The sequence below is a fragment of the Pan paniscus genome, chromosome 2 (assembly GCF_029289425.2).
Source record: "Pan paniscus chromosome 2, NHGRI_mPanPan1-v2.0_pri, whole genome shotgun sequence".
Classification (NCBI taxonomy): Eukaryota; Metazoa; Chordata; class Mammalia; order Primates; family Hominidae; genus Pan; species Pan paniscus.
Genome location: NC_085926.1, coordinates 19,992,359 through 20,280,716, shown reverse-complemented (window position 1 = coordinate 20,280,716; position 288,358 = coordinate 19,992,359). Strand labels below are relative to the sequence as shown.

The window sequence follows — 288,358 nt, the reverse complement described above, 5'->3', positions numbered from 1 at the left end:
AATAAGAAACTCACAAACTTTAGCACCAGAGCCACCAGGATTTGAATGAGGGCTCAACTACGTAGTACGTGTGTGGCAACGAGAAAATTACTAAACTTCTCTGGAACATAATTTTTGAATCTGCAAGTGGGACTAATACCACTCACCTCCGAGGGCTGTTGTGAGGTGTGACAGAATTCATGTAAAGTGCCTGACCAGTGGTAGAGTGTTAGTTCCTTTCTGACCCTTATGTGATTTGACCTAAAAATTATAGACCTGTCCTCAATCCCCTTCTCTTTTTTAAGCCAAGAGAAGAGTGCAAAATTCTAAACATGATACTTAAAATAATTAGATTGCATGTTTCCTAAAATAGAGAAAATCTACTTTTATAGTCTTTTGGAAGATTCCAGACCCACAGCCCTAGTCTCATTTTCCTTCATGACTTTTGGACATTTATGTGGTGGTGGTAACCAGCCTCCATGATGGCCCTTAACAATCCCCATCTCCTGACATTCACACCTTTTGTCATATAATAAATGTGTCTGATCTGTGTAACCAGAGAATGTTGTGAAAATGACTGTGTGACTTCCTACATTAGGTCATGAACATTGTGGGTTTTACTTTGCTCTCTCCTGGATCACTCGCTCTGGGGGGCAGCCAGCTGCCATGTTATGAGGACACTCTATCAGCCCTATGGAGAGTCCCCATGGCAAGGACTGAGGCCTCCTTTCCAAAACCAGCACTAACCTGTCATCCACACAGAAGCAGATCCGTTAGTCCCAGAATGTCCTTCAGCCCAGCAGACAGCTTGACAACAACCTTATGAGACACCAAGTCAGAACCACCCAGCTAAGTCACTTCCTGTGTGAGATGAGAAATGTTTATTGTTTTAAGCTAAGTTCCAGGGTAACTTGTTTGTTATTCATCAATAGATATGTAGTACATATGTAATAGTCCAGGTGAAAAGCCAAAAATGGAAAAAAGCCAAGTGTTTTTCACAGGCTGAAATACGTGATGCAAAGACATGTCTCTAGTTTTCCAACACAATTCAGGAGTCGACATTCTTTTTTTTTTTTTTTTTTTTTTTTTGGAGACGGAGTCTCGCTCTTTCGCCCAGGCCGGACTGCAGTGGCGCTATCTCTCGACTCACTGCAAGCTCCGCCTCCCGAGTTCACGCCAGTCTCCTGCCTCAGCCTCCCGAGTAGCTGGGACTACAGGCGCCCGCCACTGCGCCCGGCGAATTTTTTGTATTTTTAGTAGAGACGGGGTTTCACCGTGTTAGCCAAGATGGTCTCAATCTCCTGACTTCGTGATCCGCCCGCCTCGGCCTCCCAAAGTGCTGGGATTACAGGCGCGAGCCACCGCGCCTGGCCCAGGAGTTTATTTCATAGAAGTTTGTTGTTGTTGTTATTTTTTCTTTTTGGCTTTGGTTTATGCGTTACTGACACAAAACTAGTGGCATAATAAAAAGGGACACACTGATCATGAAAAACTAGGACCTAAAAATGTTAGAAATGTTTGCAAGGAACTAGCCCCAGCCTTGTAAATGTAATCTATTATCTCACCAGGAAATAGGGCAGAAATGCAGTTTTTGGTTTTAGGAAGTTCAAAAGATACAATATAGACTCTTTCTGAAGTAAAAATACAAAATAGCCCACCAACAAACACTGCTTTCTTTCTGCAAGCAAAACTCCATGCATTTGGTAGCTGAGTCTTTTCATATGCCGTAATATTATCTGATAAACATATGGGCACAAAAAATTTAAAAGGCACAGACTATCTACATGAAAGACAGAGATTAAAAGTTGAAATTAAAGAATCTGAAAACGGGTGGAATCGTGTGAAATAAACACAGTTTTCCATAAACATATATCTGTTTAGCTAAATTTAGCTTTCCATTAAATTCTAAGAGATTAAAGTCATAATTCTCAAGTTCTTCCGTTATTCTCTTCTTTTTTTGTACTTTATTTTCAAGCCCTCTGCATATTCCATCTACCTACATATCCATACACACCTTACGTGTGCACATACCCTTTTCCTTCTTTGCAATACCTATAAATTTCCATATCTCAACAAAGAAAGGGGGAAAATCCAAATTCTTTGGTCAAAGTCAGCATGTCAGTCAGCAAAAGTAAGTCTAAAGTTAAATTTAAGCAAAAATCTGTATCCCCCAATACAAACACTGTAAGTGGCCTTATTTTAGTTCTCACAAGAGAACACGCATCCCTTTGGTTCTTTTTAAACTGGTTTCCATGTTTACAGAATGAGGCTGCTTAGTTCTGCACATCCCAAGAGACTTAGCTAATCCTGTACCTGCTGTTCACACAGCCACATTCCCATCACTGTGTCAAAGCCCAGAGCCACCCTGGAGAATTCTCCCATAGGCCCTCCAAAAGTTGCAGCTGGCGCAGCTTATCTTAGAGCCTCACTTACAGAGAAGGTATTGCGAAGTTGCTACAAAGTGCTTATTAGTTTCTATGACAACTGCAGCCCACAATTTAGTTTGGAAAATATCCTTTCAGTGTAAGAAATGAATAGAAACTTTCACCAACAAAGATTTTCATTCTGACTCATAGACACCAAGCCTAAATTCAGTTCTACTACCACCGACTTTTTAAAATATTCAATTCTATTTCTTAACCTCAGCTGCCATCCCAAACCCAAATTATTCTAACAAAGTAGTCTAATTGTTATTTCCCCTATTTACCTAAAGGTAATATTCAGATTAAACTATTTAGGACATGGGGATTTAAATTTTACACATTAACCTTTCAGGATCTTTTTTAAAAGTTTCATAGTAACAGTTCAAAATCTTAATCTCCTTGTAATCATCAGCTCATTCACTGAAGTTTCTTATTTAAATCATTATTCCCAAATTATTGTTATTGATCTACAAACAAGCAGATTGGATTGAGATGAAATGCAAAAAAAAAAAAAGCATAAGATTATGTTAGGGCAATTCAAACCTCAAGTTCAAATATTTAGGTGGCAAACAGACAGCATGGTGGCTGGTACTACTTTGAAAAATGTTTTACTGCTTCATCCTTCTATTTAGATATTTGAAATATTAAAATATTTGAGTGGAGACAAAGAGGTAAAGTATGATTCTGTTTAGAATCTGCAGGTCTTCCATTGTTGGAGAAAGAATTCAAGTGTCAGATATTACTGGAGATACTCAAATTTTTTATCTTCAATTCGGGTTTTATTTATTAAGAGGTTTTAGTCGATTTTACATTTTATGCCTGTTTACAACAAACCATAAGATAGCTCCATTTCAAAGTTATCTGTTTCCACTGCCACCCTGCACCATAGACTTTAAGTGATTGGATACATGTCTTATCCAGCCTATATGAAGAAAAAAACATCCTTCATATAGCACTGTTTTCTAAGATGCACGTGTTTAGGTCTTTCTAAGTCAGTATAAAATGAAGTTGAAGAAAATTATCTTTTTAAACATTTTATGAAGTCTTGTCACAATAAAACCTAAAATCTGAGCAATATTAAAAGAGAGGACACTGTGATAAAGAATCACTGAAGTCTCTGGACTTTCTATTATAAAAGTGGTTCTCTTTCAAGATGAGCTTTCACTTTAAAAAAAAAACAAAATCAAAGGAGATCTAACAAAGAAAAGACCTGCAGATTCTAAAACAGAATCACAGAGAACTGGGCCATATTAATAGCAATGCAGTGTAACTGAGTGCATCTAAAAGATACTATTGTTTGCATTTTCCCTGGTTTGTTAAAATAACTCTACATGAATGGGATGGCCATTCTTAGAGCTCCACAACATTCATGCCACTTCAGCACAGGAGCAATCAAATATGTCAAAACAATATTAAAATAATTCTCCAGTATCTTTGACCTGGGTTTCAGATGCTAGAATGGCCAAATCCACACAGGAGCCTCCCTCAGGTTCTAGCAGTGAGAGTCCAATTCTGCCATCAATAACTAAAAAATGGCCACCAAATCTCCCCAAGCAGTGCTTCTCAAACTGTACTGTATATCAGATGAAGGTGGAGAGCTTGAAACACAAATATTTCTTGGCCCCACCTTCTGAGTTTTTCATTCAGTAAGTCTGGGGTGAGATTTGAGAATATATTTCCAGGTAACACTGATGCTACTAGTCTGGGGACCAATGGGAGTGGCAGGGGAGCAGCAAATTCTACATAGCTTTAGAAGGTACACTGTATAGACCAGTAGTTCCCAACTTTGGTTGCATAGCAGAAATACCTGGGGAGCTTTTTAAACTCTCAGCACTCAGGCCCCCAACCCAGGCAGCACAAATCCTAATTTGGGGAGGGTCAGCCCATATATCAATAGCTTTTAAAGGCCCCTTAGTCCTTAGGTGATTCCAACATACAGCCAAAATTGAAAACAAGAAAAGACACTATAGCAATGGTTCTCAACCTTGACTATTTCCCTAGAATCACCAGGGAAGCACCAGGGAAACATTTTTAAATCCTAATGCCAGGTTTCCACTCCCAAACATTCCAGGAAGAAAGATTTTAAAAGTTCTTGAGCGATTCTAATGTGCATCAAAATTTGGAAACCACCGAATCCTATCTAACTTAATTTTTTTTTCTTTTTTTTTTTAATTTTGAGATGGAGTCTTGTTCTGTCACCCAGGCTGGAACGCAGAGGTGTGATCTTGCCTCACTGCAACCTCCACCTCCAGGGTTCAAGTGATTCTCCTGCCTCAGCCTCCCGAGTAACTGGCATTACAGGCACTTGCCACCACACCCAGCTAATTTTTGTATTTTTAGTAGAGACGGGGTTTTGTCATGTTGGCCAGGCTGGTCTTGAACTCCTGACCTCAAGTGATCCACCCACCTCGGCCTCCCAGAGTGCTAGGATTATAGGCGTGAGCCACAGTGCCCGGCCTAACTTAAATTTTCACATTATATGTTTTGTAAAAGCAATTTACCTGAAGTCATAAAGTCATCATAATCAAGTTAAAGTTATTGATGTATTTTTTTCAAATTCAAACATTTAAAAAATAATTTTTAATTAAGCATTACAAATAAATTGAAAATAGGAAAAAATATGTATTATACTAGATGCATTGTTAAAGTCAAGTAATAATTGTGGTTTTCTTTTAGGTATAATTTATATAGGTATAATTTTCTTTTAGGTGTAATTCGTCTTTTTAAATGTACAGTTCTATGAGTTTTGACAAATACAGACAACACTAAAACCAAGGTATAAGAAAGTTTCGGCTGAGTATGGTGGCTCACGCGTCTAATCCCAGCACTTTGGGAAGTGAAGCAGATAGACTGCTTGACCTCAGGGAGTTCAAGACCAGCCTGGGCAACATTGTGAAACCGCATCTCTACAAGAAATAGAAAAATTAGCCTGATGTAATAGCATGTGCCCATGGGCCCAGCTGCTTTGGTGGCTAAGGTGGGAGGATTGTTTGACCCTAGGAGGTCAAGGCTGCTGTGAGCTGTGAGCGTGCCACTGCACTCCACCCTGGGTGACAGAGCAAGACCCTGTCTCAAAAAAAAAAAAAGAGTTTTATCACCCTAAGAAAATTCTCTTATGACCCTTTGAAAGCAGTTTTGATCGGAATTTTCTGCCAACTTCCTCTACCCTATACCCAGTTGGTTGCACAATTGTTTTCCTTGTCCCAGCAAAGGGAGATGCATGAAACAATGGTTACAGAAGAGGATGGTGGTGTCCCTCTGTGTTGTACTGGGCAAGCTTAGCCACTCTGAGGACATAGAAATAGATTTGAATCAAAACATAAATTATTATATATGTGTCTAATATTAAAATGGAATTAGATCAAGCGTAATTAAATTTAAATCTAGAGCATTATGTTTAAAAAGATGTGAACTGGTCACCTTTTGTGGATGCTAGAGAAAGTTACTATTTTGAAAACTGATGAGAAAAAGAAATGAGAATTCATCCTCCTCTCTTTTATTAACTCTGCCATTTGATAACCAAATAGTAGATGCGAGGAGTTTCTCTTTATTGAGGCATTGAAATATCATTCTGTTGCAACTCTTAATGAACTGAGGATCAATTAATGATGTTCAAAGATGGCTAATATCACAAAATGAAGAGAAAATCATGCATTATGTTCCTGCAGATGGGAAAACAACACACCATATAAAATTTTTAAATGAAACTTGAATCTGATCAAACCTCTAGGTCCAACTACCATTTCATAGGAAATACGGGGGACATGGAAACATGTTAAACTGCACCACAGGAACGCAGTCAGGGAACGTGAAACTGCAGGAAACTCTAAGAGATAAATGATCCAGTTTCTTTGACAAATAAATTCTGAGAAAGAGACAGAGATGAAGGGAGAACTTATGGATTTTAAAAAGATGTAGAATACTTATCCTAATCACCTATAGTATGTGAATCTTATTTGGATACTAACTCAAGCAATCATCAAACTTAATAATATTTATGTGAAAACTGGAAATCTGAATACAGATGACATCTAATAAGGAAATTTTAAAAATCTGTGTAATTTTTTCAATATGCTGATGGTCTATAGTAATGTTTTTAGAAGAGGGGCTTATCTTTTAGAGACAGGTACTGTAATATTTATGAATAGAGTGATATTACATCAGAAATTTGTTTGAAAATAATACTGATGTAGGGAAAGTGAGTGGGGTAGAAAAGAAACAAGATTGGCCATAAATGCATAATTGTTAAACCTGGATCATGGGCTCAGGAGAATTTATTACATTGTTTTGCTTACTTTGGTTTATGTATATATGAAATTTGCCACAGTAAAAATTCAGAATGAAAATAAAAGGCAAAAAAGACTTCTATCCAAATGGCAATGAAGCCATCTCATTGTCTGGGGTGCCACCCAAAGTTCTTTGTCTTGTGGCCAAGGAAATCAAGGATGCAGACACTCCAAGGGTGAGGTTAGAGCAGACGTTTAATAAGTGAGAGAAAGAGAAAGCCCTCTGCCACAGAGAGGGGTCCCAAAAAATGGTTGCCATTTCACAGTGAAATACAAGGGTTTTTATAAACAAGCTAGTGGGGAGGGGGTATCTCATCTACATAAGGCACGAAAAACCAGTTAGAACTAGGTGTGTCATTTGCATAGGGTGAGAGTCTCTGGCAGCCCCTACCCCAACCTCTTATTGCACAGGCAGGTTCTTGGCCTAAGTAACTTCATGTTGCTTATGTTTTTTACTGTGCATGTGTTAAGGGGGCAGAATCCTCCACAGTGGACATGCCTGGCCAAAAGTAGTTCCTCTTACAGGTGCAGCTGCAGGCACCCCTGCCTCATGCAAGCTTCCTTATCTGAGAATGTCCAAAAAGGAAAGGAAAGTGCTCACTAGGGCCCACTGTGCTTACTGGGGCCCACCAAATGGATGTGAAGATTGCTGATTACACAGGAGGGTCCCTCTCTGTGTTGGAACTTGCTCCTTATCTACGTTTGCAGCCCCATCTTCCAGGCTGCTCTTTGTTAGAGAAGGAATTCTGCCAAGGACTCTTTGCCCTAACTATCTGCCTAGCTAGTTCCTTTCTTCCTTCTCTCTCAGCAATAACAGGATTATTAATAAGAGCCCAAAACTGGGGGGAAAAAACATCAATCAGTAATGGATAAACAAAATGTGGTGTATCCTCTCTGCCTACGGTGGTCTAATCTATATGGTTTTACAACCTAGAATAGCACTGTCCATGAGCCTCTATCCAAAGGCTGAAATGTGATGATTCTAGACAGAGCTGCCTGCTCAATAAAACAGTTCCCATTGTACTCAACACAGTATCCATCAAACATTTTTCTCACTGAATGGTGAAAAAAGAGTACAAGAACTCTGAAATGTAGAAGGTCTAAGGTCTTCCAACATCCTACATTTAAAGGTAAATAATGTGATGCTGATTTATAGTATTTTTTTTTGTAACACTGTGATATGGTTTGGCTGTGTCCCCACCCAAATCTCAACTTGAATTCCCAGCTGTTGTAGGAGAGACCTGGTGGGAGGTAATCGAATCATGGGGGCAAGTCTTTCCCTGCTGTTCTCATGATAGTGAGTAAGTCTCAAAAGATCTGATGGTTTTATAAAGAGGAATTCCCCTACACAAGCTCTCTTTCTTTGCCTGCTGCCATCCATGTGAGACATGACTGGCTCTTCCTTGCCTTCTGCCATGATTGTGAGGCTTTCCCAGACACATGGAACTGTGAGTCCAGTCAAACCTCTCTCTTTTGTAAATTGTCCAGTCTCGGGTAGTCTTTATCAGCAGCATGAAAATGGACTAATAAACACTAAAAGTAGATCTATTTTAAATCTTGTTTCCTTAAATCTCTGGGCAATCCTGGATTAATCAAATACACTGAAAAACTCTAGTGCATTGCCTGAATATCTAAGTGCCCTAAACAGTGACACAATAAGAGATCCTTTAGTGAGAAGTTATTTGGGGGGATTTCAGAGAGCATTAAAAGAGACATGTTTTAGTATGAGGGTAGGGGTTCTTAGAACCTCTCAAGAAACAGAAGGTAGCATCAGACATGTTAATACACAAGGCTCTCAGAAAATAATATGGTTAAGAAATATGTTTCCATTTCACATGTTCTTGGGGATCATCATCTCTCTAATATCATTAACAAGGACAATAAGAAGATACAAAATCAACTGTCAGGGACAAATCTAATTAAATTCATATCTAAATTAGGACATAAATAAAGGTGGAAGCTGGGCACATTGGCACATACTTGTAAGCCCAGCTACTCAGGAAACTGAGGCAGAAGGATCACTTGAGTCCAGGAGTTCAGTGCCAGCCTAGGACACAGCAAGACCCTGTCTTTAATAAATAAAAGGTGGAGGCCAGGTGCAGTCACTCACACCTGTAATCCCAGCACTTTGGTAGGCCGAGGCACGTGGATCACTTGAGGTCAGGAGTTCGAGACCAGCCAGGCCAATGTGTCAAAGCCCCATATCTACTAAAAATACAAAAATTCACCAGGCATGGTTGCGGACACCTGTAATCCTAGCTACTCAGGAGGCTGAGGCAGGAGAATCACTTGAATCCAGGAGGTGGAAGTTGCAATGAGCCGAGATTGCATCACTGCACTCCAGCCTGGGCAACACAGCAAGACTCCATCTCAAAAATAAAATAAAATAAAAGGTGGAGAGTAAGCTCCTTATATTTGAAATACGTAGTAACAAATACATTTTTAAATGTATTTAAAAATCAAAATTTCTTTTAAATCAAATCCCTCCATCACTACCTATTTATAAAACTGTAAGGCACATTTAATATTACATCTCAGTAAGAGTGCTTGCTTATGAGTACACAGACAGGGAGTTCAGCTTGAATTCTATCATGCAGTTGCCCGCTTTTTACACATGAAATCAGAAGGACATTTCAATGTAATTTTCACTGTGTTGCAGAATTAAATCAATCAACATTATACCTGATTCATAAACCAACATTAAGCAAAGCTATTAAACAAAGTTTATTGCTCAAATTTTAATAGTGACCATATAGAACTATTTCTTTTTGTTTTTTTGTTTTGTTTTGTTTTGTTTTGTTTTTGTTTTTGAGATGGAGTCTCTCTCTGTCACCCAGGCTGGAGTGCAGTGGTACGATCTCGGCTCACTGCAACCTCCACCTCCCAGGTTCAATAGATTCTCCTGCCTCAGCCTCCCGAGTAGCTGGGACTATAGGGTGTGCCACTGGGCCCAGCTAATTTTTCTGTACTTTTAGTAGAGACAAGGTTTCACCGTGTTGGTCAGGATGGTCTTGATCTCCTGACCTCGTGATCTACCCACCTCAGCCTCCCAAAGTGCTGGGATTACAGGCGTGAGCCACTGTGCTCGGCCATATAGAACTATTTCTAACTTCCTGGTCAGGTTAGAGAAGTTAGCACTTTCCAGAATATGCCACAAAAGGCATGTCAGAGACCAAGACAAGCAAGGTCTGAGATCTGAATACTTTCAAAAAAGCCTACTTGTCTCTCTGCTTCTCAGGCCCTGATTCTCAAGTTTTAGAATTGACCAGCTACTCTTTCTTCAATTTCTGAACAGCTACTCCCTCTATCATCCTTCTTATCTGAAATCAATTACTGGTTTCACAAATTTTAATAAAGATGAATTAAGATTGATGTTAGTTTTAGAAACTAGACTGAGAATTTTCCCGTATCCCTTCAGATAATTTGAGGTACCCGAGAGTGTTAGAATTCACTGCTTGAGGGATTTTCTCAGCCAAAAATAAACATATGGTATAGGGGGCTGTTTCTTGGCAGGAAACTGCTGTCAACAAGCTCATAGGGACCTGTCATCAGGGCCCCGCACAGCCAGTGGGACGATGTGTAATATTGGCTGGCTACCTGCTCCCTCAAGCAAGTGGAAAGTAACTCTTCTGCCTTTTTGCCACAACCCTGTATATTAAACAGATGCAACTTATTTCCAAAGAGTACTTTGCTTGTGAAATTAACATTGAAAACATCGAAAGTGAAAATGCACAGGGTCAGCAGGTAGTTGGTTAAGATTCAAGCATTAACATTTACGCAAAATGGAAGCCAGTTAGGCAAAATCCAGGAACAAATATCTAGATGTAGGTATGTTCATTTTATTAACTTACAGGAATATATACTACAAGTCATATGCCAGCAATATTTTTAGTATAAAATAAAAAAGACAGATCTGTGGATTTGATGGATTCTCTGAGAGTTTCGCATGTGAAGGTGGATGAGTGCAGTTGGAAATCTCCAGTGCACTCTAAATTGAAGCTTGATGCCAATAAACCTGTCACTTGCGTAAATTTTAAAAGGGTGGCCTCTTCCTATGCATTGATGTATATAAACACAATATGGATATTGCTCTATGTGGGTACAGTAATAAAACTCAGCTTGTAACTGTGTCAACCCACAGTGGTCATGTAGTGGGGAGCAATTTTAAAATATTCATTTCTTGCTCCAATTAGAATTAATCAAAAAGTGTGGGTGTGCACGGTTTTGATACAACTATGGTAATATAAATAACTGGTAAAGATGAGTTACAGTTACTCATACACATGGTGGATTTAAAATTTGTTAGTAATTTCATTGAAACTCCTTTCTTGAAAAGGAGCCTATGCCAAGCACAGTGGCTCATGCCTGTAATCCCAGGACTTTGAGAGACCAACATAGGAGAATCACTTGAGGCCAGGAGTTTGAGACAAGCCTGGGCAACATAGTAAAACCCCATCTGAAAAAAAAAAAAAAAGTTTGATTCTCCACCACTTGCATGAGGACCAGATTTCATGACTTTCTTCTAGTAAATAGAAGTGATAGAAGTGATGTCATGTTATTTCTGAAGCTGGGTCATAAAAAAAAAATTTAAAAATTACTCTCACCTGGCTCTTTCTATTTCAATTGCTCCACTGGGGGGAAGTTAGCTGCCATGTCACGAGGACACTCAAGCAGCTGTGTGGGAAAGCCCATACAGAGAGAAACAGCCCTCACACCAACAATTTGTCAGCCTAATAAGTGAGGCACTCTGGAAAGCCTGACCAGAAGTGTATCCTTCAGCTCCAGTCAAGCTTTAGATAACTGCAGACACAGGGAACATCTTGACTAAAACTTCATGAGAGACTCCAAGCCTGAAGATTCAAACTAAATTATTTCTGAATTCCTGACCCACAGAAAGAGCAAGATAATAAATATTTATTGCCATTTTAAGCCACTAAGTTTGGGGGTGATTCGCTATACAGTAGCACAGCGGTCCCCAACCTTTTTGGCACTAGGGCACTGGCTTAGTGGAAGACAATTTTTCCACAGATGGTACACCCTGGAGTTGGAGAAGTGAGCGGTAGTTTCAGGATGAAAGTGTTCCACCTCAGATTATCAGGCATTAGATTCTCATAAGGAGCAAGTAACCTAGATCCCTCACATGTGCAGTCCACAATAGAGTTCGTGCTCCTATGAGAAGCTAATGCCACTGCTGATCTGAAAGGAGGTGGAGCTCAGGTGGTAATGCTTTCTTGCTGGCCATTAACCTCCTGCTGTGTGGCCCAGTTCCTAACAGGCCACTACCAGGTACCAGTCTACAGCCCAGGGGTTGGGGACCCCTCCAGTAGCAGACAACTAATACAAAGTAGATATTTGTTTGTTTGTTTTTAAGACCAGGGATTACTTAAACATTGGGTACGGATGTGCTTCCAACACTTAGCATACTTGCAGATGTCCAACTAATCTTCATTTCGCCTTGTGAAAATGCTGAACCCAAGAGAACGTCACAATTGGCCTAAAATACTCCCAAGGAATGCTTATCTCAAGGCATAAACTGGTGTTATAATAGTAACATACAAGTAAGGTATGAAAAAGGCCCTTGCTTAGGTCCTTCAGTGGTTCTTCCATCACCTTCAACATGAAATCCAAGATTTAGTATAACATGAAAGGCCCTTCATGACCTACCTCTGCCAAAAATCTCAAGCTTTATTTTCCACCACTCTTCCTATCATATATTATACTTCACAAAAATAAATTATTTATAATCCTTTGTACATAAAATGAGTCAGCAACGATTTTGAAAGTCTTTAAAATGAGAATAAAAACAGGATTACTGGCTGTCCTCATTAGCATGCTTTTCTAGATTATCCTTACTTTTCACTGTATTGGAGTTATTTTTCAACCTTGTAAGTTATAAAAAACTGATTTCAATGCAACTGTTCCAGGCCTATATTAATGCGAATGAATTGTATCTGGTAGAGATGCAGTTGATTATTGTCCTTTGGATATTGATCAGTCTTGCCTGTATTTGTAAACCTGTCTTAACACTCCTGCATGTGGTTTTTTTAATTCTATTTGAATCAGTTGTGGTATCTTATCAGTTCCCTCATTAATTAATAAGTTTAAAATTTTTGACGTGTTCATTTCATATTTGTATAAGAGTCATGATTTTAACTAATAAGAGATATTTTTAACCCATGATGATTCATTCCCCCAAACTTTTGTACATACAACAACCTATGGCTAAAATGGTTTGATCATCTTCAGGATAAAATCCAAGCTATTTAGTATAAAATGATAAGTTTTTCACGGCTGAACCTTGCCAGATTATGTGATGCCTCCATCATGGTTACAGCCTAGGGATCTTCCATTACTAATCCTTACTAAGAAATCATCTCCTCTCCAAAGACCTCTGTAATCACCTAGCTATTTATAAGCAAAGATATGTGACCTTTGAGACAAATGGAGCAGCTTTAGGGAAGCCCTTCTGTCTGGAGGGAGCCAGGCGTGTTTGCAACATGCAAGAACTTTGGGATCCAGCACAGTGGCTCACAACTGTAATCTAGCACTTTGGGAGGCCGACGCAGGTGGATTATTTGAGGCCAGGAGTTCGAGACCAGCCTGGCCAACATGGCAAAATCACATCTCTACTAAAAATACAAAAAATAACTGGATGTGGTGTGCACCTATAGTCCCAGCCACTTGGGAGGCTGAGGCACAAGAATTGCTTGAACCCAAGAGGTGGAGGTTGCAATGAGCTGAGCTCACACCACTGCACTCCAGCTTGGGCAACAGAGTGAGACTCTGTCAAAAAAAAAGTTTGGTGTGGCTGGTGGAACAGAGTGAAAGAATAATGGGAGGTGATCATACCAGTCCACTCCTGGCATGAAGCCAAGGGGAAGCCTTGATGTGACTTAAGCATAGGACAAGTAATCGTTTTCACATTTTGAAGAGATCACCATAGTAGCTGAATGGAGAATGGAGGAAATAGAGAAAGGTAAATCATAGGAGATGTGGAGACCATTTTAGGAGACCATTGCAATTGTTCAGTTGAGGGATGGTGGAAACTTGAACCAGAGTGTTGACAGTAAAGACTTCTAAAAAATAATAAAGTGGATGGGTTTAAAAGATATTTGGAAAGTAAACAGGATTTGGTGGTGGGTTAAATAAATGGATTGAAGCAGTGTCAGATGTGTCTAGGAGGTTTCTGTTTCTTACCCGGATAAGAAGACAATGTATGTTCTCACTCATTGAAGGAAAGAACTTGAAAAGAGAAGCAGGACTTACAGAGCTAATGATCATACTCTTTGAAAATACAATCTTTAAAATAAAAGATAAGAGAATTCATTTTTTAGAGTAAGGACAGTTCTAAAACATAGCTGATTACATACACAAAGCCAAATTTTCTGGGTGGAATATTTTAGCCCATTGTTGGAATATCCATTAAAATCAAACCATTGGCTCATGAAATATCAGGCCATGAACTTTAGAGAATGGAAAATAGCTAAGTAGGCTAAACAATACGCAATAATGAGGGCTTACCCTGGCTCAGATAACAGCACCATGTGGCCTTTTTCAAATGATTTAATCCTTGTCCCTTCATCTGAAAAGAGCATCTGAATAAGTAACACATGAATAGCAGTCTTACCCCCAAATATAAGATGAATTCAGTCTTCCTGAACTGATACTTCATCTGTGATGTTAGTCATCCCAATATGGACCTTTTTCACTTAAACTATCCAATTGGGCTATCTACCTTAATCAAGTTACCCAAATAATTACAGAGTATCCATATCAGTTCATGTTGATTTACAGACTAAAAGTTTATTTTATTTGAGACATTCTTTCTATTTTTAATTCTAATTTCTATAGATTTAAGATTCAGGTCTCTCAAACTTTTTACAGTTAATAACATTTTGTGTGATTGCTTCGAGAAAGGCTATTTGAAATTGGTATTTATGGTAAATATTATTTGAATATTTTGTATCACCATTAGGCTAGTAATAATTTAAACTTAATTATGAAAATAGTAGTCCCCAAAGTAAGAACAGAATCAAAATAGAAAAGTAATGAGAACAAAATAATGGAAAAATTAAAACAGTTGGATATGGATTATGATCCAAGGAATTCCTATAATTTGTATCTAGTTAAATATAATAGAAAGTTGGAAAAAATGTAATATCAGATAAAAATATGAGAAATAAGATGAACATTTACCCTATTGGAACTCATAATTTGGTTTACATCAGCAGAAACTAATTATGGTAACTGTAAGAATTTGTGAAAACTTTGAGTGTGATAGAGATTACAAATGATATTTATAAGAATAACAAAGAATTTATTTAGGGATGAGACTGCAAAACAGCAACCCCTTCGTTAATGAAGGAATTACAATGTAGGCAAAGTGTACTAAAAAAGATTATTTTCTCTCCTGATAGCAAAAGCTTAATTCAACCTTTTTGTTTTAACTTTAGGAAGTCCTAATTGAAATTCTTTTAAATGCATCATAGATGCTTCGCAGGAAGGATATCGGAGCAAACACATTTATTTAAAACATTCTCTAATGCCCAGTAAAAGAACCAAAGTAACAAAAATGTTAAATAAAACTATCTATACTGACATCCAAAAGGACCCAATTTTGTACACAAACTATAAGGAGTATTTATCAGCTGTATATCATTTAGACCAAGTTGAGTACAGATAATCAAACCAACCCATCATTTCCCAGTTTAAGAGCACTATGCAGCCTTGCAGGAAGGAAGTGGGAAAGACTCTCAGGTTCCCACTGACACCTTCAGCCTCCCAAATCTATAATCCAACCAATGGGCAGGGTATAGGAATGCAGGAAGGCCTCCTCTTAGGCAGTTTTCTTCTATAGATCAGCAGTAAAGGAAAAGTTAGAAGAGATACCAATATATGTACTTTGTCTTCAAATATGTCTTTCTAAATACATTAAACTGGGAAATGTGGGCTTGATGGCAGCTCAATTTTTAACTAACTGTTGCCTGTGCTGAGAATGAAACATTCCAACAATAACAACAACAACAAAATTAAAGGCCAGGTACAGTGGCTCATGCCTGTAATCCCAGCACTTTGGGAGGCCGAGGCAGGCGGATCGCCTGAGGTCAGGAGTTCAAGACCAGCCTGGCCAACATGGCGAAACCCTGTCTCTACAAAAAATACAAAAATTAACCAGACGTGGTGGCAGGCACCTATAATACCAGCTACTTGGGGAGGCAGAGGCCGGAGAATCGCTTGAACTCGGGAGACAGAGGTTGCAGTGAGCCGAGATCATGCCACTGCACTACAGCCTGGGTGACAGGAGATTGTGTGCTCAGGAGTGAGAACACAGAAAAACCCATGGAACTTTTTCATGATTTCTTTATGTACTGATTCTTTGACAACAGTTGTATGTAACCTTCTCAAGTGACATCTGACTTAGGAACCCAAAGCTAGCTTTTGAAAAAGCATACAGCAGATTGATAAGCATGCCTTCCTAAAAAATTTTTACCATTTTAATTAACAATAAGCCAGATGCAGGAGTCTTTTCACTTTGATCATTCCTTTAATAATGAGCAATGCACATTTTTAAACCTAGTTTATTTATATTAGCTGAATGGTTGATAATAATAATTATTATTATAATTTGTTGAAATCTTACTCTATAGCCAGGCACTGGGTTACATGCTTTGATTACACATAGCACTCATTTTATTTTCAAAACAAGATTACGAAATAGATATTATTATCCCTATTTAAGAGATGAGGGAGCTCATCAATCTCATTAGGTGCCTCCTCAAGTTAAATTCTACATCTAGTGATAAAAATAAAACCCTTCTAAAAGTGATTGAAACAGTAATATCTTTTTAAAAATATGTTGTTCAGCCGGGAGTGGTGGCTCACGCCTGTAATCCCAGCACTTTGGGAGGCCAAGGAGGGCAGATCACCTGAGGTCAGGAGTTCAAGACCAGCCTGGCCTGTTAACATGGTGAAACCCCATCTCTCGTAAAAATACAAAAATTAGCCGGGCGTGGTGGCGGACACCTGTAATCTCAGCTACTCAAGAGGCCGAGGTAGGAGAATTGCTTGAACTCAGGAGGCACAGGTTGCAGTGAGCCAAGATCATTCCACTGCACTTCTGCCTGGGCTAACAGAGCAAGGTTCCTTCTCAAAAAAATATAAAATAAAAAATAAATATGTTATTCACTCCAGGAGTAACTCCTAGAGGGAAGTTGTCTCTAAAATAGAATCAAAGCATTTGAATTACTGGCCCAATGTCACTCATGCTAGGTAAGAAGTAGCAAACCTAAAATTTAAATCCAGTTCTATTCGTGTTCTAAGTTCATGCTTTTACTAACCCCAACACTCTACTGCTTCAGTGACCTTTGATTTCACAAAGATTCTTATAGCAACTCCTTCTGAGTTTTTTAAATCATATAATACATGTCAGTCAATATTTTATAGATCTGCCAATATTTCCCTTTGTTTTTAATTTTCAAGTCACATTCAGACCTTTATATTTCTGTTAAACTGAGCACAACATTCTTATACTTCTGCCTTTTGTCTTTCCAGGGAGATAGACGATATACTGAGATATAGACAAATATTATGATCACTCTGTTGCTTATATATATTCAACTTTACACTATTGTATAGGCTACATTCTTCTATTTTGTTGTGACTTACGTTGCCACTTTACTTCATACAAAAAGCCTCTTCACAGTTCAACTGTATAAGCTTATGTGTCTTCATAATAACTGCTGCTTTCTTCCTCTCCTCCCCACCTAAAAACATTAGCGTCCAATGATGCTTAGCTTACATTTTCATAAAATACCCCATATTCCAGTCTACTGAGCTATCCCCTGCCTGACATGCTTTTATAAGGACACAAAGTTGCCGTTACAAAATACTAAAATCTAAATTACATTTTGACTTTTATGTCTATCTTCTGACTTTTTAATACTAACTTCCCTTTCACTGCTATCAGAAAACTGTAGCACATAATCCCTAAATCCTTGTAATTGTCAGGACTCTTCTAATATTTACTCTGTATTTGCTATTGCCTGTCCCCTTCTCTTAGGTCTTCTACTATTTTTCCCTCTTTTGATTCATTCTTCTGTTCTCCTCTCATTACTTTCTTAGCTTTTATATAGAATAAATAGAGTAACCTTTTTTATACTCAAATATGACATGATTTCAGATGAGATGTCAGGTTTCCTGCTCACTAAATAACAAAGTATCTCTACAAATGTTTTCATTTTCACTTTTATTTATGATTTATTCTCTGCAAGAGTTTATCTGTCACATGTACATTTGGACCAGGTTAGAGGAGCTAAGTTGGAAAATTAAATCGAATAACAGCCTGTGAATTTCCTTTTGATATAATAAAAAAATTTTATTTGTAAGCCTATCTAAATATTCAAGCTTTTCACAAAATGTTATAAAAATATTTTATTTTCTAGTTTCTACTGTTGATTGATTTATAGTTTTGATACACCAGGAATTTAAATTACAGGTTACAACTGTACAACTCTACAAGTATGTGGAAAAAAACTGGACAGACACACCAACTTTTTATCTCCTTTTATCTTCTTAGTCTTCATGATGAATTGATTCGATGTGTTTTCTGATTAATTCGTCTTGCAATTCAATAGCATGAAAATAAATAACCCAATTATAAAGTGATCAAAAGAACTGAATAGACATTTCTCCAAAGAAGACATACAAATTAATGGCCAACAGGTATATGAAAACATGCTCAACATCACTAATCATCAGGAAAATGCAAACCAAAACCACAATGAGATATCACCTCATGCCTGCTATGATGGCTATTACTAAAAAAATTAAAAAGATAAGAAGCGTTGGCAAGGATGTGAAGCAAAGGGAACCATTATATACTTTTGATGCTAATGTATGTTGGTGACATCACTATGGAAAACAGTACGGAGTTTCCTCAGATATTAAAAATAGAACTATCATATGATCCAGCAAGCCCACTTCTGAGTGTATTTCCAAAAGAATTGAAATCAGAATCGTGAAGATATAGTGTACTTTCATGTCCATTGCAACAATATTCACAAAAGCCAAGGCACTGAAGCAAAACAAAAGTCCTTCAACAGATTAATGGATAAAAATGTAGTATATACATACAATGAAATATTATTCAGCCTTTAAAAAGATGAAAATCCTGCCATTTGTAACAGTATAGGTGAACATGGAGGAGAAGCATTTTGCTAAGTGAAATAAACCAGTCACAAAGAACAAATACTATATAATATCACCTATATAATGATTGTAAAACAGTCAAACTCACAGAAGCAGAGAGTGAAATGATGGTTTCTAGGGGATGGGGGAGAGAGAAACAGGGAGATATTAGTCAAAGGGATGAAGTTTTGATTATACAAGATTAATAATTCCCAGAGATCTGCCATACAATAGTGCCTATAGTTTAAAAACATCGCATTATATACTTAAAAACTGGTTAAGAGGGTAGATTTTATGTTAAGTGTTATTCCAAGAAGGATGAGGAAGAAGAGGAGGAGGAGAGGAAGAAAGCAGCAGGTGAAAACTTTTGGAGGTGATGAAGAGGTCTATGGCATAGACTGCGGTGATAGTTTTAGGGGTACATATTTATCTCCAAACTCATCAAGTTATACAGATTAAAATATGTACAACTTTTTGTGAATCAATCATACCTCAATAAAGTAGCTTTTTTAAAAAAACTATTACCTTAAAGGAATTGATGTTGTGGTAAACTGCATCACCAGCCCCAGTTCTTCACCCCCTCACTATATCCATGCTGTGATTTTGACATGTGATTTTTGCATTTTGTCCCATTCAAAGTGTACAGTATTTCTCCACTCCTTGACTTTGGGTTTGGTCATATAATTTGCTTTGACCAATATTTCAAAAACAACTGTGAGCTATCTCTGAGCTTAGACCTTAAGAGTTGTTACACGTTTTCACTTCTTCTCATGTGTCTCTACCGCTGCAATAAGAACATGCTAGAAAGCTCATTCTCCAGGAGAATGTGAAATTTATAAACATAACCAGCTACCCCAGCCAAGAACACCCAATTTCCAGGAGCTACCCACATTCCCATGAGCTAAATAAATGCTTATTATTGTATGCCACAAAGTTCTAAGGTGATTGACAATCTGCTACTTTGTAGCAATAAGTAACTGACATAGATATTTATGGATATAAAATGTGCTGTTAGCAATCATCAGTCATACTAGATGTATGTACTTTTACCATATTCCAAGTACGTACCAGTCAAAATCAAGACTACTTTTCCATTACTGCCTCCCCTTTTTAAATGTCTCCTTTAAGAAAGAAGCCTCAAAATCTAGATGCAATAGGTACTGCCAATTGCTTAATTCACATAAACAACCATTATAAATAATAACTAATCCTATTATGTATAGGCTTTGAGTTTCTTTACCAAAAGAAGATTTTAAAATTACATTTTAGGCCGGGTGCGGTAGCTTACACCTGTAATCCCAGCACTTTGGGAGGCAGAGGCGGGTGGATCACCTGAGGTTGGGAGTTCGAGACCAGCCTGACCAACACAGAGAAACCCCATCTCTACTAAAAGTACAAAAATTAGCCGGGTGTGGTGGCACATGCCTGTAATCCCAGCTACTCAGGAGGCTGAGGCAGGAGAAGCACTTGAACCCGGGAGGCAGAGGTTGCTGTGAGCTGAGATCGTGCCATTGTACTCCAGCCTGGGCAACAAGAGTGAAACTCCATCTCAAAAAAAAAAAAAAAAATTACATTTTAGAACCATGGCTGCCTAAAAAGGTAGACCTGAAGGCTACCTTTGAAGGGGATGACAACTTATCTCAAACATATTCATTATATGACTAGGATTGCCACTTGTCAATTAATTTTTGATGATTCCTTTGGTTTTCTTGATATTTTTGTCACTAAAAGACTTTTTTTTTTAATTCACTTGGGTCAATCCCCAATTTTAGCCAATATAATAGCATGCTTAATTTTATTTTTGCATTCCACAGTCCTTGATAATAGCAAACCAATTTCTGTAGCTGCATTTGATGAAAATATGCTGATGGAACTCATATTTCATACCATTGACTATAATGAGCTATTTTATCAAACTGTCCTTATGACAGTATTGTAGAGAAAATGATAAATTTACTAATTTATTCACTTGAGATTCCATTTAAAATTTTTAAAAGAAAGGAAAAGATCAATGAAGTCAGGTAAATTAGGCTTTCCTAAATGATATGTCTGAGTCTCTATGAAACAATAGCACTAATCATTCCTGCTCTTAAGCAAATGCTAACATTAAAAAATTGTTGATTAACTATTACTTTTAATAATATTCTACAGAACAAATAGGAAGCTGTAAAATGTCCTATTGTGAACATATATGCACAATGTTTGCTCACAATCAGGGTAATTATTACCATGATTTCATAAAGAATTGGTTTCTTATCACTTTGTTGGGGTTTTTTATTTTACTCAGCTTTAATTTAGAAATTATCAATCAGTAAATACATCAATTAATGAAAGTAACTCATTATTTTGTGGGGCCTTTCAAAAAACTTTGTAGTAACTAAAAACTGTAGCATAACATTTCTTTCTGAGACTCTGAGATGCCAGCTACATAGATGGTGCTGATATTGGTGAAAATACAATCACATATACAATATGCTAAAACGCCTTTCATCAATTATTGTGCTCTATAGAATTTATGCTCACTGAACTCCAGAAACAATATTAACCTGGAGCTGGTCAGTCCTTCATGCTCTGGATAAACAATCTTCAAACATTACATGACCATGACATTTTGTTTTATAATCTTTTCTTGAAATAAAATGAATTTATTGATTTTTTTCATTTATAAGCCATTGGCAATGAAAATAATTGCTCTAATAAATTATTTAACATGATTTCTTCTTTAGGGATTCATTCTATCATGAATGTCTCTCACATCTGCTAAAAAGAAATCACATAGAGTAAGGTTATTTTACGTGACAACCACGTTCTTGTAAATGTTCACAGTAAAATGCATTAAAGCCACAACAGATAGTGTTTCTTTCCTTTCTCAATGTTCCTTTTATTTTTAACATTTTCTATGTACTACGCGAAAACTGCTACCTTTTCCTCAATTCAATTAATAAATACTCTCCAAAATTCAAATATAATAATGAGTTCTAAAAGCAGCTGATAAGATTAGGAGAACATTCTTAGTTGAATTTGATACAAGAAAAATGAAACTTTAATATCTGAGAAACCCCAAATCTTCACTAAATAAATAGTAGGAACACAGTTTGACTTTGGAATTTTAGTGCTGAATTCCAATATCCTCTGGGGCTGTCAGATCTAAGGATAGAGGGCCTTTTAAAAATAAGCTATTTTCATGTAGATACATATTCTGCTATTTTACAATAACCAACTGTTCCTCAAAATAATAATTAAAGAGGAGAATTGATCTTACCTTGACTCATTTGGGCACAAACAAATAGTCTGCTGTTTATACAATCTGAAAAACAGCGCTACAATCATCAAGATGGATGACTAAAGCTGCTCAACACTTGCCCCCCCACAAAGATCAAAAAACAAACATATGACAACACATCAAATGGAATACCTAGGGGAGAACACAGAAATTCAGCAAAGTGCCAAAGACCTTCTGCAGCACAGAGACTCAGAATGGCAGCATAAAGAAAGAAGCAAACCACATGGGCCAGGATTATCTTGGGGTCAAGAGAGGCTCCCCACCCTAAGAAAAGGGTAAACAGGAGATCCTTAGTAGTCTGCATTTCCACCACAGATGCCTGGTATCCTAGCTTCACAAGAGCCCCATAGCCCTTGCTAGTCCTAAGCCTGGTGTAAGGAGCTACCTACAGTCCATCTGACTGCATTATTCTGGAGAGGGAATTTACACTCCCCCTCCATACACACACTCAGTTATTCAGGCTGCCACAGAACATCACCACCTTGAGAGTGAAGCCACCATCAGAGTGCATCCTGCCCTGGGGCCCAATAGTCCCTGCATCTCCACATACCTGAGGCCTCACCAAAATCCTACCACATCCACCCTGAGGCTGAAGCAACAAGAAAACAGCTGAACCCAGCAGTGTGGTCATGATTACAGCACCCAAGTCTATACAATGCCCTATCGGGGTGCAAGCTGTCCAGCACAGTGGGAAGACAGGCCCCCAGGAAAGAGGGAGTGGATGTGTATGCTCCCCAGAACCTGAGACCCATCAGACTGGGTCCCACTGCCACCACTAGTAACTCTTCCTCCTCCATAGCAAAGTTGTCCTACACCCAGACACATGCATGCCCCCCATTGGCCTGAAGACTGGCCCACCCAGTGCCTGCCACCTCCACCAGTGACCCAATTCCCTACAGAACAATGTGCCACACACCCATGTGCAACCCCCAACAGAGCCAAGAACTGACCCGCTTGTCATCCCAGCACCCAGAAAAGCTATTCCACAACTTCCAAAAATAACTGCAGCCTAGGCCATGGAGGTACTTGTAGTCACCACTGACATTGATTACAGCAAAGAAACCAAATGGAAACTACACTACTCTACCCTCCAAGAGTCAAAGCCAAAGCAGCCTACCCAACTGAAACTACAGGACACATCTACAGCAAAAAGTCTTTCCCTATTCAAGCTACTTCATAAACTGGAGGAAGTGACAATTACATCAAATGTGCAGATATAAAGGGATAACACAAAAAGTATGAAAGGGCAAGGAAACATAACACCTTTAAAACAACACAATGATTTTCCAGTAACATGCCTAAAAGGGAAATTTAAATAATGACTTAAGAAATCTCAGAGAGATACAAGATAACACATATACACAATTCAATAAGATCAGGAAAACAATTCCTCTGACTGAGAAATTCAATAGAGATAGATATCATTTTTAAAAAACTGAAGTCTTAAAATTGAATAATTCAACAAGTGAAATAAAAAATAGAATTGAGAGCTTCAGTGATACACTAGATCAAGCAGAAAAAAGATTTTCTGAACTTGAAGACAAGTCTTTTGAAATAAGCTAGTCAAGCAAAAAATAAATAAATAAATAAAGCCTGTGGAACATATGGGACACCATTAAACAAACAAAAAAATGCATTATGGAAATTACAGAAGGAGAAGAAATGAGAAAAGGCATTTCTTAAAAAACCTATTTAATGAAATAATAGCTGAGAGTTTCCCAGGTCTAGAGAGAGATATGGACATCCAGATTCAGGAAGCTCAAAGATTCCCAAACAGACTCAACTCAAAAAGTCCTTCCTAAAGCATATTTTGGTCAAGTTGTCAAAAGTCAAAAACAAAAAGAGAATTCCAAAAACCAGTGAAAGTGTCAAGTCAGATATAAAGAAATCCTCATAAGGCAGACAGCAGATTTCTCAGCAGTAACCTTACAGACCAGGAGTGAATAGGATGATATATTCAAAGTAGTAAAAGAGAAAAAAAAAAAAAAACAACTATAAGCCAAGAATACTATACCCAACAAAGTCATCGTTCAAAAATGAAGGAGAAATAAAGTCTCCCAGACAGGCAAAAACTGAGGGAATTCACATATAAATGAGTTCTACAAGAAATGCTTAAGGGAGTCTCACATCTGGAAGCAAAAGAACTATAACTACCATCATAAAAACACATGAAAGTATAAAATTCACTGATAGAGCAGATACACAAATGAGAAAGAGAAAACAATCAAATGTTATAACTTCAGAAAACTGTCCAACAACAAAGATAAACAATAAGAGATAAGGAAAGGAACAAAGAATATATAAAGTGACCAGAAAATAGTTAACAAAATCATAAGAGTAAGTCCTAACCTATCCATAACAACTTTGAATGTAAGCAGTTTAAATTCCACAATTAAAATATACAGACTTGCTTAAAGAATTTTAAAAGCAAGACCCAAGTATATGCTGCCTTCAAAAACTCACTTCACCTATAAAGACACATAGACTGAAAGTGAAGGGATGAAAAAAGATATTCCACAAAAATGGAAACCAAAAGTGAGCAGGAGTAGCTATTGCTTGCATCACACAGCATAGACTTTAAAACAAAAAACATTTAAAGTGACAAAAAAGTTCATTACATAATGATAAAAAGGATCAAGTCAGCAAAAGGCTATGACAATTGTAAATATGTATTCACCCAACCCTGAAGAACTCAGATATATAAAGCAAATATTATTAGAGCTAAAGGAAAAAAATCCAACTATAGGCCCCAGTACAATCATAGTTGAGAACCCCTTTCTCAGCATTGGACAGATTATTTAGACAGAAAATCAACAAAGAAACATCACAGGTAAACTATACTATAGACCAAATGAACCTAAGAGACATTTATAGGACATATTATCCAACAGCTGCAGAATATATATATTCTTCTCATCAGCACATGGAACATTCTCCAGGATGGATCATACATTAGGCAACAAAACAAGTCTCAACAAATTTTTAAAAATTGAAGTTATATCAAGTACCTTTTCAGACCACAATGGAATAAAACTAGAAAATAATAACAACAGTAGCTTTGGAAACTGTACAAATACATAGAAATAAAACAACATGCTCCTGAATGACCAGTGAGTGAAAGAAGTAATTAAGAAGAAAATAAAAAATATATATTTGAATGTAAATGACTTAAATTCCATAATTAAAAGATATAGACTTGCTGGATGAAAACACAACATATTAAAACCTATGAAATAAAGCAAAGGAGTACTAACAGGAAAGTTTACAGCAAAAATTCCTACACCAAAAAAATTTAAAAGATTTAAAATAAACAACCTAATGATATACCTAAAGGAAATAAAAAGGCAAGAACAAATCAAATCAAAATTAGTACAAGAAAATAATAAAGATCAGAGCAGAGCTAAACAAAATAAAGACTTAAAAAAGAAGATTGACAAAACAAAAACCTGGCTTTTTGAAAAGATAAACAAAATCAAAAGATCATTAGCTAAACTATGAAAAAAAGAGAGAAAACCCAAATAAATAAAATCAGAAATTAAAAAGGAGATGTTACAACTTATACCACAGAAATGCAAGGATCATAGAGACTATCGTAAACACCTATGAGACAACAAATTGGAAAAGCTAGAAGAAATGGATAACTTCTGGACATATACAACCTGCCAGGATTGAATCATGAAGAAATAGAAAACCTGAACAGAACAACAGCAAACAACAAAACTGAATCAGTAATATAGTCTCTCAATAAAGAAAAGCCTAGGACCAGGTGGCTTCACTACTGAATTTTATCAAATACATAAAGAAAAATGAATACCAATTCTTCTCAAACTATTTGAAAAAAATGAAGGGAGGGAAGTCTTCCTAACTCATTCTACGTGACAAGCATTATCCTGACACCAAAACCCGACAAGAACGTAATAAAAAAAGAAAACTATAGGCCAATATTCCTGATGAACACAAATGCAAAAATCCCCAACAAAATACTAGCAAAACAAATTCAATAGCACATCAGGAAGAGTATACACTACGAGCAAGTGGGATTTATTTCAGGGATGCAAAGATGGTTCAACATACACAAATCATAACATACACAATCAATAAACATGGTATATCACATCAACAGAATGAAAGACAAAACCATATGATCATCTCACTAGATGCAGACAAATCGTGTGATAAAATTCAACATCCCTTTATGACAAAAACTCTCAATAAATTAGGTATAGCAGAAACATCCTCCAGTATAATAAAGGCCATATACGACAAACCCATAGCTAACATTATACTGAATGGGGAAAAGTTGGAAGCCGTTCTTCTAAGAAGTAGAACAGAAGGATACCCAGTTTCACCATTCTTATTCAACACAGTATTGGAAGTCCTAGCCAGAGCAATTAGCCAAGAGAAAAAATAATGTGGGCTGGGTGCAGTGGCTCACGTCTGTAATCCCAGCATTTTGGGAGGCTGAGGCAGGTGGATCACCTGAGGTCAAGAGTTCAAGACCAGCCTGGCCAATATAGTGAAACGCTGTCTGTACTAAAAATACAAAAAATTAGCTGGGTGTGGTGGCAGGCGCCTGTAATCCCAGCTACTAGGGAGACTGCGGCAGGAGAATGGCTTGAACCCAGGAGGCAAAGGTTGCAGTGAGTCGAGATTGCGCCATTGCACTCCAGCCCGGGAAATAAGAGTGAAACTTCATCTCAAAACTAAATAAATAAATAAATAAAGTGCATCCAAATTGAAAAATCATCAAATTGTGCCTCTTTGCAGATGATATAATCTTATATATATAGGAAAACTTAAAAACTCCAACAAAAAACCTCTTAGATTTGATAAATGAATTCAATAAAGTTGCACGACACAAAATTAATGTACAAAAATTTGTAGTATTTACAAACACCAATAACAAGCTAGCTGAAAAAGAAATCAAGAAAGTAATTCATTTACAATAGCTACAAAAAATAAAATACCTAAGAATATATTTAACCAAGAAGGTGAAAGATGTCTACTATGAAAACTACAAAACACTGATGAAAGAAATTGAAAAAGACACAAAGAGAAAGATGTTCATAAATTCGAAAAACTAATATTGTAAAAATGACAATACTGTCCCAAGCCATCTACAGATTCAATGCAATTCTTATGAAAATACCAATGACATTCTTCGTAGAAATTTTTTAAAAATCCTAAAAAACGACACGTGGACCAATGGAACAAAATAGAAAACTCAGAAATAAATCCATGTATTTATGGTCAACTGATTTTAGACAACCACTCCAAGAACACATGTTGGAGAAAGAACAATCTCTTCAATAAGTGATTCTGAGAAATTTGATATCTATATGCAGAAGAACTAAACTAGACTCCTATCTCTCACCATACAAAAAATCGACTCAAAATGGGTTAAAGAGTTAAATGTAAGACCCAAAACTATACAGTTAACAGAAAAAAAAGCACAGGGGAAATGCATCAGGAAATTTGTCTGGAAAAAGGTTTTATGGCTAAGACCTCAAAAAAACAGGCAACAAAAGCAAAAATAGACAAGTGAGATTATTTCAAACTAAAAAAGTTTCTGCAAAGCAAAGAAAAAAATTAACATAGTGAAGAGACAACCTGTAGAATGGGAGAAATTATTTGCAAATTATTCATCAGACAAGGGACTAATATTCAGAATATACAAGGAACTCAAACAATTAAACAGCAAAAAAAAAAAAAAAATCCAATTAGAAAATGGAAAAAGAATCTTCTATCTTCTCAAAAGAACATAGTATACTTTCAATGTTTGTCCTCTCCAAATCTCATGATGAAATGTAATCCTCAACGTTATAGTTGGGGCCTGGTGGGAGATTATTGGATCACAGGAGCTAATCCCTCATGAATGGCTTAGCACCATCCCCTTGGTAATAGCAGAGTTCTCCATCAGTTCACATGAGATCTGGTTGTTTAAAAGTCTAAGACTTCCCACTTCTCTCTCTCTTTCGCTCTCACTCTTGCCATGTGCCATTGCTTGCTTTCCCTTCCTCCATGATTGGAAGCTTGCTGAGACTCTCACCAGAAGCAGATGCTGCAGTTGTACTTATACAGCCTGCAGAACCATGATCCAATTAAACCTCTTTCCTGGCTGGATGTGGTGGCTCATGCCTGTAATCCCAACATTTTGGAAGGCCAAGGCAGGAGGATTATTTGAGCCCAGGTGTTCCAGACAAGCCTGGGCAACAGAGAGACCCCATCTCTACAAAAAAAAAGAAAAGAAAAGAAAAGAAAAGAAAACAAGAAATAAAATTAATTAATTTTAAAAACCTAATTTCTTTATAAATTACTTCATTTCAGGTATTCCTTTATACTAATAAAAAAAGGGCCTAATATAGAAAATTCATACTGAGGAGAGAGGCATTGCCATAAAGATGCCTGAAAGTGTGGAAGCAGCTGGGTGCAGTGGCTCACGCCTGTAATCCCAGCACTTTGGGAGGCTGAGGCAGGTGGATCATGAGGTCAAGAGTTCGAGACCAGCCTGGTCAATATGGTGAAACTCCATCTCTACCAAAAATACAAAAATTAACCAGGCATGATGGCGCGCACTTGTAGTCCCAGCTACTTGGGAGGCTGAGGCAGAAGACTCACTTGAATCCAGGAGGAGAAGGTTGCAGTGAGCCAAGATCACACCACTGCACTCCAACCTGGGTGACAGAGCATGATTCCATCTCAAAAAAATAAAAAATTAAATTAAAAAACATGTGGAAGCAGATTTGGAGCCAGGTAATAGGCAGGGATTAAAAGTGTTCAGAGGGCTCAGAAGAACACAGAAAGATGAGGGGAATTTTGAAACTCCTTAGAAACTGATTAAATAGTTGTGATCAAAATGCTGATAGAGATATGAACAGTGAAGGTCAGGCTAGTAAGGTCTCAGATGGAAATAAGGAACTTATTGGAAACTGGAGTAAAGGTCACAATTGTTACTCCCTAACAGAGAACTTGGCTGCCTTGTTTCCATGTTCTAGGGCTTTGTGGAAGTTTGAACTTCAGAGCAATTACTTAAGGTAATGACTTAGAAGAAATCTCTAAGAAGCAAAATCTTCAAGAAGTGGCATAGCTGCTTCTAACAACCTATAATTTTAAGTGGGAGCAAATAAATGACTTACAGTTGGAACTTATAATTAAAAGGGAAGCAGAGCATAGCCTGGCCAGGTGGTAGAAAAGGAAAGCCCATTTTCAGTGAAAGAGTTCAAGAGGACTGCAGAGCAACCATTTGCTAAACAGATTATCATGACTAAAAGGGAGGCAAGTGCTAATATCCAAGACAATGGGAAAAAGGCCTCAAAGGAATTTCAGAGAACTTCCAGGCCTCTCCTTCCACCATGGGCCCACAGGCCTAGGAAGAAATAATGGTTTCAGGGGCCAACCCCAAGGGCCTGCTGCCCTGCACAGCCTTGGGACATCGCTCTTCATGTCCTAGCTCTTCTGGCTTCAGCCTCAGCTCAAAGGAGTCCAGGTAAAGTGCAGATTACAGCTCTAGAGTGTGCAAGCCATAAGTTTTGGCAGTTTTCATGTGGTGTTAAGTGTGGCAGATGCTCAGAATACAAATGGGAAGGAGGCCTGGTGGCTTCTACCTAAATTTCAGAGGATCTATCAGAAAACCTGGGTGCATAGGGAGAAGCCTGCTGTAGGGGTGGAGCCCCACAGAGAAACTCTACTAGCATAATGCCAAGGGAAGATGTGGGGCTGGAGCTCCTGTGCAGGGTCCCCACCAAGGCACTGCCTAGTGGAGCTGTGGGAAGAGGGTCACCTCCCTCCAGACCCAGAATGTTAGAGCCACTAGCAGCTTGTATCCTCAGCCTGGAAAAGCTGCAGGCACTCAACCTGTGAGAGCAGCCATGGGGGATCCACTCTGCAAAACCACAGAGGCGGAGCTGCCCATGGCCTTGGGAGTCCACCTCTTACATCAGTGTACCCAGGATATGGGATATGGAGTCAGAGAAGATTATTTTGGAGGTTTAAGATTTAATGACCGCACTGCTGGGTTTCAGACTTGCTTGAGGCCTGTTGCCCCTTTCTATGGGCTGACTTCTCCCTTTTGGAATGGGAATGTTTATCCAATGCCAGTACCATCACTATAGCTCTCTCTGTCTCTTGCTCTCACTCTTGCCATGTTACATCACCTGCTCTTCCTTTGCTTTCTGCCATGATTGGAAGCTTCCTGAGACCCTCACCAGAAGCAGATACTGGAGCCAAGCTTGTACAGCCTGCAGAACTGTGAGTCAATTAAACCTCTTTTCTTTATAAATTATCCAGTCTCAGGTATTTCTTTATAGTAACACAAAAAAAAAGACATACAAATGGCCAACAAGTATATTTTTAAAAAAAGTTCAATGTCATTATCAGGGAAATAGAAATCAAAACCACAATGATATATCTTCTCACTCCAGTTGGAATGGTTATTATCAAAAAGAAAAAAGTAACAAATGATGGCAAAAAGGCAGAGAAAAGGGCACTCTTATACACTGTTGGTAGGACTATAAATTAGTACAGCCATTAAGGAAAACAGTATGGAGTTTCCTCAAAAAATTAAAAATAGAACTACCATGTGATCCAACAATTCCACTATGGGTATTTATGCAAAGGAAAGGAAATCAGTGCATCTAAGATATATCTGCATTTTCATGTTTATTGCAGCATTATTCACAATAGCCAAGATATGGAATCAACCTATTATCAACGGATGAGTGGGATAAAGAAAATGTGTTATATATACACAATGAAATATTATTCAACCATAAAAAAGAATAAAATCCTATCATTTGCAGCAACATGAATGAGCCTGGAGGACATTGTGTTAAGTGAAGTTATCAGGTACAGAAAAATAAATATCACATGTTCTCACTCATTGGTGGGAGCTAAAAGTTTGCACCCATAGAATTAGAGAGTAGAACTCTCTACTCTAGGGTAGGAGGGAGAGGAAAGACAGAGGTTGGTTAATGAATACAAAATCACAGCTGGACAGGAGGAATAGGTTCTAGTTTTCTGTAGCACTGTAGGATGGCTATAGTCAACAATAGTTTATTGTATATTTTTCTTTCTTTTTTTCTTTTTTTTTTTTTTTGAGACATAATCTTGCTCTGACACCCAGCATGGAGTGCAATGGTGCAATCTTGGCTCACTGCAACCTCCGCCTCCCAGGCTCAAGCTATTCTCCTGTCTCAGCCTCCCTAATAGCTGGGATTACAGGCACACATCACCATGCCCAGCTAATTTTTGTATTTTTAGTAAAGACGGGGTTTCACCATGTTGCCCAGGCTGGTCTTGAACTCCTGACTTCAGGTGATCCACCCACCCTGGCCTCCCAAAATGCTGGGATTACAGGCATGAGCCACCGTGCCCAGCCTATGGTATATTTTCAAATACCTGGAGGAGAGGATTTTTTTTCTCACTATGAAATTACAGTGGAAGAGAGATTTTGAATATTCCCAACACAAAGAAATGATGTTGGAGGTGACAGAGATGCTAATTACCCTGATTTAATTATTACACATTGTTTATATGCATCAATGTATCACTTTGTACCCCTAAATACATATAATTGTTACATGTCAATTAAAAATAAAATATAACTAAGGAGATAAAATATAAACATAAAGAGAAAAATATCAAGAGACAGCAGTATAAGTGTGAGAGACACTGAAAGAAAGAGCACCTTCCAGTGCAGCCCTTGCAACAGTGCCCCCACTCACTCCTGCTGTTCCTCTCCATTCCCTCTTGCACATGACTTGACTCCTCACTGTTCCTCTCCATTGCTCTTGGTAAAATACAAATTGTCCAACAGTGGCTGCTCATCTTTAACAATTCTTCCCTCCCTGAGAATCATTCTTAATCTACTCTTTCTGAAACTAGCTGAACTCCAGCTGGACACCCTTGCTAAAGCCCTTTACAACATTCCTCTCTTCTTCCTACCTTAGAAGGCTCCTTCAGTCTTATATCTAGCATTTGCAAATAAGAACTTCTCCCCACTCCATTAAAAAAAAAAAAAAAAACAGTGCTACCATCATTAGTGAGTCTATGTTTCATCATAAAATACCTGACCAGCCGGGCACAGTGGCTCACACCTGTAATCCCAGCACTTTGGAAGGCTGAGGTGGGCAGATCACGAGGTCAGGAGATCAAGACCACCTTGGCTAACACGGTGAAACCCTGTCTCTACTAAAAATACAAAACAATTAGCCAGGCGTTGTGGCGGGCCCCTGTAGTCCCAGCTAATTGGGAGGCTGAGGCAGGAGAATGGCATGAATCTGGAAGGCAGAGCTTGCAGCGAGCCGAGATGGCGCCACTGCACTCCAGCCTGGGCAACAGAGTGAGACTTTGTCAAAAAAAAAAAAAAAAACCTGACCATTATCATAATAATACCTAAAATTATGAATTATTATGTGCCAGGCTCCCATAATATTCTTGTATTGTCTTATGTAGTCCTCACCACAACCTTGTAAGCTAAATACTATTATTTTTCCATTTTACGAATATGGAAAATGACAACCTGGACATTTATTACTTAAATTCACACAATCATTATAAGTTGATGGTATGGCTGGGCTAAAACCCATCCTAGTCTAATATTTCTTAATATTAAACATTTGCTTTAATTTCTGAAGTTTTCATTTGTACTTCTGTGCTATAATTCATGAAGGATGATAAATGAGGGATTATTTATTTTCATGACAGAAAGAAATATAGCACATAATTATCCTTCCACAATATCATCAATAAACTACTGAACTAGTGGTAAAGTTCCATGAAAAAAATTAGGATTGGTCAACCCAGTATTTTTAGAAAGTTGACAAGTTTCATAAAGTGATTTGTTTTGAAAGCTACCTTTTCCATGAGAAGATATTCTGACTCCCACATTCTGGACAAATGAAGAATTCGGTCAACTTAGTGATTGGGTCACAGTTTTATTTAAGGGTTCCTTTTTCAGTGAAATACATATCACATACACCTGCATGCAGGCAAAAAATAAATCCCACGTTAATTTTTAAAAATTTAAATGACACTTTAAAAAAGATGTAACATCCCTTAAATCAATGATTAGATAGATGAATAAATAGAAGATGGATGGATGGATAGATAAGTAGATATATAGATAGATAGATAGATAGATAGATAGATAGATAGATAGATACATAGATAGATAGATACATAGATACATAGATAGATAAACATTTGTTTTTGACTCTGATGACTTTGTTTTAAAACTGAGCCCTAAGAAGAGCGTGGCAAAAGCATGGTTATGTGAGATTGTCTGTTAACTTTTCTGGACCTCCCTGATTTTCAAACTCTGCCTCTTTCTCGTGTGCTCCTCCACACTTCAGCTGTTTCATTAGACCTCACCTCCAATAACTGACAGAAACTGGTTTTGGTAAAACTCACCCAGCATATTCTGCTGTTCCATATGTGCACGTTGACATTATGACAACTACAAAAAAAGACCCAAAGACCTGGTAAGATCCAGATGAAACATATTTGTCATAATTCAGTAGCAGTGTGGCTGCCCCCAAGAAAACAATGTATTATCTTTCCTTCCTGTACAGTGAGAATTATGTACTAAACCATGTTTCTCTTTTGCTTTGACCTCCAAGAAGGTCAGAAGCAAATTTACACCTTAATCATATGAAACTTTACAGTGCTTTTTTTTCCCCCTCTTCTAGTATAATTTACTCCATTTTGTTTTTTCCTGCTACTGATTTTATTTATATGTAACTAGTTAAGCATTTCTGTAGCTGGGTTTCCTTTAACACTACTTTCATATATATGAATAGATCATTTATGAAAAAATTCCCTTTAAAAGGTTTTAGGGAAATATTGCATAATAACTATAGCCCCACATCATCCCCAAAAGTCACTTTTATTGAATTTTAAGGGAATCCCAAAAATTCCAGACAAATTTGAACATGGAACAGTTTTGTCATGATATATATTAATATCTTAAAATATAGTTTGCAAAACACTGTGCTTTCTTGTTTTGTGTATTTTCTGATAGCCACTTTATATCCTTGAGGAAATCAGGAAAGGTATATTAGGGGAACCCACCCCCAATATTTCAACCTAGGTTCTTTCTATTTTCCATAAGTGTTGGCCGGCTGAGAAATAGAGACAGTACAAAGAGAGGAATTTTACAGCTGGGCCATCGGGGGTGACATCACATGTCGGTAGGATGGTGACGCCCATCTGAGTCTCAGACCAGCAAGTTTTTATTAAGGGTTTCAAAAGGGGAGGGGGTGAAAGAACAGGGAGTAGGTACAAAGATCACATGCTTCAAAGGGCAAAAAGCAGAACTACTAATAAGGGTCTAACAAAGATCACATGCTTCTGAGGGAACAGGACAAAGGGCAAAAGCAGAATTACTGATAACAGTCCAACAAAGATCACAGGGCAAAGCGCAATAGCAGAACTACTGATAAGAGTCTATGTTCAGTGGTGCATGTATTGTCTTGATAAACATCTTAAACAACAGAAAACAGGGTTCAAAAGCAGAGAACCGGTCTGACCACAGATTTACCAGGGCGGAGTTTTTCCCCACCCTAGTAGGCCTGAGGGTATTGCAGGAGGCCAGGGTGTATCTCAGTCCTTATCTCAACCACATAAGACAGACATTCCCAAAGCAGCCATTTATAGACCTCCCCCCAGGAATGCATTCCTTTCCCAGGGTATTAATATTAATATTACTTGCTAGGAAAAGAATTTAGTGATATCTCTCCTACTTGCACATCTGTTTATAGGCTCTCTGCAAGATGAAAAATATGGCTCTTTTTGCCCGACCCCTCAGGCAGTCAGATCATATGGTTGTTTTCCCTTGTTCCCTAAAAATCACTGTTATTCTGTTCTTTTTCAAGGTGCACTGATTTCATATTGTTCAAACACACGTTTTACAATCAATTTGTACAGTTAACACAATTATCATAGTGGTCCTGAGGTGACGTACATCCTCAGCTTATGAAAGATAACAGGATTAAGAGATTAAAGTAAAGACAGGCATAAGAAATTATAAAAGTATTATTTGAGAACTGAAAAATGTCCATGAAATATTCACAATTTATGTTCCTCTGCTGTGGCTCCCAGCTGATCCCTCCATTCAGGGTCCCTGACTTCCCGCAACAAAGGTATACATGGACAGATGGATGATTGATTAAATAAGCATATTAGAATTGAATTTTTCAAAACTGCACAGTATATTATTAATTTCCAAGTTGAATTCTAGAGCAGTTTCATATGCAGAAACCGCCATACCCAATATGAACAACCTATTTGAAGAAATAATTTTAATCGGCTTAAAATAAAGAGACACAAATTTAAAAGAATTTCTGAAGAAAAGTGAAAGATAAGAATCAAGTCAGGTGGGAAAGAGAGAGAAGGTTAAACCCAGAAAAATAAAAGCAATGAAAAAGAACATGCTGCGATGGATCACAAAACTTTAGCTCAATTTCTTACATCCAAGACAAGAAAAAAAGAAAAAGAAAACAAGTGGTTGTCAAATCAGTGCTCTCTAATAAAACAAAGCAGACCATAATATGAGATTATAAGAAAACTTTATCATGTAGAAACTTATGATATTTGAGTCAATAATAGGCCGAGTGTGGTGGCTCACACCTGTAATTCCAGCACTTTGGGAGGCTGAAGTGGATGGATAGCTTGAACTCAGGAGCTCGAGACCAGCCTGGCCAACATGGCGAAACCCTGTCTCTACTAAAAATACAAAAATTAGCCAGTGTGGTGGTGCACACCTGTAAAAAAAGAGGACCAAAAGAAAGTTCTCTTTTTTTTTTTTTTTTTTGCCAGGAACACTATGTTGAGGAGAGAGTTCTCAAAATTAAAAACAGAATAGGAAGTAATAAAAAATTCAGTGGAAGATAAAGCTGAAGAAATATCCCAGAATGTGGAACAAAATGATAAAGAGTTGAAAATAAAAAAGTGCAACAAAATTGGAGGACTAGTCTATGGGTTCCCATACCTTAAAAACAAGATTTCCAGAAAGAAAAGAGAAAACAAAGCAGAGGTTGGTCTGGCAGTTTTTCAAGAACTATTTCAAGGAAATGACTCAGAACTGAAAATTTCCAAATTAAACGGCCCCACAAAATATCAAACATAATGGATTAAAACATCATCACCAACCCACATTATTGTAAAATTTTGAAAAATTTGGAGAAAAAAATTGGGAGGGGAAAAAAATCTACAAGCTTGTAGAAAGACAAAAACAAGTTTCATATAAAATATCAACTATCGGCCAGCCACGGTGGCTCACAACTGTAATCCCAGCACTTTGGGAGGCTGAGGCAGTCGGATCACTTGAGGCCAGGACTTAGAGACTGGCCTGACCAATGTGGCGGAAACTCCTCTCTACTAAACATAGAAAAATTAGCTGGGCATGGTGGTGGATGCCTGTAATCCCAGCTACTCAGGAGGCTGAGGCATGAGAACTGCTTGAGCCAGGGAGGTGGAGGTTGCTGAGATCACACCACTGCACTCCAGCCTGGGCGACAGAGCAAGACTGTCTCAAATTAAAAAAAAAAAAAAAAAAGCTCAATAACAGACATCACTAAGCAATGTCATTTTCAATGTATTTCATTATAGGTTTTTAAGTACACATCTGGAGACTTTAAGTGTCATATAAATTATGTGTGTAATGCATTCATTAAATAAAGCTAGAGTGGGTTCTTCCAGTAGGATACTAAAGTCAGTGAGACAAACCCCACCCTTCATATATAGAATTTATAAAATAACAAACAAAGCTTGTTTCATGACTCATAGAACCCTTGTGAGGAGAGCAGAAATCACCTGGTGACCATCAAACACCATCTGGAGGCAAAACTTCTTATCTGAGGAATTTAGAAGGGAACAAAGACCACCTGGTCGCATCTGGTTCCAGGTCTCTTTCAACTTTTATAAGTAACTAAAATTTCTATACTTCTCTGGAATGTCATGCTGAAACTCATTTTACAATCCCAAGCTCCCGCCTTAAGGTCCATAAATACCCCTAAGGAAAATCCACCACAGTGCTCAGTCCTCTCACTGAGGCGCTCCACTGTACCCTTTTGCAGCGTTCCTCCTTTCTAATAAACTTCCCTTTTTCAAACCTATACTGTTGTTGGTAAACTCTTTACAACCCGCGAGTTCACCACTTCCTGGTGCTGAGGCTCTCACACCTCCCCTGGCATCTTGGAAATACCAAGGCAAAAAAAAAAAAAAAAGAGGCTAGGGAGTAGATTTTGGAGGACATTGATGAGGAGATTGCTCTGAAGAGAGCCAGCCCACTTGGGATGACTTGATCTTGTCAATAAGACTCAGCAGAACAGGAGAAGACTCAGCAGAAAGTCACTGGGAATTTACCTCTGGAAGCCGAGACTTAAGAAAGAAGACGCAAGTGACTAACAGGAATAGAGATTAAGCCACTAGAAAGAACAACACCTTTGAAAAAGAAAAAAGAAAAAAAGAAAAAGTTGCAACTGCGTTTTAAATCAGGAAGTCTTTTAGGTTGGCGCACTGATGTGTCTCATCTTAAGAGTGCTTTGGAAAGGGGAGAAACAAGATACTTTAAAATCCAGAAGTTTCTTTTATTTCCTTTTTTTATAACAATTTTTAAAATGTGACTATCTAAACATGGGAAAAAAACGCCTCCCAATATTCCCTTCAAAAACTTTTCAAGCTTCAAAGATACTTGCTTTATACCCAACAGACTTGATCTTCACACTTTGAGAAGTGTTACTGTATTCAGTTGACTCCAGGGTGTGAAAAGCAATTCCTCACACTCTATCAGCTTTTGACAATAGGCACTTATGGGCCTGAGTGATCTAAAATAGATTAATGAGGCACAAAAGTACTTTAATGAATAATGGAGCATTTTAAAATTTATTTTGTTTTTTAATTCATTTAACTGCAATCAATTTAACAGTTGAAACACTCCCTCCTGCGTATATTAAAAGGCATATTATATTGAGGTTTTATTAATTTATTATGTTTCAATTCATTTATCATTTATTCATTTTATTAATTTATTCATTGAATTGAGCTTCACCATACAAATATTGTAGAAATCAATGATTTTATTGGGTTTTATGTTCAGCACAACAAGTTTTCAGCACATTAACCAGGGAATTTGGAATCTGTGAGCAGAAACACCATTGGCATAATGCAAAAATATAGTTATCATTTCAAAGAGCATAGGATAACTAGAGTCCACTCAAGAATTTTGATTCTATCTCCCTTAAAAGGTAGACTTTTTAAAATAATCAGATAGTTTGCAGGCATTCTACATCATTCTCCTTTTGTTGACTTACTCATCTATTTGTAACATTCCCTTCCCTCTCTCAGAAATACACTCTTTTTAAATGCACCCCCTACCCTCCTTTCACTGATAAAAGTAACAAAGATCTTAAAGAACTGAGTCACACCACTGTTCCTTATGTTCCCATCTATACTAATAAAGAGTGATGGTGAGATTTGGGGTATTTCTACCCATCATAAAGAAATTTGTAAATAATATTTGGCAGACTAGGTCGGGGAAGATGGTTTTCCCATGTGATAACAAAGTTTTGGCTGTCATGTATATGGAAGGTTGTTCTTACCTGTTAGAATGACCTAAGTCTTTTTGCAAAACATTTTTCTTTTTAGAGGGTTAGAATTTTATCTGTGAGATTTAACCAGAAACTATCTTGTCATTTAGGTCCACAGAACCAAGCCTGTTTGGAAAACAGTCCTTTAAGAAAAGCTTGTTTCCTTGCTCAACTCAACTGTCTTGACCGCCTTAAACCAAAAGCAAATTTGGAAGACCCCTCCCGCCAAAGCAATCTAAAAGAAGTGAGTGTACTAGCTTGCTTAGCAGTCCACAACTTCAGCAACTGGGCTGATGCATGTAAATCCTATTTGAGGGTTCGGTCCACCCCTGATAGTGGATCAACTCTGGGTCATTCTTGCAGCTGAATTCTTGCAGTTATGTTTCTAAACTTAACATATCAATTATTTAATTACTGTGCTGTGGTATTAATTCCCAGTGCCTACCTTTTCTCCTTGCCTTGCACAGTGCCTTACACATTTTTCAATAAATATTAGTCAAGTGTATGGATGAATAAAACAATTTCAAGTTCCTAGGTGCCCCATTCTTATCTAGAGTCCCTGCTTCATGCTACAATCCCTCAGAAACTGGATTATCTGCTCATCTCTGAGTTTCTAATACCTAGTACTTGTCTGAAGGCACCATCTGAATGGCTCCTATTACTTAAAGCTCAGATTATTTTCTATGCTGCCCTGTATTGATATTCTTCACCTTAGAATCTTACTCAGATTTTAGAGAATCCTTTTCATGTCTCTCAAGATCTCTCCTCCAAAATTTAATCTCACGACTTGAAATGCAGCTTTGGGTACATCTGTCATGAGACCAATTCCTAGAATGACTGACCCTGAGCCATAATGTTATGTTCAAACCTGTAGATTCTGCTTTCTCTACCAGGTCCCTTTACTGAGTCCCTGCCTGCCCTCTCCCCACATAACTATCATGATCTGATGTCTGATTCAAACAGGTTGTTCTTTACTCACTTTGAACAGAAGGACAAAAAGGAGATTGCAAACAGAATGGTTTATACGACCACCTTTAGCAATACATTGGAGTGAATTCACTAACAAAAAACACTCAGGTTTAAGGGGAAAAGAAATCTTCTAGATCATGCCAATTTTCTGCTATCTCATCTCCATATCAGGCTATTATCACAAAAAAATACATTTATTCATTCAAATATATTTATAGAGTTTCTAGTATATGTAAGATTCCCTGGTAGATTTGGAAGGTGTTTTGCTGAACAGGATAGACGTGGATCTAGTCCTGACGGGGTTCACAGTTGGCCCATTTTTCATGGATTGTTCTCACTACGAATTCATAATTTCTAGGATAAATGAGTTTTTGGCTCTATCTTACCATCCTGTGTGTTTGCGGACAGTTTTCTCTCACATGCTGCTGCACTGTGGTTATTTTTTTTTTTTTTTTTTTTTTTTTTTTGAGACGGAGTTTCGCTCTTTCGCCCAGTCTGGAGTGCAGTGGCCCGATCTTGGCTCACTGCAACCTCCGCCTTCTGGTTTCAAGCGATTCTCCTGCCTCAGCCTCCTGAGTAGCTGGGATTACAGGCACCCGCCACCATGCCTGGCTAATTGTTGGGGTTTTTTGTTTTATTTTGTTTGAGACAGAGTCTTGCTCTGTCACCCAGGCTAGAGTTCAGTGGCGTGATCCTGGCTTACTGCAACCTCCGCCTCCTGGGTTCAAGCAATTCTCCTGCCTCAGCCTCCCAAGTAGCTGGGACTACAGGTGAGTGCCACCATGCCCCTGGCTAATTTTTTGTATTTTTAGTAGAGACAGGGTTTCACTGTGTTAGCCAGGATGGTCTCGATCTCCTGACCTCACGATACGCCCACCTCGCCCTCCCAAAGTGCTGGGATTAAAGGCGTGAGGCACTGTGCCTGGCCTAATTTTTGTATTTTTAGTAGAGACGGGGTTTCACCATGTTAGCCAGGCTAGTGTGGAACTCCTGACCCCATGATCCGCCCACCTCAGCCTCCCAAAGTGCTGGGATTACAGGTGTGAGCCACCATGCCCAGCCCACAGTGGCCTTTTAAAAACACCTTCACTCACACCAAGTTCCTCCTTCTCCACCACACTCCTTACTCTTAAGCCATGGCATCATCTCCTATTTTACAGAAAAAAAAGAGGCATCATCACTCAGGAATTTATTCAAATATTATCTCACTTCCCAATTACAACATATGGGCAAATTTGCTTCTTTTGTCCTGTTAAACTAGAAGAGGTGTCTTTCCCTGCCTCTGAGATCAATCTGATACCACTGCCTGGCTTCCTCAGAAATCTCTATTCAACTATCTTCATGCCCCTTTCCTGTGCCCTCGACTATTCTATTTCCACAGATTCCTTCCTGTTTAAACAGGCTGCAGTCATTTTCAGGTAAAAGAAAACCCCACTTAGATAAAAGCTAAAAGTAATAACCATCTCTGTTGTACCTTTCTTTTTCTCTTCTCTTCAAACTTTTTGAAAAAGGTGTCTCATGTATGGTTTCTACATTGGCATCCTCATCTTCCAGTCAGTCTCCCCCTTCCATCATCTCACACATTTCTCTACTGACTCTAGTGTCACAAAAGTGTGTCCAGAATTGGTTCCTTCCAGTGGGTTCTTGATCTCGCTGACTTCACGAATGAAGCCACGGACCCTCATGGTGAGTGTTACAGTTCTTAAAGATGGTGTATCTGGAGTTTGTTCCTTCAGATGTTCAGATGTGTCCAGAGTTTCTTCCTTCTGGTGGGTTCGTGGTCTCGCTGACTTCAGGAGTGAAGCCACAGACCTTCGCAGTGAGTGTTACATCTCTTAAAGATGGTGTGTCTGGAGTTGTTTGTTCCTCCCGGTGGGTTCGTGGTCTCACTGACTTCAGGAGTGAAGCCGCAGACCTTCACAGTGAGTGTTACAGCTCATAAAGGTAGTGCAGACCCAAAGAGTGAGCAGCAGCAAGATTTATTGTGAAGAGCAAAGGAATAAAGCTTCCACAGCGTGGAATGGGACCCTAGCAGGTTGCCACTGCTGGCTCAGGTGGCCAGCTTTTATTCCCTTATTTGGCCCCGCCCACATCCTGCTGATTGGTCCATTTTACAGGGGGCTGATTGGTCCATTTTACAGAGTGCTGATTGACCCATTTTACAGTGTGCTGATTGGTGCATTTTTACAGAGTGATGATTGGTGCGTTTACAATCCTTTAGCTAGACACAGAGTGCTGATTGGTGCATTTACAATCCTTTAGCTAGACACGAAAGTTCTCCAAGTCCCCACCCAACCCAGAAGCCCAGCCAGCTTCACCTCTCAGTCCTCCCTCTAAACAGGACACCCTAACTGCTGTTGGGAATCAGGTGATGACCGCTCTAGCTAGTTCCTGGGGGATGGGGGCTATGAAGGGGCCCTGCAGTTCTAGTGTCCTCCAGAGGGGAACTCTTTAGGCCACTGAAAGGGCCAGTGGGTTGGTCCAGGGGTCCTTGGTAGAAGTTGTTAGTTGAGCTCATTTGGGGTTCCATTTGTAAGACCATCTGTAGCTTGATGGCCTCGATCCTAGAGGAAACAAACTTGAAAGGAGGTTAAAAATACAGGTCCCAAAGGCAAATAATAGCAAGATGGCTGTCACAGGACCTAGGAAGGGGAGAAGCCATGTTGTCCAACTCCAGACATTGGTATAAGAGTTTGAAAGGCATTGTCTGATTTCAGAAGCCTGTTCCTGTAAATGCCAGGCAGCATCTCACACTATCCCTGACTGGTTAGTGTAAAAACAACACTCTTCCCCTAAGAAGGTGCAGAGTCCTCCTTTCTCAACAGTGAGGAGGTCTAGGCCTTGGCGGTTTTGGAGAGTCACTGCTGCCAAAGAGTCTATTTGGAATTGCAGAGTAAGGATAGGGTTCTTTATTTCTTGCAAACTGTCTGAGAAATCCTTTGGGAGTGTGTGGTAGTAGGATAATGAAGTAGATAAACTGGCTATTCCAGTTCTTGTAGCAGTAGCCATTCCTAACCCTATAAGTAGGGGTATTAGTTGTATGGCCCTGCAGTGATGGACTTGAGCTTTCAGGGGCACTGATAGGGTCTGATTTCCATAAGATTCGAAGTTAGGATAATACATTTTACATGGTTAACTTTTAGCAAACTTTACTTTTGTTGAAAACCTTGAAAGTTTAGGATTTTAATTTTTCTTTGCTATTAATAAAACCTCTTTCAGTCCATATTAACTAAGAATTGGTATAGATGGCTCCTTCATGATTCTAAAAGTACTTTATGGTTTGGCTGAGTGCAAACAGCTCGCATGTTTGAACAGACCAATTTTTAGGCAATTTTCCTAACTCTGCTTCTACAAGAGTTTCCTTATCACTTACCGAATACCCATTGTGTCCTTTTTCCTTAATCGCCTGGGAGGAACCATCTATCCTCCTGTCCTGAAGGAGTCTCTCCTAGATCTGGTCTGAACTTTGTATGGTAATTAGTTAAGATTTAGATTCCCTGTTAGGAAACCTGCAGGGTTAAGGATTTTTGATAGGAAGGCTATAGGTTGTCAGAGGCCTCAGTGCTTTCGGGCTACACCCTTGTTTAAACTGACAACAAGGTGGTATTGGAGTGTTATAGGGTTACAGAGAAGACCTTCAATTATCAATTATAGGTTTTAACTTTACCCTGGCTTTTAAAGGAATAGGGTAAACAGTTTTTTCTTTACTACTTCCATCTCTCTTTCTCTTTGACTTCTTCGTCTCTCTCTTTCTGACTCCCTGTCTCTTCCTCTCTCTCTTTGACTTTCTGTGTTTCTCTTTCTCTCTAACTCCCTCTGTCTCTGTCTCTTCCTCTCTCTCTTTCTCTGACTTTCTGTCTCTTTCTCTCTCCTTTCTGCTGGTCTTTCCCTGCCTTTGCCAGCTGCTTATGCTGCTGTTCTCCCCTCTCCTTCCCCTTTTGATGGCTTCGGCAATGTAAGACTGCCACCTCCTTGGGTTTTTGCACTGCGTGCAATAACTCCATAATTTCCTTGTGGTATTTAATGGGGGTTCCCCCAGAGGTTAAGAACTCCCTTTCTTTCCATATTGCAGCGTGAGCATGTAGGATTAGATAAGCACACTTGCTATCTGTATACACATTTACTCTTTTTCCCTTTCCCAGTTCTAAGGCTCAGGTAAGTGCCACTAGTTCTGCTAACTGGGCGCTGGTCCCTGGGGGAAGAGGCTTACTTTCGAGTACTGTTACTATGGCATAACCTGCCCTTCATATCCCATTTTCCACAAATGAACTTCCATCAGTATATAGGTTATGGTCAGGATTAGCTAAGGGGACTTCCAAGAGATCATCTCAGGCGGCATAAGTCTGGACTATAATTTGTTGGCAGTCAAGCTCGACTGGTTCCCCATCTTCTGGGAGAAAAGTGACAGGGTTGAGGGCTGCACACGTACATATTTTAAGCACTGATCCCTCAAGGAGTAGCAACTGGTATCTAAGCAGGCGGTTGTCTGATAGCCATAAACTTCCTTTGGCACCCAGTATGCCATTTACATCATGAGTAGTCCAGACAGTGAGATATTTTCCTTGTATTATTTTGATAGCCTCTGACACTAAGACAGCCACCGCCACAACTACCCATAAACAGTGAGGCCAGCCTTTTGCTACTACATCAATTTCCTTACTTAGGTATGCCACTAGTTGTGGGGTTGTTCCACGAGTCTCAGTAAGGACCCTAAGAGCTATTCCTGCTCTCTCTGTGACATATAAAGAAAAGTTTCATCCTGTGTGAAGGCTTAAGGCTGCAGCTTGAGTTTGTTCCTTCCAATGCCCAGACTTCAGGGTTGATTCCCTCCTCAAGCAGGGGACAAATTGTTAACTTGTTCCCCATATTCATGTAGATAATAGCTCCAGCTTTGGCTAATATATCCCTCCCTAATAAGGGTGTGGGACTTTCAGGCATAACAAGAAAGGCATGTGAAAAGAACAAAGTCTCCCAATTACAACTGAGGAGATGGGAGAAATACCTGGTTACAGGCTGTCCCAGGATTCCTCGGATGGTAATGGACCTTGAGGACAGTCGTCCAGGACGGGAGATTAACACTGAGAAGGCCACACCAGTGTCCAGGAGGAAGTCAATTTCCTGGCCCTCAATGGTTAAATGTACCTGGGGGTCAGTGAGGGTGATGACATGAGCTGGCACTTGCCCTGGGCATTCTCAGTCTTGTTGTTGGATCATCTGGTTGGGGGCTTCTGGCCCACAAAACCTTAGACCTCTGGGGCAGTGTGCCTTCCAGTGATTGCCTCGGCATAGCAGACATGGGCGAGGGGGCAGCTTGTTTCTCATTGGACAATCTTTTTTAAAGTGTCCTTGCACACCACACCGATAACAAGCCCTACCAGGTGATTGGCCTGCTCCATTTTCTGTCCTCTCTGAACCACCAAGGTTTGTTTGTCTAAGGGCCAAGACTAAGGCTGTGGCCTTTCCCTAATCTCGCTTTTCCTTTTCAGCCTGTTCCTCTTGTTTCCTATTATAGAATACCGAGGTTGCCAGGTTTAATAATGCCTCTAGATTTTGTTCAGGGCCCAGGGCTCACTTTTGGAGCTTTCTCTTGATATCTGCAGCTGATTGGGTAATAAACTTATCTTTTAGGATCAACTGACCCTCAAGGGAGTCAGGTGACAGGGGAGTATATTTCCTTAAGGCCTCCTGTAGCTACTTGAGGAAGGCAGAAGGATTTTCTTCCTTTCCCTGAGTTACGGTAGACATCATTGAATAATTCATGGGCTTCTTCCTAATTTTTCTTAGTCCTTCTAGAACACAGGTCAACAGATGTTTGCAACTCCAGTCCCCATGATCTGCGTCGAGGTCCCAGTGGGGATCCATACTGGGGACAGCTTGCTGACCGGTAGGGAATTTGTCCCTTTCTTCAACTGTCATTCTATCATTTACTTGACTAACATACCAGGTATCTCCAAACTCTCAGGCTGCAGGTAAAGCCTCATTCTTTTCATTAAAGGCCAGGGTTTGATCTAACAATAGCATGACATCTCTCCAAGCGAGATAGAAGGTTTGCTCTAGACGCTGTAGAACATCTATGTACCTATCAGGATCATCTGAAAACTTCCACAGGTCTGCCTTGATCTGCTTTAAATCAGAGAGGGAGAAAGGGACATGTACCCAGGTTGGGCCAAATTCCCCTCCCCCTACAGCTTGAATGGGACATAACCGATAGCCCGGGGGGGGGGCGGGGGTTGTGGTCCTTTGGATATTTCTTTGCTTGTTTCCTTCTGGGTGGGGGAGATTAGAGGAGGCTTGTCATTAATAGGAAGGGGAGCTACAGGGAAGCTAGGATATGGGGGTAAGCTGAGAGGTCCTCTTGTGGGACGTAAATTGCAAGCTTTGCATAGTTGTGGATTCCCCTTCAATGAAAAGAAAGCTTCAACATAAGGTATTTCACTCCATTTGCCTTTCCTCTTACAGAAAAGGTCAACCTGCAGGATAGTACTGTAATTTATACTTCCCTCAGGTGGACATTTTTCCCCATCAGAGAGAGAATAGTGGGGCCAAGCTATAGTGCAAGGGCCTTTTTTTCAGGGTTTGCAGGTCAAATTGGTCCCAATGGCTTAGGATGCATTTCAAGGGTGAACCTGTTGATGCCTGAGTGTCTCCCAGCTGAAAGACAAAACCTCCCACAGTTTTGGTTTGTTTGTTTCTCCCCCTGCCCAAGAACCCGTAACAGTCCCTGGACCCTGCTGATCTGAATAGTTGTGCTCACTGATGCAGTAGCAGAAACACTAGTTTTCTTCCTAGACCACAAGGAGGACCAAGGGATGTCGGATTTAGTGGCCCTTACCGACACATTCTTGAAAACCTGCACCCTTGCCTGTCCTCCTAGATCACAAAAAGGACCAAGAAAAATCGGATTTAGTGGCCCTTACTGATGCATTCTCAAAAACCTGTTAGAATCCTAAGCATTCTCTTGTTAGTATTGGGACTTTTCCCCTGTCTTATAAAGATGGTATGCCCCAAAAATGAAGTGGAGGGCCATACCCTGAGGGAAGGACGGGATCTCCAGAGTTGGAAGAGTGATGCCTTTTGTCATCACTTATATGAATAGGAAGGATAAAATTTCTGAGGGTCCCCATATCCTAGCTTCAGGAATAGCTTTTGTTAGGCCTGCTTGTATGAGGAGGGATCCTAAAATTCCAGATAGTCCCCCTACAACAGGGCTTTGGACAAAAATTATGTCTTTCTGATTGGTGAGCCCGGGTGCCTAAAGAAGGGAATAGAGTCCTGGAGTTTATACTAGAAATCATTCTTATAGGAGAAACTAGAAAAGCACCAGAGACAGGGAGTGGTTTTTAGAAGTGGGACTAGCCTCGGAGAAGAGAGGCCAGAGGAAGTTTGTCTTACAAGCATTAGGACCCAAGAGGCAAGGGTCAGGATAGATAGGACACATGGGTGAGTCTCGCTTGGGCGACGTAACTTTGAGAGTTCCGCTCATGGCTGCCGGGTCAACCAACAACTTGTCAGGACCCTGGAGCTGAATGGCTTTCCTCTCTGCCGACCCTCGGCTCAGCCCAGAAGTACAGGAAAAGCAGAAGCTGATTCCAAGCAAAGCAATGCTCCCAATTCCAAAGAGTCGGGGGTTGTTAGATCACCCTTTCCCAGAAAGCCTGACACCCGTGTCTTTAGTCCAGCAGCTGTGCTACTCATATTTAACTGGCCATCAGGTGCCCGATATTTAGCCACCAAATTCCAAGGAAAAATAGGACAGAATAGCAAGCAAAAGGGGTCTGATGGTACTCACCGCTTGGCGATAGGTGACAGTCCCTTTGTGGTCGCCAAAATGTGTCCAGAATTGGCTCCTTCCAGTGGTTTCTTGGTCTCACTGACTTCAAGATTGAAGCCACGGACTCTTGTGGTGAGTGTTACAGTTCTTAAGGATGGTGTGTCCGGAGTTTGTTCCTTCAAATGTTCACATGTGTCCAGAGTTTCTTCCTTCTGGTGGGTTCATGGTTTCGCTGACTTCAGGAGTGAAGCCACAGACCTTCGCAGTTAATGTTACAGCTCTTAAAGGTGGCACGTCCAGAGTTGTTTGTTCCTCCCAGTAGGTTCGTGGTCTTGCTGACTTCAGGAGTGAAGCCGCAGACCTTCGCAGTGAGCTCTTAAAGCTGGTGCGTCCAGAGTTGTTTGTTCCTCCCGGTGGGTTCGTGGTCTTGCTGACTTCAGGAGTGAAGCCACAGACCTTCGCAGTGAGTGTTACAGCTGTTAAAGGTAGTGCGGACGCAGAGTGAGCAGCAGCAAGATTTATTGTGAACAGCGAAACAACAAAGCTTCCACAGCATGGAATGGGACCTGAGCAGGTTGCTGCTGCTGGCTCACGTGGCCAGCTTTTATTCCCTTATTTTGTCCCGCCCACATCCTGCTGATTGGTCCATTTTACGGAGCCCTGATTGGTCCATATTACAGACTGCTGATTGGTCCATTTTACAGACTGCTGATTGGTGCATTTTACAGAGGGCTGTTGGTGCGTTTACAATCCTTTAGCTAGACACAGAGTGCTGGTTGGTGCATTTACAATCCTTTAGCTAGACACAAAAGTTCTCCAAGTCCCCACCCAACCCAGAAGCCCAGCCAGCTTCACCTTTCAAAAGGAATAGAACAATTGTGTTGATAAACATAGCACTCTTCCATTCTTATCTTCCTAGACCTTTCTGATGCATTTGACATCCCTGATATCTCCATCACAGTTGAAATGTTGTATTTTCCTGGAGTTATCTCTCACTTGGTTAGCTACTCTTTCCCAATCTGCAGGAAAAAGACTTCTTTAAAGGCCTGAACCTTAAACGTTGTTATTCTCCAGGGTTCCATTTTCAACTCTTTCTTTCTCCACCACACATTCTTCCAGATCATGTCATTTATATATATGTGGCTTCAGCTACCATTTACATACTGATAATATCACAAAGGTATATGTTGGATCCTCTATGATAAGAAGAACAAATAAGGTGCTCGCTCAGCAGCACATATACTAAAATTGTAACGATACAGAGAAGATTACCACGGCCCCTGCACAAGGAAGATACACAAATTCATGAAGTGTTCCATATTTTAAGTGTTTAGAGGGAAATTCATAGCACTATATGCCCACAGGAGAAAGCAGGAAAGATCTTAAATTGACACCCTAACATCACAATTAAAAGAACTAGAGAAGCAAGAGCAAACAAATTCAAAAGCTAGCAGAAGACATGAAATAAGATCAGAGCAGAACTGAAGGAGATAGAGACATAAAAAACCCTTCAAAAAATCAATAACTGGTTTTGTGAAAAGATCAACAAAATACAAAGACCACTAGCCAGACTAATAAAGAAAAGATAGAAGAAAAAAATAAACACAATAAAAAATGATAAAGGGGATATCACCACTGATCCCACAGAAATACAAGCTACCATCAGAGAATACTATAAACACCTCTCCACAAACAAACTAGAAAATCTAGAGGAAATGGATAAATTCCTGGACAAATACACCTTCCAGGTGTATTAAGCCAGGAAGAAGTTGAATCCCTGAATAGACCAATAACAAGTTCTGAAACTGAAGCAGTAATAGCCCACCAACCAAAAAAAGCCCAGGACCAGATGGATTCACAGCCAAATTCTACCACAGGTACAAAGAGGATCTTTCCTTCTAAAACTATTCAAGGACTCCTCCCTAACTTATTTTATGAGGCCAGCATCAGCCTGATACCAAAACCTGGCAGAGACACAACAAAAAGGAAAGTTTCAGGCCAACATCCCTGATGAACATCGATGCGAAAATCCTCCACAAAATACTGGCAGAGCGAATCCAGCAGCACATCAAAAACCTTATCCACCCTGATCAAGTTGGCTTCATCCCTGGGATGCAAGACTGGTTCATCATGTGCAAATCAATAAATGTAATCCATCACATAAACAGAACCAATGACAAAAACCACATTATTATCTCAATAGATACAGAAAAGGCCTTTGATAAAACTCAATACCCTTCATGATAAAAATTCTCATTAAACTAGGCATTGATGGAATGTATCTCAAAATATTAAGAGCTATTTATGACAAACCTACAGCCAATATCATACTGAATGGGCAAAAGCTAGAAGCATTCCCTTTGAAAACCGGTGCAAGAAAAGGATGCCCTCTCTCTCCACTCCTATTCAACATAGTATTGGAAGTTCTGGCCAGGGCAATCAGGCAAGAAAAAGAAATACAGTGTATTCAAATAGCAAGAGAGGAAGTCAAATTGTCTCTGTTTGCAGATGACATGATTGTATATTAGAAAATCCTATCGTCTAAGCCCAAAATCTCCTTAAGTTGATAAGCAACTTCAGCAAAGTCTCAGAATACAAAATCAACGTGCAAAAATCACATGCATTCCTATACACCAATAACAGACAAACAGAGAGCCAAATCATGACTGAGCTCCAATTCACAATTGCTACAAAGAGAATAAAATACCTAGGAATACAACTTACAAAGGATGTGAAGGACCTCTTCAAGGAGAACAACAAACCACTGCTCAAGGAAATCAGAGAGGACACAAACAAATGGAAAAACATTCCATGCTCATGGATAGGAAGAATCAATATTGTGAAAATGCCCATATTGCCCAAAGTAATGTACAGATTCAGTGCTATCCCCATCAAGCTACAACTAACTCTCTTCACAGAATTAGAAAAAAACTACTTTAAATTTCATATGAAACAAAAACTGAGCCCATATAGCCAAGACAATCCTAAGCAAAAAGAACAAAGCTGGAGGTATCACGCTACCTGACTTCAAACTATACTACAAGGCTACAGTAACTAAAACAGCATGGTAAAAGTACCAAAACAGATATATAGACCAATGGAACAGAACAGAGGCCTCAGAAATAACACCACACATCTACAACCATCTGATCTTTGACAAACCTGACAAAAACAAGCAATGGGGAAAGGATTTCCTGTTTAATAAGTGGTGTTGGGAAACTGGCTAGCCATATACAGAAAACTGAAACTAGACCCCTTCCTTACACCTTATACAAAAATTAACTTAAGATGGATTAAATATTTAAATGTAATGCCTAAAACCATAAAAATCCTAGAAGACAACCTAGGCAATACCATTCAGGACATAAGCATGGGTAAAGACTTCATGACTAAAACACCAAAAGCAATGGCAACAAAACCCAAACTAGGCAAATGAGATATAACTAAACTAAAGAGCTCTGCACAGCAAAAGAAACTACCACCAGAGAGAAGAGGCAACCTACAGAATGAGAGAAAATTTTTACAATCTATCCATCTGACAAAGGGCTAATGTCCAGAATCTACAAAGAACATAAACAAATTAACAAGAAAACCAAACAACCCCATGAAAAAGTGGGCAAAGGATTTAAACAGACACTTCTCAAAAGAAGACAGTTATGCGGACAACAAACATGAGAAAAAGCTCATCATGACTCGTCATTAGAGAAATGCAAATCAAAACCACAATGAGATACCATCTCACGCTAGTTAGAATGGCAATCATTAAAAAGTCAGGAAACGACAGATGCTGGAGAGGATGTGGAAAAACAGAAACGTTTTTACACTATTGGTGGGAGCGTAAATTACTTAAACCATTGTGGAAGACAGTGTGGCAATTCCTCAAGGACCTAGAACTAGAAATACCATTTGACCCAGCAATCTCATTACTGGGTATATACCCAAAGGATTATAAATCATTCTACTATAAAGATGCATGCACACATGTTTCTCGACACACTATTCACAATATCAAATACTTGGAACCAACTCAAATGCCCACCAATGATAGACTGGATTAAGAAAATGTGGCACATATACACTACGGAATACTATGCAGCCATTAAAAAGGATGAGTTCATGTCCTTTGCAGGGACATGGATGAAGCTGGAAACCATCATTCTCAGCAAACTAACACAGGAACAGAAAACCAAACACCACGTTCTCACTCCTAAGTGGGAGCTGAACAATGAGAACACATGGACTCGGAAAGGAACATCACACACTGGGGCCTGTCTGGGGGTGGGGGCTTAGGGGACGGATATCATCAGGAGAAATACCTAATGTAGATGACGGTTCATGGGTGCAGGAAACCACCATGGCACATGTATACCTGTGTAACAAATCTGCACATTCTGCACATGTATCCCAGAACTTAAAGTATAATAATAAAAAAAGAAGAAAAAATTAGGTAAATCATACACATCAACTAGGAGAAAAATAGTGATTCTATGATAACGAGGAAGCATAAACAATGACTCTGTTTAATAGATAAGTGAATGGCTACAACCTCACCTAATCTCTAAGTGGAAGTGGAAAAATATTTTAATCTTCCAATTCCTGCCCACCCCTATCTGGTGGAATCCAAACAGTTTTTGTGATTCAAATTGAACTAGGTCCTTATTAAAATACTCTAAAGCAATGTCTGGAAACTTCATATTTTTTCATAGCCTCTTGATCAATAATCTCACTTTTAGAATTCTATCATAAGATACAGAGAAGTGGTCAATAATCATCAGACTGATGCAGGATATTTTCTTGACCCCTTCATGGGACTTGCAACAGGGGTGCCTCGTTTACTCAGGCTCCCTCGCAGGAGGGACCATGTGAGTGAATGAGTGCAGGAACTGGCCAGCCACTTTGGTGTTGGTAGGAGCAAACTCCACTCACTTGGGTCTGCTGTGCTCCACCCCTTGCAGGAAGAAGCACACACGTGAGCGAGTGCAGGACCCAGCTGCTTTAGCAACGGAGCGAACTCCATGGAGTTCCCACAGCAGCATCTATGTGGGGGTGCCTGCGACCCCAAAGCCCCAGAGGGCATGTTACAATGCTCTCCTAGCTCAGCTGTCTGCAGACAACAGTGTGTTATCAGTTCAGTGAGCCCTTTCCTTTGTTGTGTGAGGCGGCTGCCCTCTGGCAGTGAGGGCGAAGGGCCAGCGTGATAGCAGGTACCCATACCTGGTGTGTCCTGAATTCTTGTCCAGTGCCCAAGAGGAATGAAGTCATGCGGATGAATTGAAAGACGGTGAATGTGGAGAATTTTGAGTGAGTAAAGCAGCTGTCAGTGGAGAGGAGAGCTGGAAAGGAGACAGGAAGGAAAGGTTGCTCTCCCCTAAAGTCAAGCTCCCTCTCTGCCTTTCTCTTCTGAAGTCAAGTTGCCTCATCCAGCCACCATCTCTGAAGCCAAAGTCACCTCTCCCCAACGTCTAGCTGCTTCTCCCCAACATCCAGCCACTTCTCCTCTCTGCCTGCTGCGTTTGGGGTCTTTATAGGCACAGGATGTGGGTGGGGCAGGACATAGGAATTTTTGGAAAAGGCAACATTCCATTGGTAAAAAAAAAAAAATATTATTCAGAAAGAACAAATCAGGAGACAGCAGGCACACAGGAATGGAAGTTCTCACTTTGGGCCACAGGTTTCAGACTTTTTGGCTCGAAGGTAGGGTCTTGCCAGGGACCTGCACCTGTCTGACTAGAATTTATGTGCCTCCTGTTGCTATCAAAACTAGGATGTTTATCAGAAAATTATAAACTGCCTAAATACGGCCATGACTATACAACAGAATATTCTGCAGACATTTAAAATTCATGTCAGAAGAAAATTTATACATTAAAAGGAAGGAACAAAAGGATCTATCCTCAGAATAAAAATTTTCCATTCCTGAATCTACACAAAAGATAATTACAAACACACACATACACACAAATCCAAAAATTATTTTTGCAACACTAACATGAATATAGAATCTTCCAAGGTGATTATTCTGAAAATAACATTTCCATGTAAGATCTTAAGATATATAGTGATGGCCAGTATAATAAATAGTTGAAAGATTGTTTAAATGAAATTGTTCTAAGATTTGGGAATTTTCCACTAAAATTAGAGCCATATAGATTGTGGGAGCTTTTGAGAAATTATGAGCCATCACAGAGATTCAGGATAAACTTAGCTTGAGGAAGGTCAAGATGCACAGGTCTTTCCCTGGTTAACTTTAGCATCATTAAACATATAAAAAGAATGAGAGAATTCAAATTCCTTTCACCATTAGACACTGTTATAGCAATATCTCATTTAAAGGCTTTCTTATAGCATCTTCACTGCATTCAAATGATTTTGTATATTGAAGAGCGGAGAATAACAAAGTAAAAGTATACTAGGAAATGTATTTGACTCTGCAATATTCAGCAATACAATTGTACAGAAACATCCACTGCATGTTTTTAATTCTGCCCATAACTTGCCTGCTCACAGATATCCCTGGAACTCTGTGACAACAATTTGTCAATTGTCACATTTCTAGAATTCTGTTCATTGCTGCTGCAGTGTCATACACTTAAATAGAGCCTGATTTATATTTTTCTTGTTTTGACCACAGTTGAATAATACTTCAAATAAGCATATTATAAAGCCCTTCATAGAGGAAATTTTTAAAAAATAACATTTGGTCTTTACCTGAAATTGCAATCAATCACACCTTTAAAAATGCATCTTCACAGCCGAATTCTACCAGAGGTACAAGGAGGAACTGGTACCATTCCTTCTGAAACTATTCCAATCAATAGAAAAAGAAGGAATCCTCCCTAACTCATTTTATGAGGCCAGCATCATCCTGATACCAAAGCCAGGCAGAGACACAACAAAAAAAGAGAATTTTAGACCAATATCCTTGATGAATATTGATGCAAAAATCCTCAATAAAATACTGGCAAACCGAATCCAGCAGTACATCAAAAAGCTTATCCACCATGATCAAGGGGCTTCATCCCTGGGATGCAAGGCTGGTTCAATATACGCAAATCAATAAATGTAACCCAGCATATAAACAGAACCAATGACAAAAACCACATGTTATCTCAATACTTGCAGAAAAGGCCTTTGACAAAATTCAACAACCCTTCATGCTAAAAACTCTCAATAAATTAGGTATTGATGGGACGTATCTCAAAATAATAAGAGCTATTTATGACAAACCCACAGCCAATAGCATACTGAATGGGCAAAAACTGGAAGCATTCCCTTTGAAAAATGGCACAAGACAGGGATGCCCTCTCTCACCACTCCTATTCAACATAGTGTTGGAAGTTCTGGCCAGGGCAATTAGGCAGGAGAAGGAAATAAAGGATATTCAATTAGGAAAAGAGGAAGTCAAACTGTCCCTGTTTGCAGATGACATGATTGTATATCTAGAAAACCCCATTGTCTCAGCCCAAAATCTCCTTAAGCTGATAAGCAACTTCAGGAAAGTCTCAGGATACAAAATCAATGTATAAAAATCACAAGCATTCTTATACACCAATAACAGACAAACAGAGAGCCAAATCATGAGTGAACTCCCATTCACAATTGCTTCAAAGAGAATAAAATACTTAGGAATCCACCTTACAAGGGACGTGAAGCACCTCTTCAAGGAGAACTACAAACCACTGCTCAATGAAATAAAAGAGGATACAAACAAATGGAAGAACATTCCATGCTCATGGGTAGGAAGAATCAATATCATGAAAATGGCCATACTGCCCAAGGTAATTTATAGATTCAATGCCATCCCCATCAAGCTACCGAAGACTTTCTTCACAGAACTGGAAAAAGCTACTTTAAAGTTCATATGGAATCAAAAAAGAGCCCACATCACCAAGTCAATCCTAAGCCAAAAGAAGAAAGCTGGAGGCATCACACTACCTGACTTCAAAGTATACTACAAGGCTACAGTAACCAAAACAGCATGGTACTGGTACCAAAACAGAGATATAGATCAATGGAACAGAACAGAGCCCTCAGAAATAACGCTGCATATCTACAACTATCTGATCTTTGACAAACCTGAGAAAAACAAGAAATGGGGAAAGGATTCCCTATTTAATAAATGGTGCTGGGAAAACTGGCTAGCCATACGGAGAAAGCTGAAACTGGATCCCTTCCTTACACCGTATACAAAAATTAATTCAAGATGGATTAAAGACTTAAACGTTAGACCTAAAACCATAAAAACCCTAGAAGAAAACCTAGGCATTACCATTCAGGACATAGGCATGGGCAAGGACTTCATGTCTAAAACACCAAAAGCAATGGCAACAAAAGCCAAAATTGACAAATGGGATCTAATTAAACTAAACAGCTTCTGCACAGCAAAAGAAACTACCATGAGAGTGAACAGGCAACCTACACAATGGGAGAAAATTTTCACAACCTACTCATCTGACAAAGGGCTAATATCCGGAATCTACAATGAACTCAAACAAATTTACAAGAAAAAAACAAACAACCCCATCAAAACATGGGCAAAGGATATGAACAGACACTTCTCAAAAGAAGACATTTACGCAGCCAAAAGACACATGAAAAAATGCTCATCATCACTGGCCATCAGAGAAATGCAAATCAAAACCACAATGAGATACCATCTCACACCAGTTAGAATGGCAATCATTAAAAAGTCAGGAAACAACAGGTGCTGGAGAGGATGTGGAGAAATAGGAAGACTTTTACACTGTTGGTAGGACTGTAAACTAGTTCAACCATTGTGGAAGTCAGTGTGGCGATTCCTCAGGGATCTAGAACTAGAAATACCATTTGACCCAGCCATCCCATTACTGGGTATATACCCAAAGGATTATAAATCATGCTGCTATAAAGACACATGCACACATATGTTTATTGCGGCACTATTCACAATAGCAAAGACTTGGAACCAACCCAAATGTCCAACAATGATAGACTGGATTAAGAAAATGTGGCACATATACACCATGGAATACCATGCAGCCATAAAAAAGGATGAGTTCATGTCCTTTGTAGGGACATGGATGAAATTGGAAACCATCATTCTCAGTAAACTATCGCAAGGAAAAAAACCAAACACCGCATGTTCTCACTCAGAGGTGGGAATTGAACAACGAGAACACATGGACACAGGAAGGGGAACATCACACTCTGGGGACTGTTGTGGGGTAGGGGGAGGGGGGAGGGATAGCATTAGGAGATATACCTAATGCTAAATGATGAGTTAATGGGTGCAGCACACCAGCATGGCACAGGTATACATATGTAACTAACCTGCACATTGTGCACATGTACCCTAAAACTTAAAGTATAATAATAATAATAATTTTAAAATGCCAAAAATAAATAAATAAAATAAAATAAAATATCTTCATGTATAAAAAAATGCATCTATATTTGACTGTAATTTTTATTATTTAAGTGTAATTTTGATGATTTTAGCCTGTTGGACCTTACAGAATTAAAAACATACAAGGCACACAACTTTCCCTGGAAAAATATGCCATCTGTTTTGTTCTATACATCAATTGTCCACTTAAAATATTTAAGCACATACAGATAATTGTTTTTTAAATGATTTTTGCATAAAATTATGAAAATAAACTAAAGATAAAAGATCAATGTAAAAGTCACAAAATGCTATATACTTTGCTAGTTAGAATCTATATACAATACCAAAAAATTACCAAATCAAGATTTAAAACACAAATAACTAGCATGCATTCTGGAGAATTCAATGGAATAAAAACATCAGGGAAGATGGGGGTGTGGGAGAACCTTTTCGGGAATAATTACAACAATTAGGTAACTTTTCTATTATTAGACAATTAGATAACTTTTCTATTATTCAGTGGAGCCAGTGACATTCAAAATTAAAATATTTTATCATGATTATTGATCACGTCTATGTTTTACAGAACATAAGCACTGAGTATAAACAGGCATTTTTTTTAAAGAAACAGGTTTGATTACACTGAACTAAACATATAGATTGATATTGTTAACAAAAGCTGTCTGAAAATTATGGCTGAGATGTCTGGAATCTTAATTAAAATTCCAGAAAACCTGGAAAAGCTAAGAAATGAAAGGAAAAAATAAATAATTCCATTTTCTGGCTAGCTCCCAAATACCAGCTTTCTTCATATAAGAATATGAGAGACACACAAGATATACTAGGTAACATGCTACTGAAACTTGAATAAGTAGTTTGCCTGAGTTCTTAAAGGTAAGGTCCCCCTGTAAGATGTATTTTCTGCTCACTCTATTTGCCCTGGTGGATCCTTTCACCATCCTGCACACACCCTTGGTCACTCTCTTCCTACCACTTAGCAAGAGGAAAAAAAGATCTAGCTGCAAATATATATGGCATACTTACCTCTGTTTCTTAGTTTCCATAGCCTGATTTTTCTTTTTATTCAAAATTTCTACTTTTCTTTCTGTTTCTGACTTTCTGTAATCAAAGTCTCACTCTTTTATCTTGGAGAGCTGAAATGTCTGCACCATTTGTTGATCATGTCTGAGAACTATTTCTTAATAAATTATACTGAAATGGTTTACGTTGATGGATGAATGCCCAGATTTATTTCCCTTGTGATCTATTGATTCTACAGGTTGTGGCATTAAAATTAGGGAAAAAGAATCCTAAGACGTCAAAGCCAGATTTTTCACACAATATTTCCAAATAATTGAATATATTTATGTTTATATTTAATATTTGTAATGTCTTTAGAGAAAAATGTATACACTGACAACAAAGAAATCATACTGGATTGAAGGGAGATTTCCCCACCATCTTATTTGCAAAACTCTATTACATTACTTCAAAGATAATCTTTGAGTTTTCTTTTTTTTTTTTCTGTTGGTAATCTACTAACTTAATAGGATCTGCTAGTCATACAATAATTTATACAAACACACTGATACTGGTTCTTAAAAAGTGAAGCTTTGGTTGGGTGTGGTAGCTCACACCTGTAATCCCAGCACTTTGGGAGGCTGAGGCAGGCGGATCACGACGTCAAGAGATTGAGACCATCCTGGCTAACAGGGTGAAACCCCATCTCTACTAAAAATACAAAAATTAGCTGGGTGTGGTGGTGTGTGCCTGTAGTCCCAGCTACTTGGGAGGCTGAGGCAGGAGAATCACTTGAACCCAGGACGCGGAGGTTGCAGTGAGCCGAGATCGCGCCACTGCATTCCAGTCTAGCAACAGAGCAAGACGCAAGACTCTGTCTCAAAAAAAATAAAATTAAATTAAAAAGTGAAGCTTTGAACATTTCTGAAAGATGCCAAGCAACAGTATACACATTAATTCCTAAATTATGAATAGCTTGAGTTTGAAAGTATGCCAACATTCATCCATGCTAATGTGCAGTTTTCTTTTCCCTGGCATGCATGCAAGCACTGCTAAAGAGATGTATGCCTTTAAAGTGGTTTTACCAGCCCACGTGTCAACCAAGAGACAACTTCAGTATGTAATTGTCCACAATTTTACCACTTATTCAATTTAAATTACTAATATCCTTAGGCAAGAGGGCCAATCTACTGAACAGGGTTACCTTGGCTTAGTCAATGAAACTGTGAGGCCAAGAAAACCATGTCAGTCAAGTTCAAGGAATAACATTATAATTTAGTAAACTTTTTGGTGACTGGCAACACATCAACTGACAAGCATTTAATTACAATCTTCCTCCCAGTGGTATAAGGCAGATTCCTTAGGGCTAGGAATTCCTCATACTTGACTATTCACGGCCCATGTTCCCTTGGCTTGTTAACCCTGGGACTCAGAGCTTCCAAACTGTGGAATTATAAACAAACTTACTAGAAGCCTGAGTAACTGCATACCCCAAAATAAATCTAGGTTTGCATAAGGCTGCATATTATTTCATTTATACACCTATTCCCAAATATATTTAACTAATGCTCTATTTACAGATCTTCAGATTGATTCAAATATTTCACTATCATAGACAATGCTATAATGATTGTCTTTGGACCTTACTGTATATTTATCTAATTTTATTTTTGTAATAAAGTCAAGAAGTTGTAAATCTCTTGTTAGAGAATTACAATTACAATTATAAGAATTTGTACATTTTTCTTATTGATATTTAAGAGCTACCTATGTATTAAGGAATTTAAACCTTGTTATATTTTCTAATTTTCCATTTAAGCATTTTCTCATGTAAGCATTATTTAAAGCATAAATAATGCTTCAAAATTTTAGAAAATCATATTTGTTACCAATTGAAATAAAAAATTGCCAGATTAGGGCATTTGGTGGCTGCTCACCGGACCCCCTCCTTGGTGCTGGTCTTTGTGCCTGCCATTGGGTAACTTGCACATGGCCCTGCCTCATTCAGCCTTACCCATCTTGGTGTCCCACTATGGTGCTGAGCAAGGAGTTCACACCACTGTCTACTGCATGGAACAGCCTACTGCCTGAGGCAACAGAGAGCTTCACCTAGTAAACAAGGATGAGGTATATACCCATCCACATTGGCCTCATTTCATTTTTACCCATAAGCACCATCTACTGACCTGTAGGTCAAAAATACAGCCCAATATAAAAACGTGCTGACAGGGGTGCATAGGGCTATAGAAGCAAAGCCAAAAGACTCTACCCAATATTCTCTATAATCACAATCCTTAGGGAGTGGGGGGAAAGGGGGAAAAAAAACTCAATAATATGATAAGGAAAGAGAGAAAGAAAAAAAATCCTATCCACACAAAAATAATTACAAAAATTAGAAGTACCAGTGTCTCCAGATGAGAAGGAACCAGAAGAAGAATCCTGGTATGAGAAATCTGAATGTTGCAATATTGACAGAGGATCACACTAGCTCCCCAGCAATGGTCGATAATCAAAATAGAAAGTCAGAAATTACAGACAAAAAATTCAAAGCATGGATTGCAAGGAAGCTAAATGAAATCCAAGATGAAGTTGAAAATTAACACAAAGAAACTTCTTTTTTTTTTTGGAGACAAGGTCTCACTACTCTGTCACCCAGGCTGGAGTGCAGTGGCATGATCTTGGCTCACTGCAGCCTCAACCTACTGGGCCCAAACAATCCTCCCACCTCAGCCTCCCGAATAGCTGAGACCACAGGCATCCACCACCACACCCAGCTAATTTTTGTATTTTTTTTATAGACATGAGGTTTCACCATGTTGCCCAGGCTGGTCTCGAACTTCTGAGGTCAAGCAATCCACCTTGGCCTCCCAAAGTGCTGGGATTACAGGTTTGAGCCACTGAGCCCAGCCAAGACAAAGAAACTTATAAAGCAACCCAGGAAATGAAGGAAGAGATGAACAACATAAAAAGAAATTAATCGGAGCTTCTGACACAGAAAAACTCAAGGAATTTCAAAATACAATTAAAAGCTTTATCAATAGACTAGATCAAGCAGAAAAATGAATTTCAAAACTTGAAGACTGGTCTTTTGAACTAACCCAGTCAGACAGAACATTTAAAAAGAATTTTTAAAAATGAACAAAGTCTTTAAGAGGTACAGGATTATGTAAAGCAACCAAACCTATGAGTTATTGGCTTTTTCTAGAGAAAAAGAGAAAAGGTAAACAACCTGGAAAACATATTTCAGAGAATAACCAAAGAAAATTTCCCTAATCTTCCTAGAAAGGTAAACATTCACATATAAAAAAATTGAAAGAACACCTGAGAGATACCATACAAAATGAACATCATGAAGGTTTATAGTCATCAGACTATCCAAAGTCAACGCTAAAGAAAAAAATCTTAAAGGCAGCTGAGAAAAAGGTCAGATCATGTACAAAGGGAACCCTATCAGGCTAATAGCAAACTTCCTGGCAGAAACCTTACAAGCCAGAAGAAACAGGAGGCCTATTTACAGCATTCCTAAAGAAAAGAAATTCCAACCAAGAATGTCATATCCTGCCAAACCTAGCTTAATAAGCAAAGGAAAAATAAAATCATTTTTAGACAAGCAGTCATTAAGGGAATTCACTAGCACTAGACCAACCTTACAAGTACTCTCAAGAGAGTTCTAAATGTGGAAATGAAAGAATAATACCTGTTACCACAAAAACAGACTTAGGTATTATGCATAGCCCAGACTCTATAAAGCAACGACAGGAAAGAAACTACAAAGTAACCACCTAAAAACTTCACAATAGGATCAGAACCTCACACATCAATATCAATCTTGAATGTAAATTGTTGCCATATTTAAAAGGCATTTTAAGTTGGATTAAAAAATAAAAAGGCCCATCTGTCTGCTGTCTTCAAAAGACCCATCTCACATGTAATGACACTCATAGACTCAAAGTAAAGTGTTGAAGATCTATCATGCAAATAGAAAACAAAAAAGAGCAAGGTTTGCTATTCTTATATTAGATAAACAAGACTTTAAACCAACAACAAGGAAAAAAAACAAAGAAGGGCATTAAATTATAATAAAGGGTTCAATTCAACAAGAAGACTTAATTACCCTAAATACATATGCCCCCAATATTGGAGCACTGGGATTCATAAGACAGGTACTTCTAGACCTATGAAAAGACTTAGACAGCGATACAATATCAGTGGGGGACTTCAACACCCCACTGAAAGCATTAGATCATAAAGGGAGAAAACTAGCAAAAGAATTCTGAACTTAAATTTGACACTGGACCAATGGGACCTAATAGACATCTACAGACTACTCCGCCCATTAACCACAGAATACACATTCTTCTTATCTGCACAAGAAATATCCTCCAAGATTGATCATTATGCTCAGTCACAGAGCCAGTCTCAGAAAATGCAAAAAAAAAAAGACAAAGAAATCACACCAACCATATTCTCAGCAAAAAGTGGAATAAAAATGGAAATCAATACCAAGAAGATCTCCCAAAATCACACAATTACATGGAAATTAAAGAAACTGCTCCTGAATGACTTTTGTGTAAACAACAAAATTAAGGCAGAAATCAAAAAAATGAAAACACAGACATAACATACCAAAATCTATGGGATGCAGCAAAAGCAGTTGTAAGAGGAAAGTTTATAGTGCTCAAGGAAGTTAGGAAGATCTTTGTTAAATGCTCTAACATCACACCTACAAGAACTAAAAAACAACGACAACAACAACAACAATAAAAACCCCAGGAACAAAGTGGCTGGCAAGATGGCCAAATAGAAAACAGCTCCAGTCTGCAGCTCCCAGTGAGATCAACGCAGAAGGCAGTGACTTCTGCATTTCCAACTGAGGTACCCAGTTCGTCTCACTGGGACTGGTTGGACAGTGGGTGCAGCCCAAGGAGGGCGAGCCAAAGCAGGGTGGGGCATCGCCTCACCTGGGAAGCCCACGGCGTCGGGGAATTCCCTCTCCCAGCCAAAGGAAGCCATTAGGGACTGTACTGTGCACTCTGGCCCAGATACTGCAATTTTCCCATGGTCTTCGAAACCCATAGACCAGGAGATTCCCTCTGATGCCTACGCCACCAGGGCCATGGGTGTCCAGCACAAAACTGGGCAGCCATTTGTGCAGACACCCAGCTAGCCACAGGAGTTTTTTTTTCATACCCCAGTGGCGCCTGGAATGCCAGTGAGACAGAACCGTTCACTCCCCTGGAGAGGGGGCTGAAACCAGGGAGCCAAGTAGTTCTGGCTTGGTGGGTACCACCCCCACAGAGCCCAGCAAGCTAAGATCCACTGGCTTGAAATTCTCACTACAAACACAGCAGTCTGAGCTTGACCTGGAACGCTAGAGCTTGGTGAGGGGAGAAGCGTCCGCCATTGCTGAGGCTTAAGTAGGCAGTTTTACCCTCACAATGTAAACAGAGTACCCGGGAAGTTCGAACTGGGCGGAGTCCTCCTCAGCTCAGCAAGGTGCTGAGGCCAGACTGCCTCTCTAAATTCCTTCTTGTCAGGGCACGACATCTCTGAAAAAAAACGCAGCAGCCCCAGTCAGGGATTTATAGATAAAATCCCCACCTCCATGGGACAGAGCACCTGGAGGAAGGGGCAGTTGTGGGCACAGTTTCAGCAGACTTAAACATCCCTGCCTGGCAGCTCTGAAAAGAGCAGCAGATCTCCCAGCACAGCATTTGAGCTCTGCTAAGGGTCAGACTGCCTCTGCAGGTGGGTCCCTGACCCCCATGTATCCTGATTGGGAGAGACACCTCCCAGTAGGGGCTGACAGACATCTCATACAGGAGAGCTCTGGCTGGCATCTGGTGGGTGCCCCTCTGGGACAAAGCTTCCAGAGGAAGGAGCAGCCGGAAATCTTTACTGTTCTGCAGCCTCGGCTGGTGATACCCAGGCAAACAGGGTCTACAGTGGACCTCCAGCAAACTCCAGCAGACCTATAGCAGAGGGACCTGACTGTTAGAAGGAAAACTAACAAGCAGAAAGGAATAGTATCAACATCAGCATAAAGAACATTCACTCAGAGACCCCATCCAAAGGTCTCCGACTTCAAAGACCAAAGGTAGATAAATCCATGAAGATGAAGAGAAACCAGCACAAAAAGGCTGAAAATTCCAAAAACCAGAACGCCTCTTCTCTTCCAAAGGATCACAACTCCTCGCCAGCAAGGGAATAAAACAGGACAGAAAATGAGTTTGATGAATTGACAGAAGTAGGCTTCAGAAGGTGGATAATAACAAACTCCTCCAAGCTAAAGGAGCATGTTCTAACCCAAAGCAAGGAAGCTAAGAACCTTGAAAAAAGATTAGAGGAACTGCTAACTAGAATAACGAGTTTAGAGAAGAACATAAATGACCTGATGGAGCTGAAAAGCACAGCATGAGAACTTCGTGAAGCATACATAAGTATCAGAGCCGAATCGATCAACTGGAAGAAAGGATATCACAGATTGAAGATCTACTTCATGAAATAAAGCATGAAGACAAGATTAGGAAAAAAAGAAATGAAAAGGAATGAAGAAAGCCTCCAAGAAATATGGGAATCTGTGAAAAGATAAAACCTACATTTGATCGGTGTACCTGAAAGTGACTGGGAGAATGGAAACAAGTTAGTTCCATTCTCTTCAGGATATTATCCAGGAGAACTTCCCCACCCTAGCAAGACAGGCCAACATTCAAATTTAGGAAATAAACAAAACACTACAAAGATACTCTTCAAGAAGAGCAACCCCAAGACACATAATCATCAGATTCACCAAGGTGGAAACGAAGGAAAAATTGTTAAGGACAGCCAGAGAGAAAGGTCAGGTTACCCACAAAGGGAAGCCCATCAGACTAACAGCAGATGGCTCTGCAGAAACCCTACAAGATAGAAGAGAGTTGGGGCCAATATTCGACATTCTTAAACAAAAGAATTTTCAAACCAGAATCTCATACCCAGTCAAATTAAGCTTCATAAGTGAAGGCGAAATAAAATCCTTTACAGACAAGCAAATGCTGAGAGATTTTGTCACCACCAAGCCTGCCTTACAAGAGCTCCTGAAGGAAGCACTAAACATGGAAAGGAACAACTGGTATAAGCCACTGCAAAAACATACCAAATTGTAAACACCATCGATGCTATGAAGAAACTGCATCAATGAATGGGCAAAATAACCAGCTTACATCATAATGGCAGGATCAAATTCACACATAACAATATTAACCTTAAATGTAAACAGGCTAAATGCCCCAATTAAAAGACACAGACTGGCAAATTGGATAAAGAGTCAAGACCCATCAATGTGCTGTATTCAGGAGACCCATCTCACATGCAAAGAAACACAAAGGTTAAAATAAAGGGATGGAGAAAGATCTGCCAAGCAAATGGAAAGCAAAAAAAAAAAAAAAAAAAAAAAAAAAGCAGGGGTGGCAATTCTAGTCTCTGATAAAACAGACTTTAAACCAACAAAGATCAAAAAAGACAAAGAAGGGCATTACATAATGGTCAAGGGATCAATTCAACAAGAAGAGCTAACTACCCTAAATATATATGCACCCAATATAGGAGCACCCAGATTCATAAAGAAAGTTCTTAGAGACCTACAAAGAGACTTAGAGTCCCACACAATAATAGTGGGAGACTTTAACACCCCAATGTCAATATTAGACAGATCAACAAGACAGAAAATTAACAAGGATATCCAGGACTTGAACTCACCTTTGGATCAAGCAGACCTAATAGACATCTACAAAACTCTCCACCCCAAATCAACAGAATATACATTTTCTCAGCACCACATTGCACTTATTCTAAAATCGGCCACATAATCAGAAATAAAACACTCCTCAGCAAATGCAAAAGAATAAAAATTATGACAAACAGTCTCTCAGACCACAGTGCAATCAAATTAGAACTCGAGTAAGAAACTCACTCAAAACCACACAACTACATGGAAACTGAACAACCTGCTCCTGAATGACTACTGGGTAAATAGAAATGAAGGCAGAAATAAAGATGTTCTTTGAAGCCAGTGAGAACAAAGACACAATGTACCAGAATCTCTGGGACACATTTAAAGCAGTGTGTAGAGGGAAATTTATAGCACTAAATGCCCACAGGAGAAAGCAGGAAAGACCTAAAATCGACACCCTAACATCACAATTAAAAGAACTAGAGAAGCAAGAGCAAACAAATTCAAAAGCTAGCAGAAGACAAGAAATAACTAAAATCAGAGCAGAACTGAAAGAGATAGAGACACAAAAAACCCTTCAAGAAATCAATGAATCCAGGAGTTGGTTTTTCGAAAAGATCAACAAAATAGATAGACCGCTAGCCAGACTAATAAAGAAGAGAAAAGAATCAAATGGACGCAATAAAAAATGATAAAGAGGATATCACCACTGATCCAAAGAAACACAAACTACCATCAGATAATACTATAAACACTTCTACACAAATAAACTAGAAAATCTAGAAGAAATGGATAAATTCCTGGACACATACACCCTCCCAAGACTAAACCAGGAAGAAGTTGAATCCCTGAATTGACTGATAACAAGTTCTGAAATTGAGGCAGCAACTGATAGCCTACCAACCAAAAAAAGTCCAGGACCAGATAGATTCACAGCTGAATTCTAACAGAGGTATAAAAAGGAGCTGGTACCATTCCTTCTGAAACTAGTCCAAATAATAGAAAAAGAGGGACTCCTCCCTAACTCATTTAATGAGGCTAGTGTTGTGGGAAGTCAGGGACCCCAAACGGGGGGACCAGCTGAAGCCATGGCAGAAGAATGTGGATTGTGAAGGTGTCATGGACATTTATTAGTTCCCCAAATTAATACTTTTATAATTTCTTATGCCTGTCTTTACTTCAATCTCTAAACATAAATTGTGAAGATTTCATGGACACTTATCACTTCCCCAATCAATACCCTTGTGATTTCCTATGCCTGTCTTTACTTTAATCTCTTAATCCTGTCAGCTGAGGAGGATGTATGTCGCCTCAGGATCCTGTGATAATTGCATTAACTGCACAAATTGGAGAGCACGTGTGTTTGAACAATATGAAATCTAGGCACTTTGAAAAAAGAACAGGATAACAGTAATGTTTAGGAAACAAGAGAGATAACCTTAAACTCTGACCGCCGGTGAGCCGGGTGGAACAGAGCCATATTTCTCTTCTTTCAAAAGCAAATGGGAGAAATATCACTAAATTCTTTTCTCAGCAAGGAACATCCCTGGGAAAGAGAATACGCACCTGGGAGTGGGTCTCTGATCTGGCCCCCCGGGCGCGGCCATCTTCTATGGTCGAGGCTGTAGGGGTGAAATAGACTCCAGTCTCCCATAGTGCTCCCAGGCTTATTAGGAAGAGGAAATTCCCGCCTAATAAATTTTGGTCAGACCAGTTGCTCTCAAAACACTGTCTCCTGGTAAGATGTTATCAATGACAATAGTGCCTGAAACTTCATTAGCAATTTTAATTTCACCCCGGTCCTGTGGTCCTGTGATCTCGCCCTGCCTCCATTTGCCTTGTGATATTCCATTACCTTGTGAAGTACTTGATGTCTGTGACCCACACCTATTCGCACACTCCCTCCCCTTTTGAAAGTCCCTAATAAAAACTTGCTGGTTTTGCGGCTTGGGGGGCATCACGGAACCTACCAACATGTGATGTCTCCCCCGGATGCCCAGCTTTAAAGTTTCTCTCTTTTGTACTCTGTCCCTTTATTTCTCAAGCCAGCTGATGCTTAGGGAAAATAGGAAAGAACCTATGTGACTATTGGGGCAGGTTCCCCAATAGGCTAGCATCATCCTGAAATCAAAACCTGGCAGAGACACAACAAAAAAAGGAAATTTCAGGCCAATATCCCTGATGAACATCGATGCAAAAATCCTCCACAAAATACTGGCAAACCAAATCCAGCAGCACATCAAAAGCCTTATCCACCACGATCAAGTCGGCTTCATCCCTGGGATGCAAGACTGGTTCAACATATGCAAATCAATAAATGTAATCCATCACATAAACAGAACCAATGACAAAAACCACATTATTGTCTCAATAGATGCAGAAGAGGCCTTTGATAAAAGTCAACACCCCTTCATGCTGAAAACTCATTAAACAAGGTATTGATGGAATGTATCTCAAAATATTAAGAGCTATTTGTGACAAACCTACAGCCAATATCATACTAAATGTGCAAAAATTGGAAGCATTCCCTTTGAAAACCAGCACAAGACAAGGATGCCCTCTCTCACCACTTCTATTCAACATAGTATTGGAAGTTCTGGCCAGGGCAATCAGGCAAGGGAAAGAAAGAAAGCATATTCGATTAGGAAGAGAGGAAGTCAAATTGTCTCTGTTTGCAGATGACATGATTGTATATGTAGAAAACCCCATCGTCTCAGTCCCAAATCTCAAGTTGATAAGCAACTTCAGCAAAGTCTCAGGATACAAAACCAATATGCAAAAATCACAAGCATTCCTATAAACCAATAACAGACAAACAGAGAGCCAAATCATGAGTGAACTCCCATTCACAATTGCTACAAAGAGAATAAAATACCTAAGAATACAACTTACAAGGGATGTGAAGGACCTCTTCAAGGAGAACTACAAACCACTGCTCAAGGAAATCAGAGAGGATGCAAACAAATGGAAAAACATTCCATGCTCATGGATAGGAAGAACCAATATTGTGAAAATGGCCATATTGCCCAAAGTAATTTATAGATTCAATGCTATCCCCATAAAGCTACTATTGACTTTCTTCACAGAATTGGAAAAAACTACTTTAAATTTCATATGGAACCAAAAAAGAGCCCATATAGCCAAGACAATCCTAAGCAAAAAGAACAAAGCTGGAGGCATCACGCTACCTGACTTAAAACTATACTACAAGGCTACAGTTACTAAAACAGCATGGTACTGGTACCAAAACAGATATATAGACCAAGGGAACAGAACAGAGGCCTCAGAAATAATGCAACACATCTACAACCATCTGATCTTTAACAAACCTGACAAAAACAAGCAATGGGGAAAGGATTCCCTATTTAATAAATGATGTTGGGAAAAATAGCTAGCCATATGCAGAAAGCTGAAACTAGATCCCTTCCTTACACCTTAAACAAAAATTAACTCAAGATGGATTAAAGACTTAAACGTAACACCTAAAGCCATGAAACCCTAGAAGAAAACCTAGGTAATAACATTCAGGACAAAGGCATGGGCAAAGACTTCATGACTAAAACACAAAAGCAATGGCAACAAAAGCCCAAACTGACAAATGGGATCTAATGAAACTAAAGAGCTTCTATACAGCAAAAGAAACTATCATCAGAGTGAACAGGCAACCTACAGAATGAGAGAAAATTTTTACAATCTATCCATCTGACCAAGGGCTAATATCCAGAATCTACAAAGAACATAAACAAATTTACAAGAAAAAAACAACCCTATCAAAAAGTGGGCAAAGGATATGAACAGACACTTCTCAAAAGAAGACATTTATGCAGCCAACAAACATATGAAAAAAAGTTCATCATCACTGATCATTAGAGAAATGCAAATCAAAACCACCATGAGATACTATCTCACGTCAGTTAGAATGGCGATCATTAAAAAGTTAGGAAATGACAGATGCTGGAGAGGATGTGGAAAAATAGGAATGCTTTTACACCGTTGGTGGGAGTGTAAATTAGTTCAACCATTGTGGAAGACAATGTGGCGATTCCTCAAGGATCTAGAACCAGAAATATCTTTTGACCCACCAATCCCATTACAGGGTATATACCCAAAGGATTATAAATCATTCTACTATAATAAAAACACATGCATGTGTATGTTTCTTTCCACACTGTTCACAATATCAAAGACTTGGAACCAACCCAAATGCCTATCAATGATAGACTGGATTAAGAAAATGTGGCACATATACACCATGGAATACTATGCAGCCATAAAAAGGATGAGTTCATGTCCTTTGCAGGGACATGGATGAAGCTGGAAACCATCATTCTCAGCAAACTAACAAGAACAGAAAACCAAACACCACATATTCTCACTCATAAGTGGGAGCTGAACTATGAGAACACATGTACACAGGGAGGGGAACATCACACACCAGGGCCTGTCAGGGGTTGGAGGGCTAGGGGAAGGATAGCACTAGGAGAAATACCTAATGTAGATGAGGGGTTGATGGATGCAGCAAAGCACCATGGCACGTGCATACCTATGTAACAAACCTGCATGTTCTGCACATGTACCCCAGAACTTAAAGTATAATAATAATAATAAACCCAAAGCTAGCAGAAGAAAACAGATAATGAAAATTGGAGCAGAACTGAACAGAATTGAGACTCAAAAGTCCATACAAAGAATCAACAAAACCAAAAGTTGACTCTTCGAAAGGATAAACAGGATGGATAGACCACTGATTAACAAAGAACAAAAGAGAGAAGATCCAGATGAGCACAATCAGAAATGGCAATGGTGACATTACAACTAATCCCACAGAAATACAAAAGATCCTCAGAGACTATTATGAATACCCCTAGGCACACACACTAGAAAATTTGGAGAAAATGAGTAAGTTCCTGAAGACACACAACCTCTTAAGATTGAATTAAGAAGAAATTGAAACCCTAAACAGACCAATATTAAGTTCTGAAATTGAATCAGTCATAAAAAACCTACCAACCAAGAAAAGCCCAAGACCAGTGGACTCAGTTGAATTATATTAGTTATACAGAGATGAGCTCGTACTAATCCTACTGAAACTATTCAGAAACATCAAGGAAAGACTCCTCTCTAACTCATTCTATGAAGCCAGCACTACCCTGATACCAAAACATGAAAAAGACGGAACAACAACAACAAACAAAACTACAGACCAATATCCTGATGAACATTGATGCAAAAATCCTCAGCAAAATACTAACAAACCAAATCCAGCAACACATCAAAAAGATAATTCACCACAATCAAGTAGGCTTTTTCCCTGGGATGCAAGGCTGGTTTAGCATGTGCAAATCAATAAATGTGATTCACCAGATAAGCAGAATTAAAAACAATAACCATATGATCATCTCAATTGATGCAGAGAAAGCTTTCAATAAAATTCAACAAGCCTTCATGATAAAAACCCCCAACAAACTAGGTACTGAATGAACATACCTCAAAATAATAAGCGCTATCTGTGACGAACCCACAGCCAACATCATACTGAATGGGAGAAAGCTGGAAGCATTACCCTTGGGAACTGGAACAAGACAAGGATGCCCACTCCCACGATTTCTATTCAAAATATTACTGGATGTCCAAGCCAGAACAATGAGACAAGAGAAAAAATAAAAGGCATCCAAATAGGGAAAGAAGAAGTCAAACTATCTCTCTTTACTGAATATATGACTCTATACCTAGAAAACCCTAAAGACTCTGCCAAAAGGCTCCTTGAACTGATAAATAATGTTGGTAAAGTTTCAAGATACAAAATCAATGTACAAAAAGAGGTAGCATTTCTACACACCAATAATGTTCAAGCTGAGATCCAGATTAAGAACAAAATCCCATTTACAATGGCCACAAAAATTAAAATACCTTTTAAAATATCTTTATTTTAGAATCCTTGTAGAGGTGAAAGATCTCTACAAGGAGAACTGTAAAACACTGCTGAAAGAAATCAGAGATGATACAAACAAGTGGAAAAGCATTTCATGTTCATAGATTGGAAGAATCAATATCATTAAAATGGTGATATGGTTTGGTTGTGTGTTCCCTCCATATGTCATGTTGAAATGTGATCCCCAGTGTTGAATGTGGGGCCTAATGGGAGGTATTGGATCATGGGAGCTGATCCCTCATGAATGGCTTAGTGCCATCCTCTTGGTGGTGAGTGAGTTCTCATTCTGCTAGTTCACATGAGATCTACTTATTTAAAAGAATGTGGCACCTCCCCCCCTCACTCTCTTGCTCCTACTCTTACCATGTAATGCACAAGGTCTCCTTTCACCTTCTACCATGGTGGTAAGCTTCCTGGGGCCCTCACCAGAAGGAGATACTGACACCACACTTCCTGTACAGCAATCAGAACTGTGAGCCAATTAAACCTCCCTTGTTTATAATCCAGTCTCAGGTATTCCTTTATAGCAAGGCAAAATTGGACTAACACAGAAAATTAGTAACAAGGAGTAGGATATTGCTATGAACATACCCAAAGATGTGGAAGCAGTTTCGGACTGGGTAATGGGCTGAGGTTGGAAACATTTGAAGGTCTCAGAAGAAGACAGGAAGATGAGGGAAAGTTTGGAACTTCTTAGCAACTTGTTAAGTGGTTGTGACCAAATGCTGATAGAGATATGGACCATAAAGTCCAGGTTGTTGAGGTCTCAGATGGAAATAAGAAACCTTTTGGGAACTGGAACAAACGTCACCCATGTTACACCCTAGCAAAGAACTTGGCTGCATTGTGTCCATGCCCTGGGAATCCATGGAAGTTTGAACTTAAGATTGATGAGCGAGGGTATCTGGCAGAAGACATCTCTAAGCAGCAAAGCATTCAAAAGATGACTTGGTTGCTTCTAACAGCCTAAATTAGATATAAGGACAAATAAGAGACTTAAAGTTGGAACTAATATTTAAAAGGGAAGCAGAATGTAAACATCTGGAAAACTTGCAGCCTGGTCCTGTGGTAAAGAAAGAATCCAAGCAGACTGCATTGAAACCACTTGCTAAAGAGATTAGCATGACTAAAAGGGAGTCCAGTGCTAGTATCCAAGACAATGGGAAAAAGGCCTCAAAGGCATTTCAGAGATCTTAGAGACAGCCTCTCTCATCACAGGCCCAGAGGCCTGGAAAGAAAGAATAATTTGGGGAGCCAGGTCCATGGCCCCATTGCCCTGCACAGCTTCAGGACATTGCTTCCTGCATCCCAGCCTCTCCTGCTCCAGTCACAGCACAAAGTGGCCCAGGTACAGCTCTGGCCACCACTCCAAAGGTCACAAGTGGTAAGGCTTGGTGGCATCCAGATGATGTTAAAGCCTGCAGGAACACAGAATGCAAGAGTGAAGAAGACTTGGCAGCTTCCCCCTATATTTCAGAGGATGTATCATAGGGGCAAAGCCCACATAGAGAAATTCTATAAGGGCAATGACAAGGGGAAATGTGGGGTTGGAGTCCCAGTGCAGACTCCCCACTGGAGCACTGTCTAGTGGAGCTGTGGGAATGGGGCCGCTGTCCTCTACAGCTGTGAATAGTCGATCCACCAGCAGCTTGTGCCCTGTACCAGAAACACCACTGGCACCCAACTCCAACCGGTGTAACCAGCCATGGGGGCTGAATGCTGCAAAGCCACAGGGGTAGAGCTGCTGAAGGCCTTGAGACCTCACCCCTTGCACCAGTGTGCCATGGATGTGGAACACAGAGTCAAGGATTATTTGGGAGTTTTAAGATTTAATGCCTGCCTGCTGGGTTTCAGACTTCCATGAGGCCTGTAGCCTCTTTCTTTTGGCTGATTTCTCCCTTTTTGAACAGGAATGTTTACCCAATATGTGTACTAACATTGTATCTTGAAAGTTAAATAACTTGTTTTTTATTTTACAGCCTCATAGGTGGAAATAACTGGAGTCCCATATGAGACTTTGAACTTGATGTTGGAACAAGTTAAGATTTCGGAGGATTATTAAGAAGGGATGACTGGGCCAGGCGCAGTGGCTCATGTCTGTAATCCCAGCACTTTGGGACGCCAAGGCAAGTGGATCACCTGAGGTCAGGAGTTCGAGACCAGCCTGGACAACATGGTGAAACCTCGTCTCTACAAAAATACAAAAATTAGCTAGGGGTGACGGTGGGCACCTGTAATCCCAGCTACTTGGGAGGCTGAGGCAGGAGAATCGCTTGAACCCAGGAGGCGGAAGTTGTGGTGAGCTGAGATCGTGCCACTGCACTCCAGCCTGGGTGACAGAGCAAGACTCCGTTACAAAAAACAAAACAAAAAAAAGGACGATTTTATTTTGCATTGTGAGAAGAACATGACATTTATTTCATGGCCAGAGTGAAAAGATATGATTTGGATGTCTGTCCCCTCCAAATCTAATTATGTTGAAATGTGATCCCCAATGTTGCAGGTGGGGCCTAGCAAGAGGTGTTTGGGTCATGGAGGTGAATCCCTCAAGATTGGCTTAGCACCATCCCCTTGGTTATGAGTGAGTTTTCACTCTGGTAGTTCATGTGAGACCTGGTTGTTTAAGAGTGTGGCACCTCCCCCCAACCTCTTGCTCTGCTCTTACTATGTGACTACATTGCTCCCCATTTACCTTTTGCCATAACTGTAAGCTTCCTGAGGCCCTCACCAAAAGCAAATATTGGTACCATGCTTCTTGTACAGCATGCAGAACCATGAGCCAAGTAAACCTCTTTTCTTTATAAATTACTCAGTCTCAGGTATTCCTGTATAGTAATGCAAAAACAGATTTACACAAACAGCCATACTGCCCAAAGCAATCTATAGATTTGACACTATTATTATCAAACTACTAATGTTATTTTTGTAGAATTAGAAAATTTTATTCTAAAATTCACATGAAATCATGAAGAGCCCATATAGCCAAAGCAATCCTAAGTAAAAAGAACAAAGCAAGAGGCTCACATTACCCAATTCAAACTATACTATAAGGCTACAGTAACCAAAACAGCATGATACTGGTACAAAAACAGACACATAGACCAATAGAACAGTATAGAGAACCAAGAAATAAAGCCACACAATTATGGCCATATGATCTTTGACATAAGTTGACAAAAGTGAGCAATGGGGAAAGGACTCCCTATTCAACAAATGGTGCTGGGATAGCTGGCTAGTCATATGCAGAAGAATGAAACTGGACCCCCACCTTGCACCACATACAAAAATTAACTCAAGATGGATTAAAGAGTCAAATGCAAAACCTCAAACTACAAAAATTCTAGAAGAAAACCTAGTGATATGGGTTTGGCTGTGTCCCCACCCAAATCTCATCTTGAATTTTAGTTCCCATAATCTCCACATGTCATGGGAGAGACCTGGTGGGAGGTAATTGAATCACAGAGGTGGTTACGCCCATGCTGCTCTTCTCATGATAGTGAGTGAGTTCTCTCGAGATCTGATGGTTTTATAAGGGGCTTTTCCCCCTTTTGCTCATTAATTTTCCTTGCTGCTGCCATGTGAAGAAGGATGTGCTTGCTTCTCCTTCCACCATGATTGTAAGTTTCCTGAGACCTCCCCAGCCATACTGAACTGTGAGTCAATTAAACCTCTTTCCTTTATAAATTACTCAGTCTCAGGTATGTCTTTATTAGCAGCATGAGAACAGATTCATACACCTGGGAAACACCATTCTTGACATCAGCTTTGACAAAGAATTTATCAGCATATCCTCAAAAGCAATTGCAACAAAAACCAAAAATTGACAAGTGAGAACTAATTAAACTAAAGAGCTTTTACACAGCAAAAGAAACTGTCAACAGAGTAAACAAACAATCTACAGAATGGGAAAATTATTTGCAAACTATGCATCCAACAAAGGTCGAAAATCCAGAATCTACAAGGAATTTAAATAAATCAACAAGCAAAAAATAAATAACCCTATTTTAAAATGGACAAAGGACTTGAATAAACACTTCTCAAAAGAAGACATACAAGCAGCCAAAAGAAAGTATGAAAAAATTCTCCACATCACTAATTATCAGAGAAATGCAAATCATAATCACAATAAGATACCATCTCATACCAGTCAGAATGGCTATTATTAAAGAGTCAAACAACAACAGATACTGGCAAGGCTGCAGAGGAAAGAGAATGCATATAAAATGTTGGTGGGAATGTATATGAGTTCAGCCATTGTGTAAAGCAGTTTGGAGATTTCTCAGAAAACTTAAAACAGGACTACCATTCAAACCAGTAATGTCATTATTAGCTATATACCCAAAGCAAAATAAATCCTTCTACAAAAAAAAGACATGGGTACACATATGTTTCTTGCAGCACTACTCACAATACCAAAGACATGGAATCAGCCTAGGTGCCCATCAATGGTGGATTGGATAAAGAAAATGTAATACATATCCACCAAGGAATACTACACAGCCATAAAAAAGAAGAAAATCATGTCCTTTGTAGCAACAATTATGCAGCTGGAGGCTATTATCCTAAACCAATTAAAGCAAAAACAGTAAATGAAATGCCATATGTTCTTACTTATAAGTGGGAGCTAAATATTGGTCACTCACGAATATAACAATGGCAAAAATAGACAATGGGGACCAGTTGAGGGTGGAGGATACTTTTGGGTACTATGCTCACTATCTGGGTTACAGAATGACTTGTATCCCAAACCTCAGCATCACACAATATACCCATGCAACAAACCCACATATGTATCCCCTGAATCTAAAATAAGAGTTAAAATCACAAAAAATAAATAACCTTTTTATTTTGAAGGAAATTTAGATCTACAAAAGGTTTACAAAGATAACATAGAGAGTGCCTTTCACTCAGCCTTCCTTATGCCTTTCACTCAGCCTCCCTTAATATTAACACCTTTCATAACCATTGGACAAGTATCAAAACAGAGAAATTAAAGTTGGCACATTATTAATTAAACATCAGACTTCATTTGGATTTCCCTAGCTTTTGCAATGATTCTCTCTTGTCCTGCTTGTAAAGTCTTCTTGGAGAACTTGAGAACAACATTGTCACTATAGAAAATGTCATATTAAGATTTTGATTAGAATTTTATTAAACATGTAGATTAATCTGCCAAGATTGACATCTCTCTGATACTTAGAGTTCTAATTCAGGACCATGGTATCTATTTTGGTAATGAGGGTTTCAGAGGCAGTCTCCAACATTTCCATAAGCTATTCACTTTCCACTTTAAGATTCTTGCAATTATGTCTTTTGATTTTGTTGAGTCATCCTTCATGTTCTTAGTAATCTTTTGCTGTTCTTTTCATTTAGAAACTCTAGATTTTGCGTTGAAATTTTTAGAAAACTAAAATTTTTGTTACTATTATGTATCTCTTTTTCAATATATTTTAAAGTGGTCATTGCTGGAATACAGAAAAGCTATTGATTTTTATATATTTATTATTCATTTGGCCACCTTTCTGAACTCTTGATTTTCATGGGTTTTCTTACTGATTCTCTTGAAATTTTCTAGGAAAATAATCCTCTATACTTTATAATAATTTTATTGTCTCCATGTATATATATTTACCTCTAATTGATTATATTTTACTGCCTTGTCTAGAATTTCCAAGACAATAGAAAATAGCAGTAGTGACCTTGTCATGCCCTTATTGAACTATGCTTATACTCCTGGGATACAAGAGGAGGACCAGAGAGTCTGATGCTTGACCAGAGGGTCAAGTGAAGAAAAAATTTCTAGAAGAAAGGAGGGATAGACTGTGTGAAATGCTCGTTATAGTTCAAACAAGAAAAGGAAAAAAAATTTCTTTAGATTTAGCAATGTAAAGGTCAAAGACAAATTTTGGTGGGGTGCTTGAGGTGATGGCAGTGCTCTAAGAGGAAATGAGAGGAGACAACTTGGAGACATATAGAAAAGCAGTTCCGGGAGTTTTGAAGCTTTAGGGGAACAAGAGAAATAGAATTGTGGCTAGAGAAGAACATAAGGAGAAACATGATATATTTTGGGGTTAGAGGGAGAAGTAGTTGGTAGGAAAGCAGGAGTGTGAACAAACTGGACATGTGGCAATATTTATAGACACCATGAAGGGCCCTCTAGAGTTAGTGGGAGGAATTTAAGCTAACTCATGTCAGTCTAGTTGAGTGATTTTCTCCATCAACTTTCAGGTGCACAAGACAGGTTTCGTGTCAGTACGTTTAATCAAGGTTGGAGGTTTTCCAGACAATAAAATAGAACAAAAGGACAAATGAGCAATTATAAAGATTGATGATGTAATTTAAGGTAGGTAAGGGGAGAAGTGAAAACATGAGGGGGTTGAGAAACAGTGATGAGGATCAATAGATTCCCAGTTGATCAACTCATCAAATAAGCAACTATGTCTTTGATTCTTCTTCTGTTTGGAATATGTGTTGAAATATAAGGGTAAATACAGTTCTCACACCACTGATTAGAGAGAATATGTCTCACAGTAAAAGATACCTATCTAATTTTCTGTTTGATGACACTTGGATCGATGAACATGAACTATCTTCTTTTCCAAAAGGAGGATGTACTTTCCCCTTTTTTGGTTATGAGGAAGAGAGAGTACAGGGAGACCCTAACTTCAGTACTATTTATGTTATGATTATAGATGTTTAATGCAGATTTTATAAGCTATATCCATCTAGTCTGGCATTGCTTTGTGTTTCTGTCTTTCCTGTGTCTTGTAAGTATTTTAAAGGGAAATTGAGAGAGACTACAAAAGATATTGTTAGCCAAATATTATCTTATCTGTTTTAAGTTCTGTGAGAAATCTCCAAACTGCTTTACACCGTGGCTGAACCAATTTACATTCCCACCAACGGTGTATAAGTGTTCCCTTGTATTTGTTGTTTTTTGACTTTTTGGGTTTATTTTGGTTTTTTTTTTTTTTTTTTTTTTTTTTTTTTGAGACAGTCTTGCTGTGTTGCCCAGGCTGGAGTGAAAAGGTGTGATCTGGGCTCACTGCAACCTTCTAGGTTCAAGCGATTCTCCTGCCTCAACCTCCCAAGTAGCTGGGACTACAGGCATGTGCCACCACACCTGGCTAATTTTTGTATTTTTAGTAGAGATGGGGTTTCACTTTGTTGGCCAGGCTGGTCTCGAACTCTTGACCTCAGGTGATTCGCTTGCTTCAGCCTCCCAAGGTGCTGGGATTACAGGTGTGAGCCACCACGCTCGGCCATGACTTTTTAATAAAAGCCATTCTGATTGGTATGAGATGGTATCTCATTGTGGTTTTGATTTGCATTTCTCTCAGGATTAGTGATGTGGGGCATGTTTTTCATATGTTTGTTGGCTGCTTGTACATATTCTTTTGAAAAGTATCTGTTCATGTCCTTTGCCCACTTTTTTTAACTTTTATTTTAGGTTTAGAGGTACATGTGCAGGATTGTTATATAGGTAAACTGTGTGTTGTAGAGATTGGTGTACAGATTATTCAGCCCCCCAGATAATAAGTATAGTAAAAGTATTTTTTTATCCTCTCCCTCCTCCCACCTTCCACCTTAAGGTAGGCTCCAGTGTTTGTTACTTCCCTCTTTGTGTCCCTGTGTTCTCATTGTTTAGCTCCCGCTTATAAGTGAGAATATACGGTATTTGGTTTTCTGTTCTTAGATTAGTTTGCTTAGGATACTGGTCTCCAGTTCTATCCATGTTACTGTAAAGGATATTATCTCATTCTTTTTTACATCGCATAGTATTCCATGGTATATATGTACCACATTTTCTTTATCCAGTCTACCACTGATGGTTTGCCTTCTTTTTAATGGGTTTTTTGTTGTTGTTGTTGTTGTTTTTTTTTTGCTTGTTGAGTTGTTTATAGACTCTGGATATTAGATCTTTATTGGATGCATAATTTGCAAATATTTTTGACCATTCTGTGGGCGGTTTACTCTGTTGACAATTTATTTTGCTGAGTTTAATTAGGTCCCACTTGTCAGTTTTTGTTTTTGTTGCAATTGCTTTCGAGAACTTAATCATAAACTCTTTGCCAAAACCAATGTCCAGAATGGTATTTCCCAGTTTTCTTCTAGGATTCTTATAGTTTGAGATCTTATACTTAAATATTTAAACCATCTTGAATTAATTTTATATATAGTGAAGGACAGGGGTCCAGTTTCATTCTTCTGCATATGGCTAGACAACTATCCCAGCACCATTTATTGAATAGAGAGTCCTTCCCTCATTGCTTATTTTTGTCGACTTTGTTGAAGATCTAATAGCTGTAAGTATGTGGCTTTATTTCTGGGTTCTCTATTATGTTCCACTGGTCTATGTGTCTGTTTTTGTGCCAGCACCATGTGTTTTTGGTTACTATAGCCTTAAAATATAGTTTGAAGTTGGGTAATGTGATGCCTCCAGGTTTGTTCTTTGTGCTTAAGATTGCTTTGGCTATTCAGGCTCTTTTATGGTTCCACAGGAATTTTAGAATAAACTTTTCTAATTCTATGAAAAATGACTTTGGTAGTTTGATAGGAATAACACTGAATCTGCAGATTGCTTTGGGCAGTATAGCCATTTAAATGATATTGATTCTTTAAATCCATGGGCATGGAATGCTTTTCTATTTCTGTAATCTCTGATTTATGTAAGTAGTGTTTTATAATTCTCCTTGTAAAGATCTTTCACCTCCCTGGTTAGGGGTATTCCTGGGCGTGGTTTTTTTTTTTTTTTTTTTTTTAGCTACTGTAAATGGGATTTTGTTCTTGATTTCACTCTCAGCGTGAATGTTATTTGTGTATAGAAATGCTACTTATTTTTGTACATTGATTTTATATCTTGAAACATTAGCAAAGTCATTTATCAGTTCCAGAGGCATTTGGTGAAGGTTTTAGTGTTTTCTGTATATAGAATCATATTGTCAGTGAAGAGATATAATTTGATTTTTTTCTCTATTTGGTTGTCTTTTATTTTTCTTGTCTCATTGCTCTGGCTAGGACTTCCAGTACTATTTTGATTATGAGTAGTGAGAGTGGGTATCCTTGTCTTGTTCCAGTTCTTAAGGGGAAGGCCTCCAGCTTTTTCCCATTCAGTATCCTGTAGGCTGTGGATTTGTCATACATAGAGCTTATTATTTTGAGTTACATCCCTTTGATGCCTAGTTTGTTGAGTATTTTTATCATGAAGGCATGTTGAATTTTATCAAAAGCTGTCTGCATCTATTGAGATGATCATATGGTTTTCGTTTTTAATTCTGTTCATGTGGGGAGTCACATTTATTGATTTGCTTATGTTAAGCCAACTTGCATCCCAGGGATATAGCCTATTTGATCATAATCTTTTTGCTGTAGTGATGAATTCAATTTGTTAATGTTTTGTTGAGAATTTTTGCATCAGTGTTCATCAAGGATACTGACCTGTAGTTTGTTGTTGTGTCTTTGCCAGGTTTTGGTATCAGAGTGACACAAACTTCATAGAATGCATTTAGAGAGGAGTCCCTCCTTGATTTTTTGAATAGTTTCAGTAGGGTTAGTACCAGCTCATCTCTGTAGATCTGGTAGAATTCAGCTGTATGTCTATCTGGTCCAGGGTTGTGTTTTTTTTTTTTTTTTTTATTGGTAGGGTTTTTTATGACTGATTCAATTTCAGAACTTAATATTGATCTGTTCAGTGTTTCCATTTTTTCTTGATTCAGTCCTCAGAGGTTGTGTGTTTCCAATTACTTATCCATTTCCTTTAGATTTTCTAGTGTGTGTGCATAGGGGTATTTATACTAGTCTCTTTTGTATTTCTGTGGGATTGGTTGTAATGTCATCTTTGTCATTTTGGATTATGCTCATTTTGATCTTTTTTTTCTTTGTTAATCTAGCTAGCAGTCTATCAATTTTGTTTAGCCTTTCAAACAATCAACTCTTGGTTTCATTGATTCTTAGTATGCATTTTGGAGTGTCAATTTTGTTTAGGTCTGCTCTAATTTTAGTTATTCATTTTCTTCCACTAGCTTTGTAGTTAGTTTGAGTTAGTTTGTTCTGGTTTTTCTAATTCTTCTAGATCTTATTTTTCCTGGTCTTGTCTATTGGGAAAGCTTTTGATTGTATTTTGAAATTCCTTAAGTGAGTTTTTTGTATTCCAGAAGCTCTGATTTATTTTTAAGATGTTTATTTTCTCTTTCATTTTCTGAGCTGCTGTAGAAGTTTCCTTGTGTTGATTTCCAACTTTCTCCTGGGTCTCATTGAGCTTCCTTCCAATTCATGCTTTGAATTCTTTACCTGTCATTTCTGAGTTTCCATTTTTATTATTGACCATTGCTACAGAGCTAGTGTGATCCTTTGTTGGTGTCATGACATTCAGATTTCTTGTGATACCAGAATTATTCTGCCAGCTCTTCTCACCTGGAGATACTGGCACTTCTAATTTTTGTAATTATTTTCATAGGTTTTTTTCTCTTTCTCTTTTCTTACCATATTGAGTTGTTTTTATTCCCTTTCCCCCTCCCTAGGGGTTGTGACTGTAGAGAATGTTGAGCAGAACCATTTAGCTTTGCTTCTATAGTCCTGTGCACCCTGGTCAGCAGGTTTATATTGGGCTGTTTATTTTGACCTACAGGTCAATAGATGGTGATTATAAGTAAGAGCCAAGTGAAGCCAATGTGGATGGATATATACTTGATTCTTGTTTCCTGAGAAAAGCTCTCTGTTGCCTCAGGTAGTGGTCTGATCTGTGGAGTGCACAGTGGTCTGAGCTTCCTAATGAGCCCCAAGGTGACAAATCAAGATGGGCAGGCCCAGACCCAGCAGACCCTCCTACTGGTTCCCTGAGGCAGCCACAAGCACTAGTGCTAAGCAAGAATTCAATGGGTATCCACCAAGTACCCAGAGGTGTGCCTAAGCATGGAGCTGAGAAACCCCCTTAGCTGCCAGTTCTCTGCACTGGCATGAGGGCCAGCCTAAATTCCTAATCCAGGAGAGTTAGTGCAGCAAGTGTTTGGAGATCTGCCTGGACTTGGAGTGCAAAGGGCCCCGCTACACCACAATCTCTGCACAGGAAGGGTGGGCAGCTCAGGCCAGTAATTCAGAGGACCTGTTGCTCTGAATGCCTGGAGATATGGCTAGGTGTGGAGCAAAGATGGCCCCACTTCACCACCATTTCTGCATAGGAATCATGGGGAAGCTCACACTGCAGATCCAGGTAAGTGAGTGTTCTGACTACTGGGCATAGAGTGGAGAAGACCCTGCTCCACCACAATCTCTGTGCAGGAAGGTTGAGGCAGCTCACACTACCAGTTCATGTAAATAGGTGCTCCAAATGCCTGGAGATCTGCTTAGGTGTGGAGTACAGTGATCCCCTCTGAGCCAGTATCTCTGCCAAGGAAAGTTGGGGTGACTCAGGCTGCTGAACCAGGCAAGCAGGAGCTCCATATGCCTGGATCTCTGCCTAGACTTGAATCAGAGAGAGCCAACTTGCACCAGGATTTCTGTACAGGGAGGGTTGGGTGGGTCTGAGTGCTGATTTGGGTAAGCAGGTCATCCAAATACCTGGAGATATACCTGGGAGTGAAGCAGAGAGGGCCCTGCTGCACCTCAATGTATGCCCAGGAAGGATGGGTAGCTCAGGCTGCTAGTCCAGGCAAATGTGTGCTCCAAATGCCTGGAGTTCTGTCTAGGGGTGTAGCAGAGAAAGTTTCACTGTTTCCTGATCTCAGAGGAGCAGGCTGAGGCACCCAGCAATGACACACACAGACTGGTTCCAGGTCATCAAACTGGCCCTGGCTGCCTGTCTCGTCACCTAGGAGAAACTGCAGCTGTAGCAGCTCTCCTCCCACCCAGGCCTGTGATGACAGAGAGCACAACTGAAGTGCCTACTACTGAGATGCTTTTCACAATTCTAGCTGTGGAGGCCCCTACCTCACTCCAGAGCGAGTGCTCCAATATCTGGCCCAAGACAATGATGCCTGCATGACCATGCTGCTGGGTACCTGGCAATTGGCTGACTTTGTAAGCACCCAGATTGAAAATGGTGTCTTACTCTTAGTCATGGGTCTGGGAATGCCTGCAGCTTTTCCCAGTGTATTTCCCTCTCAGCACCTCCAAGCCTCTTCCCAAGGTAGCTTTGGGGCTTGGGAGAAACAAAGTGCCCTCCCTCGGCTTGGGTTACTCAGATCCCAACTGGAAAGGTGAGTCACAAAGGGAGGCTCTCTGCTTCTCTCACTTACTGGGGCTTAACTCACTTCTATCAGCTGTAACACCATCATGGGGACTGTTTGCCCACATTCTCCTCCCTGGCACCTGGGGCGTCCTTCATGATTCCAGTGGATTCCCATTTTCCTTCTTGAATTACAGCTCAGAGAGTTGATCTTTATGTACCATCTTACCATTTCCATGGGGCCAAGGCATGCCAAAAGCTCTAATCCACCATCTTGAGAATAAAATAAAAATAAAAAGTTTAAATAAATAAAGTGTTCTAAACAAATATCAAAACACATAATAAAGCTACAGTAATCTAAATAATACAGAAAATAGTGACAAAGCAATTAAAGAGAATGAAACAAATGAATTTGGTATTCTACATGAATTAAGGAGAACTATTTTTTAAATGGAGCTAAATCAGTGAGTTAATTATGGAAATGGCAAGAAATCAAGTTTGGATCCTTACCTAAATCCACAAAAGAAAACTCTAACTGGAGCATAGGTTTCAAAATTAAAAATAAAACTATTTTCTTCTGAAAACCAAACAAGAGTATAAATAAATGCCTATCTGGTCACAGAATGAAAGAGGAATTTCTAAACATAAAAACAATGGAACAAACCACAAAGAATAACCAAAAAAAAAAAAAAGATTTGACTGGAAAAAAAATTTAAGCTTTTATTTAAAAACTTCAAAACAATTGAAAGTTTAAAAAATATGTCTGGAAAAGTATTTGCCACAAATATAAGAGATAAAAACCCTTGCTTTCTTAATCATCAATATAAGATTAATAAAAAGACATTAATACTCTAATAGGAATGGGGCAAAGGACATGAACGAACAATTCCCAAAAGAAATAAAACTGGCTAACAAATACTTTTAAATCCACTTTTAAATTCAACTTCTTTAGTGGTCAAAAAGTAAAAGAATAATGTGATAAATCTTTTTGCCATTATACTAGCAAATATTCAGACAGGCAATTATAACCAGTGTTGATGAGAATATGTTGGAATAGACTCTATACTCCTGGCACCACTGATGAGCATGTTAATTATATAAGCTTCCAGGAAAGCAATTTGTCAGTATATAAAAAGAGCCTTTAAAATGGGCATTTCCTTTAACCCAATATTCAGGTGAAGTTTTATGTATATGGTTACTTGTCAAAGTGTTGCTAATAATAGAAAAAGATTGAAATTATCTACACATATGCACAAGCATACATACACAGACAGACCAGAAAGAAACATGCAAAATATTAACAGTATTGCTAGATCAGAGCATTATGGATAAATTTTACTTTTCTTCCATTTACTTCCCTAAATTTTCTAATCTTTCTGGTAGTATCTATTACATAATTTTATTTTCTTCATATTTTTCTCTGTTTGCTGGAGTTTCTCTGATTTTTCTTAGAGAAATGCAGTTTCCTACACAGAGAAAACAGGGCTTAAAATTAAGGAATATAAGAAATATTTAAATGTATCTAGATTTTTTTTTATTTTTTTATTTTTTGACACTTTATTTTTTATTTTTTATTTTTTAAATTTTTTTATTTTTTATTTATTATTATTATACTTTAAGTTTTAGGGTACATGTGCACAATGTGCAGGTTAGTTACATATGTATACATGTGCCATGCTGGTGCGCTGCACCCTCTAACTCATCATCTAGCATTAGGTATATCTCCCAATGCTAACCCTCCCCACTCCCCGCAACCCACAACAGTCCCCAGAGTGTGATGTTCCCCTTCCTGTGTCCACGTGTTCTCATTGTTCAATTCCCACCTATGAGTGAGAATATGCAGTGTTTGGTTTTTTGTTCTTGCGATAGTTTACTGAGAATGATGGTTTCCAATTTCATCCATGTCCCTACAAAGGACATGAACTCATCATTTTTTATGGCTGCATAGTATTCCATGGTGTATATGTGCCACATTTTCTTAATCCAGTCTATCATTGTTGGACATTTGGGTTGGTTCCAAGTCTTTGCTATTGTGAATAATGCCGCAATAAACATACATGTGCATGTGTCTTTATAGCAGCATGATTTATAGTCCTTTGGGTATATACCCAGTAATGGGATGGCTGGGTCAAATGGTATTTCTAGTTCTAGATCCCTGAGGAATGGCCACACTGACTTCCACAGTGGTTGAACTACTTTACAGTCCCACCAACAGTGTAAAAGTGATCCTATTTCTCCACATCCTCTCCAGCACCTGTTGTTTCCTGACTTTTTAATGATTGCCATTCTAACTGGTGTGAGATGGTATCTCATTGTGGTTTTGATTTGCATTTCTCTGATGGCCAGTGATGGTGAGCATTTTTTCATGTCTTTTGGCTGCGTAAATGTCTTCTTTTGAGAAGTGTCTGTTCATATCCTTTGCCCACTTTTTGATGGGTTGTTTGTTTTTTTCTTGTAAATTTGTTTGAGTTCATTGTAGATTCTGGATATTAGCCCTTTGTCAGATGAGTAGGTTGCGAAAATTTTCTCCCATTTTGTGGGTTGCCTGTTCACTCTAATGGTAGTTTCTTTTGCTGTGCAGAAGCTCTTTACTTTAATTAGATCCCATTTGTCAATTTTGGCTTTTGTTGCCATTGCTTTTGGTGTTTTAGACATGAAGTCCTTGCCCATGCCTATGTCCTGAATGGTAATGCCTAGGTTTTCTTCTAGGGTTTTTATGGTTTTAGGTCGAACGTTTAAGTCTTTAATCCATCTTGAATTGATTTTTGTATAAGGTGTAATGAAGGGATCCAGTTTCAGCTTTCTACATATGGCTAGCCAGTTTTCCCAGCACCATTTATTAAATAGGGAATCCTTTCCCCATTGCTTGTTTTTCTCAGGTTTGTCAAAGATCAGATAGTTGTAGATATGTGGCGTTATTTCTGAGGGCTCTGTTGTATCTAGATTTTTAAGCATTCAAAATATATAAGAAATGTTAATATTGGCTGATATTTTGATAATTCATAGAAGGTAATAAAAAAAGGCTGCTATATTAAACCTGACTTGCACAAGGAGAACATGTGGGCTATGTGGCATGTTCCCATTTCAGAAGTGAACCAGTCGATTGTACATAGTCTCTGGGACTTTATCTTCTTATTTCCTAGTCATAGATCGAAACTTCTGGTTAATAAGTTCTAAATGTCCTTCCAGTCCGTCCATTTTCTCCTGAGGCTGTTAGAGTCCACAGACAGCTAGGATTATTCTGGAACTTAGACGGCTTTGGTCCTGGTGATTTGAACTTTTTCCTGGCAGTTCCTAGTTTGATCTGACTTTTGTCCTCAAACACACAATGCTAGAGACAATCATCCCTCCAGACATCAAGGAATTGTTACTGGATTTTCAGAAACAGATAACAGCTTTCAGACTTTTTTGGGGGGTGGGGAAGAGAGAGTTTCATAAAATGATACTTACCTTTACTATGAGGTAAACACTCTGATTATTTTCTATTTTATTTTTTTCTGTTCTGTTCTGTTTCATTTATTTTTTTTAAACCACTTAGTTCATTTCAAGAGCTTCCAATTGGTCCTAATCCTAAGGGTGAAAATCACTGGGCCAGAAAATATGGAGGCTGCAGGCCGGGCACGGTGGCTCACGCCTGTAATCCCAGCACTATGAGAGGCCGAGGTGGGCGGATTGCCTGAGGTCTGGAGTTCGAGACCAGCCTGACCAACATGGAAAAACCCCATCTCTACTAAAAATACAAAATTAGCCAGACATGGTGGCACAAGCCTGTAATCCCAGCTACTCAGGAGGCTGAGGCAGGAAAATCGCTTTAACCTACGAGGCGGAGGTTGCGGTGAGCAGAGATCGCGCCATTGCACTCCAGCCTGGGCAACAAGAGCGAAACTGGGGAAGGGAGGGGAGGGGAGGGGGAAGAGTGGAGGATGCTAGCTGACAAAAAACGAAAGTAAGAAGCTGAACAAAACTCAAAAATGATCACAGTCAGGTTTTCAGAAATGGAGCAAAGGACTGATCTGTGCAGAATGGGGTATTCAGTTCATATGGGTCCCTTATACAGAGTTTCTGGAAGTGGTGACTTAAAAAAAAAAAAAAAGCAAAGATGATTTAAAATGTGATGTGTTATACGGAACTGACATTAAATAAAGAATGAGATTGCTATTCTTATTTTAGTCATATTCCATTCATTCTGAAGGCCATAATTGTTAATTCTGGCTACAGAAAACTCTTCTTATTTATTTTTGCATTGATCAAATAAGCACATGGAACTATAATTTAAAATAATGGCAAAGGTTTATATAGCCTTCCTTTGTGCCACGAGCTATTTAAAAAACTTTTCACATATTTTATCTCATCTTCTTTATAACTCTGTAAGTTAAGTACAATTAATATTCCCATGGTAGAAATTAAAACACTGAGACTCAGAGAAATTCAGTAACCAGCTCAAGGCCACAAACTGGTAAGCACCAGAGCAAGGATTTGAACCCAGGCAAGCTTGCCTATGCTTTTAAATACCATTCCATGATTCAGAGTCCAAAAGGATAACCAGTGAAAAGTAAGGACTGCTCTACTTTCAGCCATCCACCCACCCTCTTCCCCACACAGAGACAACCACTGTCACTATTTTCTTATAAACACTTCCAGAGATATTCCATATGTATAATAAATAAATATATATGTGTGTTTGGGCCGGGTACAGTGGCTCACGTCTGTGATCCCAGCACTTTGGGAGGCCGAGGCCAGCAGATTACTTGGGGTCAGGAGTTCAAGACCAGCCTGGCCAACATGGTGAAACCCCATCATTACTAAAAATACAAAAAATTAGCTGGGTGTGGTGGTGCGTGCCTGTAATACCAGCTACTCAGGAGGCTAAGGCAAGAGAATCCGTTGAACCCAGGAGGTGGAGTTTGCAGTGAGCCAAGATTGTGCCACTGCACTCCAGCCTGGGTGACAAGAGTGAGACTCCATCTCAAAAAAAAAAAAAAATACACCAAAAAAAAAAATTGTGTATGTGAATGTGTCCTACAAATGAAACTTTTCTCATATAACGATCCACTTCCCATAAAACCAGCCATGGAGTTTTAGCAGCTATTCTATTCTATTCTATTCTATTCTATTCTATTCTATTCTATTCACCGAGTGCAGTGGCTCACACCTGTAGTCCCAGTACTTTGGAAGGACCAATATGGGAGGATCGCTTGAGCCCAGGAGTTCGAGATCAGCCTGGGCAACACCGGGAGACTCTGTCTCTACAAAAAATAAAAATAAATTAGCCAGGCATAGTGGCACACACCTGTGGTCCCAGCTACTCAGGAGGCTGAGGCAGGAGAATCTCTGAGCCCGGGAGGTCCAGGCAGCAGTGAGCCGTGATCATGCTACTGCACTCCAGCCTGTGCAACAGAGCAAAACCTTGTCATAAATATATATATATTCATATATATATGAATGCACAGTAACTTTTGCTAATCATTATTGAGGAGTATTTATTTTATTGTAGTCTTTTGCTACATCAAACAATGCTTCAACAAATCACCTTGTGCATAAGGTCATTTGACACAGTCATAAACAAATCTTCAGGCCACATTCCTAATTGTATAATTTCTAAGTAAATGGATACGGGCATTTTTTTATATCTGTGTTGACAAAAAGAGAGTATGCCTCAGAATTACAGCCTTCAACAATCCACAGTGTCTAGCTAGACCTTAACAACATTTCATTTGTTTTTACTTTTAAGTAAGGTTATCGAGTATTTATGACTAGCGATATTAGTTGTTCACTTATACAAATTATAGAAACCTTATTGACATTAGTGAAACAGTGAGCAAGTCTTTAAAATATTTCTTATATAAATATTAAAGATGGTGCATCAAGGTAGTATTTGAATGATTAAATGTGGAAAGACTTACGATTGCTAATGGTTTCCTTGGACTGCCTGTAACAGGAGACCGAAGAGTGGGAGGTGTATAACCATTTTAAAACACCTGATTTACTTCTATAGTTTTAGTATGTTTAAATAGTTTTACGGTTACAGGAACAGGTACCTCCACTCTCATTGAGTACCACCTGGCTCAAAGTCATTCTTTATAACTAGTTTGACAGCTTTAACCTTATTCAAAATGACAGTACCCTCAGATGTCTTTGCGTGGTGATTTCACCCTCACTCACAGATTATGCTGACCTCTTACTCTGCCTCATGGTAACTCTTGTTTTCCTTCTCCCCAATGCCTAGCAAAGGGTATTTGATAAATGCTGACTACTTAACATGTTTATTCAAGCTTTCCCAAGTAATTGCATCATTGAATTCTATCCATAGACATGTTTCATAGGTTTTTATATACATTGCTGGACTTATAATTTGTCTGCCACTTTCTGCTTGCCAAAACACTCTTGAGTTGAACTATGTGGCCTGTAATATATCTTTAGTGTGTTTAAGATGCCCTTGGGATTCGTTTTATCTTTCCTTTTCCACATAGCTATTCTGAATAAAAATACATGTTTCCACAAAACATATGAACCATATTAGATGTGGTCTTGCCCTGTGAACCTAGATAAGAAGTTTACTTAAGAAAAAAAAAAAAAAAAAAAAAGCATGCCTATGCAATACTTTCCCTGGTTCTTTCACCAAGGAAAGTAACTGCAAAGTATGCTCTTTAGTGATTTCAAAAACACTCTGTTATGAACCTCAAATTGCTTTGGATTTGAATTTGGTTCCAAAATATATTCCATAAGTATTGTATTCTGTTACCTGATATTTCTATATCAAATTATCAGTCAAATATAATGTCCAAATCCATTTACAGAAAATTCTGATCTTTGACCCAGAGGCTGCTTTTCCAAATCCCAGGTTGGAAGCATTTAGTTATACAAACCCTGCACTGTGAACTTATAACCATACTACTGCGAAGTGGCCTTTGCTTCTTTTATATGTTTCCATAAAGATTAAAGTTTAAAACTGTGTTGGAGTCCAAGCATTGCTCACATTATTTCAAGTGTAAAGTGCCACAGCTAATTTTATTTGTAATCCAGTTATTTTTAACAGTATTTCTCTTCTTATTCAAAATATATATTTAATATAGATACTACATTTTGATTATTGGACAAAAATAAAATAATGGTGGAATTATTGACTTCAAGGCTAATAATTCTATCTTTCAAGGTCTACAATCCACCCAAGAAAGATAAACTACAAATTCTGCAAAGAAAAAGAGTCTTAAAACTATCTTAATTTCATTTCAGTGTGTCACATCAGTTTTCAATCTTGTTCAAAGTATCTACTAATGCTAAAAGTGTCAATCTTTTCAATCACTCTGCAAATAAATAGAACCATCTTTTTAAAATCTTTATATTGTTTTTAATATTATTTAAAATATTAGGATGCATATAAGGCTTTCTTTTCCTAGCTAAATAAAGAATATTCCTTTGATACTATTTTACAGTAATTTGACAGCTTTTTGCCTTAATCCAAACAATAAGTGCTTATTGAGGGAAGTAATCGACATCAGATTTTTCCCATTAGGTTTCATATAATGAGCCTGGACTGCCTAGACTTCTTATTTTGTAATAGTATCTGCAGCCACCACTTATTACACACTTGCTATTTGTCTGTGTCTTGTAAATATGAAAACATAGACTATTTTCTATAAACATTACAACGACCCCATGATGTAAATATTATTATTGTCTCCAGTTATGGATAAGGAAATCAGGGTCGGAAAAGTGAAGTATTTCCCCAATTGTGCATATCTCATATGAAGCAGAATTGAGATTTAAGCCCAGGATCTCAAGCCAAATCCTTAAATACCATGCTTGTACACTGCCAAGTTAACAAGGTAGGGCCTTTTGTTTGATGTATATTTAGTCTTACAGAAGGTGAGGAAAAAAAACTTTATTCTAAGGTCATATGTTGCAAAAATAATATTAATCAAGCAGTAAACTACAGGTAGATATTATTGATTTAACAGAAGAAAATTGCTTTTTTTTTAGGAGTCTCGCTCTGTTGCCCAGGCTGGAGTCCAGTGGGGTGATCTCAGCTCACTGCAGCCTCTGCATCCCAGGTTCAAGCAATTCTCCTGCCTAAGCCTCCAGAGTAGCTGGGATTACAGGCATGGGCCACCACGCCCAGCTAATCTTTGTATTTTTTAGTACAGGTGGGGTTTCACCATGTTGGCCAAGCTGGTCTCAAACTCCTGACCTCAAGTGATCCACCTGCCTAGGCCTTCCAAAGAGCTGGGATTACAAGGTGTGAGCCACCATGCCTGGCCTAAAAGAAAATAATTGCTTTTGATGAGCAACTTATCCCTTAATATTGGAAATTACTAAAATATATATTACTAATAACTGGTCAGTGTCTTTCACTTTTATCCTATGTTAATTTATTCTTCATTTAATTCCATTGTTTCCTGATTGTTTTTCAATTTTGTGTTTCATTGTGACCTCTATTTTCTTTTCTTTTTGTACCCGTTAAGTCTACATTAGGTATTAATGGTACAGTGATGTAGAATTTAATTCCAAGTGGAGATAGATCTTTATATGTATTATGATTATGTGCCTCCCTTTCTCTATGTATATACATCCTCTCTAGCTGTATATAAAATTCTTCTTAAGAAACAGAACATTGGTTTATTCAGAACTACATCCTCTACAATTTAAAAGCTTTCAGGAGCCATTTTATATTTGCAGAATATCTCAATTGTTTTGAGTGGCTTTTCAAAACAAGATACTACAGCCAGGATTTTTTTTTTTCCAAAAGGCACCTGGAATTAGAGACAGAATTGGCACTCTGGGCTATTAAATCAAAACTCCCCCATCTGTTTCTTAATACCCTTGCAACATGGAGCCCAAAGGTTTAAATAGACAGCCAAGTATTTATCCATTGGGCTAAATTTCTACTTACCTTTGAATATGGCACTTTATCACTGCTGTGTTGTACTGTATTAGTCATATAAAGTCATATGTAGCTAAAATACAACTGCATTCACTTTAGAAAATACCTGGAAGTGAAATGCATGGGAGAAATATGCTCAAACACTATAATATGTTGGTTAGATGGCTTTTCTTCAAATGTATTGCAGCATTTGGTCTGTAGTGTGGCAAAGGTGTACAAAAAATAGAAACTGACAGATTTTTAAAAATTCCTTATATAGACATCATAAAAGGGTAACAGACATGGCTTAATTCATTTACTAAGTTTTTGTTTAATTAGTTGATAATATTTAACTATCAAAATGCTTATGTGAAAACCCAGATTTCCAGCATTTTTTTATCGTAAGATCTGATTACCATGAGCTGAGTCTCTGCTGTCCCTTAGTCAGAGGATGGACCTCCAATTTGCTATTGTCTCCCCTCGCCTGCTTCACTGATTTGTATTACCTTCCTAACTTGTGTTGAAGATGGAATTTGTGGCTCTGTAAGAACTTAATGGACTCTGAAAGATGCCACAGGAAATTTGACTCAATACAGTGAAGTATGGTGAGGCCAGTGACAGATTAACTCATTACTAACAAAACCACAATAAAATGCATTATACGCACTGGTCAGCCGAGCCTTGGACAACTAGATAGATCTAAAGCATCATAATTCATGAAAGCTCTATAATATTAATAACAGATTTGCCCCACCTGAGATTTTTTTCCCCTCAACAAAAGTATCAAAAACAAGATAAATTAAGAAATTTTAGAGAACTTAGGTTTTTAGCATGTCAGTAAATATTCGCTGTTTTTCCAAAGGTCTAGAAACCCTTGACTGAAGTGGGCTTTTCCACCTACAACTGGGTCATTTTAATACCTAAGGAAACTGCAAAATGCTTCTATTCTTAGCAGAGTCCTCTGAACCAAAAATGACTGATGGAGCAAATACAGACTCCAAAAGTGTGCCCAAGAAAGGAAAGGAAATCCCTAAATCTAATCCCAAACAGATTACTTCTAAAGAGTTCCTCCAGTAAATAAAAGAAACAATATAAATTGCAACTTTCAAAAAAACTCTCATTTGTTTATTTTTACACCATTTGTGAAGAAATGTTAGTAAGAGGTAACATTCTGGAGTCTTCCACAGTTACAGTCCTGTCTTAAATCTCAATATGATGTACAACTGTCAAGACCAAGATAGAACTTGACCTAATTATGACAGTATCTTTCCATCACAATAGCACTGATTAAGGGCTTAGTTTACATTTAGACAATTCTCTACCTTTAAATGGCATTTATATTAATTCATCTTATGTTGCTGACAGAAAAGCTCAGTCATAATGCATTGTCAGGTGTTTTTATCTCATGCAAGAGCTTGCTCTCATGAGCAATTATAATCTAATTAAAGTCATTAATGTTTATTCCTTTGGGAAATATAGTTATTCATAGACATCAGAATCTTTTATGTTTTCCCACCACTATATAATTCATATTTTGTTTCTCACTTCTAAGACTCTTCAGGAGTTATTTTCCTGTCACCCTAAAATAGAAATATACCCTTTGGCAATGTTTTCAACATTTGCCAAAGCTATTTGCAGTTAAATTGAATAAAAAATGAATAATGTGTTTATTAGGAGTCTCAGGAGCAGAGATGCAACTTTTCTCATTATGTTATATCAGCTACATGATATTAATAATTTTATAACATAAATAGTAGATTAAGTTTTGAAACGTCATAACATCTACAGGAACATACCTGGACCGGAAATTCTTCCACATAGTGGCAATATCCTTTAAATCAACATAAAAATACAAATATGGTATAAACTTTTAAAATTTAATTTTCCTGGGAAGTGTTTTTATTTTTTAAAACTAGGATGCATTTTTGTATTGATATTATAATATTTCTATGAACACATTCTCCAATATACCTAGAGGGTCCTTAACTAAATAATACATGTATTAGAAAAGAAAGACAACAAAATTTTTTATACTGTTTACCTATCATTGCACAAGTCATATACTCTATTTCGAAGGACAAATAAGCATAAATGTTAATAGACAATAATGATACAACTTTTTGAGCATTTACTGTGCCCGCCACTGGTTTAAATGTTTCATCCACCTCATTAAATCCTCATATCTTATTAGGATTATCCTCTTTTAACAGGGGAAACTGGAGCACCAAAAGATTAAGTAACTTGTCAAAAGTCAATCAGCTAGTAAATGATGGAGCCAGAATACAGCTGACTCTAGTGCCTGGACTTCCACCATCTGTTCCTATGCTATACTGTCTCCCAAATTTAGAGCTTCTCCCTTTTTGAAGCTGTAGTTATTCAAGTGCTATCTATGAGTTCTGAACCTTCCTGACATTCATTGAATGACTGCTTCTGTGACACTATTGCAAAGTAGTTAAAATAAGTATATATTCAGCCACCATGCCTGCCACTTTACAAACTGCATGGATCTAGGCTTGTTATTTAAACTCTCTAAGCCTCAGTTTTTCATTCATAAAATGGTACGTACCTCATAGAGCTGTTCAGAAAATTAAACAAAGAATGCAAGTAAAGCATTTCACTAAATGTCTGGCTCATAGAAAGCAATCGATAGATGTTAACTATTACTATGGCTTTAGTGTTCAAGTGCATGCATAAGGTGCTCTTTTAAGGAGTCAAGAGACTTCCAGGAATCATCAAATAAAAACACAATTTCACGTCTGATACAAGGCTGTGTTGCTTTTGTTTTTGTTTTTGTTTGTTTAAACACTAAAACAGGGAGCCTTTCAACAATGTGGATATTATCCATGAAATAAATAATCAATGATCTTACTGCTGGAGTTGCAGATTTTTCTGGTAGATTAAGACTACAAATTAAATAGGGAAGTAGCTATGCCTTTCAAGCTGTTGTTTTTAAAAAAACAGTACTTCTTAATGGTATATAAGTATAATGGTGAATCAGAAATATTTTGTAAGAATTTTGTAAAAATCTGTAAGACAGTCCTAACACTGTCTTTAGTACTCTTTACTAAAAGCCAATAAATGATACTTAGAAAATAAGGTCTTGAAATAACATCCCTATGGTTATGTCCTCCTTGTCTATATGGCAAATATTTTTAAGAATATTTTTACCCAAATTTACTATCCTTTCATCTATGAATGTTACTGTTAGTGGTTCCCAAACTTTAAATCACCCTAAAGATGATGACGATTTTAATCAAGTGAGGTACGTTATTGATAAAAGGATTTCAAAAAGGTAGAATTACTGCGATACTAAAGAGTTTTAGGTTTCAGGGTCCCTCATTTGCATGGGGTCCTTCCAAGACCCTGGGATGTTGAGTGGGAGATACATTTGGTTTGAGTTTAATGTGCATTATTTATGTGGCTCACAGTCACTTCCCTGTATAGTTAAGTTATTGCTGGCTTTCCTAGTATAGAAATGGATTCCAAAAATACTCCTAATGCCCACTGTGGTGAGTTATCCAGCATTTTTTTTGCAAAGGTGAGAGACAGAGTCCTATCATGATATGAATATGCCTATGGTAGTCAAAACTGGAATTATGTGAGAAGAAATTAGACTGTGAATGTATGGAACCATAAGTTGGTATATGGAAAATAATTATACAGATGTGTTGGCAGTTATTTAATAAAAATATAATTTCTCTGAATCTTTCACTGTTTGAGGGTTTTCTCCCAGCTTTTTAAATCATTCAATCGGTTACTTTTTTCTAATTTTAAATAAATGTGGACTTTTATGCTTAACTTTGCATTTGTAATTTTGTATCCTTTTACATAAAAGAACTCAAACCACATAGGCTTTAGTCCCACAAAACCTGGATCTACCTTGACCATAATATGTAATAGAAGACTGATTATCCTATTTCCCCACTTTTCCCAAATAGAATTATCTTAAGGTCAAATAAAATCTTTCTCACTGCAAAAAAAAAAAAGGCTTCTATGAAAAAATAAAAGTATAAGAGAATCAGAACCCAGCCAAATTAGGAATAGGAAATCTTTAAAAATCCTCATTTGGGCACAGTGGCTCAAGGTCTGGCAGAAGGATCACTTGAACCCGGAGGTCAAGGCCACAGTGAGCTGTGATTGCTTCACTGCAGTCCAGCCTGGATGACAGAGTGAAACCCTGTCTCAAAAAAAAAATTAATTTAAATTTATAAAGTTAAAAATACAAAAAACTCAATTACTGTTCTTCACATGTCAACATAATGATCCATAAATACATTAATTTCAGCATCCATTCACATAGTCAAGGTATGCAATAATTTTATCTGAGCTAACACCTTTTAAGTATGAAAGATATTAATCTAATTTTAAAATTAGTCTTTTTGGAATATGCCTAGTACCTGAGAGAAAAGGTTGGCACAATTTAACCTTGATAAAGGCACAAAACTATACACACCCATGTATAAATACAAATGCAAAAATCTTCAATTTTTCAATTTTGGGAAGACCAAAGTAAGAATGGCTACAATCCAGAATTTTCCAAAAGCGTTAAATTCATTCCAGGGAAGGATTGCCTGAGTCTATAGCAGTCTTCATTTACTGGTCACCCTAAAATTTCATCTAAAGAGTTTTGGTCAATATTTGAACTGATCTAAAATTTCCACCCTGCCCAGGGAACCCCAGAAGCTGGTATTCATCACCAAACACTTGTATAATATCCATTGAGCATTTTGTTCCAGGCATCATAAGCTACCTAAAAGCCCATCTTGATTTTACAGTAATTGACATAGCAAGTGAAATGATACTGGGCTATTAAGTGCCATATGAAATGTGTGAAAACGTCACTGAATCAATAGATGATATATTCATTTAAACTAACTCCTGGGGCAGGGTGTGGGGAAGGCATTGAATTCAGCATGATGAAAAGATTGTAATTTATTAACTGTAATCAGTAAATGCCCATAAGTTTGGCATTTACTCATACTCTGGCACAATAATAAAGAAAACCATAAAACCAGATTCCCCAAAGGCTAAGTACTTCAATATTTGGCAGCTGGGGGTAATAGTCTTACATTTTGCCATGAAACCATTTTCTCCAAGAAATCTGCCGAAAGAGGATATTGGAATTACATAGTATTCTAGCTCCACCAAGTGACAGCTTTATATTGTTACTGCATTGCTGCTACTCATCGGCCAACCTCTGATGGGTACACTAACAAAATTATGCATTCTACTTACAACATGCTCATTCAGCTAGCCAGACTTGAGGGGATTTTTTTCCTATTCAATCATGATGCAAAAAAAATTGCATTTGTACTTCTAAAATTCTAGTCTCAGTTTGGTCTTCCTAATATGTATGTTTGAAATCGAAAATCTTATATAATTATTTGCAATTTATTATGTCACATTCCATTCCAAGTTTATGACTACTTTTGTTGAAAAAGTATGGGATACAATTTTACTATTCTACACAGACATTTGCGTTTTAGAAATTAAAGTTTATGTAATTCAAAGTAGTTATCTTTCTTTAAAAATCTACAAAGAAAACAAGTAAGAATCGTGGACATTTTTAAAGAACAGTAATTTTCTGGCTCAGAATTCTTGTTTATAAGCTACAGAATAATAGGAGAGCTTTTTTGTCAAATAAAAGGCTATATTATATTTCTTTTAAAAGTAGCATATGTTCATTATTTGAAATAAATAATTAACTTATGACACAGGAATATATTTTTAAAAGAGAACAAAAAATTTAAAATTATTCATAATTTCTTCACCCAAAAGTATCCAATATTATATTCTAGTGGATAATATCAGGTTATTTGCTAAACATATATTTACATATGTATTGGGAGGTACAAAAATAGCATGCTATAATACAAGCTATTTTGTAGTATGCTTCTTTTTTTTTCTTTTTTTGCATTTTCTTTTCTACATGCACAGCTGTGAGCTTTTTTCTTCAGGAAGGTTATAATGTATAATATTGTATTACACAGCTGCGTAGTATATCAATGTATGAACATATTCTTACTGTATATCCAATGTCCAATTGTTAAACCTTTTTGTTGCTGCCAGTTTTCCTCTATAACAGGCAACTCTGAATATACAATTTTGCATGATATAGTTTTATTAATATCAGATTAAAGTACCTTTAAAGCAAAAAGCATTATTAACAAAAAAGAATTACTACTTCATGTTTAAAAGGGTCATTTCACCAAAATAACAGAAAAATTTTAACTTGTCTACATCTAAAGCATAACTTTAAAAGCAAAAATTGACAGAACCAAATGATGTTGACATTATATAAGGAATTCATACAGAGAGTTTTACGTATATAGGAAATTATATAAGGATTTTTACACTTTTGATTATTGCTAGGTAAGAGTATATTCTTACCCTCAAAATGGTAAGAATGTAGAAAATTTATATATATATTCAATGTTCATTTATTATTTCATAATTTAAATTTTAAAAAGTAAAAGGATATCCTTTTACCAAACTACAAAAATAAATGGATTGAGAATGAACCTTCTCAGCTGACTAGAAAATTGCACACATTCTACCTCCTAAATCATGTGAAGAAATGAAGAGTTCTCAAGAAACTTAAAGCTAGGAGACTGAAATTGATAAGCACTAGTGAATAGCAGCAGGGACCATATTTTCTGAACCATCCATTATGGGTGCCCCAAATGAGTCCCCACTGAGTAATGGTGTGTATTCCAAATGTTTTAAGTCAATTTTTTGGAACTCAGGATACATTATTCTCATAGAAATAATGTTGCAGACAATGTATTAATAGAATAGCCCACACAAGTCCACTTAACTCATACTATAGATGAATTATATTGTTAACTAACAGGCCCACAGAACCCAACCATCATCAACAGTATTGTTTCTCAGGGAAAATTAATACCAACTTCACCCCAAACAGCATAGTGCTTGTTTCCCCTAATGTAGCTCTAGGAATGAGAAGGTAAACTTTCCCCCACATGCTAACCAAAGCCACAGGGCTGGAATTCCAGTGACTCTAGAGGTTCTTGGAAGGAAATTTAGGAAATAAAAAAGCATCCCACAGTTCTAGCCCTCCCTCACCCACTACCCCAACCAAATCTGCCCAGCTAGACAGTCTCAGACACAACCAATGATAGCGAAGAAGAGTCCTGAGCACACCCAGAAGCTGCAATATCAGAACTTTTCATCCATTCCCAGTATGCTTTGTGAAGAGAACCTATGGCAACCAGGCCTAGAAATGACTGCTCTGGTCAAGATTCTTGTCTAAGGTAAGTATTTGAGTTCAGTATTCAATCAAGGGCTGTCTGAACTGTAGCAAATAAATATTACCAATAGGAGATTGGGGGATAATAAGACATTCCCTTACCTGAAGCAGCAGAGACCAAGAACACATTATTGGGCCAGGGAGGCCCATCGGCCTGTCATTCACAGCACAGGATTGTGGGTAAATGGACTTTCTCTAGATACTCTGTAACACCCTTGGGAGACAAGTGGGTGACAGGTACAATCCCTCCATTTTTCACCAAGCGTAAATGAAGCCCAGAAAGTGTAGGTGGCAGAGTTCCAGAAAGCTTTTCAAAAAGTAAGAAGCTAACCTTCCAAAGCCGGCCACTTTTCTTTCTAGGTGAAAAGTCTTGCATCAAGTACAAGTATTTCATGTTAAGACTTGCTAAAAAGTCTTTAGGGATTTGTTGGTAAAGCATTGCTCAGGTCTCAGGGGGAATAAAATAGCAATTTATAACTGGGACATTTTGCAAATGTTTCAACTCTCAGCATAGCTAATTATGCTTCCTAGGGCTTTTCCTAGAATTTTCTTGACTATTTGAATTAGTGATAAATTACTTGAATATTTCTTCTGATTACACATGAAATCAAACTTTCTTACTTCTAGAGTTTTTCTCCCTCTACTTCTTTCCTAATTATCTGGACTAATCAGAAAGAACACTGATATCTACTCTGATTTCTAAGAAATATGTGATATATAATTTTTATCCACACGTCAGACTTACCAAATTCATCTTCCAACTCTAGGAAAGATAGTCTTATGATCTACTTTATGTTCAAATTATCTTTATAAATTATATTTTATTATGTAAGTCCATCTTTTCATCCCAAGTAGGACTTCTCAGAAATCTCCTTGGACTGAAAGAAGTAATAGTTATTGAAATACAGTATTTCAAAAAAAGATGACAAATACACAACATAGAAAAGAGAAAGAGAAAAAAACTGGCAGAATCATAACAATAGAGGTCTCTTACTCTCGTTATTTAAGCCATAGAAATTCTAGTTACACTTTCAGCTGGCATCTCAATTGAAGTTCTTTAAGGCATTCAGCATGTCAACCTTCTCAGGATGTTTCTTCATCCTAAGGAAAAGAGTAATGTGCACTTCAGAAGTGTTCACTTTTTAAAAATTCATTTCTGAAAATAGATGCTAGCCTTCTCTGACTTCGTTTGTAGTCAAGTATAAGGTCCTTAACGCTCACTGTCTCCTGGGATAATTAGCTAGACAAGTAATTCAAAGTAACACAAATGCCAAAGAAGAACAATAAGAAAACTGGCCATTTTTGCTGGGTGAGTTATGGCTCCTAATGTCTCTGCTGTCATTTGGAATGTGTGAACCATGCTGGTAAATAAATGAAAAAGCCATAGGTGGCCACACAATCACAATGGTCAGGGGCAGGACAATGAATAAGGGAGAATAAGCTGGATCAGGGAACAAAGAAAGGGACTAGAGGCAAAATGAACTTCTTTCTTTCCATTAATCACAAGACTTTGTGCCTCTTTCTTCTCTATGACATACAATTTCCCCCTAAATCTGAGACTGATATCTAAGAATAAAAAGTGCATTTTAGTCTGGAGTTATTTTGCCACCAACCAGAGGACCAGTCACCCACAGAAACAGGGGCTGCCAGATTCTCACAGCTGCCCAGAATCAGCAGCTATGAAAAAGAGAAGCCTGCTGATTTTGCTGTCCTGTGCAGAAGAGGGGCAGCTTCATTATAGACGCCTCCAAGGCAAGTTGGAAGTGAGAATAGGTTGACTCCAAACAGAGCTGCAGTGAGAATGGGTTGACTCCAAACAGAGCTGGAGAGAGAATCTACCATGTACTAATGACAAGAGAAAAATAAAGTCAAGAAAATAAAGAAATAAAGAAAAGTAAAGTCACAAGTAGCTTCAAGAATCTTGCCTGCAAGAATCTTATTTCAATATATGTAACTTGGGTTTTTATTTTCTCAGTTTCTCTACCACTATTTTTTCATACAGTAGGCCACGTGTGTGTACATTGAATAAATGAATGGGATGTGGTCAGCTTCTCCCTACTAATGCTTCAAATCTTTACTGATGCTGGAGCTTAATAATGCTTACAGAAATTGTTTGGAGTTGTAAAAACATTCAGGGATATAGATTTGTCAAAGAATATTAATTTATGTGAAGAGATAGACACAGTATATTGCTAAATTAACAATACAGTACAACAATTGTATATTGCTAAATTAAAAACAACAGTACACAAAACATAGTTATACTATGTTACTATTTTAGATACAATTATATATTCATTCATTCCATCAACAAATATTTATTGAGCTTCTACTCACTATTAAATTCATAACAATCTTTTGCCCTTGAAGATTAAATGGGGAGGAAGTAGAGAATCAACAATGACAATAAATAATAGACGTAATAAAATAAGTACATTACATAGTCTGTTAGAAAATCCTAAATTCTGTTAAGAAAAGCACAGTGAAGCAGGACAATGGGGATTGGAAGCAGGCATTGGAGGTGGGGATGAAATGTGGAAATGGGTTGCAGTTTTAAATAGAGTGGTCAGGATAGGCAATTTTTGAATGTGGGATTTGAGCACAGACTAGAAGGCGAGGAGGTATGAGGGAGATTACCCCACTTGGAAAAGACAGCCAGAGCAAAGGCCTGAAGGTGGGTGTGCCTGAGGTGCATAAGCAACAGCAATGAGGTGACTGTGTCTAAAGAAGAGGAAACAAGTGAGAGAAAAGAAAGTTAGATAGGTACTAAAGGTATCAGATGATGTGGGTCCTTATACGACAAATGTAGTATTTTTTAATATTAATACTAGAAAGGCACAAGCTAAAATAATTTTCTTTTTTGCTGTTTTAGAGTTGCAAATAATTTATATTTTCATTGTTCTTTTCTATGTACTGCTTTAAAAATTAGGAAAATAAGTTATCATAAGAAACAATTTTAATAAAATTTAGAATGAATTCAAGTTATGCTAATCCCTCATTCCCTATCACTGCTATGAAGATGGTATACCTTAAAAGTTCAGGCTATGGGCTGGGCGCAGTGGCTCATGCCTGTAATCCCAGCACTTTGGGAGGCCAAGGCGGGTGGATCATGAGGTCAGGAGATTGAGACCATCCTGGCTAAAACGGTGAAACCGTCTCTACTAAAAATACAAAAAAAAAAAAAAAAATGAGCCGGGCGTGGTGACAGGCACCTGTAGTCCCAGCTACTCGGGAGGCTGAGGTAGAAGAATGGTGTGAACCCAGGAGGCGGAGCTTGCAGTGAGCCGAGATCACGCCACTGCACTCCAGCCTGGGCAACAGAGGCTACAGTAACCAAAACAGCATGCTACTGGTACCAAAACAGAGATATAGATCAATGGAACAGAACAGAGCTCTCAGAGATAACGCTGCATATCTACAACTATCTGATCTTTGACAAACCTGAGAAAAACAAGCAATGGGGAAAGGATTCCCTGTTTAATAAATGGTGCTAGGAAAACTGGCTAGCCATATGGAGAAAGCTGAAACTGGATCCCTTCCTTACACCTTATACAAAAATTAATTCAAGATGGATTAAAGACTTAAACGTTAGACCTAAAACCATAAAAACCCTAGAAAAAAACCTAGGCATTACCATTCAGGACATAGGCATGGGCAAGGACTTCATGTCTAAAACACCAAAAACAATGGCAACAAAAGCCAAAATTGACAAATGGGATCTAATTAAACTAAACAGCTTCTGCACAGCAAAACAAACTACCATCAGAGTGAACAGGCAACCCACAAAATGGGAGAAAATTTTTGCAACCTACTCATCTGACAAAGGGCTAATATCCAGAATCTACAATGAACTCAAACAAATTTACAAGAAAAAAACAAACAACCCCATCAAAAAGTGGGCAAAGGACATGAACAGACACTTCTCAAAAGAAGACATTTATGCAGCCAAAAAACACATGAAAAAATGCTCACCATCACCGGCTATCAGAGAAACGCAAATCAAAACCACAATGAGATACCATCTCACACCAGTTAGAATGGCAATCATTAAAAAGTCAGGAAACAACAGGTGCTGGAGAGGATGTGGAGAAATAGGAACACTTTTACACTGTTGGTGGGACTGTAAACTAGTTCAACCATTGTGGAAGTCAGTGTGGCAATTCCTCAGGGATCTAGAACTAGAAATACCATTTGACCCAGCCATCCCATTACTGGGTATACACCCAAAGGACCATAAATCGTGCTGCTATAAAGATACGTGCACATGTATGTTTACTGTGGCACTATTCACAATAGCAAAGACTTGGAACCAACCCAAATGTCCAACAATGATAGACTGGATTAAGAAAATGTGGCACATATACACCATGGAATACTATGCAGCCATAAAAAATGATGTCCTTTGTAGAGACATGGATGAAATTGGAAACCATCATTCTCAGTAAACTATCACAAGAACAAAAAACCAAACACCACATATTCTCAATTCATAGATGGGAATTGAACAATGAGAACACATGGACACAGGAAGGGGAACATCACACTCTGGGGACTGTTGTGGGACGGGGGGAGGGGGAGGGATAGCTTTAGGAGATATACCTAATGCTAAATGATGAGTTAATGGGTGCAGCACACCAGCATGGCACATATATACACATTTAACTAACTTGCACATTGTGCACATGTACCCTAAAACTTAAAGTATAATAATAATAAAAGAAAAAAAAAGTTCAGGCTATGAGCACACATCTTGTAAGCCACAGTCTTTCTCCCCATAACACAGAAGATAAAAGAGAATCAATAGTCTCATGCAGCTCAAAGAACAGAGCTCACCCACACTAGGGCTGTTGCTCATTAGAGCCAGTGTCTCCAGTGGTTTCATCTGACAGACTCAGTGCCCTGCCATGTAGGCCTGTGACAGCCCCACCTGACCAATTCCTGCCTTAGCTGCTCCATTCAACAAACACTGACTGAGCACATATTACCAGGAATATGGATCTCTGCCACTGTGGACACAAAATCTAAGAGACTATCTGCTAAACCAACAATTACAGTAAGCTGTAATAAAAGATATAATAAAGGTAAATAGAGGGTGTCCCCAGAAGAATAGCCTGAGCATGGTGTGGGAAGGATAAGAAAGCCTTCCAGGAAGGGAATGGCTGAGGTCAATCTTAAAGGATAAATGGGAATGAGGCAGCAGGATGGGTGGGCAGGCAACTTGGCAGAGAAGACAACTTCTGCAAAGGCATAAAAACAAAAGACAGACGTGTTTCTCAGACATTAATGTGAATATAAACCGCTAGAAGATGTTAAAATGTAGGTTTGGGTTCAGTAGGTCAGGGTGAGGCCTGAGATTTTGCATTTCTAACAAATTCTTAGGTGTTGCCAACACTGCTGGCTGAAGGACCACATCTGCTGGATGGGGACCACGCTTTGCAATACTGGAACTAGAGCAGTGTGTTTCCAAACTTTGCTGTATACTGGAATCATCTGGAGACTTTTTAAAAGTACTGATGCCTGGATCCACCCTCAGACATTCAGATACAGTGGATCTGAGATGCAACTTGCACATCAGAGTTTTTTAAGTCTCTCCCAGGTGGTCCTATCATGCAGCAACATTTGGGAATCATTGACATTCAAAAAAACAAAAGAGGATCCAATTCCTGTGGGGAATTGGAAGGAAATGTAATGCGTGAGGTCAGCAGGTGCCAATCAAAAAGATCCCCCAAATTATCATACTAGGAAGTCTGGAGATATATATCTCATCTCTTGAATAGCTAATAAATTCTCAAAACTATAACATGAAAATCCAAACTCCTGATTTTCACTCCCCCAACATAAACATCATAAAAAGCTTTGCCCCATGTTTAGTCTTTCCCATCTCAGTAAATCTCAGCTTTTCCTTCCCGGTACTCAAGGAGTCTTCCTTGAAGCCTACTCCCCACCTCCAAATGAGCAGTAAATCCTATCAGCTTTACCTTCTAAATACATCCAAAACTGTCTGAGATTTCTTCAAAATAATATAGTAGGAGGATTGAATAGGTAATAAACAAGAGAAAATTTGTCCTGAGTTACTAATTTTTTTGAAGTTGGAGGGGTTTCTTATATTCTTCTCTTCACTTCCATACATATTCTGTTTTCCACCATGAAAAGTTTTTATATGGATTTTTACCATCTTTGTCACTACTGCAAAGGTCTAAGGCACTCCCAGCTCTTGGGTGCGTTATGGCAAATGCTCCTTAATTGCCTCCTAAGCCCTTTCTAATGGCTTTCTGTCTTGCCCCATTTCCAGCTCTTCTCCACAAAGCAACAGAGGTATCCAGTTCAGTAGACTCATATTACTCCTCCACTCAAAACTCTCCAATGGCTTCCCAACTCACCCACAACAAAAACTAAAATCTCCACAATAGTCCATAATCTGCACGGACCCTGCACCATTTCTTTTTACCTCTTTGATCTTATTTTCTACTTATTTCTTCACTTTAAAGATACAAGCCTTCTTACTTTTTCTTCAAAACCGCAAGACGTTTCCCCTCCTTGTTGCCTGTGAGGTGATTGCTACCTCTACCTGGAATGCTTTCCTCCTAGATATCCTCATGGCTTGTCCTCACCTCCCTCAGGTCCTCACTCAAATACCATTGCCTTTGTGAGACTTTTCTGACTTTTCCATTCTCTTTGTTTTTAATTGACATATAATAATTGCACATATTTATGAGTTACAGTGTGATGTTTCAATGTGTATATATATTGTACAATGATCAATCAGGGTGATTAGCATACCCATCACCTCAAACACTTGTCATTTCTTTGTGGTAAGAACATTCAAACTCCACTCTTCTAGCTATTTTGAAGTATGCAATACATTATTGTTGACTATAGTCATCTTACTAAGCAATAGAACACCAGAACTAACTTCTCCTCTCCTACCTGTTACTTTGTACCTGTTGACCAATCTCCCACCATTCTCCTTCCCTGTACTCTCCCCAGCTTCTGGTAACCACTATTCTACTCTCTACTTCTATATAAGATCAAGTTATTTAGATCTCACATATGAGTGAGATCATGAGGTATCTGTTCTTTTTTCTTTTCTTTTTCTTTTTTTTTTTTTGAGACGGAGTCTCGCTCTGTTGCCAGGCTGGAGTGCAGTGCCACAATCTCGGCTCACTGCAACCTCCACCTCCCAGGTTCAAGCGATTCTCCTGCCTCAGCCTCCCAAGTAGCTGGAACTACAGGCACGTACCACCACGCCCAGCTAATTTTTGTATTTTTAGTAGAGATGAGGTTTCACCATGTTGGCCAGGATGGTCTCGATCTCTTGACCTCGTGATTCACCCGCCTCAGCCTCCCAAAGTGCTGGGATTACAGGCATGAGCCACTGCGTGGGCCCAGTATCTGTTGTTCTGTACCTAGCTTATTTCACTTAATGTCCTCTAGTTTGATCCATGTGGTTAAAAGTGACAGAAATTCACTCTTTTTATGGCTGAATCGTATTCCATTAGGTATATATACCACATTTTATCCATTCATCCATTGGTGGATATTTGGATATTTAGATTGATTCCATATCTTGCCTATTATGAATAGTGCTGCAATAAACATTGCAGTGCAGATATCTATTTGACATACTGATTTCATCTCCTTTGGATATACACCAGTAGTAGGACTGTTGGATCACATAGTAGTTCTAGTTTTAGTTTTTTCTTATTTTTCTGTTTCTTGCATAGACAGGGTTTCACTATTTTGCCCAAGCTGGTCTTCAAGAAATCTTCCCTCCTCAACCTCCCAAAGTGCCAGAATTACAGGAATGAGCCACCACATCCACCTTTATTTGTAATTTTTTGAGGAATCTCCATACTGTTTTCTATAATGGCTGTACAAATTTACATCCCCACCAACAGCGTACAGGAAGAGTTCCCCTTTCTCCATATATGAGTCAACATTTGCTATTTTTCGTCTTTTTGATAATAGCCATTCCAACTGGGGTGAGGTGATGGCTCATCGTGGTTTTGATTTGTATTTCCTAGATGATTAGTGATGTTAAGGATTTTTTCATGTACCTGTTGGCCATTTGTAGGACTTCTTTTAGAAAATATTTATTCAGAGCTTTTTCCCATTTTTGATCGATTTTTTTTTTTTTGCTATTGAGTTGGGTTTCTTAGGTATTCTGAATATTAACTTCTTAGTTAATGCATAGTTTATAAATATTTTCTCCATTTCTGTAGGTTATCTCTTCACACTCTGTTGATTTTTTCTTTTGCTGTGCAGAAGCTTTTCAGTTTCATGTAGTCCCATTTGTCTAGTCTTGCTCTTGTTACCTGCCCTTTTGACATCTTTTCCAAAAAGTCCTTGCCCAGACTAATGTCATAACTGATTTCTCTTTTGTAATTTGAAGCCCTGCCTCTAGCACTACCTCTCCTGCATTTCTTTTCACATGCATTTATCATGATCTGTCATAATACTTGTTTTACATATTAATTCAGTCATCTTCTAAATCCTCTTTATCGACCCTTATCCTGGCCTCTCACAGGCAATTAGAGTGTATGCTCTATAAAAACAATGATTTTTGTTTGTCTTTTAATGCCTTATATTTCAAATTCCTTGAATATGTCTCTCGTCAGATGGTAGTTACTCTATAAATATTTGTTGACTGATTGAATGGATCAGTCAATCAACTAACATTTGTTTCCCTCTTGGATAAGAGACTTCTATCGCACATAAAGTACTTAGCATAGTTGTACCACAATATCGAGATGATAGCTCCTATTATGATATATATTTCCCTGTAGCAGGGTTGAGCAAGCTTTTTCTCTGTAAAGGGCCCACCTTTTCTTTCAAGTCATACAATCCTTTCTGCTACAACCACTGAACTCTGCCACTGTAGAAGGAGTTAGAGATAGTAGATAAACAAAAGGGCATGATCGTGTTGGAGTGAAACTTTATTTACAGGTTTAGCCCATGGGCCATAATTTGCCAGCCCCTGCTTTATAACAGAGATTCCCAATTTCATTACTTAAATATGTGCAAAAGAATTGCCTATCTCATGTCAAGTAATGCAACCAAAAGCAGTAGAAATAACCAAATCCCACAAAATAGGTAAAATAACTTCAAATAATAAAAGGCTGATGTGACCAACTAATTCAAGACTATCATTAAGGCAGTTTGGCATAGCTTAATAGCACTTAGCATTTTTTAGAAATAAGGGTGCACCTGATAGTTGGTGAAGTTTTATGAAATATTCTTTTATGCCTAAAATATCTACAATTGTTTCTACTTCTTGCACTGAACCTTGACTAATATAGCATACATTAATCTAACTTGCCTAGAATAAGTTATATACATTCTGTCTATAGTATTCCTCTGATCTATGAGTAAATTATATGTATGTCTGTGTACATGCATACATATCTGTGTGTGTATGACACAGATAGTTCGGGTAACTTTCTCTTTTGAAAAGTTTAATTCATAAAGCCACACTTTTTAATATAATTATTTAAAATTATTTTGATTATGTTTTAGAATATTTTCAGGTTAGTAAGCAAATTTAGAATACCTATTTTATAGAATATGTTTTATCTATTTTTATTATTAATAAATAATTTATTATTAATAAAAACCAAGACTATTTGCCTAACTCTAGATTTCCTACTTTCCTCCCTGATGACTAGTACTGGCTCAGTGATGTAAAGTGCAACTTCTTTCAATATTATGAAAATGTACCATTAGGCCAGGCATGGTGGCTCCCACCTGTAATCTTAGCACTTTGGGACGCTGAGGCAGGCAGATCGCTTGAGCTCAAGACCGGCCTGGGCAAAATGGTGAAACCCTGTCTATACAAAAAATACAAAAATTAGCTGGGTATGGTGGCATATGCCTGTAGTCCCAGCTACTTGGGAGGCTGAGGTGGGAGGATCACTTGAGCCTGGGAGGCAGAGTTTGCAGTGAGCCAAGGTCACACCACTGCACTCCAGCCTGAGTGACAGAGTGAGACCCTGTCACTCTGATGTGACCAACTAATTCAAGACTATCATTAAGGCAGTTTGGCATAGCTTAATAGCACTTAGCATTTTTTAGAAATAAGGGTGCACCTGATAGTTGGTGAAGTTTTATGAAATATTCTTTTATGCCTAAAATATCTACAATTGTTTCTACTTCTTGCACTGAACCTTGACTAATATAGCATACATTAATCTAACTTGCCTAGAATAAGTTATATACATTCTGTCTATAGTATTCCTCTGATCTATGAGTAAATTATATGTATGTCTGTGTACATGCATACATATCTGTGTGTGTATGACACAGATAGTTCGGGTAACTTTCTCTTTTGAAAAGTTTAATTCATAAAGCCACACTTTTTAATATAATTATTTAAAATTATTTTGATTATGTTTTAGAATATTTTCAGGTTAGTAAGCAAATTTAGAATACCTATTTTATAGAATATGTTTTATCTATTTTTATTATTAATAAATAATTTATTATTAATAAAAACCAAGACTATTTGCCTAACTCTAGATTTCCTACTTTCCTCCCTGATGACTAGTACTGGCTCAGTGATGTAAAGTGCAACTTCTTTCAATATTATGAAAATGTACCATTAGGCCAGGCATGGTGGCTCCCACCTGTAATCTTAGCACTTTGGGACGCTGAGGCAGGCAGATCGCTTGAGCTCAAGACCGGCCTGGGCAAAATGGTGAAACCCTGTCTATACAAAAAATACAAAAATTAGCTGGGTATGGTGGCATATGCCTGTAGTCCCAGCTACTTGGGAGGCTGAGGTGGGAGGATCACTTGAGCCTGGGAGGCAGAGTTTGCAGTGAGCCAAGGTCACACCACTGCACTCCAGCCTGAGTGACAGAGTGAGACCCTGTCAATAGAGAGAGAGAGAGAGAGAGAAGAAAGAAAGAGAGAGAGAGAGAGGAAAAGAAAGGAAGGAAGGAAGGAAGGAAGGAAGGAAGGAAGGAAGGAAGGAAGGAAAAGAAAGAAAGAAAGAAAGAAAGAAAGAAAGAAAGAAAGAAAGAAAGAAAGAAAGAAAGAAAGAAAGAAAGAAAAAGAAAAGAAAGAGAAAGAGAGAAAGAGAGAGAGGGAGGGAGGGAGGAAGGAAGGAAGGAAGGAAGGGAAGGGGAAAAAATGTACACTTTATCAAAAAGGAAGCAGATTCATTAAGAGTACTCATATACGCTACAAGTAGGAATATCTCTGGCAAATGGTTCACTCATGAGGAGAAGGAGCCAGAAATACAAGATTGGCACACTAAAGCAGAAAAGAGAAAGGGATGCTAACTCAAAACAGGCAACAGGCTTTCACTTCAGAGAAGTGGCCAGATGAGCAAGGTACAATGTCCAAAGGAATAATAAAATAAACTGCATCACAATTTCATTTCCAATCAGATCTATCTTCTAGTGTATTAATTCCATCTTCAGCTGAGTCAAATCTTTTCAATCTGTCTGCTGAGTTTTTAATATCAGTGACTATATTTTTTATTTCTAAAAGTTCAATTTGGTTGTATGTATTTCTTTTTTTAAATTTTCTTGGTCTTTTTGATAGTGTTTTTTTTCTTTCATGCTTTGGATTTCCTATTTATATCCTTAACTATTTTATGCATATTTATTTTCTCTTTGCTATTCAATAGTTCTTTTATGTTTTTGATAGTATATTACTAAAGCTTATCATGTATGCTGATTCTCAATTGTGGCATGTTGTTTTCTTATGTATTTTGCAATTTTGTATTATGAAATCTTCAGCAGCAGGATTCTATTGGCAGTAATTCTATCGGGATTGAAGATGTTCCTTCAAAGAGGTTTTACATTTACTTCGCCAATGCTCAGGGTTTTACAGGCTTTAAAGAAAGATATTGGTGGCTGCGCACAGTGGCTCACATCTGTAATCCCAGCACTCTAGGATGCCAAGGTGGTTGGATCACATAAGGCCAAGAGTTCAAGACCAGCTGGCCAACGTAGCAAAACCTTGTCTCTACTAAAAATACCAAAAAAAAAAAAAAAAAAGTTATCCGGGCATGGTGGTGCACATCTGTAGTCCCAGCTAGTCAGTAGGCCGAGGCAGGAGAACTGAGGCCGAGGTTGCAGTGAGCCGAGATTGTGCCTAGGTGACCCAGAAAGACTCTGTCTGCAAAAGGGAAGGGGAGGGGAGGGGAGGGGAGGGGAGGGGAGAAGGGAAAGGAAAGGAAGGGGGAAAGGAAAGGGAAAAAGAAAAGGGAAAGGAAAGGAAATCAGGAAGCTTTCTGGGTAAAATAATTTGCCATATTGCCGGAAATAGAAGTAGAAAATGGTGGCATGATGCCACAAATTTAGCAGGATGTGTTAAAACTAAGCATCCCTTTTTTCACCAAACTGATGAATAAAAGAAAAAGAAAAGCAAACTAAGCATTTCAAATCTAAAGAAAAACTACTACAATTATTCAGGGATTTATAAAGTCACACAACACTAATATAGAATTTTACAAAGTATCATGAAATATAGTAATAAAAATGTAGAAGCTTCTTTAGAGATTTCTCATTTTAAAGCAAAGGTAAAAAGCACAGCCACGTCCATTGGGGCAACACTTGTTCTTTCTGTCACGGTAAAAATGGCTGAAATAATACAAAAGAAAGAGCATATGATGAAGCCTAAATGCATTTCTTTGTCAGCAAATATTGTTAGATGATACATAGAAAACATTATAGTAGATTGCAGAAACAAATGTTGGAACAAATTATGTAGTGTTGAAAGTTTGCTATATATTTAGATGAAGCACTGATGTTTCTAACACATTTTAGCTATGGTATTTTCTGGATTCTGTTCCCAATAATAAAACACATGAATAACTGCCTTTTTTTTTGTATGTGAGCTGTTAAAAAAAAAACAAGTAATATTTTCCTTCAATAATAAATGGTTTCTTTTAGAAAAACTATGATACATGAAAAATTGTGGGGCAACTATTTGAATTGGAATTTTTTAAATTCCCAAGCAAGGATATAGATAAAATACCCCACATGAAATACATTTTCTTTCTCACTCACAAGTGAGCTGTCATGAAAAATATGGTGAAGCCTGAAGACAGCAAAGTGCTACAGGATGTTATGGGTGAGGTTAGTTTTATAAAAACAAGACATTTAAAATTTTAGAGGACTCTTTGCACTCTCTTATGGAATGTAACTAATTTAGATCAAGTTTTTTGGAAAGACAATTCTGACATGGAGAGCTGCATATAGAAATGATATTGGGACCGGGGGCAGTGGCTCATGCCTGTAGTCCCAGCACTTTGGGAGGCCGAGGCAGAAGGATAGCTTGACCCCAGGAGTTTGAGACCAGCCTGATGAACATTGTGAAACCCTGCCTCTACAAAAAAAATGCAAAATATTAGCCAGCCGTGGTAGTGGGTACCTATAGTCCCCACTACCCAGGAGGCTGAGATGGGAGGATCACCTGAGCCGGGGTGGTTGAGGCTGCAATGAGCAGTGATTAAAAAAAGAAAAAAAGAAAAAAATTATATCGGGGAGTGCCCTCAGGCTCAACAGCCAAGGAAAAGTGAAGGAAGCAGGAATGAGCAGAGGAAGAAGATGAACTCTGATGCAGTTACCACAGTGTCCTCAACCAATCCCATGGGGAGCTCAGACAGCCTGTCAGTATTGTCTCACCTTGCAGCAAGCTAGCCAGGCCTTTTTTTCTTAAATTTATTTTATTTTTAAGTGACAAATAATAATTATATGTATTTATAGAGTACAATGTGATGTTATTATATATCCCACAATATATATAATATACATTGTGGGATAATTAAATCAAGTTCATGCCTGTAATCCCAACACTTTGGGAGGCAGAGGTGGAAAGATCACTTGAGCTCAGAAGTTCGAGTACAGCCTGGGCAACACAGTGAGACCTCATTTCTACAAAAAAAATAAAAATAAAAACATAGGTGTGGTAACACACACCTGTGATCCCAGATACTAGGGAGGCTGAGGCTGGAGGATTGCTTGAGCCTGAGAAGTTGAGGCTGCAGTGAGCCATGATCATGTCACTGCACTCCAGCCTGGGTGACAGAGTGAGACCTTGTTTCAAAAAGAAAAAAAAAAAAAGAAACCTGGAAAATTATTATAACTTGTTAAGAATATTAAAATTTTAGTGCATGTTAAACCTACATGTTAAATTTTTAAAGTATAGAGCTTGAATAAGCAAAAATTTTCTAGTTATTTTTTCAACAGAAATATTTACATAATTTTGGATTTGCTTTGAAAGACAAGTATTACAAATTAGCTGACATCACAAAGTTAGAAAGATCTCAGATTAACAACTTAACACTACAACTGAAAGAATTAGAGAAGCAAGAAAAAATCAACCTCAAAGCTAGCAGAAGATGAAAAATAACAAAAATCAGGGCTGAACTCAAGGAAATGAAGATACACACAAAAAAATTCAAATGATCAATGAACTGAGGAGTTTATTTTTTGAAAAAATTAATAGCTCTATAGGCTGCTAGCTTGACTAATAAAGAAAAGAAGGAAGATCCGAATAAATAGAAATGATAATGGGAATGTTACCACTGACCCCACAGAAATAAAAATAACCATCACAAACTACTAAAAACACCTCTACACAAACTAACTAGAAAACCTAGAAGAGATGGATAAAGTCCTGGATGCACATACCCTCCCAAGACTAAACCAGAAAGAAACTGATTCCATAAACAGACCAATAACAAGCTCCAAAACTGAATCAGTAATAAATAGCTCACCACCAACAAAAAAGCCCAGGACATGATGGATTCACAGCTGAATTCAACCAGATGTACAAAGAAGAGCTGGTACCATTCCTGCAGAAACTATTCCAAAAAAACTGAGGGGGAGGGACTCTTCCCCAATTCATTCTATGAGGCCAGCATCATCTTGATCCCAAAACCTAGCAGGGACACAACAACAACAAAAAACTTCAGGCCAATATCATTGATGAACATTGATGCAAAAATCCTCAACAAAATATTTGCAAACCAAATCCAGCAGCACAAAAAGCTAATTCATCATGATCAAGTAGGCTTCAACCCTGGGATGAAGGCTGGTTCAATACATGCAAATCAAGGTTAGTTCAACATATGCAAGTAAATGTGATTCATCGTATAAACAGAACTACAGACAAAAAACACGTGATTATTTCAATAGATGCAGAAAAGGCTTTTGGTAAAATTTAACACACTTTCATGTTAAAAACTCCCAATAAACTAGATATTGAAAAAAAGTCATAAACCCATAGCCAATATCATACTCAATGGGGAACTACAGACAAAAACCACATGATTATTTCAACAGATGCAGAAAGGCTTTTGGTAAAATTTAACACACTTTCATGTTAAAAACTCCCAATAAACTAGATATTGAAAAAAAGTCATAAACCCATAGCCAATATCATACTCAATAGGCAAAAGCTGGAAGCATTCCCTGTGAAAACCAGCATGAGACAAGAATGCCCTCTCTCACCACTCCTATTCAACACAGTATTGGAAGTCCTAACCAGAGTAATCAGGCAGAAGAAAGAAATAAAGGTCATCCAAATAGTAACAGAATATGTCAAACTATCTCTGTTTGCAGACAACATGATTCTATGTCTAGAAAACTCCATAGTCTCAGCCCAAAAGCTCCTTCAGCTAGTAAACAACTTCAGCAAAGATTCAGGATACAAAATTAATGCACAAAAATAACTGGCATTCCTATACACCAACAACAGCCAAGCCAAGAGCCAAATCAGGAATGCAATCCCATTCACAACTGCCACAAAAAGAATAAAATACCTAGGAATACAGCTAAGCAGAAAGGTGAAGGACCTCTATCATAAGAATTACAAAACACTGCTCAAAGAAATCACGGAAGACACAAATAAACAGAAAAACATCCCATGATCACGGATAGGAAGAATCAATATCATTAAAATGGCTATACTGCCCAAAGGAATTTACAGATTCAATGCTATTCCTGTCAAACTACCATGACATTCTTCACAGAACTGACAAAAATAAAAACTATTTTAAAATTCGCATGGAACCAAAAAAAAGAGCCCCAATAGCCAGGGCAATCCTAACTAAAAAAAAGCAAAGCTGGAAGCATCACATTACCCAGCTTCAAACTATATTACAGCACTATGGTAACCAAAATAGCATGGTACTGGTACAAAAACAGACCCGTAGATCAATGGAACAGAACAGAGAACCCAGAAATAAGGCCACACACCTACAACCATCTGAACTTCAACAAAACCGACAAAAACAAGCAATGAGGAAAAGACTCCTGTATTAGTCCGTTCTCACACTGCTACAAAGAACTGCCTGAGATTGGGTAATTTACAAACAAGAGAGGTTTAACTGACTCACACTTCCACATGGCTGGGGAGGCCTCGGGAAACTTACAATAATGGCAGAAGGCGAAAGAAGCACGTTTTACATGGCAGCAGATGAGAGAGGAGTGTGAGAGTGCAGGAAAAACTACCATTTATAAAACCATCAGAGCTTGAGAGAATTCACACACTATCATGAGAACAGCACAAGGAACATTGCCCCTATAATCCAATCACTTCCCTCCCTCGACATGTGGGAATTACAGGTCCCTCCCTCAACACGTGGGAATTACAATTCAAGATGAGATTTGGGTGGGGACACAAAGCTAAACCACATCAACTCCCTATTCAATAAGTAGTGCTGGGATAACTGGTTTGCCATATGCAGAAGACTGAGGCTGGACACTTTTGCATATGGACACCATATACAAAAATCAACTCAAGATTGGATTAAAAACAAATTTAAAACCCAAAACCATAAAAACCCTGGAAGAAAACCTAAGCAATGCCATCTGGGACGCAGATACAGGCAAAGATTTCATGACAAAGTCACCAAAAGCAGTTGCAACAAAAACAAAAATTGACAAGTGGATCTAATTACACTTAACAGCTTCAGCACAGCAAAAGAAACTATCAACAGAGGAAAAAGATCTACCAAATGGGAGAAAATATTTGTGAACTCTGCATCTGACAAAGGTCTAATATCCAGCTTATATAAGGAACTTAAACAAATTTACAAAAGAAAAACAAACAACCCCATTAAAAAGTGGGCAAGGGACATGAACAGACACTTTTCAAAAGAAGACACATGCAGCCAACAAGCATAAGCATATGAAAAAAGCTCAATATCACTGATTATCAGAGAAATGCAAATCAAAACCACAATGAGATACTATCTCATACCAGTCAGAATGGCTATTATTAAAGAGTCATAAAGTAACAGATGCTGGTGAGATTGTGGAGGGAAGGGAGCACTTATACACTGTTGGTGGAGTGTAAACTAGTTCAACCATTGTGGAGAGCAGTGTGGCAATTCTTCAAAAAGCTAAAAGCAGAACTACCATTCGACATAGCAATCCCATTACTGGGTATATAACCAGAGGAATATAAAGCATTCTACCATAAAGACACATGAATGTGAATGTTTACTGCAGCACTATTCACAATAGCAAAGACATGGAATCAATCTGAATGCCCATCAATGACCAACTGGATAAAGAAAATGTGGTACATGTACACCATGGAATAATATGCAGCCATAAAAAGAAATGAGATCATGTATGTTGCGGGAATGTGGATAGAGCCGGAGATGATTATCCTTAGCCAACTAGCACAGGAACAGAAAACCAAATACCACATGTTCTCACTTATAAGTGGGAGCTAAATGATGAGAACTCGTGAATACAAAGAAGGGAACAACAGACACTGGAGTCTACTTGAGGGCAGGGAGGAGGGAGAAGAGCAGAAAAGATAACTACTGAGCACTGTGTTTAATACCTGGGTGATGAAATAACCTGTGACACAAGATTACCTATGTAACAAATCTTCACATGCACCCCCGAATCTAAAATAAAAGTTTAAAAAATAATAAAATAAAATTTTTTTAAAAAATAATAAGTATTACAATTTGGAATGCATACTCAAAGGTACACTTTTTCCATTTGGGCGTACATGTCTTTAGAAGAACTTTTTCAACTATGACAGCCATTAGAATCAAGTACTATTCAAATAATTTAAAACATAGGTTTCAAATTTCTATATCACAAAATGCTACACCAAGTTTTTATATTAGAATGAAGCATCCGAACACATAATGATTCAAGGCTTAAAATAATGTACTTATCCAGAACCAAGATTCAGCAGCTCAAGGCTCCTGGTCTCCCACAACAATTCTCAAGATGAACTGCCCATTCTCTTCTTCTATTATCCAGTTTCTAGACAGTGGCTGGTTACTCTTGTTAATCACCTAGCAAGTGATCTCCAACCCTTTATCTACGTGTATCACCACTGGTTAAAAAAAAATTAAATATGTACCTCCATTTATTTGTTTACAAGTTACACACGTGCTATTCTTCGGACAAATCATCTGTATTATGTAACATATACAAAAGTCAAAATTTTAAGTCATGAGAGATTCTGCACTGTAAATGGCATTACCCTTTAGAAATGTCATCGTCATGAAAGAAAGGGAGATTTAGGAACTGTTCCAAGTTGGAGTAACAAATGTATGACCCTTGATTGGATTCTGAAACTCCAAAGAAAATTTTGGAGAAAATAAGCAATGTTTGAATGGGATCTGTGGATTAGATGGTAGTGTTAGATAAATGTTGATTTCATAATTTTGATTTTGGAACTGTAAATATGTGCCAAATATTAAGAGATTTTGTCTGCAACTTATTTTCAAGTGGCACAGGGGGAAAAACCTACAGTGATGTGATGTGATGTGTGTGTGTGTGTGTGTGTGTGTGTGTGTGTAGAGGAAGAGAGAAAGAGGATGCAAATATGGACAATGCTAACAATTGGGAAATCTGGCTGAAGGATATAAACAGCTCTTTGGCCCTTTGTACTACCTTTGGCACTTTTCTGTAAATTTCAAATTGTTTTAAAACAAAAAAGGTAAACAATGTAACATAAATCAAACAAAACAGAAACATCCTTTAAAAAGATGAGACAAGCTTGGGCAACATAGCAAGACACCATTTTTACAAAAAATAAAAAGTAAAATTAGTCTGGTGTGGTGGCATGCAGCTGCAGCCCCAGCTACTCATGAGGCTGAGACAGGAGGACCGTTTGAGCCCAGGAGCTCAAGGCTACACTGAGCTATGATCCCACTACTGCACTCCAGCTTGGGTGACAGAGTGATTGTGTAATTCTTCTTCCTTATGAAACTGTTCCAGGAGAAAACCTTTAGTGATCTGTTTATTAATTAAAAAAAGTTTCCAAATTGTAAAACCAACTCCACTCTTAAAACGTTAGATTTAATAATTTAAAAGTGACTTTTTGTAGGCTAACATTTAATATTTGAGAATTAATGAATTATAAATAATTTAACAAATACATTTAATTGCTATTCATGGCTGTTCAAAAGATTTAAATTATTTAATTTATTAAAGCAATGTTATAAAAAATTATAGGCACGGTGGCTGACGCCTATAATCCCAGCACTTTGGGAGGCCAAGGTGGGCAGATTGCCTGAGGCCAGGAGTTCAAGACTAGCCTGGCCAACATGGTTAAACCCCGTCTCTACTAAAAATTTAAAAATTAGCTGGGCGTGGTGGCGGGCGCCTGTAATCCCAGCTACTTGGGAGGCTGAGGCAGAGAATTGCTTGAACCCAGGAGGCGGAGGTTGCCATGAGCCGAGATCGCGCCACTGCACTCCAGCCTGGGCAACAGAGCAAGACTCCATCTCAGAAAAAAAAAAAAGCAATGTTCATATTCTCTCAAGAAATAAAATAGAAATGATTTTCTATTAGGTGTTCCAAATCTTGATCATATCTAATTATTTTCCACATTCTTGGTGTCCTTTCTTTCTGTCAAAATAGAAGTAACATCCTAGGAGTATTCAAGATACTAATTACTATGTAGTAGAATGTGATTAACAGTTTGGGCTGCAAAAAGAATTGGTCTTTTCTTAGACCGCCTCCTTTACCTCATCTTCATTCTGATCCCAAAAGCATGGTAAAATGATGCAGTAGAGTTATTATTTAGCAACCAGTGTCATATAATAATTCCCTGCTGCCTCCTTCTTTCAGCTACCTCCTTCTTTCACCTTTTCTGACTGCTTCTGATTCATAAAAGGGAAAGCATTCCATCAAGAAAAACACAGGGGTATGAAGGGAGTGTTCACTGACTTAAGAAAAGCATGTGAATGATGAGTACATGGTCACTTTAATTACACAAGCAGAACAAAAAATACATGCAGATAAACATTACGCTTTTATTTGAGCATTTATATTTCACCAGAATGTGATACGAATTGCAGTGAGGACTTGTGTATTTCTGAAATAAAGTCCTTGACATTGCAGTATTTCTCTCAACAGCAACATTCCCCAAACACAGAGAGCCATTTAATGTAGGTACCTACAGATGGCCAAATTCCTCTCAAAGTCTGTCCCAAATCTACTATAAACAAAACGTTGCTGAGTACTGTGTTCTACATAGAGAGGTAGCTAAAAGAGAAAGCTATGTATACGAAGTCACTATTCAGCAGTTTGCCCATGCACAAATAATGAATAATGAGCATCATCAACGAATACTCATACACAGATACAGAAGACTGAAGTATCTTTGAAATATCCCACAAACAAGGGCAAACTAAGACTCTTGAACACACATACACAAAGCCACTTTTGCTTCAAATAGAATAACCTTACACAGTAGTCTCTCACTTATCCATGGTTTCAGGTATCAGTGGCCAAACAGCAGGGTGAGTACAGTACAGTAAAATATTTTGAGAAAGAGAGCGAGAGAGAGATCACATTCACATAACTTTTAATACAGTATATTGTTATAATTGTTCTATTTTATTATTAGTTACCTTTATCAATCTCTTACTATGTCTAAACTATAAATTAAATGTGCGCATAGGAAAAAACATAGTACATGTAGCATTCAGTATTAACTGAGTTTTCAGGCATCCACTAGTAGGCTTAGAAGATATCCCTTGAGGATAAGGGAAGACGCTATAATTACAAACAAGCAGTATGATTTGGCTGAGTTGTTAAAATTATTATACTTTTTATATCATTTCCGTAATAGTTTTTCTATTTGAAAGTGGTAACAAAAAAGTCAAAGATTTTTTGTCAATGATTATGTTTCCCATGATATAAGAACTTGACGATATAGAAAGGCAAAGAAGTGGGTTACAAGGTTTTTAAAAAGCCAGAATGTTGTGACCTTACACATATCAAGGAATCATAGAGGAAATTAAAAGATAATCAGCTATATGATACAGCAGAACATAGAAAATTCAAAATGTTTATTCCAATAACAAAAGGGGGAGAAAAAGAACAAAACCTACAGTCTGTTCCTTACACTTGCCAATGACCTCCAGCCAAAGACTGCCAGGAACACATCTGCAGTTGAACAAATTTGGGATCCTTGACTTGTAGCAATGGAGAACCATGCAGGGAAATATGGGGCAATCTCAGTAAGAGGTATTAGAAAGAGCTTATTATTAGGATTAGAGTTTGATTAGGTGAGTTGGGGAAGAGTTCCAGAAAGCAGGGCTGTGCTCTGGATTGGACATTATCAGGAAGTGGAGTAATTCTGTGATTGGGTCCTTAATTCTTGTCTGTTTTAGATGATGAGATGATTGGGGTGAAGCTAAAGCTGTCATTGTTGTTTTTTTTTTAAAGTGGCAGTCAGTTATATCAGCCGGGATATGGAGATGTTTGGCCATTTTTGTGGTTTGGATAATGCTCATGTTTTTGTCTGTGTTCAGCCCTGACTATAGAGTGGTTTTGTTTTGGTCTTGGTCCACCATGGTCACAGAGTGGCCTTGTCCAGTGTTGGTGTTTATGTTCAGCAACACCATGGTCCAGCTGTGTGTGCCAGGACACTTTCCAGCTGTCAGGGTCTGCTTTTCTCTTTCTCACACTTATAAAATGTGAAAATACTTCAGCAAAACTTCTGGAAATACTCAGTGCTCAAGATTGAGATGAGTTTTACATGGAATATATTCCATTATTCCTAAGACATTATGATGCTCCAGGCAAATTTACTGAGCAATAATATAATTTGAAGTAGGAAATAATTCAAGGGATCATCGCATTCATCTCCTTGCCTCCAGGGTTGATTTCTGCATCTTAAAAGTACCTCATATAAAAATTATACAGTTTCTATTGGCAAGTCTGTTATGATAATAAAGAATCTCAAATTCTGCCTCATTAAATGATAAGGTAATTTCTTCTTTCTTTCTCTGTGGAGATAGATGACAACCAGCCAATACCCTCTTCATGGTAACACTTTAAAACATATAAAACCTTTGCCTTCTCTTCTCTGGAAAAAAGTAGCCTCTTTTCCCAAGGGAGCTATTTTATGTCTCTCAAATTGGTCTGCATCTCTCCATTTGCTGCCACCACCTTAGTGTAAGCCCCTATCACTTATTATCTGGGGCACTACAGTACTTCCTAAGTGGTCTCCCCTATCCCTTCTGGAACGGCTGCCCACCCACTTCCACACTGTTGCCAGAGTGATCTCTCAGTTCATTTCACTAATGTGCATAAGTTTCCCCGATTTCTCAAAAGGCAAATCTAAACTCCTTAATCTCACCCAGAAGGTCCTGCCTTCCTGATTTTCCACCAGTCACATTCTCCAACACTGATCCCTCTCTGCACTCTAGCCACACGAAACATCTTTTAATTCTGGGATATCCATGCTCCTTCAACCTCAGGGCCTCAGCCCATTGTCCTCCTTCCTGGAATGTGCTTTCCCTTCTACTTTATCCAAATGACTTCTCCCCATCTTCCAGATCTCAGTTTAAACATCCTGACAACCACCCCTAGATTTGTACCGGTTCCCCTTATTAGACGCATTCTTAGCATCCTGTACTTCATCTAGCATGCATTACAGTTATAATTAACTAATTGACATGTGAGTTGCTTGTCTCCAAAAGACAGAGACAGCCCCTATCCCATTCATTACCATCTCCTCAAGGCCCACTTAGGGAAGTGATTTCATTGGGTACGCATTCAATAAACATTTGCTAAACAAATGACCAAATGCATTTAATAATTTATGGCCTGAGCCCTCTTCAATTTCTACACATTATCCTTGAAACTAAAAATATCATTTAAAAGTGGCCTAACATTCCGAATACGGCAGTAGAATTTTATCCAGGACCCCATAGGTCCCATTTACATTAGAAATAATAATGCCATTTCATGGTATTGGTTGATTGACATATAGATTTACATCACCAGTTCATTCCACCAATGACTTAAGATAATACAGTACCTTACACTATTATTGACCATAATTCAGGTTATTGTGCCCAAGCCCTGATTTATGGTAAAGTCCCTTTGTTAGGATCCTCTACTCTTTATTTATTAACTATATTAATAATTAAAGTATTATAATCAATATTCTTCATTATTATACAAGGTTCTTTTCATATGTAATTAATTTAATTAATTAATAATTATTGGAAATTATTATCACCATATTATAGATGAGAAACTGAGGCCACATAGCTAGATGAAGCTAGATGAAGCTAGGATTAAAATCCAGATTTTCTGATGCCAAGTCTGTTCCATTAAAATAAGCCTCTAGAAACCAGGAGTCTTCCTAGTTGGTGATGGGGATCCTGATACCCACCTAAGTCTGGCAGGTCTCCTTCCTGAGGCTGGACATCTCCTTCATGTAACCCAGCAGAAAAGTGATGGTCTAACTGAGTATGTGCAAATTTCCTTCCTTTAATAATTTTCCCTGCCTGGTTGTTAATGAACTGCTACCTGGAAGCGCTTGCCGCTATGTCCTAATCACCAGGCCTGACCTCCTTATTCTGACAACCACCTGAGCTGATTTTATGGTTATTGTAATCTTAAGACATTGTGCCTGGAGCTGCCTGGCTCTCCTAGCCTGCACCAGCTGTCATAGCAGCTTAGTTGCCCCCTTCCTAGGCACCAGTCCAGGTCTAGCTTTTCAATGTTCCTACAGACTCCAATATATAAATGTGACAATATAGTCCAACATCAAAATAAAGGATTTGAAGAAGACAAGTAATGGGAAGAAAAGAATAGAGAAATATTGATGGAAAGGATTCTACAGAAAGGTTGAGAAAGAAAATTCAACTTCAGTCAGGTAAGGAGCTAGATTGCAAAGGTCCTTGAAGATGAAGATGAAGATGAAGTCAGACCATCACTTTTCTGCTAGGTTACAGGAAGGAGATGTCCAGCCTCAGGAAGAAGGCCTGCCAGACTTAGGTGGGTATCAGGATCCCCATCACCAACTAGGAAGACTCCTGGTTTCTAGAGGCTTGTTTTAATGGAAGTTAACTCTCCTCTAGCCCAGTGGCTCATATATGTCATGTATTGTCACTAATCCTCAAAGGCTATTATTATTCCCATTTTGAAGATGAAGAAACTAGAGCCCAGAAAAGTTCAGCTCCTTGGCCAAGGTCAACAGGAAAGGCCAGGATTTAAAGTCTGTTTAACTCTGAGACATGCCTCTTGAGTATATCATGCAGTCTTATATGAACCTTTTTATCTTCTAATATAGATGCAAATACATACTGGAATTTTATTATGAAAAATGTGAGACTTCATACCAGTAAAGAAATGGTGTTGGAACAAATGAACACACATCTGGAAAAGAAAAAGTAAGCTAAATCCCTTCCTCACTCTTATACCAAATTGAATTCCAGGTAGAGCAAAGATTTGACTATTAAAGTGAATCCATCAAATTTCTAGAACAAATCACAAGTGGAATTATTTATAATATTAGAGGGGAAAGGTCTTTATGAGCAGAAACCCAGAAACACAAATCCAGAAGCACAAAAATGAAAGATTGATACAACCAGTACATAAATATTTAAAACTGCTACATGGCAAAAATACCATAAACAAAGTCCAACACAACTAATGGGAAAAATTATTTGTAATGTACATGGATGTCAGACAAATAGCCAATTTCTTTAATTTACTAAGAGCTAGTAAAAAAGTAAATAAGAAAAAGACAAACAGTCCACTTTTAAATCAGCAGAGACATACACAAGCAGTTTAAAGGAAAATAAAAGGACAGCTTGAATCAACTTAAATTGAGATTTTTCCCAATGGCACTCCAGGCCCTGTAGCCCTCTCAGGTGGTGGTAGATTCATTCCTTGCACCTTTGGACTTCCTCCAGGCCATTACTCCTCCCCTTACCTTTTCCTCTTTATAACTCTTTCAAGTCACTCCCCACATTCAGCTGTGACTTGTCAAGTGACTCACCGTCAATCCCTGCCATAAATGCCAGGGGACCTCAGTGTCCATATAGGCAAGCAATCAAATAAATGACCTCCTAGATCCTTGTCTTCTTCATCTCCAATGTCCTTGATTTTACCCTCGCCACCCACTCCGATGGGACACCTTGAACTTTTCATTTTCTGTAACTGCTCCTGAAACAACCCAGGCTCCTCTAATAAGAGTCTTTCCTTCTAATTTGTATTGTTAACTTTTTCAGAACCTCAAGTTTATGAATACTTCTATTTTCTTTCAAGCCATTAGTCCTAACCACCCATCAGCTTTGTTTTTTTTTTACTTGCTTACTTACCTATCTTAAATTCCATGAACGATTATTTTAGTAATATTCTTGCCAGTACCCTAAAATTACCCTCTATCCTTCTCTCCTAGGCCTGCATCAACCCAGGTACTTTTTTTTTTTTTTTATGCCTACAATCTATCACCAAGCATTAATGGAGGAAGCAATTGGGTCTCATTTTATATTAATAAATAATGGTTCTCTCTACCTATAGTCACATCTCAGGCCACTTGTTATTATTTCAGAGAAGACTTCCCAGATCCCCCTGGCTAAGTTGTCACCCTGTTATGTATGCTCTCGCAGTACTGTGTTCCTCTTTTTCATCACATTTATCAGAATTATAGTTTTACATTTATCTTACATTCTCGGATAAACATCTGTCTTCACCACAGGACTATAGGGCCCATGAAGATGACACCAGCTGGGAAGAAGATTTTCACTTTTCATTTTATTCTATTTTGTACTGTTTGAATATTGTAGCCATCTATTAAAGGATTTTTTTAGAGGTAAAATCATGACTCATACAAATTAAAATGAATTGATGTCAGAATTTGATTTAACTCATCAATTATTGAGAAAATCAGTAAGATATTATAACCAGTTCAAAGGAGAATTTGAAGAATCACATGAATATGGAAAATCAGGAATACTAAAATGAATTTGTAAATAGCTGAAAAATAGATCTATCCTCAGGACAACAATTAATTGAATTCTACTGGACACAATCATCTGCATTTCTATGGACAAAAAAATCATTTGCATTATTCCCTATTTTCTACAATATATAAAGTTGTAAAATAGCTCCAAAACAATGAGAAGCTGAGATAAGCTGGAAGACCACACTCGAGATGACACATAGTAATATTTTTAAACTACTTTAAATTTTTTCACAATTTTTCTTGCTAGATCTATGTATGTTTATTATATGCTAATAGGTAAGTAAATTACCTAATTTTTAATAATGTCAGCAAAAGCTATCTACATAGAGGATTATGGTATACCCTTCTATAAGTGTTTATGTACCAGAAAACTCATAAATTTAAAGAATTAATTAGATCATTTGTGTCTTTATTTACTTCTTATTTTACATTAAGCATAATATACTACAACATACGATTACTTGTATAAGTTATTGGTCCACCTAAAATTATTCCTCCCTACCAAATTTGCACTTACATATGCCATTGTGATAAAGCAATTGGTAGAAATCAAAATCAGTACTATACATTAAAACAGTGCTAGGTGTATATTTAGAATTAACACCATAACTATTATATGCCTGTTGTTTACTTTTAAAGACAAGAATTATCTATACCCACACAATGCTCTTAATTTGCCTAGCAATGATTACTCCAGTGTTCCCCTTCTTTCAGATGAAAAAAAAAATTCAAAAGGTTACTATCCACAATTTGTATAACATAAAGAAAAGGAAAAGTAGCAATTTCCACAGACTATTATTCTTAATTAAAATTTTTATTGAGCTAATTTTAGATTCTCATGTAGCTGTAAAAAATAATACAAAGAAATCCCTCTCACACTTTGCCCAATTTACCCTGTTGGTAACATTTTGCAAAACTATCATATAATATCATATCCAGGATATTGACATTGAAATCTTAGTCAGATTTCCTCAGTTTGACTAGCATTCATCTGTTTTGTGTATTTTGTGTATGTGTGTGTGTGTTAAGTTATATTATTGCCTCTGTAAGCTTATATATCCACTACCACAGTGGAGATAAAACACAAGGGCCTAAATGTAAGAAGTAAAACTATAAAACTCTTAAAAGAAAATATAGATATAAATCTTTGCAACCTTGTATTAGTCAATGATTTCTGAGAGATGACATTAAAACCACAAGCAACAGCAAATAAATAAATCAGTAGTAATTGAGAATTAAATTTTCAATAAAGTTATGGAAATTTAAAATTTTGTGCTTCAAAGTACTCCATTAAGAAAGTGAAAGAACCAGGCATGTGGTTTGAGCCTATAATTCCAGCTACTTAGGAGGCTGAGGTGGGAGGATACCTTGAAGCCAGGAGTTTAAGCAACAGAAGGAGACTCCGACTCTAAAACAAAACAAAACAAAAAAAGGTTGGGCACGGTGGCTCACGCCTGTAATCCCAGCACTTTGGAAGGCTGAGGCGGAGAGATCACCTGAGGTCAGGAGTTCGAGACCAGCCTGGCCAACATGGCAAAACTCCGTCTCTACTGAAAATACAAAAATTAGCCAGGCATGGTGGTGCATGCCTGTAATCCCAGCTACTTGGGATGCTGAGGCAGGAGAATCGCTTGAATCCAAGGTGGGGGCAGAAGTTGCAGTGAGCCAGGATTGTGCCACTGCACTTCAGCCTGGGTGACAAGAGTGAAACTCCGCCCCAGAAAAAAAAAAAAGAAAGAAAGAAAGAAAGTGAAAGGACAACCCACAGAATGGGAAAAAAATTTTGTAAGTCATTTATCTGGTAAAGGATTTTTATTTAAAATATGTAAAGAACGCTTACAACTCAATAATAAAGACAACCCAATTTTTAAAAATGAGCAAACTGTCTCATAGACATTCCTCCAGATAAGATATACAAATGACTCATAAGTACATGAAAAGATGCTTGATATCATTAACCATCAGAGAAATGCAAATGAAATCCACAGTGATATACCATTCATACCCACTAGGATGGCTAGAATCAAGAAGAAAGATAATGACAAGTGTTGGTGCGTAAACAGAGAAATTGGAACCCTCATATACTGCTGGTAGGAAAGTAAAATGGTGCAGCTGCTTGGGAAAGCAATCTGGCAATTCCTCAGATGATTAAACATAGAGTTACTATGTGACCCAGCAACTCCATTCTTAATATATATCCAAGAGAAATGAGAATATATGTCCATACAAAAACCTGTACACAATTGTTCATAGATGCATTATTCATAATAGTTAAAAAGAAAAAAACAAGCTAAATATCCATTAGCATATAAATGGATAAATACAAAGTGGCAGAAAAATACAATGGCATATTTCATTGGACAATACAAGGGAATGAAATATGGTTATGTGATACATTATAGATAAACCTTAAAATCATTATGCTAAGTGAAAGAAGCCAGTCACAAAAGACCAAATATTCCATGATTACGTTTATATGAAATGTATCAAGTAGGCAAATCTAGAGAGAGAAAGTAGACTAGTGCTGTAGAGGGAGAAATAGGGAATTACTGCTAATACTTACAGGATTTCTTTTTGAGGTGGTGGAAATTTTCTAAAATTGATTGGAAGAATGGTTGCAAATATCTGTGAATATACAAAAAAAATTGAATTATACACTTTAAATTGGTGAATTTTATGGTATGTGAATTATATCTCAATTAATCTGTTATTTATTTTTTAGAGGTTGGGGGGAAATGGTATATCACAAGGATCCTTCAGGTTGCCCTAAATCATACCTACCTTCTTCCTACCACTCCCTATCTTTATTTCTATTCCATGGCAAACACTAGTCTGCCCTCCTTTCTAAAATTTTGTCATTGTAAAAATGTTATGCAGTCATACAAAAGAACAAGATCATGGCTTTTAAATGAACATGGATGGAGCTGGAGCCTATTATCCTTAGCAAATTAATGCAGCAACAGAAAACCTTATACCGCATGTTCTCAATTATAAGTGAGAGCTAAATGATGAGGACTCATGAACAGAAAGAGGGGAACAACAAACACTGAGGGGTACTGGGTTTACTACCTGGGTGAAGAAATAATCTGTGCAACAAACGCCTGTGACATGAGTTTACCTATGTAACAAACCTTCATATATACCCTCCAACCTAAAATAAAAGTTAAAAAAAAGAAGAAAAACTTATATAAATGAGATGATGACTGAAGGAATAAGTGAATACAATGAAAAAGCTCAGAAGTTGGTTTGCCTCTGAAACTGATGTAATAGTTCAAAGTGATTAAATTAATTCTCATTTATTTAAAGAAATCACCAGTAATTAAACCTATAGATAGCATAGGTCTCTAGATATGATGCACAGAAAGAGCAAACACCACTTTATATTCCTGTCAAAAATGAATAACCTGAATCTAACTTCAAGGAAGCACTGGAGAAACCCAAACTGGGGGACATTCTACAAAATAACTGCCCCATACTTTTTTTTTTTTTGAGACAATTTCATTCCCATTGCCAAAACTGGATTGCAATGGTGTGATCTTGGTTCACTGCAACGTCTGCCTCCCAGGCTCAAGCGATTCTCCTGCCTCAGTTTCCCAAGCAGCTAGGACTGCAGGTGCATACCACTGTTCCCAGCTAGTTTTTGTATTTTTTTGTAGACAGGATTTCACCATGTTGCTCAAGCTGGTCTCGAACTCAACCTCAAGCAATCCACCTGCCTTGGCCTCCCAAAGTGACTGGCCTATACTCTTAAACACTGTTGATACCAAGAAAGATAAAAGAAAGATTTGATGATCAGATTAAAGAATAAAGAAATGTGACAACTGAATGTAATGCAATATCCTGAATTGGATCCCAGGCCAAAAAAAAAAAAAAAAAAAAGCCATAAACAACATTACTGGGAAACTTGACAAAATTTAAAGACAAACTGTTGTTTAGGTAAGAATATCATATCTATGTTAAATTTCCTGATTTTGATCATTGTATTGTAAAAAATATCTTTGCTCTTAGGGAACAAAGACTGTATATTTATGGGTACAGGTACATAATGTCTACAACTTACTCTCAACTAATTCATGGGGAAAAAACTATGTTTAGGCTGGTCTGATGGTAGTGGGTTATCAGAACTTATTAATATTAGTGTCACTAAGGTTGATATATAACCCCCCACTAAATTTGACTGGCTTAAAAAAAACTATGTTTATATATAAAGAAATAAACATGATGAAATAAATGAGGCAAAACTTTCACAATAGGTTGTTTTGACTAAAAAAAATAGTTCTTTTTACTCATGCAAGTATTTTCTCTTTCTTTTTTTTTTTTTTTTTTTTTTGGAGACAAGAGTCTCGCTCTGTCTGGAGGGCAGTGGCTCAATCTCAGCTCACTGCAAACTCTGCCTCCCAGGTTCAAGTGATTCTCCTGCCTCAGCCTCCCAAGTAGCTGGGATTACAGGCGTGCACCACCACACCTGGCTAATTTTTGTATTTTTAGTAGAGATGGGATTTCACCATGTTGGCCAGGCTGGTCTCGAACTCCCGGCCTCAGGTGATCTGCCTGCCTCAGCCTCCCAAAGTGCTGGGATTACAGGTGTGAGCAAGTTTTTTCAAAGCTTATGATTTTATCAAAATAAAGTTACTCACCCCTGAAAAAAAAGTATTATATAAATGGAATCATACAGTATGTAACCTTTTGGGACTGACCCTTTTCACTCAATATAATTCCTAGGAGATTCATCCAAACTGTTTATGTATCAGTAGTTCATTCCTTTTTATTTATTTCCCTTGGTATGGATGTACCATACTCTCATTCCCTTTTTGAAGTACATCTGGGATTATTCCAGTTTTAAATTATTATCAATAAAGCCTGTACTTATGTCCAAGTTTTTGTGCAAACGTTAAGTTTTTGTTTCTCTAAGGGAAAAAATCCCCAAGAGTGCAACTGCTGGGTTATATGGTAATCAAATATTTAGTTTGTTAAGAAACTGTCAATTGTTTTGCAGTTACTGTATCATTTTATATTCCCACCAGCAATGTCTGAGTGATCCAGTTTCTTTGCATCCTCACCAGCATTTGCTGTTGCCATTATTTTTTTATTTTAGCTATTCTGATAGATGTGTAGTGCTATCTCATTGTGGTTTTAATTTTCATTTCCCTGATGACTAACCATGTCAAAACATTTTTTTCACAGGCTTATCTGACATCGGGTTATCCTCTTTAGTAAAATTTCTGTGCATGTCTTTTCCACATTTTCTTCTTTTTTTTTTTTTTTTTTTTTTTTTTGAGACGGAGTCTTGCTCTGTTGCCAGGATGGAATGCAGTGGCATGATTTCGGCTCACTGCAACCTCCGCCTCCTGGGTTCAAGCAATTCTCATGCCTCAGCCTCCCTAGTAGCTGGAATTACAGGCACGCACTGTGCCACACCCAGCTAATTTTTGTATATTTAGTAGACGGGGTTTCACCATGTTGGCCAGGATGATCTTGATCTCCTGACTTCGTGATCTGCCCGCCTGGGCCTCCCAAAGTGCTGGGATTACAGGCATGAGCCACTGTGCCCGGCCTTGCACATTTTCTAATTGGATTGTTTGCTTTTTCCCTGTTGAATTTGGATATTTATATACTTATTATAAAGACTAGTCCTTTGTTGGATAGGCGGTATGTTAGTTTCCTAGGGCTGCTATTACAAATTACCACAAGTGGGGTCACTTAAAACGAAAGAAATTTATTCTTTCACAGTTCTGAAGGCCAGACGTCCCAAGCCAAGGTGTCAGCAGGTGGTACTCCCTCTGGAGGCTCAGAACGAAATCCACTCCTTGCCTCTTCCAGTTTCTGGCAGCTGTCAGCATTCCTAGGTTTGTGACATCTTTCCCTCTGCTAGTCTTCACATCACCCTCTCTGTGCCTGGCTTGTGGCCTCATGACTATAATTTCTATCTTCATCTTCACATTGCCTTCTCTCCGTATGCGTTAAATTTCTCTCTGCCTTATTCTTACCAGGCTGCTTGAGATGGAACTAAACACTGATTTTGATCGTATTTGACTATTCTTATTGTCCCTTTAATGCTTATATCCCTTTTAATGATCCATAAGTGTTCACTGGTTCATGATATCAGCACATGACACAAAACCAAAATTAGCAACAAAATAACATAGCATCAATAATTTGTGTTTCTAGCATAAAGCCTTAACAAAAATGACATAACTCTGGCATGTGTGTGTGTATCCCTTTTCCTCTGGGACTTACACTCACATTAGCCATCACAAAGACTTCCTCACATCTGTACGTGGTAGGCTTTTAGACATCTGAATGATTTGACAAATGTCAAAGCAACATCAATAAATTTAAATGTATTTAAAGTATATAGTATCATGATTAAGGACACAGGCCCTGGAGTCAGATTGACAGCAAAGCTTGTACCTGGCTTCATGCTTACTAGATTCACCACATTACGCCTCAATTTCTTCATCTGAAAAAATAGGTTTATAAGCTTTATCACAAGGATAAAATGAGTTAATTCATATAAAGCACTAGTATTTTGCTGGCAGAAAGTATGCCCTCATTCAGTGTTAGCTGTTATAATTCAACTAAATGTTCACATGTCTCGCTATGCTAAGAGAAATGGGAACCACTAAAAAAAAAAAAAAAGACATGAATTCCACTATACAATAAATAATAGCCTTATGAAAGCAATACATACGCATATTTCTGAAAAACACAAATGAAACATAAAAACAGCATAAAGTGCTATCTATTCCTTGTAGTCTTCTGCCCACTTTATGCATGTACAAACTCTCCAAAGCCTGTTACTATTGAGCTGAAGAAAGTACTAAACTAATAAAAGCAGACGTCAAAAAAATACAGTCACAAAACATTTTGATGCCTTGCTGTATTTCAGTTTTGAAAATTTTGGTCACCAAATTACTAATTTTTGTATTGCTATTCAAGTTAATCCACACCACATTCCATGATAACTATTGTATTAAACTTTCTCAAAAATTTTTTTTAAAATATTAATTCCAGAGAGGAGACACATTAATATATTTTTGATTGTCAAATAGAGAGGAGTTCGATTTTTTTCTTTAAAAATAAGGGGATCACAAGAGAACATGAACCAGAAAGAAATAATAAAATACAAAATAATAATATTGATAAAAACTAAGGAGAAGTCCAAGCATGGTGGTTCATGCCTGTAATCCCAGCACTTTGGGACGCCAAGGCAGGAGAGTGGTTTGAGCCCAAGAGTTCGAGACAAGCCCAGGCAACATAGCAAGACCCTGTCTCTACAGATTTTTTTTTTTAATCAGCTGGACATAGCAATGCATGCCTATGGTCCCAGCTACTCAGGAGGCTGAGGTGGTAGGATCACCTGAGCCTGGGAAGTTGAGGCTGCAGCGAGCCATGATCACGCCACTACCCTCCAGCCTGGGCAGCAGTGACAAACCGTGTCAGAAAACAACCACCACCACCAAGAAGAAATCAGAAGAAGATATCAAGTCTGTGCAGGACTTCAGCTCCGTAAATAAAAATCATAAAATCTGCACATAGTAATAAATGTTAGGAACAAGGCAGTTAAAGATTAGTAACAAGCAGTTTTATTGGGATTTTAGGAACTTGCAGGGGAGAATGTGAGTGCTCATTATATTTTAAATACATCATAAAGTTAAAACCAATGAAAGCAGAAATAACATGCATTCACATTTTGAAAAACCTTGAAAGTAATGCAGCTACAAATATTCACTATCATTTGAGAGCAAGCTTTCTAAGAAGTTAAAATGATTTGAATTATACCATAACTATTCTAAACATCTATTAAATTAAACAAAGAATTTTCACTAATTGGTTACACTTTCATAGGTTCTTCTCAGTTTGTCAGCTAGATGATGTGTTCCTACACTGTACTTTGCGATATAATTAAACCATGGATTATCTCTGAATTAGGCTGGGTACAACTATGATATAACAAAAGGGAGAAGTCGCAGAACATAGTCTAGCTGTTAATAGTATGGACTTTGGAGCCAGGCTTCCTGGGTTCAAACTCCGGTCCACCATTTAGTACTCTTTGAAATATGCATATTTTTGTTCAAAAAGGAATATGTGCATTCTTCCTGGGAACAGTTGTAGTTTCCACAAAATTTTAAAAGAGCTGTTGATTCCAACAGTAATTCAGTTCCCTAAAATCAGCGGCAGTAGAACATTTTGATGTACGAAAGTTATTCATGCTAGGACTCTGGTGGTATTTTCCCTCACTGCCCCTAAATTCAGCCATTTCTATTCTTTAGGGCTCTATAATAAACACCTGATTTGAAGTCTGACCCATTTTTAAATTGGGAACGGGGAAGACACCCCTCAAAAAGTCAGAACCTCGAAGCCTTTGGTCAGGGCCAGCTATATAATCTGTGTGGGTCAATGTGAAATGAAAATATGATGCTCCTTGTTCAAAATCCAAGACAAACACCTTCAGCTTACCGATAAGTAGAGAAAGACTGAAAAGAAAAGGAATTGGGGAATGTCTTATCTTTCCTTTTCCTTTCATGCCATCACTTTTAGTGTAAGTGGTTAGAAAATATAGTAACGTGGTTGGGCATGATGGCTTAGCCTGTAATCCCAGTTTGGAAGGCTGAGGCAGACAGATCACTTGAGCTCAGGAGTTTGAGACCAGCCTAGGCAACATGGCAAAACTCTGTCTCTACAAAAAAATACAAAAATTAGGGGGCGTAGTGGTGGGTCCCTGTAATCCCAGCTACCTGGGAGGCTGAGGCAGGAGAACTGCTTGAACCTGGGAGGCAGAGGTTGCAGTGAGCTAAGATGATGTCACTGCACTCCAACCTGGGAGACACAGCAAAACTCCGTCTCAAAGAAAATAATAATAATTTCAAGAGGGCAAGGGTGAGCCCTTCTGAGCACTTTGTACTTAGGTCCCTAACTACAAAATAAGTGGTTCATGGAGGCCATTTAGTGCGCATCCTGAACATTGTATGACATGGGGCAAGAAACAGTGACAGACACACACATTGCATGAATCACATCTGCTCACAAGATTGCTCCATTGTCTCATCAGACATCACTTACAAAACATAAGTTCAAATATAAACTCCTAAGCATTTCAAGACGGCAACAGCAGAGCATTAAACCAAATGTACAGCCCTTCTAAGTACCGGTTGCCTGCTCATGAAGCTGGCCCTTCTCTCTGCTCTCATGTTCCACTTCATAATTTTCTGACCTCAAACAACAAAAAACCTCTCAGCCCATTCCTTCTTGATGCTTCTACACATATAAGCCACATTGCCCAGTGGCAGTAAACTGAGGGTTAATGGAGTTGGTCTGGTTAACTTGGAAAACGAGGGAGTTGTTGGCTGGAGAAGGGTGTTTCAGCCTCTTCCACTCAAGCCAGGATGGGTACCCAGACTAGAGCAAGCATGTGTTAGCTACCTTTAAAAAACAACAACACACCTTCATAAAGAATGCCTAGATTCAAAACATTTGTTTCGTTTTCATTTATTTGTTCCTTTATTGTCCCAGTGAATATTTACTACTTACTTCAAATTGCAACGAGATGCTGACAATGTAGCTATGAACAAAGCAGATGTAGTTCCTGCCCTTATTCAACTTCAAGAAACAGGCAATGAACGACAAGTCAGTGTCACAAGGAATACCAAGGGGAAAATGCAGGGCACTAAGAAAGTGTAAAGCAGATACTCAGGGGCTTTAGGGGTAGATAAGTCTTTCTGGAAGAATTCATCTGTACAGTGAAACTTCAGTATACATAGGAGTAAGTTCGGCCAAGGGAAAGAATGTTCTTGACAGAACAGCATTGGCAAAAGTGGCAAGAATTTTAAGAAAATTAAAGAAAATGTACATGTGATGGAACCAGGAATCATGGGGCTCTTTAAGGACAAAATATCTTAAAGGAGTTTGAAATTCACCTCAAATGCAATAGGGAGCCATTGTAAAGTTTCCTATTTGATACTTGTTTTGTAAAAATATTAATCTATGAAGAATATAGGGAGTGGAGTCTGCGGTCAGAGTGGGTACTAGTGCAATTTAGGGAATGAGATTAGGCTGGAAGCTGGATTGGGGGGAAAAAGATGGGCATGAGAGAAACTTGGAAAGTAGAGTTGAGAAGATCGTGTGACCGACTGGACGGGCAAAGGTTAAGAGAGGATAAATAATCATTAAGGACGATTTCTCAGGCTTCTAGTCGGTAACTGGATGGATGTTGGTGCCATTTCTCGAGAAGAATTAAAGAGCCAGAGATAGCCGGCAAAGAGAAACATGGAGCTAGAATTTTCAGGTATCTGCAGTTTCCCTAATACCTTTTTAATCCAGAATTTGCTCCTTGTTTTGGTTTTAATTCCTCTAAAAGCTGCTTCCGTGTTGCAAGCTGGCTGACCGCTTTAACAGGCAACCAAAGAGATTCTTCTCACAAGAGGGAGGCTTTGAGCACAACCCGGGACATTTGAAGCTGTCAGACTGAAGAAACAGGAAGCTTTGAACTACCTATCACACTCGGCCTTAAAGGTTTCGGAGTAACTCCACCCGTAAAATCCCCACGACTCTGATTAGAAAGTCCCGGCGGGTCGCCGAGACCCGACCGCAGGCTCCTCCCCAGGGCCGGGTGGATGCCCGGATGTGGACTTGAGCGAATGTGCGTCACGTGACGTCGCCTGGCGGGGCGGGACTCTGCCTGCGACGGTGGTGTTGGGTGCATCCTGCGCCACGTGACCGCCTCCCAGCCAACCAATGGAGGAGCGAGGCGGAAAATTTCGAATGTGGCGGCGGTAGTTCCAGGCGACGGCGGACGGTGGTACGGTCCTGGAGGGCCCAGTGCGCGGGGCTAGCCGTGGCTGGAGAGCTTCGAAGAGCCTTGAAATGTGAGGAGGAGGAAGATAGCTGTTGCAGAAGTAGTGGCCAAGGTATCGTTCTGGACGCGCCTGCGGCAGGAGGGTCGCCGCGTCCACTTCCGCCAGCCCCACCTCCCCTCGGCCTTCCTGGAGTCCCTGAAAGAGGAAGAAGTAGGTTTTAAGGTGCGAAACAACGGCGTAGTGATCCCTGTTTGACTTCCCTTCGGTTTTCAGTATCGTTCTAAATTCGGTGGCCGAAAGCTCGGGCTGTGGAGTCCCACTCGCCGCGCTTTTCGCCGTTCAGCCACTCGATCTGCGCTTTCAGATGTTCCGGCTTCCATGGAGACCCTAATTTCCTACTTTGCAAAATTGTGTAGATTAAGTGATGTGCAAATAAAGCTTTTACAATAGCTAAAAGCCTGGCTCAACGTAAGGACACAAGAAAATTGACAGCAGTTCTTTGTGCAGCGTGATACCGTTGACGTCCTCCTTGTCCAGGCCATTCTCTTCCTCACTTACCCTGGAGAGGCCGGCACTGACTAGTATCCTACCTGGCTGTCTTCGCAGCAGGACTAATTGGAGAATTATGGACGGAGATCAAATATGCTAGGTTCTTTAAATCCAGAGCGCTTACACGAGTACTGTACAGATTGAGGCCGTCATCTCACGCTGTGGTCTGTCTTTGCTTTCATCCCTTCTGTCTACCACACCCCCTGCTAATAACCATCGCCTTATTTAGACAGGATATAAAACTTTTGATATGGCAAGTTTCTTTTGTGATTTTTAACTTGATTAAAAGTAATAACGAAAGCTTTTTAGATAAGGCTTTGCCTTTAAAATACCTTAACTAAACTAGATCCGTTACTTAATCTGTATGACTCTCAAACATCTCCAATTCTAACTTAGTTGTGTAAAACAACCCCTTTACCGTTCGTGCTTTTAAAAATAGCTACCCTATCTCTGCTAGGAACCTCCCAGTATATATTGTATATACCTTGGTAGAAAGAAAGTTCTTAAGTGGTATCTACAATACCTATATTTAAGATTCCAGACACTGCATAGAGGAAAATAAGGCCTGGAGGAAATACTCAAGATTAAGTGTAAGGTTTAGGAAAATATTTGACTATCATAGAGGAGATGAAGATATCCTTTGTAGTGAAAATTCTGTGCATAGATTGTTATTGGAAACAAGTCTTTTTTTTTTTTTTTGCAATTTTAAGATCTGCAAAGTGCAATCTAGAGTAAAAGATGTTTGTGAAAAGTGGTTTGACATGTTTAGTAGCATGCTAAAGCCTACCTGATTTGCAACGTTGAAAGATTAAGTATAGTTATGTATTTAATACTCAACGTTTAACTGTATGTACAACAATATTTAATGTCTGATTTGTTATGTTCATAATTTACTGGGAGTTAACAGCCCTAACTTTTAGCCACACTTTCAGAATACTAGAGTGTTCCTCTGCCCAAGTTCCTGCTCTAGCTCTGTACTTGTTACAATAGCCTATTAAAATTGTATGTAGTGCTACATAGTTTAAACCTCTAAGGAGTACCTTGACTTTCTTGAGACTGTGTGCATATCATAAGTGATAATTGCATTTAAAGAGTATGGAAAAATAGTTGAATGACCTAATCTGATGAATTAATCATTAGAGAAGAGCTGGAAAACAAAACCCAAATATATAATTGCCTCAGAACTAATGCTGTAAGCTTAAGCAGTAAAAGTTGGTCCTAAACGTTTTCTATAAAAAGTGTAAATAATGCATCAAAATATAATAATAAGCATTTTCAATAGTGTCTGGCATATACCCCACAGTGAGTATTTGTTAAAGAATGAATAAGTGGCATATTGTGGAATCTTTGGGTTGGAAATCTATATTCAATAAACCTTTTCTATAAAGTGCCTGAGGAGGAAGAGAGAATATCAAAAATATGAATGAGATTTTAAAAGGGGAAAATTTATATTATCAAGTTGGTTAACTATCTACTTTGAGCTAATTCTACAGTTTAGTCTATTTAATGCATTCTTTATGAACAGCCTATGTTTTTTAAGTTTTATATTTGATAATATTCTCTCTGAGAAAAATTATTTTTTATTGTTTAGGCAAAAGATGGCCAAGGAAAGATGCCTGAAAAAGTCCTTTCAAGATAGTCTTGAAGACATAAAGAAGCGAATGAAAGAGAAAAGGAATAAAAATTTGGCAGAGATTGGCAAACGCAGGTCTTTTATAGCTGCACCATGCCAAATAATCAGTAAGAGATTTTTATGTTGTCCTTTTATATCACTTTTAAGTTTAGATTTAATAACTGATAAATTTTTTTATCCTCTTTTAGCCAACACTTCTACACTGCTGAAAAATTACCAAGACAACAACAAAATGTTAGTTTTAGCTTTGGAAAATGAAAAATCCAAAGTGAAAGAAGCCCAAGATATCATCCTACAGCTGAGAAAAGAATGTTACTATCTCACATGTCAGCTATATGCATTGAAAGGAAAACTTACATCACAACAAACAGAAGAACCTGCTCAGGTATTTTCATTACTAAGGCCGAATTTCTTAGTTTAGTTAAGCCATGAATAAGTAGTTTAGATCAATTATGTTATTTAAATGAATTACTGATAGCTCAGTTATGCATGAATTGTTTAAAACATCCTTCTTTAGTGCTCCAGCATAGCTATTGCATTTGGCCATTTAAGAAAGCTTCAAGCATATAGGTGATTGAGGCCTGTTCCTGTCTGTTTCATTCTTAAAGCAGGTAGCAAAACAGGATCCAGAAGAAATAGTTTAGCCTTTTGCATTGCTGGTCCATTTGAATGTTCAACTAAGTGAGTCAAAGATAGTGCAACTAAGCTAAAGATATAAGTTGAAGTGGACTTATCCAAAAGTTTTAATCAATGCTATCTTAGCTTTTACCTAGCCTTTTGTTTTGCTATGTCGTTTTGCTTTATCCAGTGGGGTTTTATAAGAACTACCTTTATTTAGGACATAGGGAGTATTTAAGTGCTTTTTGGAGAACCATTTTTACCTACTTGTTGGCTAAGTAGAGAAGACTATTAACTCCCAGACAAGTAAGATCATAAACATTTGCTGCTCAAATTTTTTTTTTTTTTGAGACGGCGTCTCGCTCAGACGCCCAGGCTAGAGTGCAATGGCGCGATCTCGGCTCACTGCAAGCTCCGCCTCCCGGGTTCACGCCATTCTCCTGCCTCAGCCTCTGGAGTAGCTGGGACTGCAGGCACCCGCCACCACGCCTGGCTAATTTTTTGTATTTTTAGTAGAGACGGGGTTTCACCGTGTTAGCCAGGATGGTCTCGATCTCCTGACCTCGTGATCCGCCCATGTCGACCTCCCAAAGTGCTGGGATTACAGGTGTGAGCCACTGCGCCCGGCCTCAAATTTTTAATCTGATTCTCTTTGTGTCTAAGATTGTAAAGAAGGTGTTCAAATATGGTCCTGCTAGCCAAAATATAACAGATACGGAGAAAGTTTGCTTTAGGATATTCTTTGTGTCTGGCTATACCATTGTGTATCACTGTGTACACAGTAATGTGTATCATTACTTATGAAAAAAGTAATGATGAGCTAGTTTATTTTTCCCTTTTTCCAGTAGCCACTGCCAAGGAAATGGGGCAGAGAAAAAAAAAGCAGTGGTGTCAGGTGTGCAGGACGTTGAATTTCTTCCCAGTGGCCATTGCTTCGCTGTGCCAGTGAAAACAGTTGAGTTGGCACTTAGGCCGGAAGGTCAGATAAGAAAGCGAGAACATTATGATTATGGGAGGGATATGGGGGGTGGCAGGAGGTGGGCAGGTACTTGAGAATGGAATTAACGTCACTTCTCCATTGACAGGAGAAGTCAGTGAAAGAGTTCTTGCTTCCCTATTGATTCCTTATTTTTTTTTTCTCCATGCGATTAAGATACGTGTAATATATACATATATACACACATAGACAATAAGTACATATATGGTATATTTGAGAACTGCCTCTATAAAGATTAGATATGTTTTCTTCATGGGAACTTTATGGTTTTTTTTCTTTTTTTTTTCTTGAGACAGTCTTGCTCTGTCACCCAGGGTGGAGTACAGTGGTGCAATCTCAGCTCACTGGAGCCCCTGCCTCCTGGGTTCAAGTGATTCTCGTGCCTCAGCCTCCCGAGTAGCTGGGATTACAGGCATGCGCCACCACACCTGGCTAATTTTTATATTTTTAGTAGAGACAGGGTTTCGCCATGTTGTTCAGGTGTCTCGAACTCCTGGCCTCAAGTGACCCACCCACCTCAGCCTCCCCAAGTGCTGGGATTACAGGCGTGAGCCACTGTGCCAGGCGTGTTAGATTACTTTTTCTTTTTCTTTTCCAGAATGTAATCTTTTCTAATTTTGTATTTTCCTTGTTCAGTCAACTAGTAGGGGGAAACAGTTCCTCTAAAGGCATTTGAATCTTCCTCCTCCCTTTACAAAGTTTTTGCTGAAAAACAGAAATAGTGAAGCAAATACTCAATGAGATAATTACAAAAGCAGTTGGGAAAAAATTCTATTACTGCAGCTCAATAGTTCTTGAGTATTTATTAAAAACATTGTTAGTTGCTACGCAAATATATTCTTAGCATTTAGAAGGTCATTGTTTCTATTTTCTGCTATGTACTAATTGCTTGTGTCACTCATTCTCAACCTCATTGTACACCCATGCTTCAGTGCTTATCAAATCAATTTAGCAGTGGTGGAGAAGCTTAAAATGTAAGAATTTTACAAGAATGTTTTCTTGCCTAGCCCTAGCAATAGTTAACGTTTAGGTAATTTTTAACAGCCTTTTGTTCCCTAATTTTATAGTAGATTTTTCAATGACTTGTTTTTAAGTTATATTAGTATATAGTTAAATGTTCTTTTTTATTTACCTGCATTAATATTAGTTTCAGAACATTAGCTATATTCATGTCAAATTTAAAGTTTTCATCTTTGGCCGGGGTAGGTTGGGGGTGGACAGAGTCTCGCTCTTGCCCAGCCTGGGGTGCAGTGGTGTGATCACAGCTCTCTGCAGCCTTCACCTCCCAGGCTCAAGCACACTCAGCCTTCACCTCCCAGGCTCAGGCGATCTTCCCATCTCAGCCTCCTGAATAGGTGGGACTATAGGCATGCACTGCCACACCTGGCTAATTTTTTGGCGGGGGGGTAGAGACAGGATCTTGCCATGTTTCCCAAGCTGGTCTTGAGCTCCTGGTCTCAAGCAATCCTCTGGCCTTGGCCTCCCAGTGTGCTGGGATTACAGGCAGGAGCCGCCACACCTGGCCTAAAGCTTTTAACAGGACTAAATTTCTAGTTGTTTTGTTTTTAATGAACATTTTTAGCTTATTTATTATAATGTCAACATATGTTCATCAAATTTCAAAAGATAATTAAATTAGAATTGGCTTCTTAGGAATTGAGTGAGAATTGTCATCTTCATAACAGAGATCTGCAAATCCACCTCTATACTTAGGTTCTTCATCTTCCCTCTTGTTACAGTGGCAGAATGGCCCCTGTTCCTACTAAAGGCAAGCACCACCCCCAGCCACTCCCCAGCCCATGCATCCGATTTTCTCTTCTCACCTCCTCTACAACTTTATTCCTGGAATATTGTTCTCTCTTCTATATATACCCCTCTCCACTGGATCATTTCAGTCATCATAAAGATGTGCTTTCGTATCTCTCAACCTTAGAGAAAAAGTAATGAAACCTCTCCTGGTCTCATATTTCTTTATCTCCTCATTTCTTTGCTTCCCTTCACAGAACTTTTTAAAAGAAAACAGTATATTCTTCACTTCCTCAGCTTCCATTCACATTTGAAACGACTCTTTTTTTTCCTTTGAGACAGGGTCCCGCTCCATTGCCTAGACTGAAGTGCAGTGGCATATCATGGCTTACTGCAGGCTTGACCTCCCAGGCTCAAGTGATCCTCCCACCTCAGTCTCCTGAATAGCTGGAACACCACCACGCCCAGCTAATTTTTTAAAACTTTTTTGTGGAGACCATCTCACTATGTTGCCCAGGTTGGTCTTGACCTCCTGGGTTCAAGTGATACCCCTGCCTCGGCCTCTCTAAATGCTAGGATTACAGGCATGAGGTACCACGCCTGGCCTGCAGCCACTCTGAATCTAGATTTTATCCCTACCATTCTGTTGTCACTGCATGTCAAGATCACCAAAACCTCCATGTTACCAAATTCAGTGGTCACTTCTCTTTCTTCTTGACCTTGCAGTAATAATATGCAAAACAGGGACCACTCTTTACTTGACATACTTTGATCTCTTAGTTTTCATGATATCATGCTCCCCTGCTTTTCATTCTACCTTTCTGACTGTTCCATGTCGGTCTCTTTTGCTGATTTCTTCCTCATTCTACCTTTAAATGTCAGGCATTTTATTGGCCAGGCACATTGACTCATGGCTGTAATCTGAGCACTTTGGGAGGCTGAGGTGAGAGGATCGCTTGAGCCCAGGAGTTCAAGACCAGCCTGGGCAACACAGCAAGACTCCCATCTCTACAAAATAAAAAATAAAAATTAGCCAGTTGTGGTGGCATGCACCTGTAGTCCCAGCTACTTGGGAGGCTGAGATAGGAGGACTGCTTGTGCCCAGGAGTTCAAGGCTGCAGTGAGCTATGATAGCACCACTACACTTCAGCTTGGGTGACAAAGCAAGACTTTATTTCAAAAAAATGAATGAATGCCAGTTGTTGTAGACTTATCTTATACCCTCTCATAGCTTTATGTACTGTCTGCTGATGTCTTCCCAGTTAATAGTACAAAATCTAAAAACAAACACATACACACATATACCCACAGCCACCATTTGCTATCTCCACTTAAAGATTTATAAGGGATCTCAAACATACCTTATATAAAGCACAACTTCCCCTTGTCTCCCCCAAAGATGCTGTATACTTCCTACCTTCCTTTATAAGTCTTACTCAGTAAAGTAGCCTACATATTTGCTTAGGCCAAAACCACAAGAGGCTTTCCTCTCCCTCATTGTTCCCATCTCCATCCCTTTTCAGTCCTTGAGCTTGACCTGTCATCTCAAGGCCTTCCACTGGGCTTCACCTCCATAGCCATGACTCTAATCCTAGCTGATATCATATCTTGCCAGATATGCAATGATGACCTCTCAGCTCTTTCTACCCCCGGCCTCTTTCAATTCAGACTGATCTTTCAAAAACTTAAATCAGTTTACTTCCTTTCTTAATATTAAGTACCTTCCCATCATACTTAGACTAAAATCTAAACTCATGGCTCTCAAGGCCCTACATTATCTGGCCCCTGCATGTACATCTCCTACTGTTCTCAGTGACTATGTTCCAGCCACAACAGCCTTTCTTTCCTAAACACAGCAAGATTTTTCTTATGTGTATTTGCTGTTTCCACTGCCTTCTTTTCCTCCTGCTCTTTCAGTGGCTAGCTCCTTTGCAGTCTTCTGATTTATATCAGATTCACTGTATTTAAAAGAGCAATCCAACCTGAGTTACTCTCTATCACCTCACCCTGGATATTTCCTTCATGACATTTATCACAATCTGAAATTTTGTACATATATCTTCTCTTTTTAAAATTTTACTTCCCTGCACTAGAATGTAAGCTTTAAAAGGATAAGACTTACTCTGCTTTTGAGCTGTTACAGTCTCAGTTCCTAGAACCATGGCATGGCACCATGATAGACTGTCAACAAGTGCATATTGTTGAATAAATTAATGCTTTCTTATGAATACTTCAGTTATAACAGTGTTTTGTTTTAATACATTAACAGAACCAGGAAATATGTCCCTCTGGAATGGACCCCAATAGTGATGACAGCTCCAGAAATTTATTTGTGAAGGATTTACCGTTAGTATCAAATTCTTTATCATGATTATTAATACTAAGAAAGGTTTAATTCTGTGATTCATTTATGAAAGGAAATGTGCATCATGTCAACTCTTATATTTGTAGTCTGGTGCTTTCTCTACTGAGAATATATTTAAGAGAATTTGATGTGTTGAAATTCTGTTACATATAGCCAAGCTAAACCCTTCTTTTTCTTATATTTCACTCCTTTTTTGATGCCTAGGAAAAAGAAGCCTTACCAGAATTTTTAATTCTACTTCATACTTTCCTTCAGTCATACTTTTCCGTGTACCATGTTTTTATTCTAAGAAGGATTAGCTATTGAAATGAGGTGTTTTGCAAGCCCTCTGAATAGTCTGGTTCAGAAAATAAATAAATAAATAAATAAATAAAATATCATATTTAACACAGTTGTCCCATTGTCTCGCTGATCCAGTTCATTTTTCTAGATCCCATATACCCTCCTCCCCTTCTCTTGGATCAAATGTACTTTGTTTATGAATTATTAAGATTTATTTATAAACAGTAAAATGCACAGATCACAGTTACAGTTTGATGAGTTTGACTAATATATATATTGTGGAACTAAAATTTCAATGAAGACATAGTGTTTTCACTGTTAACATTGTGGGCCAGATAATTCTTTGTTGTAGAGGGCTGTCTGTGCATGATGGGATGTTTAGCAGCATCCATAGCCTCCACCCAGTGAATCCCAGTAACATCATCAGGAGAACAAAAAATGACTTCAGATATTGCGGCATGTTCCCTGGAGAGCATAATTGCCCTTGGATGAGAACTACTGCTATAGACAGTTCTTTTGTATGCCTATCAAGTCCATCCCCTTCTCCACAGAAGTAACCACTAAGATGATTTCTATCGCCATAGATTACTTTTAATCATTAGTAGTTTTTAGACTGTTGTACTTTAAGATCTGACAAACTTATGTTGTGGGCAAAAGGTAAGATAAGGTAATTGAGTTTGTAGAAGATTTCTGAAGTAGTTATTAGTTACCACAGCCATTACCTAAATCTGTTTAATGTCTAGAGTAGAAAATTCTCTACAGAGAATAAAGAATAAAATTACAATTAGAATGAAACTGCCAGTAATAGTGAACTTCATGTTTCATGAACCAAAGAACAACATTTGTAAAGAAAATGAACAATGTTAACTTCAGAAGAGTTCCATAGTTAAGCACCATAAAAGCATATATTACCAACAAATCACAGCTCTGCTAATGATAAAGCAGACTTCTAAAGAGTTGAGTGATCAAACTACATTTTTTAAAAAACATTTAACAAATTAATTCTCATGGGCTGTTTCCTTAGTTAAATGAAATTGAGTTATATAACGTGTTTTCAGGTGGAACTCTCCAACTTGATAGGTTGGTTCTTCAAGTGGGAATTGAATGTCAGTCATAACAAATCAATCTCCCTGTAATCAGCATAAGTGTCCTTTGGTTTCCTTTGATACAGAATAGATGTATTGATTTGAAATCGAATTATGAAATGATACTAAAGGAAAGAAAAATTATAATTTAGGAAAATACTGAATTTGTTTTTATTACATAATTGTTAAATTTCTGTTTTTCATTGGTATTTTCTAAGGCAAATTCCTCTTGAAGAAAGTAAACTTCCAGGACAAGGAGAATCATTTCAAATAGAAGGTAATTCAAATGAAAATCTAAAAATATTATTAAGGGCAAAATAAGGTCTTTGAGAACAAATAATACAATTAAATTTATCTAATTCTTTTTTTTTAACTGTTTAAATTTGTTCATCTGGTATTCTGCTCAAAGCAAATCTGTTTATTTTACACAGAGTAATAGAGTGTTAAAATATATTTATTGTGTCAAATCTGTAATCTGAAACTTTGGCTATAACTATGGCAGCAATTTACTGATTGCTACTACGTGTCAGGCTCTATGTTAGGCATTTTATGTGCATAATCTCACCTAACCCTCACAACAACCTAGGACTATAAGTACAGTTAGTCCCGTTTTATAGGAACTCAAGAAGGTAAAATATCTCACATGAAGAAGTCTAGATGTTAACAGCTAGCATTTAAAATCAAAGTTGAACTCCAAAGCCATCCCTTTCTTACTACTTTTAAATTGATATGTCCATGTTCTCAAATGTCAATCTCCTCCACTTGAACTAAGCATTGAAGAAAGGATAGTATTTGAATAAGCAAAACCAGACGTCGAAGAAAGGATAGTATTTGAATAAGCAAAACCAGACATAGCCCCACTTTTCCTTAAAATACAAATTATATTTCTTACTGAGAAGCTTTCTAGTTATTCAAATCTTATTTATTTTTCAAAGAACAACTTAGCTCCCACTTTCTCATTTGTCCCACTTTGGAATATGCGGTTCTACTTCTCTGAATCTGTACTCAATGATACATATAGACTATTCATTTTCTTTAAACCAAGAGCACATAAAAGCCTGTTATAATTTTTTTTTTTTTTTTTTTTTTGACAGTCTTGCTCTGTCGCCCAGGCTTGGAGAGCAGTGGTGCGATCTCAGCTCACTACAAGCTCTGCCTCCTGGGTTCACGCCATTCTCCTGCCTCAGTCTCCCGAGTAGTTGGGACTACAGGCACCCACCACCACGCCCGGCTAATTTTTTGTATTTTTTTTTTTTAGTAGAGACGGGGTTTCACTGTGTTAGCCAGGATGGTCTCGATCTCCTGACCTCGTGATCTGCCCGCCTCGGCCTCCCAAAGTGCTGGGATTACAGGCGTAAGCCACCGTGCCTGGCCTATAATGTTTTTAAAGATTATAAAGATTGAATGTCCCTTATTCAAAATGCTTGGGACCAGAAGTGTTTTGGATTTATTTTTTAAATTTTGGAATATTTACATTATATCAGTTCATCATCCCTAATTCAAAAATCTGAAATCCAAAACCCTCCAGTTAGCATTTCCTTGGAGCATCATGACTGCACTAAAAAAGTTTTGGATTTCAGATTTTCAGATTAGGGATACTGAACCTGTACAAGATTCTTTTACATGTCAGATATAAGCCATCAGTTGATCACTGACAAGTAAATAGATGGTAATATTTAAGTTCCCAGATTTTTATTTACAGATTTTATAATGTAGGAAAACTACAGAATGACCTTTTGGTCATTCACTTTTTTACTTTGAATTCTAAAGTTCTTGAAATTCAAATTTCCACAAAGTAAAACTACTTTTCTCATTTATTTTTTAAATTCTCAGATCAGATACCTACTATTCCTCAAGACACACTGGGAGTTGATTTTGATTCAGGTGAAGCTAAGTCTACTGATAATGTCTTACCTAGAACTGTATCTGTTCGTAGCAGTTTAAAGAAACATTGTAACAGTATATGTCAGTTTGATAGCTTGGATGATTTTGAAACCAGTCATTTGGCAGGGAAGTCTTTTGAATTCGAAAGAGTTGGATTTTTAGACCCACTAGTAAACATGCACATACCTGAAAATGTACAACACAATGCTTGTCAATGGAGCAAGGACCAAGTTAACTTATCACCAAAGCTGATTCAGCCAGGAACGTTTACTAAAACAAAAGAAGACATTTTAGAATCTAAATCTGAACAAACTAAAAGTAAGCAAAGAGATACACAAGAAAGAAAAAGAGAAGAGAAAAGAAAAGCTAACAGGAGAAAATCAAAACGTATGTCAAAATATAGAAAGAATAAAAGCGAAAATAAAAAAACTGTTTCCAAAAAAAAAATGCACAAATCTGTCAGTTCCAATGATGCTTACAATTTTAATTTGGAAGAGGGTGTTCATCTTACTCCTTTCCGACAAAAAATGAGCAATGACTCTAATAGAGAAGAAAACAACGAGTCTGAAGTGAGCCTCCGTGAATCAAGTGGTTCAGGAGATGATTCCGATGACCTCTATTTGCCCACTTGCAAGTACGTTCAGAATCCCACGAGCAATTCAGATAGACCAGTCACCAGGCCTCTAGCTAAAAGAGCACTGAAATACACAGATGAAAAAGAGACGGAGGGTTCTAAGCCAACAAAAACTCCTACCAGTAAGTGATCTACTTGTTTACCTGTATTTTTAATGTTCGTGATAAATGATCACTCCTGATGCTTATATACTGTACTTACCATCTGTTTCTCTGGTGGAGGTTGGAGACTTACCATCTGTCTCTCTTTGGTGGAAGTTATGGTCTGATTAAACAGTGGGGGGCTGGGTGTGGAAATCACAGTTGTATTGCTCTGACCTAATTCAGAGATTGCTTGTTATGGAGACAGAATTTTTATTTTCAGTAAATTAGGACTCCCAAGGGGACAGAGGGACTTTTTTGTAGACTTAGGTTGAATTGAAGTAGCTTTTATACACTTAACTGAAGTATCCCCTTGAAAGTGAAATCAAATTTGAATCCAGTGACTTGTTATTTTAATGGCCTTGTTTTATATTAAATTTGACAGGAACCATGATTTAAAATAATCTTCTAGTTAGTGAAGATTTCCTCAATTGATAGGCTTAGTATTCTTTTGTAAGACATCTCTAAAAACTGGCTCAGAAAATATTTTATTAGATCAAAAGTAGGCATAGTTCAAATGTTCGTAATACAACCTACACCTGTCCACAAAGATTCTCATTTGGCAATTTTAGTTAATACAAGTAAAACTAACATTTATAGTCAAATTGTATCATTTTCAAAATATTGTCACATCATTTTATTTCATCCTCAGAACAATTCTGTGAAGTATAGGTGTTATGATGCTTATTTTGTTTATAAGGAGATTAAAACCTTAAAAACCAAACCAACTTTCTAAATCGGCCAGTTAGTCAGTGGTGGCAGGCAAGTATCTTTTTTAAAAATATGATGTAATCCGGGCGGGTTGGCTCACGCCTGTAATCCCAGCACTTTGGGAGGCTGAGGTGGGCAGATCACCTGAGGTCAGGAGTCCAAGACCAGCCTGGCCAACATGGTGAAACCCCATCTCTACTAAAAATACAAAAAAATGAGCCAGGCCTGGTGGTATGTGCCTGTAATCCCAGCTACTCGGGAGGCTGAGGCAGGAGAAAAAGAATCGCTTGTACCCAGGAAACAGAGGTTGCAGTGAGCCAAGACCATGCCATTGCGCTCCAGCCTAGGCAATAAGAGCGAAACTCAGTCTCAAAAAAAAAAAAGCAAAAATGCTATAATGATGTTAGAATAAATCAAACATGATTGTCAAAGTGTTGATAATTATTGAACCTGGGTAACTCAGAGTTTATTATACTGTTATTGCCATCTTTGTGTACATTTAAAAATGTCCAGAAAAAGTTGGGATTTTTTTGTTGTTGTTCACTTTTTAATTGAGACAGGGTCTTGCTCTATCACCTAGGCTGGAGGGCAGTGGCACTGTCATGGCTCACTGCAGTCTCAACCTCCCAGGCTCAAGTGATTCTTCCACCTCAGCCTCCCCAGTACTTGGGACTACAGGCATGCGCCATCACACCTGGCTAATTTTTTTTTTTTTTTTTTTTTACTTTTTGTGAAGATGAGGTCTCACTGTGTTGCCAGGGTGGTCTCAAATTCCGGGGCTAAAGCAGTCCTTCTGCCTTGGCCTTACAAAGTGCTGGGATTACAGATGTGTGAGCCTGTATCCATAAAAATACATAAAATCCATAAAAAATACATTTTTAAAAGAAAAAAGTATACTCTAAAATGATATTACTCAGAGTTTAATCCCTAGACGTCTTCTAAGAAATGCAGAATCTCAGGCCATACCCCATACCCTGGATCTGCATCTTTTTTTTGAAGCAGAGTTTCACTCTTGTTGCCCAGGCTACAGTGCAGTGGCACGATCTCAGCTCATCCCAACCTCCGCCTCCTGGGTTCAAGCGATTCTCCTGCCTCAGACTCCCGAGTAGCTGGGATTACAGGCATGTGCCACCACGCCCAGCTAATTTTGTATTTTTAGTAGAGACAGGCTTTCTCCATGTTAGTTAGGCTGGCCTCAAACTGCCAACCTCAGGTGACCCGCCCACCTCGGCCTCCCTAAGTGCTGGGATTACAGGCATGAGCCACTGTGCCTGGCCATTAAGAAGTCCTCCTGTGGATTCATATACACATTAAAGTTTGAGAAGCATTTTTCCAGAATATAGCAACTGATCTGATATTGTTCCAAACGACATATTTCTCAAACTGAAAGTTGGAATAATTAATACAGTACAGTATATTTATGTGGGAACAAAAAGGACAGACTATAAAACCCAGATAACACTGGAGCATATGGCTCTTAGTATACAATCATTTCACAGTTATAGTTTTTACTTTTGTGGGGATACAGTTTGCTTTTTAAAGCTATTTGAGGAGTTTGTTTTGCAGTGTCTTTACTATGTGTTGGACATTTGCCTCCCAATATAGGTGTAACTTCAAAGTATAATAACTTGGATGTTTATGATGGGAAAAACACTGAGTAACTTTTTTACATGCTAGCTTTTCTCCTGGTTTACACAGAGGCTGTTATTTAGAATTCTCATTTATTTAATAGAAGGAGTTTTAGCGGCTTTATAAGACTATAGGAAGAGACTTGATAATAAACCTTGGTATTGAAAGAGAGAGGACTTGATTCCAAATAGCAAGGTATGACTAAAATGAAATTCCATGGTTAAACAAAGTTATTATGCCCAAGCTATCCTAGAAGAATTTTAAGTTTTAGTAAAGTGTTCTGTTATAATTAATATTTCAACACTGTCTGGTTTGAAAGGAAGAGGAAAAAATGATGAAAAAGCTTTAAAAAAAATGTATTATTGGCTGGGCGTGGTGCTGCATACCTGTAGTCCCAGCTACTCGGAAGACTGAAGCGGGAGGATTGCTTGAGACCAGGAGGCGGAGGTTGCAGTGAGCTGAGATCACACCACTGCACTTCAGCCTGGGCAACACAGTGAGAGCCCATCTAAAAAAAAATTCTATTATTAAATGCTGGGTTTTGTGTACAGTTAAGATATATAAAATTGAGTACAATTTAAGTTTTTGTGTGGGTTTTTTTTAAAATCATATTCAGTAAAAATTGTTTTGTAGCTACACCACCTGAAACTCAGCAGTCACCTCATCTTAGCCTGAAGGATATCACCAATGTCTCCTTGTATCCTGTTGTGAAAATCAGAAGACTTTCTCTTTCTCCAAAAGAGAATAAAGCAAGCCCAGCAGTGGCTCTGCCTAAACGTAGGTGCACAGCCAGCGTGAACTATAAGGAGCCCACCCTCGCTTCGTAAGTATTTGGTTTGTGGGAACTTATTTTTAATGATACATGTCGGGGGAATAAGGTTATGGAGCTTTGTTCAAGAATGAGTTTTTTCTGAAATATAAACATTTGATTCAAAAAAACCGAAGTGAGAACATTTAAAATTGGTGTGTTTTACCATAACTTGGTAGGGAAGAGTAAGTTAATATTGGGATGCTTACATTATGCCTGAGATCTCTTTTTACTCTTACAGGAAACTGAGAAGAGGGGACCCTTTTACAGATTTGTGTTTTTTGAATTCTCCTATTTTCAAGCAGAAAAAGGATTTGAGACGTTCTAAAAAAAGTATGAAACAAATACAATGAAGGTTTTGTTGGATATTGTTTAAATTCAATCTACACCTCTTTCTGTTGCTTCAGGAGAGGATCTGTAAGAGTACACAAACAGAGTGAGCCATTGCCATAGAATATTCTCTTGACAGGACCCTAGCTCATAAACATTTCTTCAGAACTATACTTCAAATGGGATGCTTTGTATTAAAACTTTAATAAATTTAATTTATTTTTTCTTTTGAATATAAATAACTGAGCTTAAGCATTATCATCATATAGATTTCTTATGCTGCCTAAACCTCTTAATTTTAGTCGAAATATATCTTTTTTTTTTTTTTTTTGGAGGCGGAATTTCATTCTTGTTGCCCAGGCTGGAGTGCAATGGCACGATCTCAGCTTACCGCAACCTCCACCTCCCAGGTTCAAGCGATTCTCCTGCCTCAGACTCCCGAGTAGCTGGGACTATAGGCATGTGCCACTATGCCCGGCTAATTTTGTATTTTTAGTAGAGACAGGGATTCTCCATGTTGGTCAGGTTGCTCTCGAACTCCCAACCTCAAGTGATCTGCCTGCCTCGGCCTCCCAAAGTGCTGGGATTACTGAGCCACTGTGCCCAGCCCAAAATGTATCTTATACAAACATTGTAGAAATGAATAATGATTACTCAAATTAAGATCTTTTAATTATAAGCTTCTGGCATCTCTATTTTTCCCTTAAGTAGGGGATACTAAAGTGAATGATTTTCTAAGAGGATCTTTTGAAACTCTTTAGTACAATATTTGAGTAAAATAAATTATTGTGGATCTTTCGAAACTCTGTGTAGTATTCCAGTAAAATAAATATTTGACATTTACAGTAGGGTACACCCTAAGTTGTTTATGAATTCCTTATACCACTGTTGTATTTAATTTTTCAGATAAAATATGTATGGGAAAATGACTAGAGAAATTGATTCTTTTTTAGGCTCGGGGACAAGATAAGTGACTAATTGTGAACCCCAAGCTCTAATTGTATGTTCAGAGTGATGTCTCCATAAAATTACAAATGTCATGTACTTTCAGGGTAGCTCCTTATTTAGTCAGAAATCTCAAAGATTAAATGTGTGAATATTTAGGGTTTTTGCATATTTTTGACCAACCAATGAAAGCGAATTAGTTCAGTTTAGAAAGTTTGATGTCTATACTTGTATATACCTCTTTAAATTTTAGAACTTTGTAGGTTATTCATTTTTAAAGAGCAATAAAGTTTGTATAAGATAGTGATTGCTTTCCTTCTATTCTTTAAATATCAAAAATAGAGTATCTCTCTGTCTTCACTATTCTCATTCTTGGACATTTCCTCTCCCCTCCCCTTAGTATTCTCTTTTTTGGAGGGGGGTGTGTTCTAGGTGAGTTAATCCTTAGTATTTTCAGTAGTCATTGCTATAAAACTCTCAGCTTCCCCTCCATACTTTCAACCTAACACTTCTCTCTCCCAACTTATCTCTGTGTAATCTCCCAGTTCATGATTAACAAATTATAATTTTATTGAAGGACTGTTATAATCCTGATATCTCAGATTTTCTTGGCTGTTATCTCCCTATCTTTCTGTATTCTATGTCAGTCAGAGCCAAAATCCTTTTCATCATCCCAAATTTTTCTGTCCGCCACATCACTGATTCATACACCCTAGTCTCCCATCACAGTCTCTTAATTTTTCCGTTTTTTTTTACTACTCCCTTCATACTTATTCTTTAATTTCATGGAGACACTAGAGTAGCTATCTTAAACTAAGACTACAGACCATTAAAAAGTCAGTTTCTCAGCCAGGCACGACAAACTACTAACACCTGTAATCCCAGCACTTTGGGAGGCCAAGGCGGGCAGATCACGAGAGGTCAGGAGATCGAGACCATCCTGGCTAATACAGTGAAACCCCGTCTCTACTAAAAATACAAAAAATTAGCCGGGCGCCTGTAGTCCCAGCTACTCAGGAGGCTGAGGCAGGAGAATGGCATGAACCCGGGAGGCGGAGCTTGCAGTGAGCCGAGATGGCGCCACTGCACTCCAGCCTGGGTGACAGAGCGAGACTCCATCTCAAAAAAAAAAAAAACAGTTTCTCAGTCCATGTAACCACCTTTCAAGTGATCAGTGCCACATGTGGCTAGTGGTTACCATATTAGACAATTGAGGAAATATTGAACATTTCCATCATCACAGAAAGTACAGTTGGACTATGGGCCAAATCGAGCACACCACCTGCTTCTGGATGGTCTTCAAGCTAAGAATAGTTTTTACGTTTTTAAATAGTTGAAAAAAAAAAAAGCAAACATTTGAAATCAATTTTAATGATAGAAGCACTAACTTTGAACCCCAGTAAAGTACCTACATTATATTCTTGAGTTTGCCTCTTGGCCTACAATCCTAAAATATTTACTTTCTGGTCTTTACCAAAAAAGTTTGCCAACTCCTGCTCTAGACCACTGAGTACTTTACTTTTGCCTTAAAGATCATTCTGGTCTGACACTCTGATCTAGCTTTGATCCTTACCTTCCCTTCATCCCCAAAGTCAATCATTATCCTAAAATCAGTGTTGAATTGTTTGTATTTTTAGTGTTCCTATAGTCTTGCTGTCATATTTGTTCATAGGCTTTTAAATATTGTTTTATATCTTAACATTTTATATGAATATTGTATACATCGTTTTACAACTGACTTTTAACTCAATATTGTTTTTGAGATTTATCCGTGTTGGCAGATGTAGATTATTTTCATCATTGTACAGTTTATTATATAAATCAGACTTATTCATTTCTTCTTTTGAGACACAATTCATTTCCACTTTATTATTTACAAATTAGTGCTGCAGTGAATATTCTGCATCTTTGTACACTTAAAGTGCTTAACTTTCTATAAAGTTAATACCTAGAAGTGGAGTTGCTTGGTTGTAGAGTATATTGAACTTTAACTTTACTATTAGTTAGGAAATTGCTTCCTACAGTGGTTCCACCAATTCTGTTATAAGGAGTATATCACTCTCCTAATAGCAGTTTCTAAGTTCCAGTAGCACCACACACTGTCGATCACTTAGTTTTATTAGACATTAAAATTAGCCAAGCCAGGAAGTATGAAATTATTTCTTTGTTTTAATTACTATGAACTTGTATCTGATTGATTTATTTATGAGAATTCAAGTGTTTATTATTCTCATTTCTTCCTTTATGAATTATTATATCTTTTGCCTGCTTTTCTAATAGAACGTAAAACTATGGATTTTTTATATAGTCTACACACTATTCCTTTTTTTCTGTTGACACATATTCTAAGTATCTTTCCTCAATCTCTACCCTTTTTTATACCTTGCTTATAATTCCCTTTGATATTTAGGAGTTTTAAATATTAGTATCGTCTACCACCTTCTTCCTTAAGATTTTGTCTATAATTTGTACATTTTTGTTTTTCACTTTAAGGTCTTTAAACCATATGGCATTTATTTTGAGGACTAGGGATCTAATTTTATTTTTTCCCATGAGGATAACCAGTTGTCCCAGCACAATTCATTGACTAATGTCTTCTTTCCCCATTGCTGAATATTCCTAGCTTTGTCATAGAATGGGCTTCTTTGCATTGCTTTATTTGTTTAGCTTTATGCTGGGTATATTGTATAGTCACAATTTTTTTGTGTGTTGGTAGGGGTGGTAAATATACATAGAATTTATCATTTGATCTTTTTAAATTTTATTTTTGTTTTTTTATTCTCACTCTGTCACCCAGGCTGCAGTGCAGTAGCCAATCATAACTCACTGTAGCCTCAAACTCCTGGGTTCAAAGGATCCCCTTAACCTAGGACTACAAGTGTGCACCACTGCACCTGGCTAATTTTTTTTTTTTTTTTTTTTTTGGTAGAGATGGGGACTGGCTATGTTTCCTAGACCAGTCTTAAACTCCTGGCCTCAAGCAATCTTCCAATCTTACCTCCCAAAGTGCTAGGATTACAGGCATGAGCCACCACACCTGGCCATTTTGATCATTTTATTTGTAAAGTTCAGTAGCATTAAGTACATTCACATGATTGTGCAACCATCACTACCCTTTTCCAGAACTTTTTCTTCTTCCCAAACTAAAACTCTATACCCATTGAACAATCACTCTCTCTTCTCCCCTCTCTCCCAACCTCTGGTAACCACTACTTTTACTTTCTATCTCCATGAATTTGACTGTTCCAGGTACCTCACAGAAATGGAATCATAGGATATTTGCCCTTTGTGTCTGGCCTAGTTAGCATAATAACCTCAAGGTTCATCCATGTTATAGCATGTATCAAAATTTTATTCCTTTTTAAGGTTGAGTAACATCTCATTGTATGTATACATATTTTCTTTATCCATCAATGAACATTTAAGTTTGTATATCTTTGAAGAAATGTCTATTGAAATCCAATAGGTTGTTTTTTGTTGTTGTGTTTTAGTTTTTATATATATTAGATATTAGTCCCTTATCAGATATGTGATTTCCAAATGTCCTCCCCCATTCTGTTGGTTGCCTTTTTACTGTTGATAGTGTCCTTTGATGTACAATAGTTCTGAAATTTGATTGAATCCAATTTGTCTATTTTCTCTTCTGTTGTCTTCTAAGTCATAATTTTTTTAATACATAGGTAGGATTTGTTTGCTAACTTTTTTTTTGTTTGAGACGGAGTCTCGCTCTGTCAGCCAGGCTGGAGTGCAGTGGTACAATCTTGGCTCACTGCAACCTCCACCTCCTGGGTTCCAGCGATTCTCCTGTCTCAGCCTCCCAAGTAGCTGGGATTACAGGTGTGTGCCCACCATGCCCAGCTATTTTTTGTATTGTTAGTAGAGTCGGGGTTTCACCATGTTGGCCAGGCTGGTCTCAAACTCCTAACATCAAGTGATTCGCCTGCCTTGGCCTCCCAAAGTGCTGGGATTACAGGCGTGAGCCATTGCGCCTGGCCAACAATTTTGTTTAGGATTTTTTGTATCTATGATCATGAGTAAAATTTGCCTGTATAATTTCTTGTATACACCTATTTTCGGTATCAAGGCTATACTAGCAATGTTTTCTTTTTTTGCTCTGTGGGAACAAATTGCACCTGTTGAGGGTTTGGTGAACTTGACACCAAAACCATCTTATCTTTCTATGTTTTCATGGGGAAATTTTGTACTAGTTTTTTAATAATTATAAGTCTTACACGTTCTCTAATTCTTCTTGAATCTGTTTAATTTTTCTCCCTTGGGAATTGTAAGTGTACATGTATTGTGATAACTGCTATAACTAAGTGCTCGATAAGTGGTAGATTCCTGAGGAAATTACTTGGTTATGGGAATCTATGCAGCATCCACAGATTGACTATCTGCACTAAATTCTATCTGCTCATTCAAACCTACTTAGTACCAGTACAAATAAAACAATAGTCATATTAACAATACTTCAATACTGGTTTAGGTGAAAAGCCTTTTTTAAATTTATAGTGTTAACTTAAAATTTTTATATAGTGTTTTACATTCACTTGAGACCATCTTCACATACATTAAACACATCCTCACTACAGCTTTGAGCAGAAAAGCATGTGTCTATACTTAGGAGGCTGAGGCAGGAGAATGGCGTGGACCCGGGAAGTGGAGCTTGCAGTGAGCCGAGATCGCGCCACTGCACTCCAGTCTGGGCGACAGAGCGAGACTCTGTCTCAAAAAAAAAAAAAGTGTCTAATGAGAATAGACTCAAGATAATAAATATGGTGTTTCATCATAAAGGGTGTTGGGAAGTAGCATTTGTGCAAGAAGATACATGTAATAAGTAAAACAGAGAGTAATTAAAATTTATTCCAGCTTGGTATTATAGAAAAGGTGGGAAATGTAGCCTGGATCGGGATTGTTAGGTAAGTTCACATACACCTGCATGATCACACTCGAGTGATTTTGATCTTTAGCATCTTGCAAATTGGTATCCAGCATCATAATGGAAAGTTTCATCCTCTCCCTCATCCTGTTCAATATTTTTTTCAATAACATGAATATGAGAAAACATATAATTGACAAATTCGTAATTTATAAATGTAAAACTTAGAAGGAATAGGTAACAGTAAATATTGGAACTGGAATAAAAAATGCCTCACAGGTTAATACAAGGGTAGGGGGAACATCCTATAAAATTAAGCCCACGTCTACTTCTTGACCTAACAGTTTCACTATTTGGTATTCACGTAAGAGAAATGAAAGCATATGTTTACAAAAAGACCTACCAAAAAAATGTTTATAGCAGGCTTATTGTAAGACCCAAATGTAGAAACTACCCAAATGTCCACTAAACTTGAGAAGATAAACAAATCGTGGAATATTACAATAGTATACTCTTCAGCAATAAAAAGGAATGAACTTCTGATACATATTACAATGTGGATGAGCCAGACCCCAGGAAGTACAAACTGTGACCCCATTTATATGAAATCAAGTAACACACAAAACGAATCTATGGTGACAAAAATCAGAAGTCGTTTTCTGGAGACAGGGAAGGAGAATTGACCTGAAAGGGGCACGAGGGAACTTTTCTTAGGTGATAAGAATGTCCTGTCTTTAGGGTCATGATTATACTGGTGTAGACAATTGCCAAAAGTCATCAAACTTAGCACCTAAGACCTATGCTTTTTAATAGAGACAGGGTCTCACAATGTTAGGCCATGCTGGTCTCAAACTCCTGGGCTCAAGCGATCCTCCTGCCTTGGCCTCCCAAAGTACTGGGATTATAGGCATGACCCACCACACCTGGCCTGACCGGTGCATTTTCTTCTATGTTAACTATACCTCAATTTTTAAAAATGTTTTTCGTTTTGAGATGGTGTTTCGCTCTTGTTGCCCAGGCTGGAGTGCAATGATGCAATCTCGGCTCACTGCAACCTCCACCTCCCAGTTTCAAGTGATTCTCCTGCCTCAGCCTCCCAAGTAGCTGGGATTACAAGCATGTGCCACCATGCCCGACTAATTTTGTATTTTCAGTAGAGACAGGGTTTCATCATGTTGGTTAGGCTGGTCTCAAACTCCTGACCTCAGGTGATCCACCTGCCTCGGCATCCCAAAGTGCTGGGATTACAGGCGTGAGCGACTGTGCCCAGCCTAAAAATGTAGACAGGATCTTGAGTTGTGCACATAGCTACAACTGTACAAGTATGCTTGGGTGTGTTGAGGGATAGGAACAGTGCTGGCACACTAACTTAATAGTACTGTGTGGGAAACTTGAATTAGAGCTTGATCATAAACAGCTGACTTCAACCCAACCTACGGGCTTTCTTATAAAGCTTTGCCTGTCCCACTGATGGGCAGTACTATTGCATAAAAATGCAAATTTCCCATTCACAGATGTTTTTAAGTAGAAACTAGATGTCCATCTGTTAACAGCAGAAGATGGCAGGTTGACAGAGCAAAGATTTTTTTTTTTTTTTTTGAGACAGTCTCGCTGTTACCCAAGCTGGAGTGCAGTGGTACAATCAAGGCTCACATAGCCTTGACCTCCTTGGCTAAGGTAATCCTCCCACCCCTCAACTTCCCAAGTAGCTGGGACCACCACTGTGCACCACCACACTCGGCTAAATGTTTTCTGTGTGTTTTTTTTGATAGAGATATGGTCTCACTACGTTGCCCAGGCTAGTGAGAGCAAAGATTCTTAAACTGGGGTTCATCAATGAACTTCCGGAGGGTCCAAGGACCAAGTGAACTGATATGCAGAAAGTGCACACATGTAAACATGTGCATTATTTTCAGAAGGTCCTTAGCCTCCAAGTTCTCCAGGATTGCTTTTAAAGAACTTCAAACCTAGATAAACTGAGACTGGTAACCCTTGGTTCAGCTCATAAAATTTCATACACATACCCAGAGTCATGTCAAATGAAGATCTTTGGACAACAATAGCCTGTATATACTATGGTGGTCCCATAAGATTATAATACCATATTTTTACTGCACCTTTTCTATGTTTAGATATGTTTAGATACACAAATACTTACCATTGTGTTACAGTTGCCTACAGTATTCAGTACAGTAAAATGCTATACAGGTTTCTAGCCTAAGAGCCATAGGCCATACTATGGAGCTTCAGGACTGTGTAAGTACACTCTAGGATGCTCACACACCAACAAAATCACCTAACATTGCATCTCAGAAGGTATCCCCATCGTTAAGTGGTACATGACTGTATATAAATGTATATACATGTATATAAATACACACACACAAATTACACGTATCATTTCTCATCTTTTTCAACTCCTGATCCTGTGAAAATTGTCGGACTTCCCAATAAGAAGAGGGGGCAGGAAGCTTGACTTTTAATTTTTCTCTGCTTTGTTGAAATAATACTGCTTTTTAATAAACCCAAAGAAAATCTCTAGCTTTGTCATTGTTAGCTTCCTTTTTCCACAAGTAAAGATGTTCCCATAAATAAATCAATATATAAATATATTATATATTTGTATATTTATGTATTTATATATATGAATTTATGTATTTATATGAATTTATGTATTTATATATAAATACATAAATATACATAAATACATTAAAGAGGACCTTTCATAATGCTTATGGTTGTTTTCTCACTTCCTTATAGCATCTTTTTTTTACTTTGTTGAAGCTCTTCCTTCAGAGTATACCTGGAAATCTTTCATTTGCTCTTTTTGTCTCTTTAAATTCATTTTCAGCTCTTTACCTGAGACATTAGTAACATTGTTTTCATCCTGTCAATCTTCATCATCACTTATTGATAGCACTGATACACCCAAAGGAGAAAGTAAATACCACTTTAATACCAGGAGCTTTAAGACTCAGAGCCATCGATTTCAGTCCCTGCCACCACCTTCCCTGTCCACCCTCCACTACCCCCTACACAGATACCTTTTTTCTGCCAGGAAAAAATGTCTCAATGGTCAAGAATTGTAAACCTATATTTCAACAGATGAAAAAAGTATCAACCTAATTACTACCTCTTAAGTAAGAACTTGCAACCATTTCTGACCTTTGATATTCCAGAATAGCTGATTGCTTTTCTTTGGCATTTTCACTTTGCTAAGAGGAGAATGCTAGTTAAGGGATAGAGCAGAGTAGCTCTAACGACAAGAGCTGCCACCAGTTACCCTTCCTTGTGCAGCACTTAGAATCCTTTTAAATAAACACTGAGGGTTAGTCTAAAGAATATTAGCTTAAAGGGGTGACAAATAATAATTAACTGGTCCACAGTACCTCAGTCTGATCTTGTTTCTACTTCTTAGTTTCTGAAAATATAAATTGTCCAGGTAAAATGAAAACCTCAAAGTCTCCCTCTCACCATTTGCTTCTAATAAATATGACCAATTTTTAATTATTGATTGAAGTAGACTTATTCTCCATTACAGAAGTTTTCTTCCTTGAAAGAGGACATACGTCATCTCCTGGCTTCCTTCTGTCTCCTCATTCATTCTTCCCCTGGGAGGGACTTGCCTAATTAAGGAGTTAAGTAAGAACATACTTACCATAGATTATGGACATAGGTTGATATGCCCCGCTGTCACCTGGGCCTCTTCAGCGTCGGCCTGCCTTGAGAGAGCACCACTGCTCTTGGCCTGCACTAAGCTTAATGGGAAAGTCCCTGCCCCATTAGTCGGGGACGGAGCAGCTTGTCAATACATTCTGGGGTACAGAACAGTGGTAGAGAGCAGCTGGTCAATCACATTCTGGGTTTCAGCCTTAGAAAGCTCATTTTCCACAGGTAAAAGGAAGCCACATTCTCCAATATCCATTTTACTAGTATTAAAGGTAATACTTTGGCCATCATATGCCTTTTTTTTTTTTTAACTTCTCAGTTGGTTTAGATTTCATTAGGGAAGAGGGGTTCTCTTGGTTGGGTCCTCTCAAACCCCAAAAGGATATAGTATTCTTTCCTACAGACATCATTTTGAATCACATTAGAAGCTCATATGGGAGATGTTTAAAAATCAGCTGTATTTTTCTCTCATCATATATATTTCACAGATGCAAAGTATAAAAACAAAAATCTTTTAATTTCTAAACCAACAACACTCTTCTTTCAATGAATCTTTTTTGTTATTGTTTAGCGGGTGAGTGGGTAAGATGCAGTGGATAACTCAAAAGACAGAGTAAGTGTCTCTCCTGAAAATCTCTTACTGATGAGCTATGGATTTTTTATGAAACCTCCCCCAAATGCAACAGAATGCTTAAGATCTAAGGTTTAAGGATTCAATTGATGGTCATCAACCAGATCATAATTTGTTCTGTTAACCTCAGCCTACTGAATGAATAAAACACACCACAAGATTGGAAGCTTTTTAAAATATAATTTAAAACTATTTTGTACCAGTACAATATATTAATTTTACAAATGTAAAATTTTTATCAGCTGTTAAAGCATTTGCAAAAACCACACATTCTACTTCAGCTTTATTGCACAATATCTATAAGAAAATATTAATTTTTAAATTAGAAAACATAAAAATGCTTTCAATATAGAAGAGACAATCTGATTTTAAAGACAATACTCTATAAGAATGTCTACTCAGAAAATAACAAACTTTCACAGGATACCAGCTGGACAGATGCTTCAGCAGATCCGGTACAAAGCACTGTTTAAAACCAGTCCAAGATACTTAATCCAAACTGTATGATGATTCTTCATTAGAAATCTAGACACCACTCATGGTGGTTTCTTATACTTTAAAAAGTTGAGGCATTTTCAGTGTGAGCATTCTGAATATCTCTTACATATCAAAAACAATACTTCCAACTCAATAGCCATTTGCAGGGTTCTTTTTCCTTCATGCAGATTATCACTGGCAACTGTTTTTAATGACTATTCATGACCATTTTATTTATGCTGATAGAAAACATCAAGTTAAATACGCTTTTAAAACTTTGTCCTTTACAAAAATCAGTTTATAAATTTGCATCATAAAAATTAGTGTTGAGACCATCAAGATGGCCTTCATTTATATGGTTGTATATTAGTTGGTTTTCCCAGAGTTGGGAATGGCAGATGTCTCACTTTTCTATGTAGTGTAATCAGGAAATAAATCCAAGCACTAAACTGGAATCCCAAGACAGATTAATAAGGTTGCATGATGGATTTTAGGGGGTTATGACCCTGGACGCATATACTAATGTGGGTGTTAAAATACTGACAGCAAACCCTGGTGGGAATTTAATTTACCTCAGACAATAAACATTATCTGGAGAGACATAAAGGAAAATGTTCATTTGCATATTATCAGCGTGGCTGTGTGTATCATAGAAAAGAAAAAGAACCTTTATTAGAACGAGGATTCACCAGATTGATACATATATAGACCACACATCTTTTCCTATTAAAGCATGTTGATTCAATCTCATGTGTTTTCAAGTTTATGCCTTTGTGGGCAGGGAAATTATCTTTTGGAACTTATGGCCTGCATAAGCAAAGTCAAATATGATATTACACATTTGTGTAGAGAAAATAATTATTAAAATAGTGGTTATGTACTAACAAGTTTGTTGTAAGTAGACAGAATTATCAAAAACCTAGATGCTTATTTAAAAAGTTTGCATTATTTAGAATTTCTTCCTTAGGAACCAAAGCAGTTGCTTTCCTGGAACTGCATTTTTCAGAACTGCTCAAAGCACCTCATCTAGATGAGTGTTTTAAAAAATATATATAAAAAGTCTATAAAGAGACTTCAAACATCACATATTTCACCTCTTACAGGCTTTTTTAAAATCATGTATCCTTCCTTAAAGTCCTTCAGAATAAAATAAAAATAAACTCTCACATTCCATTAGAAAAAAATGGAAACATTCATTCATGGTCTGAAAATGTTATGGATTTCCCCAAATTTTGCTACTGTGTGCAATTTCCTCACACACAGGTTTTGAGGAAACCCCTAATCATCTATCATGAAATAGTCAGCTAATGGACATGCCATAGAAAATTTACCTTAATAGTAGTAAATAGATTAAAATCTATTCCATAAAATAAAAATGTCCTATGACTTCAATTTAAATACATATCTGAAAAGCTAAAAGGAGGTTTTTTGTTTTTTCAAAAGTGCTAATTATTACATTTACAAGTCTCTTCAATACATCATGTCCAATTCTTTGTAAAAAACTAAACCACCTTGCTTTAGGCACACTGCTTGGTGAGTTTCTAAGAAGCAGAGGGGAAAAAAAATCACTTGTCAATTAATCCAGCTTCCTTAATTTTACTGAAGAAGAATTTCTCCAGGATATTGGCACATTTGTAGTATTCACTCTCAGGGGGGTTGTACTCTTTGCAATTGGTAAAGACTCGCTGTAAGTCTGCCATGAATAATTTCTTAGACACGTAGTACCTATTCTTGAGGCGTTCACTCATGGTTTTCAGATCTGCACAGGAAAAAAAAATATTAGCAATCTTTGACTCCCTTTAAACACCAGCTGACAAAACTGGGACTGGGAAAGAAATCTATGTTGTTGGTTTGATTACATTTTTATCATCCCAATGCTTTTATTTAAGAGAAATTCTTATGACCAAGGAAAACAGTTCTTAAATCTTAAGTTCATTCTTTTGTGGGTTTTTTAAAAATGTAAAATCACAGCCATTTTAGCATTAAAGGGACCATTATTAGTCATCTGGTTCAATCCCCTATTCAGCACAAGGAAGCTAAGTAGATTAGCAACAATAAGTATGATGAACTGACTACTGTTAGCTATTCAGTCAGAATTATACAGAAGAGGCTCTATCTATACGGAGTAGAGCAGGTGGAACGTTTGTATTCAATCATTTAATTACTTAAAACAATCAGACTGCATTTGTTTCACTAAACTCACAGTTGTTTTGGTGTCATATAGAGAAACTGATAATAAATACATCTGTGAACACACCAGTGCCCTTGCACGTAAAATGATTCAAATGAATTTGCTTCAAGCTCCATCAATGAAATAAGAATAACAAACTTCATTTAATAATCTATTTTCTAAAGCAAGTAAGCCTTGTGAGACTATTGCAAAGAATATTTCCCAATATAGCTACTTGCTTTAAATTGTAGTATTTTACAGGTGAAAACAGTACTCCATCTAAACTGATAAAACTAAAGTAGGGTTTCTTCAATCCTCACTGTCAGGACTAATTTAAGGAATTCTATGCAGATTAGAATAGACGCTAACATTTGTCTATTTATGGTTCCCTGGTTGTCTTGAAGTCTGGCTTTATTGTTAAAAGCTATAATTGTATTAACTATGTGTGGAAAAATAAGTCAAATGGGGAAAAAAAAAACCCACTTCTGACTACCAATATCCCAAATTATAAGTATGTTATAAAATTTCCAGGGGGAAAGAAACCTATAACCAAATACATTGGGATCATCATTTAATAAGGTAAGTAAATGTATGTACAATATCCCCAAATGGGAAGGAATTCATTTGCATCAATATCCTAAATCCACCACAAAAGCATCAAAGAAGAAATGCAAAAAAGCTGCTTCTGCCTATCTCTTGAATAAAGCCTATCTTGGTTAGAGTGTATGTCATCACATCTGTAAATTCAACTTTCAACTTTTCTTTCTTCTCTAAAACAGTTTGGAGAGAGATAAAAATCTAAAAGCGCTAAGAAACACAAAGACTCATCAAATCCCACACTAAATGTCCCATCCAAGTGTGACTGAACAGATCAAAATGTTCTCTCATTTAAAGAAGAAAAAAACAATGAAATTGGCCCTAAGTAAAAGTAGATGTTTACATTCCTTTCACTTTTCCACCTAAATGTCTACCACTTAAGATATGCTGCCCAATATAATATTTATAATGTTTTAAAAGGAAAAAACATGTACCCCCCAAAAAGGGGGAGGAGGAGTAAAAAGATGACACAACACAAAGAAGTTTGTCCAAAAGCTTTTCGAACTTTTTTTAGGAGATGGGTAAGAAAAGATGGAGAGAGCCTAAAATGCAGCAGAAACAAAGCAAGAATTATGGCGGTGTCTGGACTTTTCTGAATAACTATAACCAATTCTGAATACTTCCTTTCTATTCTAAAGCTATAGATAGCATTCTTCTTCCTCTGGCCTTCGTAGAGTTTTTTCAATTGACAAAATGAGGTGGGTTAAAAAAGGTGACTAAATATTGGTGGTACCAAATATAGAGACACCATTAAATTATTCTGTTTTCATGTCCTTTCCCCTTAACTTGGGAATTCTGGGTAAGCAGGAAAACCCTGCCTAGCCATCCATGGGTAACAAGAAGTCATGCTTGGGCCAGACTATACAGCTGATGTCCGGTGTGTGACTCCCTAAGTAAAACAGGTTAGATCCCATCCATATGAGAGAAACAGTTTTTTAGAATTTGGGGAAAGAAAAGTAATGTTATTAGAAAAATCAAATAAGGAAATAGTGGGAAAATGTAAAATTATTGATTTGTCAATCTTGTCTTCAAATACAAGATAATCTTGGGGACAAGACTAAATATTTTACTCAGCATCTGAACAATACCAAGAAAAAAAATACTGCCCTACTGAAGAACACCATTTATAGCTTTAACTTTGTCCAGCACACATTTCAGCCCATCACTGGCCTTGCTCAATTAGGTCAGTTTCCCCCCTTGTGAGAGTCAGCTATGCATACAGGTGGTATCCAACTGGAGAAGTTCACAACCTTCACAGGTGGGACCAAGCAAAACACTTTCAGAAAGCAGGCTGCAAGTAGGCTATGATCGACGGGATCTGCTAGACCTATCGCTGCACGTCATCAGAGTGCATGTGCACAGGGGCTGAAAGGGCCCCAAAGTCACACAGCTTCCCATGGGGGTTTCCCAAAAGAAGCTGAGATGGTCCAGAGGAAGAGGATGCAAAAATCAGTTAATTTATGGTTGGAAATGGACACAAAGAGTTTTAACATATTTTGCACATAGTGGACAATATTGATTCCCAAATCAGCCTTCCATTCAGAATTCTAGACTGAGTCAACCATACCCTTTATTTTCTTGTACTGAAATAAATAGTGGTAAGTCAGAGAGAAGAGAGAAAGAAAAGCATATAGATGTGTGTTCACTTTAAAGGGTGTAGGCTACTGAAATCATTACTACAAATATATAAAATATTCATGTGAAACATTTAAATGCTATAGAAAACACCTGTAAATAACTCAGTTTTCAAGGAGCTAATGCGTCCCTTTCACTCTTCCTTTTCACATTTTTAACACTTCCACAATTTTTTTTTTTTTTGAGATACGGTCTCCCTCCAGTGCCCAGGCTGAAGTGCAGTGGTGCAATCACAGCTCACTACAGCCTCAAACTCCCAGGCTCAAGTGATCCTCCAACCTCAGCCTCCCAAGTAGCTGGGGCCTCAGGCGTGTGCCACTGCACCTGGCTAATTTTTTACTTTTTGTAGAGACAGGGTCTCACTACATTACCCAAGCTGGACTTTCACAATTCTTAGCACCTGGAATAGATTACAGGTAGAAAAGAGACAGAAGACTCTGGCTCTGTCCAAAAATATGGCCACATAGCTGATAAAAAGAAAACATTTCAACTGGTTGCCACCCATACAATGCCAAATTAGTTTAATTTGAGCGACCTCAATTGATTCAATTAATCATTAATTTTAGAGTGGTGTGGCACAGCACCAAACTGCACAATTCTACATTTCTGAAGACATCCTTTTTTGTTTGATTTTGGATATGAGACAAAGCGTAAAATAAAGAGTATATACAGTGACATTAACAGTACCCATCAAGGGCATGGAAAATCAAGAATTGTGGTAAGTAGAATTTCTCCCTCTGAAAGTACAGCAGTCAAGTAGTTTAATCTAACTTCTTTCATTATTATCCTGAATAATTATTCAAAGGAATACCTATTTACGACAGACGCAAAGCATATCAAGAGGATAAGCTGATGTTTTTCTATTTGCACCAAAGAGTTAGAATATAAGCAAAGTTATATCTAAAGTGCCAGCTTTCAAATCTAGTGCTGTCTGCAGTTACCCTGGATTTTCTGCGTCTAGTGTCGTTAAGCTCATGTGGGCTCTAAACGACAGCTGCAGAATGTCTCTAATGAACACAGCCACCCACTTCTCTGCCATCACTGACCCGCCACGGTGCATGGAATCCCACCACCCGTCATACACTTCCTACCCTAAGCAGAGGAGTACAAATCAACCTCAGCAACCATTTGTCCCCCACACCGCCATCCAGAGTTTTAAATCTATACTTAGAAAATGTTAATGGCATTACCCATGGGGAACCTTATAACTTCATAATATCCTGGAGCTTCTGTTCTCTTCACAGGTTCCATGAAGGGCCAAGCGCTTTGATGGCTCTTGGGTAAAGAAAAAAGTAAGGTATCTAATATGGAAATTCCATGTGGGAAATCATTTCAAAATATTTGCATGAGGTGAATAAAGAGGACACCCACCTTCACCTGCTGGAGGATGCTCTTGAGCGTGCTGTAAAGCTGGTCAGGGTCTCTGGGCTCTTTACTTGAAAGGAAAAAGGGAAACAAGGAGCAATGATTAGAGTTTTACCCTATTGCCAGCTGATTACTATTCAGCTCATTCTTACAAAAACCTAAAATTGGAACCATTCCAGAATGTTTTAGGAAACTCAAAACCCACCAACGGTTGTGTTAGTGATTACAATTAGTTTGCCGTTTTTCTTTAAGTTGCTTGGTGGGGAAAAAAAAAAATCACTTCCATTAACATCCTCTTGCCCGTCATACTTACCTTTTCTCTTTTCCACTTGGTTTCCAGCCTGTCTCTCCTATATGTCAACAAAGTGAAACACTGAATGAGAAATGCTTTTGGTCAAGAGAATAACATAGTTAATACTTATCAAAAACAAGAAATTATAGGCATGACTCAATAAAAGTCTACTTCTGAGAGAAGACTGAAATTAATGGCAATTAGTTACTTCCTTATACCACTAACAATATAAAACATTTCCAAGACTAACAACGCTGCCCCATATGTTAGTGTTTTAAAGCAGGAACACCAACCTTTCAGTGGAGAGCATAAAAAATAAATACGTACAGTACTGTGGGCCTGTGTATTTTTTAAACTGAAAGTCAAATTTTTGGCTGATCACCCTGTAAAAGAGTTAAGCTGTTATTTTAGGTCAGAACAAACTCTGTCCTGGTCTCTGTTCTATTTGGCTAAGGCCCTGCTTGTAATGCAAGAAAGTTTAGTGTAGCAGATAGAAAACAGCCTGGAGTCTGACAGATCTGGATGTGATTTCCTGTTCTTTCCTTAAAAGGTAACTCACCCTAAATAAGAGTAAGTTGCCTCTCAGTTTATCAATCTATAAAACAGAACCCTAAAAATTAGGTGGTTTTATCCCTGTTGAGAGTAGTTAATGTACAAAAAAAAAAAAAAAAAAAAAAAACAGATAAATGCGTGGCACAAGTAGGCATTCAATGATATGGTTGCTATTATGTCATTAATAGAGATAATACATGGAAGTAGAATTTCTGGATTTAGCATAAAAGTAAGATCTGCCAGAGGGCACATGTAATAAAGTGATATATCTTGTCCAAATAACATCTTATTTTTTCTGGAAAATTTTTGCTTGTTTGATTTTGTTTTATTAAAGCTTAAATATACTAAAAAGAACTTGGATTTGAACTGAACAAAATTGCCAAATGATATTCAATGGCTTTTGACCTATAAAAACAACTATTTGGTATGGTTTAACCCAACACAACTCAACTCTAACATACAGACAAGAACCCTTAGGAAAACTACTGTAAAATAGGGAATATGAAACAAGGTATATGATTTCCACCACACATAACAAATAGTATTTTTTAGAAGTTTGGGGAGACTAGTCAAGCACAGATCTTGGAGGCTGCAACCATGGTGGCAATGAGACATGGTGCAAACAGTAAGGTGTTTGGCCATCAGAACTGGGCTGCTTCTAATTCTGACCGTTACTGGCTATGTGCCCTTTAACAGTAAATGATCTAACTGCTTTGGAACTCGATTTCCCCATTTATAAAATAGGATTCCCTGCTTTCAAGGTTGCATATGTGTAATAATTCGCACTGTGCTACAAATGGCAGACTCTTAATAAGTGGTGGATATTAACAGCTATTACAAGGGGGCATCTAAGCTCCCTTTGGTTTGTTTGTATTGGGTGGTAGGGAAGACATAAAAGGATGACATTTGCTGCCTTCTTAAAAGACTAGAGATAACACAGAGACGGGCAGGGCAATAAAGCTTTCGAAGTTACTGCATTCTGGAAATTGTTTCAAACACAAACCACGGCATTACTAAAAAATTTCGCTTTTAAAAGAAGGTCTATACGTACTAATTCCAGGAATGCTTTCTATAGGAATCTGTCGAACTCCATCTTTAAAACATGAAAGTCCAGGGTAAACTTTTCGAATTTGTGCCTGTTTTCTTTCAATCAGCTTTTTAATTATCTGTAAAGCACAGGAAGGAAATGTGTTTAGGGAAAGAAGTCTATGGATACAGTTCAAGTCAGTCAACCTAATGAAATGTTTTCCTAACAAAACAGTCTTTTTTATGAAATAAGATGGGAGAAAGGGGTGAATGCTATTTAACAAGTAAGAAATGAACAGATTATATTATACCATGTCTATTTAGTGACATTCACAAAAACATCTTTGAGTTACTTGTCCCTGACATCCAGAAAAGCCAATATTGAGAAAACACACAGCCCCTAGGGCCCACTTGTCATCTGTAGCATAAGAGCCAATTATTTTGCCCTGCTTCTCTGAGGAGGCTCTGCCAGAATTACAGGAAAGCAGCCCTGAGCATTCACTACTCAGTCAAGTGACAGAACCTCTTCACTTCCCATAAGTAGGAACTGTTCCCTTCAGACTAGAGAAGCAGGTAAACGGGCCCCAGAAAGTCCCAAAAGCCTACAGTAGTTAAAGCTTTACTATTTAAAATTTTCAAGGCTGGAGCTCCAACCTATTCTGGCTGCATCAAAAAAGCAGCTCTATAATAGTAGGCTGTCATGAGAAGAAAGAAAAGAATAATGCAATTTAAAGTATCATCTATTAAAGCAACACAACCATGACATGAGCCATCACACTGACTGAGAAATTTTGAGAGATGTTTTGTTTGTTTTGTAAAATAATTATTAATATGCTGAGGTAACTACTTCCAAGACACTGAGGTTATCCCTTTAATTAAAAAAAAAAAAAAAAAAAAACTAAAAAAATCCCATCCGGAAATTAAACATATCATAACGAAATTTTGGAAAAATGAAACAAAACAATAGAAATCACTAATTGCATTCACAAAGGAAAACAAAAAAATCTACTTCCTGATTGATTTCAAACATATAGCTGGTAAATACTGCAGCATGAATATGTAATCCTAACAGTTAAACAAATAACTTCATAAAATGAATGGGACTAGTAAAAGTATATTCCTAGTAAATCTAGATCAGTGCTGTCCAATAGAGACATAATACAAGCCACGCATGTAATTTAAATTTTTCTACTAGCCGCATTTTTAAAAGGCAAAAAGAAACAGGTGAAATTGATTTTAATAATGTATTTCATTTAACCCATTATATCTAAAGTCATTGTAACATACAATTGGAAAAAAGTGTAAGATATTTTACATTGCTGTATTCATATGAACTCTTGAAAATCAGAGGATTGGCCAGGTGCAGTGGCTCACACCTGTAATCCCAGCACTTTGGGAGGCCGAGGTGGGTGGATCACTTGAGGTGAGGAGCTCGAGACCAGCCTGGCCAACACGGTGAAACCCCATTTCTACTAAAAATACAAAAAATGAGCTGGGCATGGTAGTGCACGCCTGTAATCCCAGTTACACAGGAGGCTGGGACAGGAGAATTGCTTGAACCTGGGAGGTGGAGGTTGCAGTGAACCAAGATTGTGCCATTGCACTCCAGCCTGGGTGACAGAGCGAGACTTCCTCTTAAAAAAAAAAAAAGAAAAAGAAAGAAAAGAAAATCAGAGGATTTTATACTTACAGCATGCCTTAATTTTGACTAACCACATATCAAGTCCTCAGTAGCCACATGTGGCTAGTGACTGCTACTTTTGACAAGGCTGATCTAGATGGGTGCTTTCCATTTATTTATTTTAAGTCCATTTATTTATTATAAGTCCAAATCTTAAAAAAAAGAAAAAAGAAAAAAGAAACCTGGCTGGGCTTGGTGGCTCACGCCTGTAATCCCAGCACTTTGGGAGGCCGAGGTGGGCAGATCACGAGGTCAGGAGATCGAGACCATCCTGGCTAACACAGTGAAACCCCTTCTCTACTAAAAATTACAAAAAATTAGCTGGGCGTGGTGGCGGGCGCCTGTAGTCCCAGCTACTCGGGAGGCTGAGGAAGGAGAATGGTGGGAACCCAGGAGGCAGAGCTTGCAGTGAGCCAAGATCATGCCACTGCACTCCAGCCTGGGTGACAGAGTGAGACTCTGTCTCAAAAAAAAAAAAAAAAAAAAAAAAGAATCCCAAGGGCAGTCTCTTAAATCGACACCTTCAGAGAATATGCTGAAGACTGTTTCAATTTGAAAAGTTTCCTTCTCTTCACCAAGGGACTCTCAAATGCAATGACCTACAGATGGCTTCCACTCACCTCATGTAGCACCTTAAAGATTGTGGGCTCCTGAGAAGTGACTGTTAATGGGAATGGGAGGCATCCTAAGCTCTCTGTACCTCCAGTAATCAGTATGGAGAAGAGATCTTTTTTAATTTATTGTTTTCATTTTAGATACGGGGGGTATTATGGGTATACTGTGTGATGCTGAGGTTTGGGCTTCTAATGATCTCACTGCCCAAGTAGTGAGCACAGTACCTGACAGGTAGTTTTTCAACCCTTACTCCTCTCCCTCTCTTGCCTCTTTTGGAAACTCCAGTGTCTACTGTTCCCATCTTTGTGAGCATATATCCCCAATGTTCAGCTCCCACTTATAACAGAAAACATGCAGTATTTTGTTTTCTGTTCCTGTGTTAATCTGCTTAGGATAATGGCCCCAGCTAAACCCACACTGTTGCAAAGGACATGATTTTGTTCTTTTTTATGGCTGCATAATATTTCATGGTGTATATGTACTACATTTTCTTTATCCAATCTACCTTTGATGGGCACCTGGATTGATTTCATGTCTTTGTTATTGTGAATAGCGCTGCAATGAACATAAAAGCACATGTATCTTTTTGTAAGAACAATTTATTTTCCTTCGGGTATATGCTCAGTAATAGGATTGCTGTGTGGAATGGTAATTCTATTTTTAATTCTTTGAGAAATCTCCAAACTGCTTTCCACAGGGGCTGAACTAATTTGCATTCCCACCAAGAGTGTATAAGCATTCCCTTTTCTCCACAGCTTTGCCAACATCTGTTATTTTTTTAACTTCTTAATAATAGCCATTCTGACTGGTGTGAGATGGTATCACATTGTGGTTTTGACTTGCATCTCAGAAAGGAGATATTTTCATTGTGTTCTAGTGTATTAACTTCACCTCCCTAGAAAATATATTCAACTCCCTACCATGACGATAAAATCAATGCCTTCCAAATGAAAGTATGTCCTCATCTTCTTCTCCTGAAGTCCATAGCTCAGTCCTATGATCTACTGCTGTCAGTTTGAGGGTTTCCCAAAGCAGAAAATTTCAGTGGAGTAGTTCTCCATCTCCAATACATCACCCAGTCTTTGCATGTCTCCTTATAAAAACTGCATTGAGTTTCCCCATCCTTACTTTGGCTTCTCCAACCCCAATTCCTTGTATTGTCACATGTAGATTAAGATTTAAGAACTTATCCCCCCACCCACCACCCAGCCTATCCACACATACATGTACATAGGTATATGTATGTATACACACACACACACACACACACACACAGGCACATATATACCCAATTATGCTTGCCCATAGCCTATTCGCACTTTCTCAAATAGTGCCTTCATCACCGACATAACAATGGTCCTACCTGTTCATGTGCCCACAAATCTGTTTACATTGGACTCGGAGCCTCTGCTAATGCAGATTTCATTACCAGGCTGCCCAGTTCAAAACAAATGTCCCACAAAGCCATGTCAGGTGACATGAGGCCCCTACAGATCCTACCTTTCCCTTGGAGTCAACACTCACAAAGTAGCACTTAACTCTCCACTCTTGGTCCACCTGTCCAACTATACTAGTTTTCTCTCTCTATCTCTACTAATGACAAGTACAACTTATTCTGCTCCTATATACTTTTAGGGGCTAGGAAATGCCTCAGAATATTCACTGTTTCTTTGCTGCCACCATGAATCCCTACCTTCCTTGAGGGGTTTTTCACAGTTGGAATAAATAATACTTATAAAAAATCAACTGAATTCTGTGGAAAAAAATACTACATGAATCCAAATATATTTTTATTGAAGTGACTTCAGATAGCTTTTTTAAAAACTAGGTTAAGATCTCCAAACCTCCATCACCCATTCAACGGAATGTGTGAGGGAAGGCTGGAGGCAGAGGGGGAGGAGAGAAAAAAGAATGGGGAGGGAGCCTTGGCTTCTAAAAAGTTGACTGCTTTGTTAGCCATCTAAAATAGCTCTGCGCTTCTGGCGTTCCCCTGTAGGTTTGAAGGGCCAACAGATCATGTACAATGTGAATTTGCAGACTCTGCCAAGGGAATCCTGCTCTCAGCTAACACCGTGGGGATGAATTAGTGCTGCTGGGAGGAGGAATGAGGAAAGAGCAGCTGACAGCGGGGTGATGGCTTTAGTTGGCCAGCAGCCTCTAATGCGGAACGATGTGCTGCTGAATCCAGACCTGCTCATTAAGCTCCAGAGAGAACAATGAGGAAAGCCAGCTCTTCAGAGAGACAGGGAGAGAGAGGAGCCTGCTGTGCTTTATTAACTCTTCCAAGTGCCTACTTGGAATTCTCTCTTAGGCTGACATCTTTGAACAAAAAGCAACAAAAGTTGTTTGTATTTTCCAAAAAAAAAAAAAAGCCTTTGCTCACTTCCCCAGGAAACACAAGAACAAGACTGAGCCACTTTAAGTAAAAGAAAAATACTTAATGAGTAACTACTATGCACCAGACACTGTGTAAAAAGCTTTAGGGCTGTTAGGTAGATAATGCCTGACAAAAAACTAAGAACTGGGATTAAGGAGGTTAGTAGAAACCAGAAAACAAAGACGGGTATAAGACAGATGTCCTCCTAAGCTATTTGTTAGAGAAAAGTGCACTAAACGAATAACAGAAGTATCAAGTGGGATTGATGTGGGATGACACAGCTGCAAACTCCACCCAACTGGGGGCAGCCAGGAGGTGATCCTGGACTTAACACACAAAGTTCTTTCTTTCAATAAATGGCCTTTGTGTACTCCCCAGTTCTGTTCTTTTCATCATGAGTGGTTTTTTTTCTGCCTTAGAAAATTTAAAATTATTATGTATTCAACTCTGTCAACCTTTCCCTTTTACTGCTTCTCTTTTCATTCATATGCATAAAAAAAGTCACCTCAATACCAGATAACAAATCACTTAATACCTAGAAGGATAAGCCTTCAGAACTTGCCAAGTAAAAGCAGAGATTAATATACAGTAAGGTAAATGTCTATGTAAGATGAATAACTGAAATTCAAATAGGTGGATCAAACTGGTGCTAGAGAAGTTCAGAAGAGGAACTGGAACACACCCTGAAACGGTTTGATTTATGTGTGTGCTGAGTGAAGGGGGTGGCTAATAGACAAAGACACTTTGGAGAATAGTAAATAGATGCACTTGGAGTATTTGGAGATGAAAGTAAAGAGATAAGAGTGGAAACAATAATTGAGGCCAGAATGCAAAATGGCTTGAAGGTGAAGTTAAAATATGTCACCATATTTTACATATTTTGTATTGTACACAAATTTAAAAAGTAATGACTCTTGTAGAAATGGTAACCGAGAAAGGAAACAGATCAAGGATACCTTTAAAGAAATCTATGGCCAGGAGCGATGGCTCACACCTGTAATCCCAACAATTTGGGAGGCCGAGGCAGGTGGATCACTTGAGGTCAGGAGTTCGAGACCAGCCTGGCCAACATGGTGAAACGCTGTCTCCACTAAAAATAAGAAAAATTGGCTGGGTATGGTAGCACACACCTGTAATCTTAGCTACTCGGGAGGCTGAGGTACGAGGATTGCTTGGGCCCAGGAGGCAGAGGTTACAGTGAGATAGTGCCACTGCACTCCAGTCTAGGTGACAGAGAGACTCTGTGTCAAAAAAGAGAGAGAGAAGAAATCTAGATAACCCACAGCAAACCGAGAGTTTGCTATCCAGTAAACACATACACGCAGCACCCAAGGAAATGCAACCCACCCCAGCTAAGACTGGCCTGTACAGAAGGTAAGGGAGTCAACCACCTGCTTACCTCCTTCTGCTTTTTAATGATGACAGAAAATTCTGTGTACGGGATCCGTGGATTTAGCTCACATCCCATTAAAGTGGCTCCTTCATAATCCTTGATATAGCCAACATATTTGGTTTTAGGTATTTTAATTTCTTTGGAGAAACCCTGAAAAGCAAGTAAATTCATTCATATGAACACCATGCACCAAATATCTACTGAGTGCTAACTATGTTCCAGGCACTGTGTGAGGAATCAAGACAAGCTTCTTTGAAGTTCTCATTGTACTATTCTGAAGAGGATTAGCTTAAAACCACCCATGAAGTTCAAAAACACCAGAAATCTAACTGTAAATAGGAAGCAAGACAACATTTTTTAAATGGCCCTAATAAAATGCAAGAAATATTAAAAAGTTTAAAACAGAAACAGGTGTTAAGTAAAAATTAGGTTTAATTTTGTACTGAATTACATAATTAAATATGACCGTTGCAAATTTCTCCAAAAGTGGTGAGGGGGTCCCCAGGATTCTCAACAAATCAATAACTAACATTGATCTAAATTATCAAAGAAAAGATGGTCAAAAAAATAAAGTGATTAGAAACTTAATGTTTCTGAGGAAATGAAATCCTTTCTTTGCAGGCAAAAAAATTCCAGACAGTCACAATGTGTGGTTGTTTCAAAGACATTAATGCTTTGGAATATACTCATTTACACACTTTAAGCCATAATAACAGACTGCTTCAGAGTATATATTCAAAATTATAAATAATATATTTATAATATAAACATAATTTGCCTTAAGTATCTATTTCAGTTATTTGCAGAAAATTTCTTGAACTTCAGCACCATCGCCAGCAGTTCACTGCCTCATCTTTCAACAAAAACTTATTTTCCAAGTAATTATTGCCATCATCCTCAAAGAGGACTACAGACAAGTCATTTAAGAACCATAGCTGAGATCTTATGCTTTGCACTACAGTTACAGCTGAGGAAAGCTGATGCTCAAGACCTCAGTGAAACAATCCAATTAAGTTCTCAGTGAGTTTTACCATAAAAGTTAAAATGCATCTCAAACAATGAGAAGATAATAAATAGGAGATTATTTATCTGTCTTCAGAGCACAAAAAGCTTTCTAATTACATAAGAACACATTTTAAAAAAAAAAGAAGAAGTCTGGCTGGGTGCAGTGGCTCATGCCTATAATCTCAGCACTTTGGGAGACTGAGGCAGGAGGATCACTTGAGTCCAAGAGTTCAAGACCAGCCCAGGCAACATAGCAAGATTCTCTCCCAATCCCTCACCATCTCTACAAATGATTAAAAAAAAAAAAAAATTGCTTGGCATGGTGGCATGCACCTGAGGTCACAATTACACAGGTAGCTGAGGCAGGAGGATCGCCTGAGCCCAGGAGGTTGAGGCTGCAGTGAGCTATGATCATGCCACAGCACTCCAGCCTTGGTGACAGTGTAAGACCCTGTCTCAAAACAAACAAACAAACAAAATCCAAACCAAAACAAGTCAATAGATTTTATGTAATAACATCTTTAACATTCTGAAGATTTAAAGAAAAAGCCATAAGCAATGTTGAAACAAATATTATCCAAGGTTAATATAGTTATATACTAATAGTTCTCACAAATCAATGTACAACTAAACATTTTTATAGAAAAAGGGACAAAAGAAAATGAATTAGCAATCCAAAAAAGGAACAAATACAAAGAATTGATAAACATGGAAAAATAAATCAAACTTCACATAAATAAATTCAAACATACACAATTTATTATCTGGAAAAGTGGTAAATTTTTTTTCAGTTACCAACTCCTTTCCTGACCCCCTTATACACTGCTGACAAAAATGGAAAGTTTTAAAATATTTAGCAACACATTACAAAAACCTTGATTTATTCTAAGCAAATTACCATCAATGAGGGCAAAACATGTGCACAAACACACACCCATACACATGCACATTACCTACAAGAAACACCTAAATAGTCAAAAATGTATTGGTTAAATAATTTTCTATTTCTACAACAAAATCCTAGGAAACCACCAAAATTATTATATACACAGTATGAACCAACTTTTATGTTTATATACACACAGAAAAAATACTAAAAAGATTTATGTCAAAGCATTAACAGCATAGGTATGAGCTGAGAGGAAAAATAACAGAAAAAATTTTAAAATAAAAAAATCAAAGCATTAACAGTAAATTTCTTGGGGTGACAGAATTACAAGCCATTTTTCTTTCCTTCTTTTGCTTTATTACATTTTCTACAATGATTACACATTACTTTTATAGTCAGAAAAGTAAATGAAAATGTTTAGGAATTATAAATCACTATTAAAAATAATATGCAGTCAAAGAATAGTCCTCAAAAAGCTGAGCTGAAAACTTATTTTAAGACTTATTTAAAGAGAGACAAGTTCTCACTATGTTGCCCAGGCTGTTTCAAACTCCTGAGCACAGCAATCCTCCTGCCCTGGCCTCCCAAAATACTAGGATTACAGGCATAAGCCACTGCACCTGGCCTGAGCTGAAAACTTCTGATAAGAAACTGCTAGGACAGAGGCCTGATGAGGTGGCTCACGCCTATAATCCCAGCACTTAGGGAGGCCAAGGCGGGTGGATTGCTTGAGTCCAGGAGCTCGAGACCAGCCTGGGTAACATGACAAAACCCTGTCTCTAATAAAAATACAAAAAATTAGCTGGGTGTAGTCACAGCTACTTGGGAGGCTGAGGTGGGAGAATCACCTGAGCCCAGGAGGTCAAGGCTGCAGTGAACTGAGATTGCACCACTGCAGTCTCAGCCTAGGCACCAAAGTGAGACCCTGTCTCAAAAAAAAGAAAGGAAGGGAGGAACGGAGAAAGGAAGGAACTGCAAAGATGACAGCCAAGCTCCTAGCCCACTATGTGCTGTAGAATCAGGACTGTTTGCAGGTTTTTATAAACTCCAGGATTTCCTCTCTGCTGTCATAAATGGAGGCCTTTCCAGAAACTGAATCTGTTTTTCTCATTCACAGAGAATGCTACCCACCAAATTCCAGGACTGGGAATTTCTTATTAGAAACCATATTTTAGAACGTTAGGATGCAATATTATACCTCACTGACAGGTGACATTCATTCATTCTCTCAACAAATAGTTATTCAATACTTACTATGTGCTAGTGACACTCTCTAGTCCAGGCTGAAGCTTATTTTTGACATAAGGCTTGTAAAACAAATGCCTGTTCTTATAAGTAGAAAACACTGGGGGAGAAACTTATTTGGAAGAACGCTACCTGAGAACATATGAAGAAAAGGAATGACAAAACAGTGTTGCGTGGTGAGAAACCAACCTGTTTCTTAAAGTATCCAATTGCATATTCATCTGCATATGTGAGGAAGTTCAGGATGTCATGCTTTATGTGATATTCTTTCAAATGATTCATCAGGTGTGTTCCATAGCCCTGTGTGGAAGTTAGTATACAAACAAATACATTAGATTGGGGAGAAAAATTTTTACAAATCCATCAGGAAATGATGGTGAATTCAGAAGTTTGTACTTTTACATATTTTACCAACCAGGACCTTTCCTGAAGGAAATATATTAACATCCTTTCTTGCGTTTCTTAACTTTGAAAATAAGCTATAAAACCAAAACAAAATCAAAATCCTTGCTTCAAAGATAAAAATCATCATTTGAAAATGTAAGTTTCTAGTTATTTGAAAATAACACACCAGGGCCACAAGTTCCTAGCTCAATCTTAAAGATCACTTGCTGAATATTAATATAAAAGTTTTCAGAATGAATGTAGACTATGAATTTCTGCTTATCTTTAAGGTATTTGAGAATCTCAGAAGAAAAAAAAAGATGCAAATGAAAAGTGCTAATCTTCACTAGAATATTTAGTAATCCAAGTGTTTACTGTACACCACAAACTGGCAAACCTTCTAAAGAACTGAATCATCACATACATAGCATTTTAAATTTGGTCTTATCAGACCTTTCCAAGTAAGGTCTGAGAAGCCCAGAATCTCTGAATCAGCCAGAAGACATTAGAAAGTAACTAAAGGTAGTCAACAATGTTGAATAAACTCAGTGATTGAAATATTTTTATAATATCAAGTTTTTTCAGTGACAAAGCTTACAGAAAACGTATAAATCTAATGTGATTGTTTTGGAACCGCATAAAGAGAGATAAAAGTAAATCCAAGCGTCCAGACCCAAATATCTTCACATAAATTTTCTGCAATTTGGCGGCACATTTTTCTTAAGAACTCAAATATATTCCCAGGTATGATCTCATGGAATCACAGTACCTCAAGGTCAGAAGGATCTTTGGAAGTCATTTTATCTAACCCACTAATCCATATGAGGCTAGAGGTCTTTTGCTATCTATCATGAAAAGGCAATCTGCTAGAACACCTCCAACGTAGGCCAATTCCTTGGTGGTGAGATAGACCAATTCATTTTCAGGCATCATATAGTTGGGAATTCCTTCCTAACGTTCACCCAAGATCTGGTCGTTGTTATTTCTACTTATTGACCTTAGTTCTACTCCTAGAGTTACAAAGACTCATTCCTGCTTTTAACAGCCCTTCAAGCCTTCAAAGATTATGCTCTCTCACACATGCCCATCCGTACTTCCCCAGTCCCAAGCCAAGCACCATCAAGGCTTAGTCATTCCTCATATGGCATGACTGAATGACACCTTATCAAACTAATCACTTTGGTTTTTATTTTTTTTTTGAGATGGAGTCTTGCTCTGTCACCCAGGCTGGAGTGCAGTGGCACGATCTTGGGTCACTGCAAGCTCTGCCTCCCAGGTTAATACCATTCTCCTGCCTCAGCCTCCCGAATAACTGGGACTACAGGTGCCCGCCACCACACCTGGCTAATTTTTTGTATTTTTAGTAGAGACGGGGTTTCATTGTGTTAGCCAGGATAGTCTCGATCTCCTGACCTTGTGATCTGCCCGTCTCGGCCTCCCAAAGTGCTGGGATTACAGGCGTGAGCCACCGCGCCCGGCCACTAATCACTTTTTTCAGAGTTTTTTCTAATACAACAATGCCTTTCTAAAGCATGGATCCTAGGACCAAGCATAATAATAAGGGGACGGTATGTCCAGTAAACAGAACAGTATCATCATCTCCCTCTTCTGCAAATTATTCTTCCATTGATGTCACCCAAAGACATTTTAGCTTTTAACTTTTCCCAAACATATCACAATACTGAACACTGAGAGTTTGAATAAAACTTGGATAAAAACACAAATGAACTATTTCTCTCCTTGAGGAGACGATAGTAAAATGGGGAAGATAAACATATAAACACATGTGTATAGAGGTATACTATTCAACAGAGAAGACACTAGCCTCATGTGGCTATTGAGCAATTGATATGAGACTAGTCCAGTTTGAAATGTCCTGAAGTATAAAAACACACTAGGAAAAAAATTCTCATTACTAACATTTTATACTTATTACATGTTGATATGACAATAATTTTAGACATATTAAGTAAAAAAAAGTCAAAATTAATTTCACCTGTTTCTTTTCACTTTTTTAAATATGGCTACTCAAAATTTTGAAATTACATATGTGACTTGCATTTGAGGCCTGCATTACATTTCTGTTATGCAGCATTTGTACAGAGTGATATATTTGTATCTTCAATAGTGGGCTGGGCGCGGTGGCCTATAATCCCAGTGGCTCACGCCTATAATCCCAGCACTTTGGGAGGCTGAGGTGGGCGGATCATGAGGTCAGGAGATTGAGACCATCCTGAACAACATGGTGAAACCCCATCTCTACTAAAAATACAAAAATTAGCTGGGCATGGTGGCACGTGCCTGTAATCCCAGCTACTCGGGAGGCTGAGGCAGGAGAACGGCATGAACCAGGGAGTCGGAGGTCGCTGTGAGCCAAGATCTGAGCTGAGATCGCGCCAACGCACTCCAGCCTGGCGACAGAGCGAGACTCCGTCTCAAACAACAACAACAACAAAAACAACAAAACAAAACGATAGTGAAAAAGACCATAATCAAGGTGGTAAAGAGAAGGCGAATAGAGGAAAAGGAAATGTTTAAGCTAGGCCTTAAAAGAGCTTGTCAAATTGAAAACAAGAGAAGGAAATGGATTAGAAATCTAAATGTAAGGTAAAATAAACCTTTACAAAAGTATTATAAAAAGATATAGGAAAAGTGGGCATATAACTTAGGGATACAAAAAGGCTTCTTAAAGAAAATATAAAATGCAAAAGCATGAAGTAAAAGACTGATTATTAAGTAGAATACTTCAAATTTTAAAACTTCTTCAAGGCACCATAAGTAATCAAAGATACCATAAACAAAAGACAAATGACAAGTGAGGGGGGTGTAGTTGCAACATATATTACAAAGATTTAATATCAAAAATACATAAATATCTTCTATAGAATCAATACAAAAAAGAGATAGAATAAAAGAAAATTTGTCAAAGGCTAGAACAAGAATAAATATTACCAGTAAATATAAGAGATATGTTCGACCTCAATAGTGATCAGAGCGCTCTACCATAAAATGAAATATTGCACTTGACGGCGTGCAAATACGTTTACAGTTTATGTACCCAGTGCCAGCAATGGTAGGGGGAACTATTCTCTCCAACACCACTGGTGAAAAATGTAAACTGGGAGACCCACTGAGAAGACAATCTGGAAATAATTTTTTAAATTTAGACCGGCCATATTCATTCATATAGGAATTCTGCTTCTCAGTGTCTAAGGAAACATTTCCAAACAGAGCATTGTTGGTGATAGAAAATTACCAGAAATAAGCAAATATGTCTTCAATAGAGAAATGATTACATAAATTATGGTGCATCCATATTATAAAATACTGTATAAAAAGAATAAAGTAGCTATATATCAGCATTAATAGAAATTCCTGCAATTATGAAAATGTTCTTTATCTATGCTATCCAATATGGTAATGATTAGTCACATGTAGCTACTGAGTACCTGAGTAACCAAGGATGTAAATATTCATTTTAATTTAAGGTATCTAAATACAAATTTAAACAATCACATATATGCACTAAAGCTGAAAGGTCTCTAGGACAATGTAAAGTTTTTTTCCAGTAATGCAATGCATACAACATGAATTCCATTTATTTAAATGGGAAAAAAGCAACAACAAAACACACAATCACCTCTTACCTGTAAGTTCAGTAAGTTCCAATATATGTGTCAATACCAAAGTACCTGGAAGGATGCGTACCAAGCTGACAAAAATAGCAGGATGGTAGTGGGAAGGGGAAATGGGATTTTTGTTTTATCTGAAAACGCATTTGTATATGTCTTACATAATTAAAAATTATTTCTAAAAAAATTTTTTTAACTAGAGGAAAGCAAATGGTTGGCCAGTTGGAGTGAATTGCATGTGCACAGGAAAAGTAATGTCTAAAAATTAGTAAGAAATGTGTCTTCTGATGAAATTCACTTTAACACGGATGTCGATGCAAGAGAGATTGTTGTATGCACCATCTTGTAAGGAGTTAATAGAAACTATAAATTTGTCCCCTTCATCCATAATCCAATTAATTCTACTCAAGAACAACAATGGTTCTTTGGTAAATAGCTTCTGAAAACCTGCATAAGATATTTTTCATCAGTGACCACAAATTTGCCATCTCTCCAAAAATCTTTTCCAGATTCCAAGTTGCTTGTGAGAAAGGGCTGTGTCTTTTAACTTGAACTTCCTCTGTATCTAGCTAGTATTTGTGACTAGCAGTCATGGTAGTTTAAGTACTGCCTTGGTTAGAGAGGCAGTGACAACATAAAGCTATTATAAGCAAATGTTTATTTAGATTTTAACCCCAGACCTATTTCCCCTTGTTTGTACACCTTTATTTTTACCTGCCATCAAAAGGATCATTTTCTAACTATCTGGTAACTTCAGTGTTTATTTAAATACCTATTATGGTAAATAAACATTAGCTACATAATTTTAAAGCTGTATATAATATCAAATTCAATATTTTTTTCTTTTGAGATGGAGTTTCACTCTTGTTGCCCAGGCTGAAGTGCAATAGCACAATCTTGGCTCACCGCAACCTCCACTTCCTGGGTTCAAGTGATTCTCCTGCCTCAGCCTCTGAGTAGCTGGGATTACAGGCATGCACCACCACACCCAGCTAATTTTGTATTTTTAGTAGAGATGGGGTTTCACCATGTTGGTCAGGCTGGTCTCGAACTCTCAACCTCAGGTGATCCGCCCGCCTCAGCCTCCCAAAGTGCTGGGATTACAGGTGTGAGCCACCACGCCTGGCCCAAATTGTTTTTAGATTACAGGATATTCCAAAATCAGGAGAGGAGCTTCAAATAAATTCTCATATGTTATCTTGTGTTTTCAGCACAATAAATCCACATAAAAATCTAATTTAAAGAATTCACAGGAATTTATCGGCATGATTCTCCAAAATGACCATATACAGATTTTAAAGTGCCATTTAGCCAAGATTTTTAATATAGTAAATAAATACTTAAAACGTCTGTTTATGGTTGGGCACAATGGCTCACGCCTATAATCTCAGCACTTTGGGGGGCCAAGGAGGGAGGATCTCTTGAGACCAGGAGTTCAAGACCAGCCTGGGCAACACAGGGAGACCCTATCTCTACAAAAAATAAATTAGCCAGGCATGGTGGTGCACAACTGTGATCCCAACTACTCAGAATGCTGAGGTAGGAGGATCACCTGAGCACAGGAGGTCGCAGACACAGGGAGCTGTGATCATGCCACTGCACTCCATCCTGGGCAACAGAGCAAAACCCCATCTCAAAAAATTAAAAAATTAAAATTAAAATAAAACCTCTGCTTATGAATTTGCTGTTTTCAGTAATATATGCTATAGCCACTGGGACCCATTCAGTTTTACTCCATATTGAAGAAGTGCTTCCATGTTGTCTAGTGTTGCTGGGTTGGCAGAGCTCAGCAATCTTTATCTTAGACTATACGCCAGTGAAAATGTAAATATCTTGGGCAGTGTGATGTCTCAAAAGTTGTTCATTAATCATTAATGACACAGGACAGTAAAAAGATCAGGAAATTGGCTGGGCACAGTGGCTCACAACTGTAATCCCAGCACTTTGGGAGGCCGAAGCAGGCGATCACCTGAGGTCAGGAGTTCGAGACCAGCCTGGCCAACGTGATGAAACACCATTTCTGTTAAAAATACAAAAATTAGCCGGGCATGGTGGCTGACACCTGTAATCCCAGCTACTCGGGAGGCTGAGGCAGGAGAATCACCAGAACCCAGGAGGCGGAGTTTGCGGTGAGCCGAGATCACGCCATTGCACTCCAGCCTGGGCAACGAGAGCAAAACTCCGTCTCAAAAAAAAAAAAAAAAAGGCCAGGAAACTAAAGGAAGAACTGTTTCTCACATTCTTACTTCTACTAAAGATTGGTTCTTACCATTAAAACACACACACACGCACGCATGCACACACACACACGTTCTTACCATTAAAACACACACACATGCACGCACACACACACACTAAACTCATCCATTCTATTTTGTTTTGAAAGACTAATCTTCATTATCTTCATTTTCTAAAACTACAGTTTCAAGTCACTTACAAGAAGTGATTGCTTTTCTTGTTCTTCCTACTGAGTTTGTGATGCTTGGCCACCTTCCTTCAAGTCTTTAGAAAATTACATGGTTATGGGGGGGAATTGCCTTTCTGGGAAGTAATAAGACAAAGTATCCAATTCGTATTAAATACCTTCAGTTTCCCTTTAGTATCCCTAAAAGTGTCCAACTCAACCTTAATCAGCATTTCCAAACAAGGTGTTTGGTATAGCTATCTTTGAAAATAAAAATTATGCCATCTTTTTCTAAAATTACAAACCAACGACATATTTTCCAGGTCTTCACCCTAAGGAAAGCCAAATAAAATTTTCCTTTAAGTAAGTTCTTAAACTTTGAACATTTGGAAACATCTGGACATTTGTCACTTTGGCTAGCGGAGAATAATGATAAACACAGCAACAGCACCATCTAAAGACACACTGTCAGAATTCCTTGAAAATGAGCCACAGATCAGTTTCAAGCAAATGTGGGTCTTCACCTTCCCCAGTCAGAATGATGAATGTAAGACTGCTGAATTGCATTTGCCCTTTGATGCTTAGTGCTAGGAGTCAAAGACAAAAAGCTCCACTTGTGCTTTGTGAGAATAAATACATTGCAGCAGCTATAATTCGTGCTGAGGCCGGGCGTGGTGGCTCACGCCTGTAATCCCAGCTACTCAGGTGGCTGTGGCATAAGAATCACTTGAACCCAGGAGGCGGAGGTTGCAGCCAGCAGATCACATCACTGCATTCCAGCCAGAGCAAAAGAGCAAGACGCTGTCTCAAAATAATAATAATAATAATAATAATTTTAAAAAATGGGTACTGTGACCAGAGAGTGAAGCTGTTAATGAAAGCTAAAGTACCAATAGCACAGGCTGTGCCCCTAATGCAGAGAATGATTCCTTTCAGGGACTTACTTTTGGTTTCTGTAAATGGTATTGCTTCTTTGAAGCTGAAGGAGTCAACAAAATACTTAGACCAGCACTGTCCAATACAGGAGCCACTGGCCACACGTGCCTATCAAGCACCTGAAAGGCAGCTTGTCTAAATTGAGATGTGTTGTAAATGTAAAATACATGCTTGGTTTCAAAGAGTTAGTATAAGGCTGGGTGTGGTTGCTCATGTTTGTAATCCCAGCATTTTGGGAGACCAGGGAGGGCAGAGCACCTGAGGTCAGGAGTTCAAGACCAGCCTGGCCAACATGGCGAAACCTCATCTCTACTAAGAATACAAAAATTGGCCGGGCATGGTGGCATGTGCCTATAGTTCCCAGCTACGCATGAGGCTGAGGTGGGAGAATCACTTGAACCCATGAGGCGGAGGTTGCAGTGAGCCAAGATCGCATGACTGCACTCCAGCCTGGGCAACAGAGTGTGAACCTGTCTCAAAAAAAAAAAAAAAAAAGACAGTACAGAACAAAGAACGTAATGTAAAAGGTCTCCATAATTCTTCGTGACATTGAATGCCTGTTGCAGTTATATTAATAATACTTTGGATATATGGGTAAAATAAATTTCCAAAATTAATCTCACTGGATTCCACTTGCTTTTTAAAAAATATATATATATAACTACTAGAAAATTTAAAAGCACATAATATGTGTGCTTTTATAACCTCATATTTACAGGCTGCTTTATATTTCTATTGGACACATTGCTTTAGACCTTCCAATAATTTTTCTCAGCAGCCATCTTAATCATCCGGAGCTGCTAATCTTTAGTCCACCCATGAAAATCCTAAATGAATAACATTCTTTTTTTTTTTTTTTTTTTTTTTTTGAGATGGAGTTTCGCTCTCATTGCCCAGGCTGGAGTGCAGTGCTGTGATCTTGGCTCACTGCAACCTCAGCCTCCCGGGTTCAAGCAATTTTCCTGCCTCAGCCTCCCAAGCAGCTGGGACTATGGGCATGTGCCGCCACACCCAGCTAATTTTGTATTTTTAGTAGAGACAGGGTTTTACCACATTGGTCAGGCTGGTCTCAAACTCCTGATCTCAGGAGATCCACCCACCTTGGCCTCCCAAAGTGCTAGGATTACAGGTGTGAGCCACTGCCCAGCCCTAAATGAATAACATTCTAAGGACATGTTTTCTGGTTCCCTTTTCTTAAAAGCAAGAAAGTAGAACAGGACAAGGTATAGATGAGAGCTCTTTCTGTCAATTCAGAGTCTGGTTTATTCTCGCCAGACTGCGACACCAACTGCAATACCAATAAAACATGGACACAGTTCCTGGAAAGGAAGGGACCTAAGCCAAAGACAACTGGGAAGATAAATTAGCAACAAAAACAAAACAAAACAAAACAGAAAGACACTCCAACACATGCCAAACCCTACAGGAATAACTTCTGAAATTTATTCATAAATTTACATGACTTCCCTTATAGAATTTCATGACTTCCCTTAAAGAATTTCCTTAGTCCTTGTTTTCCCTTAGGGACAAGGTCATAAGAAATCTTTCTGAAGTGTAAGCTGCCTAAATCATCTTTCTAATCCACATTAACCATATCCTTTCCAGTAGTTCAGTGTCACTAATTGTGATTACATGTTTGCATGTATGTGTAAATTAACAATGAACACTGAGATCTATTTTTCAAATATCCCTTCATTTGCTATAGACTACACTTGAGTTACATATTGAACTTGTACAGTATCCTGGTACCTCGCCCCAAAGTCCAACAAAGCCTTGGTACAACCCTACTTGTTGGTAGGTGAAACCACTTACTCTCCTCACACACATACACATACACTCACAGTGAGACAGAGGTCCCCAACCCCTAGACCATTACCAGTCCGTGGCCTGTTAGTGACCGGGCTGCACAGCACGAGGTGAGTGGCAGGCAAGTAAGCATTACCGCCTGAGCTCTGCCTCCTGTCAGATCAGTGGTGGCACTAGACTCTCATAGGAGTGCAAACCCCATTGTGAACTACGCGTGCAAGGGATCTAGGTTGCATGCTCCTTATGAGAATCTAACTAATGCCTGATGATCTGAGCTGGAACAGTTTCATCCCAAAACCATAGCCCTAATCTGACCCGTGGAAAAATTGTCTTCCGTGAAACCAGTCCCTGGTGCCAAAAAGGTTGGAGACCATTGGAGTGAGAGGACTATTCCCAGAAAGTTCTTAACTCCACTTTGAACCTTCTCTGGACATGGCACAGAGAGATCTTCCCAAGCTCTGCAGGCCTTAGTGAGAAGCCCCACATTCTGCTCTTCTTCTAAGACCTTGGGTTTACCCTTACCTTGACTTGCTCATTTGAGGTTACAGCACAGAAGACAATCTCTGTGAATCCTTGAGATGGGAACATACGGAAACAGATACCACCAATAACACGGCCATCTTTAATTAAAGCAAGGGTTTTGTGTTTCCTGAAAGAATAAGATTATGTCAAAGTTTTACCTATCCTAGTTATATAAATATACTTTTTGGGGTGTTCCTTATTAACCAACTAAGAAAGAGGGACATGTCCTAAGTTTCTATAGAAACTTCCTTCATGTAGCCCCTATCTCGCTAGACCATCCTTTTATCTGAACTTTTTAGAGCTAGGTTGCCTGCACAAGATGTCATCAGCACTCCCATCAGAACAAAATACTAGTCACCTAAGAAGTGCCTGAGGTTTACAAATAGAGAACAGAGTATGTGCTCTGGAACTGGCACAGCCAGTGCCAAGGAGGGGTCAGGGAGAGCAGGAAGTCATGGACAAACATGGTATGTGTCTCTGAAGAGTTAAGTCTTACTCCAAAATATTACAGAAACATTATGAAAAAGAATTTAAAATTTACATATACAATTTGCAAAATTCTGCATTACGGAATCCTTCCCTCTGTCTAAAGCATCACTCTGAATTGTCACAGGCATGGATCACAGTCCCCATAGGCTACTGGGCTATGTATGTTAAAATAAATTCAATTAGAGAAGTTTAGTTCTTTAGGGTTTCGTGGGTTTTTTTGTTTTTTTGTTTTTTTTTTTTGAAATGGAGTTTCGCTCTGTTGCCCAGGCTGGAGTGCAATGGCATGGTCTCGGCTCACCACAACCTCCGCCTCCTGGGTTCAAGCAATTCTCCTGCCTCAGCCTCCCAAGTAGCCGTGATTACAGGCATGTGTCACCAGGCCTGGCTAATTTTGTATTTTTAGTAGAGACGGGGTTTCTCCATGTTGGTCAGGCTGGTCACAAACTCTCAACCTCAGGTGATCCTCCCACCTCAGCCTCCCAAAATGCTGGGATTACAGGCATGAGCCACCATGCCCGGCCTAGTTTTTTGTTTTTTTTTTTTAAGCAATGGATTTTCAAAGTTAACCTCTCTTATATCCCAATAATTGCCCACAGACCTGGGCAATAATGGCACCTAGTTAAGATACCAAAACCAATATTTTGATTATGAAGAAAGCAGAACATCTTAGTGTTACATTCTCTCACTGCTATAAAGAATGAAGCACAGGAGAGTCATCAGCAATGTAAAATACAAAGTTTCATCATCATTAACAAGAAAATTTGTAAATTGTTGAAAATTACTCTTAGTACTTTCAGACATGAAAATCAGCTTGGTGAAGCTCTGTATCCACAGCAAGACAGGAGCAGTAGTATTCGGTGGATGACTATGGCTGACTTTCACTATCTAAGCAGTTCCTCTTTCATTTAAAAAGGAAATAAGGAAGAAGGAACAGAAAGTACCACTTACGGGTCAAAGACGAGCCGTGTGATGTATTCTTTTGGCATTCGGGGCAGCTGGTGGGAGAAAACGTTCTGTAGGCCAACCAGCCACATCAGGATCTTCTTGTTTGGTTTCTGGTTGAGGGAATTGCCAACCACGTGAAATTCAATTACACCCCTGCGCTCTTCCAACCTTGCCGCCTCATCCCTGGCCGAGTGTGCTGACAGAAAATTGGTCTGAGATGCAAGAGACAGGAAAAAATTACACAGAGCTATTCTCTCAAGACAGTGGGGATGGGACACATCCAAGCTTCTCATCTTTGTTTTAATAAGATACACATTTGTGGATTTTCAGAGTCCTAAATCCACACATGTGCACACATACACACAGAGACACATACACATACAAGTTATGAAGACAAGACAGAAAAGGCAGGTAAAGCATTTTGAGAAATTGGAGTATTATATGTGTACACGGATGATATTCAGTGTAGATTAGGGGCCAGCAAAGTTTTCTGTGAAGGGCCAGATAGAAAATATTTTAGACGTTGTGAGCCATAAGGTGTTTGTCACAACTACTCCTTCTTCTGCTATAATGCAAAAGCATCCACAGACAATATGTTAAAGAATGGGTGCAGTACTGTTCCAATAAAACTTTATTTAAAAATACAGTAAGCAGACAAAATGTGGCCTGTGGGTTATAGTTTGCCAACCTCTGGCTTCAAGGAATCCTCTCCAGCTGAGCTTTAAGGACCCTTGAGATGACAGATTCAAATTCTCATTACAGGCCCAATAGTAGCACTCATGTATATATTCTTTTTTTTTTTTTTTTTTTTTTTTTTTTGAGACGGAGTCTCACTCTTTTGCCCAGGCCAGACTGCAGTGGCGCTATCTCAGCTCACTGCAAGCTCCACCTCCCGGGTTCATGCCATTCTCCTGCCTCAGCCTCTGGAGCCCGCCACGGCGCCCAGCTAATTTTTTGTATTTTTTAGTAGAGATGGGGTTTCACCGTGTTAGCCAAGATGGTCTCGATCTCCTGACCTTGTGATCTGCCCGCCTCGGCCTCCCAAAGTGCTGGGATTACAGGCTGAGCCACCACGCCCGGCCTCATGTATATATTATTAACACCTCTTTTTAAAGAACAGTTTTCTTTCCAGAGAATATCTGTTGACCTACACTCAACCATAGCTGGAAGCACAACCATGTGCCAGCACTTATGCTCCGCATCTTATTTAATCTGCCTAGTGGTTTGCAAGTAGATGCTCCACAAACAGCTCTTCAGGGAAGGAAGGCCCTAACTGGTGACACTTCATCTCATTAGTCCAGAACTGGCTATCCAGGTAACCAGGTGCCATGGTAGTCAACTTCAAGCTACCAACATATGGAACAACCAGCTCACAAAACTCCTGAAAATTTAACAATTTTCTTGTGCATTCCAGTACAAGCCAGCTCTAGTACACTACTAAATATTAATATATCCAAAATATTTTCAAACATGTGACTGCATCCTGATGTAGTTTGAATGTGTGACCCCTCCAAATCTCATGCTGAAATGCAATCTCCAATGTTGGAGGTGGGGCCTAGTGGGAAGTGTTGGATCATCAGGGCAGACCCCTCATGAATGGCCTAGCACCATCCCCTTGTTGATGAATGAGTTATTGCTCAGTTAGTTCATATGAGATTTGGTGGTTTAAAGGGGTCTGGCTCCTCCTCCTCACTCTCTTGTTCCCTCTCTCACCACGTGATGTGCCTGCTCCCACTTCACCCTGCACCATGAGTATAAGTTCCCTGAGGCCTCACCAGAAGCTGAGCAGATGCTGATGCCATTCTTGTACAGGCTGTGGAACTGTGAGCCAATTAAAGCTCTTTTTTAAAAAAATAAATTACCCAGTCTCAGGTATTTCTTTGTAGCAATGCAATAGACTAGTACAAATCCCCATTTTATAGCTGAAAAAAACCTAAACTCAGCTAATCTGTAATGTTACTAAATCCCTAAAAAACTATAGTCTTAAGCCCTCACAGACTGGACATCTAGAAGGAAATGGAAAGATCAATTTTAGGAAGAGATTTTTCTGTTACAACATTCTGGTTCTCTGAAGTATCCTCAATATCATAAAATAAATATTTAAAGAAACATGACAAATTGAAAATTAACACTGTAATATAATCTCCAAGCCATTTCTTCATTTCCTGGAAGCTGTCAGAAATGTCTTAAGACAGGCATGTCTTAAGAAATGTCATTGTCTTGCATGCCCTCAGATGCAAGGCAATGAGATGACAGCAGCATTTTTACCAAAAATGCCTTACTTGAATCTAATCCTTAGTAAACAATCAACAAATCCAAAAAGAGGGACCTTATACAAAACTAGCGACCAAGACTCTTCACCGATGGCAGTGCTGCAAAAGACCAAAACAAGGCAACAAAGGTTATAACGGACATCATCTGGCTATATGGGAAATTTAAATACGGGAATTTAAATTTAAATATGGGAAATAAAAATATATGGGTTTTATATTAGGCCAGAGGTCAGCAAACTTTTCAGTGAAAAGCCAGATAATAAATATTTCATACTTTGCAAGCCACACATTCCCTGTCTCAATTATTCAAATTTACTGTTGTAATGCAAAGACAGCTGCAGACAATATGTTTCAATAAAACTTTATTTGAAAAAAACAGCCAGTGGACCAGATTTGGCTTGCAGGCTGTAATTCACCAACCCTGTATTAGAAAATATTGTAACCAGGCTAAATTTTCTAAGAGTAATGACTGCATTGTGGTTATGTAAGAGAATAGCTTCCTTATGAGATACAGTACATGCAAAAATAGTTAGGGGTGAAGTATTATGACATGTGTTTTTAATTCTGAAATGGTTCCAAATGGTTCATGGGGAGTGGGGAGAGAAAGAAAAAGAGCATATGGGGAGGCGCAGAGAGAAAGAGAGATAGCAAATGTGGCATAATGTTAACTGCTGAATCTAAGTAAAGAGTCTATGGATTTTTATTACAGAATTTTTGCAACATTTACGAGGGCTTGAAATTTTTCAAGATAAAAAGCTGGGAACGATGCCTTCAACTGTGAGATTATTAGTAAGTGGACCTGTGATGTGATATTCATCAAGGGGAATTACCTCTTGATCAGTTGTTCCTGCCCTCTCCACACTGACCACCAGGTTAAATGCAAACCAGGGTAGCATAACATGTTAACTCTCAGCATTAGCATCCCCACTTCTGACAGCTGGAGTGGCCAGGAGAGCAGAAGAGGTCTACCAGCTGGCTGCCCAGGTTTACCCTGCTGACCTCTGGTCCAAGCATTGCTGCAGGGTCCGTGATGGTAGACATAACCTCGTTGATTAATTCCATCGGAATATCCCCCATAACTCGGGGTTTCTTGGCCTCCTCCAGAACATGAGAATCAGTCATTTTCCTCTTTTCTCCTATGATGATCAAAATAAAAGGCAAACAATGGGTGGTTCTAAACACAAAACAAATAATACACGCCAACTAATTTTCTAACAGCATTGATGGGCATGGAGGTCAACTCTATCTTTACCACCAGGGGAAGGGGTGACAAAGGAAGACAGGAAAGAGAGCCATTGTGAGCTCACAATAACTGCCAACCCAATTCATTCTGAATATTTTCTACCTTCTATGATGATTTTTAACTAGATACATGAAATGTTAAGGCACATGTTCCTTCATCTGCAAATGCAAAGGGGTGATTCTAGCTATTGTTTGTTAGTACTCTCTAATATAGTCTCTTCAAGGTCAGAGAACATGGTCCATATGACACCAAAACGTCAAAATGTATTGAAATTTTTACCTTATGACCTAAAATAAGACCAATCTTTTGTGAATGTGCAGTGTCTTCTTGGAAAGAATGTGTATTTTCATATTTTGATCTCTATAACTCCATTAGCTCAAGCTTACAGATCATGTTGTATGGATATCAGTAAGAGCCTTACTGATATTTTTGTCTGTTTGACCTATGAATTACTCAGTTGTTTGTTTAAACCCTAACCGTTGGTTGATTTCATTATTTCTCCTTGTAGTCATGTTAATCCACCCCGCCCCCGCCGGCATCCCACCATATATGTACGGAAATCAGTTTGCATTAGGCTTTGGGCTTTATTGGTTAGTTATTGCTATGTAATAAACCAACCCCAAATGAGTCTTAAACCATAATAACTTACTATCATAGCTCATTCATTTCGTATGTTTCCTGACGGGTGGCTGATTTCAGCTCATCTCATTCAATCTTGGCAGGCTTGCTCATGAGTCTACCCACTGATTGGAATCTCTGTGCTGGGCTTGGCTATACACACACACACACACATATGCAAATGTGTATGTATGCATATATATTATGTATATATAGCTATATATTTGAAATATACCATAAATTATTTTTAATAAAATTATGGATTTAATTTTTTATTATAAAATGACACACTTTATCTTTTACAATGCTTTTTTGCCTTAAAATGATGCCTCACAAAGTGAGCAGGGCCACTAGCCTATCAAGTAGATGCAATCTCACCATTCCACACAATAGGAGAGCCATGCAAAGGCAGAGAGAACTTTCTTCCGCTTTCCTCATGAGATTGCATGGTAGTTTTTTTCTCCTTTCTATTCTCATGTTTGGTTTTTCCAGTTTTTTCCAGACATAACATGTATTTATTTTTACAAGTAAATTTTTTGAATTTTTAAGATGTCTAGATCTAATTTATTTCCTCACATGTGAATCCCACTGCTATCTCAATATAACATTCTCCACATAGCAGTCTCACTATCTCTAGTTGAAAAGGAGCAGAACAGTATAAAGTAACTTGACTGTAGAAGATTCTTCCAGAAGTATTACATATTATTTACTAAATCACTTTTGTCGAGTTCTTTTTTTTTTACAATTTTTTGTTGTTTGTTTTTGGAGACAAGTAACAATATTTTCAGACATCTGACCAATAAGTCCTCAAATTCCATGATTCCCTAAGAGTAATGCTGAAAACTATTTATTTCATAGCTGGGGGTTGTACTTGATATGCCCTCTGCTTGTTAGACTGCTAATGGTGTTTATGATTTTTTTTAAAAAATCTGAGGCTGAATCCAAGCTCACTGGTAAAGAGTTTCTGCATGGATTAGTGATATCTCCCTTGGAAGTGAAAGGGAATGGTGGCATATGCTAAATATATGGTACTTCTTATATTATAAGGTCCTCTTCTTTCCCTCTTTCATGGTACTTCTTTTATTTAAAAATTTGGTCACATCCAAGATTTGCCTGATGTCAAGTCTGTGGACAGAAATGCAACCTTCAAAACATTCTCTAACTGTGAAATGCTTCTAGGATCAAGAGATATTTTTGCCCATGTGGTAGATTACATTAATGGCCAAATTCTTTACCCTCCTGGTATCTACACTCTTTGCTATGTGACTTTGCAGTTATTCCTACGAAAGGAATAGACTACCTTTTTCCACTTCTCCACCTCTCAACTCTGAGTTCAACTACGTGACTTGCTTTGGACGACAGAATGAGGCAGAAGTCAGCAGGGTATGGTGGCTCACACCTATAATCCCAGCACTTTGGGAGGCCGAGACAGGTAGATTACCTGAGGTCAGGAGTTTGAGACCAGCCTGACCAATATGGCAAAAACCCATCTCCACCAAAAATACAAAAATTAGCCGGGCATGATGGTGGGCACCTGTAATCCCAGCTACTCAGGAGACTGAGGCAGGAGAATCGCTTAAACCCAGGAGGCAGAGGTTGCAGTGAGCTGAGATCGCACCACTGCACTCCAGCCAGGGTGACAGTGTGAGACTCTGTCTCAAAGAAAAAGAAAAGAAAAGGAAAAAAAAAAAAGAATGTGGCAGAAGTGGTGGTTTACAAGTTCCGAGCCTAGGCTTCAAGAGACTGTGTATTTCTTCCTGCTCTCTCTCATCACAAGAAGGACATGTTCTGGGTAGCCCAATAGTCCCAGGAAAATTATGAGAAATATGTGAAGCAGAGTTGCTTCAGCTTAAGTGCTCTAGCCAAGCCAAGCCCAAAACAGAGATTATAATCAATGGGTAACTTGCAAGCAAGCCCAGCCAAGACTGAGTGAGACTAGCTGAAATCAGCCAATTCTCAGGCAACACACCAAATGAGTGAGCTATGACAATAAGTTATTACAGTTTTAAGATAGCAATAACTAACCAGTACAGCCAAAAGCCTAATACAAAGTTATTTCTAGCTGTTAAAATCCTGGACATGCACAATCTGTACTTGGTTCAAGTCTACCTTTTGCACTCCTCAGGTAATGGCGCTCCTGGAGCAAGTCACAGCCCTCTCTTATCCCCTCTTCAGAGCTTACCTGGGTTTGCCTCAAGTCCAGAAGAGGCTTTGCAGGCAGGACTGCTGCTCCCTGCGCTTGGCTGCTCAAGGGAAGATGAGGTTGAATTGTATGAAATTGTCCCAGCCACAGGAGGTGGATTGATAACTGCCCCGGCAAAAGGAGAAGAAGGTGTTAGATGACTGACTCCTTTCTTAGGCAACAAGAAACGAAGTGCACATGGGACCACCCCACTCCTGCCCAATGCCACAAAATAAGTCATCTTTAAAACATAAGCCACAAGGCATCAAGATAGTAAAGACAGCAGGGACTATAACTCATTAAATAGAATAAGGATATCTGAGTCTATATTGATAAAATAATAAATGAATACATAAATAAATTAGTGGAGATGAGAAAAGCTCAAGAATACCAACAAAGAAATAAGGACGGAGTTATGGTAGTTAGTAAAAAAAAAAAAAAAAAAAATCACTATTTGGCAGCCACCATATGATAACTGATTTGGGGAAGATCATGTGTGTAGGCTAAAACCTATGAGTATAATTTTGATGAAGACAAGATATTTATACAGTCTCAAAATATCTCCCCACAAAAGTATTTTTTTGATTAAAAAGGAAAGGTGGTAATACTGCAGTGGAGAAAGCTGGTGACCACCACCAGAACCATGTGATCAAACTTAATACCAACAATGATGGGACAAGCCAACATCATATGCCTCCTGATGCAATGGAAAAATTGCAATAAACCACATTATTGAGACAAGAGGCAAAAACAGAAGACAACATATAGCTTAGGTAACTATACTATATCAATGTTACGTTTGCTGACAGAAAACTATAGTTTTTATGTTAGAGAATATATGAGAGACATCAAAATTACTAAAGGGGCATGATGTTTGTAACTTTCAACTAATTTAGGAGAAAAAATATATATAATATATATTTGTATTTATATATAACGTATAAATATATATATTATATATATAGTTCGCTCTCTTTTTTTTTTTTTTTTTTTTTTTGACACAAAGTTTCGCTTTTGTCGCCCAGGCTGGAGTGCAGTGGTGCCATCTTGGCTCACTGCAACCTCCTCTGCCTCCCCGGTTCAAGCTATTCTCCTGCCTCAGCCTCCCGAGTAGCTGAGATTACAGGTGCCTGCCACAACTCCCGGCTAATTTTTTGTATTTTTAGTAGAGATGAGGTATTGCCATGTTGAGCAGGCTGGTCTCAAACTCAAACTCCTGACCTCAGGTGATCCGCCCACCTAAGCCTCCCATAGTGCTGGGATTACAGGTGTCAGCCACCACGCCTGGCCTATATAGCTCTCTTTCTCTTTTTTTCTCTCTCTCTACTCTTCCCCTAAGTTTTATATATACATATACACACACATACACACACACACACACACACACAAATTTAGGAGAAAATATATATAGCTATATATAAATAATTATTTATTTATATATAAATAATATATTTACATATTTTTGTAAAAATGTAAATATATTTACATATTTAGATATGTAAATATATAGTATATTATATATAAATTAAAACTATATAATATATTTTATATATATTTAATTTTTTTCTCCTAAATTTTTTTTTATATATACATGTAAATAACTTAGGGGAAGAGTGGAGAGAGAATTAAAGAGAAAAAGAAGGGATAGAGAAAGGGTAATAATAAAGCAAGGATGGCAAAATGTTAACAATTGGTTTATAACCCGGTAAAGCATATAAAATACACAGGATTTCTCTGTCACCTTCTTGTAACTCTACTAAAAATATACAGGATTTCTTTGTCCTCTTCTTGTAACTCTGTGAGTTTGATAGTATTTCCAAACAAAAAGGGTTTTTTTGTTTTTGTATTTTAGAAAAGGCCATTGTAAAAAGTAGGATGCTGCTTTGCTAGCTGCGTTGCTGACTGGTAGCTGATGAGGTGAGAGGTGACGAGGGGTACAGACATTCTCAATAACACTGGTCACATACAGGACACAGCATGGCAGTACAGACAATTGTGAGAGAGAACGTTCATCTACGTTTCAACACAGCCACAGTTCAGTCAACAAGGACATTCCCAGAAGCCAAGAAGGCAATAAAATAAGTAAACCAAGCAAGAGAGATACCAAACCATAGCACTTCTAACTGAATAGCCAGTGGTTTGTCAAAAATCAGAATATACTAAAGTGCCAGACTCTATGTTTTTTTCTCCCAATATATAGGCCTTCTGAATTTCAAACCATACTGGAGTGATTCTGAACAAAGAGAAAGCTCTGGTGATTCAGAAGACATCTGAGTATCTTGTAAAATTTCAGGTTCATCCTTATGAATGTCATTTATCACAGTTGCATCGATATGCAGACATGCTAATTAAGTAGATGATTACACTCTTCTGTTCCCCCAAGAGAACACATTGCAATTACAGTAGAACAAGAGAAGACAGCCCACTTCTGATGGCTTCAGGTAATACTAAAGTGTACACGCCAACTTAACTTGGTGACAACCTTAGCCACAGAAAAACGAATAAAATTCCCATAGGGTCACAGGCAACAACCTCTTCCTTCTCCATCCTGTACTATGACAGATAACAATGTGGCTGGAAGTTGAGCAGACTGGAGAATTTTGAGCAAACAAGGGTCAAGGGGAGTTTTCACACACAGAAATCCTCTCCACAGACCCACCAAAGGAGAACTATGTTGATCCTGCTGAATAACTTTGGTCCCCCACTGCCTGAGGGAGGAAACTGTTCTTCACTCATTCCTTCCACAAGTGTATGCTGTATATTGGCAGCACACACCAAGATGGTGTGATGTAGTGGTTAGAGTTCTGGCTCTCTTAATACAGTGTAATATTTAGGAATTAGATACGGATGTGAAACCCAATTCCATCACTTACAAGGTCTATCTTGGGCAATTTGTTGCTCCTCCCTGAGCTTCTATTTCCTCAACTATGTAAAGGAGATCATAATTCCAACTTCCCAGGGTTTGTGAAAAGGCTTAGATACCAAGGAAGCATCTTAGCTGAGCACTTAATAAATGTATCAATTATTGTGACAAAACTGGGTCTCTGACCATCAAAAAGCTGCATTCACAGGAGATGAAAAGACATACAGAAAAAAAGGGGCTAGGATAATATGAGGTGAGAATTGTCTAACACAGTCATTCTCAAATGTTGCTGCATATTAAAATTACCTGGGGAGCTTTTTAAAAGTCCCAATGTCCAGGCCACACCCCAGGACAATAATCTCACACTCTCTTGGAACGGCACTCAGAAAACAGTATACAGTGCATTTCAAATTCCATGGGTGATTCCATTGTGCTGCCATGTTTGAGAACCATGGATAGGATATATTCAAGGCTCTATGAAAGTCTGGAAGAAAAGAGATCCAGTCCTTGCTAGAGGGGATGGGAGAACTTAGGGAAGAGTTTGCAGAAGAAATACCATTTGAAAGTTAGGTGAGATCAAATCCAAGGTAAAGTGAATAGCACAGGTACAGAGGGAGCAATGCAAAGGATATGTCCAGTAACCACAGAAAACATGTCCACTAAATGCTGACTGCTCAACTGTAGAAGAAACATGTAATAGGCACAGACAGGCCCCAAAGCACTACAGGTTTTGGACCAGAGATACATGAAATTACGATCTCAGGTTAGGAAAAAAAAAAAGGACACAAAGATGTTTTTGACATGTTTTTGGTAATGAGCTCAAACAAAAAGAGTATGATTCAAATAAAATTCCTCATTCACTAGTACTTTGGTTTGTAGGGATTTAGTTATATTTACACCTAAACTTGAGGTTCAGATGAAAACCTTTTTCAAAAATCACCTCTCAAATGCATTATGCTGAATTAAAGTTATCAGTCTCAAAAAGCTATCTACTATATGATTCCACTCCTATGACATTCTGGAAAAGGCAAAACTGTAAGAACAAAAACACAGATCACTGGTTCCCAGAGCTGGAGGTAGGACTATGAATGCACTATAGAGAAGTACAAGGGAATCTGTCTGGAAGGAGGCCACTGTTCTATATTTTGATGGCAGTGGTCATTACTCAAGTATATGTGTTTGTCAAAACACAGTACAGTAAAAAGAGTACATTTTACTATATATAAATTATACTTCAATTTTGTTTTTAAGGCAAGAATAAATCATTTTTTCTTTGCTGGAGGCATTAGAGGCAATACTCACAAGCCCCCATATTACACATTGACCTAGAGCACTACAAAAAACTCTTGACATCAAAATTTTGCATCCTGTCTTTCCCCATGGCCAGATATAAACTGCTTTGGCATTTCTTGCCAAACCTCTCCATGGAGTCTTCCTAGTGTCAAAGGCAGGAATTCAGATCCTCTTTCTGGGATCACTATGACTCCAGAAGGCATCTGTCTTCCTTCCTCACAAAATGCCAACTGATGCCACTGGCTGATTTAAGCAATAGCAAGGATGCCCTGCCCCACAGGGAAGTAGTTCACATCCTGAGACTCAAGACTGCCGCTTTCACTCACTATCCACCATTATACCTGGTGGTAACTTGATGTATAAAACAGACATCATAGATTAAGAGGTCAGACTGAGACTTGATTCCTAGGTGTATCTAGCCATCGACTGAGACTATAATTGGGTTTGAAAATAGCCAGCATTTGACTATAGAGCTAAGCTCATTTGACTATAGAGCTAAGTATAAGTTGCAGTGAACTGCAACTTACACTTCAGGTTGGCCTTCCTGGTTGTTCTCTGATTCATGTAAAAGGAAACTTACCTGTTTGGATGCCTAGCTGGCTGGTTCTGGAAGAGGCTGAGAGAAAATCCTGATCCCAGATGGGAGAGTTTTGACTATATACTTCTTCTTCTAGCATGGACAGAAATCTAGACACAAGAGTAATAGCAATAAGATTTAAAAAAAAAACTGCCGTAAGGATAACAGCCCTAATTATCTGTGGCAATCACCTTAACATCAGCGTCTCAAACCTTCAATCAGAAATATAATGGAGAATTACAACTCAAATTATGATTTAGTTGGGCAGCCCTGGTATATTCAAATACAGAAATGCATTTATACAAATGTTTACTCTTTTGACCCTGCATAGCTTAACACAGCACAGGATACAGACATATGAATTACATCAGTAGAAATGCATTAATCTTCCTCAGTGAATCTCAGAGCACGATTTCAGCCCTCCATATAGCTGCACTGTCACTGTCATTACCATCATAAAAGTTACTAATATTTATCGAGTGCTTGCTTTGTGCCTGCACTGCTCTAAGAACTTCTTACTGAATCCTCACATCAACCCTATGAGTTATATATTCTATTTTTATTTGTCACGCACATATATAGCTCTTACTACATGATAGGCAGTGTTGTAAGTGGTTGATGTATATTAACTCACTTGATCTTTATAACGACCCTATGAAATAAAATTCATACCCATTTCACAGATGAAGAAACTAGGGCACAGAGAAGTTAAATATTTAGATCAAATTCCCACAACTAGTAAATGGCAGGATCAGGATTGGAACCAGTGATTAATTACTATGCTAACTTTAAACTAAATGGATCTCAAGTTTTGGCAACCCATAGAATCATCTGGAAACCTTATTAGAAATACAGATGCTTATCAGAATAGGGCAGGTGATTTAAAAAGAATAAAAAATTAAAAGAGAAAAAAAGAGAAAAGAAATACAGATACCTAAGTCCCTCTGAGGCTTACTGAATTTTTTTCACCAATAAATGGGGGAAAAACAGAAATATCTAAAAGCACTAAAAATAGTTCAGAGTGGTGAAGCTATCAGTGGTCTTCTTCTTCATTTTTTCCCTGAACCAAATTTTCTTCACTTTTAGAATGAAATATAGATACACAACTTAAAAAAAAAAAAAACAAAAACACTTTGTAAATAGGTGAATGGGGAAAGAGGCACACATTAAAGCCAAGTGGAAAAAAAGGCAGCACATATGAAGAATAGGAAGATAAGAATGTAAGCCCTGAAAACACATCTGAGAATTGCAGAGACCTCCCTGGGTGCTGGGAAGCCGGTCCCAGCTCTCACTCTGAAACAGTGCCCAAGACTCAAATAATACCTCAGGCTTCAACATGTGTGGTTCTGCTGCCAAAACTGTAGGTATAAATCCCCAATAGCCTTAAATGTTGTCATATTCGGTGAAAAGGATTTAAAAGGAGAAGTGGGTGGTAGTTTTACCCCACCATTAGTAATAGAGAAGAAAAGAAGGCAGCATTGATGTTTTAGCTCCTAGCATAAGCATGACAGAACTATGGGCTGAGGGAACAAAACACACTATAATTAGCAAATATCTGCAAGAAGCAAAATGAATTTGTTATGGGAAAAAAATTTATTATGCAAAGTAACTAAAATTTCTCTTTAAATACCATAACAGGTGTTGGGAAGGGAGGAGTCTTCTTTGTACCTTGACTCAGACACAGAATGACAACTATCACCTGAAAACATAAAATGCTGCTTATATGGCAAATGTAATAGATACATAAGTAAGAAAACTGCTTCAATCTCTAAGGAAAGGAGCTTACATCAGTTAAAAGACACTGAAATACATGAGTGTGCCCTAATTTCATAACCCATTTTGGGAGCAACATCCAAACTGCAGTTTAAGTGCTTCAGAATCTCCCTCCACAGAGGACAACAAAATGTTCATGTCATGACTTAGTCTCATGTACTGGTTCTCTAAAGAAAAATTTGACAATCAGGTTGTTGAAATATTTGTGCAAATATTGGGTGTTTGGCCAAAGCCCATCAGAATTACCCATGACATCTATCTAAGGTTTAGGACTTGGGTTAAACTGCCAAGGAATCTTCAGTCAAATTCTGTCAGAAAACCATTTTATTTTTGTTGTTTTGAACCTAACTTATTGTTATGAATTAAAACTCTATCTTCACTGAGACAAAAATTCCATAATCTAATAACACTATCTGAATAATAAAAATCTAGTTTCTCAAACAAAACAGTGTTTCATCAATCTTTGATCAAAGAATATTTCCTCTCAAATTCTATTCTCTACATCAGCAGTTCAGAATGGCATGGGGAAGGAAGGCTATATCATACCTAGCCAGCCTTTTCAAATTACGCCTTTTACCTTCCTGACCAAGCGCTGATCTAGGCGGAATGATAATCACAGAATGAATTGTCTCATTCATTTCTCACTGTTACTGCTCCATGAGAAGTCATCGACTGCACCCTTGGCCTATCTCACCAGCATCCAACTGCTTAGCTTAAATTTTTGGTTTTTAGCATTAAAAATGCATTTCCAAGGCCAATGGTGCAGCACTGCAACTTTCTATTGCTTTGCAGCATTTCCTTCCATTTAAAATATTTAAATGATCATTTATGCCTTGGAGCTCTGACAGGTGCAAGAAGCAAGGAGCACCAAAGTATGCCTATTCTACAAGAAATTTAGTATAGAGGTTCATCACGCTGAAGGAGCTCTCTATTCCTCTTCATCCCTGCTTTTGCAGTCTAGTTTCCAAAGAGTGGGGGCAAGTCTACTATAGCTGAGGCAGGGATGGTTCACCAGTGCTTGGAAAAAGTTGGAGAAATTGAATGGAAAAAAAAAAAAAAAAGCCACTTGAGCTCTTTTGCACCATTTCTGAGTGGCTGGAAAATGTACCTAAACATTCTCCCTCATCGTCCTAGAGCTTCCTGGCCGCTGAATATACAAAAGAAAGCACTGCCCCATTCTATGTGAGTCAGAGACAATGACTCAGGTAGGACGAGGAGGGGATAAGGGAGCAATGACGGCAGTCAACCCAAAGTCAGGCTAATAAATGGACTGGAAAATACCCAAGAAGATTCACAAAGGGAACTGAGGGTCTTTTCTCCCACCCCCTTGGAATGTTTCTTCTATCATTTCCGATCTTGTTATTTATGCAGGCTTTGGCATTGTATTTAGCAACCTCAAGCTCTGGGATCAAACAAAGACCAGCAAAAACTCTCCCTTACTTTGGGAAATGAGTGAGGATTAGAGTTCGTTTTTCAAGAGGCAGTTTATCTTTTTCCTGTCTTGCTTGTTCCAGGAGTTGTCGCCTCATAACAGTGAAGACCGAGCGAAGCAATGTTCTCCCAAACACCTGTGTGGTTTCGTACCGAGGTAGACTGTCACAGAACTGTGGCACGTTGCAGTAACACAGCCACCTGTGACAAGAGAAGTCAAGCACCATAAATATCTCGTAAACCCCCAGGTCATCGGAAATATTCAATTATGTTTATCTCGTACTATTAACTATAGCAGAAAAAAACTAGGCCTGCAATAACAAGCAACAATATCCCTGCCAGCTAGTGAAACTTGGGAATGCAATTAGATTACCCTTACATCACCACTTGTGTCTAATTCTGTTAAAAATCACCTTATTCTGCAGCATCATACAGTGAGTCCTGGAATGAAACAGCCCCTGGGATCAAATTCCAGCTGTGCCACTTAACTAGCTGCATAACTTTGAAAATTTGATTACGCTATTTAGCCTTTCTTTCCTTACCTGTAAAATGGGGACAACAATAATACCTACTTCATTGGGTTCTTGTGAGCATTAAATGAAATACTGTATATAAAGTGTATAGTATAACTGGAGTTACTGGCACATTAATGGTAGTTTAGATAAAAGAAAAAATTAAAGGAGAAGCTGAGGAAGACCCTTTTGTGAAAGAATCAGAATTAACCACCTAGTCCTTTGAGTAAAATGTAAGATTTATTTAAAATGCCTACACAGCACTTATCGGAGGTTTGGTGGGAAGATAATGATCTTCAGGACTGTTTAAAACTCAGTCAAAAATGTAGGAAGTATTAAGCTTCTACCATTTGTCGCCTAGGTACATTTTTCAATGACTCAGACTCAAAGTCAAAAATGCACCTCAGCATCACTGCACGACGCTGGAGAGGACCCAGACCAGAGGGAAGCCAGGACTTTTCTTGAGATGTGACCACAGTTCTAGGGTACACTGACAATACAGGTCATCTAATTTAGAAAGTGCATTCGGCCAACATACAGTGGAGAGTAAAAGTCTATTCAAAAATAAACCTCTTTTTCTTTCTTTTTCTTTTTTTTTTTTTTTTTTTGAGACAGGGTCTCACTGTGTCACCAAGGCTGGAGTGCAGCGGTACAATCTCGGCTCACTGCAACCTCTACCTCCTGGGCTCAAGTGACCCTCCTACCTCAGCCTGCCAAACAGCTGGGACCACAGGCATGCACCACCACATGTGGCTAATTTTTTCTTATTTTTTGTAAAGACGGGGTTTCACTATGTTGCCCAGGATTGTCTCGAACTCCTGGACTAAAGAGATCCACCCACCTCGGCTTCCCAAAGTGCTGTGATTACAGGCATGAGCTACCAAACTGAGACAACCCTATTTTTTTTTTATCTCCCAGAAGTGAAGATGTGAATTTCCCAGGACCCAAAAACATAAATATAACAGTGGTAGCCATGGAGGGTGGCACCAAACGAGGAAAAGGTCAAAAAGCATTATTCCACAGATTCTTATTCCTTCAGAGCAGACCCAAATCATCCTCTCCTAGGAAAGGACTGCCTTCCAAAGATCAAACCTCTCCTCCCTATGTGCTTTCCTGTTCTCCTTTCAAATGGGAGACAGCTTTCTAATGCGCCCAAGCTGCTACAAAAAGCTCCCAATGAACTTTGAGCCCTTTAATGAAGAGAGGAATAATATTAATTTATTCATGCTCCTGACTTTTTTTTTTAAATCTTATTCTGCATTATAAAATATTTTGCCTGTATGTGTGCTAGTGGTGGAAATGGTGGTGGCTGTGGCAGTGGTTCACCTTTGGAGAAAAAGCTTTCATTAGTGTTAGTTCATCTGCCTACATTAAAAATTAACCTAAAATTTCTGCTACTATTTCTATGTCTTCTCTCAACTTTTTTCCTTTAATAATTTACACCCAAATGTTGTTTATGTTTACAATACTGAAATGGGTATCTTAAGTGTTAATGTTGTTGTCTTTTGTCTGAAACAGTGATCTTGGTAGCAGAAAAAAATTATAAAGTGCATTTATTTTGTAATTCATAAGGTGCTTCATATAGAAATTCATTGCTTTCAAAGCCAATTGTTTGCTAGATGTTAGTCTGTGGCCACTTAATTAAGTTAAAAGAATGGGCTGGCTAGGCATGGCATGGTGGCTTACACCAGTCATCCCAGTGCTTTGGAAGGCCCAAGCAGGAAGATCGCTTGAGCCCAGGAGTTCAAGACCAGCCTGGGCAACATAGTAAGATGCCCATCTCTACAAAAAGTTTAAAAATCAGCCAGATGTATTGGCACATACCTATAGTCCTAGCTACCTGGGAGGCTGAGGAGGTAGGATCACTTGAACCTAGGAGTTCTAGGCTGCTGTGAGCTATGATTGTGCCACTGCAATGCAGCCTGGGTGACAGAGTGACAGAATGAGACACTGACATGCTATCTATTTATCTATCTATCTATCTATCTATCTATCTATCTGGGGCTGAGGGGAAGTCAGATCAAATAACTAGTAATGAAACTATAGAGTTAAACAGTCACAGATCTTCATAATCAGAAGTTCAATTTCGTGAGACTTAGGCAATCACAAGACTATCTGTAAGAATTAATATGGTCGTGTCTTTCATGTCTTGCTTAACAATGGGAATACATTCTGAGAAATGAGTCAGGTGATTTTATCATTGTGCAAACACTGGAGAGTGTACCTACACAAACCTAGATGGTAGAACCTACTACACACTTGGCACCTAGGCTCTATGGCAGAGGTCCCCAACTTTTTTGGCACCAGGGATTGCTTTCATGAGAGACAATTTTTCCATGGCTGGGGGGTAGAAGGGATGGTTTCCAGATGAAACTGTTCCACCTCAGATCATCAAGCATTAGACTCTCAGAAAGAATGTACAGCTTAGATCCCTCACATGCACAGTTCACAATAGAGTTCAGGCTCCTATGAGAATCTAATGCCACCACTGATCTGACAGGAGGTGGAGCTCAGGCTGTAATGCTCACTCGCCCACCACTCACTTCCTGCTGTGCAGCCCGGTTCCTAATGAGCCAAGGACCTATGGTGGACCATGGCCCAGGGGTGGGGGACCCCTGCTCTATGGTCTAGTCTATTGCTCTTAGGCTGCAAACCTGTACAGCATATTACTGTACTGAATACTACAAACAACTGTAACATAATGGTAAGTATTTGTATATCTAAATATACCTAAACATAGAAAGGTACAGCAAAATTTTGGTATAATCTTAAAGGACTACTGTCATTATATGTGGTCCATTGCTGACTAAAACGTTGTTATGCAGATCCTAAATTTTAAAAATAACAAAATATGTCCAATCTTCTGCAATGAAAGGTTTAAAGATTTATTGTCCAATAAAGCTTTCACTGATGATGGGGATGATTCTATGTCTCTGCTATCCAATACAGTAGCCACCAGCCATTGGTAACTATTGATCACTTGAAATGTGGCTAGTATGACTGAGAAGTTTAACTTTTAATTTTATTTAATCAATTTCAATTTTACTTTTAAATGGAAACAGTGTAAAATGTTTTCCCATTAAACACAACTTGATTGTTCTAGTAGGACTCCATTTAGTTTTAACTGTTTAAAATTTAGCTACTGAATTAAGATGTGTGAAAAATACACACTGGATTTGGCCAGGTGCAGTGGCTCACACCTGTAATCCCAGGACTTTGGGAAGTTGAGGCAGGTGGATTACCAGAGGTCAATAATTCAAGACCAGCCTGGCGAACACGATGAAACCCCATCTCTACTAAAAAATATAAACATTAGCCAGGCATGGTGGCAGGCGCCTGTAGTCCCAGCTACTTGGCAGCCTGAGGCAGGAGAATCGTTTGAACCTGGGAGGCAAAGGTTGCAGTGAGCTGAGATCATACCACTGTACTCCAGCCTGGGAAACACAGCAAGACTCCAACTCAAAAAAAAAAAAAAAAAAGGAAAAAGCAAAATAAACACTGGATTTGGAGGTTTGAAGGACTCAGTACTAAGAAAGTAAGCATACATCCTTAATAATTTTTCACAACGGTTACATGGTGAAATTATATTTTTGTGGGTTTTTTGTTTTTGTGGTTTTTTTTTTTTTTTTTTTTTTTGAGACATAGTATTGCTCTGTGCCCCAGGCTGGAGTGCAATGGCATGATCTCGACTCACTGCAACTTCCACCTCCCCATTCAAGCAACTCTCCTGCCCCAGCCTCCCAAGTAGCTGGGATTACAGGTGCCCGCCACCATGCCTGGCTAATTTTTGTATTTTTAATAGAGACAGGGTTTCACCATGTTGGCCAGGCTGGTCTTGAACTCCTGACGTCAAGTGATCCACCCGCCTTGGCCTCCCAAAGTGCTAGGATTACTGGCGTGAGCCACCGCTCCCAGCTGAAATGGTATTTTTGATATACTGGGTAAAAAATATATATATTATTGGCCAGGTCTGGTGGCTCATGCCTATAATCCCAGCACTTTGGGAGGCCGAGGAGGGCAGATTACTTAAGGTCAGGAGTTCGAGATCAGCCTGGCCAACATGGTGAAACGCCATCTCTACTAAAAATACAAAAATGAGCCAGCTGTGGTGGCGCATGCCTGTAATCCCAGCTACTCGGGAGGCAGAGGCAGGGGAATGGCTTGAACCCAGGAGGTGGAGGTTGCAGTGAGCCAAGATTGCACCACTGCACCCCAGCCTGGGCGACACAGCAAGACTCCGTCTCAAAAAATATATATATATATGTATCTATATATACACACATAAAATTCAAAATAATTTCTTATATCTATTCATTTTATACGTAGCTACCAGAAAATTTTTAATTATATATCTGGCTTGCATTTTTGGCTCATATTATATATCTACTGGACAGTGCTGATTTAGAGTCTAAACAGCATTTCCATCTGAGGAGAGATCTGCAGATGTCTAAGGCTCTAAGACTGACATTATTTCTGATACAAAGATGATAGGTTATAAATATTATCATAAAATCCTAAAAAGTTATCCAAAAGTGCTTTAACAGGTTATTCAATCTTCCCAGGGTAGAAGACAGCATAGATTGTTATTAGCTAGTAAAAATGTTCAAATAATGGGCTTTCATTCATTTCCTCAAAGTCATTTTATAGACCTCAATTTATACTTTTCAGCTTTTTCTTAACTTCCAAGATTAATCTTATTTTGTAATCTGTTAAATTCACTGTAGATTAAGACAATGAGGCTGAGTCAATGTGTGTGTGTGTGTGTGTGTGTGAGAGAGAGAGAGTGTGTGTGTGTGTGTGTGTACTTCTGGTGTTGTTTTAATAAATTGATTGATATTATTATTGCACATAGTGAGACAGAAAGAAGGAAACGGACATGCATGAGCACATGTATTCCTCCAAAGAAGTAACTGTGGAAAAGATTTTACCTACATGACTGATTTCAGGTCTACTAAAAAGAAGCAAAATGATAGTTCGTTCATTTTTGTATGTCTAATAAAGCTGGTATTTCCATGCTATTTTCTTACTGTTCAAATAACTCCCAGATTTTTCACATCATGATGATGATTTGTAACTTCTGTGAACAGAATTTAAAAATGTGAACACAGAAGACCATGTCATTCTACTGACTTGCTGAACTGAAAATCCTGTGGTTTTCAGGAATAAACTGACCTGCCCTAGTTCACAGGGACTGAGGCCCAGTTACTTAATTAAAGTCCAGACTAGAAGTCAGATCTCCTGTTTCCTAGTGTTCTTTCCATGCTTCCTGATAAATCTGTTCTAGACTTACACGTCTAATAATGAATGCTCAGTATACATGGCAATAGGCTGTACATCATAGAAGAATGGCTAAATAAAACTGTTTCCCAAAAACAAGTTAGTTCTAGCTAACTTGCTATGTATTCTTTTTCTTCTTCTTTTTTTTCTTTTCAGACAGGGTCGTGCTCTGTCGCCCAGGCCGGAGTGCAGTGGTAGGATCATGGACGGCTCCATGCAGCCTTGACCTCCCGGGCTCAAGCAATCCTCCCACCTCAACCTCCAGAGTCGCTGGGACCACAGGCTCATGCCACCACAGGCACATGCCACCACACCCAGCTAGTTTTTTATTTTTATTTTTGTAGAGATGAAGTCTCATTCTGTTGCCCAGGCTGGGCTCAAACTCCTGGGCTCAAGCGATCCTCTTGCCTCAGCCTCCCAAAGTTGCTGGGATTACAGGCATCAGCTACTGCACACAGCCGCTCTGTATTCTTATGAAACATCTCCCCAGTGTGGGGGTAAGCTTCAACTTTCAAAAGTTCTACACAGTTCAAAATCTAAGACTAATTACTTGCACTTTCCTTCAGCAGCCTGTTGGACAGTTGTATTTTAAGAAGTCATAATCCTCTGACACTTTCTTTTTAGGTTATTTCTTCATGGCATTAAATAGTGTACTATCATGAAATTCAGGAACTTCAAAATATTTGCCCACATTTTTTTCTATAACCACAATGCTCCTGGGAGTATATATAAGGTACAGTTAACATACACTTATGTAACAATATTTAGGTTGAGCAAGGTGGCTCACGCCTTTAATCCCAGCACTTTAGGAGGACGAGGTAGGCAGATCACCTGAGGTCAGGAGTTCGAGACCAGCCTGGCCAACATGGTGAAACCCCATCTTTACTAAAAATACAAAAATTAGCCAGGCATGGTGGCACGCACTTGTAATCCTAGCTACTTGGGAGGCTAAGGCAGGAAAATCGCCTGAACTCAGGAGGTGGAGGTTGCAGTGAGCTGAGTCACGCCACTGCACTCCAGCCTGGACAACAGAGTGAGACTCCATCTCAAAAAAAAAAAAAACAAAAAAACAACAAAAAAAGAATATTTATATTTTTCTTTTCTTCAGAACAGAGAAGTAATTTAAGCAGTACTACTGTTCAGTCTGCTTTTAATTTTTATGGAATAAATATTTACAAGTTAGCTCTGTAATGAACACAATCATTTTCTAAGTCCAGTCTTTTCCACAAAGAATCCTGTTTAACTTCATTTTCAGACTGATATACTGCAAACATTTTCGGCACATCTTTGTTCTAATATTTACAGTAACTGCTGTAAGTTATAAGCTGAACCAGCGTTATAGGTCCTGAGGTTCTCTTACAGCAACATCAAGATAAAGCCTGCTGGTGCCTGCAGCCAGTAATATTACCCATTTTTGAGAAGATCAGTATCAGTGAGACATCACGCTGTGGTGGTATGTGGTTTTTTTAATCCCCCATGTGGTCATGGCAGTGAGGTTTTACTCCGAATATTGATTCTCCTAATTTTCACAGGTTGTTCCTCTCTACTTCCCTTTCCTCATCAACATGACGTGATGGTGGGGACGTGGGGGAGGCTGGTGTCATCTACCTTCATTTCCTTATTTATTATTAATAAGGGCTCTTGGTCTACATTTCACCTGGAAATCAGCACGTTTCAGAACTCATTAGGGCATATTCATTTCAGTTTCTCTCAGCAAGTTTCTCTTTCCCATTGTCTGACTCCACTTCTTGCCTTCAGCTGTTGGCTCAGGAGGCTGGGCTATAAAGGACTCTTTCGCCGTTTTTCTATTCCCTGCTATCTTAATTTCTAAAGCGATATTCAAATAATTACACACTCACTCAATTATACATTTAAGTCTTTAGCTTAATAGCTCCACATTGGCAGTGACTGAGTTTTAGAGAACAATGTGCATGGGAGGAAAATGATGATGAGCATCTTCCCAGCACCTGTTCTGTGTGTCAGAAACTACATACAAACCACCCATGGAATACTCACAAAAGTCATGACACTTGGACAGAGAAAGAAACCAAAAGTCTCTTTAGACCAGAGACTGGTCTAAAGCTCATGTAAAAAGGGAAAGATGGACCCACACCATTCAAACCCAGCACTCATCCAAACCAATTTCCATTTTTACTACTTCTTAAGTATTCATAAGTGCCACCAATTTCTTAGTAATTCTCAAAGGCTGCCTTGCATTTTTCTTCTGTTTTCTAAAATATCATAGCTGGGCACAGTGACTCACACATGTAATCTCAGCACTTTGGGAGGCCAAGGTGGGAGGATTGCTTGAGGTCAGGAGTTTGAGACCAGCCTGGGCAACACAGCGAGACCCCATCTCTATAAAAAATAAACAAATAGCCAGGCATGGTGGCATGTGCCTGTAGTCCCAGCTACTAAGGAAGCTGAGATAGATGAATTGCTTGAGTCTAGGAGGCTGAGGCTACAGTGAGCTATGATCATGCCACTGCACTCCAGCCCAGGATACAGAATAAGACACCATCTCTAAAAAATATAAAAATAAAAATAAAACAAAATATACTAATGTCTCCCAAGCTGCTTCACAATTAATTCTCCTTTTTCTTGATGAAACAATTATTTTCTCTGTTAAAAGTTGCAAATGCATTCAGGGCCCTGGCTTTGACAAATATTCAGCTTTGTCAATTGTTCACAGACGGGATTAAAAAATACATATTTTTGAGAGACTTATCGTCTCAACTCTTATTATAAACAAGAGTTTCAATAATATAGCAGAGTTTCAATAATACAGAACTATTGTTAATGTAAAATCCTAAAATGAAAGATACAGAAATAAAGATATAATTTAAAAACTTATTTTGAAGAAATCTGCAATTCCTATAAATATCAATTATTAAGGAGAAAATACTTTATAACTGAAATTGCATATATTTGCAAAAGTGAAGAGAAAGAGAGGAAAAGGGTGTGTTACACATGAAACTAGGTCAACGTCAGAGAGGAAAGCTTATTTTAAATTATACAATTCTTCCATGTTATCTGCTGTTACAGAAAATAACCTGGGCACAAGTGGTCTTGACAGGCTATCAAAAGATACTACTGCCCACTTTAAATCAGGAAAAAAGTAGGCACTAAAGCTCCCTAATATCCCCTGATGCAAGCTTGATGTGCCTCTGAAATATAAACAGAGAAAAGTTATAGAAAAGTTATAAAAAAGTTGAAAAGAATGGATGACCCAAGTCACAGTCCTTCAGATGAAAATAAATGTAGGTCCTTATATTTTGTATGGTACAAGTTTAAGATTTGTAAAACCAATTCTGTTATTCTGCAAGTAATAAGCAATAAAAATAAATTTCCACTTTAGAAGAAAATATATGTTCAATCCAAGACTATCTGCAGAGTTTGAATGTCCAGCAATAGAGAAATGGTTAGGTAAATTGTGGTAAATCAACTCAATGGACTATAATGTAACCTGTGAAATGTTTGATATGATATTAAGTGAAGAGACATAAAGGCTACAAAATTCTACATTTTCTCTCATTATAACTAATGTAAAATGTTATTTAAAAGGACAAAACCTGGAAGATCATATGTATAATGATATCAGTTCCATCACAGTTCTGGAACTAAGCTAATCTTTCCTTTAAAAAAAAATTTTTTTTTTTGAGACAGAGTCTTGCTCTGTTGCCCAGAGTGCACGATCTCAGTTCACTGCAAACTCTGCCTCCAGGGTTCAAGTGATTCTCCTGCCTCAGCCTCCCAAGTAGCCAGGATTACAGTCACGTGACACCATGCCCAGTTAATTTTTGTATTTTTAGTAGAGATGGGGTTTCACCATATTGGCCAGGCTGGTCTTGAACTCCCGACCCAAGTGATCTACCCACTTTAGACTCCCAAAGTGCTAGGATTACAGGTGTGAGCCACCATGCCCAGCCTAAAAAAAATTCTTTAACTTCATTATATGGTCATTGCATTTTTTGAGTGAGGGCTCTAATTAATTTCAGAGTTATAGTGTACCTATCTAGTCAACTATATTCAATAGATAAATAACACAAGCCACATATGGATTTTACATTTTCTAGTAGCCACACTGGAATGGTAAAAACAGGTAAAATTAACTTCAATATATTTTATTTAATCCAATGTATCCAATGTACTATCATTTCTACATGTAATCAATATTTTAAAAGTATTAATGAGCAATTTTAAACTCTTTTTTGGTACAATCACAGAAATCTCAATTCAAACTAGCCACATTTTCAAGTGCTCATATAGCTAGTGGCTATCACACTGGGTATAGATGATTTACATCCCTCACACCTCAACATATTATGATAGCAATGAAAAGCAGGAGTTTGCAAGTTAAATTATAAAGACATTATCTCTGAATTGATGGAGTCATAATGATAACTAGGCAGCCCTATACTTATAGAGTCAAGTAGAATTTTAGGTCTGTAACAGGCTTTATGGGGCCAAAGAAAAAGAACTTGCATCTGATTACCTTGTGTAGTTCTCTTTGTATCCAGAAATATCATCATTGGGAGATCGCAGTCTTCGTTGAGATGGTGCCTCCAGATGCCAATAGTTGATGCGGTTTAGGAACATTTTTGCCAACTCAACTATTGTTTGCCTTTCTTTTGCTGGCAGGTGACTAAATTTGTACTGTACAAAGTTATTCACACCCTTAAAAAGAGGGAAGGCAATTTCTTCATGCAGCTATGCAATCATACTAATTCTGAACACCCACACAGCCAGCATGATTGGTGGTTATTAGCAAAATAACAGACATTTCTCTATTCACAAAAATCTCTTCCTTTTCCCTAAAAGAAAAGAGCAATCCCCAGAGGGAATCTTGCCTCAGATCACGGTGGATGAAAAGTGACAAGACAGAGAGGCTGTGAGTTGTGATTCTACGCCTGCTGAAATCCTGAAGCATTAAGGAGAAAATCAAAACCATGGACTGAAAAGGTCAAAACCCCTGAAACAAGAAAATATGACTGTTGTGCAGAATAATTATTGCTTTACTATCAGCAGAGTAGCCCACATATAATGCAGTTCTTAGATAAATATTGTTTTTACATTACAAAAATGCTAATCAAAAGGCTGCTATCATGCCTACCACTGAACTAAACAACTACAATTTAAACTCTTTACTATCATTTGTTTGAAGTCAATAAGCTTACCAAAATATATATATCATTCAAAATTATGGGCTTTTAAAAAAACTGTTAATTTAATCTTTCTACAGAATATTTCCATCTCATCTAATTTCAAATAAAAGAGCAATGAATTCTTATTTAATAGAGTTTGGAGGCAAAATAAAATTTACTGAAAACTGACTGATAAAAATGCATTTATTTTTAAGGATTCTGGTATCATGACTTCAGTAGTCATTCTCATCAAAAAATTCAGTCCAGAGTGTTTTTGTTTAGCCAAACAATCAAAGGCTAAAAAAGTGATGCTAATGAGAGATACTGACAACACCTAACAGAAAAACTCTTTACATTTTAACAGATTCCCTGAGTAAAACGGCTTCTTTCCAGGAATCATAATGTAGCAGGAAGTCCATTTCTGGGTACAAAATCTCATTTCTTTTTTGCTTTTTTTGCTTGACTTACAATGTTTTTCACATTGCTACTAAATCCCCTCACCTCAATAGGCTTTCTCAGACAGTGCCAAGCAAATGGACAAAGACTTCATTTTAAAGCACCAACAACAAGAAAAAGCACATTTCATGTGTTCTTCTTACAAACTACATGTTCTACTTAATGTTTTTCTTCCCCAAACACACAGTAAACTGTGAGTATGTAACAACCCTAAAAGGCAAAAGCTAGATCATGTATTAAATTAGGTATACACCTCTGATCCAAAGCCTCCAGGACAATTTCCACAGACTGGTAAACATCTCTAACCTGGGTATGGAGGAGGGAAGCCGTAGATAGAGATATAAAAGGAGGATTAAAAGATTTCTTCAGCCTTAAGCCAATAAAAAGAGGGCTTTTAAAATCTTTTTACCTGTTCAATGCTAGGTTTTTCAAATGGGGGTTTCTTTTCCAAAGAGCCTTCAACCACAGGTTTTCCTCTTTGTAAAATAGACTTTCTCAAGAGCTGCAAAGAAATCATTAAAAAAAAGAAAAAGAAAAACTTAATTGGTATGTCTATCTCTCTCTCCTCTCTCTTCTGTTTCTGTCTGTCTCTCTCTCTCTCTCACACACACACACACACACACACACAGCCTTTAAAGGAAGTTACCGTATTCTATTTATCTTAACTATATATAAACAAATCCTTAAGTCAATAAAATGGGCAACTATCAGGTAACCCAAATTGGCCTTCATGTCCACGGCCAGAGTTATGAAGAAATGGACACCTTTCACGTTCTGGGCAGCCTAGGCCACCCATGCTGGTCCAACAGACACCACTGTCCCATTCACTTCCCTCTTCTCCCCACTGTTTCTGGCTTTCCATTGACCCAGAGGCCTGGTATGCAACCCTACACACTTGGCACATGCCCATCCAGGCCACTATAGGTGTGCTGAAGCTCTAGAGGATCTTATTTAAAGACATGAGAGACCAAGATCTATTCTGCACAAAAGAGGCCAGGGGACAGGAGCTGTCTACAGCAGCTGCACGGCATACGCATCATCTAGGGCACAGGCTCTTTAGGAAGAAAGTCTGCAGAGCTCTAAATGGGCAACTTTCACTGTTACAGTCTTTTTTTCATTTCCCTTCCATCCGTAGAATGCAGGCCAACTGTTCTGGCATCTCAATGCCCACACAACAAAAACACTGCTCTTAATTCCTGCCACTGGAATTTAAAGCTCTCAAAGAGCAAACAGAAAAGGGAACACAGAGCCACTTACCAAGAACAACGCAGAAAATAAATTTGATATTGAAATTCTTTACCTTCGATCTTTGCTTGAATCTTCTGTAACTTTTACATGTGGGTCAGTTAGATATGGCCACACATTTATTTAAGTAACATCTTTCCCTCCTTTCTCGCTTACTGCCTTTTCAGTAGAAACAAAACATGGAAACCATTCTCTCAGGGGTAAATGGAACCTGATGAACCACCAAGATTGAAGATGACCATGTCTCACCACTGAACTGTGTCTTACAAGGACCTCAACTCCTTCCAGGGGTGCCATACAAATTATGAGTATGGGGCATCTGTTCATCCTTTCAAGTATTATGCCCATCTTTATAAAAGCAAATTTGCAATAAAGATAAGTCATTGTATATGTTTCTAAGAATATCTAAAGATTGGTCATAAAAATTAAATACAAATAATTCTGGTTGCTTACTTTTTTTCCCCAGTTAAAATAAGACCATTTAGGAACTTGGCCCATTGGGGGTTTCAATTTGGAGGTAAACTGATGGATTGTGGAGATGTTGAACTTCAGTTTATCTATAAGATGATGAAGCTGGGATAAGTGTGCATATAAAAAAAAGTTCTTAATAGCAGCAGGCATTTGCATCCTTAATTTCAACAGACAATCTTCATGGTTCTTCACATATATTATCTCATTTAATACTTACAACCTTTTGAGGTAGGTGCTACTACTAACAAGGCAGATTAACTTGCCCAAAGTCACATTTAGTAAGTGATAGAGCAAAGTTTTAAACCCAGGTAGTTAGACTCCAGAGCCACATTTGTAAGCACTAAGATATACTTCAACTTTAGGACGCAGCTTTCCATTGGGTTTATGTTCAACATCTAAGACTGACTTTTTTTTTTTTTTTTTTTTTTTTAATTTGGGACGTTGTCTCACTCTGTCGGCCAGGTTGGAGTGCAGTGGCATGATCTCAGCTCATGGCAACCTCTGCATCCCGGACTCAAGCAATTCTCCTGCCTCAGCCTCTCAAGTAGCTGGAATTTACAGGCGCACACAACCACACCTGGCTAATTTTTGTATTTTTATAGAGACAAAGTTTCACCATGTTTGCCAGGCTGGTCTTGAACCCCTGACCTCAGGTAATGGGCCTGCCTCAGCCTCCCAAAGTTCTGGGATTACAGTTGTGAGCCACCGTGCCCAGACTAAGACTGAAATTTTTTAATTCTACTAAAATATATAACACATTTTTACTTTAATTATTGACGCATGAGACACAGGAACTGCCTTTCTCTTTTTTTCTTTTTAAAAAATCATGGGCCAGATGCAGTGGCTCATGCCTGTAATCCCAGCACTTTGGAAGGCCGAGGGGGGAGATCACTTGAGGCTAGGAGTTCAAGACCAGCGTGGCCGACAATGTGAAACCCCATCTCTACTAAAAATACAAATATTAGCCGGGCATGGCGGCACACACCTGTAATCCCAGCTACTCAGGAGGCTGAGGCAGGAGAATCACTTGAACTCAGGTGGTGGAGGTTGCAGTGAGCTGAGATCACACCACTTCACTCTAGCCTGGATGACAGAGTAAGATTCTGTCTCAAAAAAGTTAAAATTAAAAAAAAATTTAATCATTATTTTTGTTTTGTTTTTAGGAATTGCCTTTCAGAAGCTAAGGAATAGATTATTTATAACTTATTTGCCCAAGAATAATACTTTTTGCAGGAGGTGGGGAGAATGCTGAATATTTTGGATTGTGTTTCCACAAGCAAATATATTTGCACTGTTATTTTAAGATGAAGGAGGGAAGAAAGAGAGAGAAGATGTACTTTAAAGCAGAGCAATGCTTTCTGGCCTGTTTGGTTGGTTATAAACTAAATAGAGGCTGACAGGATGGAAACCTTGACACCACCTTCACTTCCAACAGGGTAGTGGGAAGCTGCCAGGGAGCACAGTTCCAAGACAAATAATAGCTGTAGTCAGGCAGACCTTGTTTTTCTTCTACTAAGATCTTTTTCCAAAGAAGCTCTAAACACTATGAACCTGCCAGGGTTCAAGCTGAATGACTCAAACCTCACAGCCATGTCAACAAGTTGTCACCTGGATGCCTAAAGTGGTCTAGTGCCTGCTAATGGCTGTGGGGAATCCAGCTGTTCATATTCTCTCTCTTCCCCCCTGTTCATATTCTCTCTCTCCCCCCCCCTCCTATTATTCTTTTTAAAGTTAATATCCCCAAATTTAATATCTACCAAATTTTAAAAATATAATTCTACCTCCCACTCCTATCTCCTAACCACCCAAAAAAACCCATTAGTACAATAAAAGACAAAAGTTAATAAAAAGGGGGAAAGGCAAAATTATGAATCAAATAAGTTCAGACAAAGAAAAGAAAAGAGCTATAGGAACTGGGTACAAAATTTGCACTAAGATTCCTAGCAGCCAAAGCAAAAGAGGGAACTCACTGGAAAATTCAGCTATTTTTGTCATATAAAAATGAAGTACAAATAAATATAAATGAGTTGAAGGAGAGTTATTATAAAATGAAGCACAGTGCTTCTTATTAGAAGAGGCAAACTTTTCCTACCCATAAGCTCTGAGTGCTTTTGTTTTGCTTTCAACATCCTTGTAAGGGTTACACAATACAACATAATCTACAATGCCCTCAGTAGCAGGTTTATTTTTTTTTTTAAGGTTATTCCTTCTGGCAGCCTCCTTTATAGATCTATTTTTGGCAACCTGAAGTTTTGCTATCCATTTCCACCACCAGTTTCCTTCCCACATCGTTAGTCCTGGCTCTAATCAGAAGCTTGAGGAGATGTATGTCTATAGTAGGGAATGGATGTGACCCACATGGAGCTGAGGTAGAACTAGTGAAGAGGCAGCTACGGGGAATGGCAGCAGTAATCGGTGACTGGTGTCAGTGAGAAACAGGTAACAGTGGCTAAGATACCAAAATAAATTTGGAATATCTTGATTCCTCCTCTTAAAGCATTAGAGATAGGACTTACAGCCACTCCTTCAACTACATCTCCTCCCACCCAACCCTCTGCTCGCTGGGCTCCACCACGCTGCCCTCCTTGCTGTACAGACATCACTTCAAGCTCTCTTAGTGCACGGCCTAAAATACCTGTTCCTCCCTCTGCCTCGGAGTCTCTTCCCCTAGCACTTTGCACAGATGGCTCCTATCTCCCACTCAGGTTTCTGCTCAACTTCCATCTCCTCAGAGAGGCTATCCTAACTGACCTCCCTCGCTGGCATGTCCCCAACTCGCCACCATCCCTGCCATTCTGATTCCACTTATCCTACTTTGTTTCTCTTCGGCCAACACTTATCACCACCTGCAAAGATATTATTTACTTGTTGACTGTCTCTTCTACTGAAATATATATTGCATGAGGGGAAGAACTCTGTTTTGTCCACTGTTCTATCCCTCATGCCTACGTTAGTGCCACATGCAGAACAGATGTGCAATAAATATTTGTTGGGTAGATGGAAAAAATCTATTTGCATATGCAAACCAAGATACTCAACTTTGCATACAAGTGTAAAAGCCTCAAAGAGAATGATGTGTTCAAACTATGGTGGGCCATTTTAGAGAATCCGTCTGAAGAAACGTATTGTTCAGCAAACTCTGAGGGCAAAATGTACCATGAGCTGAAAGCCTTCACAGCCACGACCTGGCATATGGAGACTGGGCACATTTGAATAATGAGAGAAAATGTTTTTAAAATGTTAAAATCTCACCTTAAATAGATAGAAATAAACTTGTTTGGTATCTGCATCTTCTTCCTTGTGGACACAGGTAAAGAGATACTCCACATCCAATACTATTCCCAGGAGTCTGTTCATTTCTTCCTCTGACACATTCTCCAGGTGGGAAACATGAGCAGCTTATGATAAGATCAAAGAAACATATGTAAGACCTCAATTGGAAACCAAACATTCCCCATTTTTAAGTGGAAGGTCCTCTTTCATCAGTCTTACCATCAATCCTTTAAGTTCATTGGTAATAAGAGAAAATTTCTGAACTCCTATAGGACTGAAGTCTTCTCACAAAATCTACCTGTAATTAAGAGACTACCATGTTCTTGAGCCTTAGCCTCCCCATCCAACATTAAAAATGGGCTGGTGGCTAATGTATGCAAATAATGTATATTTTAAGAATCAGTACTGGTAGCATCAAGACTGGTCCTAATAGGGTCAACTTCTTAGGTTTCCATATAAGCAAATTCTCCACCATGTCAAGAGGGTTCTCTATGGTCCTAGTCATGAATGCAGGACTTGTAAGTTGGTGGTTCAGAGATGCAGAAAACCAAGCTCCCTAAAGGTATAGCTCTAAGTCCTGTGGAGAGCTCATTCACCAAAGAATATCATGACAGTGTAAAGACTGAAGGCCTTTATCTTCAGCCTTTCTGATTGAGACACACTAAAACCTCACTGTCTGCTGCAAAGTCCCCACGGCCTATTTTAGCTTGACATTCAACATCCTCCGTGATCCAGCTGCAAACCCACTTTTGCATCTTTGTTCTGTTGTCTTACTATAGTTTTGTGACCTGTCCATTGACCCTCTTCTCACTCATCCCTTTGTGATCTCTTCTACTCAAATACAGTCCATCTTTTAAGGTTATTGCATTTAATCCCCAATCCCATGCGGTCGGTATTAGTAATTCCATTTTACAATTGAGGAAACTAAGGCTCTGATATGGTTTGGCTCTGTGTCTCCACCCAAACATCATCTCAAATTGCAATCCCCACATGTCAAGGGAGGGACCTGATGGGAAGTGATTGGATCACGGAGGCAGTTTCCCCCATGCTGTTCTCATGATAGTGAGTTCTCATGAAATCTGATGTTTAAAAGTGTTTGGCAGGTCCCTCCTCACTCGCTCGCTCTCTCTCTCCTGCTGCCATGTAAGACTTGCCTTCCTTCCCCTTCACCTTCCACCATGATTGTAAGATTCCTGAGGCCTCCCCAGCCATGCAGAACTGTGAGTCAATTAAACCTCCTTTCTTTATAAATTATCCAGCCTCAGGTAGTTCTTTATAGCTGTGTGAAAATGAACTAATACAGTCTCAGACAGACTAAATATTGTTTCATCAAATGTCACTCAGCCAACAAGGCAGAGCTAGGGTTTGAAACTGAAAAAGGTTTGACCCAAATTCTAAAGCACCTACAAACATATTTTTGTTGACTAAATGATTCACTTCAAGTCCCTTTTCACTTGAAAAAGGATCCCTAGATAAACCATCTAATAATCACCCACTAGCCCAGGAACTTCTCTGGGCTGGAATCATGTCTTTTATTTCTGTTATCCCCAACATCTATTACTACGTTTGCCACATAACAGGAGGCGGCACCTCAAGAATGATCCTCTTAGGTATAGCTCTAAGTGTGCTGGCTTAAAAATGCTTGAAGATTAAAGTGCTTGAAATGATTTTTAAAGAAAGATTAAAATACGTATTTAAAAAGTGATAGATTTTTCCTCGTTCTTTTAAAGGGAGATGAAACTAAAGGCTATTGAGGAATATCTGCCAGGTGCTGGACACAGGTCAGTCTACTCTGGAGACCATGATGCGCTCACCATTGAACCACAATGCTCAGTCAGAAGCCTGGGATAGAGGATGCTGCTAATATCCACCTATATATCCCCCCCTCCTTACCACAACTCCTGGTTTCCAACTACCAGCAGCTCCATTTGGCCTAAGGGCTTTTCTTATCACTGTAACCTACTCTGCCACCTATATACCCTCAAGAGCAGCTCTTAGCCAAAGACTAAAGAAGTTAGGGTATAAATACTCATTTCCTCACTCTTCAGATGGAATAACTCTGAGGTAAGTGTTCTACACCAGCTCCCAATTATTCCTGCACAGAATTAAGTACCAGTTGCCCACAGTGAGAGCTGGCTTAGTAATTCACTCTTTATTGGCCACCTTTTCCTCAGTGTTTCACTTTTAACTCTCCTACTCTCAACCCAAATAAACTACTTGCACTCAAATCCTTGTCTCAGAGTCTGTTTCTTGGGGAACTCAAACTAACATGTCTAAACAAATGCATTTTCAGAAAGTTAAGAGGATTAAACACCAAGGGGTAGGGGATCCTGAAGGAGCAGGAGCAACTATGTTTATATCAGACAAAATGGGCTTTATGTGAAAAAGTGGCTGGGCGCGGTGGCTCACACCTGTAATCCCAGCACTTTGGGAGGCTGAGGCAGTCGAATCACAAGGTCAGGAGTTCGAGACCAGCCTGTCCAATATGGTGAAACCCCATCTCTACTAAAAATACAAAAATTAGCTGGGCATGGTGGTGCGTGCCTGTAGTTCTAGCTACTCAGGAGGCTGAGGCAGGAGAATTGCTTGAACCCAGGAGGCGGAGATTGCAGTGAGCCGACATCACACCAGTGCACTCCAGCCTAGCAACAGAGGGAGAATCCATCTCAAAAACAACAACAACAACAACAACAACAACAACAAAACGATACAGAGACCAAAAAGGGCATTATATAATGATAAAGGGATCAATTCATCAAGAGGATATAACAATTGTAAATACACATGCACCTAATGTTACAGCACCTAATGTTTGCTGTAAATATATAAAATATATATATAATATAATATAAAGCAAACATTAATAAATCTGAGCTGGGCACAGTGGCTCATGCCTGTAATCCCAGCACTTTAGGAGGACAAGGTGGGTGGATCATGTGAGGTCAGGAGTTTGAGACCAGTGGGGCCAACATGGTGAAACCTCGTCTCTACTGAAAATGCAAAAAATAAGCTGGATGTGGTGGCACATGCTTGTAATCCCAGCTACTTGAGAGGCTGATGGGAGAGGATCACTTGAACCTGTGAGGTGGAGGCTGCAGTGAGCCTAGATTATGCCACTGCACTCCAGCCTAGGCAACAGAGCAACACTCCATCTCAAATAAATAAATAAATAAATAAATATCTGAAAGTAGAGATAGAATGAAATACAATAATAGTAGGGGACTTCAATATTACACTTTCAACAATGGATAAATCATTTACACAGAAAATCAATGACAAAGCACTGGGCTTGAACTATACTTTAAAGAAAATGGACCTAACAGACATATACAGAACATTCCATTCAATGAGAGTAGAATACACATTCTTCTCAAGTGCACATGAAATTTTCTCTAGGACAGATCAGATGATAGTCCATAAAACAAGTCTTAACAACTTTTAAAAGACTGAAATCATACCAACTGTCTATTCCAACCACACTGGTAGGAAAGTATTGGATTGGTGCAAAAATAATAGCATTTTTGCCATTCCTTTCAATGGCAAAAACCGCAATTATTTTGGACCAACCTATATAAATCATTAACAGGAGGAATTTTGGAAAATTTACAAATAGGTTGAAATTAAACAGCATTCTCCTGAACAACCAATGGGTCAGAGAAGAACTTAAAAGGGAAATTTAAAAATATCTTAAGACAAACAGAAGTGGAAATACAATATACCAAAACTTACAAAATGCAGCAAAAGCAGTTCTAAGAAAGAAGCTTATGGCAATAAATGCCTATATTAAAAAAGAAAAAAGATCTCAAATGAACAACCTAATGTTACACCTCAAAGAACTAGACAAAGAAGAACGAACTAAAGTCCAAAGTTAGTAGAAAGAGTAAACAAAAAAGATCAGAGCAGAAATAAATGGAAACAAGAAAAACAATAGAAAAGATCAACAAAACTAAAAGTTGGTTCTTTGAAAAGATAAAAAAATGGACAAACTTTTAGCTGGACTACAAAAGAAAAAAAAGAGAAGACTCAAAATAAGAAATGAAAAAGGAGACATTATAACTGATACCACAGAAATACAAAGGATTATAAGAGATTATGATGAACAGTTATGTCAATAAATTGGATAATCTAAAAGAAATGGGTAAATTCCTGAAAATGTACAACCTACCAAAACTAAATCATGAAAATATAGAAAATCTGAACAAACTAATAACAAGTAAGGAGACTGAATCAGTAATTAAATAAAAAATCTTCCATCATGGAAAAGCCCAGGACCTGATGGCTTCAAGGCTGAATTCTACCAAACACTTTAAAAAGAACTAATACTTATTCTCAAACTCTTCAAAAAGCCCAAGTGCAGTGGCTCATGCCTATAATCCCAGCACTTCAGGAGGCTGAGGTAGGAGAAATGCTTAAGCCTAGGAGTTCAAGACAAGCCTGCACAACATAGTGAGACCCTGTTTCTACAAAAAATATAAATAAATAAATAAAAATTAGGCAGGTGTGGTGTCACATGCCTGTAGTCCCAGCTACTCAGGAGGCTGAGGTGGGAGGATTGCTTGAACCCACAAGATTGAGGTTGCAGTGACCCATGCTTGTGCCACTATACTCCAGCCTTTATGACAAAGTGAAACTCTAAAAAAAAACTTCAAAAAACTGAAGAGGGATGCATACTTCCAAACTCACTTTACAAGGTCAGCATTATACTAATACCAAAGCCAGACAAGGACACTACAAGAAAAGAATATTACAGGCCAATATCCCTGATGAACATGGATGCGAAAATACACAACAGAAAACCAGCAATCTGAATTCAACAGCAGATTAAAAGAATCCTTCACCACGAGCAAGAGGAATTAATCCCAGGGATGCAAGGATGGTTCAGCAATAAATTGATATAGCAAATTAACAGAATGAAGGAGAAAAATCATATGGTAATCTCTAAAGATACAGAAAAAGCATTTGACAAAATTCAACATCCTTTCATGATAAAAACTCTCAACAAATTAGGCATAGAGGGAATGTGCTGTACCTCAACACAAAAAGGCCGTATGTGACAAACCCACAATTAACATCACACTCAATGGTGAGAAGCTGAAAGCTTTTCCTTTAAGATTAAGAACAAGAAAAATATACCCACCCTTGCCACTTCTTTTCAACGTAGTATTGGAAGTCCTAGCCAAAACAATTAAGTAAGAAAAAGAAATGAAAGTATTCAAATCAGAAAAGAAGAAGTTAAATTGTCTCTGCAGATAACATAATTTTATAAACAGAAAACCCTAAAGACACCACCAAAAAACTTTTAAAACTAATAAACAAACTCAGTAAAGTTGCAGGATACAAAATCAACACACAAAGATCAGTACCATTCGTTTTTTTTTTCTTTTTTTTTTTTTTGTTTGTTTTTTAATAGAGATGGCTTCTCACTATGTTGCCCAAGCTGTTCTTCTCAAATTCTGGGCTCAAGCAATCCTTCCACCTCCTAAAGCATTGGGATTACAGGCAAGAGTAACCATGCCCAGCCATGTTTCTGTATACTAACAACAAACTATCAAAACAAAACAAAAAATCAAGGAAACAATCTCATTTATAACAGCATCAAAAACAATCAAATACCTAGGAATAAATTTAGCCAAGGAGATGAAAGATATGTACACTACAAACTATAAAACACTGATGAAAGAAAGTAGGCCAGGCACAGTGGCTCACACTGGGAGTCCCAGCACTTTGGGAGGCTGAGGCAGGCAAATCACAAGGTCAGGAGCTTGAGACCAGCCTGGCTAATATGGTGAAAACCCATCTCCACTAAAGATAAAAAAAATTAGCCGGGCATGGTGGCGCACGCCTGTAATCTCAGCTACTCAGGAGGCTGAGGCAGAAGAATCACTTGAACCTGGGAGGCGGAGGTTGCAGTGAGCTGAGATTGTGCCATTGCACTCCAGTTTGAGTGACAAGGTGAGACTCCATCTTAAAAAAAAAAAAAGTGAAGAAGACACGAATAAGTGATAAGATATCTTTTATGTTCACAGATTGGAAGAATTAATACTGTTAAAATGTCCATATTACCCAAAGTGATCTACAGATTCAATGCAATCCCTATCAAAATTCCAATGACATTTTTCACAGAAATAGAAAAAATAATCTTAAAATCTGTACAGAACTACATAAGACTCCAAATAGCCAAAGCAATCTTGAGCAAAAAGAACAAAGGCAGAGTCATCACACTACACTTGATTTCAAAATCTACTACAAAGCTATCTCAATCAAAACAAAATGCTACCAACATAAAAAACAAATACATAGACCAACTGAACAGAATAGACAGCCCAGAAATCTATCCATTTACAGTCGACTGATTTTCAACAAAGATGCCAAGGGGAAGGGACAGTCTCTTCAATAAATGCTGTTGGGACAACCGGATATCCACATGCAAAAGAATGAAATTAGACCCTTATCTCATACCATATACAAAAACCTATTCAAAATGGACTAAAGACTTAAATATAGACCTGAAACTGTAAAACTACTAGAAGGAAACATAGGAAAAAGCTTCTTGACATTGGTCTTGGCAAAGATTTTTTGAATATGATCAAAAAGCACAGGCAACAAAACAAAAATAGACAAACTGGATTGCATCAAACTAAAAAGCTTCTATATAGGAAAAGAAACAATCAACAGAGTAAAGAGACAACCTATGGAATGGAAGAGAACATTTTCAAACCATACATTTGATGAAGCTAATATCCAAAATATATAAGGAACTTATACAACTCAATGGTAAGAAAACAACCCAATTTTAAAATGTGCAAAGGATATGAACAGACATTTCTCAACAGGTATATGGAAAAATGTTCAACATCACTAATCAGAGAAATGCAAATTAAAATCACAATGAGATATCACTTCACGCTCAGGATAGCTATTATCAAAAAGATGAAAGATGAGTGTTGGCAAGAATGTGGGGACAAGGAACCCTTGCACACTGTTTGTGGGAATGTAAATTAGTACAGCCAGTATGGTAAACCATATGGATATGTCTCAAAAAATCCAAAACAGAACTACCATATGACCTGACCCAGCAATTCCACTTCTGGATATATATCCAAAGAAAAGGAAATCAGTATGTCAAAAAGACATCTGCATTCCCATATTCACTGCAGCATTATTCACAATAGCCAAAATATGGAATTTACCTAAGTGTCCACCCCAACAAATGAATGGATAAAGAGAATGTAGTATATGAACACAATCAAATACTATTCAGCCTTAAAAACTAAGGAAATGGCCAGGCACAGTGGCTCACACCTGTAATCCTAGCACTTTGGAAGGCTGAAGTAGGAGGACTGCTTGAGCTCAGTTCAAGACCAGCCTTGGTAAGATGGCAAGACCCTGTCTCTACAAAAAAAAATTTTTTTTTAATTAGCTAGGTATGGTGGCTCAGATCTGTAGCCCCAGTTACTTAGCAACCTAAGGCAAGAGGATCCCTTGAGCCCAGGAGTTTGAGGCTACAGTGAACTATGATTGTACCACTGCATTCTGGCCTGGACAACAAAGTGAGAGCCTGTCTTAAGGCTAAGTGAAATAAGCCAGGCACAGAAAGACAAATACTGCATGATCTTATTTGTATGTAGAATCTTAAAAAGTCAGACTCACAGAAGCAGAAAGTAAAATGATGGTTACTAGGGACTTGGAACGTGAGGTATGGGTAGAGATGCTGGTCACAGAGTACAAAGTTTCATTTACACAGAAGTTCTGGAGATCAATTGTGTGGCATGGTGACTATCGTTAATAATAATACATTGTAATTATATAATTGAAAATTGCTAACAGAATCAATTTTAAATATTTTCACCACAAAAAATTAAAAGTATGTGAGGTGATAGATATACTAATTAGCCTGATTTAATCATTTTATAATATATACATCTCAAAATATCACATTATACATGATAAATATATACATTTTTATTTGTCAATTAAACCTTAATAAAACTGAAAAAAATTATTTTCTCATTTTAATTAACATATAATTGTACATATTTATGAGGTACCCAGCAATATTTTGATACATTTAATATACAGTGATCAGATCAGTGTAATTAGCATATCCATCATCTCAAATATTTATCATTTCTTTGTGTTGGAAACACTCGGTATCATCCATCTAGCTATTTGAAACTAGATATTATTGTTAACCACAGTCATCTTACAGTGGCATAGAACACTAGAACTCATTCTTCCTATCCAGCTGTAATTTTGTATCCTTTAAAAAATCTCAGCCAGGCGCAGTGGCTCATGCCTGTTATCTCAGCACTTTGGAAGGCCAAGGCAGGTGGATCACGAGGTCAGGAGTTCAAAAGCAGCCTGGCCAACATGGTGAAACCCCATCTCCACTCAAAATATAAAAATTATCCAGGCGTGGGGGCACATGCCTGTAATCCTAGCTACTTGGGAGGCTGAGGCAGGAGAATGACTTGAATCCGGGAGGTGGAGGTTGTGGTGAGCTGAGATTGCACCATTGCACTCCAGCCGAGACTGCGCCACTGCACTCCAGCCTGCGAGACTCCATCTCAAAAAAAAAAAAACTATTTGTTTTTAAATAACACAAATGTCCTAGAGGAAGACAGATTAAAGGGCTTAAAATTAGAGAGGTAGAGGCCACCCACCTTTCATTTCTCTCTAATACAGAAAAGTAATTGAAAGGCAGAGTGATGGACCCGTGATGAGGAATATGCATGGGTGTGCACCCCAATACAGCATTTTTGTGGGGTGGGGCAGTGTCAAGACAGGGTCTCCCTTGGTCATCCAAGCTGGAGTGCAATGGTGCGATCTTGGCTCACTGCAGCCTTGACCTCCTGAGCTTAAGCGATCCTCCCACCTCAGCCTTCCAAGTGGCTGGGACTATAGGCGTGTACCACCACGCCTGGCTAATTTTTTTGTATTTTCCGTTGGCGCAAAGTGTCACCATGTTGCCCAGGCTAGTCTTGAACTCCTGGGCTCAAGTGATCCTCCCGTCTCGGATTCCCAAAGTGCTAGAATTACAGGTGTAAGCCACCATGCCCAGACTCCAACACAGCTTGTTTTTCTTCCTTTTTGTTTTTGTTTTCTTTGAGACAGTGTCTCACTCTGTCACCCAGGCTGGATTGTAGTGGCACAATTATGGCTCACTGCACCCTCGACTTTTCTGGGCTCAGGTAATCCTCCCACCTTAGTCTCCCAAATAGCTGGGACTACAGGTGCATACCATCATGCCCAGCTAGTTTTTGTATTTTTATGTAGAGATGGGCTTTCACCATGTTGTCCAGGCTGGTCTCGAACTTCTGAGCTCAAGCGATCCGTCCACTGTGGCCTCCCAAAGTGCTGGGATTACAGGTGTGAGCCACCATGCCCAGCTCAAAACAGCATTTTTAAAAGGTAAGAAGAGAGGAATTAATCTTTATAATCTGTCTGACTTCAGCAGTATTGAATAAAATGTCAACACTGTATTATTACATTATCAAACAGAAAAAGAATAATCAATTAAATTGTTTCTAAGTATATAAATAACTTACATCATAGAAAAATTACATGTAGGCAGGGCGCAGTGGCTCATGCCTGTAATCCCAGCACTTTGGGAGGCCAAGGCAGGTGGATCACCTGAAGTCAGGAGTTAGAGGCCAGCCTGGCTAGTGTGGCAAAACCCTGTCTCTACTAAAAACACAAAAAATAGCCGGGTGTGGTGGTGCATGCCAGTAGTCCCAGCGACTCGGGAGGCTGAGGCAAGAGAATCACTTGAACCCAGGAGGTGGAGGCTGCAGTGAGCCAAAATTGCAGCACTGCACTCCAGCCTGGGAGACAGCAAGACTCTGTCCCCTCGCAAAAAAAAAAAAAAGAAAGAAAGAAAAAAGAAAAACTATGTGTGTGTGTAAACACAAAAATTAATGTTTAAATATATTATTTGCTATCTGACTATACAATACGTTACCTCATCACTTTCTAAAAGATACCCAAAATCAGACTTCATCTTAGGTAGAACATTTGCTGGGTCATCTTTTTCTTAAGACTGCAAAATTTTCCTTGAGGTCACTCTGAAGCCTTTGGGAAACAGGCCTCATTCTGGAGACAACTAGGTCAACATTTTTATGTCAGTTATTTACAGAAATAATTTTATTTAGGACTATTTTTGTCTTATAAACTTTTTTTTTAAATTAATAGACATAGAGAGGGAGTCTTACTATGTTGCCCAGGCTAGTCTCAAACTCCTGGGCTCAAGCAATCCTCCCACCTTGGCCTCCCAAAGTGCTAGGATTACAGGTGTGAGCCTCTGCATCTGGCCTTAGAAACTTTTAATCTCTTTTTGTGATAAGCTATGAAAGCAATCAGTATACAATATCAAGTAAATTCCTTCAGATGCTCCATAATATGAAACCATCTAATTAAGGTGCTACATATAGTAGGTTTAACTCATGGAAGTACATGCCATGATTTACTTTTGAAATAGTAGCTTACTTTTTCAAAGCCCCAAAACACTTTACCAAAATTAATTACTAATCAGAATTAGAAGGAGTTGCTCTGGATGAAATAGAGGTGAAAGCTTCTATTTTTAGAAGGCTCAAGAACCCATCCCATTCCCTTGTTGGGATTCTGCAGCTTTAAAACCACTGTTTAGAACCAACTTTTTGCATATTTTGAAGAGTAGCCTGATAAAAATTAAAATGCTTAAGTGAAACCTGAGGAGGCTCATTTCCCTCTGACTCTGCCCATAATGAAATGTGCTTGTGGCTTTGTGATTTTTTTTGCAATTATTAATTATTTATTTATTTATTACCATAATGCAATATGTGATCTCTCCTCAGGGCTCTGTGTGAAACCCAAAGTAAAAAGGAATAGGGAGATGGAGATGGGGGAAAATGTAAATAAAGCAGCAACAGTTTCCCAGAAGAGAAGAAAGAGGCTCCCCTGTACAAAGGGTGAGTAACTTTCATAGCAGAAGAGGATAGCTCTTACTCTGAGAATGAAATAAACGCAGGTCTGGAGTGGTAGGGGGAGCACTGAAGCAGGAGAATATTGTATGAGAAAGGTTAAGCTTCCTAGAATAAACAATGAGGTGGAGGAAGATCAAATGAAAGTAGATGGAGTGGACAGTCTGCTGGAGAAGGGTGGAAAAAGGTCCAGACAAGTTATCAAAGAGAAGCTTCCCTGTAATAAGAAAGCCAGACAAGAACAGCTATGACTACACTATATAAATACGTAGTTGTCTAAATGTGCCAACTTCTCAGACCCTCCAATGTAGCCCCTCTCCAAGGAGGCCAACTACAGATCCCTTTTGACCAAAAATCCTTTTCAGTTCTCACCTAACTCAATCTCTGAGGAAGTAGCGCTGAACTTTCTGTTCTCAACAAATACACATCACCAGCTAACCTCTTCTCCAGCTCCAATCTTCCCCGAACCCCACCTTCCATCCTCCCTATCCCAACAAAATAGGTGCACCACCATCATGGAAAATGACTCAAAGACTTAACTCCTCATGGCCCTCCTCAAAATGGCAGCTACCTCTTGCTGGCCCTGTTTCTGCCAACAAGCCCATCATTCATTCCTTTAGTGTCCTTTACCTTCCACACATTACCAGCCACCAGACTCCACTGAGCTTCCTCATCCTCTCTCAGAGACACTGCATTTCCCCATCCTACCTTTCTTCCATTGGAATGTCAAACCTACTGTAATAAAATTGCCCCCTAGACTGTTCTCTCTGCTGCCAGGGTAGTCTTCCTAAAATACCACTTTCCTTAAACAACCCCATCTCTACCAAATCCAGAGACTACTCCTGGCTCTTTGGGGATACTGACCAGAATTAGACTTGTTTAACTTATCTCTAGATTTACCAGTCTCCTAATTAATCCCAACCCATGTCAACACCCAGGTGAACCTCACTCTAACTGCAAAGCTAAACTATTTACTATACTGACAATCAATTCATATTAAACCAAAAAGAGTCATTCATTATTAAAAGAAACCCTTCTCTTAACCTTTTATTAAGAAGACTTTTTGATGCAAATAGGCTCCCTTCAATTATCTAAAAGTATGTTTTCTTAAAGAGATAGGCCTCTATTATTTATGAGTCTAGGAGCATATTATTAAAAAATAAAAAATAAAAATCTATAAACTACAATGCACAAATCTATAGCAGTCAACCTGCCACAAAACTCAAGATATGAAGTCGCTGCTATGTAAAACTTTGATGTATCGCTCCCTAATTTAACCTCCCTCATCAAGATGTGCATCAATGTACACTGTATCAGTAGTGAGAGACTATTCCTTTTTCCTGTGCTCTGCCTACAGTGGAGAACCATCCTCGGTAATTTAACCAATCTTTTGAAAATTAATAAGCACCCCCTACTGTTTTGATCTGCATTCAACGGAAGGCCCAGGGAGTTGTTTGTTTTTCATACTACTGGCTGTTTGTATTTGATCTCCTGTGTACCTGCCAATTTGAGTTCCTTTGCTTGGTTTTCAAGATGTTAGTCTTTTTCTTACCACCTTGAATAAACCTTATGTACTAACCTTTAGTCTGCCATACTCATTGCAAATGCTTACGTATTTGGTGGGGAGGGATTTTTGGTTTATTTGGTTTGGCTGTAGAAAAATGTTAATCTTTTTAGAAAGCCATATCTACGTTGGCAGTTCTTTAAGGTTTTGCTTGCAAAGGTTTTTCCTACATAAACAAAAAATAACAAAAAATGTATTTTTCCTAGCTCTTTAAAGAGTTTGTTTTTAAAATTTAAAACATTCCTCCATCAAAATGTCAATGTTATAAAAGTCAACAAATAAAATAAAATGCTGAGGAACTCCAGATTAAAGAAAACTAAAGAGACATGACAACTAAACAGATATGTGATTCTTGAGTGGATGCTTAATGGAAAGGAAAATATGTTATAAAGAACATTTTTGGGTCAACAGATAAAATTAGAATACAAACAGTAGATTAGATAAAGGTATTATATTAATGTTAAATTTACTAAAGTTGGTAATTGAACTGAGGTTATTAAGAGAAAACCGTGGCCAGGTGCGGTGGCTCACGCCTGTAATCCCAACACTCTGGGAGGCTGAGGAGGGCGGATCATTTGAGGTCAGTAGTTCGAGACCAGCCTGGCCAACATGATGAAACCCCATCTCTACTAAAAATAAAAAAATTAGCTGGGCATGGTGGCAGGCATCTGTAATCCCAGCTACTTGGGAGGCTGAGGCACGAGAATCATTTGAACCCAGGAGGTGGAGGCTGCAGTAAGCCAAGACTGCACCATTGCACTCCAGCCTGAGCAACAGAGTGGGTCTCCATTTCAAAAAAAGAAAACCTTATTATTAGGAACTGTATATTGAAATATTTAGGGGAGGAAGGGCTATGATATATAAGTAACTTATTCTCATATAGTTCCAGAAAAACAAATTTATACATAGAGACTCATATATATATATATATGAGACTCTCTATATACATTTATACATATATATATATATATATATATGAGCCAATGACAGCAAATAAAATAAAATGTTACTAATAGGTAAATCTAGGGAAAGGATTTATGGGATATTCTTCGTTATTATTCTCATGACTTTTATGTAAATTTTTAATTATTTGCAAATTAAAAGTTTTTTTACAATGTTTCCTCCACCTGAATTTGATCATTAAAGAATCCTGCTTTTACTTTAAATAGTCTTCCAAGAGCCTGATACAAAGCATTGATATACACTAATTACCCAAGATTGACCAACCCTTGAGCTGTGGCAAAGTTTATTCCTTTTCGTGGGCCACAGTTCCCCCAGTGTCCACTTTGTGTGAAGGGCACAAGAAAGCAGACAGAAGGTGCAAGTGAGGGGACGAGGGGAGGCTTTGCCTTCTTTAGATCACTCCAGAAGGGTATACCTTGGCACCTCTCAGTGCTGTGTCAGACTTGCAAACACCCAGGGTGCCAGAGAGTGACCCGCCGTGTGACTGCTGCCAAGAATCACGGTGCAGCTGTCAACCTTGCTGAGAACAGGAAGCACACTGTCACTGTGTGCCGTGACCCTCACTAAGCTCTGGCTCCGTGTATCATTGGCCTGCACTTCTCGTGAAGACAGCCAGCCAGTCCTCACATGCCCTGCAGTGTGAACAGGCAGCAGCTGGGCAGGCAGCTAACATGTCCCTGCTCCTCTGGACCAGAAGCAAATAACACAATAGGATTTGAAGGCTGCTCAAATACATTTTTTGTTCATGGGAATTTGGCATCGAGGCTAGAAGAGGTAAAATTAATGACTGCAATGAAATCTGTCAAATTGACTAACGTGCAAAAGGCTTATCATTTAAAAGTGGTTTCATTTTCTGTAATCTCAGATCTGGAATGAAAAAAAAGAGAAGCCTAAGAGTAAGAGCCCATTAGATGAGAGCAGTCCAGTAGAAATATAATGCAAGCCACATATGTAAATTTAAGTATTCCAGTAGCTGTGTTTAAAAAGACAAAAGAAGCAGGTGAAATTCATTTAATAATATATTTTATTTAACCTAATATATACCAAAGTATTATTCTTTCAATATGTATGCAATATTAAAAGTTACTATTTACATTCCTCTTCTTGTACTAAGTCTTCAAAACCTGTGTGCATTTCACACTTACAGCACAATTCAAACTAGTGAAATTGCAAGTGTTCAATAGCCACACATGGCTAGTGGCTACTGTGTTGGACACAGCAGGTATAGATTATAAACTTTGAAAGCTCCTCTGCAAATATATGCAACCAGCCCTCATTTTACCATTACTGAATTCAATGACTATTTACCAACAAAAGAATAAGCACAATTATGCACAACGAACTAAATATATTACAAACTAGAGAAAAAGTCAACTCTTAATCACAGTTCAGTACAGATTGGTATATAATTATAGTTATATAAGAAGGAACATTGCCACAGAGCTCTAAGAAGGCCTTTATTCTCTCTACAGAGTTCTGCAGTCAAGCCTTGAAGGATAAGCAGAATTCCCTGGCAGAAAATGAAGGAAAGGCATTGAAGGTGGTATGAGCTTCCAGATCTAAGGCAGAGGTGGGAGAAAGTTCAAAGAACCTTTGGAGAACATGGAGCAGCCTGATGGCCAAAATGCAATGAAGATAATTAGAGAAAAGCTTTGAAAATAAAGAGGCCTCAATGAACTGAACCTGCTTGCTCAACTACAGATCACCCTTCACTCTGAGGATAATGAGAAGCTCAGAGGGGTTAAGCAGGAGAATGGGATCACATTGTATCATCACTTTATGGGAAAGCCAGGTATGCAGGAATGGAAATAAGAACTCCAGAAGCTGCAGCAGACACAGGCAAGGAATAATGAGGAAAAGCCTAAATTCAGCCAGTGCTAGAGGCAGGAACTTGAAGGGAGTATCAAACAGGATTTCATGACCAGAGGACGTCAGGGAGACATAACTTATACCAAATGAGCAGAGAAAATATTACCAGTATTATCCCCTTAACTCCTGCTGTGCCCGACCCACAGCTCCTGAAAACTCTGAAACCGGCATCTGAAAGGCTGCATTAGCCAGCAGTGGACATCCAGCCAAGAGGAATATGCTGGCTCAATTCAGGAGGCTGCGTCATTGTGCTAGCTGGGCCCCATGTTTACGTCCTTTGGCATCTGCACAGTACATGTATAAATGGGAACTGAGGGGGCAATTATATGGTACAAGTCTATGCAAATGTCGTATGATCAAAGAAAATGTGTCGAGTCAAATGATCTGCATAAATGATTTAAATACTTGAAATTTCCATGAGAAAAATACTGGTATTTTCTTCATAACACTCAAGAAGTAAGCTCTAGTGTGATTGTTAAAGCTAACTCTTGACCTTCCTTAAAAATCTCTGGGAGTCTCAGGCCAGAAGCGGTGGCTCACGCCTGTAATCCCAGCATTTGGGGAGGCTGAAGCGGGCAGATTACCTGAGGTCAGGAGTTTGAGACCAGCCTGGTCAACATGATAAAACCCGTCTCTACTAAAAACACAAAAATTAGCCGGGCATGGTGGTGGGTGCCTGTAATCCCAGCTACTTGGGAGGCTGAGGCAGGAGAATAGCTTGAACCTGGGAGGCAGAAGTTGCAGTGAGCCGAGATCGCACCATCGCACTCCAGCCTGGGTGACAGAGCCAGACTCTGTGGCAAAAAAAAAAAAAAAAAAAAAAAGAGGCCAGGTGTGGTGGCTCATGCCTGTAATCCCAGCACTTTGGGAGGCCGAGGCGGGTGGATCATCTGAGATCAGGAGTTTGAGACCAGCGTGGCTAACTTGGCAAAATCCACTCTCTACTAAAAAATAATAATAATAATAATTACAAAAATTAGCTGGGTGTGGTGGTATAAGCCTGTAATCCCAGCTACCTGGGAAGCTGAGGCAGGAGAATTGCTTGAACCTGGGAGGCGGAAGTTGCAGTGAGCTGAGATCATGGAGATCACGCCACTGCACTCCATCCTGGCCAACAGAGTGAGACTCCTTCTCAAAAAAAAAAAAAAAAAAGCTCTGGGAGTCTCTTTGAATCAATTCTGGTTGTAGGGTGAGGGGTCTGCCTAACTCAAAATTTTAAAAGTTAACAGAAAAGAAATTCCCTACTGTAAACAAGCAGGAAAGCAAGGAATCTATAGTGACAAAAAACAGTCAGTTCCCACTGCTGAATGTGTACATATATATATACATATATATACACATATATCAGAAAAAGATGATGACGGGTGCGGTAGCTGTAATCCCAGCACTTTGGGAGGCCGAGGTGGGCAGATCGCTTGACCTCAGGAGTTTGAGACCAGCCCAGGCAATATAACAAAATCCGTCTCTACCAAAGATACAAAAAAAAAAAAAATTAGCTGGGCATGTTGCTGCATGTCTGTGGTCCCAGCTACTCGAGAGGCTGAAGTGAAAGAATCGCTTGAGCCCAAGAGGGGGAGGTTGCAGTAAGCTGAGATCGCACCACTGCACACCAGCCTGGACAGAAGAGAAAGAAAAACGTGACAACACTGAAAAATAATCAAAAAACCTCTAAACTAAAATATTATTACTAGACAAATTTAATAATCAGTCTATTCTGAAACAGTTCAGAACAATGGACTCCAAAATAACAATAGAAATTCCAATTATGTTTTGATCACAAGGATTTGTTTCCTACTTTCCTGCTCGTAAAAACAGGCTGCTTTTTTATTTATTTATTTATTTATTTTTGAGACAGGGCCTCACTCTATCACCCAGGCTGCAGTGCAAGTGATGCGATCTCGGCCCACTGAAACCTCTGCCTCCCAGGCTCAGGCCATCCTCCCTCCCACCTTAGTCTCCCGAGTAGCTGGGACTAAAGGCACATGCCACCACACCAGCTGATTTTTGTATTTTTTGTAGAGGTGGAGTTTCGCCACGTTGCCCAAGGTGGTCTCGAATTCCTGGGCTCAAACAATCCACCTGCCTCAGCCTCCCAAAATGCTAGGATTACAGGTGTGAGCCACCATGCAAGACCCAAGCTGCTTTTTAAATAGCAGTCCCAAAATAAGAAAAATCTTTATTAATACTAAAATAAGGAGAAATGCTGGCACCAACTAAAGCACTTTGTTAGATCCCTTTGTCAAATTTTTGTAAACTGAATATTATTGTGCCAATCCCAAATATAATTTCAGAGAATGAACTAGAATATTCTAAACCAGCACAATTCAATAGAAATACAATGTGATTTTTAAATTTTCCAGTAGAAATAATTTTAATAATACATTAACCCAACATATTCAAAATATTATCATTTCAACATATAATCAATATAAAATATAATTACTGAGACATTCTGCATTGTTTTTGCTTATGATGTCTTCAAAAACTGTGTGTATTTTACACTTACAGCATATCTCAATTCAGAGTAAACACATTTCATGTGGCCAGTGGCTACCTTATTGTACAGCATAGGTCTAGACCAACCATTTCATTCTGTGGATGGAGATACTAAACAGCAAAAAGGTTAAGGAACTTGGTAAACTGCAGGGCCAAGCTAGAATTCTTTTCTTGGTTTTGTTTTGTTAGAGGTGGGGTTTTGCTCTGTCTCCCAGGCTACGCACACAGTGGCCCCATCACAGCTCACTTTGGCCTCAAACTCCTGGGCTCAAAGGATCCTCCCATCTCAGCGACCTGAGTAGCTGCCATTACAGGCACAAACCACCATACCCAGACAGGCTAGAATTATTACTTCCTAGTTCCCAACTGAATGTTCTTTCTACTTGATCAGACTATCTCACTCCTGTGTTTTATGTCCATGAAACACAGAACAGTATTAAATTATGGTAGACCAAAGATGTCTGGGATGAAAGAAATTGTCAGGAGACTACATAAAACCAGAGCTCCAAAGAACATATATGGCTGAGGCAAAAGAAACCCAACATTTAATCAATAGAATTGATACTATCTCAATCAATAAGCCAGTATGTTTTGTTCTGACAAATTCAAGAATATTTCATTTCGTGTGTACAATTACTGGTGAGTAAATCAACCATGCTCAGAATGGTGACTACTGCATGTGAAAACAGAACAACAATGTATACCAATTGAAACGTATTTGAGAATTCAGGCTTGCGTAATTCCTAACAGAATTCCCTAGACCCCAACTTGTACTTTGTCGGTAACAATTAAGAAGATATCTGCATGAATAAGATAAGAAAAAATGTAGGAAACTTGCTAAAATACTCTGGCAAATAAAAGCAGGGGGTTAGATACAACAAAATTGGCAAATGTAAATAATCATTAGAGCGGGGTGCTGAGTCCAAGGCAGTTCATTAAACTATCCCTTCTGCCTTTACGGGTGTTTGAAACTTTCCATTAAGAAAAAAAGTTTTTCAAAAAGCACGGAAAGGAGGGAGGAAGGAAGAGTAATCTCAGAAAAAGGTTTTCTAGAGCTGTTATACTAAGACCAATAAATAAACACTGGCATTCCAACAATAATTCCAAGACCACTTGAAAATGTGCAGTAATTTCAGTTTTAAGAAAGCAGACTAAAGAATAGAGAAGAAACAAGGAAGAAAGGAAGGAGTAGGGGGAAATATTTTTTAAATACCTATACCCCCCGTACCCTGAGAAAATCAGTCAGCAACTCAATATACATCCTTCCAGACCTTTTCCTGATCATATATATTAAAATATATGTTTGTGGTATAGTATGAAATATACTTGGTCTTTGTCCCAGTTCCTGTCACAAGCTCTTAAAACCCCTGGGATTTCCTGAGCAGGAGGAGTATCTTTTATTGTTCATCATGAGCCCCTTTTGATCATACCTGAGTTTATGCTAATGAGGTGACTTAAGATAGTGCATAGATAACCCAGGATGAAGCTGCTCACCAGAGAGACCAGGTTATTAGAGGATTAAAGGATTGGAAACTTCAACCCCACCCATCAATCTACAAGAAAGGTAAGGGAGGGAAAGTGTAGAGATAAAGCCCTGTGAAAAAAAAATTTTTTTTTTTTTTGAGATGGGAGTCTCGCTCTGTGGCCCAGGCTGCAGTGGTGAGATCTCGGCTCACTGCAGCCTCTGCTCCCAGGTTTAATCGATTCTCATGCCTCAGTCTCCCAAGTAGCTGGGATTACAAGCTCAAGCTTCCAGGTTGCTGAACATGTGGAGGTGCCTGGGGGGTCGTGCACCTGGAGAGGGCAAGGAAGCTTCACTCCCCTTCCCCAAACCTTGCCATGTGCATCCCTTCATCTGGCTGTCTGTGTATCCTTTATATTAAACCAGTAAACTGAAGTGTTTCCTTGAGTTCTGTAAGCCATCCTAGCAAATTATTGAAACCAAGGAAGGGGTATGATGGGAACCCTGATTTATAGCCGGTCGGTCAGAAGCAAAGGTCATAACCTGGGACTTGCAATTGGCATCTGAAGTGGGAGCAGTATTGTGGGACTGAGCCCTTAACCTGTGGGATGTGATGCTATCTCCAGGTAGGTCATGTCAGAACCGAAATGAATTATGGGACCTCCAGCTAGTGTTCAGAGAGTGGGTGAACTGCTTGGTGAGTGAAGAAAAAAAAAAACCCACACACCTGGTCACAGAAGTGTTCTGTGTTGAGTAAAATAGAAAAAAGTTTTATACTATTATATTTTCTTTTTTGTTTTTGAGACGGAGTCTCGCAATATTGCTCAGGCTGGAGTGCAGTGGTGCAATCTCGGCTCACTACAACCTCCGCCTCCTAGGTTCAAGCAATTCTCCTGCCTCAGCCTCCCGAGTAGCTGGGATTATAGGTGCTTGCCACCATGCCCAGCTAATTTTTGTATTTTTAGTAGAGACGGGGTTTCACCATGTTGGCCAGGCTGGTCTCGAACTCCTGACCTTGTGATCTGCCCGCCTCGGCCTCCCAAAGTGCTGGAATTACAGGCGTGAGCCACCACGCCCGGCCTTATGGTATTATATTTTCTAAAGTAATAAAATGGGATTATACTCATGAAACATCAATGCTGTTTCTGAGTCAGCATCCTGTATTTGGGAAAGGACCAACTTCTTAGTTCCCTTGGGGTAAACTTCGGGGTTAGACACTTAACAGGCACAAGCTCCTCCACAGGGTATTTAAATCCTGAACCAATACTCACAGGGACAGAGGCAGTTGGAGCTGAATCCTAAATCATTGAGTGGCAGCAGACTGAACAGAAGCTCTGTGAACTTCTGCAGCTGAGATCCCCAAACAAGATCAAAACCTGTTTTCCCATTGTTTTCAGCTTCTAGAAGCTACTAGTACCCTTCTTATATGCATTGTTTTCTTATTTAAGCTAGACAGAGTATATATCTGCTGTGTGAAGTGAAAGAACCCTGATAGTGTTATAGTACCACTACTACTAACAACATCAGCCAATAATCATGTATTTTACATGCCAGGTACTATTCTAAGACTTTTTCTTATCTCATTTAATCCTCACAATGATCCTGCAAGGTAAATACTACTATGTATTAACCCATTTCAGAGTTGAAAAAACTGAGGTCCAGGCAGATTAAGTAATGTGCTCATACTCACAGCTACCGGTTACAGAGTTAGGATTTGAACTCAGGCTGATAGATCCAATAATTTAGTCCTAAATTATAAAACCTCCTATCAAGCTGCTTTATTACCTGATTTCTTCACAATCATCTCCTACATTGGAATATTTAGGTTGTTTCATGCTTTTTACTATCGTAAGTAAGGCCAGAAAACACTGTCACCGTCCTTTTAGTTTAATTTGAGGGCACATCTTAATTTACACACAGATTAAATTTCTGGCATGGATTTGCCAGGTCAAAGGATATGTGATTTTTTTTTTCATTCTTCATTCTTGATTATGTATTGCAGAATGAGGGCATTTGTTTTCAAAGCTTGGTAAGAAATAAAAAAGGAAACAAAGTTGGCTTTTTTTGTGAAGCACTGTCTCTGCCTTCAGGCATTCATGTGTGTTTACGTGCTTAGAATGGAGACAATCTGCTCAGCTAAGAAAGAAAGAAGATCCTGTTTTCAACGTTAATTGATGTAGGATAATAGGATTTCCCAATCAATAACAAATACACTTCAAGCCTAGGGCTTAAGGATTTCTTGAGTCCAGACATTTATTACGTCATATTTCCTGAGGCAATCCTAAACTCCATTCACTCCATTCATAGTTAGTGGTTGTTTTGTTTCGTTCTGTTTTGTTTTTTTTCTTTAAAAAAAAAAAGGTAAATTATAATCAAGGACAGTTCTCTAACTTTTGAAATTTTTGCTCTGTATTGAGTGCTTCAAAACTCAGAGTTCACATTATTTGAGATACCAATTAAGTTAACAAAATGATGAAATTATTAGTGTGTTGCTTTTGTGAGATCAGGACTATTTCTGTTTTCAGAAGGTTATTCCAATGTGATGACTTCTTGGGAAGATCACATTATCTACTTTTATGCTCTGTAAATATTGAAATACTCTCTGAGTACAAAATAAAATTTCAGACGATCTAACACCATGCTAACCTTGGAGGCGACACCATTTCTTGTAAGCAGGAAGCTCTACAGAAATGATGGCATGAGAAGTCACCCACTTATAATGGTCAGGTGGAAAGAGTAAGTACCTTAGCAAGAACGTTCTGCCCAATGAGTGCTATGTCCTTGCAGTCACGGACAGCAAACTGGCCTTGTTGACATTTTGGGGGAGACTGTATAACTGAAGGCAGGAAAGTAAGAATAGTCTAAGATTCTTCGTGGACTAAAATTTTAGTATCTAGGAAAAACTAATTCCTCAACTTTTATCTACTCAAACAACATATGATTTTTTTAAATATTTTAATCATAAAACTAGTATTAGGACAAAGAACAACATACTAGCACAGGCCTTTTGAGTGACTGCAGCAGGGCCTACTGAGCCATCACTGACTGATTATTTTGCAGAGTCAGATAAGAAAGTTGAAAGGGAAACCACCAGTAAACATTCAATAAACACAATAAAGAGCAGCCCAGTGAAGAAAGAGCTATCAGATACACAAAACTAAGGAATATGAAGATAAAATGAAGCACCCCAGAAAGTTCAGGGCAACAGAAATAATAAAAATGATCATTATTATCATTAAACCAGTTGATTGAGGTTTCAACCCTGAGGTCAAAGACCCTCAGGCCCCAACCCCCAAAATGAATCAGGACATGTTACACATTATTCATGCTAACTAGCTCGATTGTCATGTTTCATCTTATTTGGCAATCCCCCAGTCCAACTCAGCTCTTGAAAGGAAGAAGGGACAAAGTCACTGCACACAGTGCAGCATTTGTCTCTCACGAGAAGCCCTTCCCAGCAAACTCGTGAGACTAGAGAGACTCTTGTTGTTGGTCTCATACAGAGGTACATAGCATTCAAATTTGGTGAACCCACAGAATTCAGTAAGTTAAGAGTCTCACGCTACAATGAACTCGTTATACTTTCCTTGAAGATTTAGGAACTCACCTAGGGCATGGCTACAACTCCGACAGGATTCTGTTAGACTGACAATTATTTGCTGCAGATCGGCTCTGGGGGGAGTGGGTGAGGGGTTAGGGTTTTTCCAGCCATTACATTTACAAGACTCCTCGGCCTAAAAATGGAATAAAGAAAGAGACAAAATTATTTAACAGGCAGCCGTGGACTGATGGTTTTACATGAGAACAATGTACACTAATTATATGACAGCTATCCCCTCACCCCTGACTTTGTCGTCTTCCATATACACAAGAGAAAAACAGAAAACCCAAAGGTGGTATTTGATTTGAGTGCTTTGCTTTTTGTTTTCTTTTGTTTTCTGCTGGCTGGAATCTGCATGCTACAGCTCACACAGCTGACCCACACACTTTGCTACCATTGCCCCCAGTGGGTGTCCATGAAGTGGTGAGTTCCAAGAAAGTCCATCTCAAAAGATGGACATTCCAAATCCACAAGCCAGACTCCTGATGTCCCACAAACACAGCTAAGGTCTAGGCTAAGGTTGAGCCTTGCAGGTTCCAAGGCACCAGCTGCATCTCTGCCCCATGGACCAGAAGGGAAACCCATAGAAGAGAAGAAGTTAGCAATCTTAGGAAGATGAGACGGGGCACACCCAGCTGAAGGAACACTTGCAGGCTCCTCCAAGACTTCTGTGAGCTCCCAGCTTTAGAAATGAAGAGGGCTTCATCATGTAGTCCTGGGTTTCTACTTACACATACATTTCCCAGGTTTCCTGTACTAGAACACCATTATTTTAGCAACACTTGATAGAAAGCTTCCTTAACTTTGTCCACATACTCTTCACACTTCCCTATGTTTGTAGACAAGAGTGAACATGATGTGGCCTTCTTTAAGTGATTTGACCTATGAAATGGAAGGCAAGCATGAAAAATTATCAATTATTCTACCAGGTACCACACTGTATGCTTCAGCAGGTCTCAACATATGAAAGGTTCATACCTTTCATTTGTGCTTGCAATGAATGACCTCAGCCACTTATAAAAATAATTCTTCTGCCCCTTCTCTACTATTCTTAGCACTCTGTCACTCTCACCATTTATTTACTGCTTCAAGTCAGCTGTGGCTGGGAAACCAGAAGATACACTGTTAGAATAACGTGTAACACAGATGAAGTTACTCTAGGGTAGAGCCATCTACATATACTATCCAGTACGGTAGCCTCTGGCCACATGTGGCTATTGAGCACTAGAAATCCAGCTAGTTCAAATCAAAGTGCACTGTAGTTGCAAAATATACAGATTTAGAAGACTAGCGCAAAATATAAAATATATCATTAACAATTTTTATATTATATATTGAAATTATATGTTTAAATGTATTATTTTGGATATATGGGTTAAAGAAAAGATATTATTAATATTGACTTATTTTTACTTTTGTAATACAGTTATCCAAACTTTTTGGGTTTTTTTTTTTTTTTTCATACAGAGTCTCTCTGTGTTGCCCAGGCTGGAGTGCAGTGGCAAGATCTTGTCTCACTGCACCCTCCACCTCTCAGGTTCAAGCAATTCTTCTGCCTCAGCCTCCTGAGTAGCTGGGGTTACTGGCATGCGCCACCACACCCAGCTAATTTTTGTATTTTTAGTGGACACAGGATTTCGCCATGTTGCCAGGGCTGGTCTCGACCTCCTGACCTCTGGTGATCCGCCCATCTTGGCCTCCCAAAGTGCCAGTATTACAGGCGTGTGCCACCGTGACCAGCAGCATAAGTCTCATTTGAAGAAAATTGTCAGAGTGGCTGCTGCTTTGACCTCATACATAAAATTCTCCAGGACAGAGATCATTTCTGAAGTGTGTATATATGTATAACAGTATAAGAAAAGAGAAGCCAGGCACAGTGGGTCACGCCTGTAATCCCAGCACTTTGGGAGGCCAAGGTGGGCGGATCACGAGGTCAGGAGATTGAGACCATCCTGGCTAACATGGTGAAACCCCATCTCTACTAAAAATACAAAAAATTAGCCGGGCGTGGTGGCAGGCGCCTGTAGTCCCAGCTACTCGGGAGGCTGAAGCAGGAGAATGGCGTGAACCTGGGAGGCGAAGCTTGCAGTGAGCCGAGATCGCACCACTGCACTCCAGCCTGGGTACAGAGCGAGACTCCATCTCAAAAAAAAAAAAAAAAAAAAAGAAAGAAAGAAAAGAGAATAAACAATTGGCAAGGTAAGAAGGGTCATGGTAGAAGAAAAATCTGCCTTTGAATGAGTCCTTTTCAGTGGGCCATGTGAATCTGGAATACCTAACCTGACTGCTTTTCACATTTTGTATTAATAAGGATGGAGAAGGCAGGGCCAGGAGAAGCACCTACATCAGCATCCCCATAGCTACATCCCCCAGTGAGTAGCTCAAGTGACCGTCTTTTGTCTAGGCATCAGGCAGGCCCAACTCTTACCCCCAGAGTTCTCTGTTGCCAGGCTGAACCTGGCCTTGAAATTCTCTGTAATGAGCCATCCACCTCTTCAGAGGTTGCAAAGATCTCAGAGGCCATGTTCTTGAAGGAAATTGTCATGAGAATTTACAATGAAGACAGTGAATAGGAGAATATGGCAAACCAAAATATACAACTTTGGCCTAAGGGTTATTAAAATGCAGATACAAGAAAAGCTTGGCCAGGCGCAGTGGCTCACACCTGTTATTCCAGCACTTTGGGAGGCCAAGGCGGGTGGATCATGAGGTCAGGAGTTCAAGACCAGCCTGGCCAGTCTTGAATGGTGAAACCCCGTCTCTACTAAAAACACAAAAATTAGCAGGGTATGGTGGCAGGCACCTGTAATCCCAACTACTCAGGAGGCCGAGGCAGGAGAATCACTTGAACCCGGGCGGCAGAGGTTGCCATGAGCTGAGATTGCACCATTGCACTCCAGCCTAAGCGACAGAGTGAGACTCTGTCTCAAAAAAAAAAAGAAAAGAAAAGAAAAAGAAAAGCTCTCTGCCCTCCCCTATATCCCCAGAAGCAGGACATAAATTCTTAAAGCTATCCCCACTTCCCTCTCTAACAAGAAGGACAGAAGTTGATCTTGGAGACAACTCTTGACCTTTATCAGCCCAGATAGGGTACCAGGGGAATCTACCTAACAAACCTTGCTAAAACCAGCCCTGATCTACCATTGGTTTCCCCACATACTTGCCTTCCCACAATCTGCTGTCCCTAGCAGCTCAAGGTCCTTTTCCTTTGTCTTCTGGATTCTCTAAAAATTTACTAGTCTTTGCTGAGATAGCCTATAAGCCCAAGTTCTAACTACCTCCTTGAGTTACTCTTCACTGGGTGCTCTCATGTTCATACGCAATGAATATGTCAATAAACTTGTTTTTGTTTTTCTCTTGTTAATGTATTTTGTTAGTCTGACTGACAGGGCCCCAACCAATGCACCTAAAATGGTAAACGGAAAACAGCTTTCTTCCCCTACAAAAGTATCACTAAGATTTTGTAGAGTCAGAGGAAACCACCCTTATTGTGGACCAACCTCTCTTAGTTGCCGCATAGCTACTTCCAGGAACTCCCTAAGCCTCCAGCTTTTCTGAATAGTTGGTCTGATCCACAGCCCTTTCCCAAAGGACCTTAAGTTAGGGAAAGAAAAATGACTAAATGGCCCCAACAAAGCAATTAAATATGGCAGGCCAAACCTAGAAGGAAAAAACAGTAATAACCAAAAACACCTTGAGTTTGGAGAACAGCATTTCAAGCCAAGCAGTTATGCACACTGACTCATTCTTTCAACAATATTTATTGAGGCCTACTACATGCCAGGTACTATTGACTATGAAACAAAGATTCTACTCTCCTGGAGATTACATTAGGGGTAGCCAGGGATGGGGAAAACAAGATTAACACAAATGAGTAAATTATAGAATATACTGGAGAATGTGATGGTGCTATGGAAAGAAAGAAAAAAGGACGAGTACAGGGAACTTAGCAGAGGGTGGGATAAAAGGTATAATTTTAACTAGGACTTTTTGAGATGACCTTAGAGCAAAGACTTGAAGAAAGGTGGGAGTTGGTCATTAGGTATCTAGTATAAGGGAAACACAGCTAGCGCAAAGGCAAGAGAGTGCCTGGCTTGCTCAACAGAAAGTAAAGGCCAATGTGGCTACAGCACAGTGGGTAAAGACGTGTTGAAATTAAACCAGACAGGATCGAGCACAGTGGCTCACACCTATAATTGCAGCACTTTGGGAGGCCGAGGCAGGCGGATCACCTGAGGTCAGGAGTTCGACACCAGCCTGGCCAACATGGTGAAATCCCATCTCTACTAAAAATACAAAAATTAGTCGGCATGGTGGTGCACACCTGTAATCCCAGCTACTCAGATGGCTGAGGCAGCAGAATCGCTTGAACCCGGGAGGCAGAGGTTACAGTGAACCAAGATTGCGCCACTGCAGTCCAGCCTGGGTGACAGAGTAAGACCTTGCCTCAAAAAAAAAAAAAAAAAAAAGAAAGAAAGAAAGAAAAAAGAAATGAAACTAAGCCAGACGGGACAGGCACAGGTAATCCTAGAACTTTGGGAGGCTAAGGCAGGCAGATCACCTGAGGTCAGGAGTTCGAGACCAGCCTGGCCAACATGGCGAGACCCCATCTCTATTAAAAATACAAAAATTAGCCAGGTGTGGTGGTGGGCACCTGTAATCCCAGCTACTTGGGAGGCTGAGGCAGGAGAATCGCTTGAACCCGGGAGGCAGAGGTTGCAGTGAGCCAAGATCGCACCACTGCACTCCAGCCTGGGTGACAGAGTGAGACCCTGTCTCAGAAGTTTAAAAAAATATAAATAAATAAATAAATAAATAATTCAAGGATCTAAAACTTTTCTTCCTATGGGCTTGCTTATAAAACTCTGCCTTGCCCTGAGATGCATGCTAACAAGTAACAAGCTTTAAATTCTTGGAGAAGACAACACAGAGTTTTAGAGATATAGATCTTAACTTCATTGTTGCAACAGACTAAGTTCAGTCAGCCCAGAAAAAAAGTTTGTTTATGCCCCTTCTTGTCTTAACATGACAGAGAATAATGGCTGTGTTCACTGGGGGCTCATAAATGGGTGAGTCACAAATCTCATGGCAGGGAGATTTGTAATAATAAGGTCTTATATTTCCCCTACTCAATAAAAAAAAAAAGTTACATCTTGAATATTAACCGCACGTGTTGAAACCACTTGTGATAGAGTGCTTAATGAATTCTACCATACAATAAACACTGATGCTTAAAAATGTAACTGAATAAAGATCTTTTCTTTCAAAATTGGCTGATTTTACTTCCTCCACTGAGTCTTGGGATCCCAGTACAAAGTAGATTTTTATTTCTTTTGTTCATAATGACTGAGACTTCCCAAACAAATTAAAATTCCCTGAAAACTAAGAGGAATGAAGAGAGGGAGACAACATGGGGTGAAACACTGAGAAGCATAAAAGTTTTGTCAGCCCCGCAGCACTCCAACTGTGCTGTCCAAGATGTGGCAGCCAGCCACAAGCGAATACGGAGTCTTTAAAAATTGGCAATAAAAATTGAGATGTGTTATGAGTGTTTGAAAATACATCCTGAATTTCAAAGACTTAGTATTAAAAAATGTTAAAATATCACATTAAGAATTATTTTATATTGATTACATACTATAATAATATTTTGAAATATTCAGTTAAAGTTAGAATTAATAAAATTAAATTTTTGGCTTTTCTGATTTTTTTTAATGCGGTGCAGTGGGTTAAATAGTGTGTGCCCTAAAGTTCATGTCCCAGCCAGGTGTGGTGGCTCATGCCTGTAATCCCAGCACTTTGGGATGCCGAGGTGGGAGGATCACACATGAGGTCAGGAGTTCGAGACCAGCCTGGCCAACATGGTGAAACCCTGTCTCTAATAAAAACACAAAAATTAGCCAGGCATAGTGACACATGCCTGTAATCCCAGCTACTCGGGAAGCTGAGGCAGGAGAATTGCTTGAACCCAGGAGGCCAAAGTTGCAGTAAGCTGAGATGGCACCACTGCACTCCAGCTAGGTGACAGAGTGAGACTGTCTCAAATAATAATAATAAATAAAGTTCATGTTCCCCTGGAACCTCAAAATGGGGCCATATTTGGAAATAGGTTCATTGCAGATGTGATCAGTTAAGGACATGCAGATGAAATTATCCTAAGCCCTAAAATCAATGACTGGCGTTTTCCTAAGAGAAAGAAGAAGGAGATTGGGAGACAGACACAGACAAACAGTAAACAAGGCCAAGTGAAGATAGAAGCAGAGGCTGGATCTCACTATGAGACAGACCAGGGTCTCACTATAAGCCAAAGAATGCCAAGGATTGCCAAGCACCACCAGATGCTAGGAAGAGGCAAGGAAGGATTCTTCCCTACAGCCTTCGAAAGGAGTGTGGCCCAGATGACATCTTGATCTCAGACTTCCAGCCTCCAAAACTGTGAATAAAAAAAAACTGTATTTGTTGTTTTAAGCCACATATTTTGTGGTTATTTGTTATGACAGGCCTAAGAAACTAATACACAGGACTACTAGAAAATGTTAAATAATACATGCGGCCTCCATATTACTATTGGATATTGGTGCACTAGACTATAAAGGGACTCCACCCCCAAGCCCCAGGTCTTCACTATGGACCCTAACAGTTTAAGCATAGAATAGTCTCAGCATCCCTAAGTGGTCCTAACTCTTTAAAGTTATACCCTGTTGATATATATGAGAATCCCTTGAGTTTTCCTTACTTGTTTCAGTATTTTTTGCAGGATATGAAAATTGGTTCTTGCATGTGTGCATGCTCCATGGGACACCTAACAACCTAAGTGTACAAAATGTTTAATATATATGGGACTCGTTGCTTGATTTGCTAAAAAGGACATACTGTGTCCTTTAAAAAACAGTCAATGCTCTTATCCTTGACTGCCAGCAAAGCATTTTCTGCCAAGTTTTCTGAGCTGCTGCTACCATGCCCTCCACTTTGGCCTTCATCTCCCCATTCCAATGTTCAGGCCTGGCCACTGTTCTTTGAGATAAGAGGTCTCCTTTCAAAACACCTTTCCCATGTCTCTCCTTAATTAGGCATGACAGCTGCTGTCTAAGGGAACTCCCAAGGGAGTTGGCCTTGCAGCTTTAATGAAGTACCAGCTGAAGGACAACCTTTTAGGGAGTGCACTGCCAAGCCAATTACTGTAGCAGCTAGCAACCTGGGCACAGGGAGGGGAAAGCTACCCAGATGTCTTCATCCCCCCAAGAGCACATCTCTGCAGACATTGCAGAACCAAGAAAGAAGAAAAGGCCACTGCACTACTTTCAACAGGACTGGGATAATGTTTTCATCCCAACAGGATCCAGGGTTAGAGGTCAATAGTATGCAACCGATGTTGTTATAGTATGCAGAAACCAGGATGGATGATGAGAAAGAAGATAAACTGGATAAACAAGTAGTCACAACCCAGATTACAGACAGACAAGGGGTGGAGAGCTCACAGTTCACGCAGTGTTAATGAGTGAGATGGGTGTGAAGATATTTGAGTGGCATCCAGAGGAACAGGAGAAAGACAGCCAGCTGTCTAGCAAAATTCTGTCATGCTTAAAATATTGGAAAGTCGCATTTGTTGGAAAACTTAAATTAGTGTCAAGGATGTCCCACAGCAAGAACACGTTGATGGAAAATTTATTCAGTATAACTGATCCAACATTTATTTAGCACCCAAAATTAAAAATGTACATGTACTCTTATCTCACTCGATGTAAGTAAAGTATGAATTATTGCCATTATTAAAAGAGAAAGCTGAGGCTCTAGGTGATAAGAGACTTGCCTGGGGTTACTCATTCTACCCTGCAGATGCACAAAATGTGTCCAGGCAGGTAACTGGCACTGTGGTTGTGAGAGAGGAAGGACTCACTCTTATTCACTATCTCTCTGCTCCATGCTGGACAAAGTCATAATGTTTAAATGTCAAGGATCAAAACCGTAACTTCTCACCCAATAAGATCTCTCTAACCAAATATAGATAGGAGGAGTAAATTCTGGTGTTCTATCGCACAGCAGAGTGACTATAGTTAACAATAATATATTGCATATTACAAAATAGCTACAAGAGAGGATTTTGAATGTTCATCACAAAGAAACGACAAGTGATTGAGGTGATGAACATGCTAATTACACTGATTTGGCCATTACACAATGTATACATGTTTCAAAACACCACACTATGCCCCCATCAATATGTATAATTATTAGGTGTCAATTAAACACAAAATAAGTTCTTTTTTCAAAAGGAGCTGACAATAACAAATTATCAGGCATGTGAAAAATTGGAATCCTCATACAGTGTTTGTGGGATGTAACAAGGTACAATCACCTTGGAAAACAGTTTGTTAGCTTCTTATATACTAATGGAACAGAATAGATAGCCCAGAAATAAACCCTCACAGATAATGGTCAAATGATTTTGACAAGTGTGCCAAGACCATTCAATAGAGAAAAGACAGTCTTTCCAATAAATGGTGCTGGAAAAACTAGGTATCTGCGTGCACAAGAATGAAGCTGGACCCTTAGCTAATAACACACACACAAATGAACTCAAAATAGATGAAAGACTTCAACATAAAATTGTGAATCTCGGACGGGCGTGGTGGCTCACGTCTGTAATCCCAGCACTTGGGGAGGCCAAAGCAGTTGGATCACGAGGTCAGGAGTTCAAGACCAGCCTGGCCAACATGGTGAAACCCTGTCACTACTAAAAATACAAAAATTAACCGGGCATGGTGGCTCACGTCTGTAATCCCAGCTACTTGGGAGGCTGAGGCAGGAGAATTGCTTGAACCTGGGAGGCAGAGGTTGCAGTGAGCTGAGATTGTGCCACTACATTCCAGCCTGGGCAACAGAGCAACCATCTCAAAAAAAAAAAAAAAAAAAAAAAAAAAGAGGCCTACTCAGAAGTTGCTGTGAGGTGAGATCGCACCACTGCACTCCAGCCTGAGCAACAGGGCGAGACCCCATCTCAAAAGAAAAAAGAAAGAAAGAAAGAAAGAATCTCTTAAAAGAAAATACAGAAAAAATCTTCATGATACTAGATCAGGCAATGGTGTCTTGGATATAATACCAAAAGCACAGGCGGCCAGGTGTGGTGGCTCAGGTGTATAATCCCAGCACGCTGGGAAGGTCAGGAGTTCAAGACCAGCCTGAGCGACAAACAAGACTCCATCTCTACAAAAATTTTAAAAATTAGCTGGACATAGTGGTGCACGCCTGCAGTCACAGCCACTCAGAAGGCTGAGGCAGGCAGATCCCTTGAGCCTAGGAATTCGAGGCAGCAATGGGCCATGACTGTGCCACTGTACTCCAGCCTGGGCAACAGAGCAAGATACTGTCTAAAAATAAGTAACAAAAACACAGGCAACAAAAGAAAAACAGATAAACTGGAATTAGTAAAAACTTTAAATTTCTGTGCACCAAAAGACATACACAACAGAGTGAAAAGGCAACCCAGAGAATGGGAGAAAATATTTGCAAACCATATATTTGATAACAGATTAATATCCAAAATATATAAAGAATGCCTACAACTCAACAACAACAACAACAACGAAATTTTACAACGGGCAAAGGACTTGAGCAGACACTTCTCCAAAGAAAATATACAAATGGTCAATAAACACATGAAAAGATGCTCAACATCATTAATAATTATGAAAATGGGCCAGGCACGGTGACTCACGCCTGTAATCCCAATACTTTGAGAGGCTGAGGCAGGTGGATCACCTGAGCTCAGGAATTCAAGACCAGTCGGGCAAACAAGGCGAAACCCCGTCTCTACTAAAAACGCAAAAATTGGCTGGGCGTGGCGGCGCATGCCTGTAATCCCAGCTACTCGGGAAGCTGAGGCAACAGAATCGCTTGAACCCAGGAGGCGGACGTTACAATGAGCCAAGATCATGCCACTGCACTCCAGCCTGGGTGACAGAGCAAAACTACCTCTAATATATATATATATATATATATAATATATATATAATTTCTATATATTATATATAATACATATTATATATAATATATGTTACATAATATATATTATATATTATGTAATATATAAATTATATATTATATATTATATATTATATTATATATAATATATTATATTTATATAATATATTATATTTATTATATAATATATAATATATATTATATAATTTATATAATATATATTATATTTTATATATTATATATCATATATTATATATTATATATTATATATTATATATATTATATATTATATGTTTTATATATATTTTTATATATTATATATTTTGTATATATTTTTATATATTATATATTTTATATAAAATATATATTTATATATTATTATATATTATATATAATATATATAATATATTTTATATAATATATATTATATATATTATATAATATATTTTATATATTATATATAATATATTTTATATATTATATATAATATATTTTATATATTATATATAAAATATATTATATATTTTATATATAATATATTTTATATATTATATATTATATATAATATATTTTATATATAATATATATTATATATTATATTTTATATATAATATATAATATATATTATATATAATATATATTTTATATATTATATATTATATATTTTATATAATATGTTTTATATTTTATATAATATATATTTTATATTTTATATAATATATATTATATATTTTATATATTATATATTATATATTTTATATATTATATATTATATATTTTATATATTATATATAATACATATTTTATACAAATATATTATATTTTATGTATATTATATATATTTTATGTATATTATATATTATATATTTTATGTATTATATATATTTTATGTATAATATATAATATATAATATATTATGTATTATAAATTATATATTTTTATGTATAATATATTTTTTGATATATATTATTTTTTCATATATACGTATGAAAATACAAATTAAAACTACAATGAAATACCACCTCACTCCCATTAGCATGGCTACTACAAAAGAAACAGAAAACAGTGTTGGAGAGGATGTAGAGAAATTGGAAACCTTGAATATTCCTGCTGAAGACGTAAAATGGTATAGCTGCTATGGAAAACAGTATGACAGTTTCTCAAAATATTAGAAATGGAATTACTATATGATGCAGCAATTCCACTTCTGGGTATATACCCAAAAGAATTGAAAGTAGGAACTCAAAGAAATATTTGGACACCCATGTCCTAGTATCATTATTAAGCACAACAGCAAGAAGGTCCAAGCAACCCCAGCATCCCTTAAGAGATGAATAAATAAGTAAAACGTAGTATATACATTCAAAGGGCTATTATATAACCTTAAAAAGAAAGGCAACTCTGACACATGCCACAACCTGAATGAAACTTGAGAATGTTATGCTAAGTAAAATAGTCACAAAATAACAAATACTGTATGATTCCACTTAGGTAAGGTGTCTATGGTAGCCAAATTCATAGAGATAGGAATGGTGGTTGCCGAGGGGTTGGAGGAAGGAAGAGGGAGTTACTGTTTAATGAACACAGAGTTTCAGTTTTGCAAGCTGAAAAGTGTTCTGTGGATGAATGGTGGTGATGATTGCACAATAATGTGAATTTCTTAATACCAATGAACTAGACACTTAAAAATAGTTCAGATGGTAAACTTTAGATCATCTATATTTTACCACAGTTTTGTTGTTGTTGTTGTTGTTGTTTTGAGACAGGGTCTCACTCTGTTGCCCAGGAGTGCAGTGGCATGATCACGGTTTATTACAACCTCAACCTCCTGGGTTCAAGCAATCCTCCAACTTCAGCCTCCTGAGTAGACAGGACCACAGGCATGTACCTCTATACCTGGATAATTTATTTTATTTTATTTTTTATTTTTATTTTTTGGTAGAGACAGGGTCTTACTATGTTACTCACGCTGGTCTCAAACTCCTGGACTCAAGGGATCTTCCCACCTCAGCCTCCCAAAGTACTAAGATTACAGGCCATGAGCTACCATGCCCAGCATTACCACAGTTTGCTGTTTGTTTGTTTGTTTGTTTGTTTGTTTGTTTGTTTGTTTTTAGACAGAGTTTCTCTCTCGTTGCCCAGGCTGGAGTGCAATGGCGTGATCTCAGCTCACTGCAACCTCCACCTCCTGGGTTTAAGAGATTCTCCTGCCTCAGCCTCCCCAGTAGCTGGGATTACAGGCATGCACCACCATGCCCAGCTAATTTTGTATTTTTAGTAGAGACAGGGTTTCTCCCTGTTGGTCAGGTTGGTCTCAGACTCCCGACCTCAGGTGATCCGCCTGCCTTGGCCTCCCAAAGTACTGGGACTACAGGCGTAAGCCACCATGCCCAGCCCACAGTTTTTTAAGAAACAACAATTTTTTCAAAAAGTTAAACATAAATTTACCACATGACCCAGCAAATCCACTAAGTATCTACCCGAGAAACAGAAATATATCCATACTAAGACTTGCATGCAGATACCTCAGCAACATTATTCATGATAGCCAAAAGGCAGAAATAATCTAAATGCCCATCAACTAGTTAACGCATAAGCAAAATGTGTTCTAGTCATATAACGGATTATTACTTGCAATGAAAAATAAAGAAGTGCTGACATATGCTACAACATGGATGTATCTCAAACACATTACACTCGGCATAAGAAGCCCATCATAAAAGGCCACATACTGTATACTTCCATTTACATGACTATCCAGAAAAGGCAAATTTATAGAGACAGAAAGATTAGTGGTCATCTGGGGTCGGGGGTAGGAACAGGGTTAACTGTAAATGGACCCAAGGATCCTTTGGAGGTGATGGAAATCTTCTAAAAGGTAGATTGTGGTGATGATTGTACAACTTGTCAATTTCTTAAAAATCATTGAATTGTACACTTAAAACTAGAGAATATTATGGTACCTAAATCATAACTCAGTAAAGTTTTTTTTGTTTTTGTTTTTGTTTTGAGATGGAGTCTCGCTCAGTCGCCCAGGCTGGAATGCAGTGGTGCGATCTCGGCTCACTGCAAGCTCCGCCTCCCAGGTTCACGCCATTCTCCTGCCTCAGCCTCCCAAGTAGCTGGGACTACAGGCGCCCGCCACCACGCCCGGCTAATTTTTTGTATTTTTAGTAGAGATGGGGTTTCACCGTGTTAGCCAGGATGGTCTCGATCTCCTGACCTCGTGATCCGCCCGCCTCGGCCTCCCAAAGTGCTGGGATTACAAGCGTGAGGCACCACGCCTGGCCTTTTTTTTTTTTTTGAGATAGAGTCTCTGTCGCCCAGGCTGGAGTACAGTGGCATGATGATCTCAGCTCACTGCAACCTCCGCCTCCCAGGTTCAAGCGATTCTCCTGCCTCAGCCTCCCGAGTAGCTGGGACTACTAGACGCATGCCACTACGCCTGGCTAATTTTTGTATTTTTAGTAGAGACGGGGTTTCACCATGTTGGCCAGGCTGGTCTCAAACTCCCGACCTCAAGTGATCTGCCCACCTCAGCCTCCCAAAGTGCTGGGATTACAGGTGTGAGCCACATGCCCAGCAAGATATTTTAATTATATTTTTAAAAAACAACACCTGGAGTCCACTGTAAGCAGCTGGGATTGCCAGAAGTTTTCTCTTTGGAAATGAGCAGTTTGAATTATGCTGATGTAATTAGGAGTAGTGCTTCTCAAACTCCAATCTACTCAGGAATCACCTGGAGATCTCATCAAAATGAAGATTAAGATTCAGTGGGTGTCGGGTGGAACCTGAGATTCTACATTTCTAAAAGTTCCTGGGTGAAGACCACTCTTTGAGTAGCCAAGATTTGAAGAGATAAAGATGGTTTGACTTCAGCAACACCTTTCTCTTCTCCCTGAATTAACTTTAGCTTTTCATATACAGATTAAATGGTTCAGTAATCCTTCCCTGGGACAAAAGCCCTTTTTCTTCCTCCACTGTGTGACAATCCTTCCAGTTCACACAGTTGTACATGGAAGGCCAGGAGAAGATACCATAATGCTATGACTTCAAGCTGGGATTTTTTTAACTATGGGAACTTTAAAAATCTGACACAAGTGAAAAGAGGAAAGTATACAGGGTGGGGATCAGGGTTCCCTCAGGAGAACAAAATTGCCTGGGATTGAGATAGAAATAGAGAGAAAAGATAACTAGTGAGGTAATTCACTATCAGAAGCATCTCTGAAAACCTTATTTATTTTTTTTTTTTTTTGAGACAGAGTCTCGCTCGTTGCCCAGGCTATGGTGCAGTGGCGCAATCTCGGCTCACTGCAAAGTCCGCCTCCCAGGTTCAAGCAATTCTCCTGCCTCAGCCTCCCGAGTAACTGAGATTATTGCCCACCAACACACCCAGCTAATTTTTGTATTTTTAATAGAGACGGGGTTTCACCATGTTGGCCAGGCTGGTCTTGAACACCTGACCTCAGGTGATCTGCCTGCCGTGGCCTCCCAAAGTGCTGAGATTACAGGCGTGAGCCACCGCACCTGGCTGAATACCTTAATTTAGAGTGCCATTTTGGTCTGTGAAGCCACAAGGAATCAAAAAAACAAATATTAAAGAGTGGTCAAGGCTACAGAAAGAGAGTGGGAAGCATATCATGAGGAAATGACCCAAGACAAAACAACCCAGGTATAAATAAACACCTCATTCAAATTCTTCTCATCTATGCTCTCCATGGTTACTCCAAAATCAAATCAACAGAAAATCTTCATGACATCCCTGTCTGGAAGAAATCCTTGTGTTTATGCTGGAGTTGAATAAGAAACTGCCCTCCCTTTGCTAAATATTATAATTAGGTCCCGCTGACTGAAAGGTCTGGAACCCCCTTGGCAGGCTCTCTGAAGATGCTGGAATGGCTCCAGTTGTTACCAAATAGCCTAGGGGTTGGCCAGACCCTTCATTACATCCGAGTGACCTCTCCAGGAGCAAACCTAAGCATGCATTACCCCTGAAAAGGCCTCAGGAGGTCCTGGGTGACACTGGGGCCTAGAAACTAGTACCCTGGAATGCTAAATCCAAGACAATTTCTTTCCATTTAATACACACACACAGAATTTATCAGAAATTATCTGTCAAAATGCCAGAGCAGTCAGCTCAGACTTCGACACAGTGGAAAGATCTGTCAAACTGCTTGGCTAACATTGAGCAGTTCAGACAACCAGCTGACTAATAGAATTTTTCACCCTTCCGCCTGTTGTTCTGGCACCAAATCAACCAGGATGAGCAAAATAAGTAGTGCCTTATATGTTGTTTCCTTGGACAGCTCACGTTCTCATGGTATCAGTCATTATCTGAGATGATGACTCTCACATCCACATAACCAGCCCAACCTGTAAAGCAGAACTTCCAGCCCTCATTTCTAACTGCTTACATCCAGCATTTCTGCCCAGTCAGTTTTACAAAAAGGCTTGCCCTCCATCCCAATACTCCCTTTTCAACTACCCTATTCCCTTTGTTGGCACTGTCCTTCTCCCAGCTCCTAAGGTTAATCTGCACTCAATGCCCTCATCCAGGCCACCTGATTCTTCTTTCAAACTCTGTCAGATCTATACCTTCTCCATTCTCATTGCCAGGGCCCCAGTTCAGGCCCTTATCAGCCAACTAGAAGAAATACTTCCTCCCCTCTTCCAATACATTCCCACTCCCAACCTTCCTCCTAATACCAGCTCACATCACTGTACTCTAAAATGCCACTTAAGAACGTCAAGCATTTGTGTTTACTACTTTCCAAGGCAATTGCAGTCCAAATCATGTTATGTTCCCCTCCCAACAACCCTGTAGGACAAGTAATTCAATGCTTAGAGAAGGGGTGTGGCTTGCCTGAGTTCACTCAGCTGGCAAAGAACAAGAAGCCAACATCAAAACCTAGAACTCCTCTGTGGCATTCTAAAATACCTTGTGCCTCCTCCTTCTTAAAGGGCAAGGACACTATTATCAAATGGATTCAGTCCAAAATTTTCTACCTGAAATTCAAGACCTTCTATCAACTCATTTCTTCCTAACCTAGCAGACCCTATTTCCCAGTTTCTCTTTGACCATATTTCTCTTTTCCTCCAAGTTGGTTAGCCTCTTTATTAAAAACAATAATTATTATTTAGCATTGTTTTAATTGTAACAGTAACTGACATCTATGAGGCATTCAGAATGTTCCAGATTCTATACCAAGTTACTAAATACATTATTTCATTTTATCCTCAAAATAGCATTTGTCTATTAACAGACATATCTAATGTATCACCTCCAACAAAGAACTCTTTATTCTTACCCAAACCTGCTTCTCCTATGGTATTCTCTATCTTGGTAAATGGAACTACCATCCATTCAGTTGCTCAGGCCAAAAACCTGGACATTATCCTTCATTTCTGTCTTTTCATCACCACCTCCCTTGTAACAAATTAAGTCCTGTTGCCTCTACCCTTACAATATAGCCCAAACTAATTCTCACCCCTCCATTCCTGCTACCCTAGCCCAAGACACCATCTACTCATACCTAGACTATAATAACTTCTAACTGGTCCTCTTTATCTACTGTTTCTCTCATATACTTTATTCTTCTCAGAGCAGCCAGAGGGGTCACTTCAAACTGGAAATCTAATTTGAATTCACTGGAAACAGCCCAGATGTCCATAACAAGTCAACAGATAAACAAACTAGCACGTCCATACAGCAGAATACTCCTCAGCAATAAACAGAAATTAACTACCAATGCATCCAACACCACGGATTAATCTCAGAAATATACTGAGTGAAAGAACAGTATGTACTATGTGGTAACATTTATATGAAAAATAGCTAAATTAACTTAAAGTGACACAAATCAGATCAGTGCTTGCTTCCAAGGGAGAGAGACTTGAATGGCGAGGAGCAGGCGGAAATTTTCTAGGGGGATGGAAAAGTTCTGTCTTGATACGTATTTGTTGAAACTTATCAGAACTAAAGATCTTGACATCACTGTGTAAAAATTATATGTTGGCAATCTGGCCCCCATTTATCCCTTCCACCTAATCTCCTACACTCATACCCCCCACCCCACCCACCTCCATCTAGCCACACAGGTCTCCTGACAGGCCTCACACACGACAAGCCACTTCTGGCCCCAGAGTCTTTCTACAGCACCCTCTTCCTCACTTCTTATCATGTAGGCCTCGGTCCGTGTCCCTCCTGCAGAAGGATTTCCTGGGCATGTATCTAGAGGAATTCCCCAGGCATTCTCATTTAATTCTCTGTTTTCATTCTCTGCGAGGCACTTACCACTTTCTGTTATTTTCTGGCTTATTGTCTGCTTCTGCTACCAGAAAGCAAGCTCTGCAAGAATAAGGACCCATCTGTCACTGTATCACCAGCATCTAAATCAACACCTGGCACATTAAATAACAATTTGTTGAGTAAACGGAAAAAGTTGACATATATCACTGTCTCCATATTACAGCTGCAAAATCTGAGGCTTGTAAAGCATAAGTAACCTCCCCATAGTCACACATCAGGGTTCAAACCCAGGCAGTCTGGTGCCCAGGTCCATGTTCTAAACTACTCTCACGTCTGGCTCACAACAGTTTTGCTTCTCTGCTTGGTTTTACTCTGTTCCCTCTATCTGGGCTGGGTCTCTCTCCCACCCTTTCACCTCCCCCTGGCTCACAATGGTTTCTCTCTGCGTTGACTTCATGCTTGATTATTCATTTTAATTTTTCTTTCACTTAATATCTGTCTCCTCAACAAGAAAAGGGCTCCTTGTGGCTTTTGCTTCCTTTTGCACACGTAGCAGAGAAGTGGCCACAGGCCCCTAACCGGCGCTCACAGATGTGTTCCTTTAGAGGTGGGATGAGTCAGGTAGGCCTGTGAGTATGTGCCAATCCTGGGTTACATGACTCACTTCATTATTTCAAAGTATGCTGACCTTGGCGTCTTTGGCATTCTGCCATCTAGTTTCAACACCAGCTTGTCAGAGCTGATGCAAATTGGCACTGCCACCATCAATCACTATGATATTACTCAGGTCTCATCCTCGTACTTCTGGAACCTCCTGCATACCACACAAACCTCGCAAAAGGCTGCACAAGCCAAGAGTACGCAACGCATGGGGACTGATTAGGATGGCATGGAATTTAATGGAAGCAACCCCATACAACTTGCCCTGAGGTTACTGACAAGATTACCCTAAACCTCCTCCTGATATTAGGTGATGTATTGTTCCAAGTGGACCATTAGAGACATTATTCACACTTTTTTCCAAAATAAATGCATCCATCTCCTTCACATCTGTAATCAATCCCAGCACTTTGGAAGGCCGATAAGGGTGGATCACGAGGTCAGGAATTCAAGACCAGCCTGGCCAAGATGGTAAAACCCCGTCTCTACTAAAGATACAAAAATTAGCTGGGTATGGTGGCAGACCCCTGTAATCCCAGCTACTCAGGAGGCTGAGGCAGAGAATTGCTTGAACCCGGGAGGCAGAGATTGCAGTGAGCCAAGATCGCGCCACTGCACTGCAGCCTAGGTGACAGAGCGAGACGCCGTCTCAAAAAAAAAAACAAAAAAACAAAAAGCAAAAACAAAAAAAATAAGCCTAAAGCCGGAAACAATGGCTCATGCCTGTAATCCCAGCACTTTGGGAGGCCGAGGCGGATGGATCACTTGAGGTCAGGAGTTTGAGACCAGCCTTGCCAACATGGCGAGACCCCATCTCTACTAAAAATACAAAAATTAGCTCGGTGTGGTGGTACATGCCTGTAATCTCAGCTACTTGGGAGACTGAGGCAGGAGAATCACTTGAACCTGGAGGTGGAAGTTGCGGTGAGCTGAGATCATGCCACTGCACTCCAGCCTGGGCTACAGAGTGAGACTCCATCTCAAAAAAATAAAATAAAATAAAAATAAATAAAAAATAAGCCTAAACGGTAAAGGAACAATTAAAGAAAGTCTATTGTAGACTTTAAAGTGGGCCACAAAGTAACAAAAAATATAAATAGTAGTTTAAAGAATGCCTTCATATACAATTGATTTTTAAGTTTACTAATATAATACAGACTTCTAGAATATATGCTAAAACTTTGTCTCACTTTGTAGCTTTTAACTCACTGATCTTATAACACTCATATACCTTCCTGAGTTTTTTTGTTTTGTCTTGTTTTTTGAGACAGGGTCTCACTCTGTCACCCAAACTACAGTGCAGCAGCACACTCACGGCTCACCACAGCCTCGACCTCCTGGACTCAAGTGATCCTCCTGCTTCAGCCTCCTGAGTAGCTAGGACTACAGACATGTGCCACCATGCCCAGCTAATTTTTGTATTTTTATAGAGATGGGGGTCTCATTATGTTGCCCAGGCTGGTCTCAAACCCTTGAGCTCAAGCAATCTGCCCACCTTGGCCACCCAAAAGTAGGATCCCACACCTGGGATTACAGGCGTGAGCCACATTCCTGGCCTTGAGAATTTAATTGTAACTTGCAGAAGAGGAAACAGTGGTTGGAGAGGATTAAAATATAGGTGATTCCTCTTTGCTTGATTTGTAGGAGACGTTCAGGCCATAAGATAACTGTTGCTTGTCATCAAGTCTGCCATGAACCAAGGGGAAACACACTTAACTATGAGTAGGTGTTGTTCCAGCCTCAGCTGGAGGCTGCCCTGCTGCAGACCACAAAGCTAGCTACTAAACCTCCCTGCACCTTAGTTTCTTCATCTTTCTTTTTTGAAGACGGAGTCTAGCTCTTGTCGCCCAGGCTGGAGTGCAGTGGCGCAATCTCAGCTCACCGCAACCTCCGCCTCCTGGGTTCAAGTGATTCTCCTGCCTCAGCCTCCCGAATAGCTAGGATTACAGGCACCTGCCACCACACCTGGCTAATTTTCGTCTTTTTGTTTTTTTAGTAGAGATGGGGTTTCACCATGTTGGCCAGCCTGGTCTCAAACTCCTGACCTCAGGTGATGTGACCACCTCGGCCTCCTAAAGTGCTGGGATTACAGGCATGAGCCACCGTGCCCGGCCTCTTTTTCTCTCTTTTTTTTTTTTCTTTTTTTTAAGAGATGGGGTCTCTCTCCGTAGCCTAGGCTGGATCACCAACTCAGCCTCCTAAAGTGCTAGGATTACAGGCATAAGCCACCATGCCTGGCCATCTTTACAATACAGTTTCCTTTCCACCAATCTCACAAAGCCTGTGAATATCAAATTACCAATTTATTCAACAAATATTTATCAAGTGCCTACTATGTGCAAGGTATGATCCACCCGAGATATGAATTTAATGGAAAATTTAATGGAATTTAATCCCCAGTACAACTTGTCTGTTTCTCCTATGGGCTGAGGCCTTATGGGCTCCATGAACCCAAATCTCCGCTTCATGGAGCTTCTATTGTCATAAGGAAAACAGATAGGAAATCATTTTTTAAAACACAATTTCCAAATATTAAGAAGTGCAGTAAAGGAAAACAAAACAAGATAAGATTATAGAGTGATAGGTGGGGTGCTGCTACTTTAGACCGGAGAGTCAGGAAGGCTTCTCTGAGAAGCTGGCACTTAAGAACAGACTGGAATGAGGCTTTGAGAACAAGATACAGAGATACATGGCAGAGAAAAGTGTGCAAAGCAGCAGGTAACCACATGCACAATTAGATGCTAGAGATGAATGTGATTCAAAATTATAAAAGACTTGATTCCATTTCAATTATAACTAGGTGATAAATTATCTTAAGAAGTTTGAACAGGAGGTACCTGAGCAGAAATCTTCCAAAGCAGCCCATGGAATTTAATGTTAAATGAATACATAAATGGCAATAGATATAACACCCCATGTGTGCAAACACACAATCTTTAAGTAAATTCCCATTTTGTTAAATATACCAATTACGGAAAAGACTAATTTATAAGTGGATGGTTCAAATGAATCAGCCATTAAATAACGAGCTCATCATATATTCAATACTACTTTTCAGGGACAGTTGTTATGAAAAATCTTTGTGGAGCTGTAGAGTAATCTTTGCTTCTCACTGTCATTCCTGGGGAGAGGGTGGCATTTAATGGCCTCAGCAAGTAGTTCTAGAGAACACAGGACTGAATGTTCTCTTTCCAACATCCCTATCAACTAGGCCCACATAAAAAAGGTGGCATTGCCCACTGGAGCTTTATGTACTGGGCTCTGCCAGCCTTTTAGGAAAGCTGCCATCACTCTCAACATGTATGGTTCTGCATGGCTCACCGACTACAACGTATAGCAACTCTAGTCATCTTCCAGAACCAGGGACAAGTGGCAACAGGATTTCACATGAATATTTACCAGTAAGGACTCACCAATACGGACTCCAGGGGAGAAGGAGCTATGCAGGCTAGACATACTACCAGCAGTGACATCATCAGCCCACATGCACCCACCTCCTTATCATTCTGCCTCTCTTCCTTTCATATTCCTTATCTACATCTACTTGGCCAAGTACCCCTCCTTGATTTGTTTTTTTTGTTTGGGTTTTTTTTTTTTTTTTTTTTTTGAGACAGAGTATTGCTCTGTCACCCAGGCTACAGTACAGTGGTGTGATCTTGGCTCACTGCAACCTCTGCCTCCTGGGTTCAAGCCATCCTCATGCCTCAGCCTCCCAAGAAGCTGGGACTACAGGTGTGTGCCACCATGCCCAGCTAATTTTTGTATTTTAGTAGAAACAAGGTTTTGTCATGTTGGCCAGGCTGGTCTTGATTTCTTGGCCTCAAGCGATCTGCCCACCTCGGCCTCTCAAAGTGCTGGGATTATAGGCATGAGCCACCATACCCGGCCACCTCCTTGATTTCTTATCCACATTCCTGCCCTCCTGGGTTCTTCCAAATTTGACTATCAAATTCCCATCCTTTCTTTCAAAAGCTTAGTTAAAGATTCATCCCATAGAATGGCATGACCCCAGGAGGCAGATCTTGCAGTGAGCCGAGATCATGCCACTGCACTCCAGTCTGGGTGACAGAGCGAGACTCCGTCTCAAAAAAAAAAAAAAAAAGATTCATCCCATGAGGTTGTCCACATCCAATGACTTCCTCCTGAAAATTGCTGGCAATGTTTTAATTTTTTAATTTAAAAACATGTGTCTTTACAAACTACTGCTATATGCAATAATATAGATGCATCTGACAGACATAATGTTGAGTGAAAGAACCCAGACACAAATAATTCATACCATATGACTCAATTTATGTAAAGTTTAAGAACAGACAAAACTAATCTCTGGTAATAGAAGTTAGAATAAGGATTACCAGGAGTGGGGAGGAGGCACAAGAGAACCCTCTGAGATGCTGGAAATGTCCTACAGCTTTATCTAGGTGGCAGTTGCATAGATGTATACACATGTAAAAATTAATTGCGCTATAAACATGATTTGGGCCCTTTATGTGTAATGCAACTAAAAGTTTTTTTTAATGACTCCTTTTTATCATGTTGAGATACTGTTGTGTGAACCGTCTTATATAAACTGGTTGGGGGACTTCTAAATCTTTTTTTTTTTTTTGAGACAGGGTCTCACTCCATTGCCCAGGCTAGAGCGCAGTGGTATGATCTCAGCTCACTGCAATCTCCGCCTCCTGGGCTCAAGCAGTCGTCCCATCTCAGCCTTCTGAGTAGCTGGGACTATAGGCGCAAGCCACCACGCCCTGCTAATATTTGTATTTTTAGTAGAGACCAGGTCTCACCGTGTTGCCCAGGCTGGTCTCGAACTCCTGAGCTCAAGCGATCCGCCTGCCTCAGCCTCCCAAAATGCTGGGATTACAAGGGGGAGCCACGGGGCCCAGCTGGACTTCTAAACTTTCAAGACAGTCAATTTCTTAACTTTCTGACACATTTGGCACCTTCTATAGCCTGAGTAGGTATCTCTTTCATCTTTCTTCAACAGAGAATTTTATTGGGCCAGCACAGTGACCAGTCTTGATTGTCAACTTTAAAACAATCAAGAGCATGTATATGTCTGTCCTGGGCCAGTAATAAAGAATGCTTATTTTGTTTACTTTATGGCCTGCACAGGTTCAATGGACTAGAAAATCCTTTGAACATACCTCTCAATTGGAGTACAATAAATTTCAAACGACAGCAGAATGCCTAAAACAAATGTAATCCTCTCAAGAAACCATCTGGAAGAAAAGCAACCCCCTCTACCCCATGCGAAAGTTTTGGAAGAGGAGGCAAAATGGTGCATAGGAAAGAGGATCTACTTGGGCAGACGCTTTCCTGAGTAACCACTGTAGCTTGAAGAAGTCACTTAACCTCTTTGAGTCTCAGTTCCCTGCTAGTAAAATGACCTCCCTTACCTTCCACTTACCCCGGGTAGAAGAATCAAATGACGTGAGACATAACGCTTTGGCAAACACACAAACTGCTAATACCAATGGAACGTTTTTTACAAATAAAATTAAATAGACATTTGTGGAATGCCCAGGTTCCAAGAACTTTCATATATCCTGAAGTATTTAATCTTCACAATAAGTCAATGAGGTGGCACCTGGACTCCTACTTCACCAAGGAGGAAACTGAAACTAGGCAGTTAAGGCGATGCCCGGCCAGGCGCGGTGGCTCACACCTGTAATCCCAGCACTTTGAGAGGCCAAGGTGGGCAGATCACGAGGTCAAGAAATCGAGACCATCTTGGGCAACATGGTGAAACCCCGTCTCTACTAAAAATACAAAAATTAGCCGGGCGTGGTGGCGGGGGCCTGTAGTCTCAACTACTCGGAAGGCTGAGGCAGGAGAATCACTTCAACCTGGGAGGTGGAGGTTGCAGTGCACGCCACTGCACTCCAGCCTGGCGACAGAGCAAGACTCCGTCTCAAAAAAAAGAAAAGGGGGGTGCTGCCCAAAGGCACCCAGCATAGAGGGAAAGAAGCAAGGATTCCCCTCTTCTCTCCCCATGTGCGAGTAGCCAATGTGCCTGTTCTAATTCCCCGTTTGAATCAGATGACCACGGCAGAAAAGCACCATGCAAGAGTAGGAAACTGTTGACAATTTTTCCTAAATAGCCACTTTTCTCTTAACGACAGACTAAATCAGAAGCCACTGAGCCTTGAAAATCCTAATTTTATTGGCACTACACGGAGTATTCATCTGAGAAGCAGATGTGCTGACTGCTCCCAGGCATCTTACAGGAAAGTTTATATTTCACCCTCCATAGTCACCATGATGGATCAGACCCTATGGATTTACTTAACAACCGCAGAATTAAATCTGGCTAACACCGAGGCAACTGAGTTTAAATCTGCCAGATGATTTTTAAAAACAAAACAAAACAAAAACCTTAAACAGTGCTATATCACAAATCGCTATTTCCAAGCACACACTTCCTAAAACAAAACAGTCCTCAGCAGATTTTGCTGTTTTGCCCTGTAAACTACTTTCTCAGTTATATAAAACTACAAATTGCAATCTGAAGGCTTTGCAGGCTTGAATTTCCATCTTCCCTGAAAATTTCTGAGGATACAGAATTAAATTTGGACATCTTTCTCTCAGGCTTTTTGTATCGCGCCTGCCAAATGAAACATTTTTTCCTTTGTATGCTTGGCTTTATGACACTTACCGCATTTTAGAGAAGTCACCACAGGATACAATTGTATGCAATAAACTTATGTGGCTAAAGACTGATCTTTTAAAACAACATCTTATCCGCCTCCCTCCATGTTTTGTACTTTGCTGTGACAATATTGCCTATCTGAAGCCTTGCCAAAAAGATATTTCTAATTTAGTTTCTGTTTGCAAACCAACAACCAATTTGATACAAAATATCACTTTAAAAAGGTATTCATGGGCCTTGTGTGGTGGCTCATGCCTGTAATCCCAGCACTTCAGGAGGCGCAGGCAGACAGATCACTTGAGGTCAGGAGTTTGAGACCAGCCTGGCCAACATGGTGAAACCCCGTCTCTACTAAAAATACAAAAAAATTTAGCAGGGCATGGTGGCACTTGCCTGTAATCCCAGCTACTCGGGAGGCTGAGGCAGGCAAATTGCTTGAACCCGGGAGGTGGAGGCTGCAGTAAACTGAGATCACACCACTGCACTCCACTCCAGCCTGGGTGACAGAGTGAGGCTCCGTCTCAAAAAAAAAAAAAAAAAAAAACGTACTCACAGCAAGAGGAAACTTTCGGGGATGGAAGAAGTCATAACACTGGGTTGTGGTGATGGATGCACAACTGCATACATTAACTCAAAAGCAGCACAGTTACAGTGGGCAAGTTTTATGATCTATAAATTATACCGCAATAAAGCTGTTTAAAATATATGCCCATGATTCACAAAGTGAGATTTTTCAGATTTTAAGTGTTAGTCATATTCATATTAAAAGCATTGGTTTAGGCTAGGCGTGGTGGTTCATGCCTGTAATCCCAGCACTTTGGAAGGCCAAGGCAGGCCAATTGCTTGAGCCCAGGAGTTCAAGACCAGCCTGTTAAACATGGCGAAACCCAGGTTGGCGAAACATCTCTATAAAAAATACAAAAATTAGCCGGCCATGGTGACGTGAGCCTGGCCAAGTAGCCTCCCAGCTACTTGGGAGACTAGGGTGGGAGGATCACCTGAGCCCACTGCACTCCAGCCTGGGAAGCAGAGTAAGACCCCGCCTCAAAAAAGCCTCAGAAAAAAAAAAGGGGGGGGGGCAAAACAAAAACCATTGATGTTTTTTCTTTCTGTGCTGCAAAGGTATTTGTCTAAAACAGGCTTTCTCAACTTCTGTTAATTCTATTAATATTTTGGACCAGATAATTATTCGTTGGGGGGAGTTGTCCTGTGCATTGTGGGATGTATAGCAACATTACTGGCCTCCACTCACTAGTTGCCAGTTGCATTCCCTCCTCCCAACTGCAAAGATTGAAAATGTCTCCAGACATTGTCAAATGTCCCCTGGGAGGTTAAATAGCTCCTGGGTGAGAGCCACTGCTCTAAATGCTGACAAATGAAAAAGACAATTTGCTCTCTGGGGGAGTGACTGACAAATACAAAGGTGTTGGGGGGCGCTCTCCAACTATAAGGCCTGTTCTAGTGCCCCACCCACCAGCCCTTAGCCAACAGAGGATGCTTTTTGTTTTGTGGTGGCACATCTACCTCTGCTCTCTGTATATTCTACAACCAGTGCTACTTCTAGATTATAAATCATTATTATTATTATTTTGAGACAAGGTCTAGTGCAGTGGCATGATCTCAGCTCACTGTAACTTCTGCCTCCCAGGCTCAAGCCATCCTCCCACCTCAACCTCCTGAGTAGCTAGGGACTACAGGCACGCACCATCATGCCCGGCTAATTTTCGTAATTTTTGTAGAGACAGGGTTTCACCATGTTGCCCAGGCTGGTCTCGAACTCGTGAGCTCAAGTGATCCGTCTGCCTTGGCCACCCAAACTGCTGGGATTACAGGCATAAGCCACCATGCCCTGGGCCTATTTTTTCAATTAAGACTAATTTTATAGTCCTGTACCCATGAAACTCCTTAAATGTGGCACCTTGCCAAGAACCCAAGCAACTGGGTTCTCCATAAATGCTTTGTGGCCACTGACTCTGATATATGAGTAAAGCACCAGGCAATTCCGTTTATTTAGCCAGCATTAACCTAGCATCTTTATGTTCTAGGAATTCTGGGGACACTTTTTTCTTTTAACTTTAAGGTTGAAGTCATGATCACCACTTTATACATGCAGTCATTGAGGCTCAGAGAAAAACTAAGTGACTTGTGCCTAAGATCACACAAGTGGCAGAGCTGGGGTGGATTCAGGACTCAGTCTGTTGCTCTTACTTGACTTTCAAGTTAACAGCGTCTCCCCTACCTTCTGAGGGCTTGCCATGGGCAAGACACCATGCTGGATGTCTAATACAGCCCATTTTAAATCCTCACTGTTATGCCATGAGGCGGGTAACATCATTCCTTTACAGACAGGGAAATAAAGGCTTAAATGAAATCCTTATCCAAGGTTGCAGAGCTGGATATCCCAAAATTTGAACTCAGATTAGCCTGAACTCTGAAGCCCATGTTCTTAGCCACTATACCCTATTGTCTCCTCTTACGTATTAATATAAATGGCCTGCTCCTTTAGGAAGGGTTAGTCAATGGGTTTTGTTTCTCTTTTGAAGTTAGTAGATGATATACTTTAATTCAAGAAGATTTGGATTTGGCCTACTCATACATTCACTTGAGGTTTCTTTTATAACATTAAAAACCCAATCCCAAGCAGGCATGGTGGTGCAGACCTGTAGTCCCAGCTACCCAAGAGGCTGAGGTGGGAGGATCACCTGAGTCAAGGAGTTCAAGGCTGCAGTGAGCTATGATCGTGCCAGTGTACCCCATCCTGGGCAACAGAGCAAGACCCTGTCTCTAAAATAAATAAATAAATAAATAAATAAATAAATAGGCCAGGTGCAGTGGCTCACACCTGTAATCCCAGCGCTTTGGGAGGTGGAGGCAGGCAGATTGCTTGAGCCCAGGAGTTGGAAACCAGCCTGGCAAACATGGCGAAACCCCATCTCTACCAAAAAAAATACAAAAATTAGCCAAGTATGGTGGTGCATGCCTGTGGTCTCAGCTACTCAGGAGGCTAAGGTGGAAGGATCACTTGAGCCTGGGAGGTACAGGTTGCAGTGAGCCAAGATCACGCCACTGTACTCCTGCCAGAGTGACAGAGCGAGACCCTGTCTCAAAAAAATAAATAAATAAATAAATAACCCAATCCTATCAATATCTGTGGGACACCTAGAACTGTCCTATATGACAAATCTCTACTTAGTTGTCAAGAAGTGATTAAGTTAAAATTCCACAACTGCTAACATCACAGCTAATCATTTCTTCCATTTTCTCTTCTCTGGTTCATTCGCTTAGTCAATAACCGCATCGCTAAGAATCTATTCAAAGATTCTAAATGCACATCAAATAATCATACAAATCATAAAAATCATAATATAAGCACCAGGAAGAGTACAGATGAATTTGGATAATTTCTAATGGGAAGGCTGCTCAGGGGGGTAAAGGAAAGGCAAGGAATCTGAGTTCTATAGGAAGGGTTGGGAGTTAATTTTAAAATGTGGAAAGAAGAGCTTCCAGTCCCAGTGAACAGCATGTGCAAAGCCCCTCACCCCACCTCACCCCCCACTAGGTGAAAGGAAACCATGTGCCTGAACCCTCGATAAGGAGCCACAGATAGCAGTAGCCAGGCCATGCAGGGCCTTGTGGACCACAATAAAGAGAAATTAAAGGGCCTGAAGTGTGGGTATAACATGGTCAGATCTACTTTATTTTATTTATTTATTTATTTTTTTTTTTTTAGGGAGAATCTTGCTCTGTCACCCAGGCTGGAGTACAGTGGTGCAATCACAGCTCACTGCAACCTCTGCCACCACGCCTGGTTAATTTTTTATTTTTTGTAGAGACGAAGTCTCACTATATTGCCCAGGCTGGCCTCAAATTCCTGGACTCAAGTGATCCTCCCGCCTCGGCCTCCCAAAGTGCTGGGATTACAGGTCTGAGCCACTGCGCCTGGCCTAGATCTACATTTTTAATGAACACAGAACCAAAACGACTCTGAAGCAACCTTTACCAGGACACAGTTCAAAGATCTGGATCCTGTGAAACAAGTTTGTTTGTTTCTTTTCTTTTTTCTTTTTTTTTTCTTTTTCTTTTCTCTGGGGTGTGGCACATCACCCTGGCTGAGTTAGCTCCCTTCTTTTTTGGTTTCGTTTGTGAAGTTTAAAGGCCAGATTTATATCAGGCCTGGGACCTGTTTTTCTTTCAAAAGCCCCCCAGTGAACTACTTTATCTCTTTCTAGATCCCTCCTCATTCTCTAATCTCTCTAATCTAACTTGCCAAGGGGCCTGTGGCAAAGGTAGAGCAATCTGTCCTTTTGGGCTTGCTCATATTAAGTGCAGAAACAAGCTGAGAGAGAACCACAGATTTTGCTCTCTTACACTCCCTCGTACCCAATCAAGTCCAGTTAAATTTTTTTTTTTTTTTAAAAAGCAAATCTGAGATAGTGTCACTCCCCAGGTTAAGATTCCTGCACTCCTCAGTGCCCTCTTGGCCACGCACTCCAGCCGGTGGCCCTAGGCAACAAAGGTCTGGCTCAGTTGGCCCACCTCCAAGCTTCCACAACTGCTTTCAGTTTCTCCACTACAAGAAGCTTCACCCCACCCCACTCTGCCCTGCCAAGAGTTCTTAGCAGCCACTGACACTTCCTCCAGGAAGCCAATCCCACCCTACCAGTGCCCTAGTCTATGAACTGTCCTGCTCTGGGTCCGCAACTACTCCAAGAAAGTAGTTTTTCTGAACTTCTCTGTAATTTTGGTTCACTGCCCTCATCCCTAGGCCCCCAACACATGCATACACACACATGCACTTGTGCACACACACAACAAGTAACTCCTGAAGGACAAATTCTGTGTGTCATAGGCCCAGCACCTAGCACAATGCCTGACACCCAGTTGGTAACCCTCTAAATATTTACCGAATGAATGGATACATAAAAATGAACACTTTCAGCCAGGCATGGTGGCCCATGCCTATAATCTCAGCACTTTGGGAAGCAAGGCGGGCAAATTGCTTGGGCTCAGCAGTTTGAGAACAGCCTGGGCAACAAGGTGAAACCCTATCTCTACAAAGAATACAAATAATAATAATAATAGTGTACTGGTGCATGCCTGTAGTCCCAGCTACTCAAGAGGCTGATGTAGGAGGATCACCTGAGCCCAGGGAGGTTGAGTCTGCAGTGAGCTACGATCATGGCACTGCACTCCAGCCTACGTGGCAGAGTGAGACCCTGTCTCAAAAAAAAAAAAAAAAGACGTTAAAATAAATTTTCTCTTTCTCTTGTTGGGTCATGAAAGTGACCAGGAAACACTCAAATCCCACTTGGAAGTGGTGCTACATCTCACCCATGGAAATTTGAAAAGATCAAAAATATCAATGCAGGCCACATATGCTCATGGTTTTAGACAAAACCAAAACTTCAGGAAAGTTTTCAGATATTAAAGCTACAGCAGGCAGCAGGAAATCTTTAAGAGGTGCTGGTGATGAGAACCCAATAAATAAATTTTAAAATAAAGCCAGAACAGAAACACTGAGTTGAGACAGTTCCTGCATGAGCCCACTTTGGCTGCAAAACGCCAAGGCCACCAAGTAATTGACCTTGCTCTTTTTTTCCATAGGTTTTTGTGGAACAGGTGGTGTTTGATTACATAAGTTCTTTAATGGTGATTTGTGAGATTTTGGTGTAGTCATCACCCAAGCAGTATGCCCTGTACCCATGACCTTGTTCTTAATTCTGTACATAGCTCGCCCTTCTGCCTACTACAGTCAGTGTCCTGTTCTCATTCGTCTAATGCCCTTCATGATCAACTCCTGGGCTTGCACCTTTCTTAGAAGCACACTCCCCACTTCATCTTTTTTGCATTCCTTCTTCAGAAATAACCACATAGCATTACTATTTGTTTCTGTCTTTTCTGCTAAAATCAAAGGGGACAAATAATATATTGTCCAGGTCTGAATTGGAATGTGGTCTGTGGACTAGCATAGCATCACTTGGGAGTTTGTCAGAAATGCAAACTCTCAGCTTCCACCTCAGACCACCTGATTCATAATCAGCATTTTAACCAGCTTCCCCAGGAGATTCCCATGCACATTAAAGTTTGAGGAGCACTGGGCTAGATCCTACATTCACTCAACAAATATTTATTGAACCAGTGTAGGATACAGAGGTGCTTAACATAAACCTGAGCATATGGTGTGGAAAAAGAGCAAGCATAGACATTCCATTGTGACTGAGAAGCTCCTGCAAGTACCAAGAAGAGTATAACCTAGATGTTCTAGTAGAATAAATTATAGTTATGTCAAAATTCAGAAGTGGTCACTGCAGCTTGGTTGTGACAATCGGGAATCTGGGAACTTGACCCTCTTTGCAGCAGGCAGGAAGAATACAGGGAGGTGTGAGTGTGTGTGAGTGTGTCTCTTCCCTGCCTCAGCCACAGGCCGCAGGAGCTGACAAGGCCAAGTCCCCGCCCCCCTCAGCTGTCACCCTGTCAAAACAAAGCCGCTGCTGACAGCGCAGGGCCAGCCTGCCCCGCGGCCTCGGGCAATCCTCCCACCTCGGGAACACAGCCTCCACATCTGGATCTGCAGCTGGGGGTGACAGGGTGCCTAAACTGGCATGGAGAGTGGGTAGCAAGAAATGGGTGTCCTCAAACTGAGCAGTAGCGCCCGCCGCGCTGGGCTGTCACTTTGCCAAATCCTGTTTACACCTCGAGCAGCTGGGACAGCGTTTTAACTAAACAAGTAATAATACAATAATGACAGGGCTGTCACCGCGCGCGGCAGTGCCTCCGCCCCCAGCCGAGGGCGCCAGGCGCCACAAGACCCTCGCCTCGGACTCTGCCCACCTTCCCACCCCGCGCTTTCCTCCCCTTCGCTTTCCCAAAGCGCCAGGAGTCCGGGAGTCTTCTCCACCCCCACTCCTTGCACCCAGTTCCTCCCAGTGGGACACAGGAAGGGATCGATTGCAGAAGGGACCACTCAGTCCCCCAAAAGATTTTTCCTTGCCCCTGGGTCACCCGCCACATGGAGAGCACCGCTCCACTCCCGGGAAAGTGACTCCAGCGAGCTCCTACAGAGCAACAAAACCCCAAGGTAGCCCAGGAGCTCGGATGCCGAAGCTACTCCTTTCAAGCGGAAGGAATGAAGGGCTCTCCGTCTTAGTGATCCCCCTTCTTCAAACCCAGCAGGACTCTTATCCAAGAAGAAGCTAATTGGGCGCGGGCGACAAGAGTACTTCCGCGGTGCAGCGGCCCCAGGCGGGAGGCGAGAGGCAGGAGGCGGGAGGCGGAGGTGGAAGCGGGAGGGGGAGGGGGGTCCCGCGGGCTGGGCCCCTAGCACCCATCCGCGGTCCGAGAGCGGCGAGCGCGTACCTTGCAGGCGGAGTACACTCCGAGTTTCTCCAGTTTCTTGGCCCGCGGAGCGGAGCGTAGTTGCGCTTTCTTCACGGCGATTCGGGCCGAGCCACCGCCTCCCGGTCCTTCGGCCGTGCCCGCTGCAGCCACTGCCGTCGCCGGACCGCAGGCGCCCGAGCCCCCGGCGGCAGCGGCGCAGGGGGAGCCCTGCGGGGGCGCGGGCGGAAGCGCCGCAGGCTGCGGGGGCAGCGCCCCGGGCCCGGCCCCTGCCCCGGCTCCTGCCCCGCAGCCGCCCGGCCCGGCCCCGCCAGCCTCGGACATGCCGCCCCGGAGCACGGCAGGAGGCGCCGAGTGTCAGGCGCCGCCGCCGCCGCCAGGGTCTCCCTCTCGGGCTCTGGTAGTCGGGAGAGCGAGACCCTCCCCCCACGCCCTCCCGCCCCCTTCGCCCACCCCCCTCCCCGCCCCCGCCCCCGCCCTCCCCCTAGCGCGCCGCTCGCCCGGCTCGCTCTGGCCGGGCCCCGCGCGCTGATGGTGGTGGCGGCGGCGGCAGCGGCGGCAGCTGCTCCCCCAGGAGGGAGGGGACTAGCGGCTCCGCTGCCGCTGCCGCTGCCGCCGCCGCCACAGCACACGCCCTCCCTTGGTTCTCCTGCCCGGGACTCTGCTCCGTGCCCTGGCTGCGGACATGTTCCTCGGGACTGCGGACTAGGTGTGCGTGCCGGCGGCTGCCAGCCTCACGGTGTCTGCCAGCGCTGGGAGGCCCCCCATGGCCTCTTTTCCGCTGCCCGCGGGGTTTGCACCCCCCACCCCAGTGCCTCGACACCTACCGCTCGCCCGCCAGGGGGCGAGGCCAATCCCTGGGTGTGGGTGAGGGTGGGGACGAGGGTGGGGGTAGGGGCCTGGAGCCCAGGCACCTGCTGGCCACCTCCCCCCTCCGCGGTCCCCCATCCGACCCCCGCACGCCTGCACCAGTGGGAGGGGGCAGCCTCTCAATCATTTGTCCTTTCACTCTCTTCCACCCTGTCTCTGACAGAGAGACAACTTCCTCCACCCTAGCGGGAGCCAGAGGGAAAAAAATATATTTTTGAAAAGTACCCGTCCATGCTAATCCTTTTCTTTGTTGCTAATTCACCAAAATAAAGACGTGATGTTCTCCCTTTCTCTTTTTAAATACTTTCTGTCAAACTATTTTTGAATATAATTAACACTTTCTTCCCATAGCAATTTCTGGGTCAAATCTGCCGGAGGAGGGGAAAAAAACTTACTATTCTCTGTAATTTTTGTTTGAAAGTGCTGGTTGCTAAAAGAAAGATTGTCTAAAAAGCATTGTCAAAAACTATGCAGTGGAAAAAGTTTGAATACAAAAAGTTTGTTAACAGGATTCGTTTCTGGGTGGTGGTTCTATAACGTTACGTAGTTTTCAAAATTGTGCCACCAGCGTGCGTATTAACCAGGAAAAAGATATAAACATAATTCAAAAGAATAAATATCGATTTTGGCCTCAAACTTTAAAAAGAAAAAAAAACCCTCAACTCAGTGTTTCCAACTCTTGTTGAAAACTGTTGTTTTCACTGTTGATTGTGAAGCATACAAGTCAGTGCTGCGTTTGAAAGTGGTGTACCGTTGATCGCCTTCCTAACGCAGGTTTTAAAAGCCCAGGGCTGTTTCTCAGGACCCTTCAGAAGTGCCCTACTTTTTGTTATATGCAATGTGGGTCATAATGTGCTTATTATCAGATTTTATGCATGCTGTATAGCTCTCAGGCCAGACGCCTTAAGGGGTGTGCTTTTCGTTGGAAACATTCCCCTTCTTCTTTTTCCAGATTCTCTGTGTTATTTTGACTTGTAATGCAGGTTAATATATAAACATTGGGAGGTGGGGGAGTTTGTAGATCTAAACAGTGATATTAGTTTAGACAGGGCAAAAGGCAATATTCTCTCCCAACTTGAGTCCAGTCTTGAGGGGATGAAATGGCAGATTCTTATCAGGTTCCATTCAGGACAATAAATTTCAGTGCTTCCTTTCTTAGCTTGACGTGCTTCACGTTACCAGTGTTACTCTCTCCTGGCTCTGCTGAGATGTTTCGCAGATTTTTGCCATTCTCCGCAAAGCAGGGTGAGAGTCTTAAAGGCTGTGCTTCTCTGATCAACCTCTAACATGGATTTAACAGATACTAATAAGAGCTTGGGTTCCACCTTGCAGGCATTTGTCAAACTGATGGAATGATCCACTTGAGATCTGTACATTTCACTGGATATAAATGTTGTCTCAAAAATTTTTAAAAAAAGAAAAATCACCAGCATTGAACTCTAATGGTGCTCTTTGTACTTTGAGATACATCAAAAATAAGATGTATGGATGCCTCCATGCATGGGTAAAGGGTGGATGAACAGAGATATGATAAAGCAAATAGGGGTCCATATAATAGTAGAGTCTAGGTAATGGGCACAGTGCGCAATTCTTTCAACTTTTCTGTATGTTTGAAAATTTTCACAGTGACATATTGGGGGAGGGAACCCAGATTTAACATTAAGTCACCTATCAACTCCTCCTCCCAAGCGTCCCTCAGAATTCAGGAGGCAGACAATTTCCAGGATGTTTTGAAGCAGAATTAGCCAATCTCCTTTCAATCCACTCTGAAAACCATCACTGTCTGAGTGGCGAATGGCTTGTGCCATTAACTGAACATTATTTTTCATTATTTCCCTGCTCAGAGTACCCAGATGACATACTGCCTTAGGCTGAAGGCCCGTGGTTTCAAGACCTATTCAAAGTGTGTTATGAGCACCAGGCAAGGAAATTTCAAGGGCAAAGGATTCAGGAGGCTTATTGCTTTTCCATAATTAGGTTGTTGTAAGCATTCAGTATGCTCTTTCTGTGCACACAGTACTTTTAAGAAATGACTACCAAGAAAATAAAAGGCAATGTTTTCATTTACAAAGTATTTACCACTTACTGAGGTAAAGAAGCTACATTCAGAAAATAAAAGCTTGGAGAGTGGGCATGGTAGAGGCAGGCTGACCACTGGAGGTTACTTGTGGTATATTCACACAATAGAATATTTTATACCTGTTATACACAATGACCTTTATAAAAATATAATAACATAGATCTCTAAGAAACACTGTTGAATAAATCTCAGTGCAGCGTAATACCATTTATGTTAAAAACAAACTCACATTGACATATAAGCACAATTTTGTATATGTTCAATAAATGCATGGGAAATTCAAAAGTAAGGGAAAGATTTAAAAAGGTACATAGCAATAAAATAAAATTTCAACTTCAGAACACGAGATTATATAACAAGAAGTTGATAAGGTCCACCCCTTCCCATTCTCCCTGGTGCTGCAGTATACTTCAGCCAAACTCAGGAAATGCTTTCCTACCTCAGGGCCTTTGCATTTGCTGTACTATGGGGATACCCTCCACCAAACAGCGTGGCTAACCCTATTCATCTGGTATTCCTTGCTCAGAGATGCCTTCCTTAAAAAGGCAAGTTTTGTGGCCATCTATTGTTATATCATCTAGCAGAGTTTCTTGCCATATTCCTTCCTACCAAGGCTATACAGCTTCTGTAATGTACCAGTAACCCTGAATCCCACAGATGGATTGAAATTGTCCCCAGTAAAGGCACAGACTGTAAGGGTACAGATCAAGTGGTCAAAGTGCAGGTTTGGCCCAGTGCATGGACCATGACTGACATTCTTCCCAGACACCTGCTTTTAGAAACAGCAGTTGGATATCAGTGTAAAATAAAGATACATGAGGTCAATGCCTAAGTGGGGCTCCTTGGGCCAACCTTCCTCTGAGGGAAGTGGCTATAATTACTGAACATTTATTTTAAATTAAATAAAATAAATCCTCCTAGGAAAAAAGTTTTGAAAATAATAAATGAATCCTAGGATGGGGAAACATAAAATCCCCTTCCCTAGTTTTCAAGCATTTATGAATTAAATCATCATTTCCATTGTGAATCTTAACCATGCCCCAAATACCATTAGTGCTTTCTTTTTTTTTTTTTTTTTTTTTTTTTGAGACAGAGTCTCACTTTGTAGCCTGGGCTGGAGTGCAGTGGCGCTATCTCGGCTCACTGCAACCTCCATCTCCTGGGTTCAAGCGATTCTCCTGCCTCAGCCTCCCGAGTAGCTGGAATTACAGGCGCCCACCATCACGCCCAGCTGATTTTTTATATTTTTGGTAGAGACAGGGTTTCACCGTGTTGGCCAGGCTGGTCTCGAACTCCTGACCTCGTGATTCACCCGCCTTGGCCTCCTAAAGTGTTGAGATTACAGGCGTGAGCCACCATGCCCAGCGCCATTAGTGCTATTTTATTCAACCTTTTTTTTTTCTTTTTGAGGCAGGGTCTAGCTCTGTCACCCAAGCTGGAGTGCTGTGTTATGATCAAGGCACACTGCAGCCTCGACCTCCTGGGCTCAAGTAATCCTCCTACCTGAGCCTCCCAAGTAGCTGGGACTACAGACATGTGCCACCACACTCGGCTACTTTTTTTTTTTTTTTCCAATTTTTATTAGAAACAAGGTCTCAATATGTTGCCCAGACTGGTCTCTCACTCCTAGCCTCAGCAGTCTTCCTGCCTGGGCCTCCCAAAGTGTTGGGATTACAGCCATGAGCCACTGCACTACCCAACCTTATTTATTTTAATTCTTAGTTATCCTTAGTAACAATCTTCTATTATTAATATGAATAGACCTAAGTATATTTGGCTAAGCCTTGCCCTTGTAAAGACAGAGGGGTTTTTTTATATTGCTTTCTGTTTTAAATATTAACACATACTTATTTCACCAGTTTACTTACCATTTACAATGAAAGTACAATGTAAGTAAAAGAAATGAAGTTGGCTTTCTTCTGAATTCAGGCTAAATGACTTTCTACTTTTCCAAAGCAGCACATGAGAATTTATTGTTTCAAGCACCTTGAAAATTATATAAGGAAATCAAATTTCCAAAGAACCGACTTTGGTGTGACCTAGATTTTCTGGAATGATATGAACATCATAAATTGTATTCCTGTTAGTGCCAGATAATTGTTTAAAATAAACCTGAGGGATTCTAATTCCCTAAATATATAAAAACATTCATATATATAGTTTCACAAATTAGGGAAAAAATCTTTCTCAAAACAGGTTTTCTAATTTAGGGTCCCCTTGTAAGGGAAGCCTTTAGTATAAAAGGCTTCAATTCCTTAATCCTAATTCCTGATTGGCTGAGCACACTGCCACTGACCTTTTAAGCCTAAAATCAAAGCACAGAGTAGTGTGTTCCACTGTATAAAATAGGTGCTATACATCAGCAAATGCTTTGGCAAAGAAAAATGACGATTGTTCAGTATAGTAACATTATATCCCTTCAAAACCACAATAGTTTTATATTGTTATAAAATATTTCAAACATATTGAAAAATAGAGTAATATATTTGTATATTCACCAACCAGATTTTTAATGTTTTCATTTTCCATAAACATATATAATAAATATGTAATTAAAGACTGCTCTTTTATATCTCTCTTTATCTCATTTCCCAATTCCCTGCCCACCCCAGAAGTAAATATGTACGGAAGTGTATCTTTGGTCATGTTTTTTGATGTTTGCAAAATAAACCCATGGAGAAGGATCAAGTGAACTTTCACTGTTAAAGGATAGATGAAGATATTTGAGGCTTTGTGGGACGCAGTCTCTCACAACTACTCAACTCTGCCAGGGTCTCATTTCTAGGAAAGGACATGTGTTTATCCTACATAGTTAAAAATCAAGCAAGATGTTAGTATAGAAGTACTCACCAAATGCTCCCATCTTTCTTGTTATTGTCTATAATTTTTTATCTACATTTTTATGACACAAACCGACTTCTGATTTTACCACAGTATATAAGTTTGCTAGGGCTTCCATAAGAAAGTACCACAGATTGGGTGGCTTAAACACAGAAATTTATTTCTTCAGAATTCTGGAGGCTAAAAACCCAAGATCAAGGTGACAGCAAGATTGGTTTCTTCTGAGGCCTCTCTCCTTGGCTTGTGGATGGTGGTTTTTCTCCAGTGTTTTCATGTGATCTTCTCTCTGTGTGTTTCTGTGTTCTCATCTCTTCTTCTAGGGATGCTAGTCATATGGGATTAGGGCCCACCCTAATGACCTCATTTAACCTTAACTACCTCTTTAAAGACAATCTCAAAATACAGTCACATTCTGAAGTACTAGGGATTAGAATTTCAATATATGAATTTTGGAGGGACACAATTCAGCCCATAACATGCAATCAATAGATCATTAACATTTCCAATGTATTTTAATGATTCCCATGCTCAATATACTCCTTCACTCTACATTGGCTTTTTTTCTTGCTAAACACATCCTTCAGCAGTTCTTTCCGGAAGGATCTAAACCACTACTTAGCTAGTCTTCTACTCAGGGAAGGCCTTAATCTGTAGTAGTTGAAACACCTGCCAACAAATGTGCATTATATTTGGCTAGGTTGAGTTTAATATTTTTATTAGCTTGTAAAGAAAAATGACATCTTCTACTCCAAATAGCATTTGACATCAATTTTTTAAAATAAGCTTTTATGCATTTTTTCACACTGAAAGAAAAACGAAAGAAACAAAAGGAGACAAAGCCCAATATATATGTATCTTCAGCTGTTTTTGTCTTTCTGTTCTAGAATATTTATTCTATTTTTTCAGCAAGTTTTTTTTTTTTTAAGATAATATGAGCCTGGGCAATATAGCAAGACCTGGTCTCTACAAAAAATAAAAAAGCTACCTGAGAATGGGGGCACATACCTGTAGTCCCAGCTACTTGGGGGGTTAGGCAGGAAGATGGCTTCAACCCAAAAGTTCCAGGTTGCAGTGAGCTATCCTCCAGCGTGGGAGGATAGAGTGAAACCTTATTTCTAAAATAAGCAAATAAATAAAATAAAAGACAATATGCTTTAGTTAAGTACACTAATTTTAATTGTTCAGCTCAGTGAATTTTTATATATGGATACACTTGCACCTGTAATCCCGGCTACTCAGGTAGTCACTTGAGCCCAGGAGGCAGAGGTTGCAATGAACCAAGATTGCACCACTGCACTCCAGCCTGGGTGACAGAAGGAGACTGTCTCAAAAACAAAAAGAAAGTGGCCAGGCACAGTGGCTCGCTCCTGTAATCCCAGCACTTTGGGAGGCCGAGGCAGGCAGATCACTTGAGGTCAGGAGTTCAAGACCAGCCCGACCAACATGCTGAAACCCCGTCTCTACTAAAAATACAAAAATTAGCCAGGCGCGGTGGCAGGCGCCTGTAATCTTAGCTACTCAGGAGGCTGAGGCAGGAGAATTGCTTCAACCCTGGAGGCGGAGGTTGCAGTGAGCTGAGATTGCACCACTGCACTCCAGCCTGGGTGACAGAGCAAGACTCTGTCTCAAAAAAAAAAAAAGAAAAAGAGACAGAGAGAGAAAGGAAGAAAGAAAGTAAGACTGGGCAAATCCTCAAATCAAATTTTGGCATTACCAATCTCTTTAGTTTTTGCCATTTTGGTGATATCTATTTGTGGCTAATACATTATAATGTTGAATGCTTTTTAAAACTTCATTTGCTTATTGGCATTTTGAATACCTCTTTTGTGAACCAAATGCCTGTTCAGATCTTTTCCCCAATTTAAAATTGGTTGTCTGTCTTTTTGTGACACTATAGGCACAAGCTACCGTACCTGGCTGCTTTTTCACTCTGTAAATAGTGTCCTTTAATTAACAGAAGCCCTTACTTTTATTAAAGCCTGATTTATCAATACAATTACCATTTCATAGTAGTGCTTTTGTGTCTGGTTTAAAAACGCTGTTCTTAAGCCATGGTTGTGGAGATATTCTCTTATGTGTTATTTGAGTTTTATTGCTCGCATCTTTTATATTTAGGGCCCTGTTGCTTCTCATCTAATTACTGAAGATAGCATGAGGCAACAGTCACCATATCTTATTAATTTTCTCTTTATATTTTATTTTTTATCTATCAGTGTTAAATATTTGGAGTAAAGGGAGTGCCTTATAGCACGACTCTGATCCCATAGCTCAATTTTTTTCTTTCTTTTTTTTTCTTTTTTTGAGACAGAGTTCTGCTCTGTCACCCAGACTAGAGTGCAGTGAGTGTTCTTGGCTCACTGCAACCTCTGCTTCCCGGGTTCAAGTGGTTCTCCAGCCTCAGCCTCCCAAGTAGCTGGGATTATAGGTGCCTACCACCACGCCTGGGTAATTTTTGTATTTTTAGTAGAGACAGGGTTTCGCCATCTTGGCCAGGCTGGTCTTGAACTCCTGACCTGAGGTAATCCACCCGCCTGGGCCTCCCAAAGTGCTGGGATTATAGGCATGAGCCATGGCTCCCAGCCAGTATAGCTCAGTTTTTACTGTAAGTTCACTGTAGTGCTTTTAAAGAATATTATTTGTATCCCTTTAATGATTGTTCTTTAACTCTTATTTTTTTTTCTTTTAAGACAGTGTCTCACTCAGTCACCCAAGCTGGAGTGCTGTGGCACTATTTTGGCTCACTGCAACCTCTGCCTCCTGGGTTTAAGCAATTCTCCTGCCTCAGCCTCCCGAGTAGCTGGGACTACAGGCGCCTGCCATCATGCCTGGCTAATGTTTGTATTTTTAGGAGAGACGAGAGTTCACCATGATGGCCAGGCTGGTCTCGAACTCCTGACCTCAAGTGATCCACACTCCTCGGCCTCGCAAAGTGCTGGGATTACAGGCATGAGCCACCGCGCCCAGTCTTTTAACTCTATTTTTTTTGTTTGTTTGTTTGTTTGAGACACAGTCTCACTCTGTTGCCCAGGCTGGAGTGCAGCGGCAGGATCTCAGCTCACTGCAAACTCCACCTTCAGGGTTCAAGCGATTCTCCTGCCTCAGCCCCTTGAGTAGCTGGGATTACAGGTGTGTGCCACCATGCCCGCCTAATTTTTTTGTATTTTTGGTAGAGACAAGAGTTCATCATGTTGGCCAAGCTGGTCTCAAACTCCTGATTTCAAATGATCTGCCCGTCTCGGCCTCCCAAAGTGCTGGGATTACAGGTCTGAGCCACCCACCGCTCCCAGCCTTAGCTCTTTTTTTAAAGCGGGATCACTCTTAAACTCAGGCAAGAGGAATCCTATGCCGGGTCGCATAGTCTAGAGAGCTCCTCATGTCATAAACACTAAAAAAAAAGATGTGTGAAGCCGGGTGTGGAGGCTCATGCCTATAATCCCAGCAATTTAGGAGGCCTAGGCGGGTGGATCACTGGAGTTCAAGAGTTCCAGACCAGCCTGACCAACATGGCAAAACCCTGCCTCTACTAAAAATACAAAAAAATTAGCCGGGCGTGGTGGCGGGCACCCTGTAATCCAGCTAGTCAAGGGGCTGAAGCAGGAGAATCCCTTGAGCCCGAGAGGCGGAGGTTGCAGTGAGCTGAGATTGTGCCGGGGCGACGGAGCGAGACTCCGTCTCAAAAAAAAAGGTGTGTGAGTTGTGAGATGGGGGTGGTGGTGTTAGTGTCAGTTGGTATGAGTTCTAGACAGGGCGACCTCGTAAACCTAGACATTCACCCTTCTGCCTAACAATCTTCAAGCCCCGGGCAGACGCACTTCCAGCATATTCCCTTGCCCTAGATCCTCAAAACAAAAGGCACCCGCATTGGAATGCTGAGAAGTTTTTTGGTGAAAGAGGCATGGCTTTGGAGTGCAGAAAGAATTTGAGTGGCAGGAGTACTTAGGTAAGAGAAAAGACAAATTAATTAACTTGTCAAATCCTCCTTCTTAGCATGAATGCAAAAGATTCTTGGATAACAAAGTATTGTTTCCCAGAGTGCCAAGCAGCCGATTTTTTTGCTTCTCTTTGTATTCCAATTCATGGTTCTGAAGATCCTCATGAATTAGCGCAGTGTTCACTAACATTGCACAGAGTGGCTGAGAAACATTTCGTAGTATAAATTCATTTTACCCTCACATTTGTATATATAGAGATCTAAATATTACATATGGGAAGCATGACATGGATTCTTTGGCAAATACGTGAACATTGAATGCAAAGACTAAACATTCTTAGAAAACAGCCTTCATGGTGGGGCAGGGTGGTTCATGCCTGTAATCCCAGCACTTTGGGAGGCTGAGGCGGACGAATGACCTGAGGTCGGGAGTTTGAGACCAGCCTGACTAACATGGAGAAACCTCGCCTCTACTAAAAACACAAAAAAAATTAGCCGGGTGTGGTGGCGCATGCCTGTAATCCCAGCTACTTGGGAGGCTGAGGCAGGAGAATCACTTGAACCCGGGAGGCAGAGGTTGCGGTGAGCCGAAATCGTCCCACTGCACTCCAGCCTGGGCAACAAGAACAGAACTCCTTCTCAAAAACAAAACAAAAAAATCCTTCATTCAAATTTGTAAAAAGCTAATAATATGTTCAGCTTTATTTAAAGATCTTTGACTAAAAACCTGAGAGTGACTAACCACTTCATTTGCCATTGAGTTTTGATAGATCATTTTGAATATTTTAAAAGAAAGAGAACTTTATGTGAAAAATAATTTTTAGATTTTTTTACATTTACTGTCATTCATATTTTCTGGATAAAAATACATTTAAAATTTGAACAGTTTGGCTGGGCATGGGGGCTCATGCCTGTAATCCCAGCGCTTTGGGAGGCCGAGGCGGGAGTATTACTTGAGGTCAGGAGTTCGAGACCAGCCTGACCAACATGGTGAAACTCTGTCTCTAATAAAAATACAAAAATTAGCTGGGCTTGATGGCCTGTGCCTGTAATCCCAACTACTTGGGAGGCTGAGGCAGGAGAATTGCTTGAACCTGGGAGGTGGAGGTTGCAGTGAGCCAAGATCATGCCACTGAACTCAGCCTGGGCGACAGAGTGAGACTCTGTCTCAAAAAAAAAAAAAAAATTGAACAGTTTAACTACAATTACATTTTAAACCATGCACATGTAATAACATTTTAGCCATGTACATATATTAATTTGAATTAAAAATTAAACAAAAAAGGAGGAAAAGAAGGTTGATAAGAAAAAAATAAGTGCTTAAAACAGCATTTGGCAAACGGTGCATTTTCAGTAAGTATTAGGAGTCGCCTTCTGCCACCCCTGCTTACTCTCTGTTAGTTTTAACCTGACATCAGATTAAACATCATTTCCCTTCCTCCTTCTTTTCCCACTCTCCACCCTCCAAATACAAACATACATATCCTGTTTGGAATTTGGTTGCTTTACGGAAACAAATCTAAAATTTGGAAGATAACAGAGCCAGAAGATTTGACAGGAGACATTAGAGAAACCTAGTTAAGGTCAAATGGAAAAATTAGAAGTTCAGTTGTTTAAAATGAACAACACTTTTTAGCAGAATTCTGACATATAGCATTTGCCAGGCACTTCTTGGCCCAGTGAGAAGTAATGGGCACTGAGAAATATGGGTGGGACCAAAGGAAATTTAACTCATGCCAACAATTTGACGTACAGGTTGGGTTGCCAGCCCTCAGCAAAACCAAATGAAAGCTTCAGGAAGTTAGCACTACTAGCCACATCCGTACATCTTAAAACACACACCTGGAATGTTTTAACAGCTGGAATCCAATTTCTGAGGTGATTCATGAGAAAGTCAAATTTGATATAGCGTCCACCAATAATAAAACAACAAGAGTTGGCCAGGCGCGGTGGCTCACATCTGTAATCTCAGCACTTTGAGAGGTTGAGGTGGGTGGATCACCTGAGGTCAGGAGTTCGAGACTGGCCTGGCCAACATGGTGAAACTCCGTCTCTACTAAAAATACACAAATTAGCTGGGCATGTTGGTGGGCATCTGTAATCCCAGCTACTCAGGAGGCTGAGGCGGGAGAATTGCTTGAACCCGGGAGGCGGACATTGCAGTGAGCCGAGATTGCACCACTGTACCACAGCCTAGGCAACAGAGCGAGACTCTGTCTCAAAAAAAAAAAAAAGAAGAGCTAACGGTTTTGGAGAACCTACTGCATGTTAGGTACTGTGATAACCCCTTTTTTGCAAAACACGCTATGTAATCCTACCAGGATAGAAAAAGCTGTTCTCATTTTACAGATGAGGAACCTGAGGCTCAGAGAAGTTAGATTATTTTCACCAGAGTCTATTCTGCACTTAACACTTTGGTTTTCAGCC

General features: G+C 39.1%; 2 protein-coding genes, 1 long non-coding RNA gene and 1 other non-coding gene across 13 annotated transcripts; 2 read left to right on the top strand and 2 right to left on the bottom strand.

Moving 5' to 3' along the window:
- Positions 1-48,702: 48,702 nt before the first annotated feature.
- Positions 48,703-48,808, top strand: LOC112439341 (U6 spliceosomal RNA). The gene has a single exon (XR_003027640.1). It is a non-coding gene; the product is annotated as a U6 spliceosomal RNA (small nuclear RNA).
- Positions 48,809-98,136: 49,328 nt separating this feature from the next.
- Positions 98,137-148,592, bottom strand: LOC117979602 (uncharacterized). The gene is made up of 5 exons (XR_004670473.3): positions 148,455-148,592; positions 148,162-148,245; positions 136,328-137,011; positions 128,584-128,645; positions 98,137-100,904 (listed from the first exon to the last, which is right to left on the bottom strand). It is a non-coding gene; the product is annotated as an uncharacterized LOC117979602 (long non-coding RNA).
- On the top strand, positions 136,674-153,475 carry SGO1 (shugoshin 1). 8 transcript variants are annotated; one of them, XM_034955957.4, is made up of 8 exons: positions 136,674-137,038; positions 138,957-139,105; positions 139,187-139,383; positions 144,629-144,705; positions 146,310-146,368; positions 147,925-148,731; positions 151,723-151,912; positions 152,139-153,475. In XM_034955957.4, the coding sequence occupies exons 2-8, from the start codon at positions 138,964-138,966 to the stop codon at positions 152,248-152,250; spliced, it is 1,584 nt and encodes a 527-aa protein (XP_034811848.1). In that variant the 5' UTR covers positions 136,674-137,038; positions 138,957-138,963; the 3' UTR covers positions 152,251-153,475. The 8 variants fall into 8 exon arrangements, with proteins under 8 accessions (XP_034811848.1, XP_034811850.1, XP_034811849.1 ...); XM_034955959.3 differs by having other exon boundaries at positions 136,695-136,927; XM_034955958.3 differs by having other exon boundaries at positions 136,712-137,026.
- Positions 153,476-162,511: 9,036 nt separating this feature from the next.
- KAT2B (lysine acetyltransferase 2B) lies at positions 162,512-276,627 on the bottom strand. Of its 3 annotated transcripts, XM_034955954.3 has the most exons (18): positions 276,231-276,626; positions 244,339-244,465; positions 221,399-221,544; positions 216,840-216,932; positions 215,326-215,507; positions 205,051-205,242; positions 201,841-201,947; positions 197,105-197,230; positions 194,061-194,197; positions 190,792-191,000; positions 189,355-189,481; positions 179,860-179,970; positions 176,538-176,681; positions 170,491-170,605; positions 168,909-168,945; positions 168,602-168,665; positions 168,421-168,505; positions 162,512-164,587 (listed from the first exon to the last, which is right to left on the bottom strand). In XM_034955954.3, exons 1-18 carry the CDS (start codon positions 276,531-276,533, stop codon positions 164,394-164,396), a joined length of 2,499 nt encoding a protein of 832 aa, XP_034811845.1. In that variant the 5' UTR covers positions 276,534-276,626; the 3' UTR covers positions 162,512-164,393. The 3 variants fall into 3 exon arrangements, with proteins under 3 accessions (XP_034811845.1, XP_034811847.1, XP_034811846.1); XM_034955956.3 differs by lacking the exon at positions 244,339-244,465 and having other exon boundaries at positions 276,231-276,363; XM_034955955.3 differs by lacking the exon at positions 168,421-168,505 and having other exon boundaries at positions 164,410-164,587; positions 276,231-276,627.
- Positions 276,628-288,358: the final 11,731 nt, after the last annotated feature.

Excerpts from the sequence above, each read along its gene's own strand:
- SGO1 (XM_034955957.4), top strand. The coding sequence starts at position 138,964 with ATGGCCAAGGAAAGATGCCTGAAAAAGTCCTTTCAAGATAGTCTTGAA. Across the intron at positions 139,106-139,186 it reads TGCACCATGCCAAATAATCA|CCAACACTTCTACACTGCTG; the intron begins GTAAGAGATTTT and ends ATCCTCTTTTAG. Across the intron at positions 148,732-151,722 it reads GCCAACAAAAACTCCTACCA|CTACACCACCTGAAACTCAG; the intron begins GTAAGTGATCTA and ends ATTGTTTTGTAG.
- KAT2B (XM_034955954.3), bottom strand. The coding sequence starts at position 276,533 with ATGTCCGAGGCTGGCGGGGCCGGGCCGGGCGGCTGCGGGGCAGGAGCC. Across the intron at positions 205,243-215,325 it reads TACAAAGAGAACTACACAAG|GTGGCTGTGTTACTGCAACG; the intron begins GTAATCAGATGC and ends CTCTTGTCACAG. Across the intron at positions 189,482-190,791 it reads ACACGGCTCGTCTTTGACCC|GAAACACAAAACCCTTGCTT; the intron begins GTAAGTGGTACT and ends TTATTCTTTCAG.